This window comes from Nipponia nippon, unplaced genomic scaffold (genome assembly GCF_047370975.1).
Source record: "Nipponia nippon isolate SJK-2023a ecotype South Korea unplaced genomic scaffold, ASM4737097v1 scaffold_17, whole genome shotgun sequence".
NCBI lineage: Eukaryota > Metazoa > Chordata > Aves > Pelecaniformes > Threskiornithidae > Nipponia > Nipponia nippon.
In genome coordinates, this window is record NW_028262333.1 from 184827 (window position 1) to 414502 (window position 229676).

At 44.0% G+C, this 229676-nt stretch overlaps 4 protein-coding genes and 2 long non-coding RNA genes across 49 annotated transcripts; 5 read left to right on the plus strand and 1 right to left on the minus strand.

The window, feature by feature from the left end:
- Positions 1-2979: 2979 nt before the first annotated feature.
- On the plus strand, positions 2980-10280 carry IL12B (interleukin 12B). The gene is made up of 6 exons (XM_009472248.2): positions 2980-3061; positions 5026-5307; positions 6474-6591; positions 7629-7822; positions 8646-8791; positions 10155-10280. The coding sequence occupies exons 1-6, from the start codon at positions 2980-2982 to the stop codon at positions 10278-10280; spliced, it is 948 nt and encodes a 315-aa protein (XP_009470523.2).
- Positions 10281-19336: 9056 nt separating this feature from the next.
- On the plus strand, positions 19337-24436 carry SPINK9 (serine peptidase inhibitor Kazal type 9). Its single transcript, XM_009472192.1, has 4 exons — positions 19337-19400; positions 21539-21558; positions 23746-23873; positions 24391-24436. Exons 1-4 carry the CDS (start codon positions 19337-19339, stop codon positions 24434-24436), a joined length of 258 nt encoding a protein of 85 aa, XP_009470467.1.
- A 13316-nt stretch (positions 24437-37752) lies between these two features.
- Positions 37753-81416, plus strand: FBXO38 (F-box protein 38). Of its 40 annotated transcripts, XM_087753577.1 has the most exons (30): positions 37753-37845; positions 40459-40644; positions 41403-41536; positions 42656-42819; positions 43197-43362; positions 43711-43848; positions 44156-44293; positions 44711-44804; positions 45231-45361; positions 45682-45852; positions 46108-46250; positions 47116-47338; positions 48034-48153; positions 49263-49442; positions 51280-51999; positions 55082-55182; positions 56869-56971; positions 58042-58208; positions 59383-59528; positions 60360-60463; positions 60733-60846; positions 62207-62527; positions 63794-63947; positions 65064-65193; positions 65781-66022; positions 66416-66515; positions 72694-77927; positions 78136-78214; positions 78654-78693; positions 80283-81416. In XM_087753577.1, the coding sequence occupies exons 2-22, from the start codon at positions 40517-40519 to the stop codon at positions 62383-62385; spliced, it is 3564 nt and encodes a 1187-aa protein (XP_087609703.1). In that variant the 5' UTR covers positions 37753-37845; positions 40459-40516; the 3' UTR covers positions 62386-62527; positions 63794-63947; positions 65064-65193; positions 65781-66022; positions 66416-66515; positions 72694-77927; positions 78136-78214; positions 78654-78693; positions 80283-81416. The 40 variants fall into 40 exon arrangements, with proteins under 40 accessions (XP_087609703.1, XP_087609701.1, XP_087609713.1 ...); XM_087753575.1 differs by having other exon boundaries at positions 72694-78214; XM_087753587.1 differs by lacking the exon at positions 78654-78693.
- Positions 73953-214559, minus strand: HTR4 (5-hydroxytryptamine receptor 4). 4 transcript variants are annotated; one of them, XM_087753611.1, is made up of 8 exons: positions 213769-214559; positions 171134-171215; positions 148509-148634; positions 147322-147522; positions 132640-132793; positions 130044-130612; positions 104346-104421; positions 73989-74092 (listed from the first exon to the last, which is right to left on the minus strand). In XM_087753611.1, exons 2-7 carry the CDS (start codon positions 171157-171159, stop codon positions 104361-104363), a joined length of 1137 nt encoding a protein of 378 aa, XP_087609737.1. In that variant the 5' UTR covers positions 171160-171215; positions 213769-214559; the 3' UTR covers positions 73989-74092; positions 104346-104360. The 4 variants fall into 4 exon arrangements, with proteins under 4 accessions (XP_087609736.1, XP_087609737.1, XP_087609738.1 ...); XM_087753610.1 differs by lacking the exon at positions 104346-104421 and having other exon boundaries at positions 73953-74092; XM_087753612.1 differs by lacking the exons at positions 73989-74092; positions 104346-104421 and adding an exon at positions 76173-76285.
- On the plus strand, positions 87259-89993 carry LOC148056118 (uncharacterized). The gene is made up of 3 exons (XR_015703822.1): positions 87259-87411; positions 87552-87653; positions 88000-89993. It is a non-coding gene; the product is annotated as an uncharacterized LOC148056118 (long non-coding RNA).
- On the plus strand, positions 102153-107290 carry LOC148056119 (uncharacterized). Of its 2 annotated transcripts, XR_015703824.1 has the most exons (4): positions 102153-102213; positions 102968-103536; positions 103677-103829; positions 107115-107290. It is a non-coding gene; the product is annotated as an uncharacterized LOC148056119 (long non-coding RNA). The 2 variants fall into 2 exon arrangements; XR_015703823.1 differs by lacking the exon at positions 107115-107290 and having other exon boundaries at positions 103677-104338.
- Positions 214560-229676: the final 15117 nt, after the last annotated feature.

Consider the following 229676-nt stretch of genomic DNA (forward strand, 5'->3'; position numbering starts at 1 on the left):
ATTAAAAATTAATTTTCCCTTAGCTTTACTTCTGATTGATGTGGTAGCTGGGATTTTATTTCATGTAATTATCTCTTTCGTGCTTACCAGGTAGAAATAGATTTAGTTTATTCAACTTTCTCTTTCTGTCTTCACAATATATTTCCCATCAGACAGTTTTGGAAGTTTGATTAGTCTGTATTTACTCTTCCTCAGATGATGAACAGGCAGTATGAGAGAGACAGAAAATCAGGCAGGAAAGGAAATGCCTCTGGCGTACCATAAAGGTCATTGTAACAATCTCATAATCTCATTTCCTCTTTAAAGTTTACCTGGGAGTCCCAAACTTTTTTTTTTTTTGCTTTGGCTCTGCCACTATGTAAAAAAGGAACTCAAGCCACGTGTTGCAATTCTGTGGTATTGCGGTGAAACGGAGCATCCCTTTCCTTTCAGATTTAGAAGTATTTATAAGGGAGCCAGCACTTTGCTTCCTTCAGATCACAAAACCAACCTGCCTGGCAACTTCAGCTAACAGGCATCACAGGAAAAGGTGAGAATTCCTTTCTTCTCTAACACTGGGGCAACACCAGTCTGGTACCAGCTGCTTCAGATGAAACTAATGAAAACTTTAAATTATTTATTTGACAGTGTATTTAAATAGTTGTGACATTCTTCTCAGGACAGTATTTATATGCTTATGTGCCTGAAGTTCAGCACATAATGTATATAGGTATATAGCTCATAGCATTGTTATCTAACTTACAGAACAGCTAATGTTATAAGGTAATAATCTTTTGTATCTTACCAATATTCATGTTGCTGGGGTGTGTACATTGATAAATATGTATTTATGGTCAGACTGTTCTGTGTTTTAAAAAACATGCAACACCATTGACTTGGCCCTGCCTTGAGCTGGGACTGGTCCAGATGATGTCCAGAGGTCCTTTCTGACGTAAATTATTCTGTGATTCTCAGTGAAGGAATCTGGGCTGATTTACAGCAGCTCATGCTCCAGATCACAGGGAACATATGATGTTGGTACACTCTCCTCATCTGTGAAGTGTTCGGGCAACTGCACTGATTAGTGATGTTCAGAAACTGAGTTTATTTCTGATTAATTTTTCAATAAAATTTTGAGATGGGGGGAGGTAGTGTTCTCCGCCCCGTCTCAAAAATGGAATATTTTTCCATTAAAATTGTTAACTTTTTTCATCAAAAACCTGAATCATGAAGCTTCTCCCTAAAATCAGAAGAAACTTTTCTGTTTTCAAGGTTTCAATTTTGATGAAAGGTTGATACGGAGAAGAAGGCATGTTTTACACCCTTCTCCTCCAAGTTTTAACTGATATTTCAGATACTGACTTTATGAAGCATAGTGATGAATGCCATGTTACAATGAAAGAAATGAGCATCTTTCAGAAAGTTGCAAAATGTATTTTTCTTTTGCAAATTACAGATAATCCTGCCTGCAATAGAAAATCATCAGGAGCTAAGAATGTTTGCCTTTTAATGAAGCAATATACTGCTGATAGGCTACCTGATAGTATCTGGCTTTTCACTGAGGCTCGTGCCTCTCTCTGAATACAGATGCAATGTGAACTGGCTCCTCTCCTAAATACTCTCTCCAGATACTATACTTGTACCTTCTGGTCCCATTAATAGCTGTGTGGTATACAAAATCAGATGGCACGCTTTCTTGGCGTTGGTCCAGAGACAGCTGACTTCTGATCAAGATTAAGGACTGCTAATAGTAGCAGGAGCTGCCAGTGAGTAACAGGTTTGGTGCACATAGAAATACACACGTACTCTTCCTCCATAAACCCAGATGAAAATACTTTGTAGCACATGAGAAGAAATCAGGAGGACTACTCCGCTTTCACTGAAAAAGATTGGTTTGGAAGGAAAACAAACCCAAACCACTTAATTTTGTGTTTTTCATGGGCATTCAGACTCCCACTGTAGTCAGAATAGACTTTGAATGATAGATTCACCAGTCTCTTTTTCTGAGTCATACTCCTATTCATTTAGCTTAATCTCTAGTTGGAAAAGGTCTGAAAGTGTATCTAAATAACTGTCATCAAAGTTTTTTATGCACCCGGTAGTTACTACAATATTTGGCAAATATGTTTTGTGTTTCATGAAGAGCTCTAGCTGTATTTTGAATTCAGGACAAATATGCATTTATGTATTGTATATACAGCTATATACTTATATATTCTCAAGTGAGATATATGTATATGTCTCAAATGAACAAAGCAACAATGATATACGTATCCAGCCATTTCTGCAAATATAGTTGTGGCACAGACTCCAGTAGGAATTTTGCCTGAAATTGCTTGCAAAATTAGTTAGACTATGCAACCTCAGGTGGATGCTAGAACTACTACCACTTAGGCAAGTGCCAGTATTGATGCCAGCTCTACACTGCATTATTGACACTGCTGTCACTTGTTCTCACAGAGACGGTTAAGACCACAGTCCAGCAAAACACTTCAGCAGGTCCTTAATTTTATTCACAATCCTTTGTTTTAATAAGACTACTGACATGCTTAAACCAAGGAATATACTTGTAAGCTTTGTATGACTGGAATTTAATGTCCATTGATCCTTTAGTCCAATGCCTTGTTCATGTAACTAGCCTCACTGACATCAGCAGGACTTTTCTTGCATAAGGAATATTTAACTGAGGGACCTGGGAATGATTCTGAGCTCCTGACCATATAAGACCTACGCACACAACAATTTCCTCTAAGTTCTGTGATTTCTTCTCTAAACTGGTTTGCGGTGTGAATAACAAGTGGATCAAAATCTTGGCTTGAGCTCCAGTACAAACCTGATATTCAATTTTTATGTAGTCTAAGAGTTCTTAGAATGGGAGAATGTTTCTTAGTTCACAAGAACTGACTCTGTCTTCTTATTATCCTGTCCAGCATTGAGCTTGATTTCAGTACACACTCAACAATCCTCAATGAAGTTTAGTAATTTATTTTTTCCCTACAGATGTCTCACTTGCTATTTGCCTTACTTTCATTATTTTCCTTTGCTGCCCTTCTGGAAGCGCAGTGGAAACTGAGGGAAAATGGTAAGCAGTCTTCACTTACTGACACCTACAGCTGACTGTAGGACACAAGGGTATTTCAGAATTATACTTGTGTCCACAAGCACAGAATTTGTTAACTATAGCCCAGGTTCTTCCTATTTGTTTGTGAATAACTATCCAGCTAATTGGTATTAATGGAAGAAATACTTAGAAGTCCTAAAATGTCATACAACAGCCATTCTGAATATTTGCATTACAAACTGTCTTATATCCTATTCCCTGTTCTCTTGTTTCAAAAGTTTCAGTCATGCAGCCTGGAAGCAGAAACAGTATCTTGTGACTTAGGTAACAGCCCACAAACAAACAAGTGAAGAATTAATTGTCAAAAAGAATATTTCACAGTAAAACCTAAAACCTAGAAATAGTTTATCCAACTTTTCTGGTAAATACCTTAAATATAAATACATTTGTAAAAATACAGGGTCAGTAATAAACAAACAAATCTTTGGAATAACTTACCAGAAAATTGAGCTAAATTCAGATAATCAAAGTTGCTGTTCTTATTCACCCAGTGTAGCTCCATAATCCAGGCTGTCTTCAATGCGATTATCCAAAAAGAAGGACCCTAATCAACATGAGAAAAGCATTCTAAATCTGATTGTGTTTTATTTGTAAAAAGTAATTCAATTACTTTTCCCCGTATTTTTAAATTTAAAAATTACTTATCCTGTGGGTTGCCTGGGCAATACCATGGTGTGGGAAACTGCAAATACATTTGTCAGCATTGAGAATAATCTTTGTGTTTGAAGTCTGTAAGATTTACCTTGCCTATGCTTCAAATATCCATAAGCAGTTTGGTAAGCTTCCAAGCTTCCTAGAGTTGCATTTTTTCTGCTATTTTAGATTAAGCATTTGACATGTATTTCTTAGTGTTTCTTCTTTGTGGTAAAGTCTTACAGCTCTCATTTTGGTAGTGAAATGCTCTGGTGAAAAAGTGTTGGAGCTCACTGGAACTCTGATTTCCTGAGCTGAGTGCTTGCTGTGGTGTTCACACACCAAGAAACAATTTTTTGCCACTTCTTGCATGTAGAAGAGTCTCTGAGGGCACTGAACATGGTTGGGGAGCCTGTAACAGCAGTAGTACATCTGAGCAATGACAGTTAAATTTGAGAACTGTTGCCACACAGAAGGGTAGGTGAAGTTCTTCAGCCAACCACAGCAAAGAGACAAGAGAAGATAATGTTTCTTTAATGAAATTGTTGCAAGTTATTTTGTTATGTGGTGTCTTCTAATTTGGGAAGACCAGCAGGGCGCTTCAGAGTTACAAGATGGCATTTAGAAGACCACATCTCCCTGTTGTGGTCCACTTAACTCTGCTGTAGCTCAGCAATCCCCTGTCTCTTAGTAATTGCTCCACTGGGACCAGGGTGATAGGAGTACAGATTGTTCCCTGCAGAAAATGGAAAACAGCATCAGCTACAGGCAAATACAAACCACTTATCCAGATCTCCCCTCCTTCCCATTGCTCACCCACAGACCTTTGATGCTGAAGAGGGCAAAGCGTCATAGCTTTGTACCATAGCAAAGCACCATATTACAGAGTAGTTTTACATGCCATTCTGTGAGCAAAGGCCACAGGCCATGTGCAGGAGGAATACCTGGGCTCAGTGTGTCCTGGCATCCTCACCTTTAAAACAAAGGTACCTGCCTACTTCCCACAGTTATGAACCACTGTAAGATTCTCTGGGAACATGAAGAAGTGATTTTTTTTTGCCATTAAAATGTCATCCCTATTGATCAGCAGGTTCTAGACACACTGTGAATTTCTAAGTTGAACTCTTCTTGTAGTAAAGATTTCCAGGTGATGGTGAGGCCTTGGACAAGAAAGCCAGAGATTTGTTAGCAGTTTTCCTGGAGAGCAGAGCTGAAAAAAAGGGCTCAGTTCAATCTTCACACTGTTAAGTATGAGTAGCTGCTAACATGTCTTTCTCTGCAATGATGTCCAGTGTACGTCATAGAATCAGAGTGGACTGATGAGACACCAGCTAAAAGAGTGGAGCTCACCTGTAACACATCTGATGAAGCACTGCCAGTTTACTGGAATAAGGGCGCTGAACTGATAGGAACTGGAAAGACTCTGATTGCCGAAGTGAAAGAGTTCCCAGATGCTGGCAACTACACCTGTCTGACAGCTAATACCCATGAAATCGTCAGCTATGATTTCTTCCTTATAACTAAAATAGACTCCAATGGGCAAATGATAAGGTCAATTCTGAAAAGCTTTAAAGGTACGGTCATAAGATGACGTGACATATCTTGTTCAGCTTTGTGCATTGGAGTTTTGTGAGGACCAGGGGAAGCTCTCTGGAGAAATGCATGAGAAATATCCACTTTAAAATGGGTCCTCTTCAAATGCTTTACTGAAAATGAAAGGCAAATGGTTACTTTTGTGGTTTTGTATATGGTGCAGCTGATGAGCAGCATAGGAATCAGTTGCCATGGGATTAATTTAGAACTCTCTAGACCTATAGGATGGAGTGACGGTAGGAATGATCAGATACAGGATAACATCAATACCACGCCACTGCTTTTCTGGCTGGGGAGCAATTGACTTGCTTTGCCTCCATCTCACAGACCCAGCACTCAGGAGAGGGTTTGCAAAACCGGGGCCACATGATCTGATAGAACCAGGGACTGACCTAGATTTTAAGTGCTGTCATTTGGGCTTCTCCATTCACGATTAACCCACTGGGACAAGACTGTGATGTTTTGCATTTTCTGCATGAACCTCAGTCATCTATGTCTCATATTGCACTACCTCACTGTAGTGCCAGGAACTTATGAATTTCCAAGGCTTTTTCGCTGGCTCCTGGACCCACATATCAGATGCAGTAGGCTGGTCTGCCAGTCAGCTACATCCAGGGTACAATACAGAGTTGTTGAGAGTCTGCAGTGCTGGGCAGCAGAAATGAAACACAGGCCTATACTGAGGCCTCGTTCACTTCTCACACTGGAAACATTCCCCATCAAGTGCCCCAGTGTGTGAAGATGTGAGATTAAACACTGCGTGCACTCTCATGAGCGGGGGTGTAACAAATACAGAGGTTTGCCAACTAAATAGCTGCAATACTTCTTTGTGAAAGGAGTGATGGATTTGTCTGTATAAATCTCTTACTGACAGCTATCTGGAACATCTTGGGTATGCTCTAGCTCCTGTCAATAGCCATGTAGGTATGGTTAATGTGGTGCCATGTAAACCAGCCTTCAGCCACTAACTGTGGTTATATGGCTAACTACAGGTGGCTGCCCAAGGGGCAGTATGAGGCTGTGTCTGCCTATGTACCCACTACCTGCCAAAGTAGATGGGAGTCTATCGAATTATTGTTTTCTCTCTGCTTTGACCATTTTGGCAAAAAGAGTAAATAAATAATGCTTGCTTTCTTTTTCCATCTAGAGCCAAACAGGACATTTTTAAAATGTGAGGCAAAGAACTACTCTGGAATTTTCATATGTTCATGGATGACAGAAAATGAGAGTCCAAATGTGAAGTTCACAATCAGAAGTCTAAAAGGGTAAAAGCTTGTACTTTCCTTAACAACCTCATAGTAAGGCCGGAACAGCCCTTTGTGTTACTCTGTGTAGGAGATTCTAGATTTTAGGTTATTGAGGACACGCAGAAGGCAAGGAATCCCACTTCCAGAGACTGAACATCTGTAAAATGTTTTACGCCATCACTGGGACTAACAACTTATAAGGGCATGGAAGTTGCTCAGAAATTAATAAAGACTTGAAAATGGAGCAACCCCCACTGGACTGTTACAGCTGCTACAGTACAGCCACAGAATAACTTAAGCAATAGCAAAAACAGGTCATGCAGGGGAAAGAGAGGAAGTTGAGCCAAAAGCAGAAACAATCATAGCACTGAGACCCTTCGCAGCAGATCCAGTGGAATTAAGGGAGTGGGAGGCTGCACCCACTACAAAAGCCACATGTCCACTGACAAGTCTCTGTTGAGGAACACTGCAGGAACCTGCAAGGGAAATATGTGAGGGGAACCTTGTGGGGATTTCCTACCTCCCACTACTCTTGGGGGTTTCTCCAAAACATGGAGTGCTTGAGCAAAGGTCACTTCAGTTTGTTAAAGAAGAAACAACTGCAAAGTGTTTTATTTTGCTGAATGCAAAAATAGATCCCGATTCAGGTAGTACTTTATAGATGGCTTTTGCTATTTATTTCTCAACGGATACATTTTAACCTTCCCTTATTTCCTCCAGCAAGGTTTTGGAAAGGGCTAAGGAACAAAGTAAGATACTAGAGCTTGTCATGGGACAGTGGTAATAAGAAATGAGATATCTTGTTTTAGGTTTAAATACTAATTCCTTCTGCTAAGGCAGGGGGGGCTTTTGGGATTTTACATTAATATGTAGTACAGCACAGAAAATGTAAGAATTCCCACTCAACTGTTTCTGAAGCTGTTGAAGCACAGCCATAAAATGATACAGGCAACAGCAAAACATTACCTTACCAACTATACGTCATCATGTCATCATGGCAAGAAATTCTCAGAACAAACCAGCATTTCCAGTACTTTTCTCTGTTCTGTATTCAGCTCTCAAGGAGACATAACCTGCAGCAGCCCTGTAGCTCACACTGATAAATCAGTGACTGAATACACAGCCCAGTGCCAGAAAGAAAACTACTGTCCATTTGCTGAAGAGCACCAGCCAATTGAGATGTTCCTGGAGGTCATTGATGAGGTGGAATATGAGAACTACACTAGCAGCTTCTTCATCAGAGATATCAGTGAGTAGACCAGGAATCATGATTAATTTTTAGTTTTATTCTTGCTGCTGATAGTGGAACTAACAATGGTAGCTGATCAAACCAAGCTTGGGAATACCTCCCCTATTCTACTGTAAATCTGTATCAAGCCCCCAGTTACAGGAACAGGGGAAAACAAATCTTTGCAGCAGTCCAGAAGAGGATGAGGAAGTGAAGAAGCAACATCTCCCTAGCTTGTGACCTCCAACCCTCTCACCCCCACATCTCCCAGAAGTTTCTGTAGCCTTGTCTATTAGATGGACATGTTTTGGAAGGGGTATGTGGGAGAAGTCAGAGAATAACCAATAAACCAGCAGGCTCTTCTCTGAGAACTGCAGATTTACTTAGATAATGGTTAATGCTATGTATGCTTCCCTCCTGATCCATTCTTACAGATGGGCATCCAGGGCAGGTTGATAGAAACTGACAAGAAATAAGAGGACCAGTTGTGACCATGATGCCACAGGGCACAGGAAAATGAAGCAGCATCCTAAAGAAACAGATGTTTTACTAAATGTCCTAATGGTCAGCAAGGGTTGAAGATATTCCTCTGTGTCCAACAGAGCCCTCTGCAACCCTTCAGGCAAAAAAACCAAAAAGTATCTTTTACCCAGAGAGACTCTGAGAGTGTGCTTAATTTTCCATAAGAAGCATACAAGGCAGTTCTTATACATCATGCCTACTCCTCTCTTAATCTCATGGAGGCACCCAAAGCTGATTCCTATAAAGCTATCAACAGTAGTACACCAACATCTGGTATTATGCTGCTAATGTGAATTAATTCCTTCTATATTTTCTCTTGCAGTAAAACCCGACCCACCCCAATGTCAGTATGTGGCCGCAAATAGAACAGTGACCTGGACATATCCGAGAACATGGAGCACACCAAAGTCCTACTTCCCTTTGACTTTCAGGGTCAAAGTTGAAAGTACAAAGAAACGCAAAAGCCAGGTAGAGATACAACATTTGAAACACGTTTTTCTTGCTTGAACAGACAATATAAATAATATAAGCTTAGTATGCAAGAATAATGGACTAGAATAAAAAAACAAACAAACAAACAAAACAAACTAAAACAAAAGTGTGCTGAGACCCAAATGTGCATGGTTCTGCCTTGGCAGAAAAAGACCTCCTTCCCAGTTCTATGAGCAGTAAGATCCAAACAACACACTCCGGGGTGGATGCAACCCTGATGTAACTGGGGAGATAAAACTGTGCCCAGCATTGCATAGCTGTGCTAGCGTGAGAAAAGTATTTACTAATTCATTAGTAGGCTGTGTGGGTCCTAATGTGGGAAAATCCCAGTTTCCTAATCAAGAAGTCTAGGATCTGTTGCACTGATTTCCTTGTATGTTGTTTGTACCTGGGTAGCTCAGACTTTCTTTATAGGTGAATGGCAAATAAGGAATCAGTGACTCATTTGGTAGCATTTCTGTGGAGACTGGCGAAGACTACAGTCTTTCTCACTCACTTTCCAGTTATTAGTTAATAGTTAACTAAACATTGCTACTCTGTATTAGCTTTAAATCACAAAATGGTTTTGCTTCCTTTGCTAATGCTCATGGATACACTAAAGGGCACACAACAGCAGTATGGCAATTTGCCTAGGTTGGCAAAGAAATCAACAGCAGAACTGGAAAGAAATACACAAACCAGTTGACCACAGTGCAGGTCCTTAACTGCAGTGCTGCTCTTCCTTGATCCAGCAATCAGAAAAGTAAACAAATTTAATGATCATTCCAGTTTGTCAACTGATTAAACCAAAGACACCAGAGGATGTCTTTTTCGATGTGAAAAAAATAAGCAAGCCTGTACCAGCAGATGGGGCCATTCCCCTAGTGCTGACTCCTTGATTTTAGTAGGGTTGTCTTGTATAATCCCTTAGGTAAAGAAACTGGCGAGTCTACCGAGTGCATCTTCTATCAGCCACGAGTCCTCAGTGGAAATTTCAATGATACTTAAAATCAGCAACTTCTGTCTTTTAGGGTTCCCACTCTGGGAGAAGAAGGAAAAAGAGAAAAACACAGATAAGCAAATAAACCCTTTGTTTTAATGACTGTTTCAGTTTGGGGTTTGCATCACTTTACAACTTTAACTTCAGTGGAAAGTGGGCTTTTTAGTTTCTTTTTACTGAGGCTCAAGTTCTCACAAATGCTCATGACTGGTATCTGTGGGTGAAGATTGGTGCCTTTGAAACAACAGACTACCAGTGGGTTCCTTGAGTTACATGTGCTTGTTGCAATCTGTCTGGCACTTTATTGTATGTTGTGCTTGACCTTTACAATCTGCTGATGGAGCTGTGCCCTGTTCCTAGGTCTATGATGCTGATGAGCAGTCTATTCAGGTTGCAACAACTGGGCCAAAAGACAGGATCTCTGTGCAGGCCAGGGATCGCTATTACAGCTCATCCTGGAGTGAGTGGTCTTCACTTTGCAGGTAAGACTTGAACCATCTACTGAAGGAACAGGGATGATTCCTTACCTAGGAGATTAAGGAGTCTATGAACTTCTTCTGCTTCTTAAATACTCATTTATTTCACATTTCCACATAATCATTTTTGTCTCCTGAACATTTTTTCATGAACTATCTGTAAGAGAATAAACATATAAATGTATTGGGCTGTCTAAACAATGATTCTCTTAAAAAAATTTGAGGAAACAATTAGAATCCATTTAAATCAGAGAGGAAACAATGGATTTAGGTTCATGGGCTTGGGTAGTGTTCCACCTAACTGGGCAATTATAAAATATTCTTTAAGAAATAGATGAGCATTTGGCTGTTGATAGTGTAACCCATGCTGATTTTTATCCTTTCTGTTCATTGATAGCTTATGAATCAATGCTGAGCATCCAAATAGAGCAGACAATCCATATACAGCCAAGTTTTACCAGTGAAAAGAGACAGGGAGTGAGAGAGAGATATTTGCTATTAGAAAGAAAAGCTACTAGCAGCTTCTGTTTGTCCTAGGAATGGTTGTTTTCTTATTCTGTGAATTGATTAGCATTCTCTGACAGCTCTAAATTACTTTCAGCCTAGCTTTCCAGGTCAGAACATATTTTTAAATATGGAAATAGCCTCCTTCAGATGAACACCAAAAAGAATTCTGTAGATTTTTTTATCTTCTTCCTTTCTTCTGTTCTGTAATTTTGGGGTGGGTTTTTTTTCAATTAGATGTAGATGCAAATTTCTCTGACCTCCAAGTTTCCCGAGTCACACTGTTGACAAGTAGTAAACTTGTAGTCCTATTGAAACACTTGAAATGAGATCACACTGTTCTGTGGATCCAGTCTTCATTGCTACAGCGGCATTTATAGATCCCAATGGGAACTGAAGGAAATTTTCAAAAGGGCCGTAGCTGGACAGGTGCCTAACTCTCATCAGTTGAAGCTGAACTCCTAATCCCCATCAGATACAGGAACGTCTGACCCTTGCATTATGTGGTCCTGAGTCCTTTAGAGAAATAGAGTGGTGGCATTTCACTAGATGGCTCAGACCAGCAAAGCTTTATTGAGAAATGAACTAAAAATCTAGGTCTGAGGAAAACAAAAACAATTCTTATGTAAATTTCCTTTCTCTTATTTTACAGATAACAAGTAAGAGATTCTAGGAGAATGGCACAGTGGTCCTAAAGAAAGCAAAGAATGAATTAGCACAAGAACATAAGCATAATTAGAAGAAAAATTTGCATTTGAGATTATTAAGAAGCCATAACACATCTTTTTTGTAATAGATTAATACGGTCCTGATTTTGGCAGCTCTTTTAAATTCCCCAGATTTGAGTAACGCCTTTAGCATACATCATGTTATATTAACATGTACAGTATTTTGATACATTGCTGTCAGCTATTATTGTATGTTCTGCATATTACTGTATCACATTTATTTATTTATTTATTTATTTATTGTTATTTATTTGCCTGACATGACTTGCAATGCCAGATGATGGCAGTTGCTATTCAAACGGTTTCATGTGTTAATTTATTTGGAAAGTAACTTACTGAAAGAACTGTTTTAGTATTCCATTATTTAATTGTTTAATTATTTGATTATTTAATTATTTATTTTTATTTATTTCATTGAAATGTATCAGCATAGAAAGCCTTGGCTGCATGAGGCAGCTATGTACCATGTATCAGGGCCATCCTCATCTTCAAATCTGATGGCAGATGTTTTAGTAAAAGAAGGAATTGCAAGTCCAGAGTCCTAGAAATGTTAGCTGCTGCATTTTGTCAGCTGTCTGTGCTTACATCATGTTGATGCCCAGCTGGTGAACACTGCAAATGGTTGTTGCATGAGAGATCGACCACTCCCAAAGCCCTACACTTGCAGCTGAACCCAAGCTGCAGCAGAAGGAATGGGAGTGCTGGTGTGAAGGTAGCTTTGAGGTGCTGTGGTTGAAACAGTCCTGTTGCCACCTCTCATGAACGTGAAAGGAAATGGGAGCCAATAGCTGAATATAACACCTCCTAAACAGAACTTTTATTTTTATTTTATGCTTGTGATCATTAGAGGCCCTTTATTCAGAGGCCCGTGTGTACCCGGTGCATCTCTTGCAGTGGAGTTTTCTGACAATAAAATTAATTCAGGCCTGCTGTGCCACAGGCAAAATCACAGGGCACAAGTAGTCAGGAATCTGCAACTGAAACAAAGGCAGTTTAAATTATTTAGAAGCTTAACTGTAGTGTATCTGATATTTCAGAGAGCAATTGGTAACTGGTTTTATATGTGGATGTTAAGCATCTAATTGAAGTTAGAATTTTAGAATACAGATTTTTATAGTTCATTTTGAAAGTATTTCCCTAGTACTGCAACATGTGCTAGGTGTCTTCACAGAACATTAGGAAAAAACCCTCAAGTCCTAGTTCTGAACTGCTTACAGTGTAAGTCCCCAGGTCTGGAAAGAAGCAGAAGCATGCATTGAAGCCTGTACATTTTTGTCACACCACCTAAGTCCTGACTTTCAGGAGGGCAAAATACATTAAAATATATTTGAGGATTTAGGCCTTAATCCCTGATACAGAATCACTGAAATTAAAGAGAGACTTCCATTGTGATCATGCTTCCTTTTCTTCCAGTCTTAGAAACGGGTGGTAATTTAAGATATTTAAACATTGAAATGTGGGAAGTATCTGATATTTCAGAAAACTGTTGATAATCTAGCTACAAGTGCTGTTAGTATTTTAATATTAAGTGTATGCATCTTATTTCTGCTATAAGTGCAATTTACTGTGCTTGCTTTACAAAGGAGCTAATAATAAATGCATCTGAAAATAAGAAAATTTGATTTACTTCTGATCTTTTAAGAAGAGTGATTAATATCACTCTTCACTTTCCTACCAGAATATTATACACTACTCCTGAGGCAATGTTTGTAGGGAGAAATAATATTACTGATTGATACTACCAAATTCATGGCCTGTGAAACTGTACAGGACAACACAGAAAAGTGACGTCTGTTAGTCAGCAGTCTCTTCTAAACCCTCTTCTGCAGGCTAAGAAGTGATTGTTTCTTTTGCAGTCTAAGAGTACATTGACGTTCACTGGCCTTTGTGGTCAGGAGGTTTGCAACTGAAACCAGGCTGACATATATCTTGAGGTCTTTGAGGTTTCTCTCTAATACTGTTGGTACAGTGTTCAGAATTAGTAGGACCTTCCTGTTCTTCAGATATCTGGGTTGAAACCCTGGCACCATTGAAACCAATCATTTAAACCTCTCATTAACTTTGATTCAGCCTCTCTCTCACTCTCAGAAATACTCAGGCTAAATTTACAAGTATCCTGACAAAGACTATATTGATATACTACCTTTAGAGGAATATGCCTTTCTGTGCCATGATCCCATAAGGTGAGTTAAACCTCCCTACAGGAAGCTTTTCTGGCATAGATCATGAGGTAATGAGGAGTTGGTAGTGAGAAAAGTCATTGTCTAAGATTCTTGAGAAAAATTACAAAGCACAGCTTGAAACTGCACCTTTTTCTGCAGAAATCAAGTTAATTGTAAGATCACTGCTCTCTAAGACATAAAGTTGGCCTCAGTCCTTGATTATCCATTTCCTGGGCCTTATATGGATCCAAGTGCCTCTGAATATCTGCTCTAGAAATTGTCAGTCAGTCTTCTGTCTCCAATGAACTCTCTAGATTGTACAAAAATGCGTTAATATCACAGCACAAATATTCACTAGGGTGGCTCCATACGCTGGAGATAATACATACTCCATCTAGTCAAGAAAATAATAGTTGATGTGTCAGTTAATCCTTGTACTTCTCTTTCATAATTCCTCTCCCTGTTCTACTGCAAATAATCTGGAAACCTTCTTATAAATGTCACAATGCGTAGACTCAATCAGGCTGCACAATCCCCCCCCCCCTTTAGATTGCAAAATCAAAGCGTCTGAAATAAAATAATAACAGAACTAAGTTTATTCCTGAGGCCCCTATGGTATGAGAGTCATTAATCATATAGATACAAAATAGGTCTTCTATTGGCCCCTGTCTTACTCGGTGACCCACCATTCTCTGGGAAGAGGCAGCTCCTCCAGCTTTCTATTCATACTCATCATTCAACGTGTGGCTTTAGGTTTTGCCTACCACACCTGCCTAAATCTGCACTGAACAGACTGACTAATTCCCTCCAGGGCTTTTTGTGGGTGCTCCTCATCTTAAAGAATGCTTTATAAATAGTTGGTGTACTTAATTAGGCGCTAATAGGTTGCAGTAGGAGCTTGCTATCCTCCAAGTGCTTCAGTCATTAGAGCTGGGTAAGCAGGCACTTGCTAACAGCAAAAGGAAAAAAAAAAAAGGCTTGCAAAAGGAAAAAAAAGGCTTGTGTCTAATTAGGGGTTCTGTGAGAGAACACATATTAGATTTCAGTCCAAATGCTTCATATCCACGCCTCCTTCCCTGTTGACCTTGTTCCTTTCCCAATTCTTCATAAGTTGTAGCTTCTCTTTTATAAGTTATAATATTTTTAATAGAGGCAAAACCAATGTATGTCCACTAACCTTGGTTTGAGACATGAAAAAAACTTAAAAGAAACCTTCTCTCAAATACTTCAGTTTGACTGACTTTAGTGTGACAGAACTTCAAAGTGCTAAACACCTGGAAATTACATCTTAAAATACAAAATAGAAGGCAATTTAAGCCCTATTCAATGCTCACTGTCCAATTCATTCAGTGCTAAGTTGTTAATGCCTGTTTTGCATATATCTGTGAAGAATCACGTCATTCAGAGACACCAATGGTATGACACTAAGTAACTCAAAGGATTCAAAAGCTAGTTGCGCAATAGTAGGTATCACAGCCTTGTAATTTATCTTAAAGAGATCAGAAGACACAAAGAAAAAGAATAAAGATCAGAGAGTCATAGTGTTGGGTTTTTTTTTTACTTTCTAAAATAACATACGGAACCTACAGCTGGGACCTGTCCCAGCTTGATACCTGCAATCTTAAAGAAAGGCTCCTTTGATCTTAAGGCGTGGAAAATGGGAAACTCACCTTCCTTCAGGCAAATACCCAAATGTTTTGGCACAGTTTGTTGCCTTAAGAAATGCATCACTTGGTTTGCAGATCTTCCATTGAGCAAGACTTTAAAGTCTGATACATTAATTGCACATGGGTGGACAACCCTAACCACCCACACACAATAAAACTGAAGGAGCCTGCGTACTGAGTTGCGTATAATCGTGCGCTAGAATCACTAAGAGGTCTGAATTCCCACTCATGACCATATCAATATCTGTCTTGGCTTGCACATTCTTTCCAGGCATACCCGGTGTGCGAGCATATGTTTTTTAGCTATTCCATGTGCCGTTTTTTCAGCACTGTTGATGTCCTCAATGTGAGGCACTCCATCATATGAATGGGAACAAGCTACTGCGCATCAATGCTTTCTGGAATGCAGCCAGATAACATCCTCCCATGCAGAATAAAGCAGGCACTTAACTAATGGCGTGCTGCAGCAGCATATTTGGCATCACATTAGCGCTCCATTCAGGGCTCCAAAAATAAAAGCAATGTATCAATAATTGTGACAAATGTTCTCACTCTCAGAAAAATATGCACTAATATTTTATCAGATATAACAGGCCCATTAAAGTGAATAAACATTTGTTCACCAAGTAATTACTTTTTCTTCTTCAAAATAACAGCTTGGAGAGGCAAGAAGTTGGGAAAAGACAAGATACAATGATAAAAGTAGAAAGCTATCAGAGGCCCACAATTAACATACATATATTCAAACAGTACCTCGCAGCTCAATGGAAACCAGTACAAGTTTGCTGATGAGACTTTGCCTTCTTTCTTTAAACTGAACAAACCACTTCTCTCAGTCTTTCACTAGTATGACATGTGCTTCATCCCTCTAAACATGTTGGTGGTCCTTCACTGGATTTGCTCCAGTATTTCAGTGTCTATCTTGTGCTGGGGAGCCCAGAACTGTGCACAGAACTCCAGATGCAGCCTCACAAGTGCTGAACAGGGGGAAATGATTTTTTTTTTACTTGATAATTACATTCTTACTAATACAGCCCAGTATGCAGAGTTAGACTTGTTCACTATAGGCGCAAACCATTGAGTCATGTTCAACTTGTCCACCAAGAGAAGAACCGCTCTATTCTCCTCTCAATCTGCTGCTGAATGTTCCCAAAGACAGCATTCTGACCTAGGTGAACCTTTAGCCTACCTTAGGTTGACAGGTCTCAAGTTGTCAGACCAGCTCCGTATGAAGACTACCAGGGCAAACAACAAGCCTCTGCAAGTTTGGACAGAAAGACAACTCAGATGAAGCATTTTTTCAGTCAAACAGTGACTATTTTCTTCAGTTGGTTAATGTGAATTCTGACCATTCTTAAAGCAAGGCATATAGATACTAAGATACTTCAGTATCCTTTTAAACTGGATTTGCAATAAATGATGTGGCATTACTTTTTATTGAATTTCATTTTGAGATTTTGCATATGAGTATTACCTCACTGCAGAAAGTGAAACGGACTGTTGCTTTCTGTGTATGGCATTTTTCTTCTCAAAGCTTCAAGACAGCTTTGATATTTCAAGACGCAAAAATCTCCAGAACTTCGACTGACCCCCTGCTGTGCCCTGCTTGTAGTGAGCTGCTATTTGCACACCCTACAATATGTCACAGCTACTCATCTGTATCCTTCCTATCTGAGTGGTCTGGGTGAGCCCTACAAAGCTGAAGGGCCACTGCTCAGAAAATGAATCTCAATTTGATTCAAAAGCCCTAATAAAAACACCTAAACATTACCAGAAAGAAACATTCACCCTATGGCTTTCCTGCTATGGGGCACAGAATAAGCATCAGGAATCCTTTCAATAGCAAGTTAATTTTCAAATGCTAAGAAAAATCTGATCGAAAATCTGTGTCCCTCATTAGCCCCCTCCAACCTCCAAAAGTCTTCTCTTCCTTTCTACACTAGTCCTCAGAAAATCTTCATACATCAACTCAGAAGACTGCAAACAGATGTTTATATTCTTCTGCTAGAGGGATGGGATGATTCTAAGGTTGCATCAGACAGTACACTCTGTAGCACCATATTAAGCAAGACAGCGTAACCAAAATAGCAGATTTCCTCATACCAGTGTCAAGGAACCTGTGTGTTCTGTCAAGCTGCAGTTTTATAGTTTGAAGATACCCTCAAGAGTCTTGTTTGCTCAAAACTATTCAGACTAGGAGTACCTTCTGGGTTGTTTTGGGTTTTGCTCTTGTTGCCTAATGTTGGTAACTGTCCATCAACCAACAAACATATTGAATATTCTCCACGAGTTTATACACACTCTATGCCAGGCTCTTCAGAAAAGTTTTGGGCTTTCCAGAACAAAAATTTCGCTGACATCCCAAAGCAGCAAAATCCAGACCAACCCCAATTTAAATCACATCCTCGCTTTTGTGATCTCTGTCTCACAGGAATATATGCACAGATGTCCAAGTTAAGAACAAAGAAATATTTAAAAAATCACTGAAGTAAGGGCATTTAAAAAAAACCAAACAAAACAAACATCTACAGGCCTCCACCTCAAACCAGATCTTTACCTATCCTGGAACCAGAATTTGATGGCATCTATTTTTTATGTCGCATTAAGTGATGAGAAATTACCTACATTCTTTAAAGACAAGATGATCCATATCCCTCTTGGAATGAGTTAGTGGGGCCCAAGGTCTACTTGACCTATTACAATCTTTTCTGTAAGAACTTTCAGTTCCTGTGTCTTAGTGAAATTAGCATATATGACCCTAACTCCTGCATGGGGAAAAAACCCCAGGCTATCTTGCAGTGTAGGGAAGGTGGTCATTGAAATACTGTGAATTGTAATGGTGTGCAGGGATCTTTCGTACTGAGACAATTTGCACATCTACATTGTAAATTGCTAAAGAGAAGGCCCTTCTGGAAGGATGGGTTCAAACAAAACTATAGGCTCAAAATTCCACATTACATTGATCTTTATGAAAATTAAGACTCAGATCTGAGTTTCCCATTGTGACTCTACTCCTGGCCTGTAGTATAGAAGCCAGAAAATTACACCTATTGATTAAGTCACTAACACACTGGTATGTTGGATTTGTTTAAAGAATCCCACATGATATGGCACCTATTGTGCTGGAAATAGCAACAAAGGAGAAGATGGGCAGGCAGAGAGATCTTCTCCATATCTCCATGACAGCAAACTAGGCAGTAACTCAGCACGATGCACAATAGCTGTGAACTCATCACTTCTCTTTGCTAGGCAGTGCAATGCAGTATCTTTGCTCCTTCTGTCACAAAGCATTGTTTCTGATCTCTAAAGTGGTGGAACTTTAAAGGCAGAAGAACACTGAAAGACTGGGGGACCTTCTGGGCTGTGTGTGAAGGTGAGGGTATTCACGTGAAACGTAGACTTTTCCAAGCAGCAACTACTACCACCGAGCAGTCTGAAGGGGCTCAGCGCGTGGCCATACTAACCAGCATCGCCTCTATCCACAGCTAGTGACAAGGGTATCCAGAATTTCAAGAGAACAGGAATTAAGCATTTCAGCTCTACTGGTATGAATCTTTTGGAACGCACTCACTAAGAATTATTTTTTTCCCCTGGGAATTATGTTCAGCTCTAAGGGTCAATATGGCAATAACAGAACAGCAATAAGTAACAACCTTCCTGAGTCACTCCTTGAACTCGCTAATAGAGATGGAACAGTTAATTAGGCAAGGGGATTAGCCAAAGTACAATACATCTCCTTTATCAACACAATCCATGCTGTGACGCTCATCTTTCCCGTGTACTTACGACCTTCATGTTATACAGAAAACATTCTTATTGACACTACCCATGGGCAACACCTTCTTCTAATTACCTTCTCTACAAGGGGTATTTCATCATCAGGGTTCCTGCTCTTTGTGCGTGGGTATATATATACCTGATCTCGCAGATACACGAATACACTTTTAAGCTAAGTCTACTGGAATACTTGGAGCACAGATTGGCTGTGAAACAAGTCAACAACCCATGTCTGCCATGAAGATAACATGTGCCTTTGTGCTCCTAACCCTGGCAGTTCTTTGCTTAGCAAGTGAGTAATCTTTTTTACTTCCTGATACATTATAGTTCTAATGTTCAAACACTGCAAGCTTCTCAGTCTACTGGGATAGTAAGCAATGGTTGCTGGACTTGGCTGGCAGAAAGCAAGTGAAATTTTATGCACTATGCTTGTGCACTATTTAGCAAGCAATATTACACCAGCTTTACAGTTGCCAACTTAAGTAGACGAAACCTATTCCTTGATGGTGGTGTGAATCGGAACTGCATTCTGCATTGTAACTAAAAAGTGAACTGATCTCAGAACTACAGCAGGTTTTTACCTACTTATTTTTTGATCCACCTGAGCAGGGAGCTTGGAGCTGATGAGGTCCTTGTCCTGCCAAACTGAGCAATCAGGAGACAGTTGATTATGCACAAGCCACATAATATGGCTGTGAATAACCTCTTTATGATGTTAGTTTCCCAGGCTGGAGAAAGCTTTGAGGCACACGTTGCTGTATGGTAAAACAGGGAGCTGAGTGGAATTTCTTGAGCCTTCACCTGGTAATTTTTTTTAAACAAAAATTTGCAATAAAAAGAAGTAAGGTATAGAAGAATAAGTACATTTAGAATAACTGAAAGAGGAGAGTCCAAATCTTCTCTGCTAGTAGTATAGCAGTTCAATAGCATTATGAATGTTAGAGAAGCAAAACAATGAAAATGTTAAAACAAAACCAAAATTATGAAACAAAAAAATCTGTTTCCATTTTGAATAGCTCTGAAGTTTGCTTTGAAAATTGTCTGAAAATCAAAATTCTTATGAAAAATGTCAGTTTCAATGAAATGGCATGCTTTTGATGGAAACTGTTCTTTCAAAGTGTTTTATTAACTGCAGATAAATAAATAAATATTGCTTTCATAAGAATTCCAGCAAATCCCTTCCTTGAACTTTCTAGTTTATCTTGCCTGCATTAAGACTTTATGGATCAATACTTTTTGAGCCACATCTTTTTCGCATTCACTCCCAAATACATAGTGGATACTAAAAGGTTATAGGAGAAAAAATAACATCCTAATGTTTTTGTGGAAGTGGGTTAAATCTGATCCAATTCCAGAATAATGAAAACTCAGTCAAACTTCTGGTGACATAGACTGAAACTTGACATGGAACATTATTTCTGCTAGTTTTCTTTACCTTGGACAACTTATTTGATGAGAAGATGTAAGCAGCTCCATGAAAGGAAGTTTCAGTGGAAAGTTTAATGGCTTTAAAGATCAAAAAAGCTACATTTAGTCAGAAAGACAAGTGCTAGAGCTGTATTGCCTTTTAGATCATAATGCATTTTCTTCCTGCTCCTTCTGTACAGAAGCCTCTGCCTGATAACTTTTATCCCTTGGAAGCCACAGAATGACACTTACAGGACAGGAGAAGAACAAAATACATTCCTAAAGAAAGTAACAAATGTGTCACCATAAAGGAGACATGCCAATGTCACTTGATTACTTTCTGGGAGGTATAATTATAATTGTAGTGAAGGAGCTTTTTGAAGCCCCACCTGAGAACGGGGCTCCATTATATTAGATGCCGTGTGTATACAAAATAGGAGCCAATCCTTCTGGCAAATACTTTAGAATCCATATTGACTGGCAAGGGAAAATACTTTTTAAAGTGGTATTATGATCCAAATTGCATTATCATCATTATATATATTTAGTATTATATTTTAATGAAGATACTATCCTCATTATTGACAGAAAATCAAAGTATAAAAGGACCATGTGATTTGCTTAGAGCCATATACAATTTTTTTTTTATAATCTTAGGAAGTAAAACCCAGTCATGCTCAACAACTAGTTCATCCTAAACAGGCTGGCCATTGAACATAATATTGACTCCTGGGTCTTCAGTCTTTCTCTGGTGAAAAGGGGTGATTACTGCCAACAACAAAGGCTGTTCTAGTTGCTGACACAGATTTCTAAGGTAAACAACACAATAAGGTCTACTTGTTTAATAGGTCCTGACACCTGTACCTTGTTAAACACTGAAAAACTATGTCAGTATTTACTTTCAAGGAGGTAAGAGACTTGGTGTTGCTGGAAGGGCTGGTACTAATGAAACCATCCCAGTTACAAACTGAATGTTCAACAGTGTTTTTTATTCTATCTTTTGTGATTCTGTTTATATTTCAGATGCTGCCAAAGAGAATGAGGTGAGTAATTTTCTCCTTTATTTCTGGATAAAAATATATAGTTTGTAACAACATGAGGTCCATGAGGTAAAAAAAAAAAACAAAACCCAAACATAATAAACATTAATTAAATTCTGCCAAAGTATTTCAGAGAGAAATCCCTGAGTCTGAGATATGTGGTTTCCATACAGTTGCCCTGACAGCTTCCAGATGTTTTTACATGTAATGCAGTCTGGGCAAGAAATTGGGCAAGGCCAAATTTTAAGTCAGAGAAATCAAGTTTTTTTAATATTTATCTGGTGATGACACTCTAAGGCTTTCTTGGTGACTTTCAGATCCTAAATCGTGTACCTAGGGATTTTATTTTTTCTCTGACTATGCTGGAGTGTCCATCCTGGGGTCAACCGCTGAAAGAAATGAGGCACCAAGCAGTAAAATACCTTACTCAGATGAGCAGAGACAAGCCCTTTGGGAGTCCAGTGGACAGTGGCAGGGAGTGGAAATTCACACACACACAAAGCTGATCCCATACTAGCAAAACATATACAGCCTCTGATGCCTAAAACTACACAAGACATCATACATACTTTTCCAGGAAGAGCCTGCTCCACTCTCCACAGAAAAGTAAGTATCTTCCTCATTTTACCAGCTGTTACGTGTGTATATATATATATATGGGGCAAATTCACCTAGTTTCTAGCTTTTTTATTTGCTGGGCCTTGCCTCTCATGAGTTGGTGGCTGACCAGTTTTAAAATGATAAGTTACAAGCTACAGAGATTCCTTCCCATGCCACTGCCTCTGTTAGGTTATGTTGTGGAAACCTGTCAGCTATGTCAGGTCTCTGACCTGCTTTTGCAGTTGGGGCAAGGTGTGCTGCCTCCTGCTTTCCAGCCACAGAGTTTGAAATGTATGAGCCAGGGCTTTGGAGGAGAGGGAAAGGACCAAATGAAGGAAAAACCTGGGTAAACTAACATCCCGTTTGTTTGTTTGTTTGTTTGTTTTTAAATGGAACATTGGATTTTAAGCCCATAACACCCAAAAGAGTGATTGGCTAATAACTCTTTTTGCCTGTGGAGCCCTCAGTCTGTGCTGCATCCATGGCACAGGGACTGGGCTGCTGAAGGGGATGAACACACAGAGCTCCTCACTTCGCCCACCTGCAGACCCGAGGCAATGCCTAGCATAAAACCAATCATATAATCTGTAATAAATTCCAGCGTTTGGCTGAAGTAATACTCCTGTCCTTCACTAAGAGTTGGATTGAAGGGGAAAAAAATCAGGCCATAACAAGAGAACAGCAAGGCTGGGTTCTGTTTTAAATATATACATTTATAATACATATTTTGGCTAGATCTTCAGAAAGGAAAAGCTCCAGTCATAGTGCCCCTCCAAAGACTAATATGCTTCAAATTGTCACTAGACTAGAAGTAAAAAGAGCTGAACAAATTTTAGTTACAATAGCACCTACAAGGACAGGTGATTTCCTAGGCAAGCAAACCCTATGCTGTGGAGGATAACAAACAGCACATTAAATAGAATATGTGCACTGCAAAAGGAACTCCTTGCTTGTCAAATACCAGGAATGACATTCACTTGACAGGAGAAGATTGAGCTCCAAAACCAGGACAGAAGCACTTTCAGTCATTTCTTTTATTAGTTTGTACTCCCATTTTCATATATAAGTCTGTAATGAATACAGTCCCGCTATCAGATGGGGGCCTTTCAACAATTTCTTTTCATGCTTTACTTAATTCTGCCTGGGCAGATCCTCTCACCAGTGTAAAAAGCATCAAGAGCTGATACTTGTGCAATAGAGACAGAAACCCTTCACATCCTTGAGAACTAATCTCACCTGAATTTACTGACAGTTGCAATCGGGTAGAAAAAAATATTAAGCCTCAACTTTTCTGTAGATGGAAAAGGGGCTGTACTTTTCCCAGTGACTGTATTCTTATTCAGACAGACAGCAAAGTCCCTGAAGGTGCTCAGTGCCTGACATGGGCAGCATCACACACATCTCTGTCAGAACGAATGTTTCTTTTTTGAGGCTTAGGCTCAGCTAATATAGATGGTGGAGCCCCATTGACTGTGCTGCTCTAGAGCAGCTGACAAGCTTGTCCAAAAATTTCATATATTCATTATTTCTGTAGGTGAATGGAGAATGTGAGAAAGATGGATGTAAAGAAAAATTATAATGTATTTGCAGGTAGACTGCAGTGAATACAAGGGGTTAGAGAGAGGAAGACCTATTTACTGTGAAAGACTCTATCAACCTTTTTGTGGCTCTGATGGGAAAACATATAACAACAAATGTTCTTTCTGCAAAGCAGTCCTGTAAGTACAATACTACGTAATTACTCCTGAATAAGCCAAAATCTAAGATTAGCTGAGTTATCTGGTGTTTCCATTCCACCTAAGTGCTATAATTTTTCAGGGTTGCTGCTCCTCTGCTTCCTTGCTTAATCTTTACAGATTAATTGCTTCTCCCACCAATAAGGTCCAAATGAGCTAAACAAATTACCTTGATATTTGTGTGAGCAACTTCCTATTCTAGCAGAAACTGTGTAAGTCGGACAGTAAAGAGAAGAGTCCAATGAGCAACACAGGGCTAACAAGGCACCTGGACCCAAATCAGGTCATATAAGAATTCAAAAGTGGTACTGGAAATATCTTGCTTTTTATGGATAAAATACATAATTTTTAAAAGAAAATTGTTCACAGATCAGTGCCTTCTTGTCTGCTACAAATGTTTATGGTGTCTGTTAGCAAATTGTTGACTGAGGACTTCAGAGAGATTTTAGTTTATGATGTTAAGCTTACTGTCTGTAATGTCTGTGTCCTCCCTTTGCAGGAGAAGTAGAGGTGCCTTACATATGAAGCAAGCAGGGGCATGCTGAATGAATTCTGCATGACAGAGAAGAGGGCTGAGAACAGCTTTACACTGCCTTATCACAATCTCTTAATTCAATTTCATTCATCCTGCCTGTTCTGATGATGGTGAACAAAGCACAAAGTAGGCTTTTCAGTTGTGCTCTGTCATTTGCTGCTTCTCTCTGCTCCTCAGTGTTGGGACTGACGCTTCTGTCCTCCCTGCAAAGCATTTCCTTGGGATTCTCAGGAGCATTCCAGTTTCTGTAGCAAGTTGGTTTTCACATGAGCCCTTCATTATATATTTGTCTCCACGGTTAAAGTTCAAATCTTCTGACAATGCCACCGGATTTTAGTGGACACAGGTCAGTGCAGGCATTGCCTCTGCTTTCCTTGTTGGTGAAGTGTTTTCTTTCATTTACTCAGAAACTTTTGCGGCTACTTCTTTTCAAAGGCTCCAGCTTTCCTAGGGAGTGCTTTGACACTTCCAGGTTTATAGCTAAATTTTAAATCCTCATTTTTCTTCTAACTTTGTGCAATTCTGATTCATATGTATTGTTTAGCTACTTAGTTTGCATGTTTATTAAAATAAACGTTGACTCTTTTTTTGTCCACGGTGACCTTTCTAGAGAATAAGTTTATTGCATCCATTATTCACAAATGAGATATTTCTCAAGTTACAGAAAATAATCACAGAGCAGAACCTAGGGCCAGAGGTAAAAAAAACAAAGCCTGGAAGACAGAAGTTGTAACACTGATAATATGCACTAGATGGCCTCATGTTACTGGAATTTACGCTACAATCTGGCTCTTTTTTTCCTTCAAATGAAACAAACCTAGTAAACTGTAACAGTGTATAAGCTTCATAGCAGGGTCTCTGTTAAATCCTGTCATTTAAATGTGATCATTAATGATTCTGTTAACTTCTGATAAATTGGCTGCTTTCAGACCTGAAGAAATTTCTGTTCTGATCTTACATCCTTATTACCTTCATTATTAAGCTAGTTTATGTCTTTTACACTTGAATAGTCAGTCAAGGGAATACATTTTCCCAGAATTAAAACTTACGAATGACTGACTTTACTGGGCTTACACATGAAGAAAATTTTGGAACTGGAATGTGGGTATCATTTCTGATCATTTCTGTCTGATACTCTGAATTGGGCTGGAGTAAGACTCATACTTCACAAGAACGGAAAATGAGGAAAGAAGTTCATGTCCTTGCCTTTGAAAGCAAGACACCAAAAAGACTACCCATTCCACTACTGGCTGAATGTTGCTGTAGCATCAGGCAGACTGCATTCTGTAATGGAAGGACCAAGAGGATTTGTTGGTCCGCGGTGTCAGTATGTGCTCTTCCTCCTGGCAGAGCTGAGAACATCACCCTCATTCCCTGTAGAGGAGAAGAGGCTGTTGGACTTTATGTGATGCTGATTAGCAACCAAAGAGAAAGTCTTTCACAGGCTACTTCTTTACCAAGGAATTAAACAATGCCAGGACACAGCTGAGAGCACTGGAACTCCATCATCTTTACTTTGAAATTGTTAGCATGGCCCTGGCATGATCCTGTCTTGGACCAAAATTCTTCCCAACAGTCCTCAGGCACATCTTGGGAGGCTAGGGACCGTTTCCAAATAAGAAACTGGATGAAGGCATCCTGTTTTGGAAGCTAAAATAATTTCATAGCAAAGATGTGACTAGACTCAACTAGCTGGCCTCTGGATGAGAGAGGCTCTGTTTAATTTGCCAGCACACACTGATGTAACCCTAGTCTCTAATTTGATTTATAATGTGAACTGGCTGAACTATTTTTATGCTAATTGCCTATTACACCCAGTACATCTGGAACATCTGGAAGAATGACAAAGCCGAAAACAACAAAAAATGAAAGGAAAAATTGAGGATTAATGAAATGCTAGATTAAGTATGTAAATGGATTGCTATTTCCCAACAAAGCAAACACCATAAAAAATAAATACCCTGCATTTCTATGTCAAATAATACTAAATAATGAGTGTATTTAACAAGGGACTTCTTTTTCCTGACTGTAAAGTTCCTAAATGCATTGCATTTCTGGGCAAAATAGCAGTAGCTACCGAATGCTATGTAAATCTTGGCCAGATGGATTTCTTAACATTATTATATGCTGTTCCCAGGCACCGGTGTGTCCCATGAAACCACAGGTAGCAGAACAGGAGCCTAGGGACTGTTTTTGGGATGGAGTAGGGTTTATTCCCCACTGTGGGAGGCTTCAGACTCCTTTCTAAGGGATGCTAGTGCTCTTAGTACATTAAAAACCTGCTGAACACTCTGGATCATTCAAAGGCCACTGAAACTGATGGGAGGCTACCTGTGACCTTGGCTTTAACTCTCATCTTTCAGAAAGCAGAAAATGGGCATGTTATTTTCTAGGTGATGCATAAACAGATGATACTCACTTTGATGTTCTATTGAGGTTATCAGTTTAGAACAACGTTCTTGGCCAAGTGCCAGGATAAAACTGGAAACTTAAACATTGAGACTAGTGAAGATGGATGAAGGGTTTCTGTATAGACCACAGCCCCCTTCTCTTTGTAACTGAAGTCAGGATTAATTAGCACCTGCATGTGTCAAAGGATGGACTACCGCTCTGAATGCCGGATCACACAAGTATGTGAGGAACAGAAAGCTCCTAGAGTGAGGAGTGTGGTCGCTCTTGTCATGGTACCTCCCAGAGTGTGTTTCTGCTTCATGTATTTCTCTCAATAAAATCAGGCTTCATGTGTGGTGTGGTTGGGGAGAAGTGGTGGAGGGGCTCATCTTCAGGGGCCATGTTCTTCATGAAACAGGAAAAGCACAGTTCATTAAGAGCAAGCTATAGTTCCCTACAATGCCAATTTATCGATGTTATTCCAGAAAAGCTGGCAGAACAAATCACATTTACATTCTTCATCTTTGCACTTTGTTAACAAAGGCTTAGTTAATAAAGGCCATTTCCATGAAACCAAATGTTCATTTCATAGTTAAAAAAGAAAGCCTCAACAGACAGTAAGCAGGCTTCTATCACATATATTTCTTTATTTAGTCCCTCCATCATTAATATTTTCTGATTGTGGGAAGTTTACATTGCTATGAACTATGTTCTCATGGATATGTTTAAAATAATTTTTTCATGAGATTGTTCCATCTGCTGAAGCAAGTTATCAGAATGACACATTTTCAAATGTAATTTACACTCACAGTTGCATTGGAAAGCAGACCTTCCTTCTACATTAGTGAAGAATGGATGCAAAAAATCACAGATGATGAAGCTTGGCATCTTCAAGCATTTTCAGATAGTGGCAGTGACAGCACCATGGGCAGATGGGTGAACATCAAACAGAACCAAGGGCCAATGTTTTAATGTGATACAGGAATCTACCAAACAGAGATTAACACGTATAGACTAGAGTTTAACATCCCATAAGATCTCTTGAATTTTGTTCATCTCTTCCTCTCCATTAGCCCCTACCTTGATGCCTAAAAGAGAAAGGCAAGACAGAAGGTAGATAGATGATACTGGAGATGAGTATATCAAATGCTGAGAAGCAATGGAATTCAAGTCAAAGAGGATTATTTTTTATGGAAGGTAAAATACATTATCACAACAAGGGAAGCTAAAGGTGAAATGCAACAAATACTACAAATTTTAGGAAAAATGAGAGGAAACCTTCAGGAGAAAAAAGCTCAGGGAAGATTTTAAACCAGGAAGCTGGACGGCCCTTGTCTGTTCTTTCTCCTCATTTTCTCCTCAGGCTTACTTTAGTGCACAAACCAGAGCAATATAATCTTTCTTCTCCCATGACTGCTTAGTGGAGAAGACTCCACATGTTCAGCTAAGCCATGTACTCAAGAATCCTGCAGGCTGACTGAAACGCTAACAAAGGGTGAGGTGCAGATGGCATCTTTTTATCTTCTCTATGAAATAAAGAGGCTGGAAATCCTTGTAATTCTAACACAAACAAAGTCACATGGACTTTTTTAGGGGTTTACATGGTTATCTTCCCACTCTTCTTTCATCCCAGCGTGAACTTCTGTGAATAAATGATGGAGAACACCAGAATGGTGGCACATATTATGAAAATACTGATGTAAACTGACCTTAGAGTTTTTTTTTTCATTTTTCTCTGCCCAAAGATAGCGATATTACATACCACTGAAATATTTTCTAAAAACCGTCGAGAGTCTAGTGAAGTTGCCGTGTCTTGAAGTTGCAGGTAAGACATCTAACTAGAAAAGCAATGCAATAAACATCCTCCATTGGGTCACCAGACTATCTGGGTACTTTCAATGCATTTTTTTCTTTCTTGTTTAGTTAGACTGCTCACATTAGTACCTCCAGCATTAATTAGCTATGTTTCTGGTAAAGACAGAAATTGTAAATCTGTGCTAAGGTAATAAGAAACTGTTGGTTAGAGCCACAAGTGCTCATGACCTCTGGCACAAGACCAGCAAGACTTAAGTGCTGTGTGCATGGACTGGTGAAAGAGGCTAGTCAGATGGCTCTGACTATTATATTTTGGATTAGGACATGTATAAAGCATGAGAATGTAGGCTGGTACTGAAACTAAAGCTAAATCAGTGGCAGCAAAAAATCTGCCAGTATGAAATGTTACTGCTCACCAGCTAGAGTTTTTTCCTGCTAAAAGAGATAAGCTGAGAAAGGTAAGGAACTTAGTATTGAGTAAGAGGAATTAACAGAGGACATTGGCAGAAAATTCTTCTCTCTATCCTAGGACACAGACTAAATCCACCACTACCATGAATTCTGTTTATCTGGAAACCAGGTCCCAGCAATTAGGCAGTAGGAATGCAAATGAGCAAGGTAATATTGTAAAAGTTTCTCATAGCTCAAAGGCCTGTGGCTCTGGACAGTCAACCTAAAAAGATACTCACAACAGGTCAACTTGCCCTGAATGTGTCTTGACTGACAAAGATCAAAATGAGAAAACAAAGATCAAACTGAGAAAACAAAGCCAAACTTTGATGTTTTATCATGATGTCAGAAAATCCAGCACACAAATTGGGGATATTTTCTGCCTTTTAGCTTGGCTTGTTATAGCCTAAGTGGATATTCACACCATCTGCTTTAATACATTGAGATACTTAACTGACTGTGTTTTTGGACCAAACCTAAGATACTAAGTTTCCTATGCAGCCAATGCACATCCACAAGGGTGATTCAGAGCCCTGTAAGTTAGAGGTCTAAAACAGTCCAGCAGAGACCCCTGCATCTACCACAGACCCCTGGGACTCTAATTAGTTTCTGATAATTTCTGACATGAAAAAGTAGACAAGAGCAGCTGGAGAGCAGTACTCTCTAACACGGAGTGCTTGTGCTTTTTATCAGCTCCTGCTAGCATCATCTGCTGGCCCATAGCCACAGGTAACGCTGAGAAGCATACCAGTTTTTGCCACATACCAGAGCAAAGAACATGATCTGCCAACTGATGTAAATGACATCTGAAGAAAATGCTGAAGCAGCCAGACAATCTGGACAGTCAAGTTTGTGTGATGGAGCAACAACATAGAAATATGGGGAAGGAAAAATGTACATAGCTTGAGTGAGCTGATGAAACATGCTCAGATCCTGTTTGCTAGAAAACAAAATAGAGGTAGCCAGATATTGGCATTGAATAGAAAAATAGAACAGATCTTCTTGCACTCATTGAGGATTAGAGTTTTCAAAACTCTGCACTGAAAAGGTACTCATATATCACTGATGTACCTATTTATATGTGGAAGAGAAGGAAGGGCTTTCACAGTAGGGTCTTACAGCATTTTATTTTTCACTTCTATGACAGGAGGTACTGAAATACAGGCCTGAAAATCAGATAGGTTGGATTTCCAAAAACGCCAGTGCTATAATACAGCTACTTCATTTGTCCATAAAGCTCACACTGTGTTTTCTGATATTGTTGTTACTGTCGTTGTTCTAGCATATAAGTGCAGCAGATGAAGAGAACTGGTGCTAAGTCCTCTACGTGCTCAATAAAAGAGATGGACTCTGCCCCTAAGACCTCAGAGATTGACCTGGAAAGCAAACTGTTTAGGGGGAACATAGCCACTTCAATCAAAGCCGTGTATATATCAGACATGTAAGGGTGAGCCAGAACCAACATCCAGGTCTCCTGACTCCTACACTAGCAATTACCTTCTTAAACACACCAAGGCCAACATGAAAAATTGCCAGCTGTGCTCTACAGTTGCTATTGCATAAATCATTCTTTAGATCAGACCACAATCCCATGTCTCTGGATTGAAGATAATACCAGGTGACTGACTGGTGAAATATAATGGAACATAATTCACATTCAACTGACCTCGTTATGGTGTATCAGTGTCTGGTCAGCCTGGAGAGCTGCATTCTAACCCTGCTCTAAAACCAGTGTGATACTGCTCAGGCTGTTTACATTCAACAGCTCAAAGGTTATCTCATGCTTGCTGAGTGTTTCCAGTTACTACAGTTATTTGGTGTTTCTGAATCTTCTAATAACACTAAGTATTTGGAAAAAAACAGGCCCTCAGTGTCACAACTTAGAGAATGTAAGCAGAAGACATTTTCAAATATTTGATCTTAAGATCATAAGATCTTACTGCATAAGACTGTAACTTGTGGCTGCAAAGAGAACTGGTAAAAAAAAATGTCACCCCCAAAATACCAGTGAAGTTCTCAACACTTAGCACTCTCTATTTCAGCCATTTGTCAAGAAGGAGACATCCTAAAAGTTCAAGTTTTTATTGAATTTGCATTTTCATGGCAATCTCTTGCTTTGGAACATTCTCCAGCTGGCTCCAATATAAAAAAATAGATGGGAGAGGACTAAAAGCAAGTCTTGAGCTAAAGGAAAGGATGAACAACGAGGATATGGTGCTAAATTAACTCTGATCTCATTGGCATTAAAAGCTTAGAAAAAGATAGAAAAAAAAAATCATTTTTCCTACCAGATTAGCACCTCTAACAGTAAAGGAGATTGGAATTCTATCCTATTACTTTTGCACAAAACATGCAGACTCCCACATGCTCTGTTTAGAAAGATATGTTGCCCTCTCTCCCCAAAGCTTTAAAAATTACAATGCAGAACAGAATACCAAAGCTATGTATTTCAGTAACGAGCAACGATCAACACACATATAGTGTATTAATCAAGGAGCAGGAAAAGAAACTGGTGACTGAGGAAAGACAGATTTTTTTTTTTTTTTACGAAAAAATGGTTATAGGATTCTACATATTCATTTAGAAGAGAGAGGGTCCTCTTCTGAGTTTAACAAGCCATGTGGAGAAAGGTATGTATCTGTCATGAAAAACAAAGCAAAAAGTCATTATGATTGTCACAAAATGTGAGACAGACAGACTTGCCTAGGAATCTTTCCCAAAAAGGCTATTCCAACCATTCTCTGTGGCATGGAGCTCATTATCTCTAGTTTTCTTCTGTTCTGTTTAGGCTTTCATACTTCATCTATCACTATGACAACTCTAATCATTGTCTCACTTTTTTTTCTCCAATTCAACTGAGGTAACTATCAATGTAAAACAAAATAGACTAATACTAAAGTGAATTGAAATGAAACGAACTCTGATATTCTTCAGAGAACATTACTCAAACTTAACATCCTTACTTGTGCTAATGTACCTGATGACTTCTGTTTTTTTGGGCTAACTTTTTTCCCCTTCCCTCAAATGTTACAAATTTCAAAAATCAATAAAGAAGCAGAATTTCCTCTCTGTTTTGGAGAAGATAAATAGACCATAATCAAAACAACTAAAGTTCAATAACAGTTGGGTTCTGGGATTCAGTTCCTTGAGGAACTGGGAAACTGGGGCAGTAACAACCTTCCTCGGGAATCACTCAGAAGGAGGCATGATCAAATTCAAATAGTAATCCAAACTGTGCATCTATCTGTCCTTGGACAACTCATAAGCATGTAACAAGATTTTCAACTTTTCTATTACAGAATATAAATTCTTTGGCAGTTTGGACAATTTCTAGTAATGCAGAGCTTTGTATGCAAGTTACATACACTGTGAGTTACATGAATTAACTTATCAACTGTCCATAAAGGGATATTTTTCCAATTCTGTGGGACATGAGGTATGTTAAACTATTGAGACACAAGCAAACACATAGAGATACACATTTAAAATCTGAAAAACTGAAAAGATCTAAAAAATTTTCTTTCTCTTCTTAATTGGACTTTAAAATTCCAACACAAGATGGCCACAGGGATCACTAATTATGAAGATTTCCCCCTGTTAGGCCTAGATATTCTCAGATATAGCAGGAAATCAGAATACATTGGCTAGAACAATGACAGCTCTAGTATCTCATTCCCAAAGGTTAACGAGTCCTCAAAGAACAGCAGCCCCCCTAGACGGAGTAGTATGTCACATAAACCTTATGCTAATTTGGCCAAGCTATGACCATGTTCCTTCAGACCTCTCAGAAGCAGCACCTGAAGGTAGGCGAATGTGGGCATGGGGAAGGCTTGTTTGCCCATCCGTGCCACAGAGGTGCCACCTCCTGGGAGAAGCACAGCATACCTGCAGCTGCTGGCCTCCCACCAGCACACCTCTACCCATTCTGAGCACAGCTGGAAGGAAGATGATTTCACGTGCCACAGAGCATAACAAAAGAAGGATAGGTTTGTTTCTGCTGTTGTATCCACTCTTGTGGCTGGTTTCCACTCCTGCAGTGGACAAGCCCATCATTGCAAGGACTGAAGCTGCCGTTACTTCCATAGACTACATTTCAGTGCGACTTTACAGGAGGGCCTGAGGATTTTGATAGGGAGGGACTCACACCCTTCCAAACCAGGGAATGACAAAACAAGGGAGTTCCCTCCCTGTTTCCAAGAAGTGTCGCATTATAGCCTGTCATGGCCCCAGCCCTCACCCGTCTCCCACAATGAGTAGAACCCCAGTTTAATTCCAGCTCTGAAGGCCCTCAGTTCCCTACCCCAATCCTAACCCTACCTAACCTGAAGCAGAAGGCTGCAAATTTCTTTCCACCTCCCAACTCCAGATACACATTTAACTATAGCTCCCTTCTGAGTCCAATGCTTATCGTAGCTTTCCTGTCTGAGCAGGAGAAAAAATCAGAAGCTCAAGGGAGGACACAGTTTCCTTTGCTCCCTTTGTAAACCTGTGAAATCACAGAATATCACTCCTGCACCTATTGCCTTTCAACCATGCCTGCCTGAGGGAAGAGTGCAGACACTGAGATGCTATACTATCTGATTTTTTGTTATATACAAGATGAAGAATCGTATTTCTGGAAGCTGTTTTTATTTTTGAATTCCGACTTGCAGCACATCCTCTTAGGCCTGTTGTTTTAACAGACTCTGCACCCTCTTAAAGGAGAGGAGAGGTGCATATAGTGATTGTCAGCAGACCACACCTCTCAATGCCACTGGCACATTCTGCCACAAAGGGCTGCCTGGAATCCTCCCACAAAGTGACACAAACTGATGCTCCTTGTCACTTGTGTGAAATTAAACAGCCAGTAGTTGATATGAATTTCTAAGCGATGCCTCCATGTTTTCAAGCAACCAAAGCATGCGACATGGCTATTTGAACGTGCTCACTGGGCAGCTGAACTGTCTCCTTCTCACTGGAGGAAATTACAACAGCTTCCATCAGCCAGGTCAACAGAAGACAGCCCTGGGTGGCTTATAGTCAGGGAAGACGAGACAGTTCCACTCAGTGCAACCAAAACACCTTGGCAGCAGATGGACTTCCCATTTATGAAACTATAAATATAATTCAGAAGGGTTCAAGTGCCACTAGAGAGGTACTTTCTTCCGTGAATTAACTTACTTCAAGTTCACAGCACCAAATCTGTTTTACAAATGCATGCATCATTTTTTCCATAAATCCTTCCATAATTAAAGAATTAGTGAGAAGTGATTTCATGACTTTGCAAACCTCCATGACTGCTAAGAGCACTACGGATCTGGTAACTTTATGCTATTGCAAACACATATGTAACTGTCCAAGATGAGACCACCTTCCCTAAAGGGAAAAGACATGTAGTCCCAAAATCCTCTATATTTAAAGTATGTGTCATGGCCAAACATATGGCTAGTGCAGATACGAATCGTACCATCCAGATATGGATACAGACAGTATGGTGGCATTTCAATGAAACAGGCAGACAACAGCAAGTATTAGCAATAAGAAGTAAATATTTTTACAATAATATCAGTGCTATGCTAATCCCAAAGTTTTTATAAAATGTTCTGAAGCTTTTTCAGGGTGAAGAGGGGCATGTGCATATCAGAAAATAGGTCATTCTTTCAAAGTTTAAGTTCGTTAAAGGAGAGTATTTCTATGTGCAGAAGACACAAAAATGTGAGCGTAGATATTTAAACCTTGGTGAAAACACTACTGACATGTAAGAGGAACCCTGTATGTCAGAATCCCTTTGATTCACTTTTATCAATTATCAGCTGTGGAGAGAGGAGCAAAACACTAACTGCTGACTCAGTGATGCAGGTGAGACACGTTAGGTACCGATTTCTTATAAATACGGAGAGAAAGACTTTTAGAAGAAAATAGTGATATGTTGGGGTTTAGGGTATGTTAATATGTTGTCTAGGAATTATGTTGATGGGGTAGGAGCAGATACAAGAAAAGTGATACATAAATTGTTAATGAGGAGCTATAAGTATAGTAAATATGTTGCGTTTAGAAGATTTTTCTCAGCTTGAAGTTTCTGTTTGGAGCTAGATGGGTATTTAACAATTTGTTTCCTTAAAAGCTTTAAGTTCTGAAATGTTGATGAGTTTTTGTTAGCCACTTTGTATGTAGTTAGTGGCTAATTTTGTCAACAGTTGGGATGGAGAGCATTCATTGTCTCAGAAGACTAAAGTTTAGAAACATCTCTTTAGGAGACTGGTAAGTATTGAGAGTCTGTGGCTTGTAGACTTTTTTCTTTAAAGCATAAAGGAATGCATTCATTCCCTCAGGTCTTTTATTTTTGATTCAGTAATACTTGTATTACAGAAACAAATGAAACCTCCCTAAAATATAAATTTGTAGTATGCATGTCCAAATAGCTTCCACCAGCTCTACATGAGAGGTCTCGACACCCTGGAAGCAAGGCCAATGTTTTAATATTAGTTTAAGAAAGAATAGCCTCTTAACTTTGTAAACTTCTCAGTAGTGTGTTATATGTAATGCAGTTTGCTATTTCATTTCAAATTTGATCCAGATTAGAACAGTATTTTTATTGATGGCTCAGCATCTCTAGTTTCTAATTTGTTTTGCTTTGGGTTGTAGCTTAGATATCCTTGAGTGCCTCAAACTCTAAACTTCCTCCTACATAGCAGTGGAGAGTGAAAGAAAGGGAACTATCAAACTACCTTCAAGATCCACATATAAGTGATCTATGTTATAAGTTCCTGGGTTTTTGTTAAGGAAAAAAAAGAGGGTGTTTTTGGTTTCTGCTGTCTATCTTGTAACCACCTAACTATTCATATACTCTGACTGTTTATACATAAGTTTAAATGACAGTTAAACCAAACTGCCTTGCCCAAATTCTTTAATTCAATTTAATCTCTCTTGTGTCGTTTTTGTACTCTTCTCTTATTGCCACTAAATGTGTGCCGCCCTGCATGGGGGGGGGGGAAGGAACAAGCATTGCTAGACTTGAATCCTGCTATTCTGCTATTGAATGAACTAGTGTTTCCTTTTTCTTGTTTTGTTTTTGGAGGAGGCCTCACTTGCCTACTTTCCCCATATTTTGGGGTCTAAATTTTTTGGATGCTGCTGTTTACACATCTAAAATCCACACTCATTACCAAGAAGAGGGTTTGTCCCTGTTTTGCACAGCTGTTAACAACTGTTCTATGTTCAGGAATAGCATCAGTGGCACCAGTTCCTGTCATTTGGCAACCCAGCTTAAATGCAGTCTATCCTGCATGCGTTCCTGTCACTGGGTCATTCTTTTCCTGCTCTATGCTGCTTTCTCCTGCCTTTTTTTTTGCCTGTACTGAAAGAATCTTACAGGAATGTAATGTGCCAGGGTCTGGGTAGGTTGTATGAGGTATTAGCCAATAGGTGTTCCTGCTGTCTTTGCTGTAGGTAGCAGTGATGATGTGAGAAGTTAGCTGAGGGATGAAGAGAAACAAGGCTTGGACAGAGCAGTTATTTGATTTTGTAGTCATGAGAATTGCCTCCAATATGCAAGAGGAAATGCTAAACAGGAAGATTTCCTGAAGCCATTTCACAGTTGGAGTAAGAGTAACATCAGACTACATGTGAATGCTACTGCATGCATTTGCTCTATGATCCTTGAAAAGAGATGGTCTCAATGCATGCTGTACATGTGAGTTTTCCTAATAGCTTCTCCATGACTCATTCTGCTTATTCTGCAAAGTCAAAGTAAAAATTTATTATTTTGTATTTCACCACAGTGGTGCGGGTCATCCTGGGATGGTCATTAAACCACTGACTCTTTACACGTTGGCCTTCACGAAAAATAATCCACAAATAGTCTGCTCAGTAATAAATGAGCTTTGTTACTCAGTTCCTTGGGGTTTGCATGAAATGTGACTCCAATATGTTTAGTAAATTGTGATTTCTACTGGGATCAATCCAAACACACCGATTAAAAGATGGCCTAAATACAGACCCACAAAATGCTGGAAATACACTTTGGCAAAGGCAACTAGCAGGACTTGGGGATGGGCTAAAGATTCTGCAGATAATGTACCACTATCACCTCTCAGTTCATACAGAACTGTGGGCTGGGGTGTAATTCTTATAAATTACATTCCTCTCCATATGTGTGCAAAGGGACATCAGAGTCTCACTGTGGCCTGTGAGCTGTTTTACTCTACCTCACTGCAGAGGTACCCTGCTAAATGCATACAGTTGCTGTTGTGGTGCTGTAAGTCCTCGCCAGTCTTTCAGGGTTTCCTCAGTTCCTTCTCTTTCAACATACCCAATTTACGTTGCTGTACCTCAGCCGGCATTTAATGCTCTCAGGGCTTTGACGTGGGGATCTCTACCCCGTCACCGGGCCTGCAGACACACGTCCTGCCAGGAGCCTCAGGCTCGGGCAGCGGTGAGAGCAGAGCGGCCTGGGCTGCCAGGTCCCGGCAGGCCGCGCTGGGACCCCCTCCGCGGGCTGCGAGGGCTCGGCCGCGGCGGCACCGTAGTCACCACCGATATGGCGGCCCCTGGGCCACGCGTTGAAGATAGCGGACGCGACGCCGCACTCAAGATGTCGGCAGTAAAGCCCCGCCCCTCGCTGCCCCCAAGATGGCGGCGGGGCAGCCCGGCTCCCGCCCCTGGCCGGCGCCGGAAGTGGGGCCGGAAGCGCAGCGGCGCTGGCGGAAGGGGACGCGGCGGAAGCGGCTGCCGGGGTTAACCCTCCCCCCGCGGCCACAATAACAGGGCGGCGCTGAGGGGCAGGTAAGGAGCGACGGGCTGGCGGCGGGGGGCTGAGCCGGCGGGGCTCGGTGAGCCGGAGGCTCTCGCGGCGGGTGGGCCTGGTGCGGCGGAGCGGTGCCGCTGTCCCCCTTCGCCGGCCGGGGCTGTCGTTGCCCGGCACCGGAGCCTCGGTGCGGCCCGGCCTGGGGCCGGTGAGGGCCGTTCCCCGGTGTGACAGGCCCTGAGGAAAACCGGTCTCCTTCCTGCCGCTGTGGGGGAGAGGGGGAAGCCCTGAGACGCCGCCCCCGCTGAGGGAACGGCGGCGTTTGGGCTGACTGCGGGGAAGAGGGCTGTGGGGAAACCTGCTTTTATATCGCTTATCCGGGCAAAAATAAATTTGTTCTTTTTTCTATACCTTCTCCCCATAAGGAAACACCTCTTTTAAATTAGCGCTTCCCAGACCGTCCCTAGCTGTTCTCTCCGCATTTTTGTCTAAAGCGATCGTTTCTGCCAGGCGGCGCGGGTCTCCCCGTGCTTTTTTAAGCTTTTTAAGTTCAGTGTAGTGGTTACTAATCGCGAAGATAGCACATCAAGCTGTCGTTTCATACAAAGACTCTCGTGAATTAATTGAGCTGGGAGAGCAAAACTGTTTTATCAGCTTTATTAAATATCTGAAGAGGTTGGTTTTGTTTTGTTTTTGTTTTTTTTTGGAAATGGGGTAAGCTTCCTCGTGTAGAACGAGATGTTAAAGCTGCACATGTTAGCTCAAAATAGTATCAAAAAGAGAACGTATTTTGCAGAAACTGCTGCCTCATAAGAACTAGGTCATTCTTTCTCCCTTTTACTTAATGGCAGGAGCCAAACTAAACTACAGTCCAAGCACAGAGGGCAGGTTGTGTTCATTGCATTAAAATTTTACAGGTTTCTTTCAGACTTTTTCCCGATGTGCTGGTCTGTTAATATCTTTCTTTCTCTTACTTTGTATCACAGTCTTTTTAATGCTGTCCTTTAAATACCGCTGTATTGTACTTCATCATGTGTCTGCATCAATCTAGAATTTTTTACATTGTATCCTGCCCTCTGTTCAAATTGAGTCATCAGGTGACATTCACTAGGAATCTGTGTAATACTTGTTTTCATCAGAATCCAATCTCATAAGTAGTTTGAAGTCAGTTTTGGGCTTCGTGAAGTTGAACAACATTACAATGCAGTATTACGAGCATACTAAACCCTTCCAGTGTGCACCAAAAAGAAGGATAGTATGTGTACAGGCAACAAACTCAGTGTCTTTAGCTTTGGCTGAAGAAGTCCCAGCCAATCCAAAGGAGTAGAAATAGATTTCATGCTAATTTCATTATTTTAATATCACCATTTTAAATAAAATATGACAACATACAGTTGTTCATTTAAAATGCATATGGAAACGTGTGAAAGCACGTGTTTTTCAATAGTTAGACCACAAGCTATCAATAGAAGCTATCAATATTTCAAATTTTGTGCCAGCATGTAAATCATTTGTGTTGGAGAAGGCAAAATTTTTCATTTCCATGAGGTAGGTTGTTTTTCTTCTTGGTTGCCACTTCCAGATAATGTAAAGCAAACACTGTGGTATATTTACATCACAGTGAATGCTGTAATGGACTCTGATAAGTTCTCCAAAATCTGTCTTTTTTTTAAAGTTGTTTCTCCTCATCCACTGAATTTTGGTATTCAACCTGTTAAACAGGTTTACTGAGTCAATGATGCTTTACCCTACTTACTGGAAAGCATTCCTTGGCTAAATAGCAGTAGTGAAAACATTTCTCATGCCGTTCATCTGCATGAAGTGTTAACTCAGTTATTCTACCGTTAACATTTAAGTTCATATTTTTTTTAGTTACTTTTTTGCTACTTCTTGTAGTCGATTTGTATGTTTTTAAATGAAACCTATACTGTTGTTAATTCAGTCCTTCTGTGCCCTGTATATGTGCTGCAGGAACAATGCAGACATGAACACATTAATTCGGTAGAGGAAAAGAGGAGAGGATATCCTGCACATTGCTGCTGAGGCAAGGTCTTTCAGTTTTTCTGGAGCTTTGATCTTTAACTAAGCAAACTGAATATTTTACTTGGTATTCTAACCTCTTAAGAAGAGCTAGTTTGAGGACCTTTATTAGGGCATTTTTTGTGAATGATCAGTAGGAGTCCGTTTTTTCTAAAAGGAAAAATATTTATTTTTCTGTTAGACAGGGAATTTAGGCTTTCTGTTTCACTGGAACATGCCTAGTTGGTATTGGTAACCTAGCTTGGTAACCTCTGTAGTCTCCGCACTGCTTTCCTGTGATTTGTCGTGGTCAAGTAGTGTGTGGATGGTATCTCTGAAGACATTTTATTCAAGCAAAAGAATTGATCTCTTATTAAACCTGTGGTGATCTCCCTCTTTGTCAGTTTCTCTTAGCTCAAAGGGACTTTCTAGTTTATCTAATAATTGTCAGGTTATGTCTGAGACCTCATGTATGGGGCAAACTATAACTTGTTGGAAGAATTTTTCTATTTCTTAGTTAACTCATTTCAGCTGTATTGGGGCTTGTCTTTATTGGCAGATTTTCCTGGGTTTTTTTGGTAAACGACGCTTAACTGGTGTGTCCTCTACTCTCTGTTCCTTTTCTCTTTCAGTTGCACTGAATTTGCATGACGTTGTGAACATTTCCTTTAATCAGAAATCGTTGTAAATATGGGTCCCCGGCGGAAAAGTGTGAAACCGTGCTCAGTGAACAGGGAAGGTTCTGAGTCTACCAAAGCTGATGAGCCAAAAGATTACATGAACCAACTCTCTCATGAAGTGCTTTGCCACATCTTTAGGTGAGCAGCTTGTCAGAAGTCAATTTATTGTTTATTATTCTGTTTTCTGTTTTTTTTCCCAATCTTACCTGCATTGATGCTTGTGTCACATAGTATTCAGAAAGTGTAGATGTATCATGAGTAAACTGGTGAATAAAAACTGGATAAAAAGGGGTGAGAAATGTTTTTTCAGTCCCAGAATTCATTTGGATACTTGGAAAATTAATGTATGTGAATGTTATGAATGGTAGAAGAAGAAGAAGAAATGAATAAGTGATTTAATTCTGTTCACCACTGTGTGGTAACAAATGTTTAAATATTGATTTCAGTGCAGAAATGTATCTCGGGTATGACATAGTTGAGGTGCATGTTTTGAAATTGTTGCAGCTGCTTCATAGTGTGTGGAAGGGAACTTGGATGAGTATATAATCTTCCCTACAGCACAGTCCTTCTCCCAAGATGTTCACTCATGCCTATTATATTCAAAACATAATGTCTTACTGACAAGTTCTTAGAGAACTAAAGCATCTCTCCATTTTAATATTATATTTGTACCTTAAATGTCCTATATTCATTGTCAAAAATTGGTGAGTCGTTCTGCTTAGCAAAATTTCACACTTTGTTAGAGTATGGTCTGAAAATTCTGTTTGAATTTATGTTATTAGGTGTTAGAAATATATGAAATTGTGTAGTCATGCTTGGGATGTTTTTTAGTTTGGAAAAAGTCGAAAAGGATCCACCTTTGATATATCAGAGGGGTGTTTTTTCCTCTCCCAAAGGTACCTTCCCTTGCAGGATATCATGTGCATGGAATGCCTGTCCAGGAAGCTGAAGGAAGCAGTCACTCTTTATCTGCGAGTAGTGAAGGTTGTGGATCTATGTGCAGGCCGTTGGTGGGAATACATGCCCACTGGTGAGTAATGCACTCACTCAAGATATGGCATTAAAGTGGTATTGAGCAAAACTGTCTGTGCTATCCTGGTATTTATAATGATGTGTGCAGGGTGAATTTTCAAAAGCAGTAAAAGGAGTTAGATGTTTAATTCCTTTTGCCTTTTGTGAGATTTGGGTGGCTTCTTTGAGTATGTGGTTTGGAAAATTTATCTGTGTCTATGTGTGTGTGTGTATATAACTGTACCAGAAACGGTGATTCTCTGTAGCAATCTGTAAATACAATCTGTGTTTGTCTGATTATTGTAAGGGAGTTAATCCAAGGGTTAATCCAAGAAGAGGCTGTTTGCATGCAGGCAGGAAAAAATACAATGGAATGAGAGAGCAACTCATCTGCCAACACTTAACAATGTAAGAATAAATAAGTTTTGATGTCACACGTCAAGCCATCTTCAGATCAATAGATAAATTTGGCAACCTAGGTCAACCCTGTGAGTATTAGGATTTCTGTTGGCTTTAAATTACAGTGCTGGGATTTGTTGGGGGAGAGAGCTAAAATGAGTGAATTCTAAAAGTTAGATGATCTGCAAAGTTAGATTTATTAGGGCTGATATCAGGCAGATGGTTAGACCTAACCTAAGATAGATGTAAATACAGGTAATTTACTAATTTAAAATCCTTTTTATGTGTTGTTTTATGTTAGAATAAAATAATCCTTTGCTTTACGAAACTGTTGGATTTCTTTGAGAATTGTGAGCTGTGGTGAATAGTGATGAACTGCATATAACCGATCCAGCTGGGCATTTTTGAGCCATGTAGTTGATAAGCGGAATTCCAGGAAAGACAGAGACACAAAGGCTGACAGTCTGCAGATGTGCTTCATCTGAGAAGGGAGAAAGTATAGTTAACCCTGTAGCCATGAAGGAAACTTACAGCAAGCCTGCAAAATTCAAGGCAGAAGAGTATGTAGGTCATGATTTCTAGAATCTGGAAGCAGAAGACAAGCTATTGCTTCACCAAGTACATCTTTCGACACTGTAGAATTTATGCTACCCTATAAAGAGAACAATGTATTTGGCTTTCCCTTTACAGCTAGGTGTCTGCTGTCACACAAATACCAAATCTGTTGTTGTCATCTTAGGTTTCACTGATTCCAGTTTCCTAACGCTGCTGAGGAAGATGCCAGACATTGAACAACTTTATGGTCTTCATCCCAGGTATCTTGAAAGACGCAGAGTCCGTGGCCATGAAGCTTTCAGCATTCCTGGAGTTTTAGAGGCTTTGCAGGCCTGTCCAAATCTGCTGGTGAGTGGTTAAGCTCAAGAGAGAACCTTGTTCAGCAGCTGAGATGATGCATGTTAACAGAGCAGAAGAAATGTGGCACAGGGCTTTGTGTTCAGACCTGGGCTTTGTATTTGGATCTAGCTGTACAGAGTAGCACTTAATTGTGACCATAGTTGCAAATGAGTACTATTTTCTGTTGCACCAGTGGGAATTACAGGTGCTCTTAAGTCCAGAAATGAGTTAAAACTCTGATCCCTCTGCTTTTAAAAAGACAAGTCTTGCTACAAATTTAAAGTGCAATAACACATTGCATTATGTATAGTGCGTTATTGAGAAGTTAAGAGGATATTGTTGCTTGAACTGGTGTTAGAGCATTTGCTTTGCTTCCTTTTATCCAGGGTGTTGAGACCTCTCATTTAGAGCTGGTGGAAGCTATTTGGACATATATGCCACAAGTTCACATTTTAGGGAAATTTCGTAATCGTAATGGTGCTTTTCCAATTCCTCCTGAGAACAAGCTGAAAATTCCTATAGGAGCTAAAATTCAGACTTTGCACTTAGTAGGTAAGTGTGGTAATGGTGAAGTAGTTGGCTTCAACACAGGTGAATTTAAAGGGTTTGAAACTCTGCAAGATTGTAATTCTTTTTAAGAGAGGGAATTTGGCATGTGGCGTTTTTGAAATATTAGTTGAGATATATCTGATAGCAGGTCCAATGGGCAAATTCTGAAAAACCTTGTTGACAAACTGTGATGAAGAACTTGTGTTTAAAATGTTTACAGCTTTTCTCACATGCCACATAGCAAAGAAAGGACTTCCTTTTTAAAGCCAGAATCTTAATCCAGAGAAATTTATCCTAGAGTTTATAGTTTAAAGCTTGTTTAAAATGTTTGTTTTCTTTATGTTTTATTAGGGGTGAATGTCCCTGAGATTCCTTGTATCCCAATGCTGAGGCACCTTTATTTGAAGTGGGTGAGACTCACCAAACCACAGCCTTTTAAAGATTTCCTTTGTATCAGCTTGCGCACTTTTGTCATGAGGAACTGTGCCGGTAAGAGGGATTCATATATGGAGGGGATGTTCTAGTGTGTAGGAAATCTACTAATTCTGTTAAAGCTGCATAGGCACCAATTGTAAATGGAAATCTTAGAATATAAGATTCTGAAAACAGCTACTGTTTTATTCATGATGTTGGATAGAAATGTATCCCTCTCCTGTATGTTATTTGGTGCTACGTTGTTCTGTTGACTTCCTGATCTAGATGGATATATGTGGACATTTTAAAATTCTTTAACGTGATACGTTCAGTGTTGTTAAGTGAACAACCTTCTTTGTCTGTATTGGTTTGTTCTATGTAGGACCCACAAATTCTTTGAAGTATGTTCCCCTAGTGACAGGCCTGGCTTCTGCTCGAAATTTGGAGCATTTAGAACTGGTTCGTGTTCCATTTCTTGGAGGACTTATCCAGCATGTAGTAGAAGACAGCTGGAGATCAGGTATGAAACTTCTTATCCCTCATACTTAAACAAACAAATAAATAAGAATATTAGCAAATACTGGAGGCATGTGAAGCTCGGCTTTTTTGTCTGTAGCGTATCCTTTCTTGATTATTATTTTAAAGGGATCGAGTTTGGAACTATGGTTATGGTGCTAAATATAGCTCTGTATCGAGTATTGTTTTGATCCTTTAACTGCAATTAACTCTTGAAGGTAAGCTAACCTTCCAGTTGCAGTTGTTGGTAAGTAACACTAGCAGGATTGGAGGGGAGTTGGGTGCAAATATGTGTCTTATTGATTTGCTTAAAAAAAAAAAAAGTGTTTAATTAATTCACTTGTCAAAATGACACTGGTGTAGTATAAGACTTAAGGTTGTGATCTGTGATTGAAGTGAAAGAATGTTTTTTATTTGTCAGGTGGTTTTAGGAATTTGCACACTATAGTTCTGGGAGCTTGCAAGAACGCACTTGAAGTGGATCTTGGCTACCTCATCATAACCGCTGCACGAAGGTATGGGCCTTTAGATCTTTCTTTTCCCCCTTCTTCTTGTTCAAAAGAAGTGTCTTAGTAATGAAGTCCAAGAATGTGAAGAAGCAGAATAGCCTTCAAAAATGTAAGGAATAAACATTTAAACTTTACATGACAGGACTATTCTGTGGCTAAAATCACTGGAGTTATGTCTGTTTCTGAATCACTTTGTGTCATATGCCGCCTTCTTAGACCTATATCTGAAAAGTGTGGTGCCGTTAGTCTCACAACTATATTGCTATGTAACTGCCAAATACTGCCATAAAGATACAACAAATATCCTCTTAATCCTGCCATTGTTGAAAGAATATTTTTGTTTTATTACAAGAGGGCATCTTCTTGAGTGGTTTCTATGACAATTATGTTTTGGCACGCCTTTTAATATGAATAATTCTTAATTGCATTCAGGTTGCATGAAGTGCGGATCCAGCCTTCCTTGACCAAAGACGGTGTTTTTTCTGCTTTGAAGATGGCTGAACTGGAATTTCCACAGTTTGAAACTCTTCATCTAGGATATGTTGATGAGTTTTTACTACAGTGTATGACATTTTTAATATACATAAATTATTTGACAAATAGAAGGATTAAATAAGTTGATGTGTTTTCAATCATTTTCTAAGAGTGATTAAAAAGAATATTAACATACCCATATTGAGGCTGCTGATCTCATACAGCCAAATACGTTTTTCTTCACTTCCTGAAACTCTTACTGAAATTGGGAACATCTTAGCTTTATTGAACGGAAGTAATAATCTGATTCATTTTGCCAAATTGGACTAAAATAGGGAGTTAGAAAATCATGCTATAAAGGGCAAGTTTCTGAAATTTACTGCTGTGTTTGCTACTATCTTTTTCGTAGGTAAAATGACGAATGGAGACTTGGTGAAGTATGGCTTGGCTGATGTGGTTGAAAATCCGGGAATTATTACAGATATTGGTATGAAAGCTGTAAATGAAGTTTTTTCTTGCATCAAGTATCTCGTCATTTACAACTGCCCACATCTACATAACCCAAATAATTGGATCACAGGTATTGCACACCTTTGAAATTTTAGAGATATCATATGAATTGCTGTGATAATAAACCAGAATTTTTCTGCTCTTAGTACTGCTTGTTCTATTTCTTAGTAAGCACAGTAGATGATGCTTGGTTTGGAACCATAATGATGCTGGTAACAGTCAGAGTGGAGATACAGAAGATGCCTGCTCTCAAATCTGAAAAGGGTATAATGAAAAATAAGTGAGATAGGAATCCTTCAGGAAATGCATCTCTTCTTTTCCGCAGATCATTCAAGGTGGACCCGACTGGTTGATCTCACCCTGGTGCGATGCCATGCAATAAAGCTAGATTCTTTTAGTCAGTTCGTTGAGTTATTGCCAAGCTTAGAATTTATTTCTCTGGACCAGATGTTCCGTGAACCTCCTAAGGTGAGTCTTTCAGGGAATGGTTGTGCTTTTTATTGTTGCCAGCTCATTTGAAATATGGTGAGCTCCAGCTGTTATGCATTATTTTAAAAGCTGTAATTAATTAAATAGCTTGGTAAATAAATGACTTAGCAGTTGCTATTATCATGATATGTTAGGGAGAATGATGCTGCTTCTGCAGATGGGAGCAGTGGCAAGGTATGATCTTGTATGAGTATGTGACCAGGAAATAAGACTCACGTTGATTCTGTGTTTCTGTTGAGGTCTCTGCTGCTACTTCATTTTGCTGCTGCTTTTTATATGGGTTTTTTTTCACTCTTAGGGATCTGTTTACAGTTTTGTAGTGGGTGAAATGGGGGTACTGTTCCCCTGCTGGAGTGCTTTCAAAGCTTAGGAATTTTATTTCTTCATGTTGTCCCCTATCCCACACTGTAACACAAATCTCTGTAACAGCTCTTGTAACGTAATGAAAACTGCCTACATAAAAAACTGCTTTCTTTGATCATTAATTCTATCTTGAGGCTACTGTGTTCTGGGAGGACTATATAATCTGCTATTTGTATTGATGTAATATGATCTCATAGCAAATGAAATACAATATAATAAACTAAGATTATATGCTTTGTGGAGTTCCCTTTCATTAGGAGTTTAACAAGAGTGTAACTTTTCTGGGTTGCCAAGTTTAAGATGGACATCTGCAACGTGTAGTGTAAGGAAATATTAGGGACAGTTTTCCTGTTCTTCACATGCATATTGTTCTGCTGTCCCAGATACTAGTGACAGAATGCCTTTTCTGTTGGCATTAGGATATGTTGTTGAGATAAGGTGTCCGTGTTTTCAAATCGTAATAGTTGCTCCTTGTTTTCAGGGTTGTGCTCGTGTGGGCCTAAGTGCAGGCACAGGAATTGGTGTCTCATCTGCCCTAGTCAGCAATCAGAACTCTAACAATGACAATGACAACAACAATAACCACCAGAATAACAATAATCCAAACATCCACCACAACAATCACCAACACCCAAATGACCAGAATGAGGAGAATGAGCTGCAGCAAGATGGTCAAGCTGAAGAGCAGCAGATTGCAGCTGAGGGTAATCTGTGATCTTTGTGAACCTTTGTAGGGAGAAATTTTATTTGGATTGCCACTTTTGTAGTGCCCTAGAGAAGATACGACTATACATTGAAAGCTTGTTGTTCTTTCAGTTCCTGGTATGTAACTTTTAATCTTTTCTGAGGGCTGCCTGCACCTCTCTGATACCTGTGTGATAAAAGCTGTCTTTGTATTGTATCTAATAGCCATTACAGGCACATTACAATACAATGATACATGTCAGTACAGATGTTAGCAATGTAGAGTTTCAATACGATACTCATCTGTGGAAGTGTAAAGTGTTTTCTAGGTTCCTCTGGTTAGAGCTGGGAGTACATCACAGTGTCAGATGGTATATTTTTAAACTTTCCCAGCAGAGGCAGAAGTCATGGGAGGGAATGAACATGTAAATCCTCGTTATGCTGCTCAGTGTAGTAGACCAAGACTTCTGAGGAGGAGTGGAAAATTTGGGAGAAATAGACCCCAAAAGTTAGGCTGGGGCCTTGGCTAAAGAGATGTAGAACAAATCTGTGAGAGACTTTATGCAACCTAGAGACTCACTGAAGGAATCAAGGCAGCTGTTACTTATTTCTTGAGGATTCTCTGACTCTCTGTGGGTGCTGGTTGAATTCCTCCTATACTTATGGGCTCTGTTCCTTCTGTTTCCTCTTCATGACCTCATCTTAATCTTTTCAGCACTGAATGAGATGGAGGAGGTGGCACAGGAAGAAGGAATGGCTGCTGGGCAGGGCCAGAATGAGCTCCCGGCTCACAGCCAGGCTGTTGTTCCTATGGAGGTTGACGAAGAGCAAGCAGGTAACTCTGGTTTTGGAAAGAAATTACCTTTTGGTATCCCCTTCTTGAGGGGTTAAATTTTTCAGTATAAGTCTGTTTTTGGATGGTTTTCTTCAGCTGGGTTGTCTGGTGTTTGGAATAATGATGCTAGCACAGCTTACTGCTGTGAAGAAATTTGTTCTGTTTTAAAGTCTGTTTTACAGTCCCCAGTTTTCTTTTGCACATGGAGTAAAGTATCTTGATCTTAAGGCCTTATTTTTGTGCCCAGTATAATAAAAGACTCAGAAGGCCTGAATGAGCTTGTCATGTTCCGATGTTGGTGTTAATGGCCTTACTTCTTTCACTTCTTTTTTGCCTTTTTTTTTTTTCAAGCCAGAACAACTTGTTCCAGTGTTAATTTAATTTGTATTAGTGACATCATTAGTGATACACATTAGTGACATAAGGCAGTCTTGATTTCTTTTATAGCCACTGTTTGCTGGACAACGTAATTTTCTACTAAATATGCCAACAACATGAAGTAACATACATGTATGCTGGATCTGTTCACTTTTTCAAGATAACTCCTGAAAATGTTATTTAACTTCATGTTCCTGTTCATTTCTTGTGTTATTGACAGGCAGATAAGTCATTGTGATTGGCTAATGCTTTTGGTTAGTAGCCAGGAGAGGTAACTAACAAAGCACGTTTATACTGAAGCTTGATAATTCATGCTTCTCCTTCCCACTTCTGCTGGCAAGATTTAGAAGGATAATTGCAGATATTCTGACCGACATTTCTGTCTTTGTGGTGGAGGTTTCAGGGACTGATTACAGTACGTAGTTGAGCAGTTACTGGTACTATTGTGGAAGAACATTTAAGCTGCTCTGAAGCAGAGAAACATTACAGAAAACCTGTGTTTTGTCTTACATTGTGACACTCTTCCTCTTCCGAACTAAAATGTTTTAATGCTGAAATGCAGTGTCTTGCTCTTCTCATATTTGGATTTTAATGAGAGCACCACAGAATGGGTGGCTGAATTGAACCAAATTTATCTCTTGTCAATTTTTCAAGCAGTTCTAAAAGTTCTTCAGCCCTGTAACCCATGTTTATTTTTACATGAACTGTTGACATTCTTCTTCTGTTTTCAGGACCAAGCGGCATTCAGCCTGTTGTAAAAGCAGCACCCATTACTGTCCATGATTCAGACAGTGAGGATGAGGAAGAAAACATGGGGACTTCAAGAGCCTGCATCTCTAATAGCATTGCACAGAATTACTCAGATGGAGAAGAGAAAAGCAGAGATCCAGTGGAAACCAGAGAACCTTCAGGTGTGGAACAAATGGGTTCCTGGCACTGTTAAGCAAAATTTATTCTTAAGCTTCAGTCTTTCCATCTTGTTCAGTTTTATTTTTAGCTTTGTAAAAGGCATGTTCATTTGTTTGCCCCCTAGTCTTTTCTTCCTGTTATAAATCTAGAATGGAGGTGTAAGGACACATCTCTGAGCTCCAATCACATAGTCACTGTACAGAAACACAAAAATAGCGGTGCTGCACTGCTTTGCATACAGAAACCTGCAGCTCCTCTTTTGGATTTCCAAGTGCACAGAATTTCTCGTGTCTGTGAAGCCAAATTGGCAGCTATGTTGTCCGTACGATTCATCTGTCAACTGAAACAAAATGTGACCGTTGGGACAAATGCATGGGAGCTGTAGCCAGCTTTTGGTTCATGGGGGCCCTGTGGGAGTGTCCTGAAGGGGACACTTTAAGATCAGCTTTACTTTGATGGGAGCTTTGGAGGATAGTTAGAATTCTAGGGTGATGTTCAGTACTGTTGTCTTCACTTCCAACCAACACTTACTATTATAGTGTGTGTGTATGTGTATATATATCATTAGTAGTAGTAGTATATATATTATTATGACTCACTCAGAATCAGAGGCCTAGGACTTCATGGTAGTATGACAATTAGAGAGAGACATAGAAAAGGACATTCCCTGTCTTTTGAGTTACAGCTATAAGCTGCACATCTATAAGCTGTTTACAGCTATAAGCTGTGGCACCAAGTCCGAGTCCTGGGTCCGATGCCATATGACGTACAGCCTTTCCAGCAACAGAGGTGACATGCTATTTTCTGTAGTTTGTATTCTAAGTGAAGTAGTTTCATACGTACGCAAGAAAGGAGGAAGTTGAAGTGAAATTGTAATCTACAAGTCATTGACAGATGAAGTACATATGGTATTAAGCCTTAATGAATATTCAGCTAAGCAGTTAACATAAAAATCCTGCATTGTGAAGGACTGAGAAATGTACTGGTCTAGTACTGGTTTAATTTCTGCAAAGCCTAGGACATATCAGAGCTGTAACGGATCAAGTATCTTCCTATTGTAACTAGCATACTCCCTACACGTCAGCCCCCTGTCATTTTAGTACATTTCAACAAGACTGGTAGTTTCAACTTGGAAATCTGCAGAGTACTGTGCTTACAGCGCAGGTGTCCGTTCTGGTTTGAGGGTTGAAATAACCTGCGTTTGGAGGCAATTTTCATAAACTTTTGTAGTGCCAATAATGTTTTTTTGGGCTTGGCTTAGTGTAATTAGCTGAGAGGATTAAGACGGTAGACATTAAGTTCCAATTGTGATTTGTACACTATTCGCTATGTTTTTTTTTATCCATCTGTAAACTGAGACTACTGCTACCTATTGACACCACTTTCTGTACCCAGGAGGGGGAGCTGAGGATTGCTATTGAGAGCATAATCTTTAGTCCTATCTATGGTACTATTTCATTCCTCAGATTTATTCCTCATATATAAGAAAATGGAAGCCTATTATCAGTGTGTTTTTCATGTTTTTGTGCTTTGGCCTTTTTCACTGGTTAGCTGCTTTGTGAAAATATTAGCCTCTCTGGCAAATATGCATCTCATTTACTGACAAACACTCCAGCACATCACTACAAGAACTGCTGCAAGACGTTCTAGAGATTCAGCAACTGCTAGAAATATTATTAATTCCCACATCATGTGAATAGCAGCATGGTCCTGACAAGATTTGTCATTGGCCTCTAGGCTGCCTTCTGTTTTAAGTAATCTCTAACAGAGTGGCACTTAGCATTTATTTAAACTGTGTATTACGTTGTCTCACTGTTCTCTCTCGCTTAACTCTTCCAGTGAGTGGTAAAGGCAAGACACCACTGCGGAAGAGATGTAGTGCCAGCCAAGTGGGCCAGACAAAGCACTTCCATACCAAGGAAAGCAGCTGTGAGAAAGGTTGTCAAGTAACAAGCGAGCAGATTAAAGCAGACATGAAAGCAGCAAGTGACATGCCTGAAAGGAACAAAAGCAAAGATTCTTACCCAGGTTGCAGTAATGCTACAGGATCAACGGGAACATCCAGCTCCTGCCGTGCTGTTTCTCCTAGCCCTGACTGTGCACAGACAGCTAATAGCCACTCTGCTGGCACCAGTCCAGCGATTGGAGATGAATCCAGGCAATGTGTCTGCTCGCCTTGTAAAAGTGAAGGTTCCAGCAAGAGAGAGACCGAGGAGAGCTCTGTTTGTTCCAGGTGTTCCTGCTACAAGCCACAGGATGCACAACAGAGGACTAGTGGGTATTGTGGTGGGGATTGCACATCCGCAAGTCGGGCCTGCAGGAACGGACCAAATAGCGCTGGGTCAGATTTTGCACTTAGGACTCTGCCAAACTGTGGGCCTCCAGGAGAGACAAGTGATGAGAGGACTAGTGGGAGTGCCTGTGCGCCTGCCAGTGAGGAGGAGAGCAGGGGCTCCCAGAGAAGGAGCTGTGAGATGGAGTATAAAGAAGAGTATCCTCGCCGACCACTAACAAGAGCTAGAAGCAAGCTGTCCCATGTCCCTCTGGTGTCAGAGTCAGGTATGACCTATATGCATATGTTAATTTCTGAGTAAACTACTGTGCTTGCATGAGACAGTATTGAACAACAGCAACACCCACAGATAATACTGAAGTTCAACACTAAGTTTACTGGTTAAGAATTTAAAACTAAGTGGTTTGTCAAAGGGACAGAATATTGATGGAACAGAAATGGCTGACTTCACTGTCATAGCTAGGTAAAATAACAGATCTCTCTGAAAGAGTGCCAGTGACGTTTTTCTCCATGCAAGTATTTCTGTATGTGTTATCCGTACATACTAAACAGTGTTTGATTTACTCATTTGAAAACCAAATGCAACTTCTTTTGACAGCTTCTCTCTTCCTGTGAAGGCTGTTATTCATTGAAACATAAGACTGTCTCCCCCATTAAAATTCTCCCTTTAAAAGGAAGAAGACAGCAGGTATGCTCAGATCTTAGCAAGAAGGCAAAAGTTAATAACTGATAGTTAATCAGCCAATAAAGAAAGCCATAATTATAATGGAGCCAAGCTTGTGCACCTGCATATGGGATTCTACTTCCAAGTGTATAAGGCATGGTGATCAAACTCGTTGAAAATTGTCTTTTCATTAAATAGGTTTGTGCTTCACATCATGTAAAACAAACAAAATGATAAAATAAAAACAAAGTCCTGAAGGGCTGGAATGAAGCCAGAAATGTTGGGAGAAAAGAATAGATGCGAGGGGGGAACTTGCTGTTTCTTCCAAATGTGCTTGCTTTCCAAAATAATCATCTTAGTCTGTCATGGCACACTTTATAATTACCTCATATATCTAGGATTCTTTGCTGAGAATATCTGGCAAGTAAAATGAAACTGAAAAATAAAACATGCCAGTTACTGGACTGTATGCGTTGGAGGTAGAAGAGGTTGATTGCAAATTCGTATCTCTGTTAACGTGGAATGATTCAAACACAGTATGTCCTAGTGTCTTTCCAGTTTATCTTAATGTTCTCAAGCATTAACGAAACCTAGATCACCTAGGATATTGTTCTGTAGCTAGAGGCATCTCAGATTGAAGAAGTGATCTTGCTATTAAATTTAAAATGTCTGTTTTCTACCTTGTTCCATTATGACTAGTAATTAGTCTACAAAAATAAAAAGAAAATACTTCCTCTCTATCCTCATCCGTTACCAAAACATGAAGTGAAGTCAGTCAGATCGAAGTATTAAATCAGGTTATCTTTCTGAAAGTATCTCTGTTTACATGTTTCAGTTGTTAGTCAGGAAAAAGATCTGTTCTGCTTGTGGAGAAAAATATCTCAGTATTTCCTATATTTAGCTTACTAACAGTCAGAACTGTTTTCCCAGCTCCATACAATTATGTATATGTCTTTATGCAGTTATTTTCCTCTTTGAAGCATCAGATATTAGCTGATAATTGAGGCAGAATATGAGACTTGATGTGTCATTTTTATCTTTTAAATCTGTATTTAATACACAGGGCAGTGAGGCTTCTTCTGCCTGGCTGTTACAGTGCTTTTCTTCACTAGGGTATGATATACAGCTCATTAGAGCATAACCTGAAAATGCTTTATTACAGAGTTGGAAATGTTTTTCCATAAATAGTCTAAAAATGTGCCTTGAATATGACTGCTTTCTATTATTCTAGCATAAATGACATTGTGGTTTTTGGCTTCTGTAACAAATCTATGTTTGATAGTAGAAATATTCCCCCCCTCCTTAAATTATTTACTCATATTAAACAGTGGAACAAGTCAAATATTAAAAGACAGTGACATTTTAGAAGCCTTATCACCACAGACTACCTGGCTGAAGGACAACTCATGTGTAATTTTGATTTTTGCTTTTGTAAAAATGTAAGCCACGCTTTTTCTTGTAATAAATGTGTTTTTTTAAGCTTCTTTTAGTTTGCATTTGTAGTGAAGCAACTTTACACATTTTAAAATGCATGTTATGTTAAACCTTCTGTAAAAATTTCTTAGCCTTGGGCTGCACCTTGAACAATTCAACACAAAATTGAAAGTTTTTCCTATCATAAAGCTAGGAAGTATCTCACTATCTGTAGATACTCTAGGAACTGTCAAAAAAATTCCCTGGGGATGATGATTCATGGGTGCCACAAGTTGAGTACTTAAGATTACATCTTTCAACCTGTGGTGCCCCTAAAGCAGTAGCCTGAATTCTGGAGCTCATATGCCCATTGAATGTTACATGGTAATTAATCGTTTACATGTATTGGTGGAATCTGATGATGTTAAGTAGGAAAAGAGATATTTTTTAATGTTAATGGTAGTGTAGAATGGAGTAGTTCATGTATAGTCTCTAATATTTTGCACTTCTATCTTGAGTGTGAATCTTTGTGAACATGCCGTATGTTTTAACAAAAAAGGCAAAGGAAGCTTAATTTTAGTAAAATAATTTCTTGTTTTGTTCTGTTAATCACAGAAAACTAATTCTAGGGCCTTTTTTTTCTCTTACTGTAGGAAGTAAGGGTGGTCATCTATCATCATTTCTTTTCAAAGCCTCATCTTTTAAATCAAGCAGGAATTTGATGTCACTGGTACATGAAATGGAGTAAGAAGCAGCTTGGGAACATCGAAGTATTTTATATCTGGGCATCCTTTGCAATATTAGGAAAAACTTAGTGACAGTTATAAAGAGCAGACTTCCAAGTAGTTTGAGATTATTTCTACTATTTAAAGCATTAAAGCTATTTTGGTTCTTGTGTTTGTCAAGAATGTTCTGTTTGCTGCAGAGAACCAAGTGTAACCTAACAGTTCATCTTCTGTTCTTTACGTGGCTCCACATCTTTCTGTGATGTTGAACTTGTAGGTTCAGCATTCCTGTGTTTTCATCTATAAACAGCCCACCCCCCTGGCCCAAGTTATTTAGTATGAATGATTCTGAACAACAAACGTGAAAGTGGTTTTTGTGCAAGGAAAAGAGAGAGAGTTGTTTTCAAGCCAGACAGGTATTTTGATCTGCTTATGTAAGAAACGTACATTCTTATTGGACATTTGCCTCTAGCACTTCAGCTAATGCCTCTGTTGTTCTCCTGAAATGTAAACAGAAGAAAGATTTTTCTGGTTTTCTTTTTCCAGAGGTGGCCAAGCCAAAGCCACGGCAAACCACAAAGCGGAAAAGGACAGCCGACAAGTCCACAAGTACAAGTGACCCGGTTATTGAAGATGATCATGTTCAAGTAAGGTCTTTTTCCTCACCTGCTACAGGTTTATCAGCTGGGGATGCTCATGAACAATGATGGAATTATACAAGCTTGTCTTCTGTGTAGAGCCAGATGAGTTATAACTGATGTTGCTGCTCTCTTTGGTCTTAACCATATACAGGAAATTTCTGTGTTACATGCAGTGATACTCTGGCTGAGAAGAGCTAAGTATAAGCTAAAGCTAAACTTGAAGTTTGTCAGATGCTCATGGCTATAGTGCTGCATGAAGTCCTGCCTTCCCACGGTGTGCTTCTTGATATGCAGGGAAAAAATGTATTCTCTGGCATTTATTTTTGAAACGACAGCATAGGTTACTGCTGTTAAAAGAAACATAGGATATGTAATTACCTCTGGACACAGCAAGTCAGCTGTTACTTTGCAGGCTGGAGATTCTCTTAGTATATAAATAACATGAGTTAATTCTTCTGCAGTGAAGATCAGTCATGGAAGGAGAAATCGCAAGGTCGGGCTTACTGCATTGGGGCTGTTTACCCAAGGATCATACTCTAGCCGAGCATGAGATGGCTTCAGAGGGTGACTCTGAACAGCTGACTTAAGCTTCTCTTCTGACTTCTGCTGTAAAGGAATCTGCTTGCTTTTCTTTTCCCCTCTCTGTCCAGTGAAGAACTTAGCCTCACTGATTTAAGATAGCTTTTGTGAATGTGTCCCATAATATTTTTCTGGTTACTAGGATGCATTACAGCTTTTGTGATTAGCATAAAAGATATTTTTGGGTGCATGATTTTTCTTCTTAAAATATGCCATTTTGAAAGAACAGTATTGTGGTTTTTAAATTTTTTTTTTAAACTCTCTGTGGTTACAAGGAACAGCTTAAATTGCTGGAACTGGAAGAACCCATTGCAGAGTGCTTCTCTTTTCTCTTTACATGTGTTTACTTTGTTTTAATAGAACTCTCTTTAGTCTTCTTTGTGTAATTGGTCAGCTTCATCCTTGGGCTGCTAAATTTTGCTAAAATTTTGAGTGATAAAACTTTGAAAAATTCAGATAAAAACCCAAAAAGATCCTTTCTTATTACATTCTCCCTGTGCTCATGCTATTGGAAATGATTCTGCTTAGGTGTTTCTTGAGCTTGATGCATACTTTATTTTTCTAACACTGATAGTGGACATAGAGGATTAAATAAGTTATGTGTATAATGTTCAACCCTCCATGTGAGGTTTCCCTCTGAGATAGTGCTGGTAAAATACATTGGTATGGGAAGTTCAAATCGTGATTCTCTGCCATGCCTTCTTCTGTGTTTAAACAAGGGTTACTGTCCAGAATTGCCATTTTTTTCATTGTAGTTGGAAAATAGAAATTGAATAGTAGAGGGTTTGAAGTTCCTGAGAGATGATACTTTTTTTTTTTTTCTGATAGAAATTGTGCTTTCTGATATGACTCCTCTTTTAATCTTGTGAAGTTGCTCTTTGACAGTTTATGATGTTACTGATCAGCAGGAAGTCTTTTTTTCCTCATTTCCATCAGTAGCCTAGTCATCTCAAATACCTGTTGCGAACAGAAGCTGTAGTATATTGATTAGTATTGAGTTAATATCCTTCTGTATCTGTCAGTATCTTTTAAAATTCAGTTTATTTTATTTTTTTTCTTTGTTTTTACCCTGTCATAGATTTTTTTTTTTTTTTTTTTTTTTATTTTCACCAGGTACTGACTTTGAAATCCAAAAACCTTGTTGGAATCACCTTGACCAATTGTGGAATAACAGACTTGGTTTTGAAAGACTGCCCCAAAATGATGTTCATACATGGTATGTAGTTAATGTCATGCGTACCTGCTCCATCTGGCATTATTAGAAATTTCTGAAAGATTTAGTCAGTCCACTGCTTATTTTGTGTTCATCAGCTGCTTTGCTACAAGTCAGATGGATGCTTAGAACACCAAATATTACTGCTTCTTAATTTGAATGCCTCTTTCCTTATAAGTCGTAACAGGTTTAATAAAGATTAATATCAGAAAATCAACAGATGAAATTATTTGACAGTTAGGAAGATGAGATGTTTATTGAAGAATGATAATACAGTAATTGGAAGTTGATGAAATGAGTTTCAGAGTACCTTGTTTTTTCTCTCATTTCTTCCTGCTTCCATAGATTATTTAGCTGGCATGATGATAACTCTCCTCCTTGACATGATAAAATTCTGTTTTAAATTGGAGCACTTAAGCTGCATTAGATTCACATGCCAGGGTGTGTGACTTGTCCTGTATTGAAGCATTGGGTCATTTATTGTTTTCCGCAACATCTACACTAAATAACACATTTTCTTCTGAAATGAGGTATCTCTGCTTAGCAGAGAATGAAGAATTTATTTATTTATTTATTTATTTATTCCAGAATACTTCTCAGAACATACATTAATTTTTAACTAAATTTTAATTACATGAGCAGGGTTACTAGAAAGGGAATAGCTTTATTTTACATTGTGTGGCTTTACAATACTCTACATTTGATCTGATCTTGAAGTCGGTGGTTTTCAATTGTGGCAGTCCACAGACCGTTTCAGGGGGCTTTGTGAAAGGAAACAAAGGGAAAAAAAAGTTAATGTTAGAATAAATTCGACATGGCCTTTTAAAAGGACTCTTCTTACAAGTTCACAAGTTAAAAGTTTGATCATAATGTGGAAGAAATGAACAGTTAGTCTATTTCTTCGATATACGTAAGTTGCCAGCTCTCCAAACTACAGTAATTGTCTGTTACTTACATTACTTGTTTGCCTTCTGTTGAAACAGTTGGTTTTGAAAATCTCTGACAGGAGGCTCCTAAGGTCTTTTCAGTATTATATTTCTTTTCTTTTAATAATTTTGTTTGCTGATTTATAGCTACAAGGTGCCGTGTATTGAAACACTTAAAAGTAGAAAATGCACCAGTTGTCAATCGGTTCGACTATGCCCAGTGCAAGAAGTTAAACATGGATCAGGTTCTGGATCAGATTCTCAGGATGCCACCGGAAAGAAACCGGATCATTTATCTTCGTCCAATGCAGCAGGTACACAACCAGCTTTCATTTAATCAGGAACAGATCTGAAGTTCTGACTGTATTCTTTCACCACTCTTGGCTTCATGTGTTTTTCAATTAATGCAAGAAATGTAAATGTTAAAATAACACAACTCTGAGAAACTTGTTTATTAAAACTTTATCCCATCGAGGCTTTTATTGCAGAATCTGGAGCTTGGATGATACTGCATTTTAAGACTTAATGTTACCATCTCCAGTATTCATTGCATTAGAAGATACTGTAAAAAAATCACAAGGCATTGAACTCATTCCAAACTGAGTAACTAAAAATAACTGTAAGAACTTAGATGCTACTAAGTTGGCTTGTAGTTACGTATAAGCAGAAGGATGACATAGGCATAGGTATCTGAAATCTTTAACCCATGTCCTATTGGATTTAGTAACAGCAGTCACTGTTTTGAATACTACTTTGCTGAAAGCTGCATCCTCTTTTGATGCTAAACAGTGTTGCAAGACAGTTGTGGTACTGGGAGCCACCCTTTCGTCCCCCAGATTACTTGTAGGAGATGTAAGCGCTGACATTTAGTGAGTTGTTGAAGTCACTTGACAAGTAAATAGGAGAGCTTAATTTAAGATCCATAATGGTTTTTTTTACTTTATCACTCTAACCGGTGCATTCTATATTATACTGTGATGCTGCTTCTCTCATGCAAAGTAATGTTTTTTCTGGTTCAGTTTGCCTGACCAACAAGGGAAGGCTGATTTTGTATAAAAGCCAGCTTTCCTTTGAAACCAGATCTCTTGCTTTAGCTCTTAGAGGACAGTGGTAAGACAATTAGGAAAAAAAAGAAAAAAAACAAACAAACCACCAACCTAAAACCAACCTGTCCCCCCAAGCTAGAGACAAATTCTGAGAAAGTGAATGTAGTGTAGACCATTTTGTAATTTTATGAAAGTTAACTTAAATATTGGAGTTGCAAAACGCATCAGAAAATAGACATTTCCCATCAAATTCCACTACTCAAGAAGATTCATTGGCCAAGCTGCACTAGGAAAGTTTTACTTCACTTAATCATGTGTTTGATTACGTATGCTGTTAAAATTTCTTTTCACTGGACATACTCATTTGGTAGATGTCTGCTCTTGACTCTAGAATCACATCTCTCTGTCTCGGTTACAAGCCTTTGTTTGCTGCTTTTCACAGGTTGACACGTTGACTCTCGAGCAGAAGATATTTAGTGGCCCTTATCCATACCACATTTGCATAATTCATGAATTCAGTAACCCACCTAATGTCCGCAATAAGGTGCGCATTCGGAGCTGGATGGACACAATAGCAAATATCAACCAGTGAGTACTTGCCCTCCAGTAACTTTACAGAAAAGGTATTCTATCCTGATTCAGCAGCTACAGCTTCAGTCAAGCTGTAGACTTGCTGTATTCTGTTAGCCAAATTAAAAAAAAAAGGCTTGTTGACTAGCAAAGGTTGAATTCGAGATGGTGCAATGTAGAATTTCAATGTCAAGATGTATCTAATACAAAACGTAGATTAAATAAGCCTAACCATATGAAAAATACTGTAGAATTCTCCAGTTCTATTCCATCCAGCAGTAATGCAATTGAACATTGAAGTAGTCAGGATGGCTGAGGAATATCTTTGAATCTGAAAACAAGTTTATTTTATTAAAAAAGGGAAAGACTGACTTACTCCAAGAAATAATGTTAGCTTCTAGGGAAGATGATGTGCAATCAATATCAGCTCCTTACTGAGGAGTAAAAGTTTCCAGCAGCAGGGAATTGTATACAGTGGCTCTCATCCAACTGTTTTAAACCAGTGTTTTTGTTGTCCTGGTTTTTCACTAAAATGACTAAGAGAACAAATTTACTTTTGAAGTTTTGTTTAGTTGCAGCTATGTTGGATTGTTCCTTACAGATAGAAAGCTATATTTAAAAGGTGGCGTAATTGGTTTCTCATCTAAACAGTACACATTCTCTGTGGTTACTCTCAAAAGCAAAGGGATTGTATACTGAGTTTGTGTGAGGGTCTTGAAGGAGTGTTTCTATGGATTCAGGCTCATTAAAGGAAAGGCTGTGTAATAGGATTTCCCATTTGGTTTTTCTCCCTCCCGCCTTCACATTTCCTGTCACTACAGGCTGTAATCTCTTCTTCCTTCTCTCTAGAGAGCTTATTAAATATGAGTTCTTCCCTGAAGCTACACGAACTGATGAAGACCTGAAGAAATACACTAAGTACCCTTGGGGACGAGATATTTACACTCTAGAAGGTGAGTTTTTAGAGAGAGCTGAAAGCTGATGATCAGACTTTTGCTAAGATAAGTAACTTTGCATCAAGTTACAAGAGACATGAATAATAATTCTTGTGAGGGAAGTGGAGGACCTTTGGCACAGAGCGGAGGAATTGAAGTGAGAAGGTGCTTTTCCTGCATTAGAGTGACCGATCTATGTGATATCAGTGAAGTTTACTTGATGAAGAGTGCTGATGCTGCAGGAGTGACATTGTCCTCTTTGTATCTTCATCCTGTCTGTCTTCTAGGTATTGTGGATGGTGCCCCTTACTCCATGATTACTGACTTCCCATGGTTGAGATCACTGAGAACAGCAGAGCCAAACAGCTACGCTAGATATGACTTTGAGGATGATGAGAGAAGTGAGTAATCTTTTTTGATGTGTTCAAAGAACTTTAACGTGTTGCTTGGTCCCAAGTTGCTAATGCATTCCTTTATTTTTCAATTTTCTAATTCTTATGCTATTTTTGGTAGACTATAAATAACTACTTCTAGCAGTGTTGGGAGCTGGATGAGGAAGGGGTCCAGCAGAGGAGAGGGCCATAGTACTACAGCAGTGTATTGACCAGCCGGAGACCCCTAATACTGACAAAATCAGAGAGCCAATCTGGTGCTTAGCCTAAAAATGTGATGGGTTTGTCGTATCCAGAAGAATGAGTGCATTTAAAACACAGACAAAACTAATGTCGTGATGTGTAGTCCCAGTAACTCATGTTCTGTGGAGTTTACTGGCATTACTGCTGAAAGCTCAGCTGGACTGCTGCCCGTGGCTTTGCTTTATGAAGGGCTGTTAAGGTAGCCTGAAGAGAGTCCAGCAAAGAGAATTGCGACTCACAGAAACCTAGGAGAAAAGAGGAAAGAACTGGACTTGAAAACTCTGGAACAGGGATGATGTGGGTTAGAGTTTAGGATAGATATGCCTCTTTCTATTTAGGAGCTTGTCTTATAAAATATTATAGTGGGCAGTTCCTAGGACTCTCAATTAAGAACCTTGCTTGGTAGCAGGGAAAAATACGTTCTTCCACTACTTAATTAAGAAAATCTTGGAATAGCCTTCATTAGAGGTATTTTTAATTGACATCATTTTGGATATTCTTATCTTGCTCTAGTTCAAGGGGATGAAGCTCAAGAGGATGAGGAAGAAGTCTTTTTTGGCTATACCTTTCTTTGATTTTTTAAATTTTATTTTATTTTTATTTTATTTGAAACTGATTCATAGACTTAATGTTTGTAGTTCAGCATGTAGTCTGAATTATAAACAAATGATACGTATTTGATTTAAAAGAGTAATTAGATTAAACGTGATGTTAAAGCCATAAAAAATAAAGACTGCTGACTTATCCTTAATTGCTCTTGTTTATAAAACATTTAAGTGATCATTGAAATGGATAACGTGAAAGCATGTCAGATAAGTCTCGGGGGGAAGGCTTTGTTATGCACTGGGATTCCCTTCACTTGCAGACATATGGACTTTGCATACATTAAATGAGTATTGGAGCTATTGAAAGGTTTAAATATGGGGAAGGCAGAATACCTTTTCTGCTTGAATAATATTCCTTAAACGTGGTTGCTCGAATAATATTCCTTAAATGTGGTTGCTCAATGGAAGATTTTTCTGTTTGCTTTGTTTTCCAAGACTATCTCATGTAATGGAAAACAGATTCGCTTGTGAATTTCTTCATAGGAAAGATTCTAGTTTTTATTCTTATGTGCCTTCCATAGCTACTATTTATGCACCACGAAGGAAAGGACAATTGTCTGCAGACATCTGTATGGAAACAATAGGAGAAGAGATCTCTGAACTGCGCCAGATGAAAAAAGGTGTATTCCAGCGTGTGGTGGCTATCTTCATCCATTACTGTGATGTCAACGGTGAACCGGTAGAGGATGATTACATTTGAGTGGATACCCTCGCTGACCTGTCATCTCTTCCTAAATTCTGATTGGCACTGCCGGCCAAGAAAGCAGGTGGATTCTTTCCGAATGCAAAGCATTTTCTTGAAACACATACTTTGCAGTTGCTCTCTCACAGTTTGGAAAAAAGTATGTAGTAAATGTATAATGAAAAGTAAAAATTGTATACTAAGATTTGTACATAGAGGAAAGAAAAGAAAAACTTCCTAATACTGAGACTTTATTTCATATGTTTATACACTTTAATTTAAATTCCATTTTAATGAAGGCCAATAATTAGGAACAGGGAAGAATATTTGAATTTTTCAGCCCATACAATTCATAGCAGTGTTTTATTTCTTATAAACAAAATCCCATTTGCTGTGTTCAAGAGTCATCAGAATCTCTTTTAATCTGTGCCTTTTTCTTGAGCATTTAAGAGTCCAGTCTGAGTAAACCTGTTGAGCACAATCTGTGTGTCCTGTGTGCATTTTTCAAAGAGAATTATTCTACAGCTGTTGCAAAGAAGGCCAAAAGCAGAAAAAAGGTAGTGAAGTTGCTGATATGTGGTAGTTTCTAGAGTTCATTAAAAACATTTTTTGGGAAAGAAAACTCCACATTTAGCATCTCGGAAACAGGAGATATGTTCTAAAGTATTTTGTACCATTAGATTTCATTTTAGTAGTGTACTTGACTCTGTAATATGAAAAATAAGTTGCTAATTGTTGGTTCCACTCTCTTTAGCATAAATCTGCACATACTAACTGGCTGAAAGCTGAATTTTTCCTTAAGACAGACAGGAAAAGGGATGTGTAATTGCTTAGTTGTAGCTGTGTCAGTACAGGATCCATCTGACTCAAACTGAGCTTTCAGGCTGATTCATGCTCACTCATGAATGCAGATTTTCCTTACAATCAGTAAATACTGCTGCTCTTTGCCCCCGAATACTTGTTTTTATTGTATATAGAAAATGCCTGTGGTTCGCACAGTATCCATAGATGTTTTGTGTCTCTGTCCAAGATTTGCTGCAAGTCCAGTGTACAGGTATAAAAATGCACAAGTTAGTATTAAGCTAGCTGGCTTGTGTGCTGTTAGTAATGTGCCCTGTGGGGGTGGGAGACCTCGTAAAGGCTAATTTGCTGTGCCATGAAACAGTGTCTGCATGCACGCACGCACAGCTGTGACTGCCCAACTGCACCTTCAGATGTGCCATACAATCGACTATGGCCTGATTCATGCTTTTTTAAAGTTGCAGAGTTACCCGCCTAACAAATGACAGTTCACTAACTTACTGTGGTAAAAGCCATAGAGCAGATTAGTTAATACCATTATACAATTTTACACTTTATTGTTAATGATTTTAATTCTTTGAACTTTGGTATAAATGTGACTAATGGGGATTTCTATGATGTTTAGCTCTGTAGAACTGAAGAGGCAAAACCGTTCAACACAGCAAAGCCAGTGTTAGTTTTCTCTGCATCTGTCCCTCTGTGGAAAGTCATGAGGTAATGTGGAACTAGAAATATAAAGAGGAAGAGAATGGCGCCTAATGGAAGCAGCAAGAGATTTGGTACAGTAGCGTTTTCTTACATGTGCTCTCTATACTCTAACTGGAGGTAGAGTGCTAAATACCAGATAATGATGCGAATGCTGTTAAATTTGCTTTAATGCAAGATCAAAGTTAATGGTTTAGTTGTAACTAATATATTTAACCATAGATAATATATTCAGTGGTATTCAGACAAAACGTAATTGTGACCTTTCCTAGAAGTGTTTCAAGTAAATCCGAGTCATCGATTCAGTCATGTTTACCATTTTAATACAGCATATGCAGGAAAATGTTACTGCGTTTCTAGAGCATTGCACCAGATCTCCATCTGGTATCTCTAACTTTAGCCTTTTGAAGAAGTGTTTATACAAATAACGTACTTCTTTATATTCAGTATTTCTTTCTGTGAGCAGCTGAACCTTGCAGCAGTTTTAACCTCTTAAACATTATACCCGTTTTACACATAGTGGTAATGTAGTGGCCAGATTCATTATGTCCATCTCATGAGAGCTCTGGGTGGTTGAGGTTGTATTGAGATTGTATCTGGGACCTGCTCGGCTGCCTTTGGCAACGACTGGGCGCGAGGGTTGGAGGCGACGTGCCCGCGGTCCGCGCGCACCGAGGGCCGCCCCTCGCGGGTCTCCGGCATCGGCGCGCCCCGCCGCCTTGCGCGGCGGGCGGCAGGGGGCGCTGCCCGACAAGGCTGCGGGCGCGGGGCTCCGCGCGAGCTGCTCGCGCTGCCCGCGCCTCTCCTCCTCCTCCTCCTCTGGGGAGGAGCTGGCAGGGACGGAGCGTGTCTGCCGCGCCGCTGGGGCCGGGGTTACTTCGGCAGGCTAGGGTAGCGCTACGCGGTGTAAAAGCTGGCTTTCTCATACTAACTTGTCTTTTGCATCACTGGGCCCCAGCTTAAATCCAGTTTCTTGGCAGACAGGTTCATGTGCAAAGGGTCTTTCAGGAGCACTTGCTATATAAAGCAATATCTCTTGCAAAGTTTCAGACACTTCAGTTTTGTGAAATTCTGGTGCAACTTTTTTGACCACTTAGGAGAAACTAAGGCTTAGAATTAAGTAATTCACGGTCAAGAATTGTTCTCTTGTTTTTACTTCAAATGGAACTTGACTTTTTTCTTTCTTTCAGAAACACTTTTCACTTCCTTGTGTGAGATGCAAGTTCTTTTCATGACGTGGGTTCATAAGCTCTTCTTGAGCTAAGATCAGCAAAGAACAGCTGATATAAATAAATAAATACCCTTTTATGAGAGCTCAAGGTAAACCAAGTAGAAATCAATCACTTCCTTTCCTTTTTTTGGTGCTTAAGCAACTTGATTCTGGGAGGTCACAAAACGTACAATAGAGTATATTTAAATACTTAAAAGTATTATGTATTGTACCATGACAAATCTCTTGCATGCTGCAGAGTGTTTTAACGATCTCCTTTAAGAGAGTTCAATGTAGTATCTAGAAAAGGGGATACTTTGTGTCCATTTAATTTTCTTGAGTCCTATGTATATCTCCAAAGGATCCTATATACCATTTGGAAAACTGTCACCACATTTATAGAAGCAGATGTAGAGATACTAGGCTTTAGAAATTCTGGTTTGCAGCTTCTGGGTTGTAAAGGGATATGATCTTTTGTGTCTGAGCTTCCCCCTGCCTCCCCATTTTGTTTCCTTTTTGGGCAGTCTGTTATTCAATTGCCATGTCAAGCCCTGGAGGGCAAGAAGGGGTTTCCATTGGTCTGCCTAGTTGTTAAACTTTCCTCAGGAAGCAGCCCAGATGCCTTCTGTCTGTATGTGACAGGCTTCCCGCTTCACACTGAAGTCGGGTCTGACACCTCTCTTTTGGTCTCTGGCAGGAGGAGCAGGCTGCTGTCACTGCAAATAAGATGGCTGAGCGATCCTGCTCTGTTCATCTTTCTACAACAGAGAAAACTCCAGCTGGGGCTTTAGCTTTACTGTGCTCATGTGTGGCAGCTTTGGAATGAACTATGAAATCCATTTACAGCCCACTTAACAAACAGTGCTATTTGCATCTGGATAGCAAAGCAAGCTGTTTGCTGGAGTTCAAAGGCAGCTTTGCAAACATTAAATCTGATAGGTAAGGAAAATGGCAAAGGAAACTCTGATATGATTGCATAATTTCTGTCCCCTGCTTCCTTCATGTGCTTTGCATGCGTGTGGCTTCAGGGAAGGAATTAAACAGGAAGGATTATCTTCCCTAGGTTAGCTCTGACTTAACAGTTCTTGCTCAACAATACATTTCCTGGGTGGGTTATACCTTTGTTAGATTTATGTGCCTATAGTGCAGGTGCAGTAGTCAGAGTGCTCTCCTCTTACAGTCAGCGAAGAGAAATAAGCGCCTCCAGGGCCTAATTCAGCTGGCCAAAGGCAGGTATTGACTAGCTGTCCACTAATTGGAAAGTGAGTCTGAGATGACTTGTGCCACTGCAGGCAAGTGCTTGAACTGCTTTGTGCCTCTTTTTCCCCACAGCAAGTAGGGGTAACAGCTCTTCCTGAAAGAGGATGCGGTGATCATGGCTGCGAGTTGCTCAAGTGCCTGAGAAATGTCATCTAAATAGAGAGTACATAAGGTAAATAAATAAAGTAGAAAGCATGCTTGGGATGCGGGCACTGTGGAGAGAGGAGCACAAAACATCGTGTCTCAGAGATGGGCAGTATGCCGGTACTTGCTTTTTTCTCTGATTTAGGAGAAAGACAAAATCAGTGTTGGTGTTTTGAAAAGAAAAGGATTTTGAAGGTATGTTTTTATTTGAGGAAAAGCTATAAGGAGTTGATGGAGACAGAAATTTTGCCTCTACCCTCACTCTGGTCTCTAAGCTCTTCAGTGGGTTAGAAGCAGCTGCAGACTCCTGCCCTTGCCTGTGATTTCTGCTCCAAGTTACTAGTTCAAGCAATTCAAGCTTAATCCCTTATCAGGGGGAAGACGGGGCATTTTGTATGTACACGTGTGCACTGCATGTGATAACAGGACAGCCAAAACTAGTGCCCCGTCAACTGGAGAGTTTCCATTAGCTCATTAACAGTCATTAGGTGTTGAGATGAGATAAGCTGTCTCCATTGTAGACTTGTTACAGAGCAAAACCACCAGCTTTGTGTTTGCAGGAAAGAACTTCTGCTTCCTATGATATGATGTCTCCAAAGGAGTTATCTAAGCTGGAAACACACCATTTAGTGTGAGACCATGAGAGATGTATGAATGCATAGGTGTACATTGTTTGTGACAAGGGTTAAGGAGACATTTCAGTGTTGGGAACTACCCAACCTGAACTGTGGATGCTGACCTTGGCTTAGTCAGTCCAGCTATATCACACACTTAAAAAGAAAGGTGAGGCAGGAAGATGAAACATCTTAGCAAAGCAGCACAAGAAGTGCTTTTCCTCCTTTTCTGGAGGTATCGCCCCAAAACCTGGCTTCATCCCAGAAGAAAACCTTTGGCTGGGAGCTTTCAGTACAATGACTCTTTGTTTTGAAGTGCTTAATTTATGAAGACCCACAGCAACCCCCAGGTTTCAGGGACAGGCCATTCTGAAGAGCAGCTACCTGAGAAATGGAAGTATTTCTGGTAAGGAAGGTGCTTGCAGAACAGTCATTTGCAAGAAAATATTCAGGGTTGTGACAAGATGGGCTGTTAAAAAATGTCCTTGCTTACACAGGACGACAGATGGATCAAAAGCAGAAGCAGAGGATAGGTCAGCTTTCTCCTTCAGCAAATATTTCCCATGATGGTCCGCAGTTTAGATGCGAGCCTTTACAAATAGAGCTGTAAAGGACATATGAAAAGCTGTACATTGGAGCTCTGGTATAGAAGAGGGAAGTGGCAGGGTTTATATGATTATGCTCTGTGGACAAGCTACCAAATCTGTGGCTGAACTGGAGGTCTGCAGACAAGAGTCCATGGGTAATACTGACAGCATAATGACAGTCCCGCTTGAGTTGCCGCTGTTTGTTTGTGGAGGCAGGACAGGGGTCATCTTTTAGGGTTTATTAGATGAGGGCCACACTTCTGCTGTAAAAATGAGTAGCAACATTTTCACTCAGTCTTTAAAACATAAGATCATGTTTCTTGGTGGTCTATGCTGGCCAGTTCTGTAACTGAGGTGGATTTCTGCTTGAGAATGTTTCCCAATGTAATCTGATTTCCTTATCTGTCTCTCAATCTCTTTCTCCTTCAGGAGCAAAGAGAGACAAAACCCATGGATTTTATGTTAAAGTTGGACTCTGGCTTTGCTGCACTCCTCTTTCCATCTTGTTAGTTGGGCAAGGGAGGGAGCAGGCAAGTGGAGGTTATCGGTTTAAACGTGCCTGGTCTAGCAAAGGGCAAAAAATCTGGCAGTTTGAAATGGGAAATGAGTTGTGCTCTGAGGTGAGACTGTCCACAGGGAGCCAGCACTGGTGACGCAGAACTTGGTGCAGGCTCTCAGGGGTAGATAACTCCTCTCTCGGCTGCTCTAAGCCTATGCAAGAGGAGCACAGATGTTCACAGCTTGAATTTCTGTGTGAAGATGATTACCAATACTGGTCTTGGGACTGTTGTTGAGGGCTGTAAGGGTGGTAGCAAGTAAATTGATTCTTTCAAAGAGAGTAATGATCAAGTGTAATAGTGGGGCACAGTCATGGAAACTGGTATGGAGTAAACATAACTGTATTAATCTATGTAGTCCTTAAAGTAACACCTGGATTAATAGCTGTTCTTCAGTCACTGGCAGCAGTTACTGCAATAATGCTCTAGACTCTCCTTTATGTTTTCTGGTTTTTACAGATAGAGAGGTTGAATAGGGCTGGATTTAGAGATTAGTGATATGAAGATGACCATTGATACAGTTTGACAGCCCTTTCAGATACTCATTATGTCAAGAACTCTATTTGGTGGGTGGGATTCAGCTGTCAGGAATATGAAAACAGATTCGTTACTGAGGCTGCTGGAAAAGGATTTAGTTCCGATACTCTGTCTGGATCATTGCCTGACTGAAACACACCCCATGGCAGCTGGAGGTCCTCATCTGGGGCCTCCCTAATCTTGCCTTGGAAGAAAGATTCAAGGAAGTCAAGTGTGCTACTTACTCAGCAAGGAAATAAATTTTCCTCTTGTTCTGGAGGACTGAGAAGCCCTCTTCACAATATCTCTTAGAGAGTACAGACCTTGGCTCTACAGCTGTTGTGCAAGGAACATCAGCTAGCATTGCATTCCCATTCTGTTGTGGTCCAGGAAAGATATTCAGGGTTTCTCTGGGTTTTTTTAACAATTGATTTCAAGAACTTCAGAAGATCAATGAAAATCATAAAAAAATGTCAGAATTCTGTAAATTGTAAATAATGTATGCTAAAATAATGTTAAGCTCTTCTGCCAAATCTTTGAAATCCTTTACGTGATAAGCATATATTTGACAGGAAATCTACTAGATTTCCGAACAGCATAGGCAATTTCAGTTCAGTTTGACAGGAAGTAGTGGAACTCGGATATTGGGTAAATTCTAGTTAGATTATATCTGTTTTTTTTAATTAGGTGAGAAAGTTCCTGTGGTAAGGTAAGTCTTTATAAGATGCTGACTGAATATGTGATTATTTTGGATTCAGAAAGATTTAAGGTATACAAAAATTGAAAGAGCTAAAAGCTTTTGTGTATTTTTATTGAGTTCATATTAGTAGAAAAAACCAACAGATTTATTGCCTTTTGGCATGATAGTACTCAGAGATGGCTCAGGAAATCTAATGCAGAGAAAAAGATTGGATCCTAAGCTACTGAAGGATTTAGTTGACAGTTACAGAATGAAAATGCTCTCCTTGGCTTTAGTGTTTATGAAGATGGGTGAGGAAAACTCTTCAGAATGACTCAGAGTCTGCCATATGCGGGCTGCCTGCTCCAAGAAACCATCATTTTACTGGCATTGTTATGTATTTTTCATCTGTGCTAGGAATTAAATGGACACAATTTGGACCCAATTGGTTAGTTCTGTTGCACGCTATTAGGTCAGGCTGACGCCAATAAATACCTTAAATACCTTTTGATTCTTCCTCATCTTTGCTGAGCAGAGCCATTTTTGAGTGTATTCCATTCTAAAAGCCACAATCCTTTGGTCAGATGATCTTTAGGTCGAAGATATTTGTTAGTAATACCTAAATTGAGAGGTATTTTGAGAAGCACAAAAGCATTTAAGTACAACTAATACACTATTACTGATTATTCACAGAGCTCTTGATCCCATTTAGGGGACAGTAGGAGAAGGCAGGGTGAAATAAAAGCCATTTTGAAGAGTGCTGAAGTCAAAGCACTGCTTCTGGAAGTAGTCAGCCTGTTGCTCTGCTTCCCTTTTTTCAGCACAAGTAACCTCAATGCATCTTTGGATTTGCTTGTCTGGGCACATGCCCTGCTATCAAATGTCATGCAAGGTCTCAGAAATGCTTCTGGAGCCTAGAAAAACACAGAAATACGGAAATACAACTGTGTTGACAGATCAGCCTCCTGAAGACAGTTTAGCAAAGGCCCAGCCAGCCAATTTCTTATTAGCTAGCTGTTCTTCTAGCACATCACCTCTGGTGAGGAAAAGTGTAATCAGCAATAATCCAAGAAAACAGCTACAGCAGGCACCATGCTTAATGCTTTTGAGGCTTACTGCATTCAAAAAAATGTAAAGCGTTCCCAGACCATAAATGTGGTGGTCTGATAATTTGCTGATGAGTATTAGTATATTTATGTGAAGAAATATACGGTTATTAGAGTGAATCTGTGAGAGATGGCAGGAAAGAGATGGAAAAGAAGGAAGAAAGGAGCATCCTTTTTCAGTCAAATTCACTGGGAAACTCAGAGAAACAGAGCTGCAAAAAATTATATCTGACTCCCCATTTGCAATTGCTTGTCTTGAGCATGATGCCCATAGCAGTGACATCTCAGTGTATATAGTGAGAGATGAGGTGGACACAGCACAGGTAAGGGAGAAAGAGGGCTCAGTAACAATCTAAGCAAAAGTGTGGGGAGAAAGAGGGCCGGTGCACGAGAACTTGGAGCAGGAGGCAGGATTGTTCTGGTAGATAAACATTAGGAACTTGTATTATAACCCAAGAGTTCAACAGTAGTTTCAAAGCAATGGGGCCAGATTCTCCTTTGCTGTTATAGCAGTTTGAGTATATTGTGAGGCAGGTGGAAAGTATTACTTGGTAGCATCTTATGTTTTGAGTGAAAATAGTACAACAACAACAAAACCATCATCAGCTGCAGTTTACTGCAATGTACATGAAGGATTTTTTATTTTTAGAAACAGCCAATGCGTTACACATTATTCAGCACAGGCGAAGACTCTGACACTGCTAGCCAAAATGGTCAATGGGAAGATGATCTCAGAGGCTACAGGAGCAGCTGCCTTTAGCAAAGGAAATAAAGTACAGGTCCTTTCCATGAGACAGCTTCTTTTCCATAGAAATTCTAACATTATTGATGATGGACAGTGTCATTTGCTGGGTTCACAGAAGCATTGCTGGGATTATTGACTTATTAAGCAGGAGCTGCCAGATGGTTCATGACAGGTTTACTGAGTCCAACGAGCAGTTAGCCAGAGATGACACAGAACAAGGGCATTTCGTGTTTGGTATTTCATTCAAATATGGTGTTTGGAATTGGAGCCTGTTTTCCAAGGAGAGCTGTTGACCATTTTGGCTAGTGAGCTACTGATCCCATTGATAGAGCCTTCTGAACATTGCCCATGAGTAAAATTCAGTGTTGAGAAGTTCATTTTAAATTAATAAGAGATATATTACTAAAGCACATAAAAATATAGGAAAAAACAACACTTCAAGGACAACAGCGGAAACAAAGAACACCATCACTATAGCATCCCCATGCTGCTGGTTCCATATCACTCTGAGAAATTTCACACCAATATTTTAATGGGGACAGAGAAAAGCTCTTCTAGGATTTCTTTAAGAAATTTGATACTTGAGATGAAACCAAGACAACCTGTTCTGCAGTCTTGCATACCCAAATCCAGACAAAAACCCACACGAACAGTTCCACAGAGGTGTAGATCATAGGACTGAAGCAGCCCTGGATGGATTTTTTCCAAACTTTCAATAATGGCCTATTTATTTTTTTTTTTACCCACTGCTCTGTTTTGGTGTTAACAATAGAGTTGAACTGATAACAAGTTCTTTTGGAAACACAACCCTGTAAAAACAGGTCATTGCCAAACTGTTCCTAATGATGAAGCAGGAATTGGCTCAAACTATCTCATCCTCTCTTTTCAAACAGCTCATGTTCTTTCTATCAGCACCTATCACCACAAACACCAGTAGTTTGTCTCTTTCTAACTCCTAGCAATTTTCTACATTGGTAAGTGTCTGTCACCTTCTAATTAGGGCTGTTTCTGCCCAGTGTCCTTTTGAATCCTAAACGAAAATTAGGTGAAGCTTTATCAGTGACTTTTATGTGGAAGAAGTATTTAAAGAAGTCAGACGCCATGGCAAGGAAGCTAGTTTTTCTTATCATGCACAAGTTTTTTTTCCTACTAAACAACATTTTCGTTTGTTCAAAGCAGGATTTGTTTGTTTGTTTGTTTACAGTAAATACCTGTCACATAGCAACAGAAATATTACTAAATAATAATACATATAATGTTAAGCTCCTGGGTCTAGAAGCTTTTAATGAAAGAAAACACATGTTGCTGATAAAAAATAATAAATAATGTCACCTTTTCTTTTTACATTAAAAATACCTGTACATGATTACATAATATAACAAAGTACAATTTTATTTTCTAGGCTCAGGGTGGCATCTCTGGGTTAGATCTTCATCTAAAAAGGGTAGAGGCTTGTAGTCTTGATCCTGCATATTTCCCACTGCATGAAAATCATTTTCCCAAAGTTGTGAAGTCTGCAGCCTTGCCTACCCTTTCCATGCAAAGGTGGAAGCAGCTCACAAGGAACATAGCAACATCTACATGCAGGAGGCAGCTAAGGACTGAGATCTTTGCGAACAGGGATGTGCATGTGGTGATATTTGAAAGTCTTGAAACTTCTTTCCTCAACTGGAAGAGAACAGAAACAAATAGAAAAATAAAGATGCAAAATGTAAGTAGAAGTCTGTCTTCCTAATGTAGCTAGAAAAGTTTTTTAGATGGTATATTTTTCAAGATGGCACTTAGTGATCTATTACAGACTGACTTTGTCTCTTGGCCAGCCTTTCTCGTGGTAAGAATGCCCAAAGTTTGCTCAGGTGAGGAGAGCACTGGCAGCTTGCCTGGGGTTTGAGGGCCACATCCCATCTATTGGCCTCCGAATGGCAGAGGATGGCCTCTGTCGTTTAGCAATTGGGCTGGACTGAAACAGCGCTTGCAGGGCCTTCTGTTAGCAGTGAAATGTCTCTGTAGGTCCCACGCCAGCTTGTCAGGCACTATATACACCCTACGAGTCTTCTACCAATGAACTTGGCCAGAAAACACAATAAAAGCATTTACAAAGAAAGGTCTGTGGGGTAGGGTGAATCAGCAGCTCATGCTGACCTTTCACCAGTAACTATAATCAAAGGGCAAACAGTTCCTCTTATTTTGCTGAAGAAAACGTAGCGCTGTTTCTCTCCTGACAGCCTCCAGTCACTGGTGGGCAGGATCTTGCGCAGATAAAGCAGACATTTAGTCTCACATCATGTTAGGACTTTAGCCAGAACTTCTAATCTTTAAGATCATGATATCACAGGACAGAGAGGTGGCTTGTACACAGATGCCAGCTGGAAAGGAATAAGAGAAGTCCCTGCGCTGGGTGTTTTGTATCTGTGTTATTTCCTTGCATTGACAGAAATCGACTCACTCCTGGAGTAAGGCTCTGACGCAGTCATACAGTCCAGCTGTCCTTGCAGATACAGGGAAGTCTCCTCAGCCATTCTGCTCATGTACCTTCCCATGCCCCCATCAATCTACACACATGCAGCGGGACATTCATATGAAGTCAGTGCAGGAGGCGCTATGACAATACAGATGAATGTGTTTTCATAAACTCCGGCTGTCCGTGAATCCTCTGGGTATCCTAAAAGGAATCTGTTCCTTCAGCAGGGCCATTCCTCTTCTAGGACCGTGACTAGAAACAAGACTCTTGGGATTCAGGGTCATTGTGGATGGGAAGCTTCTCGTGTTCCTGATGATGCCCGTTACGTAAAACAGTGTACCTGGGAGTGGAAAAACATAAAGAAAGATTTGTTAGTGCTAGTTAAAAGGACAAGCTTACGTAAAATGAGTTCTTGAAAACCCCGGAGTACATCTTAAAACAGTACATCTTCCAAATATCGAGATCTGACATTAAGCAAACATGAATCCCTACTTTGCTCCATGACAGGAAACCAAATCTTCAGTTTGATGCAGACAAAGCAATCCCTGAAAACCAAGAACCTGTTGGTTTTCATGTACATAAGGTGCAGCTGGTAACGAGAGGAAACCAGACCAAAGAACTAAGAAACACTGATCATCTGTGGGTAGACTAACCTGAAGGCACTTCAGTTAATGTCTTCAATGCAAGCATTTACAGAATCATTTGAGACTAGCTTGGGAAGTGAATGCTGTTTAAGATGAAACCAAGACCAACATTTCAGGGCATTGCCACTTACAAAAGGAAGTAGTCTGTCTATCCCAGAGTTGAGTTTAGTGCCAATTCTAGTATGTCTTACCAAACCAGTGCTGTTCAGGTTTTATGTCCTTTGGAGGTGTCATGTCACATATATACCTTTCTGATATTTTTCCAGGCTTTGGGCCAGATATGGAACAGCAGAGTTCAGTTGTAAGGAATTCCACATTATCTCTTACGCTGTGCCTCATCTACCAGCCCATTTCCTGCTGCTCATCTCAACATGGCTTTCTAAACAGAACTGTTGATTTAGTTTGCTAATGACATGCAGCTCTTTTCCCTAAGTGGTGTGCAATGCTTAGAAGGAATAAGCAGATCTGAGGTAATAGCAAAAACGTTGGCTAATTGGAGTAAAACTTGACTTAGCACATCTTTTAGCATTTCACGTCTAATCATTCTTGCTTGCAAACCCCCTGAGGGTACAGAGCAAGCCAGGTATCTTCCCTTGACAGTCCATTTCATTTAAACTAAAGCTGAACGAAAGCATCCTTTGATGGAAGCTGCAAAAATAACTGTAAGAACATATTTTTCCCTAGTCCAAATGCATATTGGGGAAATCGGGTCTCAGTTAAGACTTCCCTCTCCTGAGTGTTTAGAGATGTAGATATATTATTTCTCTGTAACAAACATCCAAGACATACCTGAAATATCCACGTCCCAATAAAGATTAAAAAAAGAAAAAAGCCTAAGAAAATAGAAGAATATATCAGTTCTCCTGCTGTTAGCAGAGGGAAAAGAAGTACTATAAGCCTCAGGATTTGTTTGAATAATCATTAAAATAAAGGTCAGGAACTTCTCATTGTCTACATATTCAAAAACTGATACTATGACATCAATTTACTTCGCATTATTAAGCTGCATGCATCTCTTTCTCCATTGAGTATACTTGGGACTCAGGCTCCTAATTAAGGTGCTTACAATGACACTGAAATGTCTGAAGTAGATGATCTGAATATCCTGCAAATGATGTTAGTTCCAGTAGATCAGCCATGGACTCAAAATGAAAGCCAGGGTATAAACTGTACTGCCTGTCTGAATTTGCCCTGGTGAATATTCCTGGAGGAATTTACCCTCTAATGTACTAGATGCTGTTTTTCAAGATGGTCAGACTTGGTTGCCTTAATACAGGTCACTGTATGTGCAGATACATCCATCGAACATACTCCCTTAGTACTCCATCACTTTAAATAATGATCGTAAATTAAAAAAAAAATGTGCTAGTACTACCAACAAGATACAGACTTGATGTAAGAAACAAGAAAAGACATTTTCCATCTAACACTGAACAGACACTGATTAGATGACCATGAAGCATACAAGTCATAATGTAATTTTAATCTTATCTACCAAGTCAGACATGGCACATTGTGTGAGGCAATCCACCAAAGAGACCTCTAGCATGGCAAAGTCTGCTACAAATGGTGATACGGAGGATGAGAGGCAGGAGACCCTCCGCTCTGTGAATACGGCAGACATAGTTCAGAGCAACTCAGGACTTGCTCAGAAGCACAACAGACAAGCTGACTTCATACAGGATATCCAAAGAGCCAAACCTTTCTTCTTCTTCTTCTGCAGTAGTCAGAAAACAGTTGTGCAAGATCAGCAATTTAGCAGGTGATGCCGTTTGTTACAAAGATGCATTAAGCTAAAGAGAAGTCATTAAGGTGTCCGGGATCTCTTGTGGCACAAAGTGTCTGTCTGAAGCCTCTGGCAGTTAGCTCAACACTTCCAGCTGTTTACCCTGTGGGGAAAGAGGACCGGTAGGAGAGGAGGAAAGAGCATTCATATGCAGGGTGCAAAAGCTGCACTGCAGGGGTGATGGCTTGCTCTGGTACTGGCACATCATTCCTAAAAATCTTACCAACATCTCCAGGAAACTGTTAAAGAAGTCCTCCACGGGCGGGCTTTTGTGTTACCAGGATTGTTTTCACATACTGTAGTTTTTCCCTTCAAATGACAGTTCAAAGCTACCCGCCAGTTACAGGGCACCAATTTAGTGTCAGATAAAAGACAGGATTATAACAGCCCTGCCTTTTTTCACACCACCATGTCTTAACTGATGTGCTCTCTGAAAATACAATTAATTTTTCAGGCATCAGTATCTGTGGGAAGCAAGTTTCAGAGAGAAAGCACAGCTGCACCTGAAACTCATTTTTGCCTCACCTACAGGAACGCACACCATACTTAATGTACCTCAGCTCCCACCCAGCTGAGGAGCCAAGCACCACGGGATTTATCTCACCCATCACAAGAAAACAACACAGACCCTGCATGTGTGGGCTGAATATTTCAAGAGAAATTTATCAAGTAGGTTTGAGTAATGAATACATCTGAGGAAGCCATAATATGTGAGCAGGAAAAAAATTTAAAAGGTTTAAATGCATTAAACAAATTATCTGCAGCAAATTAGTTGCTCAGCTTTCCTGCCTATAATTAATTCTTTCGATGGGATTTGTATACCCTGGCACATTACACTACCAAGCTCAATTACAAATAGCATCCCAGGCTGCCTCTGCCCTCTGCATCTGACTCCTCCCAGAACTGGGGGCGAGTGTTACTGTCATTTCACCTGACAGCTTTACTCAGATCATAAGCACCACCACCCAGCAATAAAGCCCAATAATGCAAAGGCATTACCACCTATAAAGGGACCCTGCTGCAGGCTACTCACGTACTTGCCAAATGCTACTTTAATTGTGATGATGACCAATATGGAGATAATTGCTTCTGCATCTCCTGCTGTTTCTGAGTCCAATGGACTCTTTAATTAACTGGTTGGATTAGCTTTCAGCACAGTGGAGGGGAGCTGTGTGGTTTTACTCTCCATAGGCCCATGACCAGAACAAGGAGCTCCAGTATTATTCGGGGAATTTGGCAAGAGCCAGGGAGAAAACAAGGGGATGCGGTGGTTGTTTGTAATCTTCCCACTTTCATTCACTGCAGAGCTATCCCCCACACTAACTCGTACAGTTTATTAAAGAAGTAAAGTAAAATTTAAAGTAAAAATTTCTGGTCTTTGGCTTCCCCAACTGTAACAAAAAACAGTCACTGTTTTCGCAGAGCCTGAGGTCCCTGCTTAGTCCTCTCCTGATGAGCAAAGCCCCGGCATCCAGCTCTGTCCCCTGGGATCATGCCTGTCTTGCTGAAAAGCAGAAAGCAGTGCAATTTCAGGGCAGGGCTCCTGGATCTGAACACAAAAGCTAACTGCATCCATTTCCTCGGCAGAGCATGACCCAGGAGGGGGGGAAGGAATATCCTGAATGGTATATGTGCCACCCCTCTATCGGAGCTTGCAGCTACCGGTCCAGTTTCCAGAAGGGAGCCTCTGTCTGGAGATGGTGCTGGGGTCCTTTGGACAGCAGGGAACAGATGGGAATTGGAAGGTATCTGCCTCCTACCAACGCTTCATGCTTGCAGTATCTGTGTAAAGCTGCCTACACTGGTTACACATACCCACGGCTCCTCTGCAGCAGCAGAAGTGCCTGGGAAGCACAGCTTGCAGTTCTGCAGCTATTTTACCTGTGAATTACTCCCCTGGTTTTTAACCGTAGTCCTTGGTCTGAACGCTCGTATCCATCCTTCTTCCCTAAGGTCCCTGCAAACTTGAGTTCATCAGCCTGCAGGCAGTTAATCCTGGTGGCTGCTGCGAAGGGCAAGGGGCCTCTCGCAGGTACAGAAACTCTGCAAGGGTTTGGATCACATTAGTAGATACTGCTCATTAATAACAAACTGACAAAGAGAGAGCAAAGACAGCCTTTCCCAGCTACAGCTTAATCACTAATGGGCTAAAGGACTTACGCAGCAGCACCTCCTGCACTTTCCAAAGCCTCTGAACAAACGCTGGGCTTAGTGTTCCCTCAGCAGCCTCTATCCCTTTAACCCTGGCAGGAGAAATAGTTTTACCTAGAGGGTTATAATAAAGAAAAAATGAATAAAATAAATGCCCACAACTGTCCAAGCACAGTGAAGCTTTCAGCTAGGCTGAAGGCAGATTAATGGAGGAAACCACATCCCACTGCAGATGCGTAGCTGTCTTTGCTCTCTGTTTAGTAATCCTTTCCCAATACACCCGTTTACATTATTAATTGCTTCCATTTTTGAACTGGCAGAAGGTGGTTCCTGTTGTCCTGACATTCACTGGAGACTGAGGTGAGGTTTTGCTGCTGTCCCCAGACTGGGTTGGGAAGGGTTCACTTTTTTGCAGGGGGGGATACCGGGAGCTGTTAACTCTCTGCTCCCCGGGACTTTTGCCACCTAAGTCCACTCCCCCTCTGCCAGGAAAATGAAGGACACATTATCACGAGGTAGAGAAGAGATTTTGCACACACATTCAGGCACTGAGAGGTCAATGTTGCTGCGGAAGTAGGTGGATGGGTGCATTTATGGTATTTATGTCTGTTACTGGTGCTGCCAGGATAGCTCAGGTCTCAGCTGGGTACACAAATGGCCTCAGTCTGGGGATGTTTAGACATGAACTATACAAAAAGCTGATAATCACCAAGTTTCATTGTACTTGCAAATCCTTTTGATAATCTTTATATTATAAATGCAGAATAGTTACTGCCAGAGTTTCTAAATACCCTCTGGTAATGCAAGAATAAAAGAGAAAATCCTTGTATCAAATTCTTTGAAATAAGTGCTGTTCTTAGCTGTTTGCATTGAATTCTTTGAAGCCTGCAATATACTCCACCCCTGGCTGCAAGAGTGACCTTACAGATGTGCTAGCCTGTAAGAGTCTCCTACTGACCCCACACTCACACAATTCAGGAAGATTACCTCTAACTGAAACGAAACTGTGGTCCTCGGACATCCCTGTACTGGGATTTAGGGTTTGTTGCCGGTGGTTCATTAGTGACGCCCTACTGGACTGATGGAAGGAACTCAGGCATGGCAGAGTCAGGCAAGGAGCAAGTTTTAACTGTGACATTCTTAAAATTTGAAATAATAAGAAAAGAAATAAATCTGCAGGTTTTGTGGCACTGAAAGTTTTCCTGAGTTTGTGCCAGTTTCTGTGAATTTGTCTTTAAAAAAAAAATAAAAAACCAATAGTTCTGTAAAAATGACAAGTGAAATTTTTCATTTAAAGGCATTGCAATTTGTTGTTGTTTTTGGAAAGTGTCCTTTATTAATATTTTTATTTTAACTTTTTTTGTCAACTGCTTGCATTCCAAATGAAAGATTTCAAATTAAATCAAGCATTAAATTTCAACAAAACCAAAACGCTGAAAAGTCTAAATCTCTTCATGTTTTCCTGTAGTCCAAACTAAAGCAGAAATCTGTTGTGCTGAGCTCTGGCAAGCTCCTTTTGAAGACAAGCATGCCCTGAAAAAATGTACAGGTGAATTTAGTTTACAACTAGGAGATTCAATGGGTTGGAGCGGATGTTTAAAGGAGGTCACAACATCTGAGAAACATGCAATTATACAGACTTACTTGCTAGGTAAAAAATAATGAGTTTCAAGCTAAAATCAGAGTGGTATAGAAAATGCTTTTCCCATTCTCCAAAAGTTTTCACAGTTTCAAATATTTTCCCCAGTTTTGATAAGGAGCAAGTCTGCAACTTCTCATGAGACAGAAAAGAAAAAAAAAAAAAAAAGAAAAAAAGAGCAGGCTCCAATTCATGTTCAAGGCCTTTTTCTGCCTTTTATCAAGGTGACTGATCTAACCACTGTGATATTGGCAATTTTGTACGAGTGAGCACTCATCTGCCTGTCTCTTTCATTTTCTCCTTTTTCCAGTTGTTGATTGCCAGCACTCCAAATGAAATATTTCAAAATACGTTTCTTCCTGTGCAACTAGAAACTCCCTCCAGGACCCCAGAAAACTTCTCAGTAACAGCTTTTGTACAGCCAATTTTCATCTTTGAAGGTTGTGACAATGGTTGCAGAGGCAACCCAGAAAACACAAATATTTCTGGTTATTCTTAGTGAACACAATCAACTTTTCCATTGCTCTCCCATTCCTCCCACCTTTGGTTCTGCTCTCAGTGGGCTCAGACAGGCCGACAGGAGTCCTGCACCTTTGCATCTCATTCTCCACTATTTCCTCTGAGTTTTGCCTGCAAAATTCTGATGACCCCATGGTTGTGCCACAGCTGTGGGATACAAGTGATGCCAATTGCTTTGGTGCAGAAGAGCAAAGCTTTCAGCCATAGGAGAGCTGTAAACTATGCTTCTGAGCAGCTCACCAGCAGCACAGTCCTCAGACTGCCCACCGAGTGAAGAAGATCTGCCACAAGTGGCATCTTGAGGTAGCCTGGGTAGGACATATGCACAAGGAGATGTGAGGGCCAGGAATTAGAACCTGGATAATGGCCAGAACTGGAGAAACGGAGACTTCTTCAATCTCAACAAAGAAACCTTGACACTGTGTCTCTGCTTTCACCCATGTTCAGACCAGATCCTGAAGTCTTGATGTGAAAATAGTGGGGCAGGAGATCTCAGAAATAAAACACTGCAAAAGAGTTGAAGTGCAAAGAATTGTCTCCAGATCCATCACACGCCTTGCAAGATGATAAAGCTGGTAAAGTGAAGCTGGTATAATAAGATTTCCAAGAAGGAAGGCAAATAGGTGATGATCACTCCCAGTTACATCACGAAACCTCTTGTTATTTGTGGAAACACCCGGTAAACACTTGTTGGGACTAGAGGAAGACAAGATGTTACTATGTAAGATGCAATAAACTGTGAAGATTTACGTTTCACTTGAGCAGAGAGTCCCATTTTTAATAATGGAATCTACCATTATTGAACTCAACTACCTAAGACGGTAGACCATAGAAAGAATTTGCTCATAGGTAGAAGCTGGCTCTAGCCACATGTGAAGTGGAACTGAGCTTCCAAATTGAATAAAGAGTTGAAACTTTTATTAGATTTGAAAATTGTGTTGGTCCACAATTTATCTTTCCCTGCATTTTTCTTTCTCTCACAGCTGCAAAACTCTCCAGTGGTTTCCCATCTGGAATATATGCAGCACCACTGTTGTAGCTTCACACTCAATATAGTGTCCATTTCTCAAAGCTCCATTTCTTTCAGATGGACTTACAGAGAAAGAATAAATAACTCTCTTCAATATCAAATTGGGATTGCGGTTAACAATCACTTGGCAGATCAGAGTAGGTTATTTTAATGAACACATCATTCTGAAATAAGCCTTCCACCATCTGTTCAGTCCCATAATTATAAACGCAAACAACATAATTCATAAATGCACTATAAAAGAGAAAGAAAGAGAGAACAGCTTAAGATGACTGTTTGTTAGTTATTTCAGACAGTGATACATCTGCTTACTTTATTCCTGTTTCAGCAGCAGGTAGAAAACAGTCTTTTAATTCTGTATTTTATGGCAGTTACCAACCCACAGTAAATGATTGCCTGTAGATGATAGAGATGTCGTTAAATGCAGTACAGTTCCTGGCTGGCATCACTATTTAGCCACGTCTATGATGGAAGCAGCCAAGAAAGATCACACAGACCATCCTGAATTCCAGTGGGTCAGGAATAAACTTTGAGCATGTTTTGCAGAACAGCAGGAAAGAGCCTGTGGCGTTGGAGTGCCCTCCAGGGTTACAGGAGCTAAGGGTAAAGATGACAATGCTATTGTCTCCCTGAAAAGACGCTTCTGACATTTTGGAAAACTGGGAAATCTTGGGAAACAGTCAGCAAGTTGAGAAGAGTGTAAACATAAAATCCAAGAATATCTGGAATTTGCTATTTTATTCTGTGACATTTTTCATTTTGAAAGAGGCAAAAAAATTATTTTTTATCTGAAATACACAAAATGTCCAAATGAAATGTGAAGAAAATATGTTATTTCATTCCCATTTTCTGTTGAAAAAAAATGAATACACATAATCCAAATTAAATATATTTTCATGAAACATTTGATTTTAATACAGCTGCATATTTAATTTTCAAAAGGTCAGTGCAGAATTGTCCCTCTCTCACAATTACCAGGTTCATAGACTCCATAAAATTAAAAGCTTTCAGTAACTCTGTAATCTCTGGGCTGAGTGACTCATGCTTCCAGCCACTAAAGCGAACCTCCGCATTGGCCATCAGTAGAAAATCATTATAGCAGGATACGAAAAATACCCCCTACCTACTCCACATGATTCCTGGGGCAAAATGGAGCTAGAAATTACAAGCTCGTTCTGTTTTTTTTGTTGATATGTATCAACATTGCAGAACAATGTAAATCGATTCCACATTCAATGTTGCAAAACTAGCAATATATCTAATATTTCTAGGATGAATAGTTCCTGTTGTTTCTCTGTGGGTTTCTCATTTCTTCCTGTTTCTGAGATGAGCAAGATACTCGCAAGATTTCCTAGCAATAAGGTTTAAGCTTATGGTGTATTGTCCTTGTGCTGCATCTGATTGACCTGCAACCCAGAGGAGACCAGCGTGTTATCAAAGGTGAGTTTACTAAAGGTAGGTCTTTCACTGCACCTGCGCATGACTACCTGTGATCTGCTTTGTCCAACAGAAGCCAATTCAGAGAGAATTTCTCTTATAAATGTATGGGAAACCAATGAATATAAAACAAGTGCATGAACTCAGAAAACACAAGAGAACTGCTGCAAGGCAGCTCCCTCAAATATCAGATATATTCCTTGAACTCTGTAGAGTTACACTTAATGCTTGTCTCTCATGCACTTTCAAGCGCAGGGCTCCCACCCACATGGGCTGGAGGAAGCTGCATTTCAAATGAGATGAACCCAGGGGTGGGGATGGTGAAGCCATCATTGTGTCTGGCTGCTTCTTCTGCTTGGGAGCTGAGTTAGTCTGGACAGCAGACGAATGTCTCCATCCCCTCCTCCTATGACTATTTCTCTGCATTGCAAGCTGACAGCCTGCAGAGCCCATAAAGATATGGTATGATTATCTGAGTAAAGTGGCTGGGGTAGATGATTTGCTAAATTGCCAGTTGGAGCTCTGCTGGAGAAACAGCCGAAAAGACACAGTCGGTATCTGTCTGTCCCTTTGCAGCCAGCACGAGGAAAGCACAGTAATGTGGCAAAGAAAATGAAATCCATCCTCTGCAACGAGCCTTACAACAGGGACCTTCCTTTGCCTTCACTGTCTTTTATTCCCATCCTGGGGAGGGATCATCATTTATCTGTGTGTAAAACCCACCTAGTCAGTGGACTTGATGTCTCAAGCAGCATCAGCACCGAAGAGAAAATATTCCTAAATTCTTAAAATGTCCTAGCCAAATTTGAAGTCTGTCCTAGTCTTACTATTTAATTATTTTTTTTTAAATGAAGAGGAGCAAATATCAGTGGACCATTCCTCCTTAGAGATGATGATGCAGTCCTTTGGGAAAACATGGGTGAAATCCACAGAAATGTCATCAAAAGTTCAATTTTCCCATTGCAGCTGAATGGTGAAAATCCAGATCTCATTAAAATATTTGGATTGCTAAATTATTTATATGGATATGACAGCAATGTTGATTTTAAAGTCCTTTGTAGTCAAATGTAAATACAAATTTGTCTCTATCTCATGACAAGTGTTTATTTTTTTCCACTCTTGAGCAGTTATGCTGAATATCTTAATTATCTTTAAATCAAATAATGTTGTTCAGACCTTGTGAGCTGGAATTAAGCACTCATCATTCTTTACTAAATTTCAGTTAGAGGTTTTAAAAACAGCTGTCTCCAGCCCACATAATCCAGCCTTCAGTACATTTTGTAAGACTTCTACATGCCTCCTCAGATTTAAAATTAGCAGACAGTTCTCCAAGTAAGCAAAGCCCTCAAGTGAGAGAAACATACCGCTGGAAAAAAAAAAAAGACTTTCTTTGTACCTGACAAGTCACAGAAAACAAAGAAAGCATCTATCAATACGTTTGTTTCTCTCCTTTCTCTTTCCTTTGTTCCATCATTCCTGAAGGATGTTTTCCTCAGCTGTAGCTCGCCTGGTCTCTCACTCTTACAAGCCAGCTCTGGCTGCTGCTTTCTCTAATGACCTGCAGCTCCAGGACATATTCCCAGACCATCTCAGTCAGACATGGGCCGTACAGTACCAGGAAAGTCACCGTAGCTACGCGAGGGATGTCCTCATCTCCAAAAGCGGAGGTATGCAGATAATGCCTAGTGGATACGTGCCCACACCAGCACACAGGCTTTATGTTGATGTACAATGGAAATGTTTCATTTTTTTTTCTGGCAAAACAGGACCAAAATCCCCTCCAGTTCATTTATTTTTGTGTTTACAGTAGAAGCATATCTTTTTTAAGGAGGATGTTTAACTCCTTTTAAAAGTGCAGGCAAATAATAAACTGAAATATGATTTTGAAAATAAAATGTCAAAACACTTCAGCATCTTGTTTCCTTTTTGTTTTCTCCTGCTGAAAACATTTGCTGAATTTGACCCAATCAGTTTGTTTCCCTGGAACTGCAAGTGCTCATTACATCTTCCTTTTTTTATTCTTTTTATTGCCAGGCTCTAGCAATGAATTTGGTCTAAGAAAAATTATAGGAACCCATTTAAGCTACTTTAACTTCAACAGCTAATCCCAGCACACTGTTCCTTTGCTCAGAAGACTCTTGTTCCGTGAATGGAGGAAAATCCTATTGGTCTCTCTGGTAGAGGGCCGCACACAACCCTTCACTTGGCACAGGAAATAGACTGGATAGAGACTGATTCATGAAGATATAACTAATTAGGAGCCTGGCCTGAGCCAGCCAAGGCATTTCATATAGAACAGCAAAGAAGCAAAGAGTCAAATTCAGTAAAAAATAGGGCTGAAGGAACACATTTTTGTATGTCATTATCTCTGGGTACTGGCTAAAACCTTTTGCATGATGTTATAAAGTCTCATTGTTGTACTGAATAATAACCTCTTAAGATGATAATTGCATTCTTGATAGACACAAAAAGTTAAAAACAGGAACATGACTACAGATACTTTAATGCTAAGCAAATAGACATGCTAAACATGTGCTAATAAGAACAAAGATCAGCTACGTTCTTCAGTGAGGTATTTTAAGAAATTGTTGACAGCAGATTACCAGGGACTCAGGACACCTCAAGGCTGCAGAGGTGTCTTTTCCAACAATTCCCATTTGACTGTGGGCAAACCATGCCATTTCTCTGACCCTTCTTTCATTGTGGATAAAACAGAGGCAATAATACTTCCTTTGTATGCTTTGTCTTTAGATTTTAGCCTCTTTGGAACAAACATTGTCATTTCAGATACAAATAGTGTCTGGTACAACTAAATCATAGTTTGGATCAGAGCTGTGGTGCTCCGGCAGCAGCAATTAATCACTTACATAAAAATAGTTTGTTTCAATTTTAAAATGTCAGAAATGCTTTCCAGGACAGAACAACCTACAGCTGTAGGGAAGGTGTATTATTTATTGAAGAACTTCTTTCCTCCACTAAATTCTTTACACCCTCAGAAGGTGGGAATATCCTGCCTCTGGGTCACTACCAGGATGATGCTCTCAGGCTGCTGAAATAGAAACAGGGAGATGACTGAGTTTGGTTTCGACCTCCTGTTTCTCATTGCACAGCCACAATAATTAGATTCCACCTTTCCTCTGGTTCTTTTAGCAAAGCTTATGAAAAGGCGGAAGCCTCCCTGTGCTCTAAATGGTCACGCTGCAGCTCCGCAGCACTGTTCTTATGATGCTGAGCTGGCACTGGGACGAGACACTCCCTTTGCCCCGGGGAAGCACCCACCGACAGCTGTCCTCTCTTCTGCTGGCTATGTAATCCAGCTGTCCTGTTTTAAACTTCAGCATCTCAGATTTACCTGACATAATTTCAGACAAGGGGAATGGTTGAGACTGGGTGCCAGTTGGCCCTGACCCACACTGAACAGGTTTATTTTCCATTGCCTCCAGTGGAGATTGCTCTGAAAGTCCATCTGATGTTTGTCACTGTTGGCCAGTTATGAATTGTAACATGGATGTTGCTAAGATATGCCTGAAATTTTTAATAACTTTTAAATATGAACAGCAAACAATCTCTGAGTGGGGCCTGGAAGAGGTGAGAAATACAGGATGTGATCCCTTGAGCATATGTGTTTGTCACTGGGTTTATATAGCTTGTGTATCTTCCTGCCTGCCCATTTCCTAGCTCTGGCCTTATGCAACCAAACCTTCAGTAGCAAGCAGCTGAACAGGTTAAATTTTTTGGCATAAAGCAGTGTCACCACTGAGAAAGTTAATACTTTGGGAGATGGTTACCAGATCTCCTCCATGAGCCAGAATCACTGAGCTGCTGATGGCTTGGTGGCTTTTCAGACATGAGCCAACAGGGCTCAACTGGACCTTAAATAAACCAAATAACCACGTACCCAAAACATGCCATCACTGTTGTCAAAGTTGTTCTCTGCTGTCAGCCTGACCCAAGCAACAATGCTCAACTGAGAATGAAGTTTCTGTTTCCCAGGGAGCTGATAAACTCTCATTGCCGTTGCCCCTGTGCTCCCATGGCCTGATTGCATTTTCCCTTTCATACTCAAGCAGGTGCCTGTGCCTTACAGAGCTGTCAAATGTGGCAGCTTTCAAACAGCAAAACTAATTTTAAAAATAATCAGCCTCATTATACCATTAGCAGTTTTGATCCTGTCAGAACAATAGCTGCCACATTTCTCCAGCACATCCCAAATGCATCTCATTCTCACCTCGCTAGAAAGATTAGCAGTTTGTATCTCGCCTCTTCCTGGGCGTAAGGATAAGAATCACAGGCACTCCTACATGGAAAAACACGCGACTCAGGATGTGCGAGGGATGCTGCCTCTCTGCTCCCCTCCGCCCCGTTTGTGGAGACCTGCTGGGGTGCTGGCACACCCAGCTCTCTTCCCTACAGCTCCGGGTGCTGAGCAGCACTGTGGATCTTAAACAGAAAGGTGATGCTAGCTAATGCCCCTTCTGATCCCGCTGGAGGAGTTGAAGACTCCCCTCACCTTGATTGCTGAACTTGACTATCAGAAAATATCAGCATGTGGTGCAATAGTTTAAAAATAAGCCTGCTTTGCTTTTTGTTTAGAGCTGCTGAGACAATGTCTGGAGACGCGGGATCTCATGGCAGAGTGAACCAGGGGATGAAGAAGGCATCACCAGGAAGGTCCCCAGGCACCTGGGCTGAAGGGTACTTTTTCCTCATTCTAATAAGTCCAGTGGGGGCATTAGACATATGACAGAGATTATCAGCTACTCCATGCCACCTCTCTGCTGATACAGGGCTATACCACTTGCCATTACTTTATTCAGCCTGATTTTGGTCATCCAAAGGGTGTTTCCACAGTGGTTCCCTCAAGAGACTACTTCATATGCTAATAGATGCCATCATTGACTGGCTTTGCAGACGGTCATCTTAATTATGCTTGTCCTATTGCCCAGCTTGGAGTTTTCTCTTTTCCCAGCCTCCTTATGCTTCTGTCTTTCAGCTGCTTGACCTCAATGGTGCTTATAAGTTTCCCTATTTTCCACTGCAGGACGTTCTGCTCAACTTTAGCAAAAGGCCTTGGACTTTGAATATTATGAACGTCAATGTGACAATGACTGGTGATGAAAAACATGGGATCCACACAGCAATCAAGATGATAGAGTCAGTCCAGAGATGTTGACTTCTTCCATCACAGATTTGCAACTTGTTAATGTTATAATAGTTGATGTTTCCACAAGAGAAACAGAAACTTGGTCACTGAAGGACAGAAACTAAGCTAACTTTAAAATCAATGAAGAAGCTATTTGTTTTCAGTGATCTAAATCCATTTGCTAATTATAAACACCAGGGTAAACAAGTAAGCAAATGAGTGAGGCCACTCAATGCCATGATGCAGAAGACAGGCACTTTCCTCTTTTTCTCACATTAACTCTGTATTTCTATTTCTCTCTCATTAACATTAAGTTTGGCACTACATTATATGTTCTAATTAACTGCATATTTTGGCCTACAGTTCACTTTTGCACCATAATTAATGCAACATTCATAAGAGGCCCAAATCTGATAATTAGGAGAGTATTTGGGAGTGCTCGCTTACATTAGAAATACACAGCATCACATTAAGAGTGGTTTATAACTACCCACAGAGGGATAGCTCATAATAGGCTCTGTTTTTTAAGTCAGGTGTTTCAATTACTGAACTACAAGCAGGATCAATTAAGAATATTCAAATGGAAGATAATGAATGTGGTTTTTTTTTATAAATGGAGATCTCGCAACTGGCATAATAAGATCTTTCATCTGGTAGGAAAAAAACACAAGCCATTCGTCAAAGCTGTGGAACGAAATAGTGGCAAAACCACTTGGAGCTGTTTCCTTGTGCAATGGAGACACCACAATTTCCAAAAGTATTGCAGACCAGCAGCCATGAGCCCCAAGACTGGCTTTTCTTCAAACATGTGCCAGTGTTAGAATTGCAGCTGTCCGGGAAACGGGTGGCTTTTCTGCAGTGAAATATCCAGTGAAAAATGACAGTTGCAGTTTGTTGAAATCTTCCGGCAAAAAATTCTTCTTAATTTCTGTGTCTACTTTGTGTGTGCAATAGCAGAACTTTTTTGTGTCAAAACAAGACTTTCTATAAAGAATTATGTGTTTTATAACAAAAGTCTAGCATATGCACATTGTTAATGTCAGTCACTAGTTTAAGTTCCTTTCTGAGTAGCAAACTATCACCAACTCCCTCACAGCATCTGGGGCTCACGCATGTTCCCTCCTACTCTACAGCCTGCCAGTAAGTTTTCTGGTCACCAGGGTACATATCATCCTTTCCTGCCTTTTGTAGGGCCAGTTCACACATGTGCCCATGCAATGTCTATGGTTTTGTATCCTGGTAACTTCTGGATATCCTGAAAGTGGTGTTGTGAAGCTGTACATATCTTAAGGCACCTAATGGTAAGATCTGAAAATTATATTTTCTGGTAATGGAAAAATGACACAAAAATTAAATGACAAAAACCAGTATTAGGATCAAAATTAATAATAAAGATCCTTGTTGGTGCCTTTAACATCTCAGCTAGTATCTACTTTGTTTTAGGTTAAGTTGTAGTAACTCTTTACTTATTTAAGGTAAAGTTTCTTTGGCTACAGTAGCTGCTGCCTTTTCTCAGCTATCCATCCTCTTCCTGGGGAAGGACAGGTCAGATAGCAAACACCATGTTTCATCATGTTGTGTTGAATGGGAGTTGCCACTCCTCTTTCCTTCTTCCTCAAGTTTTTTCAGTTAATATTTCTATGATATGCCTTAACTAGCACATTCCTGACTTTAGACCGCTTCTCTCTTACAGCCCACTGGGTATGAATTCATAAAACTTTATACATCATATTATGAAAAATATTAACATGGCAAACTTTTGAGCTGTGCTCATAACTAGTCTTATTTTGTAAGCACTTTATTAGGATTAAATGTCATACCACAGATGGTGACATTGGATGTGGGTGCTTAATTTGAGTAAAATCTCCATATTCTCCTCATACAGCCTTGGTTTGATAAATGCACACTGTGTTTTCCCTCAGTGCACTAAGGGCAGCAGCACACCCTCCGTGCTCCCCATCCTACTCTGTCCTCCTATATATGCCCCACTTGCAAACATTAATTCCCTGCATCACTTTCATAAACAGTTGCTCCTCATTTTTAGCTTGGTTAAAACCAATACCAAAATAAGCCAATAAGTACATATTGCTTGGTGGCTGTGTTTTCATTCCCCTGTTGTTCTTCGGAAGGATGATGCTTCGTTTGCTCATCCGCCTTCCCTGCCAAGAGCTACTTCACAGCCAGGTTAGATCATCTTCAGGAGTGTGCTGGGGAGGACAGGAAGTGCCTTTGACAGCTTCTTCATTTCAATATGATTCAGAGGTTGCTAAGTCCCCATTTTCTGTTAGCTATATCCCCAAACATCCTGTGATGATAACCTGTTATCTGACTTCAGCCTTTCCAGTCTCAACAGGAGTAGTTCCTGGACATCTGCTAGTGAGGATCTTGTATGAGTGATGCCAGCTACTGCTCCCCCCCAGGCTCAGGGACCCTCTAAACTTCTGTGCGCAAGAAGGACCTAAGGAAAAAATTTTCTCATCTGAGCTTCATAACAAGCAGAACCTCATCTCTTCTGAAGATGTCCAAAAGAAAAATGTCAAGCTCAGTCTGAACATTTGAATACACCATGTCCAAGGACTCTTCTGCAAGTGTTAGGAGAGGCAAAAATCTGAAGAGGAAAGAGAATAGCTGCAAACAGTTTCTAATTTTTGGGAGGGTGAGGGGAATTCAAGAAACTAGGGAGCATAGTCAAAGCAGGTATTTATTCTCTGGTGGGTTTCATAAAGTAAAAAGAGCCCTAGGCAATCCCTTTTGAGATCCTCTGTTACACAAATGCCTTGTAGACTGGGACATGACACTACAGAGCTGTATTGATCAATGTATTGATTTTGATCATAGGAGGAGGTAACTAGTGCAATCAAAATATCTGGCAACCAGCTGGGAGAAACGCACACAATAATCGCTGATAAAGTCATATTCCTTCCCCTGCTGACACAATTAAGTTTTCAGTTTCCTTGCAGAAATACAAGGTGGGGAAATTAAGCTTCAGGTGAAACTAGTCATTTATTCTATTTGACATAAAGTGAAATGCTGGCAGAAAACAATCCAAAAATATTTTCTGAATGTTGAGTCTGTGGATTGACTCAGCCAAGTTTGAGTCCTTTAAGCATATGTGAAGCTCTGGAGTTTGTTGGAATGGGTCTGTGGAATATATATTTTCATTGGCATTCAAGTCAGATATCATAATTGCACGTGCAAATGACAGAGAACAACCACAACAGTATGTGGTACCTAAATCCGAATGTTAACTGTCAAGACAGATCATAAATATACTTGTCATTTGTGCTGTGGCAATAGTCATTGTATGTTTTAAATATCATACAGATTCAGAATCAAGAGACTGATTTGCTTCAGATGGGACAGATAAGCCCAATGTCACCAAATCTTGTGGCAAATTCTGTTCTGCAAGATCAGCTTTTCCAAAGTCTCATCACTTCTTAGCGCAGGTACAACCATTCTCCACAGCAGAAGTAGTTCAAAAAGCACAAGAACCCAAGCACAGGTGCCTGGCAAGAAGAGTGGATGTCCCAGCAAGCCTCAGGTGCAACATCTCCCTTCGATCCACAAATGAAACTTCTGTCTACATGCAAATTGCCATTAGCTTACTTAAGGAACTTCTTTATCCAGCACAAGAAATATCAGTATCTTATTTAAACAAAGAACGTTTAAAATGTAAAACTGAAAACAGACATAAAGTAAGCAAAACCCCATCTGTGTTTTTCCTCAGTTTCTGCCGGTTTAGGTCCTTTAGCTTGAGCCAATGAGGTTGTATTGGTCAGGTTTTCTTTAGAGGGTGGGACCTTGACCATGTCCTTGCAGCGTTTTCCCTGAAGACATCTGCTTACCTGGCTGAGCTCTGCCCCATCTTTGTAACTAATGGCATTGCAGAGGCTGTTGCTGCCCGAGGGATTCCCAGACTGAAGGAGGATGTCTAAGAGAAAATGCTGCTCCAGCAGTCAAGCACAGCTAAGAAAACATACTGGGAACATTCAGATAAGGACTTAAACTTTTTTTGAGAGATCAGATTGTGCCTTTTTGTGCTCTTTGCTGCTGCGGTGAGAACATCTGCACGTGCTGCCTTGGAGGTTGATTCCTTCAGGCAGAGCTGTTTTTCCTAAGCCAGGCTAACCACAGAGGTGATTTCTTTTGCCTCTCACATAATGAATCTCTCACTGGTGGCCCTAGCTCTTCAACCTATGGACCTGATGTCCAGAGCACCACAGTCCTATGCTGTACAGTAATTCAGATGCATCATTGGACTCATCATACTGCAGCTTTTCTGAGCCTTGGCATAAGCTAGTGGGATATCACCCTCTGTCTGTGTCTCTTCATGTTTGTACCTGTGCCTGTAAATACTTCCTTTGCATACACCTGCTGTTAACACTAGGCTACTTTTGCTATTTTGTGATTTCTTTTAGTTCTTCTGCAGATACGAGTATCTTTCAGGGCTCACAAAACTGGCAGACCCTATCCATCCATTGCTTTCTATATTGCCTTCAAATTTAAAGTGCAGAAGCAAAGAAGTTCAAACTTCTGAAGGCTGTGATAGCCTCTTCCTTGGTTGCTCCTGGGCCTCTGTATTTTCTGCTTCAGAGGAGACGATGTAGTCTATAAATCTCTGCCTTAGCCTCTGCTTTGGTAAATAAATGTTGCTCAGATTTATGTTTGTTCCCTTTCTTGAGGAAAAGCAAAGCAATGATACATGTAGCAAATGGAACAGAAAATTGCATTTTAGCCAGCAAGTTCCAAATGTAACTGACAAGTTTTGGCTCAGCTACAGCCATCACCAGTCCATCCTCTTATGAAATAAACTCAATTTTGTACCTACAATTATTTGTGTTACATTGAGGCAATCTAAGATGCACTTTGCCCAACAATTTAGCAAAAGATCACACACATGCATGATTAGCATGATACTTGCTACATGTATAAAATACAACAAGGTTTTGCCCTCTTTTTACGTAAACTCATCTCTGTTTCTATAACAATGCGAAGGTGTATTAGTTCTTACAAGAGAAATAATAAGAGGTGTGCTGGACTTTGCAGGCATTTGTTCTTTATTATTTTATCAATGCTCATCCTAAATCCTTTGCTTGCACTTCTTAGAACAGTCTGACTGTACTAATTATTTTTAAAAGTGAAATGATTTATTCTAGAGCAGAGATCTCTAATTTGGCCAAAGCATATGGTTTTCACACACTGAGCCTCTAAGTGCTTTGCTTGTGTTAGTAATCACTTATAAATAAGTGAGCAAACCCAAATATTTGCCTTTAGGTGTCTAAATCGTGGCACTGGTTTCCATCCAGAACTATGCTATCTTAAAACTAATATCTGAGAACAGTATTATCTGGGGAGGACATTGTCACACCCTTGGGTAATGAGCACATTTGAGAAGTGTGATTTAAACCACACATAGCAATGAAATTAAACATCTCCAAACATCCCCTGTGATATTGAGAATATCAACACTGAGCTCCTGGTTAAATGTTCCTGTTTCGAAGCTAGATGTGACCCTGAGAGCTCTGAGTTTCTACTCCTGCTGCTCACACTAAAAGAATAAAACAGAACAGAACAGAATAAATATTTTCCCTTCCAACTGAAAATATTCTATTCTATTCTATTCTATTCTATTCTATTCTATTCTATTCTATTCTATTCTATTCTATTCTATTCTATTCTGTTCCGTTCCGTTCCGTTCCGTTCCGTTCTATTCCATTCTATTCCATTCTATTCCATTCCATTCTTTTAGTGTGAAAGGTGAAAGGCAGGCATGAGACCTCAAGTGACTGCAGTGTGAGAAAAGGGGAAGGAAATATTTTGGTTAGATTTGAACATAGGATTAACACAGAGAAAATAAAAATTAATTATTACTCTGCAGAGCAGGAAAATAAAGGAACACGTACTGTTTTGGAGGCACTAACAAAATACAGAGCAGAGAGTTACGCATGCTAATGCCGATCTGAAGTAGGAGATGCACCTAGCCTATCCCTCTCTATGTTCTAATATTCTCTAAACAAAAGTAAATAAGTGCAATTAAACTGACAAGAAAGAAGGGACCTTGGGGATTGGAAGTTGTTGAGAGACAGCATGACAAGAGCTGAACACCTGTCACAGAGTTCACTACACCTATTTTCATGACATATGTCTTGTTAACTCAAGCTTGCAGACAGGTGAGCTCACCTAAAACCTCTGGGCTGAGTACACCACAGTAAAGTAAGGGTAAAACAACAAGAACCTCAGGAGCTCACTGCTGTCTCTCCCTTACAATTCACCAACATGGAAAGACAGAAGACTCTGAAGGACTTGGAATGCTGAAGACACTGGCCCAAGGTGGCAGCTTCTCCTGCCACCTTGTCAAAGCAGCCAACCTTGACTTTCTTGCTTTCTCTGGAAGCTGTAGAGCAACCAGCCCCCAGGACACCTCAGTAATTATCTGCATGGTCATGGGAAGGATTAGGAGGAGACAGATGATCACAAAACTCACAGTTTTCAGTCCACAATCACACCAATTATGTCAGGGAGACACAAGATTTTTAGGATTGGACACCCCAAAATGACAAGGAATTTTTTCAGTCACAAAGGTCATTCATGTAACAACCAGCTCATCTCCTTACCTCACCCCCAGACCATTTGCTATTGCAGACCCCTCGAATGGGTTTACACATCATGATCTCCACACTGAGCTTGCAGTCAAATCTCAGTGTTTTCCCTAATAGTGTAGCAGAGGAGTCTAGGATACATTACCTGAAAAATAAGCCTTATTTAGTATGTGGAGATGGCAATTGTACCGTCCCTGTGTTTCTAATGTGGTCAGGAAATTACTTTCAAATAGGACCACAGATCTGGTGGCTCCAGATAGACCCGTCACCTCATATACCATCCAAAAAAGCAGTTCAGTTACCAACATGGAAGTAATTTCAGCTGACTATATTGGTGTAAAGAATGTTTTTCTTGCTGAGCTTTACAGCTTTTGAGTGATGGAAAAGCATGAAGCAAGATCTCACAGTGATCAACAACAGTCTGAAAAACATGGTTGCTGCTACAAAATTTGGTAATATACTGCCACTTAACTCTGGTGGGAATTCCCACGCCATCAGGACGCAAAACCACAACATTGCAGTACTGAGACGTCAGACTCTTTAGGGCGATGCATGGCTTAACAAAACAGCTATTTTGAAAAAATGAAGCTGCCATGGCTGAGAAATAAAATATGGAGAGAGGCTTTCTACTGAGATCATCTATTATATAGGCATGAAGTTTGCAGAACCAGAAGCTGAGAAAAAATATGTATCAGAAGACCCAAGAATAGCTGTAGATTTCTGCCTGGGACATGGGCATGCCCTGAGCACATGTATAGCAAGAGAACATCACAGGCACAAAAGATGTGACACTGTAATAGGTCAAATGGGGATTTCTGGGAAGGGATTCCCCAGTTCTTGTAAAAAATTAATCTCTAGCTTGCTTTTACTTTTTTTTTTTCTTCCTAATTTGACCCAGAACAACTAAGCTTCTCACTTTCTTTTTATGGGAGAAACAACTTAGGATTCCCCTCCTGAAGTAAGAACTGATGACACCAATTACTGGAATTATCCTTTCGTTCTGAGTAGGCTAAGAAATACTAATTTCTCCCAACCATTTCATACAGCTGGTGTGCCTGGAGCACGATATTTCTGTGACACAGGTAAACTGTGTTGCTATCAGAGTAAAAGATCAGAGAAATTAAGAACACACTCATCTAGCCGCTGTCTCAGACAAGGCTTGTAAAGGAATTCTTGTGTACATTTTGGCAGCGCTTTAGCTGTGCTACCAAGCCTCCAGCTGCCAAGGTCTTAACTCCTAGCTGTTTAACAGGCACGTCTGTGTTTGGCCAAAAAAATGGGTGTGTTCCAGGGGCTAAACACAACCTCATTAAGTAAGCTTGGTTGGTGAGGCTGCCATAGCAGTGTTATTGAACAACATGTTCCTGGTATGTGCTTTCATGAATTCAGCATGTCACAGCCGCTTTGTCTAGCCAGTTTTGAATTGCTCAGTTTCATCTTCTCCAGCTGTAAATCATGCTGTTTAATTAATCTTAATTAAGTGTTGCGGGCATCTCTCGAGCTCAGTTATCTCCTTATTTAATTACAGTAACATACCATATAATGTTCTCTGTTTGATGGGATGTTTTGCACAATAGTTTAATCCAGAAACTGAAAGTATTAATTAGTTCTTTGAATATGTCTCTAAACGGATGGCCAAGTAAAATGCATGTTTGTCACAAATGCCTGGACTCGTTAGTCATCGTAGTCTATTGCTGGTATTATATACACAGAATCACAAACACATTGACTGGTTCCATGGCTCTGATCTCTGTAGGTTCTTCTGAAGTAGGAATCAGATTAATGTTAAACAGAGATATCTGCCATTTGTCAGCTGAAAGGCTTGGCCACAGCCCAGGAAAGTGTACAGTTTTGCTCTTGTTCCATAAACATTTACTCCCAGTGAACTGGCCGCTCTCTGCATCCCCAGCTACATTGTGCTATGGTCTGAGCCATCTCTCAAAAGGGACCGACTGCCCAGGGAAGTCTGGTACGCAGCACAAACTTGTGCCAGAGCAGAACCAATGCAACGCAGCACCACTGCTCCTGGAAAAGCATCTCAGTGTTTGCAATGGCTTCATGGCGAACAGGACATTTCCTTCCCTACCACCTGCCTGTGTATCTTTACAGGGCCATACTAATTTCTTTTCTCAACAAAGCCCAGAGCTGCTGGCCTCCCCCTTTTCTTTGCCAAAAAGAAGCTGGGTCAGCAAAAAATCGAACATTACAGCAAGGACAAAGCTGAGCAAAGGCAGGGAACTCCCCCAAGCAGAGTGTAGCCCCCAAGCTCCCGGAGCAGCATGGCCCTCATGCTGCTGCACCACTAGGCTCTGCTCTGCTCGTCAACTTGACTTGTGGCACCCTTTGCCATCATGCTTTTCTCACTCTGCTGCACACAGCTGTTATTCATTCAGCAATCCAAATGGAGGGGAGCACAATGCAAGCTGCACTGGCAACCAGGTGAGGTATACAGCCCCGGAAGACTGATTAAGGTGAGCGCTTTCTCTGCACCCACCCACCCAGACATATACTCTCAGTCAAATACACTTTACCGCAAAAGTACAATACTTGCTAAAGAAAAACATGCAGAGCCTGACTGGTTTGCTACCAAAATTTCCATTAACTTTCTGCTTCTTCTTGAGCCAAGCAGGGAGGTTTAGATGCATCAGCAGACTCTCCACATGCAGGACGCTTGGATTTTGCGGGTTAGGAGGCTGATGTGAATGTGGTGATCCTTGGAGACTCAAAAATAAGGACTGAGGGGGGATTACTCCAAAGCAGCATGCAGCTCTCATTCATACTTCAGGAATCGGCTTCATCCAAATGGGGAGAAAATCCAGCTGGCCCAAAGCCCTTACAAGCATAAATGCTGTTTTTCCGGTACATATGGCAGTACCATTCAAAGAGCTATGACAATGATACTGTTTATAGCTCTGAAAATGGCGCTGCCATCTGCACCATGGTGCAGCGGCTCTCATCCCCAGGACGCGACTCTGCAGCAGGACTCATCCTGTACCCTGCTCTTCTACCTGCTCAGGTGTCCTGCTAAAACACAGTGCAACTCCCGGGTCATTAGTTGAAATAAATGAGAATGGAGGCACGATTTCAGCTGAGAAATCCCTGACATATTAAAGAAAATCACCCTTGAAGTTCCTGTTGTGGTTGTCTGGAGGAAAAGACAAGGAGGTGCTGGCTGCACAGTTGTCTTCTGCTGTTGCTACAGTTGGCAGTGGGGGAAGCACCAGCCCCCTGCACGCTATTCCCTGCAAATGCTAAGGAGGCTGTTGCAGTGGTGCGAGTGGAATATATGACACAAGCACACGTGCACACGGGTACAAACATGCCAGTTTCCTCTTTTACCATGCAGTTTAACAGGAAAAAAAGGGAAAGCCTTCCTCTCTTTCTTGATTCCCCCCATAAACTAGCACATTTTCTTTCCTTCACTTTTGATTAAAGTCAAGATGTTGCAGTGGAAGCGTACTGCGCTCCCCTCCTGGAGTAGTTAGTAAATGCTGCACAACATTGGATGTTAATTTCTCCTGGAGAACAAGCAGGTGGCATTCGCAGGGCACGATACACATGCTGCACCTACCAAGCAAATTGCCAGATATCCACTTTCCAATTAATCCCAGTGTGCTGCTTTCAGCTCTAGGCTGGGTATTTCCAGTTGCTCTTTGAGAGCAGTCTTCAAAACTGAGAGATTTATGCTTTGGAAAGTTGTGCAGCCCCTCATTTGTCTTGCTGAAACGTCTTTCCAAGACGACTGTTCTATGACTACAGCCATAACTCCCACCAGCGATTAGCCGTAACTCCCACCAGAGATTATCCTTATCATGCTAATGCATTGTTAAAGTAGGAAGAAAGACAAAAAGGAGCTTTTCCTTCTCCTTGGCAGTGGCATCCTACCTGCAGTCTCCAAGGATGATTGTGGGAAAAGGTTTGTGTTACAAGTTGAAAATACTTTTTCTGATGTCTGAAGTGTTTAAATTAGCTGTGTTCCTATGACAGGCACTGACAGCTTTCCTCTCAGTGCTTTTAAACCTCAAAAAAACCCCAGCGGGATCTCAAGTAACTTTTCTGCAGGCTCACTGAGCACCTCATCAATAAGAACCATGACAAAATCAACTGGGGGACATAAATAAGGACAAAAAGAGAAGCAGAAGAACCAGAAGCAGTTTTATCATCCCAGTTCTGTCTCTAGCCCATGCTAAACTGGCCCAGAGCTGATATAACCTGTGGGGGTGACAGTGGCTCATGGGGCTGGCCAGAAGACTACTGCCACGCTCTGGCATTGCTGGCTGTGCCATGGCCATGAGAAGGAAAGCAAAGGCGCTCACTGGTTGGGACAGCCTTCTGGGTATTGACTTTGACTTTCAGGCTAGCTGGGATGGGCACGACAGCTCCAGCATAGCCCTGAGGCACACCCTATGTCAGCCTTAGGGATCGACTGGGGGACCCCACTGCCTCTTATGCGCTTCATTAGCAGCAGCTGCTTGCACTCCCTAAGATCTGCATCCTCACCTACACAGAGCACCCCTACTACGTACATGTTTTACCTTCAGTTTAACAATTCAGGATGGCATCATGAATAACTTGGGTTTTTAGAGCAAGGTTGATGCAAGGGCTAAGATAGCATTTAGGGAGTCCATTTATCTTATAGAAATATAAACAATTTAATTTTCTATTCACATTGTAATACAAAAGACTCTAAAGAACAACACTATCTCAGAGAAAACATCTGCATAGGTTTAAGCATGGATTTTCTAAGTGGCAATTTGATTTTAAAGACTTGGCAATACTTCGAATTTACTTGGCCCATGAAGGGAATATATTTAAGCAAGGTGCTGTATTGTTTTATAAAATCATTGTTCAGAAGCACAGTCAATCCTCCTTTCTGACTACATTTTTTTGGGTGCCATGGATCTGCTTTCTTTAGTATTTCAGGAAATGTATGCTGTCAAAACTTTGTAAAGAATTGTTTGAGGGACCAGGAATGTAGGAAGCTGTTTGCGTTGCTCTGGCTCTGTAGGTAATCATCAAAGCTCAGCAACAGCTTAATGAATCTGTTGGAAAACTTCTCCCTTTGACCATCCCTGTGGAGTTCCATTTGGGGACCCCATAAAGTTTAGCGTCCTGGCCAAAGGAGATAGCAGGATTTTTTTAACAGCAATTACTTGTACCAAAATATTGTAGTGCAGGTTCCTTCTGCCCCGATGCTCCAGCTCTCTGCGCTGATTCACAAAGTGAACCTCTCACAGTTTTTCACCAGCGACACCAAGGCAGCCACCTACCTCCTTAACAAAAGAAACGGAGCAATCCACATTAAACAGGGAGGCAGCCCCAACCAAAGTACTGTTCTTAACCAACGCTATCATTGCAGCCTGCCAGGGCTTCTCATTTCATCACAATTCCATGTTTTGGAACTGCTAAATTCACTTCCGAATGAATCATGTGGTTCAGAGACTGCCTTGGCAGCCTGCACGGACTTTTTGCAGACCCTAATCAAAGTAGTGGTGACTTTAAAGACTGTGATAAATAAGGACTGGTCTTATCAACATCAAATTGTGAAATACAGCTCTGTAAATCTCACAACAGGGATAGCAGGAGTCCGTCCTGTGAAGGAGCCTGCCAAGCCGTGGGGTCAGATCCCCGATTGCTGCTAGTTAGGTAGAGCAGTGTAAGAGACTATGGACTGTGCTGGTTTACATAAGCATGAACTGGCTTGTGCCAGCAGCATTTTGCTTTTTTCATCCTCGCTCCTTGTTGTGTCCCAAAACTGAGCTACAGCCGCTGTTGTCCTTACCTCTAGGGAAGTATTTTTCACTTTGACCAGGAAAATGTAAAATCCTACCAGACCAAACTGGTAAGGTTTTGTAACTATTTAGCATAGATACAACTGACTACACTATGGAAAATCAAGATTTTTCCTCTCTGTGACTAGCAGAGCAAGTGGAAAGGTGTTGTGTGCAAGTGTTAGTGGGTCACAGGATTTGGCAGCACCTCAGTTAGTTAGCTTGGATTGTTCCAGGCAGAGTTAATTATTTCACCGTAAAGCAGAGAGAGCAGCACACAGAGCTGGAGACTGTAGATCACCTTTTGCTTACTCTTTTCAGTTGAGCTTTTTGGAAGAACTGCAACCAAGACGGATTACATTTGAGTCATGGACATGCTGAGTGATGTTTGTGTAGGGATAAGAGCATGTGGCCATATGATGGGAAATGACAGCGGAGAAATTGCCAGAGGGAGGCAAGCAGACACAAAAACTCATGAGGGCATTTCACAAACACCTGACACAAAGAACTGAAGGAATAACAGACACATTAGACATCTACATCTGAAATTTAGATGTAGAACTCTGTGCTCAACCCCCATCTAACTATGAGCGCCCAGTAAAGTCTTTTACATCCCAAAATGCGAAGAACCCAGAAGAGCTATGAACCTGCCTCATGCAAAAACTCCAGGAGCCTCCTAACCTAGGTCTGAGTGAGTCTCAGCTTTCCAGCCCCATCCCGTCAGCTCAGACAGGCTGGCATTGGTGACAGCAGCTTAGTGAGCAGAAAGCGATTTGGAGTTCAGCCTTCAGGTCTCTTTTTTCCTAGAGAGAGTCGAAGTTGTTTCTCCCCCAACCTACAGTGACCCACCACCTCCAGACTGGTAACTGCTTTTGGATACTGATTCCTGTTCGTGTTTTCTGTTGGAGTTTTTCTGTTCTGCACAAGTATTTAAATACGCACGCAGTGCAGGATGACTTTTTACCTTTTGTGTAAGCCCCTGCTTAGGAGAAGGAAGATGAGGTGAGTGCCATCTCCTAAGGCAATGACTGCTTAAACGCGACAATACCGAGTAGCACATCAGCAACTGAGAAGAACCAGGATGACCTGCCCTCTGCACCTCATTCCAAAAAATCATCTCAAAGGAGTCCAGCCAGCAGAGTGAGGTGTTTCTTGCACCCCACCTTGCTCTTGTTGCCCTGTGGGCCAGCACAGCTCGTGTCCCACCCACGAAGGAGCCCAGGGGCCTTCCAGAAGGTGACAGGACATGGTGAAAGAGTCCGATGGCCTGAGACTGCACTTCCACTCCGTGCATTCTTATTAACAGACATGCAAAAATGAGTTGAAGAAGACAGCCAGCCGGTCCTAGGCAGTGGCTTAGGTAAAGGAGTAAATTGCAAAATTATAATCCTCAGTGAGAGAGTTCGTAGGCAATGGAGCTCTTCCTGAACTGAGATACTGCCTGTTTATGGTGCCCTTCAATGCTGTAGAATAGCATCTTTTTCATAGCTGAAATGTGGCTGCAGGGTGCTTGTGTAGAGAGCCCGGCCAGGAGAGGGTTACCAGAGACAGCTGTCCCTGCAGAGCAGGGAGATAGGTAGGGCAGCAGGAAGCCTAACGAGCCTCATTAGCACCAAGTGCCTTGGTGGAGATGAGGAAATAAATGAGCAAGGGTGGGAGACCACCACTTCTGGGTGCTGGAGTGGGTGTGGTGATCAAAGGAGCTTTGTTAGTGCTCAGTTATCCTGGAGAGCATTGAAAAGGTGAGGGAAAGATATTATGAAAGATAGCTATGAGAGGGAGTGATAGCTGTGCTAATCCTGTTCTCACTGACAGTTATTTCAGCTGAGGAAATCTTTGTGGGTTGGGAGTTATGGGGTTTGTACCTGAGCTCTTCCAAGTCCTTCCCTTTGTCTTTTCTCTCTCCTAAGTGAGACATGATGCTCCCTCTCCTCTCTGCTTGTCTAGCTGTAAATGGCTGTGGTGGCTGCGGGGTTGGGGAAGGATGTGAATATTGCTGAAAACCAGAGCTGCTTGTCATAGCCTCTGAGGTGCAGGAACCAAGTCCATCAGGGATGAAATGGTGTGGGGCGGTGCTGGCAGTTATTGCTGGGATACTGCTCTCCCTGCCCTGGACACTGCAAAGAGTGAGAAGATCTCTCCTTTGAGGAGATCCGCTTCACGGGTGCTTTTGTACCTGCAAGTGTATCCAGGGGATGGTCCAACTGGCTCTGAAACACCCTGGAGTCTTCTCCTAATCCTTCAAGTTTCAGTGATGGCCAGGAACTGGGGGATGCTGGAAGTTACTGAGGTTTTTCTTCTCTTCTAGTAATGTGCTCTCTGAGAAGTGCTCAGCATTTCCTTCCTGTTTAGTCAGGGATGCTCTCTCTGTGCTTGAGGTCCCTACTTTGTGTTAGTCTACTTTAAATTAGCAGCTTATGCAGCTTCCACTGGTTGCTTTCAAAAAGGCATTTTGGCAACCCCTCGTTGCCGAGGAATGTCCTTTATTTCTTACAGCCTTTGAAGGGATGGTGCCAGTTCTTCATCAGTGGTTGGGAGTTCTGCAGTGCAAAACTTCAAAAACAGATTGAGCGCCGATACAGGGAGCAGATTGCGGCCTGATCACAGCTCTGACTCCCTGTATGCTGCGTCCTATCCAGGGAAACTGGCTACGGAAAGTTACAGATGGCAGAAACAGAAACTGTGTTCTCTGCTTTGAACAATGCTGTCTTAAAGCAACTGTTGAAATCTGCTGCCTCTTCAATATCTGAGTGTCCTAATGAGGAATAAACAAATGCATTGAAGGCAAAAAGGAGTGAAACCCCCTGCCTGCCACAAATCTGTTGGGATAACTGGAGGTTTTGTGGGTACTGGGAGGTGCAATCTCCCCAGGGTCTGTGGCTTCATCAGCTGGATGCAGAGAGCATGGTCTGAAGAGCAGGTGGAGGGATTGGTAACATTGAGATGCTGGAGCAGTTGTGGGTGTGTGACACTGAAGAGCCAGATGCATTCTGTGTGTCTCATGATGGAAGATGCAAAAGGCTGGTCAAGTATCAGTTCTTATGACTCATCATCCCAGTTTCAAGGTAGGGAGATTGTCATCATGACCACCAGGACTTTCTTGGTCCCAAAATGAGCTCTGCTCCTTTTCCCTACCCTCTTTCCAGAAACATCTTGAGCAGGAAGCCAATTTCACACTTACTCCCTTTCTCTTTTTAATGTTGAGCTAATTGGAGCTGTGTGTCTGGAAGTGCCTGGCCCCTGGAGCATTCCTACGATGCTTGTCCCACTGTGGCAGGAACCCAGCTGGAACCATACACACCATCTGAGGGAAGAGGAAGCCTCAGAGCTGTCAGAAGGTTTAACTGACTTAAGACAGGTACTGGAGTTACTGGAATTTTCCACATCCCTATGAGAACCTCTCATGGCTGTATCTAAACTCCAGGAATTATTAGAAGCCCTGTGTGCTTTATGCATGGGTCAGGCGTGGCCCAGCCAAGGGCCACAGAATGCTCTTCTGTCCTCACCACAGCCTGTGATAAAGGTGTTGTGCAGCTCTAATATGAAATTAATCCCAGCTTGTTACTGTCCTCTATATCTTGTTCCACTCCTTTGTGTGGTACCTACTGGTGAGACCCTGCACTATTGTAACACAGTTCTTTGAGTGAGAGCAACCATCACCAAAAGGCAGTGTTCCTGCTGCATGCTGTCCTCAACACCCTGCAGCCAGGAGCCCACCCTCAATGTCCTGGGGTGAAACATCCCCATTCAGCTGGGGTTTCTGCCTCTACCCCAGAAATCTTAAGCTATACATCAAATGAGGCTTTAAATTGTGTTACAATAAGTACTGAACAGACCCACGCACAGAGCTGCAGTAATAAAAGAAAGGACTTACGGAGCACGTTCATGGTTAGACAGGAGCTGGTCTACTGCAGAAGAGCAGGAGGAGCTTGGAGTCAGAGGAACAGCCACTTTTAGTGCAGAAAGGAGGAAAGACAGACACAGTGAGGTAGTAAGGGGAGAAAGGAAAAAACACAGAGGTAGTTAATAGGAAAATGCTTTCCAGCTAGCCTGGCATTAAACATCAAGCACTTACATTCTAATAGTGTCAAAGTTAGAGCTAGATCCCCAAACCTCCCACTAAAGGGGAAACTTGATTTTTATAGTAGTGGTGGTAACTGGGTTAGAACTGTATGAGCCATCAGGTGGGGTCCTTCTTTTCATAAACCATTTTGGGAATCCTTCAGCTTTTCAAGAATATCCTTTTCCTGTCTCACTGATACAATTTTAGGCAGGAACACTCTGCTGAGCCCATTTTCCAAAAGCTCTTCAGCATTGCTCTAGGAGGGGATTTGATAGCTACATATTGTCTTCCTCCTGCTAATTTAATGAGTACTACCCTCCCATTTGGTCTGACTGAGGATCCTCTTTTGAGGAAGCCACCTTTATCTCTTAAACAAAAGTTTAGGGAATAGTAACTAGGTCACTTAATTTCTACCCATGATAACTGACATGTTCGCTGCTAAGAAATTTGATTTATGGAGGCAATGTGGACCTGCCATAGATCCCTGGCTGGTGATAGTTGAGCCTTTTGACAGCTCTAGTATGCTGGAAATGTTGGTCTGCTTTTTAAAGTATGGGCGGGGGAGTAACAGTTGTCAGACTGCAATGCAGGAATACGGCAGTTACTATTTAATTTTTAGTAAAGTTATAATTATACCTGGCTGCTAGCCAGCCCCCAGTACTAACTTTAAAAATGAACTGCTCTTGGCTGTGAACAAGGTACTGCTGGTCTCTCACCAATCCTCTGAAGTGTAACAGTGCCTCTTAATGCACTTAACAGCTGTACCTCCTGTTCCTAATCTTGCATTTTTCTCCTGACCAGTTGACAAAAGCCTGATAAAGTGCAAATGGAGAAGAAAAATTTCCTATATAAACAGCAGCAGTTCTGATGCGGAGAAGCTGAGAGCTTCTTAGACCTTTTCATAAGCAGTGATTTCCTTGGATTTGATGGATTTGTTCGTGTTTTTCCCCATTGGCAAGGTGCCTGGCAATTTACAGGCAGACCTTGGTCCCTGTTGTAGATTTTGATGTCAGTGTTCTCTTCACCTGGGCTGCCCTAGGGATAAAAACCCCACCCTATTGCCTGTGTATAGCACAGGACCTTGCCAAATGTTTCAACCAGTTGTATCCTTGGGGGGGGGGGGAAGGAGGGGAATCTTTAATTTCTTAAGATATAAGTAAAAGAAAAGCCATGCTACAGTTGATAATTTTCTCTATTGAATAACTACCTTCACTGTTAGAAATTTGTGCCTTATGTACAAATGTTCTAGTTTCAGCTTTCAGTCACAGGATCCTCTTCACTGCCATTTATACTAAAGATTGTCTTTGATTGCCTTCTGGAAGCTTTGATTAAAGACCAGCTTCCCCTTTAGGCATAATCTGAATTTCTCACTGTAAGGCAGGCTTTCAAATATTTCGGTTACTTTGTGCTTCGATCCCCCTGAATTTTCTGAATTTTTTTTGAATTTTTTTGAATTTTGAATTTTTTGAATTTTTTTGAATTTTTTTTTTTCATGTTCCTGATCTGGGCACATCAGAACAGGCTACAGCATAGCCTGTGACCACGCCATGTCAAATAAAGGGGTCACGTCTTTATTTCTACTTGGTATTACTTTTATTTCTTCATTTGTGGACAAAAGAGAACTTTTGGCCCTCCTGACCCACGGGTGTGCTGAGCTGCCAGATTTGCATTCAGCTGCCCATCCTCGGTTACACACAAGCCTCATCCTCTGCAGACCTGTCCCTTCCCCTGGTAGACCCCCACTTACAAACAATTCATGGGGATCAGAAAAGGGGACTCTGATCCTCCAACACTTTCCCAAAAAGGGAGTTTTGGGGAATTAAGAGAAGCAGGTAGCTGAAGTCTAGCTGTAGTGGAATGAAGGCTACCTATGTTTGCCTTTCCAGCCTTGGGGGGATTATCTCCACCCATATATTCAGGTCATTATAGGTACACTTCCAAGAACCTAAGCAGAAATTCATGAAATGAGAAGGTGGATTTTTTCATCCCATACTTATTAAAAAATATAAGCATCAGCTGTAGGCCTTATTTCTCTGAGGTGTAGCAGATCTAGATGTTATTCTGCAACAATCATAAAAAATAAAAATACAGTGATAAATAAAGCAGCATATACTGAAAGAGGAGTGTGCAGTAGAAACTATTGGCCAAACAGAAAAGGACAGAACAAGTCAGGAAACACGAGGTACTTTGCAGTTTTGAAGAAGGTTTCACAAGCTGTGGAGGACATGGAGGTTAGTGCAAAACACAAGTGACTTAGCAGCTCCACTGAATGACAAAGACAAGAATTACACATTAGGGCCAACTGTGAGAAGAAGAAAAAGCTTTGCACAAAGAGTTAATAGACCTGGCTTATTTTCTGCATTTCCTTGCTTTTTATTGACATCTCTAGTTTAATAAGAGCTTTTTCCTTTCAGCCCAACAATACCCTTGTACTTCTGCATCTGTCTATCAAGTATTTTGAGAGCATCATACCGGGAGTTGCATGATGTTTAGATCAGGGTTTTATTCTCATTCTGCTGACTTAAAATGGGGTTGGAGGGGAGACTTTGCAAGACACCTGTGTGATACGCTTGCTTGCAGAGGTGGAGTACCCACAGAGCCCAGCCTCAGGCATTTTGGTGCCCTAAATTGCCTTCTGGAGGAGCTTGTCTTCACTGATGTCTCTGGGGCAAGAGGGATGTCCCAGCTCAGGCGCCTCACCGGGGTAGCGGGCCTACCCACCCCAGGTAACTGCAGGCTCAAGGCTGTCTCAGACCTCTGCCTGTCTCTGAAGAAGATATGCGTTTCTGACACCCGAACACCTGGATATTGATTAAGCTGCTTGTTTGTCCTCCCCTAAAAGCCACTGAATTGGCTTAAGAGGCTGCAGTAGTGGTGTAAGTAGCATCAGTGGCAGTGACAACATAATTACCAGCTGAATGTTATCCTGTTTGGGCACAAAAGCTTTGTAAGGCTAATTTAACCACAAGGGATGTCTGTCTCAGCTTGTGTTATATGTGTCACAGTTTGACAAAAACGGTGGCAACAAGAGCTGAGAATTTGGATTGGTGAAGAAACCAAATTTCAGGCATCTAAAAATTCATCTGAATTAGACAACTTTCCTTATGTCATGAGAGTGTAATTAATGTATGTCTGATGTTCTGAGCGATATTCCAAAAACCAGTCTCTGTCCAACTGCCTCTCTGCTGCTTCCCAATATATGCATTTTTTACTTGAAGGCATGTATGGATCTTGCAGATCACTAAGGATCTAATTGCCTCCAAAACACTCAGCACCCAGGTCTCTAATGGAAGCCAAAGGGAGAAGCACTGCTGAAAATCAAAGCCTTTTGTTCAGGCGCTCTGAAATATTTGCTTGTAAAACTCTGTGAGTGTGCCTCCTGACTTCAAACAAGATGTGCAGGCGAGGCAGGACAGCTCCAGAGGAGCACGACAGCCCGTCCTGCTCAACCGTTAATTAAGCTGACAGTAAGAAGCCCAAGGTAAGCATACACCATTTTACAGCCAAATCTTCCAAGGCAAACCCATGTGAACCTGTGCATAGGGGAAAGAGATTTTTAAGGAAATTAATTTAGTCTACAGCTTATTTTAAAGGATTTCTATGGGCTTGTTTTAAAATTTATTAAGAACAAAGATTCTTTCAAAAACAGAAAAAGAAATGGTGTGTAATTGAAGCGCATCATTTCCCTAAGTTCTTTGAGCTGTTTTTTTTATGGACTCCTCTCTTGCATCCTGTTTTCTTCACTCCCATATGATCACAGAAGCTGAAAGGGGCTGTGCCTAACGAGGGGGCTTCAGGGATGCTGAGGCGCTGCAGAAGGTGCATCTCCTCGCTGGGGAGCTGGATGTGACACTCCTGCTGGGGTGGAGCTGAACAAATGTTCCCATCCTCTGCGCTGACAGCGCTGTGCTATGGCTGGGTGCTCTGTTGTCAATGGTATGAAACTGAGATCTTTGAAGATCTCTCGGTAACACTTCTTGAAGTGTCATTCGTAATTGCTTTCTTGCCTACGAAGTAGTTGCTTTGTGCAGTTCTTGTCTCAAATATTGTATCGAAGTGTTATAAAGTGCTTTCACTGCTAATAAACACTAACTATGGTGCTATAAAAACTTGTCAAAAAAGCACCATAGGGCATGAATCTCACTGAATAAATTATATGTGCCTTTAATACATTAATGTAAACTGTTACTGTTTCTGTGCGCTACCAGGCAGCTTACAGGTCAATCAATGATAAAATTATTCATACATAACACTAACATAAGATACCACCAGTTTATTGATTTTTCTTTTCTTCGGTACAAATACTTGAGTTTGCCTGTTCGGCTATGCTCCGTTTCATGTAGCAATGCTGCATCCTTCCGTTCCTTCCAAAGTGAGAAGTCCATATCATGTTTCCTTCACTTCTTAAAAAAAATAGTGTATTACTGTGGTTTGCACTTAAACATCTGTTACATGTCTTTCCAGAGGTGGCTTCACTTCAGTGGTACAAAAAGTGCTGCCAAGACTCAGACCTTTGAGAGACTTTGAGGCTCAAGGAATTGCTATACTTCATTTTGAGAGAGGTAAGGATTTCAAAGCAGTACAATGCTCCTGCGAGGATGTCACATTATATGACGTGTGACGTAATACCAAGGCAAAGCACAAAAATGGAGAAAAAAATACGATGGGATGTAAGGGGATGTGAACTACCTTTTTGTTTTTCCCTTCATACAAGTGGGCGTATGTGAAGATAAGCTAAATTCAGTCTAACGTTCACATATTTGTGTCGGATGATTTGGAAAGCAGTCCAGAAAGGGTTGTTCTTTACTGTGGTGTTTCCCAAGCTATTTTGGCCTGCCTCCTTCTTCCAGGAGAGTGCAAAATGCAAGCTGATGCCCTTGCAAATGCCATGCCAATGCCTGGCTGATGCTATGGGTCATGCGAGTCCCTGCCTGTTTACAGGTATAGGCAAGGTAATGCCCAGGTTAGTGGCCAATGGGTCAGTGATCCTTTGCAACGCTGAATCCTCCTGGGACTGAATGAACTCGCTGACAAAACTCTTATTGGCATCAAGAGGATCAACAGCTGACCTGGAAGAGCATCTCTGTGAACTACAATGAAGTTAATGGTCTTGAAAGCAAATGCATCCAGCTGCACTTGGATTCACAGTAGAGGTAGCAGCATTTGCAGGTGGTCTAACTGCCTGCATGAGTCTCAGAGTGCATTCCCACTGTGCAGGTGCATTTGATGTTGCTATTTAAGGAGGCTGCTGCATGCAGCGATGGCTGCTGCCACAACATCTAACAAATACTGGCTTATACCTGACATTCTTCCCAGGTAATAAATAGCACTTTATAGATAAAGCTAATTGCTCTTTAGTACTGTGTGCCTCTTTAGTTACTGAAGTGCTGTGCTGTGTTTGATGGGCCTATGGAATAACACAAATCAACAGCCTAATTAACATCCCTTCTGTTAAGTCTGCAAGAACATCTCTTCAAAGACGGTTAGCGATAGTGACACTTAACAAGTGTCAGACAGAATCAACACGCTTCCTTAAGGGACATGATTGACTTTGAAACTACTGGCTTAGTCACTGCCAAGAAAGGTTTAACAAAGCAAGATGGTTATTTTGACTTCTGTGAGGGAAAGCAGCGTCAGAGGAAAGGAAGAATGCAGGATGGACCACGGCAATGTTCTTCCTTTCCAGCACAGTGCTGTTCAAGCAAGGAAAACTAATACAGCTCAGCTGTATCCTAAGGATTTCTCTGTTGTGCAAAATTCGTTTCAAAATCTGTGCCTGTAACATGTCTGTGTTTTCTGGAATTAAACTTTTTACAAGTCCAGCTGAAGACCCCGTGACAGGAGTCCCTGACTCTGCTATATGTGGAAGCACACAGAGCTAAACTGAGCTTCTGCTAGAGCTAACATGTCTTCCTCCCCTGATGAAAGACAAAGAGGAAAAATATCAGTGAGTCTATCTGCTAGTTAACTCCTCACTCTACCTATAGGATAAACTTTCTGCAGGAAGAAGGGAAAACTGTTGGAGCTGTCCTCTCAGAAATCCCCACACTTTCTGCAGTGAAAGTATGAGATTGAGGCAATTTCATCTGCATCTGAGGGTGCCTATACCACTTCTCCTCCAGGTCAGAATGCCTCTGTGCTTGACAGTTAATTTATACACATTTTACACAGAAAATGCTGAAGCTCACTTTGATCCAAGTATATGAAATCTGTGGAGGAAGTCGCCTCTTTATGACCAGATGTTTACATGTCATCACTCCTTCGGAATAATCTTTCAGAAAAAAACCCGCACATTTCTCCACAGACGGTGGTTGAGTCCCACTGTGGATTTATTGGTTACCATTGACATCAAGGATACCAGCAGAGACCTCTTAAGCTTCCAGAAGATATTATTTCTTCAAATCCAAACAAATCAGTCCACCCTCAAACTTCTTTGCTGGTGGTCTGGAGCCCAGCAACAGACCCCTGCCAGGGCACAGTTACAACCTCCCAGCATTGCTCAGGAAAGCTCTGAGCTTTTCATGTAGATCAGCACCTCGAAATATCCTTCATGCTTGGATCTGGTATGCTGTTCCTGCTCACCTGTTGCCTCTGGTCCATAAGAAGTTAAATTAATACAAAATAGCAGACATTACTAGAAAAGTTAGCTCTAGCTGCACAGAGATTACAGCCAGTCTTTCCCCCTTCTGGCATCTCACAGTGCAATTAATTACACTTGATGTGGAGTGGAATTTGAAATAGTGTTTATAGGTCAAATTCATATTTGAATTTGTAAAATAGAGGGTGGTTAATTTGCTTTGTACTAACTACTTACATAGACTTTGGGTATAAGATGCCAAGGATACGAACATAAAAAGAGAGGAATTTTTAGTAAATGAATTAACTGGATAGAACAGGAGAAATTAAAGACAGACATATTTCTAAAGAAGAAACAGAACTTAAAAAACACCTAATAGTGAAAGCTATTAGAAATCATGAAAGTGTTCCCTACAGAGGGTGCGGAATCTCCTTTGTCTCTGGAAATTTGAAAATAGACTTCAGACTCTTGACACATGTCAGTCACACGCTCCCCCAGCCAGGAGTTACTAATCTTGCATGTTAAGATATGACTACTCTTCTGACTATAACACCTGCAAAATACAAAGGTTCATAGTGAAACTAGTCTTCAGATTATAGAATTTCAAATGATTTGACATCAGTAGTAAGAAATTACATCCAGGTGTATCCCTGCAATGTAAGAAAAAGATTCAGATATTAAGGAGCTTGTGCATCTCAAAGGACTACACTTTGTCAACAGTAAGACAAAGGCAACGTGTGGTTCAATGAGCTCTTCAAGCAAGAGAAAACATATAACTTAATCAGGATTAAATGAAGACACAGGGTCAAAGGGAGAATCCAGAAAAATCCCCCATTGATAAGGTTGTGATCAATGAAGGCATCATATAGCAGGTATAAATCTCATTGATAAAGATGCAACCATAAAGCAAAACATAGCAACGACAACAAAGGCGAGTTCCAAAACTGCCTCCTAAGTGCAGGAACCTGAATTTTAACAATGCTGTCTGCTGTGATGGATGATAGCAGTGCTGAAGTAGCCTGTGATAGCCAAAGAACAGAAAGTAATGCAGAAGTAAGGACTGTAAATCATCAGCTAATGCAGAAATAGCCTTACTCGGCTGTATGTAATGGCTGATGTAGTATTTGCAAGACATTATGTACTCCCAAAGGCATACATAAAGAAATATTGCATCTTTACTGGTGACAAAACCAAAACAAAACCACATCTGTATCAATTCACAGGTCAGGTCATCTCTTCAAGATGCAAATGCATACTGAGCAGCAGATGTTAGCAGCAACTACAATCTTTGCTACACCTAATAAATAAAAACAAAACCCTCAAAATGGCCAATTTACTGTTTTGAAATGTGCAGTTTAAGATGGAAGATGCTTACAGCTGATGAAGAACTGAAATCACAGGTGGATGAGCATGCAGAGAGACTCACAGCAGGTTAAGCAGGTACCTGAATTTGATGAAACATGAACCAGGCAGTTGCCCAGCAATCAGAAGTATAGGCAATGGTTAAGGATCCAAAAAGTGGCAAAATGGTAAAAGGCAATCAAATCACAGCAGATGCAGTGAAAGTCCTTGACATCATTTTGGAGATATCAAAGAGCTGGCCAAAATGTCTTGCAAATAGCAGGGCTCTTCTCTCTCACCAAAGGCTTTAGAAGCAGTTTGAACTACAGCAATGGGGAAGCTTTTCCACAGTGTGAGTTTACAGAGAAAGAGGCAGTGCATTTGTCCTACAGCAATCAGAAAGGAAGAGAGTTATTTAAAAATGAAAAAGAAAAAAGAAGTTAACCTAAAATTAAAATGCACTTAAACAATTAGCCCTGAGCTTGAGAGACGTCTGCTGTCACAATGAAAAATAGAATATAACAGTAATTGCTTAGATTTATATAGCATTTCTAGCCCTACAGCATGTGGAGCTCTTTGCAAAAGCTGATATGCATTGTGAAAAATCACTTTGACTGATAAAACATATTAATCTCTGGAGAGGAGGGAAACAGCCCAACACACTCAGCACAGCTGTGCAAAGGTCTCAGTTAGGAGCTCTGCAGTTGAAACAGAAGGGAAGTAGGTGGATAGTAAATTGCTATCCATAATAGAATTTATTCAGGTACCAAAATTAGTTCTAAACCCTGTTTTGGCCCTCTGGAATGAAAGGAGAGAGTCCCAAAGGACTCAGAATCAGATTCAGTATGTCAGTATGTATTATGAGGGATGTATGTGTTTACCTAAATGTAATTGTTTAAGTTACATTCAACTACTTAAGTGATATGTTTTCAATAGGTCTGGGCCTTGCCACGTAACAGGAGGAGATGTCAAGCGGTCCAGCTGCAGGGAGCAGTGCTGTGTCCAGCAGTGCTCCTCTCTGGGCAACAGGTCCCCGCTCCCAGTGCAACAGGCACGAGACTCCTAATCACAGCTGGAAGGCAGGAAATCTGCACACATCTTTGTCCACCTCATCGCACCATTCTCAGCACCAGCTATTCAGCCTGCCCTGTATTCTCAACACAGGACACATTGCTGTTGAGAAGCTCCGCTAAATATCATTACAAGAGAGAGAATTCGTTTTTCAGCAGAAGCTTTCTGCTTTAGGTGTATGAACCTGAATAAATATCTAGCATGGTATCATTGATTCAGGAAGCAGTGCTGGGATTAAATTAGGCGGTCCAGTAACGGTGCTCCGTATTGGGAAAGACTCAAGTGAAATCAGATTAGAGCTTTTCCCAACAGATAATGTCCTGCTTTTTCATCAAGGCCTCCAAACCAATTAAAATTACCATTCAAATCACTTTGTGCATAACAGGAGCTACTTGCTTTTACTGTCAGGAGACCTAGAAGGATGAAACAGTAACCGTGTGAAAATCTAGCCCATCTTCACTGAGTGAGTCCCAGCAGACAGATGACTTTCCTATTTTTGTCATGCACTCCCTTGCTGTTTCCTTGCACTATCTTTTGCAGGAGAGAGGAAAAGAAACTTTGAGGAAAGCTGCAGATGCTGGACAGGAGGGAAGCAGATGGGAGAATGGCAGTAGGTGCTGAGGCTTTGCAGTGAGGGAGGTGTTTCTGAAGCCCTTGGGAGAGCTGTTAGAGCTCTTCAGGGCTCCATGTGGAAATCGTGTTCCTGTTCCAGGCCAGCGATTGCAAAATGATGGGGACACACTGTTCATTATGCAAACTGGCTGTGCAAAGCAGAGAGAAATAAGAAACAGTCATGCATGTCAAAGATCAGAGAGGTTTAATTGGAAAAGACAACAATTAATGCAAGTTATTTAAAGTTTCCATTTGAATCAGAGAGACAGTGAAGTGAAACCCAACAATAATTGCACAGAGAAGAAATGTTGACCTGCAGCAGGACTAGCCATCCCTGTGGCTTCTTCCCCTCTTCTTTTCCTATCGGCACCTTTCCTTCCAGCACTGTCCTCCGACAGCACTAGAGGGGCTACTGTGAGCTGGATTGCCGCAAGCTGCTGTAAACCAAGTTAGTTTCCACTTTTCATAAACAATAAACAGATTAAGAGAGGCTTTGCACAGATTAACGGGGCTGAGCCAGGGGTTTGGTTATGTAGGCTTTGCTGGTGATATACAGAAAGGCTGAGCAGGACGCAGGATGGCGTGGCCAGGCAGCTCCTGGAGTTACTGGACTTGAGCCCAGCTTCCCTGGATGGCCCATGGAGTACAAAATCCCCACTGCTCCCTGTGGAAAGGGCTCTCCCAGAAACCTCCAAATTATATGGGTCATACCACAAATGGGGAGCTACTGAACCAGGGGTTAGGCATTCCCTAGGGAGATATAAACCAGGCCAATGCACAGCAAAAGTAAATCTCAGACCAGAAAGAAAGCCTTAACTGGGATCCTGCCCCACCAGAATACATCAATTCCCTTAATTATCCAAAGCACAAGTCATGCAATTAAAAATAGACAAAAATGAGCTGATACTTCAGTCGTTTCCAAGCTCAAGGTGCCCTTTGGGGCCTTGGCTTCCCTACAGAAACAAACTGACACAGAAGTTCTGATCTTGAATCTTGCATTAGGCCAAATAACAAAAAGGGGTTTATCTTGGCTCTAATCTCTTTTTCCAATATACAGACATATTGAAAGAGATTACCTTACTAAAACTGAGGGAAACTGTGGTATTTTAAAACCCTTATCCTCTCTTTCCTCTGTAGGAAATAAGATAAATATCTTGATTTCACTTGGTACAATTACAAGAAGCTTTTCTCTTATCAAAAGTTCTCTGTTTCCTCTGGGGAGGCATTTTTTGAGCTGTGTAGCATGCTTCAGCAGTGTCCTGATTATTGGCAAGCCAAGTGTTTTTTGGGTGAAGGAAGGTACCGGCCACCTCTGACACGGGGTGCAGCGCAGATGCCAGCATCAGCTTACCCGAGGGCAGGAGTCCCTGTGGGAGCTGGTTTGTACTGGGACAGGCAGTGTGCTTTGGCAGCGGGTTTGGCAGGGCTCGGCTGGCAGGTGGGACTGGTGTGCAGCCAGCGAGGGCCAGGGAAGGGGCCGTGCGCACACATGCTGCCCGCACATGTGCGGTGTGGTGCGATGCCGGCAGCGCTTCATCGTCCCAGGGAGCTGGTGTGATGCTGAGCAGGGGCAGGGAGCCAAGGTCACCCCATGCCCTTTCCCTAGATTTTAACCTTTTTGCAGAAGCATTTTGAAGTGTCAAAAGAAAAAAAGTCTTAAAACTGTTCAGCTTTTAAATTTAGCACAGATCCCTAGGAAAGGAAAAGCAGGGAAGGGGTGGGAGGAGGAACCTTACCCCAGATTTCACAGATGACGGCTGAGAAATTAGTGTCTCGTCTTCCTAGCCTGGGGGTAACCCAACCTCAATAAAAAGCCTATTGCATTTACAAATACAAAGAAAGGCTTCAGCAATAACTTTGGAAAACACACACAATAAAAAATAAGTCCACCCCCATGCAAGCTGGAGTTACACTGCATGCAATAATGCTGGTGGTTGCTTCAGCAAGTGCAGACATGCTTTGGCTTCCCAAAACCACGACAGGGGCAGAGCAGGGGCTGTATCTTAGACAGTGAGCACAGCTTTGGAGAGGCTTCCAACTACCATGTCTTATCATAACCTCCCACCCCACACAGCTTTTCTGGCTTCAATTAATGGTGCAAATCCTGCTTTTTATTTTCCAGACTGTGCTGGAGTCTCCCTTCCTCTTTCGCAAGTCTTGGTCTTTGGGATTCTTTTTTTCTGACGTTTGGATCTTAAATGACGTGGGAAGTGGCTGGTACCCTCGACTGCAGTGCTGCCTGCCCGGGGGGTGTTTGTGCAGCAGGAGCCCAAAGGCAACGCCATGGCAAACAGCCTGACAGCTCTCAGCAGCTCTCAGTGGCTCCCGCTCCCTTCCACTCGGGGTGACGTTACAGTATGACAGAAAAAGCCCGGAGGTGTGTCTGTGTCACTGTTAAGTAAAAGGGGCCAAAACCTCTGCTGGCACTGGCTCCTGTTTATGCACAGCTGCCAGCGCATGGGCATTTTTCACTAGCTGAAGCAATCAGCCGGGCTGTAGCGCTGGCCTTGGCTCTCTGCCCTTTCTCCCCAGTTTTCTTTTTTAACCCTTGCACTTCAACAGTGAGAATAAAGCTGCTGGAGAAGAGCTGAGAACACCGAGTGGTCCAGGGCTCGGTGATGGGAGCATCAGTGGAAGGTGTGAGCAGGTGACCGGCATGGGGAAGCGGCCGGGAAGGGAAGGGAAGGGAAGGGAAGGGAAGGGAAGGGAAGGGAAGGGAAGGGAAGGGAAGGGAAGGGAAGGGAAGGGAAGGGAAGGGAAGGGAAGGGAAGGGAAGGGAGCCTTGCTGCTGCTTCCCACCAGCCCAGCTGTGGCTGCGGCTGCTTTGCCCTCCGCGCATCCCCGTGTGCGCTGCCGTGCTGGATGTATGTCCTGGCCATTGCAAACGCTTTTGCCCAGGGTGGATTCAGCCTCTGTGGGCAGCACATCAGCTGCCTGGAGGAGCTTTGTGTGCCACCAGCTGCCACAGGGTGCCCTGTGCGTTCACCTACTTGTAGAAGTCAGGAGATGATAGAGAAATACACACACCTTTCTTCAGATGAGGGAGAGGGGAAAGGAGGGACAAGACTGTTGTGCAGATGATGATGCACATCATCAGAACAACAAAAACAATCTTTTTGTTTGTAGGTTTGTTTGATGCTGCACAGAATGACACATGGCCAAGCCCTCTGCAATGTGTGCAACTCTATTTTTATGGTGGTAACTTCTGCTGTTGTGGAACATCCAAATTCCCAGACCTGAGGGTTTCTCTGCTCTTGCATCCTGCATAGCAGAGTGTATAATCTCACCCTGCACTTCCTGACTCAGCCCGTATCTCCTGTTTGAGCTGTCATGTACCTCCTGGTATTTATAGCTCGCTCTGTCCTGCTTGTGGGCCTTCACAACTCCCAGTCACAGTAGTTGTGAATGTTACACTACAAGGCTGTTGCTGTGGAGAAGACTGATGCCAAGTTGTAAAATCATGCCAGGGAAGTTGGAACATAAGTTTGATTGTAAATATTGGCAAAGTTTCATAAAAAAATTACAAGAAATCTCCTCCCAGAAATTACAAAACTCTTTTTTTAGTTGGTATTGAGTCTAATGATCTCCTGTATTTTTACAGAATACCTTTTCATGCCAGCAGCTAATGAAATTTTAATGAAAACCAAATTATCGCTTCACTAAGATTAACAACATTAGCAAAGGGGAAGACCTAATAAGTACTATACTCTAATTCCCCAGTCTGAACCTTTTCCCTGGTACAAGATTGTCCCCCTGTACTATTTTTAACAACTACTTTGTCCAGTCTATCTTTAAATGGCAGAATGAGATGAGATGTCTGTATGTACTGTACCTGCCATCACGTAGTCACTCTGAAGAAGAAACTGGGAAATAAGAGCAAAGGCACAAAAGACACGTATTTAGAGAATTAACGGAGGTTATTTCAAGGTCACTGAGAGCCCTTGTGCTGAACCGAATGCAAACCAATACACTTGTGCTGCCTCTGCTAATACTTCAGGGATAGAGGTGGAAGTTGTTTTCTCCTTTCTTGCGCTCATCACCCCCACCAGGGTGCAATAAAATACTCTGGCTATTGACAAAGCCACACACTGCTGAGAGCTGATCGGCTTAGGCCGTGGTCCAGCCTGCCAGCTCAGCCCCTCGCGGTGTCCTGCTGCGCGCCAGCTGCCACCATCTGTCCCTCGCTTGTCCTAGGCACGGCTGCCAGGGCTTCGGGCTGCCTTTTCCCTCTGAAATCATGTGGCACCCAGCAAAATGGTGAACTTGCTTCTGCCTGGGTGCCCTCAGTGCTAGTACAACAAAGCAATGGATTGAAAGCAAAGGGGCTGAGGACATGCCTGTCCTGGAGACCAGGCCACTCAACCAGCAGAGACCCTTGTCACTACCCAGTATGTCCTGAACGAAACAGGCTGTGGGTCTTCCCTGAACACACTCATGCTTTGTGTTGAATACCCATTTGTGAACTAGAGAGGTTATTACAAAGAAAGCCAATCTTCAATCTTAAATTTCTAGTGGTAGAAAACTGCATATGATAATCTGTTGTCACAGATTACAATTTTCACTGTTAAAAACAACCACTGTGTTTCTAAAGCAAGTTTGTGCATTTTAAACTTCCAGGTCTTTCCCTTGCTACACATCTGTGCATTAGGCTTCTGTACCCAAACAGACACTGACCTCTCTATGTTCTCTAGTACAAGATAAATAGTTCATGTGCCAGGACTACAGCTTCTTTTTGAAACCTTTAATCCCACGTCATTTTTTCCAGCCTCCCTCTGGAGCATGGTACGCCACTGCCAGCCCTGCCTGGGCTGGGTACATGGGCAGCACTGGCTCCGTGTCTGTGGGAATGGCTACCTTCACTCTTCAGGCTCAGTATCAAGTGGGAGCTGATGTTCAGCATCAAAGCCTGTTTCACACTGGCTGTTTATTAGATTAGCCTGTGATCTGAGGTTATGTTCAGCATGCGAAGAGGCATAACCATAAAGACCATGTTTCTGTAACTCTGTGGAAACACTTTCCTTCTGCTCAGTTAACCCACGAATTCAGAGCACAGAGTAGCCCTGTGCTGCTCACTCTTATTACTGTTAGTCCTCTAATCTTGTACTATCTGCATATGTTATCGGCAATTATTTGTTTTTCTCCAGAGAGGAGAGTAAAAGTAAACAGCTTATGGCCAAGACCTGTTCCTTAAGAATCCTGACTATAAAGACACCCACTAGAAGATGGTAATTTTATTATGATTTACAAACTACGGGGGTGATCTAGTTAATACATGCCATGCTGATGTAGGTACCAGGTCAAATGTGTCACACTTCTTGCAAATTGCACCCTCGTAAAATTAGTTTGGAGAATGAGATCTACTTGTCATAATCTTATGTTTACCAGTGGTATGGATATTACCCTGTCTTTTCAGATTTTTTTTTTTTTATCATGTTCTGTATCAAACAGTCTGAACACTATCACTTAAGGACATTGTTCTTCCTTCCCATTTATCTTTGGGTGCAATTTTGTGCCAAACCCAGATTCTGGGAATGAGACAGAGGCAACCTCAGGATACCAAGCTGCTGATCCACAGCGTTATGGTCTTGAAAAGCCCACTCACCAGCTGGTGGGAAATACTGCACTGCAGCCGCTGCCCAGAGAGGTAGGAAGCACAGGAGCCTGGCCCATGAGGTCTTTTGGGAAATGGGGACAATTTCTGTTTCTCTCGATGTTCCCTGATGGATGCAAAATCAGCCAGTGTGGTCAGGTATCAACAAGACCCGAAGCAGTTCAGCTTCTGGTTTCCACTGGGGTCAGAATTAAGGCCAATGTGGGGCTTTGTGGGGTTCTGAGGCAGTTTCCTGCTATCGTAGTCATACCATATAATGAGATGATTTTTGTAAATTCATGAAGCTTCATCTTATTAAAAATTAGATGTTTTCCCCCACTAGTCTTACTAAGAGGTTGCTGTAAACCATCACTGCCATGATGGCTGGAAACTTTCATCTAATTCCATGCTTAAAATTATTTCTGGCCACCTTATATCCATTTGTTCTTATGACAGCATTATTCCTTAGTTTAAATAACTCTTCTCCTTTCCCAGTCTTTACCCCTCTGATGCCACTACTTGGCAGTGATAGGTTGACGGCTGGACTCGATGATCTTAAGGGTCTTTTCCAACCTTGACGATTCTATGATTCTATGATTCTATGTATTTACAGACAGCAATCAGATCCCCTCTCAGCCTCCATCTTGCTAGATGAAACAAGCCAGCCACGCTCGGGCTGTGGTACAGAGCCGCACGGTGCTGCTGCTGCCAGCACAGGGAACTGATACTTGAACTGAAACTATCAGAGTGGAAAATACATCACCTTGAGCAATCTCTGGTTGCATTGCCCAGATGGCTCAGCCCTGGGGCTGTGCTAAAATGGAGGAAATACTCTTTGTCACTCCTGAAGTCACCATTTTTGTTTCAGTTGATATAATATTTCATGCCTTGGGACAGAGAGCTCTCACGAAGTTTCTCTCCTTGTCATGGCTCTATACCATGGTGGGAAGAGCAGCCTCCAGAGTGACTCATGAGACCACCTGCTCGATATCCTTCCAGCAGCGCTCATGCTCTACGGGGTATGCTTTTGGCAATGCCTAATGCTGTGCTTGCACACTTGTAACGGGGGAAGTGTACAAGACTGGTGAAAAGGTCTGCCAGACAGCACCCAAGGATGTCAGCATGGCTTATCCAGGTACCTGCAGCTGATGAAAAATGACACTACTGCAATTTAAAGTCAATCCGCCAACAGATTTATGTCTACTAAATGAAAAATTTCATTAGCTTATCTTGTGCCTCTTGCTAAGCACTGGAGGGTCCCTAAGGACGAAGCCCTCCCAGGCGCAGCAGAGGACGTTCCTTCAGGTCCTCCAGCCACCACGGAGCAATGCGATAATGTGCCTGAAGGGTACAGTCAGCTGAGGGTGGCTGCCCACAGGCCCGCTAATCAGAGTAATTTAATCACAGGAGCATGATGGTTTGCATGCAAACATAATGTCTGCATCTAGTTGCTAAGATGAAGCAAAATAAATCCCCACCATCAAGGACAAAAATCAAAATCCCAGCCCAAGCATACACAAAGATATTAGCTGCACCCTAGCAGTATTTCATCAGCTTCTCTGGAAACAAAAATTATTTGTGTCTTTCAACAGGGAGTTTCCGCTAAACTGTCAAAAAGAGGAATTACATAAAAAAGCAAAATTTGCAGGGGATGGAGATGTCAGGGGGATGTAATAATTTGTTGTGTTTCTCAAGCTTTTGCTCAGAAACTTCCTAAAAAGAACTTAGTGGGAATGTGCTTTATCAGCACATTCACAAAGGGGTGAAGTTCTTGCCTATCGGACCCATTAATAGGGCAACTGCTGGAGAAATTACAACACGTCCTAAAGCTTAGCAGCCTGTAATTGCTCCAAGTCTCACAAGCACAGCAAAATATATGCTGCTTATATTGTGCCTCTAAAGTGACCTATGGAAATCCAGTGTGAAACAGTGAGCAATGAGGCAATGAAGGAAAGAGCAGACCAAGGCCGAACGATCCATCCTGGGGCTAATGAACTTCTAGTGAAGAAGATGATAACATATGTCAAAGCCCTGCTCCATCGTGCAGGATCATTATAATTCCCAGGCAGTTCCTGCCAGTTAGAAATTTAACCCCAATGGCCTGATTTTGTTCTAAATAACTGTATAGCTTTGGGCAGTAGTATCCTGCCACTGGCATTCTTTTCCAAATGATACTTCAGTGATAAGAAAAAAAATCACCAAACATCTACTGAAAAATCTGTTCAGTTTGTGTAAAGGGAAAGAAAACCTTTTAGAAGGGTATTCATGTTGTCATTAGTGCTAAAATAAAAAAAAAAAAGATTAAATCAAAGATGTGCATCCTTTGTGTTTAAAAACTGAGTCACAGTAAAGATTCACTTCCACATCAATTTCAAATTTGGTCATACCAAGCTAAACTAGCATGTTTGTTATTCAAGTTTTCTGTTCCCTTGCCGGGTCTGTTTGTGAGTTTTGTACACCCAGGTGCCTACCTGCTGCTTGCCTATTTCGCCTGAAGAGCAAAAACAAAAAAAGACCTTTCAGAAACTCTGGAAGAGCCAATAAATATTGGATTTTACCCTTTCAACTAATTTGGTGGAGCCCTCAGGCAGCCTAGCAGAGTGAATGAGGAATGCAAATAGCTGGCTTTGAAGCTGAGGGCAGTCAGGCCACCCTGAGTTTGAACCCAAACGTTAATCTTTCACCTCTGGGCCAGCTGATCAAAGCCTTTTGCGAGTTTGTCCAATAAAAGTTGTGCATGTACTGACATATCTCATTTTCTTTCATTTGTTGTTTTGTTTAAAGGAGCACTGAAGACCTTCCTTGCCCAGCCTGGTCGGTTGCTGCTGCAGCCTGGAGCTGAATTCCAGGTTCTCGCTGTAGCCCTCGTACTCTTTCCAACATCACAAACAGAGCAGGGTGTAACACCTCCCTGAAAACACAGCCGATAAACATCTCCTTTCCAGAAATAACTTCCCTCTGGTTTACCTAAATAGTCATTTCCGTGAATGCATGCACGTGTGTGAGAGAGAAAGACAGAAAACAGAGGGGAGACAAATATTTAGCATCATGTAGCAGCAGCAGACCTGGGCTCAGATTCCTCTCTGCTGCTACTGAAACGGTTTTTAGGGACTTTGGCAGGGAGGACTGAAATATTGTCCTGGCCATGCCCGACCTGTCCCCGCCACGCTCGCTGCCACCGTCCCTCCTTCCTCCAAAACGCCTCTGCTGGTGCCAGCAGCCACCACTCCGTCCCGTGGGAAAATGTGATAACGAAGGCGCGCGTCCCCCCGTCTGAGGCTAAATGCACCTTTGCTGACGAAGCACCCGGCTTGCCAAACGCCAAGGGACAGCTCTGCCCTGCGCAAGCTGGAGAGGAGACACGCAAGCAGAGGACGGGGAGGCTGTGCTGGCCAGGCTGTTGGCTGGAGGCTTGGCTGGGCTGGTGTGGGAAAGCCCCACTGCTGGCGCCAGCCCACGGCTGCTGCTGCTGCGGAGCAGCGGGAGCCGCCAGGGCTTTCCGACCCCTGGCAGCAAGTGTGTTATTCTGCCTCAGGAAGCTCTGTGGTCTCTGTGGCTGTCTTAGTGCCTGCGGAAGGATAAGAGATAAGAGGAACAGAAGGAGGCAGAACAGGAGATTTTTTTAATTGTAAACCCAGATCCTTGAGAGAGACCTGACAGTTTCATCAGAAAGCACCTCTGAGTAACTAACCTCTGTGTTTTCTGAGTCAAGCCACAACTGCCGCCCACAAAATCCCACCATCGCAGGTGGGACGGGATTGCTGCTCCATCCACGCCCTATAAACACAAGGAAAATGACCCACACCAGGCACTGAATCTGCGGTGTGATTTGGCCCACACCCATGCCTGGGTGCACAGCGAAACCAGAGCCCTCTTTAACCCATCTTGTGAAACCACTTCTGAGCCTGGGAGCTCGGAAACAGCCAGAGGATTTGTAATGCCACAGCCACCAAATGTGAAGGGGACAGTGCACGGTGGCACAGGCACACCTCGCCAGCCAGGACTTGACCTGTCAGGAGGTGACGGAGCACTGATGGAGTTAAAGACCTTGTGAAATTAAAGCTCTCAAAAAGGCACGGTCATTCAAAATCATCTTTGAAAAGATGCAAATTGCTTTGATTCCACAGCAGTGGGCATCTGGGCATCCTGATGTGTATTTGCTGCAGGCAGCACCCAGGCTGCCACTCAGGCAGGGGGAGTCCTCCATGTCAGGGTGTTGGGGAGACCCCCAGGAGCAAGGGGAGACTCTGAGCTGGCAGCCTTGCAAAGCCAGGAGGGTTTCAGGATCGCTGCTCGTCTTTGTGAAAAGCTACCTCGTAAACAGAGGGGGAAAGTCTCTTTAACTTATTCACTGTTTTAAACCCGCATAAAGTAATGCAATGCCAGAAGCCCATCCATCCCGCCTGTACATAGTGGCCTCCAGCCCAAAGCCTCCTCTGCTCCTGGCCAGGAAAAGGCAAGGAGAAAGGAAGAGCTCCTACCTTTGCCTTTACGGACTGAAAGTGGCAACACAAAGCTAAACCCAGATGCAAATTCCTCCTCAAGCCCTGACCCTCCTGCCAATCCCACATGTCAAACCCCTGCAAGAGGAGGGTCTGGCTGTGCAGAGCGGGGGCAGTGGGTGCACTGGGCACCCGTGGAGCTCCCCTCACTGTGCACACTGCTGGCAGCACTATGGGTCTCCCCTCAAATTACAGCAGACATTTCACAGTATGCATGTGCTGTGACAGGCTTCCAGCTCAGAGCTGGGGCAGCTCCGTGGGAGGGATGGGTAGGGGACTGAGCCGTGGGGCAGGACCACTCCTGTGCACTCCTGTTGGGGAAGCACCGCTGACAGGCACACATCACTTCTTCCTTCGCACCACGGCAGCTCTGACCTTCTCTTCCCTACAGCCAGTGTGGATTTATTTTTATTCCAACAGATCTGTAAGCCGTGGAGTTGCTAAACTTCTAGAAACTGGAGACCTGAGTTGCTGCGTTGCCCGTTCCAACAGCAGCAAGGAAGCACCCGGGGCTCGCTGCAGTTCAGGAGATTTACTGGCACAATTACTCCTGTTCCCTACAGGGACCAATAAGACTCCACAGCAGCGCTCTGGCATTGAGTGGGCTGCCCGCCATGATTTACTGCACACTTCTCCCAGCATTTTGTGCACCTTCAGAGTGCTGACATGAGTGTGGGCTGATTGGGTTATTTATCTAATTTTGTATTTATGAAGACAATGAACTTCCAGCTCCCCAAGTTGCATGCTTCTTTTTTTTCACTTTGTTTCTCTTGGCTCGTCTAAAAGGAAAATCAGGATGTGTATTACTTTGGAGAAATAAAAGTGGCATCAGCCCTGTCCGAGAAGACCTCTTTATGATGGAAAAATGAGTAAATAAACCACTCACTATAGCTTTCCCCGAAGAGACTAATACACTGTACTGTGCTGAACAGGGCACTTCTGAGAGGAAATGGGGAACATACCAAAGCGACCGCCTTGACCCGAATGTTCCAGAGTTTGTCTACTCTGATCATTGCTCAATTATATTTTATGCAAAGTCATCTTCGCTGTGGCAAAATTTCAGAACTTCTTTTATCCAAGAATTCAGGCAATGCTGATCTGGGTTCCCATCCACTTGTGCAGTACGAGGGTTTAATGATTCACAAAGGCATGAGTTTGTTGTTTTGTGTTGAATAAATATCTATGCATGACAAAAGATATGCAAGCAATATGTTTAAAGGGGAAGACCACATTTCTCAGATGATTATGGCATTTTGCTTTCAGTCTCGTGGTGCACAGAACTCCTGAACACATGCTACAGCTATCCAGAAACCCGTATCTATTGCAGTTAATTATTGTACTAATTTTTGCCATATGTTAGTTGAGTGCTCATTGTAAATTCTCCTATCCACTCATTATTCAGAATGATTCCCAAGTCCTTTCAACGAATGATATTCCAAACCATAGGTTATTAGAACTATGAATTGCAAGTATTTATAATGAATTACACAATTTGTGCTGCAACCAGAGAAACAAACCTTTGTATATGACATGTGAGTTGCAATCTCAGCCATTGAAAAATGAATAGGGCATGAATTTCAGACTGTAGCCACAGCTGCAGATTTCAATTCACTATTTGCATGTGTCCTGCCTGAATTTTCCAGTTGATGGTACACATCAGAATTGAAATAGGTGAATATCCAGGGGTAAAAAAAAGGGTTCTGGCAATTCCTACACTTGCAGAAAGCAAACTTGGAAAACAGGCAAGTCAAACTTTTCTTTCAAAGCTGAATATTTAATTCCAATACTCTTTCCCTTCATACACATAGATCCAGCTCTAACCAAATCCTATCTCCGGCTGTTCACGACATCTTCAAAGCACGGTTTGCGCCATGTCTCACCCCACCCAAGGCATGGGTGCCTCTCACACCAGCTGATGGAGAGTTCAAGAACAAAATGGGTGACAGGAAATCCTTTCCCCATCTTCTGGTTCATGATTTAAGGATAAAGTGGGGTGGTTGCCAGGCGATTAAGAAAGCTGTTGTCACCCTGATATCATGGTCGAGCCACTGTGCAGTCTGCTCCCTCGCCCCATCGCCACTGTGGTTGTGTCTGGCCCCAAGTGTGCTGTAAAAGGTCTCTCCCTGCCTGGGTCACCCAGAGCACCACAATCTTCACAGATCACTTGAAAAATAAATAAGAAAAAAAGAAAGAATGAGAACTGTGTCCCAAGCGGTCTCTCAGTCTGTGTGTGGTGAGGGTGTCTGCCTCTTCTCACTGCCGTGTTTTACCACACTCTGCTCCTTGTTCTTCTTTTTTTCCCATTCCTAATATAAATGTGAAAAATCCCAAAATGGGAATGTCAGAACATTTTCATGCTAAAGTTACCAGAAGAAAAAAAGAAGAAACGTCTTCCCTCCCTGCAAGGTACTCTCACAGGTCAGACACATCCAAGAGCAAAAGCCTGAATTTTAGCCATGACAAGCATATTCTTCACACTTGCAAACACACCAGTGAGATGATTGTGAGCAAGGACAGAACGGTTTGGACAGGTAGAGCTGAAGGAAAGTTCAAGATTGGAAGTAGAGAGGAGTTAGAAATACCAGTCCTACTGTCAACCACTCCTGACTCCTTTTGAGGCTAAATGACTCACGTCAGCTTAATACAAAATTGCAAATCTCTGCAGTTTTGGGGGGAAGAACTCTGCCCTAGACTCAGCACGAGGTCTGTCCTGCTCTTCACTGCTCTCCCTGCCAGGGTACAAAAAGCAGCTGTAAAATCCCGCTTGCACAACTTCCCCATTTGCAGAAGCTCTTGGTTGGGAAGAAACAACTTCGAGGTTGGAAAAGAAGTGTGTGAACCAGGTCCAGCCCCTACGCAGCTTCTCAGTTGGGTTGGTATGAAGCCAAGCCATACAAGAATGTTTCAATATTTCAGCTGCTGGGCACAAGACTCTTGTATTTCCATGCTAGTAAAGCAAATGTATGTTATACCTCGAGAGAACCTGCATCACCAAATTTCTCTTCCACTCATGCTGAGTCCAACCTTTTTTGCATTTAAGAGAGAAGCACTGAAGAAATACACATACCTCAAGTGGTTAACTGTCCAAAGACTACAGTTCGTCGCTTTTCCTTTAATCCCCACACCTCTATCATCCTCAGTGCATAATCTGCACCAGGAAAAGAAGTCACTCTTTTCTCATCAGTTACAAAGCTGAGGAAAACAGAAAATAATTGCCCTCTGAAGTGCTGATGTGCAGAGCCACATCCCTCCAGCATGTGGAGGGAGGAGGGGATGCAGCAGCAGGAAGCAAGTGCCTTCTGCAGAGCTGGAGTGATATGGAAAGGCGGGAGATAATCTGACTTGCGCTTGTAGCATGTCGAAGAGAGGCAAACGTGCTCTTATCCATACAAGTACTCATAAAAGCTAGAAGTGGACAAGATGCCCTGTGCAGGTTTGGTTCTTATGGGGCCTTTTGCAATGGTTGTCACATCTAGATTGACAGGATTGTTATACATTTCCATGGATAATTTGTATGTGGAAGCAGAGTGGTACAAGTGGGAGGAAGAAGCCGGAAATGAGGAAAGCCTGATCTCAGCTCCACGGCGGGATCCACCATTCACTGCAGCCCACCAGAGCCTCCCCAGTTGGCCGGGGCGGCCGAGACCATGGCCACCCCTAGCTTTGGAGGGGAGGTGACTCTTCGCATTTGCTTTGGCCATCGCAGGGACATTGATATGTTTAAAAAGAGATTCAAAATGAGGAGTTTGTCAGCTCAGGGACACTGAGCACAGAATGAAGAAAACCCCCAGCAGCTCAGCCCTCCCAGAGGTGTGCTGAGCCTCCCCGGCTGCTCGCTCTCTCGGGAGCCTGTCTCCACCACCCAGCGTCTCCAGGGCAGCGCTGGCCTGAGCCTGCCTGTTCCACAGGGCATAGGCAGGACAATCAGGTCTCACAGCAAGATAACTTAGTGCAAAAGCAGTGAGACAACTTGGAGACATGAGGAGGCACCAGCATTGCCATCTGCAACACTTGGAGGTCAAACGTCAGCACGGACTGAAGCAATTCACCTTCTGTGTTGATGTGCTGCTCCCTGCCCTCCACATCTCAAACCACACCTAACAGAGGCTCCCTGTCGCCTCTCTGCCTTGTATACTTTTAACAAAAGGTATCTTGTTGCTGTGCTCACTAGCTGAAACAGATGCCACTCTCTCTTTGTCTTTATGCCACTGGGCTGGCCCCATAGTGAGAGCATGGAGCCACCCTGGTTAACCAGGGACAGGAGTGAGCCCTCCCTCCCCTTCTCCTCATGCAGGGACGCCTTCCCAGTGTTCGCCCCTGCAGCTCCCCAGCCAGACGTACCGGCTCGCTCGCTGCCGGATGGCATGCTGCGTCCAGCAAGGGCTGCTCTCTCAATCCTCCTAACCACAGCAGAGGAGCATCTGGCTTGTACCCAGGAGCACAGCTCTGACAGAAATACAGGTTGAGCGTGGCATGCATCCATCACAGAGTGCTCTGGGATCATAGCCCCCGAACAGTTTTTAATCAGCAGAAGATAAATACATTGTAATGTCCTTCAGGACTTAAAAAGCTTGAGAAGTCTGTCTCAAGTTTGTGACAAAGCCCTGCCCTGTCTCCCATCCATTATATGGCTCAGGACTCTTTCCAAAACTTCAGAGATCATTGCAGAAGGGAGCTTGGGGCAAACCAGCAGATCAGACTCAGCTGGGAAGTGCTCAGTGTGTGATTTACTCTCCAGATGGGTTCAGCTCTGAACACAAATATGGTTGCCAAGTCCTCACCTGCATGTGAAGAGCCATGAATCCATCTACCAAAAGAACCAAATCTTCTCTAGACAGTTGCATAGAAACACTTATGTGGGTTTTTTTTTTTTTCAGAAATTGCAGTTTGTTCTGATATTATGGGAGATAGATAACTTTTTCCCTGCCTTCCTCCTGTGCTCTGCCTCCCACCTCTCCGCTCAGTGAGGAGAAGACCGCAGAGGGTGCCTCATCCCACAGAGCCCTCCAAACCCCTCTGTACCCCCACAGTGCAGAGCCCACGTGCTCTCTCTTGCAATGAACACATTGTGGTACTCAGTGAAGGGTGCAGTATGTGAGGTGTGGGGTTCAAATTCACTGGGACCCCAAACTGCCAACCAGCAGGACTATGTCCTGCAGCCCCTGTGAGGCATGCTCAGCTCCCAGAACTCCCACAGAGCTGGGTGCTGCTGCCTTGCACAGGGGCAGGCTTTGACTGGGTTATAGTAAAAGGCAGACACCCCAGCGTTTTCTGAGCTGCTAAAACACAATGGCAAGTATCCCCCCTCCCAGTGCGCCATGGAAGTGCCCCAGCAGGGGGGGGGGATGAATTTGGGGAAATTCATCCTTTGCCTTTCATTAGTTCAGAAGATGCAGCAGCAGCTGGTGGGGCTACAAAGATGGAACCTGAGAAGGGGCAACGGGGGTCATAATCCCTTTGCTAGAGAAGACGGAGTAGGCAGCCTCCCTCAAGGTGCTCCCCGTGGGATCAAGTTGTTCCCCTCCCAAACAGCAGGGCTTGCCAAAAATGCATACATGACTTCTGCATTCTCCCAACTCTTTCCTGAACACACCTCTGGAGAAACTGCACATGCCAACACTTATCTGTTCTCTACGAACCCAGTTTTTCTGAGCACCCTAAGGATTTCTGGATGCTTCTCTTGCCCCCCACCCTTTTTAAACAGCTAATCCATCAGACATTTCAAATGTAAAGCGAAACCAATCCTTTACGAAAATTCTAGAGAAGTACTCTTCCTAATGACTCCAGGCACTTTGCAGCATCCGAGAAACACTCACCTTAGTACATGAGTCGATCCATTTATTGTGGTAGTGGAACAGGGGACCGTCTGCCCCAAGATGGAAGGCCTTCGGTATCGCTCATCACCACAGCACAGGATGATGAGGAAGGCACGTCTGAAAGACTTGTTCAGGAAGGCGTAGAGGAAAGGGTTCAACCCTGAATTGATGTAGCCCAGCCACAGAAAAGCTGTCCACAGCTTCCCCGGCACCGTGTAGTTTATGAAAGGGTCCACTACGTTTGTGATAAAGAAGGGGGCCCAGCACAGGCAGAAGCACCCCATGATGATGCACAGGGTCTTGGCAGCTTTGGTCTCAGTCTTCATGCGGTGTGTGCTGTGCTGGTCCGGGTGGTGCTGCCGGCCGTCGGTGGGGGCCCCTGCACGCTGCAGCACCCGGATCTGGCGGGCGTGCTCCCTGGCTGTGACATAGATGCGGTAGTAGGCCAGCACCATCAGGAGGAAGGGAATGTAGAAGGCCACCACGGAGCAGGTAATGGCGTATGGCTTGTTGACCATGAATATGCAGTAAGTGGAGTTGGAAGCCTTGTTGAACTGCCTTTGCTGAATCTGGAGCAGGGGGAGGAAGGACAAGGAAGGAAAGAAGTTCAGCACTGCTCCTCTGATACCAGAAGTCTGTTTGCCAGGACACCTCTCCACTGCTTTCCAATTCTCTCTCCTCCCTCCTCTCTCCCATCCACGGTACCTGCCTTACCCACTGCTGCCTCTCCTGCCTGTGCTTACACCATGGGCTCTCCGGCCGTGCTGGTCCCCAGGTCTGCAGGACCAGTCCATGCTGTAGCTCTGGCATCCTAGAGCATCCTTCAACCTGGGCAGTGAAAATCAGCCTAACTAACTCCCCAGTTCAGACACAGTGAAAGGGAATAACTTCACTTTGTGCCATGTTTTTTGCAGTGCTTACTCCTCTGTTCAGCAGCGCGTGGTTTTACACCAAGGATGCACAAGTTTCACCCAGCTGAGTCCCACAAGGGTATTAGAGAAGGACCAGATGGACAGGGAAGGGACTGGGCTGCAGCATCTGGGGGGCAGCTCCAGGCTGGGGGTGACACTGAGCTTCCCAGGCACAGGGGAAGCTTCCCAGGCAGCAGCCCAGGCAGGAGAACTCTGCAGGTTGAGTCCGTGGGCTGAGATCTGGTCAATGACTTGTGATGGAAACAGAGACAGCAGAGAAGAAAGGGGTCTTGCATGTAAGTTTGGGGAACAGGGGGCATAAGTGAGACAGACAGGATTTCTCTGAGGTTATTCCTGGCACAAAACAATGTCACTTCAGGTCCATCGGGCCCATAATTTCTGCTGTTTATTCCAACAAGAGAATAACCCTGTCTCCTGTTTAAAACTATAACATCAAAATTATTTATTAAATTATTTAAATGATTTATTTAAATTTATTCATTTAAATTCATTTATTTAAATAATCTATTTCATTATTTATAAATTGGGCAAGTAAGGAAGTTTACCTCTAAAATAAACTACGAAGCATTTTCACTAGGTGGTGTTTGAACCTTGCACTACCTCTCACCATGCAGCTACTGGAATCTGCACGGTGAATGCCAGCAAGTTACAAGGAAGGGCAGGGCTTGCACTGGTGTTTAGAAAGTCTGATACAGACAGCTGGGTGTTGAGTCCTTTCTGAAAAGGTGGGGGCAAAACATAAGTGGAAGAAATCAGATACATGACATGGTTTGTTAAATAAACAAAATGCAGGTCTCTCTTCTACCAGCTGCATGTCCTAAAGGTGCTTGTCTGGAAGCAATTTTGGCTTTATCGCCTTGTCTAGAGGCTTGGCAGCTTGCACCTGTGACTCTCCATGAGTCAAAAAGTATTCATAGCTCCTTGACTGAGCCTTGACTGAGGCTATGACTGTGGCATAGAAGATGCTACATCTCTTTAAACAAGCTCTTCTAAATAAGGTGTTTTCACAGTTTGCCATTTTTTATTTCCTGCGTCTCCCGACTGGAAGGAGAGCAGATTTGCAGCTCTTAACTCCTTGCCCTGCAAACAGGATCCCGCAACTGAAGCCAGACTGTAGTGGGGAAAACTCCCGCTGAAATGACTTGCACTGGGGGGAACTTCATCTTCTCCACTACCTTCAAGGCTCACACCAAGACAGGCGTTATTGATGGGAATGGCCCAAAGCATCATCCCTTCTGGGGAAGTCTTGGTTTCCCAGCTCTCCAAATATCGCTAGCATGGCAAGGAATCTCGGGCTCAGGCAGCAGTGGCCAGCACTCCCCAAGAGCTGCAGAGGCCAAGAGGAACCAAGGACTCCCGAGGTGCCTGTTGGGAGCCAGCTGGGGCTTGGCGTGTTTTCAAAGGACTAACTGAACTGAATAGTAGACACAGGTAAGATCTCCCAGAGCCACCACTGTCTTTGTGACACTCCTTCCAGGACAGAGTTGTTTCCAACCCCCTTAAAGACACCCTCCAGAAATTCAGCAGCCCCTGTGCATCGATAACAAAGAAGTTTCTCCTTCAGCCTCTCTTGCCTTCTTTTCTCTGAACATTGCTTTTTAAAGAAGAATGTACAGCACCGAATATATTTGATACCAGGCTGGCGTACCTCCTTAGCTACTCACCAGATCAATGATGCCAATGCTATTCCAGCCTTGCATGATAGGGAGGAAAGATATAAATGTCGGGATTACCCAGCACCCTCCAAGCATTACAGTGATGCGCAATGGAGTCATCTTGTTCCTGTAAACCAGAGGCTGGCAGCAGATAGCATAGTACCTGCAAGGAGAAAAGTGAGAGAACAACCATCATCAAAGGAGACTTCCAGGTCTTCAAAAAATAAAACTGTAAAGCATTTTCTCCAGCTTGTTTCTCCTGCCTTCAAAATAAGAGAAAAAAAAAAAAAGAGTCTATTTCCATGGACTGCCTCTTACACAAGGAGCTCAGGATATTTTCACAGCATGAGTAAATAAGGTTTCATAGTGCCTTGCAGGGGAAAGCCAGTATTTTCTGTTTTCCAGGTAGGGAAAATGAGGCACAGATTAATGCTGTGGTTTGTCTGAGGTCGCAGAGCAAGGGAGTGACTTAATACTCAGCCCTCCTCTCCCTCTGCATTTAGTCTGCATTTAGTCTGCATTTAGTCACAAAGCTGTCTGCACCCTCCTTACCACGAGGAATGAATCCACCTTCCTTCCATTTAGCCCTAACTGAGTAAATGTTGGGGTTTTCCTAACTGCAATGGACATTTATTTTGACAAGACTGCAAAAGCTGTTATTGCAAATTAACAAAGTGTTTCAAAGCTGTGAGAATGTCAGTAAAATGAAGTGTGTTTTTCCGTAACCAAGCTCCCTTTCTACCTCCCAGGAATCAGCCTCTTGTCTGGCTGGGTTTTAACCTTCTGCAACAAGGACAGGGCAAATGTCTGCACAGGGCTTCTAGTCTTTTCACCGTCAAGGGGATGTGCCCTGCGTTCTCCTTTCTCCTCCTGATCCATCCAACAGATTCATAGTACAACAGGTCCCTGCTCTTAAAATAACAACCAGCTATGAACTAAAAATATGTTCTCAAAGAGATACAAAATCAACTCTTCTGTCTGTTTGGTCCCTGTGCTACCCACCTGCTAGCAGATTTCTACATCAGGAAGGTGCATCAAAGCTAAAACTGGAAATCTCCTTGCTCTGAAATTAATGTAGGCCCATAAGCATAGCAGATCAGCAACCATATAATCCTGTTGCAGATTTTTGGTGGTCCTGACCTGACAGTCTATCTCAGGTTCCCAGTGAAACGTTTTCAATCTTTAGAGTTTTGGATTTCAGCACACGCTGTAGAGACAGGCCAGCACTGGTGTCCCTACTGCTGTGACAGGGAACTGGGGTCTAGAGACACAAGAAGTGCCCATAAATTCTCAGCTCTTCTAAATAATGAAATATATAATTCAGCTATGTGCCCGATTAATATATTTTCTTAGTGAATTAATAATGGTCATCTAGTAGATGTAGTTTCCAGATTTGGTAAGCACAGAAATTATGCAACATGGTGTCCCATAGGATATGACCGGTGCATTGAAGAAGTGGCCACAATTTCAAAAACTATAAAGGGAACGAATGACCTCTGTCAAGAGATTTTTTTGAGTCAAGCCTCACATCAAGGCATAATGTGTACGTAGAGAGCGCCTCACCGCTGAATGCCTATAAAAGTCAATTTTATGAGGTCAGTAGAACCATGGATTAGAGACATTAAATTAGCAAACACATGCTAAAGCTGGACCACTAACCTGAGATGCCTGCAGCACATTAAAATAAGACATATGTGAATGCACACATACACACACTTTATGTGTATGTATTAGAGAGATGTCCTTGAGGTACACAATTTATTTCATCAAGATATGAGTGCGAACCAAAAGTTTTGTGTTAAACAGGCACAAAAATCTAAGAATTTTCAAATTTTCTTAAGACTTTTTTTTAAAAAGTCATGTGGAGTCAACTGAATTGTGTTATTTTGATAAAAAATCAGATGATATATTCCACACAAAGGGTTGAAATAATATCAAAGTGTCAAAAGAAAACATTTTTTAAAGTCTCTTTGAAACAAGATTCAAAATGTCACAGCCGAAAAATGTTGAAACAAGCATTCAACTATTTCAATTTCATCATTTCTACATTCTCCTCTGGTTTTGTGTATGCATGAAAATCAGCCTGTTCCTCTGAAGAGTTTCACTTTCAAAGAAATGGCATATTTGACAGTAATGTTCTTGTAGAGCATTGGGTGAAATGTTCCTCTCGTGGAGCTAACAGCCATGGCAGTCAGTGGGTCCAGTTCCTGTCCCCACTAACACAGCCCTCGCATCCCTCCCACGAGGGAGAAGGAGAAGTTGAATCATTTACAGGAGCAGAATTTACTTGGTTTTGGAGCTTGCCTTCATTGGATCACGAGTTTAACAAGCAAGGGTATCCAGACTCAAAGATAAGCAAAACTCAACTGGCTAAGGCCCTGAGTGACCTAATCAAAGGAAGAGAGCTTTAAGTTTGAGTTTGGCCCTGTTTTGAGAGGAGGGCTGGATCAGAGACCTCCAGAGGTCCTTTCCAACCTACATTTTTCTGAGTCTATCAGACCATGAGGACCATCCCAGTCAGATTTCAATATCTTAATGATTTCAGAGGATAGAACAAATATTTCCTTTGTTCCTAGGATAACTACCCTCCTCACGACACCCACAATGTGTTTGTGTAACCTTGTCCTGTGTTGCTAGAGCTTATTGCGTTTGGATTTCCCCGTTCTCCAGATTTCCTTTCTCCAGGAAATAAACTGATCTTTGAATTCAAACAGGTATTTTCAGTAACGTTTTTGACTCTTACTAGGACAGATGGTGCTTCTCTTGGCATTACATGCTCTTCTGACTCTAAACACAAGGGAGATCTCTCTGGCATATTTAATGGTTTATTATCTGAGAGGCATCTACTGGAAAGGGCTACCCAGTGCTGGACAGCAAAGGATTCCTGTGACATGCCTGATGGCAAGTTACTGCAAGTCACAAGAGACTACATTTATTTGCAGAAAGGGCAAAGGAAGAAATTCAATAAATAAATGGGAAAGAACAGCCAAGACACCAGCTACCATTTCACAGGTTGAATAAGCAAACAGAAAAGGAAAACCATGATACATTGGTAATTAACTACAGCAGGAAAACAATTCTTCCAAGCAGTTTGAGTTATTACATTTCTGTACTTCTCCCTCTGCTGCAGCTGACAGCATTACACTGACTTGTACATGCTATTAAAGGCCATTAGAGTAAAAATTATGCCTGTAAAAATGACATCTTAAGCTCTCATATTTCTTCCCTCCCAGTGATTCAGCAGCAATTTTCCTCCACTTACATGTCAGAAGACTATATATATATTTTTTTTTGCTAACTGCTACTACCATGACTTCCCTTGTGTTCAGAAAGTCGAGCTGGGTTCCTCCTGCCCTACACCGTTATTGGTAACAAGGTTCCGCAATCAGAGTGTGGGTGACAATTTTGCTGATGGCGAGGAAGGGAGAGAAGCACACCGTCCACTTTTCCATAGCTCAGCAGGATTTTCATTCAATGGCCCAGAGAGTCAAATAGAAATCTGTGTATGTTAACAGAAGTTGTTGAAGTCACGCCAATTTTTGCAGTAGCTGGTCATTTGATGTATGTGATGGCTTGGGCATTTAAGCAGCTATTTATTCACTGAGAGAAAAGTAATTATATCTCTAAGATTATCAATAGTTTTAGTCAAAAGCTGAAATAAAGACATTTCCTTATTCTACATTTCTGCTTCCTTTCAAGCTGGAGCTGTTTTCCTGTGCTCATAAAGAATATCTATTATGTACTGGTGTGACAGTGTGATGGATGAATATAAAATGTAATACATACACATGATTAATACCATGTCCAAGTTTAATTAAATATTAATTCTTACTATTATCAGCCAAGACCCGTGTTTCTGCAGTTCCTTGAAAATGTTAACTTCCCCGTTACCTACAGCAGAGCAAATGATGCGAAACACATCCTCTCCTCCGCCTCTGTTATGACATTCCTTGCTGAAGGGGAAATACAAGAATCCCTTCCTGGAGCTGTAGATCTTCCAAGTAGCTCCATAAAGCAAAGGTTATTATAATACTTTTCCTTTCCCATATCAGACATTTGCCACATGAATGAATTGTGCTAACACTTTACAGATGGCTCAAAAGAACAAATCCATAGCTCTTATGGCCACTGCAGATATGTCCGGCTATCAAGGATTTGTGACCTGCCCAGCATCACTTGGTGGCTCCAAGAAACACTGCAGTGGCCAGACCCTGTCTGGAGGAACATGAATGTGATGCTCCCTGGTCTTCCAGTGGAAGTTCCAGTGATATGGGTGTGGGAAGGACCGATTAGTGCCATGTGGATCAATTCCCAGCGACCTCATGTGTTACGAACACTGTCCCAGCATCTCCAAGGGGATGCAGGTGCACCTCTATTATGGTCATGAAACCTATTAAAAACGCTCAAGGTTCAATGATTCAGTGCCACAGTCTGGGGGGCAATTTTTCCTCTGTATTCCTACATTCATCACCAGCAGGATCTGCCACAGTCACCCAGAGGAGCCTCATATACACAGTGTCCACAAGCTGTAGGAGGAAAATGTTTTATCCTTTCCCGACAGGACTTGTGCTTTGCCTGCTGGCGAGCTCCTCTTTACAGTCAGTGCTACACGTAAAACCAGAAAGCAGATATAAATGCCTGATGAACAGTACATCAGCAACACATTCGTACGTAACAGCCTTCAGCACTTTGGGTAGAGAAGACATAATATCACATTCCTCAGCAGCAGGATCATGGACAGCTTGCCTCATGTTAAACTGGTGTATATGTGAAGACAGGAGATGGCAGATAGGAGGGAAGCTGTGAATCCAAAGAGAAAATAGACAGAAAATGAACCTCAGTTATATCCTTGCCTTGTACGACTGAACGCTGAATCTGCTGTGCTGGTCCAAGGCTTTCGTGGAAATTTAAGTGTTGTAAATCATGGGTGTTTGCTGTTGCCATTTTGCCTGTGCGAAAAATCCTACACGTACATGCACACGCATATATGCATGCTCCTTGTATCATACCCTGCCTTTCCTCCAGGAAAAAAACAGAAAAAGAAACAATTCTTGAAAAGCACATCAACTTTTAAGTGATGACACCTGTAGTTATTACAAGTTTATAGCTTCTAGGTTCTTGGGGGTGAGAAAGGAAAGTGGAGGGACTGAGAAACAGCACTGCATTTCAACACACCAGTGACCTGGATCTGACAGCAACATAATTTAGCTGTGGCCCATGGCAAGGATGGCTATTTGTGGTAGTGACTATCTGCATACTCATCAAGCACCAACACGATGAGACTCCAGTTGTGACTGGGATCTGTGGTCAAAACTGAAATCAAGGGTCCAAGAATCTAGATAACCAGCTGGGCCTGTAATGTTAACATACCCTAGTTTCTGTGGTTAAAGAGAAGCAAGCAGTGATACAGCAGCCAGCACATCTGGCCACCCATCAGCCTGGACATCCAGCTGCCTTCTCAAGCCCATGGTGGTGTAAAAGCTGCCCTGGGCACATCTCCGGAGAGCAGTCCCGGAGTCCGCAGCTCCTGCCTCACGATCAGTGATGCTCTAACCACACCACTGCTCTTTCCTTGCCTTCTGGGCATTACAGAAGTATAATTACTTAGCTGCATTAGATAATTCCTTGCCCTCAGAGAAAAATTAAAGTATCCCCCTGTTTGCAATACAATGTTATTTGAGCTACGGGCATGCAGACACTAGCCTGAAAGAAGCTCCTTAGATATCACAGACAGACAAATACACACCCACCTTTACTAAACAGACTGGTTCTGTGGGTGGCCCACATTTAAAACCATTTGGTGTCATGTGCATAGACAAAATTATATACATACCATATGTTTTATCATCACTGGGGCCAAAATGAGCTAAGGAAAATTTACTGAATACTAATACTGAATAATTTTTTACCCCCCTTAAAGAATCTAGAAAAAAGAAGACAAGAGGGTGGGAAAACTGTGGCTGCTATTAGCTCTCTCCTAATGTTAGGGTGTAACAACGGTGCCCACACAGGCTCCGTGCCTGTACGTGTCTGCTGAACTGTGCCTTAAACACCAAAGTGGGAATGATTCACATCTGATTTCCTGAGGAAAGAGAGGCCAAAAAACACAACAGGAGAGAGCCAGACTCCACCAGCTGCCACCACAGGGGCCTCTGCCCTTAACCCAGCACCCCGGAGGAGGCTAAGCCCGGCAGAGGGGCTCCCGGGGGCTGCCTCCCCAGGCAGCCAGCTCAGACACTGACGATACTGAACTGTATTGATGGAAAACTCTTGCGGGTGACAAGGACATTTATTTCAGAAGCTGCTGCTTCTCACAGGACACGAGTTAGATACAAGCATTTGGCTAGTTTGGAAAAATCCCATTCTTTGTCTTTTTGGAGCTCTATGCTGGTGCGCTCCACAAAACCCCAATCTAAGCATGGTTTTGCACACTCCTCCTCTCCCTCAGTTAATCCCGAGTGGGCCAGAGTCTTCTGCTGAACCCTGACCAAGCAACAAAGTCTAAGGAGCCAGGATTTCAGTGTATTTTTGCCTGTGTGAAATTAAAACGGCGCTACTGGATTTGCTGATATTTCAGTGAAACCAGATTCTGGCCTCCACATAACCAGATTTTTACTTTTTTTTTGAGAGAACAGCTCTTTCTCTTTTCCTTTTTCCCAATGAGCAAATAAACTATGGTCTCTGACTGTGCCAAATAAAACAAAGTTATGCATCGCTGGTCCAGAAAAAAAATGTCCTAAAATGATTACATCTAACAAAATTAAATTCTTATTAGAAAAACAATGGCCTGCTGGTGTTGAGATAATTACACTGAGAAAAATGCTAAAGAGAACAGTTAATTGGAACTGGATAAATTTAGCTAGTAATACAAACAAACGTACGATGCCAGAGATAGAGGACTCCTTCATGGTCCCCATGCAGGCCAGTGTGTGTGGAGGGTTATTGGCAGCAACAGTGGCAAAATAAATTACCATATTTCTAGAGGGTTTGTAAAGATTAATAAAGGACAGTGCATCCCCCAGGCTGTTCCATGACCATCTGCTCTGTTAGTTTTCTTAATGCTCTCGGACCTGAATTCTGCAAATCCCGTGTTAGTTTTCTTGCCGAGCTGAGCGCCGACAGGGATAACTCCGCAGTTACGTGTCGCGTCTCGCAGCCCTCATGGAGGGTCTCCATTTGCCCTTGCTCAGCTCCTTCCCGTGCTGCCTCTCTGTTCCTCCACCTAAGCACATGGGACCTGTACGAGATCAGACACCTTTCCAACTGAAAAGGGCACAGGGGATTTATTGCCGGGTTCAAAACTATAGTTGGAATTTGTTTCATATAATCAGATTGCTGACTGCCTAATCATTACTTACCGACAGCTATTTAAAACCTAGTAAGTCTCCCCACTAATAACCTCCCCCTGCCCCTGGCCAGCCAGCAGATGTTTCGCAGAGCACAGCTGGGCGCAGCTGCTTTCTCCCTGTCCTTGAGAAAGACATCATGGGCCCGACCTCAAGCCCCACCATGGCCCAAGCATCCTTTCGCGAGCCAGTCAATCCCCCCGTGCCTTGGCTGCGTTGGCTGTAACACCGTGCAAAAGAGATGAGCATGGGGACCGATGTGATGCAGAATCCCGAAACATGGGGCAGCAGGCAGGGCGGGCAGAGCCGGCGACCACCCGAACCAAGCCACTCCTGTGCCCCCTGCACGTGCTCTCAAACCCGCGCGCCTTCCCACCCCACGCAGGGAGAGGGCTTCTTCTGCAGACGGACTGCCACTGCAGAGCACCGGCGTTTGGGAATCTCTAAAACATTGTCTCTCTCAAGGGATTGTGCTAATTTGATGTCTGAACAGTGCATTAATGTTAATTAATGTTTGTAAATGGTGCAACGAGCATCTGTCACTCTGGTGCTCCAACACTCTTCAGATACATCTGCTTTGCTTTAGCCTTTATTTAGCAGTCATTATGTGGTATGTTTGAATTCCAGTAAGATTAGTGTTGAATATACAAACACAGAGTTAGGTCTGTTTTGTTGCATGTTACATAGCAAATCTGCAAATGTTTTGAACATGCCAGGCAAACAGTGTACCTAGTGCCCAGCAGAGACGTAGACTTGGAGGAATGCTTCACGGGCTGGGATGCAGCCAGGAGAGCTGGAGGAAGCGGAGCGGGGGTGCAGGATGCTCTGGCTGCATGAAGAGCAGAGGTGCCAGGTGTGCATCTAAGCCCAAGAATACAGACATTTAGAACCTGTTTGTTTCTCTGTTGTTTGTTTGTTTTTTTTTTCCCCAAGACTTTGAGAAGTAATTGTATTGCAAATTGTACTGCAAATACTGGAGAAGAAAATTGCCTTTCCTGACAGGTTAACTGTATCTGGAGACTCTATCATAGCCACTTGGTCTATTTACATGCAGTGCAATTAGTTTTGTTGCACAGGCACAAAGAATGGATAGAGATGCATAAAACATGCAATAAATAAATAATTCAAGGCTAAATCTTTATTTTATATTAGAATACCAAAGAGATGATGAAAAAGCATAACCCAGTGACAGCAAAATTTGGATTCGGTGAGCCCTGAGGCACCTCTGATACCTTGGAAAAACACTTTTTCAGATAAGACTGAGAATGTCTCTAAGTCTCTGCAGTACTTTGCTCCCTGTGTCTGACCGGTAAGATCAGTTTATCCTGTGGCGATTTCTCCAGATTTTCTCAAATGCCTTTGAGAATTAAAGCTTGAATGTTTTTTTTTTTTTTCCCCAGAGGCAGTAATGGAAATAGATACAAGATATTATCAGATAAAAGTATTTTCAAGCAACACTTTCTGAGAACGTTGAACAGAATGACTTTCTAAACTGAGTCCTGAGGATTAGATTAACCACCTAGTTTCTTTAACAAAACCCCACAGTTGTGTGCCCTGAAATAAAATAGAAGGCAGAAAATATATGAATCACAGAAAAAACACCAGCTAGAAAAAGCATACTCCCATAAAGTCTGAATGAACAGAAGGGCAACAGCTAGTAAAAATTAAATAAAACACTATGAAGGAAGCAGTGCTGCCAGTGCTCCTCCAACCCAGCTGCCAGGGCGCGTGAAGCAGCGGTGACGGAGAACAGCTCCACCACGGGCTGAGTCACCCTCCCCTGCACAGAGACCCGGGCATTCATCTGCCTGCTCTGATCTTCCCAGGGCCATCCACCTCTATCTCTCTCCTCATCTCTTCTGTCCTCTTAACACTGTTTGGGAGTCAGTTCTCACTGTGGAAAAAAACAACCCCAAACCAATCACAAATTGTTACAGAAATTCAAGCTTCTGCCAGCAACCTTTAAAGCCTAGGTCTGAGGCTTTGCAGGCGAGAGGGGAAAAGGAAGACACTTTGCTTTTACTCATGTCAGAGTGAGTATTTTGAGCTGACCTGAGAGTTGCTTGGAGATGACTGTAGAATACCACAAAAAATAAACTGTCTGGAAGTCTTTTCAAATCTCAACTAATGTTTGCACAAGACAAGATATGCTTTGAAAGCCTGTAGACCAAGTCCCAAAAGGAAAATTTGGTGCAGCAGATGGAAATTAGGAGGCTTTGCTAGCACGTTAAATCCTTGCTGTGAACAGCACGTGTTGGGTACACTGCTCATTTGGGTTAGAGGATGGTTATTCTGTCCAGTCATTAATCTCTATTAGACTGCGCTGTCAGGTACCCACATTTTAACTAATATGCACCAGGAACATCACAACTTTTTGAGTTCAGTCTGCAAAAGGAAGAGGATTTTAAAAATTGGCAAAGTGCTCAAGAAATAGGTGGAATTTAGAAAATTTTTGTACTCGTATCTATTCAGATGTGACTGAATTCTGGATATTTTCACTTTTCATCTCTAGCACAGATGTGAAGTGAGGTCAAAATTTTTTCCTTGCCCTTCTCATGATGATCACAGACCAAAACACACCTGGAAGTGATGCTCCCAGGACAGTCACAGCAAGGGGCTGGCACATTGGGAAGGAGAAAAGGGCAGATTTAAAAGCTGAGGTTTAGCCTTCTTTTGGTAGGGAAAATCGATCTATTATTCTGTATCCACCACTCCACCCAAGCTGTGTTGAAAATCCCTGTTGTCCTGCTTGCCGAGGAGGTTTGGAACAGCAGCCAACTTCATGGCAGCAAAAGTCAATTAATCTCTGCCAAAAGGACACAGGAGTGAAGTGGGACTGTCACTAGCACCAGGTGACCTGCGGCAGGACATGGCACAACATCCCCCACAACGCAGCAAGGAAGAGACCATGGCATGTCCTTACAGATGTGGTAAGGGCCAAAACCAAAATGTCTATGTTCTCCCTGTCTTCTTCCACCCAAATACCACCTCTGAGAGATGGAGGGAAAGACCTCATGCTTCATTTCAGTCAGAAAACGGTTTATTAAACAGGCCCAATATGAAAAAAAATTAATGTCCTTGGTCTTTGTTAATGTTTAGACCTGACAGTGCTGACAGGTAAGGAGTATTGGGTTTTGGATCTGCAGGCATCAGAGTCTGCTGCTTGTGTGGTGGAAAGCAATTCTTTTATTCTGATTTACCTAATCAGGCTGCCAGACCATGCCAGTGAGCAAGCACTGCAGAAATGTAAAATAACATATACAGTGGCAATTCAGGAAGAAAGAAAGTCTTTTTAATAGACTCTTTGGGACACGAAAGAGCTCATGAATTAGCACAGAAATTCCTGGTCAGGTTAGGACTGTTTCTGTGCTCAAGGATGATGTCCAGGTGGATGTTAAACAACTTCAGTGATGGCTACAGTACCCTACTGGAGTCCTACTAAGTTGTATTTTTAAAATCATGTTAATCAGTCAGTCAATCAATCGGAGGAAGAAATACAGCTTTAAGAGAGGAGGATGATTAGGGACTGACCCACCTCCATAATATTTTAATTTACAGCAGTTCAGGAGAGCTAGTCCAGTGCTACAGGAGGCACCTTGGTCTGTCTCAAGCACCATGGTGGGTAGTCTGAACTTGACATTTGGTGCTGGGAGAACCCAGAAGCCCATAGTCTTGGGGCTCTATCAGATTCATACCGAGGTGTCTGATTAAACAGAAGGTGATGAAAGCCATGCAGTTGACTTGGAATTCTCTTTACATGAGACAGAGAGATCTTGGGCTTTCTCTTTCAGCTGACGCTTTCAGCAAACACAGACATAATTATGCCTTCTTGTACTGGGAGAAGAAATATACATTTTGAAATGTCTAAGATGAAATCCTGGCTTTTTTCATGTCAGTGGCAAAGCTCCAAATGATTACCCATGGAGTCAAAATAGCATCCAAGATGAACTTCTACAGCAAGACTGAATGGCTAGGAGAGCCCTATATGCCCTGCAGAGGTTAGACGATGGAGAAGAGTTTCTATGGCAAATTCAAGTGCCTTTGGAGAGGAGCAGCCTGTCTCAGGGATGCTGCTGTTAGTGCTCTGCTAATGGTGGTGTGTGTGCTGGTCGCTGCTCTAATAAGCACTCAATAAAGCCATTTTGAGAAGAGAAACGAGAAAAAAGCAGCACCAGAGAATTACCTAAAATTTAGATCAGCTCTGCCGCTATTCTGCAGAGGCGTCATTCTTCAGCATGAAAGCACCAAGCAAACGATAAAGGCTGCGATAATTATCCGTGTCAGGCTGCATCCAGCCACCAGCTTGGAACACCTTTTCTCTTCCCCTCGCTCTGCCTGAAGGCAAAGAACAGCACATGTATGGCAATCACATATGAAAGAGAAAAGAGCATTTGTGTGTCCTGAAATAATTCCCTGACATCTGGCAACTTCAGGTTTGTCAGCTGTCAAAAATTGCTGCTGTGTTTCTGTATCCCAGACAGTGCAGCTCTGCTCCGTCACCCCTGAACTTGCAGAGGAGTTCAGCAAACCCATCACTCAGTAATGAATTCACCCTCAGCTTCTTTTCAAGCAATTTGACTGCTGTTTAGTCTAACATGGCAAATACTGGGGGGATGGCAAATATTGGGGGATTTCTCTCTGTCAGTGCATTCATAAGGAAGAAGTTTATAGGCATTTTCTGAAAAAAAAACTTTTTGCTGTGACACTTAAGATGATCTCCAGCTCCTTCAAATTCAGAGCCATAAACACTTCTTTCCGATCAGTTTGGCTCCAAGATTGGTGGATGTTGCATTTTTTTAGCCTCTGTGTGTGTCTATTTTTCCTTCTACTTTAAAGAATCTTTCTAATCCTGAAGAAACAGGAAGAATGTTTCTGGACAAGCAACAGGTTCAAATACACATTCAGTAAGCAGAAATCTTTAAAAGCAGGACAATTTTATCACAGAAGGCTGAACCACTTAAATGGAGTGATGCTGATATGGGACTCCTTCAAGCGCAGTGCCTGTCACCCACAGACCCAGTGCAGGGGGTGCAGCACCTTCCCAAAACCTTCTCAGAAGACACATGGAAGAAGCTTAGAGAATTAGTCTCCTCCAAAACACAGCTATAGCTGCTGCTTTCTTTCAAGACAGCTGTTCTCCTCTTCTGTGTAGTATTTCCAGTGTATAAAGCATTGGCTTGGGATAGGGGCGTGGAGTGGGGGTCCCCAGACTCAGCTCCCCATTTCCCTCTGTCCACAATAAGGGGAACCATCTATGCGTTACTGTAGGCAGCAACGCTCCCCCTTTGCTACGGCAGCTCTGCATCTGGCAGAGAAAATTCAAGACTCCCTGGGACAGAGGATAAAAGAGCATAGAAGGAAGAGCAGAGCTGTAGTCCTCTCCAGGTGTTCACACTCTGCTCTTAATGTTTCATTTAGTACAGAATAATCTAATCCATCTCGTTTTACGGGAGTTTTGTTTGTTGGGTTTTTTTTTCCATTTCCAGTTCCTTCTACCAAGCTGGGTGTTTGCAAACTCTGCCTCAGGTCTGTTTACATAAAGAAAACTTCCTGTACAAAACTGTGATCTCTGTTCTGGATTCCTAAAAAATTAACTCTGAGCCACGCATTTTGACAGCCATAGTCCCAAGGCTGCCCTCAACCCCTTTGCCACCCCCAGGTGAGGCTGTCCCAGAAGCATGGGACTGACGGGGACAGACAGCAGGAGCAAGAGCTCATAACATGGCAAAGGGTGGCATAGGCAGGAGAAAGGGGGGAGTTGCCCTCCTGTGTACGCCATATGGGGGGTCCCCATCCTCTGCGGGTGTCAGAGATCAGGGGGTGAAGGGGAGGGGGGAAAACAATACTTTCCCTTCCTGTCCCCTTCTCTACATGACCCCCATGTTTAATTAAGAGCCTGAAGAATCAAATCCCAACATTTTATATAACAAGGCCACATCCAGAGCGCAGTGCCTAACATCTGCTTTACTGGTAATTGGCTCAAAGTGGCAATTTGTCAGCATTTTTAAGATAATGAGCTTCCTATTTGTGTTCCAGCCATTTAAACTTCCAGATAAGGAAATGCGCTGTAGCTGTGCACATCAGCTTCTCCCTGGATACAATACTGCATGTGCCGGTGCCCCGCTCTCATGCAAAAAAGGAGTGCTGCCCATCAATGGAGACATTAATCACGTATCTTTTGAAGTCTGGCTGGGTACAGACTCTTTGGATGAAAGATGCTATTTATGTATCAATTGTCACGATGATGATGTCATTATTTTGGCCATATTAGTAATACTAAGTAATAGTATTTTTAAAAGTATTGAAATCTCTGCACAGAACTCAAATGAAAGCTCTAAATATTGCTTATTAGAATAGCTGGTCAAAATGTTTTCTTCTAAGTATTTATCCTGTGACAAATTCTTGCGATTCTGTATGGAAAGTTCTGCCATTTACCCTGAAAAACTGCAGACAACAGTAAAACAATTGTTTGCCATAAATTATTTAGGATTTTGGCTTCATTTTAATTTTGCAAGAAAAGTTTGAAAGAAAAGAAAGTTTTTAGGATCTCCCACAAAGCCTATGCACCTTTTTCACCAGCTTTATTTGCCTCCTTGTTAGCAGTCACTAGTGGAGATGTACAAATGGATGCTTTAGAAAAACAGCCCATAAAATATGGGGGAGGGGTTTCTCTTTTTGCTCTTTCTCCATGTGATCTAGTAATATATGCCAAAATGCGTCATTTAGTAGCATTGGTCTTCATCTGCCTGTATGGCTGCTAGCAGCAGGAAGAGCAGTTCTGATAGCACTTGAAAGATATGTCACATATTTTTTTTACAAGAGAGAGAAAGGCAGATAATTTAGTGTTTCAGTCCCTGGGAAGACGGGGCTCAGCACAACACATCAAGCCTTGCACTAGCCAAGCCTCCCCTGCAGCCCCTGGCAGCGAGCAAGCAACGCCTGACATTGTAACAGAGAGCAAGGTCCCTGCTAAAACAACACGCTGTGCACGATGCACCTCCGTCTGTGACAGCTGCAGGCCTTTCCTCTGGGTACACCTTTAAGGTGTCTTGTCTTTACTTGAAAGGAGAAACTGTGCCACATCCAATCAGTAATGCAAACAGTGCTGCACTGCAGAGCAGCTGAGAAGCTGGCTTGCTCTATCGATATAAATCTCACTCCTTTCAAAGTTTTTCTACACTGATGAGGATTCAGACAGATCTCTCCAAAATCACCTACTGAGAGAGATTTATTGCTCTGTGGTTCCCAGCAGGTTCATATTTGCGCTTTGGCTACTGCTGACAGGCAACAACACCAAAGAAACTTAAAGCAACTATAATTATTTTCTATGCTCTTCTGTTCATACCTGTCCAGCGAGATACAGCACAGGTGCAGGATTGACGCTGTGGTGAGCAGGACATCGAGGGACGTTCGGACCAGGCAGAACATCTCTCCATAGATCCAGTTGTCCTGAACCAACTCAATGGCTCCAAACGGCATCACCAGCACTGACACCAGCAGGTCCGCAAAGGCAAGGGAAACAATGAAATAATTGGTCTTGATTTTCCTGCAAGACAGATCACAAAATTAGGGTGGAATAGTTTCAGTGCAGCATCCTCAACATGTGGACAGAGATTTCAGCTTGTGATTGGGTCTACTTTGCTCCATCACACTGAAAGGTCCTCTCTAATGCACTCCTCACTTTATATGGTCACGTCTAGCTCGTTCCTGGTTTCTACAGCTACATATCCACTGTGTTCTCCGCATGAACACGTCTTTCTGCTCATACAGAAGAGGCAAATAGATGCTCACAGGCCTCTGCATGTGGTTCAGCCTCACTGCTTGCATTGGAGAGTTTGGGGTGGAAGAGGGGGATTTTGTTTTAACTTGTAAATTGAGAAAATCCTTCCAGAAAGCACTGAGAGGAATCTAGACTGAAGCTGTAATTTTAACTTGAAGAGTACTTTTAAAATCATAACAATAAAACAGAATTAAATCCATTAAAAATCCCACGCAGAATATAAATAGAGGCTGTTGAATTTCTCACTCTGCTCCTGAGGCTGGTCTGACAACTCCCAGGGGTAGCTGCAAGCCTCGAGACAGGAGTTTTGCCTGTGACCCCCCCACATCACTGGCAGCATTTGCCAAGCTGTGGGAGTGCAGCACAACTGCAAGAGGACCTTGATCTGCATGGTTTTCTGAGGGGCTTGTTAGGAAATTTGAGATGGAAAAGGGGTAGAGGCCAACCTGCTTCTCCAAAGAATTGCTGCTTAGCTCTGGTTTTCACAGATTTATCTGTTTTTTTGACATCGGGAGTGCTAAAAATGTAGAGGATGGATACTAAAATGATCCCACCGCCACGGTGTAAATCCAAGTGGGGATGCACAGAGGCCAGTGTGAGAGTCTGACATCCCCGTGATGCAATGTATGGCAAGAGACATCCGTCATTGCAGCGGTTTATGCCCTTGGCTGCAGGCATGGGTTTTTTTGGCAGGGATTTTCCCCTGTGCCTCCCTGCAGAAGGGCAGGCAGTGGCCAGCTGGGTGGGCTCACCTGAGCTGCCTGTCCCGGCACACGGCCACCATCACCAGCAGGTTCCCCAGGATGGCCATCAGTATAACGGCAGAGATGAAGGTGAGCAGCACGATCTTCTCCGGTACGCCAAAGCCCTCACTCGAACTGGGGAGCACACAGAAAGAAAAGAAAAGAAAAGAAGCTGCAGCAGCGCTGGGAGGGGATTGTCTGGGCAGCACCGAGGTGCTAGGCATGGGCACTCGTTTTGGCAAGCGTGAGAGCAGCATCCCCACACGTGCTGCAGTGAGGCAGCCTTCCCGCCAAGACCTCGGCACCGCTTCACAAAGAACATTTCATATTTATGGGGAAAGCGGCGAGGTTTATGTTCATCAGCAGAAAGGCTACAGGCGGAGGACACCTGCAATGCCCGCGGCTGCCCACGTCTCCCAGGGGTGGATAAGCCGAGACTTACAGCAGAGAGCTGGAGTGCGCTGTGCCTGATTTCTGAACGTCCCTTCCAATTCAGAGCCTCTGGACAAAAATGTTTTCATTCACTTTTCACCTCAGTAAATAATGTTATTTTCTATGCAGAAGTATTTTGGTTATCTTTCCTTTTGTTTTTTGATTTTTTCCCAAGATTTTCCTCAAGATGAGCATTCTACATCTCGAATTTTGAAATCTTCTACATAATCTTTTCCCTTGTTCTCTCTTCCCTTCACTCTGTGCCACAGAACAAGAGGCAGTCTGGCATATTTTTTTTCCACTTGGTAATTTTTCCAGAATTAGGGAAAAGAAAATAAAATGTTTTTAAAAGGAAGTGCCCAATTTCCCCCTACCCTGACATCAATAATTTCTTTCAGTTAATGAAGAGAAAGAAAAGAAGAATGAAGAATAACATGAAAATGTAATATTGGACATATTTAAGTCTGCATTTCATTGTTAAATGTTTCAAAAAAAGTTGTTGGGTTTTTTTTGGAGCCTGCAAAGCAGGAAGGTAACACACAGCATGCCATAAATACTGTTCAATTTCTCAGAAAATTGGTTTTATTACAAAATCTTGAGCCACTTTTCCTTTAAAGCTATTTCTAATTATGTATCCAGAAGAAAACACATCCTAAACCTTCGCCTGCTTGTGTAACTTTCCCTATTACATTACATGGGTGAGAACGGGTGTTTGTTCATGGTATCAAGTGTGGCTAGAAATAAACTGGCATTAAGAGCAGCACTTGACACTAATTCAGCAAGGAAATTCTTCACAGCGTACAGAGCTGGTATTCGGCACCCAGGATGAATGTTGTGAGACTGTTCAGGTAATTGAAAAATTGAACTGTTATTCTGTTTGACTTCCTCTGGGGTCACTTTTTATTTACTAAATACGTTCCAGACTTTTACACTTTATCTCACTGAATTCTCCTGGTTTTGGCAACGCTAAAAAAGATTAGAGACTGCTGAGGTCCTGCCGCCATTACCTGTGCTATTTTAACAAGCTTCTAGCAACTGACTTCACCCTGAGCGTGCACTGCAGAACACCCACTTAATCACAATCTCCATTTTTGTCCCTAAAAGCAATGCCACTTTGAGTATGATTTTTTTGCCCACTGCCAGATGCACCAGTGGGTCAGATGGCAGCCTGCTGAAGTTGGACTCTTCACATTGGGTATGAACAATATCTTAGGAATTCCTTGATTTTCAGTGTTTTACAGGGAAACACATCACTGGGTATAGGTTCATCCAGATGGGTGACGATGTTTATGATCAAATAAAGAAGAGGAAAGGAGATGCCCTGGCCTCACAGTAGTTTCATAGAAAAACACAGCAAGAGGCTCAAAACCAAGTGCAATTGTATGGCTATAATAAGAAAGAGGTCCAAGGCAACTGCTTATCCTAGCTCCATAATGGATGTCTCTGTGCCAAGCAGTGCTTTCTCACCTGTGAGAGCAGAGGTAGCTTTTAATTCCAGATAATCTCCTGTGTTAAAACTAAGAGATGAATAAATGTCACGTAGAGTGGAGAGCTGGCTGTATCCCTCCTCTCTACAAGGTTTTCAGGCAAAAAGTCCCTGAGCACTGCCAGGCATGTGTCCTTCTGGAGCTGGGTTGTTGGGGTACCAGTGTACCAGGAGAGGGGGTACGGGTGGCTCAGGGCGAAGGGTACCCTGTAAGGAAGCAGGTTTTGTCTTGCGTTGGAACGAATGATCCCAGCCCAGAGGCAAAGGCAAGACTGCTTCTTTTGCCCTGCCAGTTTTCAGTGCTGTCAGTAAATCCACTCCTGCTTAACGGAGGAAGGTCTCTGGTGTTATGCTGAAGGGGTCAGGCGAGCCATGGGTTCGCATCTAGCAAGACAATTATTTTTGTGCAAGCCAATTATCGAAGCTAAGATAGGAGAAAGGCAAAGTCAAGATGTGTTTTGACTCAGCATCTGAAAGAGTTAGCACTTAATTAGAAAGAGTTGTCTACTGAACTTAGCACAACTTCAATGAGGGCAATTAAGGCTCCAAGAAGCTGGTAGCTCTGGGCAAATCCTTTGGTGCATTCAGAAATGTTGACAAGGTTCTGTCTGAACTGAATGTGGCTTTCCCAGTTTTTACTGGAGAGCGTTGCTTCCTGATGCCTTGGGTCATTAGTTCTTGGACAACTCTTGTAACGAGTGAGTTTTGTGTCTGCAGTTCTTGCAATTACACTGCAATTGTTGCCTGGAATTTGCCTACGTTGGTCCAGTCATACTTCCTCCCGTCTGACAGAATAAAATCCCTATCGGTCAAAAGGATCTGCCTCATGCATCATCCTGTCTCTGACAGTGGCCTGTAGCAGATGAAATGCCTACATGCATACAGGAGTGCCTCCCTTGCATGCTCTCTCATGCCACAAAGGTCTGTGTCATAGTGGGCTTGTGTTTAATAGCTCTTGGCGGATTCCTTTGCCTTCCCTCTCTCTGGCCTGTCTTTTGAACTCTCAGTACATAGTGAACACTATCTCCAGTCAGCTTTCCTCCTTGGTCTCGCAATAACATGCTAAATGCAAAATAAAGCAAACGGCATCAGTTTCTGTGCTTCTCAATCACCAGTGACCACCCCAACTTGCATACAGAGACTCTTTCCTCAAAACTAAAGGCAATTGGCATCTAATTCCTTATCCAAACACTAAAATCCCAAGCCACCCTATAGAACTGGTCACTGGCCACATGGCTGCTCCTAGAATTTCCCCGCATCTAGAAATCACTCTGTCCCTCTCCCACTCATCTTGACGTAATTCTGATCTGAAAGACCTCATTTTCCCCAGGAGCAAAGTCCTGTGTTGGAGATTTTGGGTGGCAGGAAGCCGGGAGCTGCTGACACATGAACCTGCACTGCAGTGACGTGCTTTGGAAAAGGATGAGCAGCTGGGATCGGGTCCTTCCCTGTGGGCACCACACACAGCGGGATGCACAAGGCGATTCTCTTCTGCTGGAGCTGCACAGACTGCCCGGGGCCCACTGCTTGCCCTCTTCCTGCAGATGGCTGCTGCACAGCTGGGGAAGGTCAGACTCTTGCCAGGCATCAGTGTTTTGAGCACAACCGAATGCCAGAGCCTTCATTAATAATGTTCATCAGCGGAAGAAGACACCATGAAAATTAAAGGGCAATGGAAAAGAAACAACTTCAAAGGCAGGTCTCAGCCACAGGCCTTCTAGCTGGGTACTGGGTGGGATGAAAAGCCTCAGGAACAATGGGGATGCCGGGATCAAAGGCACCTTCACTGCCGAGCTGTAATTGTACCTGTCTAAATAAGCCTTCACAATAGGCTAACATTGCTCTGTGGCTGCATCTGCGAAACAAAATGTCAAACTAGACTGAATAGCACCATACAAAAGATGTTCCTTTTCCGCGCAAGTGAGCATGGCAGCACATATGTGATGGAACAGTGGTAAAGAGGATGATGATGGTTTAGTTTGTACAGAGCCAGGCAGAGAGTTAGATTTATATTTTGTCTTATCTAGCTTTGCCTGTCCTTCTGCTGTTCCTAAGCAATTCTCATCACTGTGTTATTTGAGCACCTTGCATCTGCACTCCACAGTGTGTACTGAGGGGGAGAGACACCTCCCTCGTCCCTGAGCCCTGCCGGCGGGGTGACCTGGCCACGGGCTGTGGACAGGGCTTCTCACTCCACCATGCAGTGCCTTGGGAGGGGGGCTGGTGACCGAGCCTGCTGGCTCTTTTTTGGGGGAAGCCCCAGGGTTTTGAGGCTGCCTGCTGAGAGATCCCTGTCCCCTCCCCGCAGCGAGGATGCTGGCACTCAGGCTGGCAGCTGAAGGCACCTGGTGTCAGGATGCCCTGGGGCCTCATCCCACAGAGGGAGGTAGAGAGGAGGAGTGAAGCATTTTGATTTGAACTGTTCCTTGAATGAGCTACTCTGATGCTAATGGCAATGGGTTTACATTTGGACATAAACATTTCACAATAATCAAGACAACATGTAATAAATGCATGGGTGAACTTAACTGCCCACTCACCTCCCGCTGGAAAGCTGCTGTGCCTATACAGCAAACCCCGACAAACGTCAACGCTGCCGCCTGCTATTGCCACCGAAAGGATGGCCCTGGCCCCAGGCACCAGAGCAGGCTCTTCACATCGTGTCCACTCCTTGGGAGCACTGCATCCCTTCCGTCGAGGCGTACCCTCCCCAGCAGTGACAGCATCCATGTGCCGCACAGCTGGGCGAGGTAGTGCAGCAGGGGTGAGCCAGGTGCCCCGGCATGCTGCTGCCTGCTCAGTGCACACTGCTCCCCTCCAGATGGGCACAGGAGGTTCTGCAGGACCAAGGCAGGGAAGGAGCTTGAGGGACGCCAGAGAAAAGGGGTCTGGAGGTGGAGAGAAATTATGATTTTCACCATGCAGCTAGGACAGAAATAGCTGGTGACACCTCTATGCTCTTTCTTTCTTAGCAGCAGGATTTTCTGTGTTGAAGATAAAACTCCAACAGCTGCAAGGAAGTTATAATTCTGAAGTTATAACTGGCCAAGTTTGGTGCTTTGGGGCGGAAGACTGGCACTGAATTTCAGCTGGGTTTTGCTAAGCAATGACACCTTGAGCGCAGGGATGTGGGTTTGGGTGGAAAAGAGATGTGTCCTTGCAAGGCAGGTATTGGCTGTCTCCTTGTGTAAGAATCCCAGATGATTTCCTCTCATTTTGGCTCATGAAGAAGGACAAGGACCATAACAGCAGGTGAAGACTTAGATCTGCTCTGTGCTCCCAGACGTCCTCCTGAGGGAACAAGCTTATTGCCCAGGACAGAGACCTCCACGCCCTCCAGCCTCATCAGCTGCAGAGAGCTGTGCAAGTGAACGGACACTGAAAAGAATTCCCCACCACAGGTCGTCTTTGGTGCACAGAGATTTTGAGTTTTAGTCATCAAAACAATCTCTGGAAATGCCAAAGGAGGCCAGCACTGAGCCACACTTCACCAGATGTTGCCCTGCTTGAAGATGGAGGGATGCCTCAGCTTCAGCCAGGAAGGAGGGCAACATTTTAAGCCCACATTTCCCACCCAGTGTACACAGGCAACCCTGCCCCGAAGGCGGTGGCATCCTGGTCTGCACCATTTGACTTGGCTGGCCACAGCCCAGGGCTCTGAATGGAGACCGGCTGGTCAGAAGCACACACTGGCACACTTGTCTATGGAGCATTTGCTGTGATAATAGTTTCAGAAGCATTTGGGAGATCGCTCCGAAGAGTATTTCTCTCATGCCGTGTTGTATCGCTCCCCTGGGGAACATTAAATAGGGATATACATCACTGGAGGTGCAGGAAGGAAGTTCATCTGGGCTATGTTTCCGTACCTCTGCCTTTTGAATAATCTACCATTGAGCAGGAATATTTGTTAATTATTCGGTCTTAGTAATTCAAAGGTGTTAATAACAGAAGAAGTGGATATTGCCGTAAATTAAAATCAATGGTTTGCATAACATCTTTGATCAAATCTGAGTGCTCTGGCTTCCAAGCATGCTTCCCTGTTTAATAAAGCAGAGATTGATGGGTTTGCTATTATAAGGAAATGAGATTCAGACAAAACGATTGTTGGTTAGTAGGAATATAGAAATCACTTAAGGAAAAAGGTGAAATACTGATGTGGAATGAATGCTTAAAACCCATATATGGACACATTTAAAAGGCTCTTCTGTATAGTCATTAACGTGGAAAAAAAAAAAGTTTAATTATTTTTTCAAGCTCAATTTCTACTTTCCTGTAAACACCTCAACTTTTCTAAATGACCTCAAGTGCTTTTGCATATTTTATGCAGCAATTAAACTGCATAGATTGGTCATGTTGGTAAGACCACGCGCATTGCTCCTCTGGTTTTTGTTACACATGTCACACCCTGACCTCCCTGCCACTGCAGTGGGAAAAAACCACTAATAAATAGCTCAGTGCTGAGAGCACCTCGGGCACTGCACAGACACTCCGGCGGGAGTGAGAGAGATGGAAAAGAGGATTGAATAAATAAGACTTTTCTACTGGGGGCAGAGGAGGGCAGCTGATAAAAAGGAGGCTGGACGGCCCATTTCCAAACTGGAGAGGAATAGCTCTGCCTGCAGAGGTAACCTGGAGCATCTCCTGGAGGTAGCCAGGGACCGCGCTGAGCACTTCATGACAAGGGACATGTGGGATTCTCACTGAAGAAGATTAAAAGCTCAGAGCAGTGAGTTTTACCAGGGTAGCCTAGAAAAGTGCTTTCTTCTTGATTTAACAATGGCCTCAAAGTGGATGGGGAATACATGGGGGAGTCAATCTGCTTTGTTTTCAACCAAGCCATGGCTTTTCACTCTGTAACTCCAGCTGACATATTTCATGTAGGTCTTTAACTACAAATAAGCTGTCATTTGCCTCTCCTCCTTTCTACTCCCCTGATTATTCCTAGGCATAAAATCAGAGGCTGAGTGTTAACCACTTAAAAATTAAGACATGTTATTTTATGAGTAAACCTAACAACGCGTGTCTCAGTATAGAAACATGACAATAGGGAAGATACTATTTGATCTATGGCTTTCCAGCTGTTACCATATTCTTTTCTACTGCCACCTAAAAATATTAATCAGAAGTCAGCATTAATCCAGAAGCATATAACTTCTTTTAATGCCTTCCAATGCTACACTGCCTGTGCTGCTTCGCTTCAGACTGTGCAGATGGCAGGGCTTCTGACAGATTCAATCCAATTATGTACTTCACTTCTGTTTTAGAAACAGATTGAAATTATTTAAAGTATTGACAAGCCACAAATAAACAGCATTCCACAAATCAAAATAACTCAGTCATATGATTAGTTTATTTGAGTGTCCTTTTTTTTTTTTTTTTTAGCCAAATAAATTGTGGCGGTGGGGCAGGTGGGAGGGGATGAGGTTTCCTCCCTTTATGCTGGTTTGAACCTCAGAAACGTTCTGCAAACTGACCTGCTTCCACTCATGGCGTGGGGCTGAAAACGCACCACACTATTGAAAACAGCAGCAGCTCAAGTGGGACCATGAACGATGAAATGAGGACTTCAGACTTCCTCTTCCTAAAGAAAACTACCGATAACATCACTGATCCTGCACCTCCACTCCACATATCTCCTGGAGGCTGAATGGTATAATGCTTCAGAGAATTAAGTGTTTTAAGCAGCTGGTGATACTGATTAAAATCAATTGTCAAGATGAAGCAAAGAAGACAGGCTATTTAAATGTTTTAAAAATTGTCATGTGTGGGCTGCACAGTCAATCAGTACGTGCTAGGAGCGTGCTCCCATTTGGGAGCGGGTGCGTGCTGGAGCTGCCAGACACTGCGGGACCTCAGGAGACATCGGGTCCAGAACAATGGCTCCAGCTCTGCACACACCTCGGGCTTTGAGACTGCCCACATTCGGGCTTACAGGCAAGGCATGAGGGGCTCCAAGTGACAAACCCAGAAAAAACGAGCTTTCGGCTCGTCCATGCAATTTCCTTAGCTTATACCAGCAGAAGCGCCTGTGTTTTCTGGATGGAAATTGGATCTGGGGCTGAAAATGGATCCTGAACAATGTGATCCTTTACCATGATCTTCATGCAGATGAAGGTCTGAGACCTCGAGAGAGAGACAGCAGTTTGCACAGTTACATGGGAAATGTGTGACAGAGGTAGGCAACAGACCCAGACCCCGTGAGCCTCCGGGCGCTGCCGAAGCCTTAGGGCCTCTCCCCTTGCGGGGAAGTCAGGCGGGAGTCCAGCAGCCGCGTCTGTCTCTGTTTTTCATACAATGAAGGATGAAACCCTGGCTCTGCTCTTTCCCAGGCAGCAGATGAAGTGTTACATAATTTACACCCACATATGAACGGATATTGCTGCAAGGCTGATGTGTGTAAGTACAATCCTTAAAAACCATTAGACTGTCACCTAAAATATAAGCTAGAATTAGCTTATGAAATTAGCATTATATTAAGATCATGGTATTTACATGGAGGATGGGCAGCTGCCGTAATTGCTTTGTTTGGGATCCACTAACAACTACCACAGGAGAGCTCTTGTGCAAAACCCTGTGCTATCACAAATCGCAATCTTGCGCACCTACCTGGAGTTTGCAAGACCTTGGCACTATGTTTTCTTTCTTATAATATACTTTCAAGTCTTTAAATTTTATTCCCAATGCCCCCTTCACATGCTGAATATTCCCCTTTTATTTTCACATAAACATAACAATACTTTTCAGATACGCAGGGTCTACTTATTTTAATGAGGTTACCAAATACTCTACAACTATCAAAAAACCAAATCTTTGCCATAGGTAGGAATTTAGGCACGCTACAAAGTGCAGCAGAGGTTTTATAACAATCATTTCTCCTTTGTAAATGCTGAATAAAACCAAAGATCAAATGTGCCTTTAATCAGAAATGTCTCGATCAGTTCCTAATTAGAATTGTTCCTCAGAAGTAAGCCCACTGCATCTACCGAACTACATGTCAGTTTAATAAAGAACAGCAGATGATGAAAGCAGCACAAAAATAAACCTGGCTTTTGGTATACATTCCATATTAATAATGTGATTATCCCCTGTTTTCCAGATAAGTGGCTCTTGCCTATCTCATGTCATACATAAGTCTTAAACAGAGCAAGCTGTATGTTCAAATGACAAACACAACATAGCTATGCTCAGGAGATCTGATTTAATGAAGCACCTTATTGCCCAGCAGCATTCCCATTAATTGTCTTTCATTTCACTTCCATATTCTATAAATGTTGCAGACAGAGTCTAGTATGTACTTGCAAACAACGGCTGTAATTCAGTTATTGTACAGAAGAATTTTACTTTACAGAGACATAAGCAACATCACCATTACACATACACTTACAACTATCTCAAGCTTTATCTCAGCAGTTTAGAAACACAGAGTAACTTGATGCAGATATGTGACGTAACCTCTTCTGGCACAGGAGTGAGCTGGAAAAATCGAGGTTTAGACTCACGCTAAGCATACCTTGAGCGCCCAGATTTCTCACAGAAATCTGTGTGATGCCTTCTGCGATAACCAGGTGCAAAACTGGGGTGCACTAAGACTGATCGAGCGGAGCCCACTACTCTTCAGGGGTGAGCTACTGCTCCTGGGATAAAAGCGTTTGTTTCCCTGTCTTATTATAACTTTTCCCATAAAAACTGAAAATTAAGTCCTGCCCTATCCCCACACATGTGTTTCCCCAAAGATAACTCTTTATCAAAACACCATAATGGCAGTTCTTAGTCTTTATTGGCATTCTTGTGCCGAGTTCTCATTTTCAAACCAGGGAAAACCTTTGTTCCCATCTTTGCCGAAAGCCTGGAAGTTGCAAGACTTTCAAATCAAGAAGCTCGAAGGTCCTGCTCTCCTTTTGCAGGCAGTATTTGCAGTCAGGGAAATATTGTTAAATGAGAGGCATTCAGTCAAGACTGGTGGAAGAGTCCTGGCATCAGGTGGTATATTAAAATATCCAGGCTGTGTACTTTGCCCACTGCTTGTTTACACCTTGGACAATAAAAGACAAATAGACCTATAGGCTGTCTAACTTCTAATATTTCCTGGATAGTTTCCCAGTTTCAAGAATTTAGAGGAACAAAAGAGTTTCTTGTTGTTACCCTTGCTAATGGAAGACTTGGCACAGACAAGATAATACATTGGTTTCTGGTATACTTTTTATTTGAGACACCCCCAAGACACGCCATGTGGCTCTGAGCCACACGAAACAGGTTCCCAGCTCGTTCGTTACCAGACAATAGCAGGAGGTACTTTCTCTTCTTTTTTGAAGACACCATAGGACTGTATGTCCCAATGAGTTTTTTTAAGGCACAGCATGGTGGAGTTCATCTGTTCAGCTCCCAAGGTGTGTGCCTCTTGAAGTATTTGACTGAGTGATTGCTTTGTGTCCCCAGGGAATGGTGTTTCTCCTTAGTCCCTTTTCCAGTGCCACAATTTCTGAACTGCCTAACCAGTTCGCTGTACCCTGACACAAAACACATCAGTCAAGCGGGATAAAAGTCATCTTTGAGATGTCATGCATTTCCAACTCTGCTACCTCAATTTGAGCTTTTACCATAAAGACCACAGTTTGGTAAAGCTAATTCCAGAGGTGGCAGCCAGAAACCTTCCACCCCCAGAGTACATGTTCATCAGTTCATTTTGTATGAACCTCACTCTTGTATTTAGGCTCCAGATAGGTGTCCTTTCTAAGCAAAGACATGGAAAGTCCTTGATTCAAGAACAGAGCACTTAGATTTCATGTGAGGGACACTGTTAGCTAAATCAGTTCACAGCTTTGAGCTCCAGTAAAAACTTCCATTTTACAGCATGTCACCAAGAGTAATTCTGAACAGATCCTCATGTTGCTGCAAGGAGACAGCATCAACAAGGGCTTTGAGCGTGGCTTACAGGGAAAAGTATAAGCAACATAAAACCACTAGGTGCCTGCATTGGACTAGACCCAGATATGCTGGGCTCAGGAAAGCATACTGAACAGTAGCTGAATTGCAAGAAATAAAACCCCCATGTTTCATTGTAGCTGCCAGCTCTGCCTGAGAATCACATCCCCATTATGGCCCATAAAAATGGAAATTGCAAACAATGGCAGTAATGGGACCAAATCTATTCCAGCTGCTTGGGAATGGAGAAAAAAAAAATATGGGCCATGCTAGAGTGGAAGAATGCAAAATACCACAAAAGCAGTTTAATTCCTAAAGTAGTAAGGCAGTCTATTAATTTTCCAGGGATGTCTACCAGTGAAGAGGAGGTTCCTATCTTAATGCACAAGCCCCAAAGAAGCTTCTCTGGCAGAGGCTGCAAAGGGAACGGCTCGTGCCTCCCACTGTCTCCTTTCCACAGAGTAACTCAAAATCTGTCTGGACTCCTGTGACATCCTCCACTTGCCCTAGTCCTCCAAATACCCGAGCCCCTGGTTGAGTCTGCTCAGAAACATGTCACAGCTCTTGGGCAGCTTCCTCACCACTCAGCGCTCAGTCCTGAGAACTTCTTGACTACATGAACATGAACCAGGTCCTTCCTGCCTACCTTCTTTTGTTGGATTTATTTATTCTCCTATTACACTCCCTGTTGAGTACACAACAGCCTGTTCTCAGGTAAGTCCTCAGAGCTCTCGGGAAGTTAATGAGAAAAGCAAGCCCTGGACAGGTCTCCAGACTAGTCTGCTGACAGTGAGCAATGAGCTGGCCCATCACCACAGCCCTATGGTCTGACTGTGGAAAGGAGGCTTTGGAAACAAGTAGACTTTGTATTTTCAGGTCCTGGCCTTTAAGGCAAAGTTGAACAGAACTTAAACGCCAATAGATATAACTCTGGAGATACAGAGATGGAAAAAAAAAAAAAAAAAAAATCTGAGCTCTAGGAGCCAACTGGGAGCTCGGGTGACTTTCCAGATTAGGCTAAGGAACTGGGGACTAAGTGAAGTAAACTGTTTACATACACTGGACATCTGGAACTGACTTCTTTTAAAAGAACTCAGAGACATCAGGACATGCTCTTGCCCAGCACTATAACCACTGGAGTCTGCTTTTACCTCTATCTGGTACCCTGCTGGAGCAGTGAGCCAGTATTCCCACAGGGAGGGTGCTTGGACTGGGAAAGTCACATAACGAATGAACAAGCAGATACTGGGTGCATTAAAGCTTTAGGGGCATTGGAAAAGCAAGGAAAATGTCTGTGCCTACTGTTAGGTAGAAATACTCTGTGCTTACACACAGAGCCACAGTTAGAGATGAGCTATGCGATAAGTGCCCAACCTAGGGAGGGGTGACAGAAGACAGATATGACCTCAAACAGTCATGACATGTTTCCTCTGCTCTCATGTAGGCATGAGCTCCTGTGCCCCAGGAAGGGAAAGGCCCTGCTCGATTCACTCTCTCTGCTCCCCTCTGACCCATCAGCAGATGGACAGCCAGATACTTAACAGCATCCTGCTGACCCCCATCCCATCCCTCACTAGCAGCAAGCAGAGCCCTTTTCTTTCTCCTTCACTCCTCTCTGAGCTTACAGCAATGCCAATGTGCAGTCGAAAGGTCAGCTGCTGGTCCATTTATCACAGGTATAACAGCACAGAGCCAGAAACCCGGTTTCTGTCCCCAGTAGCCCTCTCCAATGTTGACATTCTGTTTCTAATGCTTTTTTCTGCAAGGATGCTTTTTTTTTTTTTTTTTTTTTTTTTTTTAAGTTTCCAGATTTACTGTTCCTCAAATATGAGAAATAGAGGGGCATCTGGCAAGTGTGAGATCAAACTCTCCCTGCAGTCCAGGCATGATATTCTGGGAAGGACCCGAGTTGCATAAGGCCATACTAAGCTTCCAACGATTCAAGAGAGCAGAAACTGCATCAACTGCAAAGAGTCACCTGCAACAGGCAGACCCTTCACCTCTCTACCTCCTATGCATGTGCTTAAAGGTAGAGTAGTTTGGCCTCCGGTTACCTGGTTTGTATTGAGGTATACAAGCACAAGAGCTGAAATTGCCTCTTTGGAAGTCCTGGAAGTCCTCTTGCAAATGTGAGCCCAGCAGTTCACACCACTAATGGCACTTTGTCCATGCCTCAAGTTGGGGTTTTTCTTTTTGCCTTTTTTTTTTTTTTTTTTTTTTTTTTTTAAATAACCTGCCCTACAATGGATTCACCCCCAAACAGCCAAAGACTCCCTGAAAGCTTAGTCTCCACAGGGTTCCTGCCCATCAGATGGCAAAGCTTGTGTTCAGACAACAGCCACTTTTACTTAATGTTCTGACTTTGGGAGGCAGAGACTGCTGCTCAGAGGACACGTGATGGCAAGTCCTCGGTTAACAGATGGGGCAAGCCAGTAAGTTCAGCCAGCAGCTGAGGTTCAGACCCCTGACCATTTGCCAGACCAGGGAGTCATGTCGTCGGCGATTCCTTGCTACAGTACAGCAAGGGCAAAATGAACAGTGAGGTAGGTAACAGTAGGTAAGAAGAGGAGCACACTTATCTGCATCATAGATGCACTCTGCTCCAGGGTAATAGTCTATCAACAGTCATGTACACTACCCGATAGCAGGTCCTGGACACATGGCAAATAGCACAAAATGTTTTGCTGCGGCATCTTTCATATCTGAGATAGTAGAAATGCTCTTTCCCAAGCAGCGAATGGCTCATTCTGCAATTGCACACACTATTGCAGCAGGATCTGGAGTAGGTAACAGCTCACCGCAGCTCTCGGCATCGCAGCCCTATTCCCCAGACAGCATTACCAGAAGAGATGTCTACCCAGGACCCCGTGACTGTCTTTCTGCACTTCTCCAAAAGCAACACATGAAATTTTAACTCACTGAGACGAGAGCAAAAGCCATTAGATTTCCACCTACAGCCAATACCCTTTGGTTCTGAGATACAGCACCATGTCTGTTCTATAAGGAAACACTGCTCTGTCAATATGACTCACAGTGCCCATTAACCCTTACACAGCTAGTCCGGTCTCTTGTCTCCTGCACAACTCCAGTTTTGCAGCAGTCCTGTCTCTCCAGACACCCTAATACCCCCTCGCAGCTTCCTTACCCACAACCTCTGAACATGGCTGGCTCAAGAAATCCCAAACATGGAGACAAACTGAATTTTGCCAGCCTAATGCTGAGCATCGGCCCTGAAAAGTCAAGGAGGGAGTCCTGGAGAGCCCTTGGCACTGCAGCTGCCAGCCTTGCCCTTCCAGGCAGCCAGCGTGGGCAAAAGCTGGCAACAAGGTCCACCCCATTTTCTGGCTCTGGACAATCTGCTGCTTGCTAGGGCAGCTGCCCATTTTTGCCAAGCCCTAGAGCCAGGTCTGCCCCAGGATATCCCAGGCTTTGGGACTGTTTTAACAGCCTTCCACAGCCTCTTCCAGATCTTCACGAGCTGCCACTCTGTGCAGAGGCAGTGAAGCTAAAGAATGGATGTGCTGAAAGACACCAAAAAGTTAATTTTTATGGCCCAGCTCTTTGTCAAGGGCATTTTCATCTGCGCAGATTCCTCAGGGCACACTAATAAAAGCAGAGTGAAACATCGCAGAAGTGCATGACAGCCTTACCTCCCTGGGGGAGCTCAGCACACGCAGACAAATGGTGGAGCTGCCCCTCTGCCTCTGCACCCGCTAACTTATTTCAGAGAGTATATATGTCTCACTTGCTCCACAGCTGCCATACGGGAGCACACTATTAATTTGCAGAACCTGGAGTCAGGCTTAAAAATTCCACTAATTAAGTGTTGGTGGAGGTGTTTGGAAAGACGTTCTGATAAATATAGTGCTATAAAGTGTTCCCCTAGAAACTGAGAAAAAAGTTGAACAATACGAAAAGTACCCAGGCTGATAACAGCTATCGCTCCTGCTGAGCAGTGCCTAGGGAGCATTCAGCAGAGAGAACTTCTTTTGCAAGGCTTTTTTGGCTACCAAGGGTTTTTGGTTGGTAGCACAAAAATATGAAAGTGAACCTCTGCACCATGCCTTGCTTCCCTGTGCCCTCCTGCTTTGCCCCTCTTCTTGCACCCGGTGTCGGCAGATGGGAAATGCTCTGCAAAGTCTATGGCTGCAGATTCAGAAATGCCCCACGCGTTTTAGTGCTCCCAGCTTGTGGACTCCTTCCTAGGTGCCCCTGCTGTGCCCAACCACCCCAGCACCCCCAGGCATGCAGAGGCTAAACTCTACAAACCCAGCAACCGGCCACCTTTCACATGGCTACTTATAAAATGGTTCATTTTGTTCAACAGCATAACTTCTATATGGTCTTATCTACAGCTGATGTAAATCAATACTGTTAAGTTTTGCCTCATAAGGGATCTGTAGGGCTTTACTTCGCTCTTTTCTGGCACTGTGTGTTCTGCCTGTCATTAGCCTCAGGAGAAAATGCACTCATCCACATCAGCTCAGCAAGCAGAACAGGACATTATACGACTTGTGTATCATGGGATAGAAACACTCAGCTCTCATCTACGTGCTCCTGATCGCTACACCATTCCTGCCTGGGGGACACAGGCGGAGAAGACAGGGCTCTGTAGAAAGTCGTCTCGATCAGTATGTCTGTCTCCACAGAAATCTGTGAGCAAATACCTTTCTGGATGGATGCTGCAGGTATTACAGGAGGATTAGAGCTGATCCTCCCTTAGAAAGGGGACTAGGAAAGGAAGAGTGCTCTAGCCTGATTCTGGCCTGTTAAGTGACATTTTAGCCTGGTATTTCTCACCTAAACAGAAACGTGATCAAAGAAGTTGAGATAAACAATGATTTAATGACTAGAAGTGTAGAAGCTGGAGAGGTTTTGAAAAGAGCTTGTGTATATATAAGAATAAACACTTACATTGCAACCTGTTGAAGGAATCTTAAGCCATTTGCTTGCCACAAATTCCCACTGTCAGGGCGCTCAGAGTACACAAGCTCTTTCCTTCTGTTTTCTATGCTTAGGGTCATTAAATCAGATGCTTATTTTGTTCCAACCACTCAGCACACCCTCCCCCCCCCCCCCCCCCCCCCGCTGCTTTCAGCCCAGTTTTCTACCTCCCAGCTCAGTTCTTGGCCCCCTCAGTCCTCACTGCTGGCTGCCAGTGTCCTAAGCAAGGGGAGCACAGGGACCAAGGGCACACACTGACTCCTCTCCTAAGACATCCCTTAGCTACTTCTGGGGCTTCAGGGATGGAGCTCTTTGAGTGTCTCTCTCTCCCACTACTGACTATTGCTCCTGCTTCCCCCCAGGTTTGGATGGGGAGAGGAGACCTAAGACTTTCTCTGCCTCTTTCTGCAGTCAGCCATCCTGCCAGTGTACCAGCTTTAGGTAACGAACCTGTCTTAGAGCCATCCATCAACAGCACCGTTTCTTGCGGCCCACGGAGAAAGTAGCCTCTTGGGCCAACGCAGCGGGGGTCCAGATTTGGGACTCACTCAAACATCCAACTTGACTCAAGAGGGCATATCATCAAGACAGCCTGTTGTCAGAAATAATGTTCACTATGCCTCTATATGAGGACTTTGGGAACAGCAGCTGGGTTAAATAATGCAATCTTTTCTTTGCTTCCAAACAAACACAACTAATTCAGCCAATTTGATTCCTTGTTCCCTCACCTTGCTTCTCATTTCTCAAAGTCAAGACAAGATTAATGAACCCCACACAGTAATGCTGGAGGGCTCTGCGTTTTTTGGAGTACTTCAAGCCACAAAAATACCTTCAGCAACAAACTGAGAAAACTAAAGCTGATAAAGCCAAGTTTGGAAGCAATTAACATCAATCTAAAATTCAGCTGTTTTGGGGGCTCAGCTTAAAAATAAAAAGCAATTACTGTTGTGACAAAGTCAAATAATACATCGCTTCTCCATAGTTGATTTAGCAAAGGAAGTCTGCCTTCACCAACAGCTACAATTAAAAGGCTTATATAAACGCTACTTACTTGCACTGAACGTTCTTACAATTTTTTTTTCAAAAGCTTATTTCTCAAGAGCATAACAGTCTCTCCCCAACACCTGAGGAAGCAAGAAACCTTTATACAGTGTGAAGTACAGAGAACAGCTCTGACCACACTCAGAAGCACCCATTCAAAGAGCAGAGGTTTCTCCTTGTTGCCCAAGAGCATGAGAAGAGCTCTGGCCAGCAGAACCACAGCTCTGCTCACCCAGTCCTGGCTGTAAATGCCAGGTAGCTGCTCTTCCACTTCTCCCCTATCAGCTATGGACTTGAAAAGCCACAAGGGCTGATAGTGCTGGAGCTTGTATAGGACTCCAGTTGTCACAGTGGGGAGAATCAATCAGTCTTGAAGATTTGCCCAAGGACCTACAAAGAGTTTGGTGTGAGAACTGGAAAACAACCTAGTTCTCAAAGCTCAGAGCACAGCCTCTTGGGTTAAAATGCTAACAAATATTTTAAAAGCTGCCTGAAATACAATTGTGTGGTCAATATTTAGCATGCAATAGTAGGGTGCTTGCCCAATGGAAACATCAGCCAGCACATGAAAATCAGTTTGCAGCTTTTGAGAAATGTTCAGATTGCCTCTCATTAGTAACTACAATTTCCCAACCTGTTGCACTGTTGTAAACCACACCAGAGCCTGCCTGTGCCAAAAGTTCTTTCAAAAAGCTTGAGCCAATGGTTTTCAAATTGCCAGCAGAGCATCTCCGAGCAGTTAACTGAATAAAGCATTTCAGGACCCTGCAGCTCTAGGGTGGTGGGAGATTTGCAGAGCTGCATCCTGAAGAGTCCTCTGTGGTGCCTGGTCAGCTAAAATTGAGGCAGCCCAGGAGCTAGAAATGCTGGGCTTGCCACGAAGCACCCATAGGAATGGGATGAATGAATGAACGATGAGTACTGGAGCTCAAAGAAGGGAAAATGCACAAGAATGGCCAACCACGCCATTCAGAACTGGCGTAGATTTGAGTCACCTGTGCTCCCAGCAATGTAAAGGAGTCAGATTTAGCTGCTACAAGATAAGGAAGGACTGGCATGCTGACGGGAAGCTTTACTACATTCCTTGCTACAGGGAATACTCTGTAGTGAGATGATGACAGTCTTACCAAAGGTCTAGGAAGGCTTTAATAGCCTTTGATAAGGCCATTGCTCACTCCCTGTGCATGGCACATTTGCAACCTACACTGGCAAGTGCCCAAGAGAAGCAGAGTCCTCCCTGTTCAGGCCTCTCCGGATTGCTCAGCGAGGTCTGCAGGTGACATTCTTGGTACACAGAAGCTCCTCTCACAGTTTTCATGGGCAGAGTTATTAGGTACCTACCCCTGCTCTCTAAGAGCCAACTGCCTAGTTTGCACACAGAAAGACAAGAGTCCATGGACTCCCAGGTGACTTCTGTACACACAAACTGTGTCTATTTTAGCTGGGAATTTGGCGCAATGGCAGCAGATCAAAGCAGTTGGTCCTGTGGCCCCTACATCTCCACTCTATGCAGGACATGGGGGGATATTTTGGATCAGATTTAGCCCAGTCTCCCTGCCTGAATGTCCCCACCACACCTGAATGTGGAAGCTGCATGGTTTGAGTCCATGCTTCAAAACCTTTAGTCCCCGTTGTGAACTGCAGAGTACGTGGTGCAGAACTGTGGGTTTAATGTCTTCCAAGAGAAACGTAATTCACAATTTCCCTTGCTAAGTGCTATGTGATCTGAACTGACACACCACGTGTGGGGATGACCTTACTGCTGTTCTGCACTGAAATGCAAGCATAGGCACAGTAAAACAAACTGTAGCAAAGCCATCTCTCTGCATATTTTCCTTTTGTGCCCAAAGAGATTCAGCCTTTTTCCACTTTCTCCAAGGCTGTCAAAATCATCGTGTTAGTATGAAAGTGAAATTGTCTAATGCACCAAGACCAGAAAAACTGAAAAAGAGAAGTGCAAACGTGTTTTGAAGGTTTGTACAAATTTACAAGAACCATGGGCAAACACCTTGTCACGAGCCGGGCAGCAGCCTGCTTGCTAAAACCCTTCCACCAGCTCTGGCTCCAAACAGGAGATTTAAAGCGGTACATCACAACCTTCAGATGGAGGGAGAGGTTTGTGCCACTGAGGGTAGCAGTGAAGGCATTTGCAGGAGCTCCTGCCCTTTGGCCGGAGGGCATCAGCAGCAAACACCTATGGTTCACTACATGCCTGCTGTGCTACAGCAAGTCAGTGGGAAGGACTGCTGTACCCTTGTTTGTAGTGTGCCCAACTAATATTTTTATAAAGTTGTTGGAAATGAAGAGAATAAAGGGAACAGCTTTTTTTCCATACTCTAACCAATTCAAGGGTTTGAGTTTTCATTCCAAACCACTTGACAGTATCTCATTAACCTACTGCCTATAATAAATGTGTTCAATAACCATCACCAAGTCACACAAAATTAAAAAATTCTATTAAATATAAATCAGAAATACTTGTGAGGTCATTTATTTTTCTACTCTAGAATTAGAGAAAATGAGGTCTGCCACCCCCCTCGGCTGTGATAAATACAGGTCCCAAAGCAGACTGTGTAAAGTTTCCAGGAATGTCTCTCTAACCTCACACTGCAGCCTTTGTAAAATTCATAACCAATTTTTTCCACAGAAAAAAAAAAAAACAAACCCACACACATTTACACATTTGTACAGTTGAATCTGCCTGCAGTGCTTCAGGTAGCTACAAAGATGTAAAGCCGCTCATCACCTGGCAGCCTCTGGGGCACCTCGTCAAAACCTGTTGAGGGTAGGAGCCCTGCACCCACAGCCATCCCAGCTGGCTGGAGCAGGACAACTGCGGCACTTGGGGCTCTGAACCGAAGAGCAACACGCTGTTTCCACAGGGCTCAGCTCTAAACAAAGTCAACCTGTCCCTCTCTCCTCCCATCCCGCTGTTGTCCCCATGTTGTCAAAGCATCTCCCATTTCCCCAAGCTTTGCTCCCCTTCTCGTGCTGACTTCCCACTGGAGCATCCCTGAGCACTGCAGGGATGGGGAGGGGGCCCCAACAGCTCCCACCTCTCAGGCTCACCACGTGCAGCTCTGGAACACAACATGTGGATCCCCCGGCTTCGACAGAAAACATTCAGTATTTCACATCTCAGCAAAAAAAGCTGAAATCAGGGCAGATAAAGGAGAAACATTAGCTACTTACTGGTAGCTGACAAGCAAAGCTCTCAAAACCAAAAATGCATAGTTTGGAAGTGTGGAGTCAAAATAAAATCATGTGCGTACCACAAAGTCTGTTTATGCAACCAATCACACAAAATGAAAGACTGCCTTAGTCCAGCTCAGAAAGAGCCCCTAGGAAAAGAATAAAATCATTCCTGAAGCATAACGAAGTGAGATCTGACCACAGTGTTTGATCAGAACAGCTGGGGGACGGTGAATCAACATGGATTCAGGAGAGCTTTAAAATTCCCATGGATTTTCATTCGTCAGATCCCCAGGAATTCCTTGTGTTGCCTCTTTTAACATCTAAATGGGAAGTCGGATGAAATAATTCACCAAACGAGAATTTCCCCCTTAGAGATCCTTCCACTGCCCTGCCAGGGTCAGACCAAACCAGCCGCCCACACTAACAAGTCTCCAGGAGAAAGCAGTCTCTTGAGGGACTCCTTCCAAAAAGCCTTTCCCCAGGACTGTGCAATGGGCTTTTTCCGCAGCAAGCTGACCGAAGGAGACCCCCCAGCTCTGCCCACGCTCCGACACCCCCTGAGCACCCAAAGCCCCTTCCTCCCAAGCACTTCTCATTGCATTCAGGCTACATCACATATTGGAAAGTATCACAAGTAGAAAGAGAAAGCCTAATTCTGATAGGAGTCAGTTTTATTTGGGTTTGGTGTTGGGGGAAGGGTAGGGTTTTGGCTGGGGTTTTTTTGGACCAAGATTAGGGCTGATTTGAATTATAGTAAAATTCAAAAATAGGAAGAAACAGATAATGATCTGTTGGTTCCTACAAATAGTGAACTACAAAACTCCAGTAGATCACTTCAAAACATCCATGCTTGGTCAGACCTACTCAGTGTCTGTCTCCACCAGTGGCAAATAGCACATTACTGAAAAAAAAATCTATGGGTAAGATAAATATGTCACACTTCCCTCCCGGTATAGCCTCCCTGCCCCCAGGCACTTGTGGTTCAGGCACTCACTGAGCCAGTTTCTCTGTGTCCCTTGGTGTTTATGAACTGAGAGATTTTCCTTGTACGAATGTTGAAAAGCATAGTGGGGAATTTTTTCCCACCATAGTGAGAAACAGAAGATTTATTCCTAGTGTCTTTAGAGGAAGGAAAAGATTATAGGGAAAATTGCCTGGTGTCAGCACCTTAATTCCCGTTACAGAGAAACGGCAGTAGCCTACACATTTAACTACACTTCTGGTATTAAAAAGGCAATACAAATTTCGTTAAGCAAAACACATTACCCCTCAGCATTGATTACCGGGTTATAAATGCGACCTGCTAAGTGCGTATTAAAGCAGCAACCTGGAGTTGCCGGTGACTTTCCCAACACTTGAGTAGGTGAATGAAGACCAGAGATGTTCTCTCTGATAGTATAGCACTTTGAGAAGGCTCATTAAGAACAGAAATTGTCTTTGAAAATGTATTATCTCACTCTGTGCATGCAACTGGAGAGAGTGGGTTGTGGCTTGCACAGGGGCACATCCCAACCTGAAAGCCCAAGAGCTAGAAAGCTGTGAGGACAGCATGGCACAACAGGATCCCCTTTGAGGTCTAAGACCCTGTTCCCCTGTCTTCTGTACGCGTTTCCTCCTGATATCTGTTCAGTAGCTCCTTAGGGAAAGGTTTCCGGGAAGACCAGCGTACATACATTTGATCTGTCTCTGTCAGAGCAATTTCCTCTAAGACATTTCCCCACGTACTTGCCACTTGAGTAGGGGAAGGGTGAAGAATTACTCCCTGAAATAAAAACCCGAGACATCAAAAAGTACTCGGAGTGGATTTTAAGAAAACTCTTTGTGGAAACATACACCCTTTTATTGCAACTGGAATACGGCTTCCTCCTGTGCCTGGGCCAGCAACATGGGCCTGGTCAGAAGTTTGATGTCCTTGTGTGAAGTGGGTTTGGTGGGTCTCAGTTCAGCATCACCAGCAGCCTGGCCAGCCAAAAGGCCAAGAAACAAAAGGGACAAATCCTAGTCCTACAGAAAGACCCTGCAGATCACACCTGAGGGAGAATGGCAGAGCCGATGCCAGCCCTGTGTCCTGGGGACAGCTACAAACAGGATCTCCAGCCTTTTTGAACAATTTCTGTTGGCATCACACTTCCAGGATCAAAATGATCCATACTGAAATTTGTCTCTCACTGATACCAGTAGTGTGCCCAGGGGTTTGAAATGACTTCAGAGATGTCAGTTTCTTGCCTGCCCCAGTATAAAGCAGCAGAGATGAGGTGCTAAGTTGTCAGACCATTGCACCAAAAAGAAAAAAACCTAGGATCAGACTTCCAGCAGGCACAGATGGGCTTGTGCCTGGTCTTTGATGGGGCCCTATCCATCCTACTGCAAGGAAGTCCTTGACTTGGCTACGCCACATCCGACATTTACACAAATAACAGGGCGACACTACGCCCTCAGAGAAGCTCCAGGAAACACCAAACCAGACATTGCTGCATGAGCAGAAACCTTTATCTACAGGCAAACAGAAAATACCATCCTACAGCTTTGCAAACACACCGTGCGGCTGCTGCCCCCCTGCAGCTCACCAGCTGGATAAGACACAGTATAGGAGGAGCCGTGTCGTTTATCCTACCTCACATTAACATCAAGTTCTTCCATCACAGGCAATAGGCATAGGTAACTGGGAGTTCAATGTCCATAGAAGAGACCTCGTCCTGCAGTGGAGAGAGTTAGAAAGCACAGTCATAAGTTACAGGATCTTTCACAGATGCACATTTACCCCAGTGAAGACACCCATACGCTGCATTTTGCCCCTCTGGCTTGTCTTCTCTTGAAAACAGAAGTTAGGTAGACATGTTAAAATGAAGTCATACCATTGCATAGAGCTGTCATAACATAATTTTCTGTTATCTACCCTGACATATTTGTATCTCACAACACTAAGGTGCATGCCTGGAGGCACGAAATCAAGCTGAAGTGATAGATAACCCTTTGTGGTTGTGTATACACCACCCATTCATGCATAACCTAGGGCTAACAGAGGGCTTCAAGGTCCCAGGGGAACACTGGCTCTATTGAAAATAACAAAAAAATTCCCCATTTTATGAGCGAAGTCAGGTGTTCACCTGGAAACTAAGATCAACCTTTAATACACTCCGTGATCATCTCTTCTCCTGGGGACTTCTTGGATTTAGATTCCCAGAGGATTGTTTCAACTGCAGCAAGGTAGTAAAATACTGTAAGGACTGCTGCACTGGCACAGGGAAAATGCTCTTCTGGCCAAATTTTCAGTTTCCATAGGGGCGAGAAGCTGCATAGGCAGAAGTCATAAGAAACAATGCACGGGATACAGATCACATCCAAGACTGTATCTGTCACAGTCCTCTGCAGACATCTCGTGTCACTTGTTGAAAAATCCCATTCTGTGTAGTGTCTCCTCAAATGCTAACAGCTCCTTCCCTCTAATTACCACAAATGAGTTAGTAGGGAAATAATTTCAAAAGACACGAACCCAGAGCATTACACCAGTACGCACAGCATACCATGCTGTACCCAGTGAGTTCTGAGTGCTGGTGTGGAAAGGGGCACACACAAAAATACCATGGGTCAATCTGCCCTGTCCTTCTGCAAGTGGAACCCCCAATGACCTCAGAGAAATCCAGCTATATATTTTGTCAAAGACTCTCACAGCGCAAATAGTCTTCTTTCTCAAAATAAATGCAAGCAACATAAATTACTAATACAGGTACCATTCTTGAGACTTGTTCTCCAAGACCAACTTTTTACGAAGTTTATGAAAATACGTTATGTTGCAATTCTGGTGGCACCGAGGAGCTGAGCACTGTGATATAAGTGACCTCTTCCAGCCTATGCTTACATTCAAAATCACATGCGACAGCATGCATACATGTAAGCTGCAGCGGACCTAAGGCTTTTCATGGTAACTTCCAAACTTTCAAAGCTACAGAAAAGTATTTTAAATACAATCAACTGAAGAAGATTTGCAGAACCTGGCTGGGAAAACACAAGCAAGAACGCTTGGTAAATTAGTTTCTGTTTTTACACAAAATTAAAACATTGACTTACTACTAAATTAAAATATTAAATTTAAAATATAAAATTAAATTTCCTGTGACACGATACTGTACAGCCTTATGAATACTTAATAGCAGTACTGTAATTACAAAGAACTAAATGATTTGCAGCTCAAGTTAAAATAAATGTACTTACTTCCAGTAACACTGATATAAATATTAATGGGATTTTTTGATTCTATCAAAATTCCATCATGACTCCAAAGAAATGAATGCACCATCTTAACAAAGAGTTTGTGTATTTGCTGCTGTTAATCCAGTGGAAAAAATATGATAAGTTTCTGAGCACTTCAGACTGTTGATTGCCCCTTGTGTTACGTCTGTAGAGAGCCAAGGATAATGCCACACCATAGCGCTATTAGTAATAACTCAAATGCAAATAATGCCATTATGGTTACTTGGCTTCAAAGAAAAGATTTAATAATACTGACTCAGGCTTCCTAGATACGATGCCAGGTTTGCACTGCAAATGAACACCCACTATCCAGGCCTGGTTCAGTGTTTACTAGAATTAGTACTTCAGCAGGTATAGACTATACATAGTTTTGCAAGCAAAACTTACTCAAGGCAAAAGGATGTTTTTATCTGAGGGTGGGAACCTCCAGAATTTGGCCACTATTTACAGCTTAAGCCTTCAACTGGTGTTTCTAAGGGCACTCTGGAATTTGGTGACTTAAGGACTACTGCGGTATTTTGCAAATATAAGGGCGAGAGGTCTAGAGTTTCTGATCAAGTCACCTCTGTGTCCCTACGACCTGACCTCCAACTTTGACTGGGGGGGAGGGAGGGAAGCTCTCCTGCGCTCCTGCTCTGGTGTTCTTCCATAGAACAAAATGCCTCGCAAGCTGCTGAGACAGCTGCCTGTCAAAGATGCAGGAAGAACATCCTGGAAGCTGGTCTTGGGGATGTAAAAACAGAAACAATAGTCTCTGAGCTCAAACGGGCAAAAAGAAACCTAATTAATTAATCTCCAACAAGGTTTAAGTAACCACTTCCAGTCATTCATTTGTTTGGCATACAGGTTAAATTAATTTCAGTTAATTCAGATGCAAATACATCAGAGTAGGTCTGAAACGGTGCTTTGTTTCAATGGGGACAGGAACGCAATCTTCCCTGTCCTGTCATTTCAAAAAGGATAAATATGAACCAGAGAACACTCTATAAACTGCAGTCAAAGCACACGAGATCTTGAGCCATCTCCTCTGCCTGCCAGCACAGTTTGTGAGCACTGGTTAATTCTGCCTCACAGCACCTTTCAAAAGCAAGTTGTCATCTCCGTTTACCTTGGAGGCACAGAGAGGTTGATTGAACCCCACCAAGAGGATTCAGAGCAGGGCAGAAGCGGCCCCTGGACATAAGATATAGATATTAAACTGATCTTAGTGTTGAGACAGCACAGATAGGCCACAAGGAAAATCCGGTCAAATTTTGTTGACACTGATTCAGGGGAAATTGTTCCTTTGCTACGCAGAAGAGGAGAAGCTTTAGTACTTATTGCTACAGTGGGAAGTTATGAAACTGCTTTGCTGCAGTTCATGCCTGTTACAAAGCAAACGTGTGTGCGTGTGCGTGCGTGCGTGCACCAGCAGGAGCGGAGCGTAGGAGAAAGAGAAGACAGAAAAAATGTCACCTATCTGCACTACCCCAGTCCCTCATGCTCCCTTCGGTTTCAGGGTTTAAGAGGTACCTTGGGAAACTTTCTAAAACCATCAAAACTCACAATTTCAGTACAATCAGAATTGTCGTCTTACCTATTCATCAAAATGTACTTTTCTGTGTAGGCACCAGCATTACTGGTCCTTCAGTCCCAGCAAGTGTGACACGTTTAAAAACACAGGAAAACTTTTTTGTTTTCATTAGTATTTTCTTCACTTTTGTGTTTATTTATACAGTAGAAATAACATTTTCGGTACATAATAGGAAAAAATGAAGGTTTTAAGGATTTTGATAAAACTCGGAATTCTGTATACAAACACCCGGCTACATCTCACTGTGCTGTTAGGTGTGTTGCTGGCAGCCATCCCATACACTGTATGACAGCCAGCAACCACATTTCTTATATCGCACCTCACATACAATTTACTTTTTCTTATAATTCTTTACATATTCCTGAACTCTGCAGCCCTGAGAACATTTTTTCCCCATAAACATGTTATCTTTTTCCCCACAAATATAGAAACAAGCAACATTTGGGTCTGAACGCGCAATGCATTTAAAGCATCACACTCCACAGCCCTGCAGGACTGGAAACTTCCCACCACTGTGCAGGAGACCTGCAGTGTTCTAAGGGCTGTTAGTACTTTCGTCTTTCCCCATATGATGAAGCATATAATGAAAGGACACTAAACCAATGACATTATTTAGCTTTTGTCAGCTTTTCCGTAACAGATTTTAAAATTGGATCTTCCTTCCCTTTTGCCTCTCCCCATGACACCGCAGTGGTTAGACTTGTAGTCCTTGGAGTCCCAACAAAGAAAGAAAAATGACGTCAATACCACGTCATAAAAAAAAATCTCAACAAGTTATTCTGTAAATATACCTGGCTCACACAGAGGGCCTGGTGCTGTTCTTTGTTATTAAAATGATTACTCATACTCAATTAGGAAGCTGTTCTCTGCCTCTGAAAGATAACACTGACCTCCTAACAACTCTTACACCATCCATATGAGAGATATAGATAGATAGATAGATTCCCTTCAGCACAGAGCTTCTCTGCTGTTGTGCATGACGGTGATTACAGGCACACAGAACCACGCACATCACTGCAGCCAGGTCATATTTTCCTGAACGTGAACGTCCAGCTTCCAACAGCTCATGAGCAGTCCCTGCTCTACAGCATAGGCTGAGGGCAACGGTCCTGCAAACCCATGGTCTTCCTCTCCTGGGCTCCAGAGCCTCTCCCTCCTGGGCTTGCCGAGAGCAGCCCCACTTACAGCCTGCCAGGGAACGCGAATGGGGCTCCGGGTCTGGCTTCTCATAAAAATCTAGTTCCCAGCTTCTAGCAGAGGCTCCTGCTCAGACATGGGTCTGCTGTGCTGGCCAGACAGGAGAGTCAGGCTGAGCCTCCGCACCCCAGATAGGTCTCAAAATGAGTCTTCTTGTATGTCTTCTCTTCAGATTTGGTACCAGGGACTGCAATGAAAAGCTCACCCCACTAATCTACTTAAGGACTCTGGTTACCATGAGGGGCTAAATTCAGGCAGTGAAGTGAAATGGTTTCACTCTTTCAGGTGTCAGCACAAAATTAATTTTGACAACTCCCGCAAAATGGAAGGAAAACTGTTCAGTGAGTTTGTATGTCAAAATTCCATTTTGGGGTCATCTTGTTTGCCTTATTTTTCTACAAAATTTTGTAATTTTCATGTGCGCTGAAGTTACAAAATATGCATACCATCATGCTATCATGGAGACCTCTACAATAACTGAAACTGTCTATATTAGAACAAAAACCACCACCACAAAAAACAAACAAACAAACAAACATGGAATTCTTAAACAAAAAAGCCAAACCAAGCAAGCAAAAAAAAGGCCTTCACAAAAAACTGTTTGCACAGAGAAACTTAACTGAAGTCAATACTCTTGGAAGTATTTTCACTTCAGTAAAGCACAACATTTTTTAATGCACAGCATCTCCAGCAGGCTTGACATGACAGCTCCACAGGCTTCCCTTGTGAGGCAAGAACTCCTCATCTTATTTTATTCTCCACTAATCACTTCCACCAAGAGCAAGACAGATATACCATAACTAGTCCTAGTCATCACTGCACAGGAGACTGGCTCTGACTTGGGAAAGGCAATCCAGTAATAAGCCTCGGCAAGACTGCACTAATGGTATTCAGGGAAATCAGAAGTCATCCATCTGTCAAGATGAGATCAGCTGCATGCTGGTGCCTCACTTCACCTGACACACCACCAAGTCACCTTAGCAGATGCTCCCCTACCTCTGGCCCTTCTCCTCCTCACCTCCACAGCGGTGGGGGGGTAGGAAAGGGAAAACCCAACGAGGAGATGGATAACCGACGTATCTTCCTAACCAAGCTGTAGGGACTCTTGGGGAAACTGTACTCGGCGGTTTTAAGGTTTTAATAAAGAATTAACTTCTCGGAGACCTTAAGGAATTAGCTGGTGGCCAACAGCTAATCCGGGCTCTTAAGTGACCACAAACTCACCTGCTCTATGTGGGGGCCTTGGTCTGCCCGGTAGAGCTGAAAATGTCCCACCAGATGACAGCAATAGCCATGCCAGTCTTGCAAGACATCTTCCTTGCAAGGCACTGATTAACTGAGACACTGACACATTCTTCATCCAATTTATTTCCATCCCACTCAAGCCCCATCTAGTTCCACTTTCTGTCACTGCTGAGCTGATGACAACAGAAGAGTTGAGTCATTCTGAAAAACTAACACCCCCATCCTCCTGCAGTGCTGGATTGTGCTGCTTCATCATTTGTGACACCTTAAATGAAGCTGCATCTAGGGTGGACTGAGCAGCCTGAAAAGCCCATTTCATTTTACCTACAGACGAATATTGTACCGTTCCTTCTGCTCTACTGCACGACAGAGGAGGGAGGGGGATATAAAAAAAACCCTAAATTCAGTTTCTGAGTGTCTCATGCTCTCTGCGAAGAACTGGACAGTGTTCCACTTGCACTCTTCTCTTTATAAATGTAAGGTAAAAAAATGCCCTTTTCCCCCATCCTTTGGCAGCTTTCTCTTTTTAGACCGGAGTGTGGTGTGCAGTGACGATGACTTGATGCAGCCTCTGACTTCAGCGTAGATGTCCTGCAGACACCTGTTGCTACTGGGTAACTCAGAGCAGCGGACTGATAAAAAAGGATGTCGCAGATGTTTGGAAAGCCTGTTTAGCCTTCCCCTAGAAACTGCTGTCCTCCACATCTCAGAGTATAAGTTCTTGGAAGTACAGGGAGTCATTTAGGCTTCATCCAGTATTTGTGATGCCTGACTGAGGCCAGAGGAATCACTCTAACATAAGTAAAGACTACTACTACTACCTGAATCTGTGACTTCAAGAGGCTCCTCGCGTTCTGGAGTGAACATCTGCCAAATTAAATCTGTGATTGAATAAAAAAGTTGTTGCTCGATTCCCACCACATTTCACATTTGGGGTTGTGATTTTTAACGTAGCTCCATCTTCATCATTATCAGAGAAAGAGAAGTTGTTAGCAGAGGTAACTGGACACGATCTTCCCAGGCCACATTAAACTGATGCTGTGGAGTGCCAGTCACCTCAATCCAAAGATAATTCCTTGCTCATCCCTGCAGAGCAGTTGAAAACCCTTCAAGTGTTGCAAGAGAATATCTTGCCCATGACAACACTTGAGGAGTAGGAAATACCAGAGTGATCCAACTTGTTCGCTCCCAAATAAAATAGCTCCATTTCTACCACCCATTTCTGATAAGGGCACTGCCCCCTCCCACAGCACTTCTGGCCTTCTCTGTCACTGCTGTCTCTTTTCTCCCCACGAAAGACAAAACTGATAAGAAGCCCCTCAGTTGTCAGCAGAGACAGATTGCTGGACTGGTTCTAAACAAATGTCATTCCAGCAGGTTAAAATGCAGCACTTTGCTTAAACGGAGAAAAATTAAAAGATAGACATGACACATCACCTAAAAAAGAAAATGGAGTCCAGCTTTAAATAGAAAAAGTCTCAAGAAATGTCTTTTCATGGAAGGGTTATTTTTCAAAACAGCTCTTTAAACTCACAGAGGGAGCCTCGGGCCTGACAACCCAAACCACAGGCGCTGAGTTTAACAGGCTCGTGTTCCTGAGGGATGCCCGAGTTGCAGGCGGCACACGGGTCACGGCGGAAGCCAGCACCTTGTGCTCGCCTGTTTGCAGACAGGCAGGCTTTTCTTCGTGTCAGTCCAGCCTCCACGGCCTCTCAGCTGTAACCTCTGTGCCTTTTCAACCTTACACCAACGTACTCTGCACTTTCAAAAATGAAAGTTTAAATTCCACGTTTGAATACTAACAAAACACTAACACACAGCACAATATAAGGGCTGTTCCCTTGGGAAGGGCATGTGGAAGCAATTCTGCCTACCTGTTCTCTTGAACCAAATATTTACAGCAGTAAGGTTTCTATGGGCTCTTCGAGGGTGACTTTGTTCCAATGCAGAGACATCTGTACGAGATACTTGTCTGTACCATGCTGCATTTGTATAAGAAGTCTGAGGAGAGAAAGCAGCTATAAAACCTGAGGGGTTATTTACTATGACAGTAGCATTATGAAATTTCACAACTCGCTGCTCTCACCTTTAGCAATTACTATCAGTTGGTAACCAAAACACTCTGAGTCTTTGACTGCAATATCAAACCCTCAGCATAGGAAGCCACGAGAAACATCCAGCATGAGACCATGGGTCTCTTAAAAAGACCAAGATGCAGTAAGAGAGATCAATCAACAAATGAAGGCAAGAAGGGTGGTTGAGTTCAGCCAGTGCATCAGAAGCGTGGGTGGAAACACAGATGGGCATGATTTCCATGAGACTGTCACAAACGGGTTTGTGTTTATAAGGACAAGCCACAACGTTAGCTCCTCGTCACCACAAAGGACTAGAAACCATACGTATGTTTGATGGGGATTTGCACAGGGTTTGTGTTTATAAGGACAAGCCACAACGTTAGCTCCTTGTCACCACAAAGGACTAGAAACCATACGTATGTTTGATGGGGATTTGCACAGGGCTACCATGTTTCCTTCTTGCTCACGTCATAAAACTTCCCCATAATTCACTGTAAATTTTCCCTCCCTAGAAAACACACTTTCCAGCTACTTTTGTTCTCACACCAGCACAGACCCAGGGTATGGAAACCACTGCCCCAGAAGGGCACCAGCTGTGCTTTCTGTGCCTGCAGTCAGATAAACTTGCCTTGTTTACACAGCAGAGAAATGTACACTATAAATGCTAGGAAATATGCGAATCCTTCAGCTTTGACCCAGTGTGATGGCACTGAAGGTAACTCGCTGCTTGCCGGATAAGCGACAGGACGCCCAGCACCGTCACTAACTCAGCTCTGCCTCTACAGACAGCTGCACGCACACAGAGACCTGGAGCCCACTGCAGTTCAGAGCAGCTATACACTTTACCCAAGATCCTTGCTTTTACCAATTCTCTAATAAATTACTAGCCAGTATAGTGCCCTCCTACTGCAAATGAACTTTAGAGACAGGTGCTGGTGGTCTCGTGGCAGAGGTTAGCTCATACCCCAACAAGAACATTGCAGGCAGCGATGGGCAGCGACCGCGTGACTCAATGGCAACACTGGTTTACAGCAGCCTAAGGCTCCAACCTCTTGTTTAAAAAGCTACCCTGCTCCAAAGCAAACAGAAAATAACCCGTGGAAAACACACATTACCATGGGCACTCATCGTATCCCAGAGATACACTGCTGCACTGTTCTGAGGTCTGCTAATGAGTACGTGGCGGCAGTTCCCACCTTGAGACAGCCGAGGGAAAGAGCAGCAACAGCACCGTCTCCCTCCTGCCACCGAGTGCTGAAATGTGACAGGGAGAGCCTGGAGTCACTCCCAGCTACCGCGTTTCGATACATGATACTATGCTTTGCTTTGCCAGCTGTGCAGGCAAGCCTTTTTCACCTGTTTTTGTTCCTTGTTTCAATTCCCGCCCTGCCTGCAAACCCACTTGGGTAGCACTGCGTCACCCAGGCCAAGGAGGGGAACCGTGAGTCAAAGCAGATGAGCAAGCCAGGAAAAATTCCTCATCGTGCTCTGCAGAGAGGAGCCCGCCGAGGCTGCCACCGCACTGCAGGCTCTGTGATTCATTCGTAGCACAACGAAAGAGACTCGAGCGTAACTCGTCTTTTGCACTACTTTCAACTCCTGCCCGATTTCCTAAATGGGTCATTGCGTGGCGGACATGTTCCACTCCCCATCTGGACATCGTGCACGACTGTTACTTTATTGTGTTGGAATAAAATTCCTCTGCTTTATTTTTATTGCTGCCATAAGATGGTTTTGTAGCCTGTGAAATGCAAGCAGGCAATAACCTCCTGCTTTGAAGCCCAGCGCCGAGACATGCCAGTTGCTGTGTTTATGGTTCTGCAACCCCTGGACTTCAGCAGAAACAAGAGTATTTCCTGGCCTAAGTATCTTTGTTGTAATAACTCTTGTGTAACTATGACTAAGAAATCAGCAGGGTTGTGCCGAATTACATTTTCTGTGATTTCAGCTGTGCAAAGGATTTAGGTGAAGCTTTAAATCTCAAACATTAAAGATTCCCTGTTACTTCTATCTGACCAAACTGACTATTGATAGGAAGTTCTGGGGTGCACCTGTCCGAATACCTTCGCAGCAGAGGACATCTCACAGAGGCTTAGCTGGAAATGTATAACCCAAAGCGTGAAAGCCTACAGGCACGGACCTTACCCCCTCCTGCCCAAGGGTGCCAGCAGACCTGCTCTGACATGAGCACTGTCCTTGCTAAAAAGACCAAACAAAACCCCCCAACACTCTCTACACATGCAGGGTTAAGACAAATAAACTAATGCAAGCGTGAAGCTGTTGCCAACAGACACATCTCTGTGAGCGAGGGCGCTGATCCCACCCAGTTTAACTCATTGCATCACATTCGCACTTTCTCAGCAACTCTCTTGATTGCCACAGGCAGACCAGAGCCAGGAGATTTCTGCTGCCCCTGTGCTGGGGTGGAAATGCCATGACTCCACGGGACGTTTTAGAAAATGAAGCAGAGACAAAATTCCCAGAGCTCTGAGCTGCAGATAACTGTAACCAACCCAACTAACTCATGCCTCTGCTGCCACTTCTTCACACTCCATTAAAGGATGACAGCTTCTAGAAAGAAAACTGGCTGAGTATGTTCATCTTAAACCTGATCTGCCTCTGGCTCACTTCAAAACATTAGTTGGTTGAGCAGCAAGCTAAAATAATCAGAGTCCCCAAGAGACCATGTGATTCTCCAGATCTGTACAAAACATATAAAGTGCACAGCCATCATCTTTACTGGTTAAGAAACCGATACCACCAGGGAAAGTCAAAAGGTTAATTAATTAATTACTTTTGTAAAAGATGGAGATGATGCAAGAGCAAATATGCTATAATACATTCTCAGCACACAGGCTCTGATGTTACCTACAGAAGAGTTTACTCCAAATACTTGATAGCAGTAACAGAACTACTTTGAGATGATTGTAGGTACTTACATACTGCAGCAATAAAGCAGTGACCTTCTCTGGTGGTGGTGGTGGTCAGAGGAGAACAACCGGAGTATGCAATTTTTCTTGAGAGAAAGCAGTTAAAACAATCCCTGTGGGCTCAGTATCTACCCAGGCGGTGCTGGCAGTCGTACCACTACCCTTGCACTGCTAGCAGCAGTCCAGAGCAAGGGGCCTCAAACACCAGCCTGTGTCCCAGCTGCAGGCTTTACCAGCTCATCACCACAGGTGGAAGCAATAGGTGATCCCATCACAGAGCAGATACTTGTAAGTCAGGCCCAGCCCTGCTGGGCTATAAAGGGCAGCATGGGGCCAAGGGCTGCGTTGGCAGGGGTTGAGCAGTGGGTCTGTTATGCCCCTGTTTAGGAAGCACGGATGTGGAGGAAGTGTCTTTCCCTGACAAGCTATGCAGAACTCGGCATCTTCCAAGATGCTGCTGATGTTTTCAACTTCTTTTAAAATAAATCACTGAATCCTTCTCAGGTCATTAAAAGTAAAGAAACCAAAAGAAACTTGGCACTTGAGGACCTTGAGGGTTGACCCTGAAGGTCATTTTTTTGGTGGGCTAAAGCTGCGAGCCTTATGGCACTCCTGATGGGAAGGGGGAAAAGGATAACTGAGCTCATAGGGCAAGCTGCTTTCAAATGGTTATTTCCAAAGTAAGGATGACAGGACATGCTTTAGGTGGGCTGTGAGTTCTCATCAGCCAGACTCTCCAGGTAAAATAAGCTGTCCAGACACTAATTGTGTCTGGCACCAGATACCTGGCAGCTGTGAGATGTCATGTGGCTCATTTTCAATGGTTTCACAGAGAACAGTTATTTCTACCAGCACACATACTTTGAACAAGTGCATTTTTCAAATTCTGCTCATTTCAGGCTGCTATTCCCTGAAAAACATCCTCAGGCTGGTTTCTGTCAGGCTCTCCGCAATGTACCCCATGCCATTGCTTCCCTCGTGGGGGAAGCGTGGTAATGGCATCCCGCTTTGCATTGCTAGTGAAGTGCAGGCTTCCCAATCCCCTGCTTGCTTTAGCTCTGCAGGGAATCAGCAGATCCCCAAAGGAAGGAAGGAACTGAAAATTTGGCAGGACTTGAATGCAGAAGGCTTCACCCCTCATTTCTGGTGATACTGGAGGGACTCTTGGATGTGCATCCCACTGAGGATGAGATGGGCTGAAGCAGCAGACGGTTACCATGGACCAGGCATCAACTCCACAGAGCCGGCTCTGTGGGTTATTGCCTCATCCTGATGTATCACATAGAAGAAAGGATGAGCGTGACTGCATTTGCCCAAGGCTTCTACATGGGACATCATGGTGCTACATAAGAGGAGACATTTACTGGATTAAGAAATGGTGATCGTGGCAGCTCTTTATGTTTCTGAGAACCAAACAGAAAAAAAGCCAAAGCAGGAATATATGAAGAGATAGATGTGTGCATTAAAGAGTTTAGACAATACCTAATGTTTTTAACACAGCTGAAAACAGTGAGCTAAAACAGAAGGAAGGATGTAAACAGAAGAGAGCGATAACCACCAGGTCACAGACCTGCAGCACAGAGAAGCCTCCATGCCAGCCGCCCCGTAGGGAGGCATGGGTCGGATGCCACAGCTGTGTAGCGTTTCCAAAAAATACTGCAATGAGAAGAAAGGGGAAGCTAGTAGCTGTGGATATATAATAAAAACTTGGGAATGGTCAGAAAGCAGTAACAGTTGTAGACGAATCTGTAGGCTGCAGAAGAGGTTGATTTTGAGCATATGGGGAAGAAAAGAAATATTAAAACTTTGGCTGATCAGCTGGAAAATGGTAGAGTTGTTGACCATGATTCAGGAAAAGCAGACACCGCCAATAAATATTTCTGTTCTATTTTTGGGAGCCATATTATGTGATGATGAACTTTTCCGTCCCCGCAGATATTAAACAAAATGTTAAACAGCAGTTACTAATGCTAGACACTTCAAACTTAGCAAGTCCAGATAATGGCATCTTTTTCTTTAAAAAGACTTTTTAGAGAGCTGGGTATGGAACGTCACACATGGTTGATCGTGATTTCCAGTAAACTTGGACAATCACAGTTAACAAAAAAAGGTACCAATATTTTGAAAGAATAAAGTGGATAATCTAGGTAATCATAAGCCTATCAATCCTATTGCTCTCCAGCACAATAATAAAATGGCTCATAAAGAATACAATTCATCAAGAATTAAAGATGGGGAATAGCATTTGGCAAATCAGTGTGGATTACAGGAGAATAAATTTGCCATCTTGATATTTTCAGTCATAACAACAATGCTGCTGTAATAAGTTGCTGTATTCTCTGATTTCAGAAAAGCGTTTGATTTGGTATTACATGAGGTTCTGATAAAGAAGCAAGGACAATACCAACACCGTAGAGGACTCTCATGCAAAGGTAAACCCAGTATAGCAAGAGGTCTCAAATGTACCTGCAAACATGGAAATGCTGCGTAACAATTCTGGTTTTAGCATGGTCCCCTGGGAATCTGTTGTAAGTTTTCTGCTACTCAGTTTTTTACCCATGTCAAGGAAAAATCCCTTGAAATCATCACTTAAGAGTTTGCTGGTGACCAACATCAGGGGGATTGAGAAATTTAACAGGTAGCATACTGATACAGAGCAATTGGATACATTTTGCAAGAAAACAATATTCATTTGAGTATAGCCAAGGTGAGCTATATGTATTTGGAAGCCAAAATAAAGGCAGTATTTACAGGTCAGGGACAATTTGGCCTTGGAAGGAGATGACTCTGAAAAGGAAATGAGGTCCCTGCCCATCGTCAGCTCAATGCAAGTGCCTGCTGCCATTTGTTGTGGCTAACGTAATTCTCAGGAGGATCTTGAAATGAGAAGGCAGGTATGAGGCTTCTATGGTACCTCACTCCATGCTGATGCTGACATAGAAGAAAGATGTTGGATAGCTGGAAATACATAGGAGAAAAGCCATGAGCCTTATGAAAGAACCGGAAGAGATGTTTTTACCACAGGATGCTTCTGGAGAGTAATCTATTTAGTTTATCTCAGAAGAGGCTGAAGAAGGACTTGTGTATGTCCTGCAAGTACATACTCAAGCAACAGGACACTGGTGACAGGACAATCCCGGTAGCAAAGATGTTCTGGGGGCTGAAAGCTGAAACCAGGCAAATTCAGACAAGGAAGAAGATGCATATATTTGACTTGTACTGATTGCCACTGCCGCAGTCAGGCAGCGCAGCACGACCAAAGAGGCTCCTATCGGGAGGCCAATCTCTGCAGATAATGGCAATGCTAAATCTGTGAGCCCATCTGATGAACAGAGAGCAGAAATGGGAGCCGCTCTGGACAGTCGGAGGGGAAAGCTATGACTGAAAAGATGAAATTGCAGTGTGAAGGCACTGCAGGAGCACCCAAGGGTGTGAAGACTGAGTAATGCATCCAGACTGGTGTGCGTGGCATTTACCTAGTAGTTATTTGCCGCCTCGAGTCACGGATTTCAGTCCTTCATTCTTTAAACACAGCAAATCATTCAGAGGAAGGAAGATTCAGCAAAAACCCGTGAATGCAGTTAACTGATTGAGGTATTTTCTTTCCTTTCACATATGAGGCGCCAGAATCTCACTGCCTGTCTAAGCAAGAGAAACTTCTGATGTTCAGACAATAGACTTGTGGAAACTTGATTCTTAAAATAGCAAGAAGAAGGAAAAAAAAAAAGATATGTAAAATATAAACCTGTGCTTGAGAAGCAGAAGTTTCCTTTCTCCCCTTCTGTAAAAGGAGAGAAAAGAATTACTCCTGTGTACACACACCCACACACACCCACCCACACACCCACACCCACACCCACACCCACACACCCACCCCACACCCACACCACACCACCACCCACCCCCCACCCCCCACCCCCCCCCCGAGACTTCCAGCTCTTTCAGATTAATCACTCGAGAGAGCTGTTTGGAGCTTTTGTTCAAGATTTCACGCAACTAAGAGAGAAGCAAGTGCCACTTCAGAGCCTTGTGTTATGTTAATTGCTAGGATAAAGGGAGGCAAAGGAAAAGATCTGCGTGTTCCCCAACAGTCCTGACTGTGCCTGAAAGCACTTGCTTCCAAACTAACCCCCGACTTTCCCCCGGTACTTGAGGACTTACTGGTGGCATTCAGTGAGAAGCAGCCAACTGCAACAGACTCTAATTACAGCGCGACCTGTTGCTAATTACTGTTTGACTAACCCCTGCTGTTGTATTATCGAAGTAAATAAATAACGTCCGCTCCCCCCTGGCAGCGCTGACAGGGCGGGTTTCCCACTCAGCCTCCACTCCAAGCTGCGACCAGCCCCCCGTGCCACCAGCCGCGCCGCTCAGAGCCGCGCCGCTCAGAGCCGCGGGCGGGAGCCCGCCGCAGGCCTGGGCAGCGCGGCCGGGGCCCAGCGGCCGGGGCCCGGGCCCACAAGCCGCCAGCTCCGCTGCGCTCCTCGGAGCTGGAAGCATGGAGACACCCGGCCGGGAGGGAGGTGCGGAGGGCCCCGCACCCCAGAGGCCTGCGAGCAGGCTGGGGGCTTCTCAACGCCATGTTTTCGAGGCAATGCACCGATACCGCCAAACACCAGACGTTTCATCCCACCATACGCATTTTGGGAAGACTTGTTCAGTGTTGGGCCCCTCACTACGAGAAGGACATCGAGGTGCTGGAGCGTGGCCAGAGGAGGGCAACGAAGTTGGTGAAGGGTTTAGAGCACAAGTCCTATAAGGAGCGGCTGAGGGAGCTGGGGGTGTTTAGCCTGGAGAAGAGGTGGCTCAGGGGAGACCTCATTGCTCTCTACAACTGCCTGAAAGGAGGCTGTAGCGAGGCGGGGGTCGGTCTCTTCTCCCCAGTAACGAGTGATAGCACGAGAGGAAACGGCCTCAACCTGCGCCAGGGGAGGTTTGGGTTGGATATTAGGAAAAATGTCTTCACCGAGAGGGTGGTCAAGCACTGGCACAGGCTGCCCAGGGAAGTGGTTGAGTCTCCATCCCTGGAGGTATTTAAAGAACGGACAGATGTGGTGCTCGAGGACATGGTATAGATGGACTTGGCAGTGATAGGTTAACGGTTGGACTCGATGATCTTAAGGGTCTTTTCCAACCTTGACGATTCTGTGATTCTATGGTTGGTCAAATCCGGCTGGCAGGTCCAGCCCTGCGTGCTTCCCAGCCACTTTCCCTGGTGGGGAAGCCACTTTCCCTCATTTTGGGGCAGAGGTCTGATGCAGGGAAAGAGCTTCTGCTGGCCATGGAGGTTGTAAATCCACTAATTTACAAGCTACCTTTTGTCATTTTTCACTAATATTCCCTTACTTTCTCCCAACTGTTTAAGCTTCATTCTTTCATGGTCTCAGTACTTATGCCAAACCCTTGTTGTATTGAATACGCATCAGCTGGGGTCGAAGTGTGACCAGCTCTGAACAACTGCAGGGACTCTGAATTGTGCCATAGGAACAGGAAAGCAAAAGCTGGCAAGTTTCCCTCAAGAAGATGCAGAGGGGACCTCACACCTTGCCCATCTGTAAGACGCTCCAGCCTGTACAACTTCCTCCTTGTTTCCAGGCACATACATGGCAATACAGCAAGTATAGCAATGCATGGGGACAATACAGCACTGCTCTGCAAATTGTGTAGCTATTTATAAAAACATAAAAAGTGGCTTTAAAAGTTGCTATTGTGATTTCCTGTCATTTTGTACTCCCTTTATGGAGTACAGGGATACATGGTGGTGGAGGAGTAGCTGCAGCCTACCCATGCAGTTTAGTATTTTGAGACTGCTTTTAAAAACTTGTGTGGGCATTTGCCAAAGGATCTTTTTTTATATTTTCTTCACTGCTAGTGAAACAACCAACTTTTACTCATACTTACACAGTCCATCATAAAGTATATTAAAAAATCTACTTGTCCTAAGAAGTTGCAAAGTACTAAATTAGCCAAAAATAAATGTTCTTGTTGGGAAACAAGTTCCAGATGTGTCTGCCAGACTCCTTCCACCCAAAGCTGCAGTATTTAAGGGTCCACAACACAGCCTGGATACAAGGAAATAAATTTCACTGTTGCTGAAACAAAAACAGATAATTGCTTGAGAAGTATTTCTATCCACGCTCCCTGGACATGTTTCCCAGGGCTGGAAGGGAAAGTCAGCGGGGGCTTGGTTCACGTGATGTTAATGGGAAATCTGGAGGCCCTGCCAGGACTTCTTTAGGACATGGGTGTGAGCAGAGTTGGGACACCAGAGGAAGAGCCACAGGGAAGGAATGAAAATGGAGGGTTTGCATGTGCACCTTCCTCATGCACGGCTAAGAACTGCTGCTGGCAAAAGGTGGCTACATCACCAGATGGGCGATTCCTTCAGAAGTTCTCCTCCTCCCTCCATCACATCCCTGCTATTACAAGGACAGGTTTATCACAATATATCTATCGTATGGGTCTCCCGCACCCTTAGGAAAGTAATTTATGCATTTGGTGCCTATTTCCCCTTCCATCTTTCTTATCCATTTGAAACAAAACCTGTTAGGGATGGGGCAGTGTTTAATGCAGCCTTGGCATCCTTGAAGCACCAGAAACCAAACAGGCCAGACAGCGGATCCATCAGACCTGAGAAGGGCTCTTAGGGTAACCTGCAAGTCCTCCATGAAAGCAGCCCAGGCAGGGACCTTAATCTTAGAGTTCCCATAACAGCTACTGCTCCTTAATCACATTACACTGCTTGCGTGGAGCAGAATTGAAGGCTCTGATTTTGGTCTCTGGGTTTCTGTTAAGAGCAGAGTTACCAACGGGGTCTACATGGAGGAGGGAGGCTGTGGGGCACCTGAGCCAACCAACACCACGCTGGGCACAGAGAAAGCATGTCTCCTGGCGGGGGATCTAAGCGCTGCTAGCCCCCAGAAGTGATCTGGCAGCAAATACAAATCCTTCCCACACTTGGTTCTGACTTGAAACTTGGCAGTGGCTGACCCAAATTTTCCTGCCAGCTCCTGTCCAGGTCCTGCACGGACCAAGTTTCCGTCTCACAGTTTGTGGCATAGGTCATGAAAGCTGCCACTGAGTGTGAGATGCCCCAGGGTCTGCATTGCAATGTTGCCAGTACAGTGGCTGGAGCTCCCCCGAGCCTGCCGAGGTGGAGGTGTGCTCAGTTCGGAGGGGAGCTGTTGGCAGCGTGTTGCAGCTGCTGCCCAGGAGGTCATCCTTGGGCATCTGTCTGCAAGCCCCAGAGGTGCCAGGATGAGCCCCGTTATGCTCAGTACAAAAGCTTTTTGCTTTGCCATTTGGAGAAGAGTTTCCTTCCCGGAGGTATCCCCCATTATCCTGGAGATAAGTCATTCCCGTGGTTCTGTGAGCTTGTTTGCAGATGGGCATCTGGGCAGCACAACCTATCCTCTGAAGCGACTGCATTGTTAGCACCATTCATTCCACCTTCAGTCAGCTTAAATACAGAGAGCTTAAACATGTGTTATTATAAAGTGAATTTTAAAAACCTATTTCCTTGTTTTGTATAATGTACAAGACGGGAAAGTTATGGATCTGTCTGCAAGGAGAAGTGTTGTTTATAGCATGAAAAGCCCAGCGATGTCAGTGCAAGAGAAGCATCTGCACGTGCTGCCCTGTCTGTGCTCTGAACTTCCCTGGGTGCACATTCAGCTGCCCTGGGTGCACGCTGAGCTGCTCCGGGTGAGCCCAGGTCTGTCCTGGGTGCACACTGAGCTGCCCTGGGTGTGCTCTGTTTGCTCCAAGATGTACATTTGGGCATGACCTGGCACAGCATCTACTCCAGCTACATCTCCAGCTCCCCATGTCTCCCCCCACGACTGCTTCACTGCCCGCACAGCTAAGTGCAGAACACGAAGTACTAGCATGACTCTGTTAGCTCTGACGATGCTTCAAGCCCATGGGTTTACATCAATCCAGTCCTGAAGCTTTTGGAAGTGTTCTCCCACGACCACCCTCCCAGGTATGTTCGTGCTAGTACAGTGAGGCAGCTTTGGGACCACACACATCTCATGCCCGACTGCCCTGGAGCCAACCTATGCCAGCCATCTCCACTCAATGGCTGAAATCTTTTTCTCATGTGTCTGGATAAATTAGCTGAGAGGAAACCACAGTGTTTAAAAGAAATGAAGAAAAGTAAGAATAGCTTCAAAAGTATAAACAAAAGCAATGCTCTCCTGAAGAGCTGTAGAGGCAAACCAGGTACAGCTCCTCTCCAGACTGTCCTCCCCATCCTGCCTGTCTCATAACTAAGTTTTTCTAGTCTAAGTAGGAAGAAGGGATTACACCCTCTCCCATCTCCAGCACCACACAAAGTGTAATGACAATCATAAAGATGATTTTAAACAAATGTCAGGATTACAGACAGGAACTTCTCCACACAATCAGCAAGTGAAGGAAGTTAACAGTACTGCATTCATGTGGACTATGGGAAACCCAGACACAGGGAGGTTGAAGGCCATGACCAGGACTACAAAATCAAACTAGTAGTGGAGCTGCGACTAGAAATCAGCTTTTCCCTACTCTGAGCCTGCACATCTGCATTACCAACAGGTACCGTCCTCTCCTTTCATGAGTATGAAACAGGACTCCAGATTTTGGAGTGCCTTTAAAGTCACCCGCTAGGCCTTACTCTCTTCTGATGAAGATAATCAACCATGGAAAATGGGATGCCATGGTTCCAGAACAGTTTTATTAACACCCTCTAGATCAGCCGAGTTTAACATTTGGCTCCTGGGCAGCTCAGATGTGGTTCCCATGTCACGGCTATGCCACGTGAAAGGCAGCAGAGCTGTGCCAACAGGAGCCTGGCAGCTAATGCAGCCTGTGGCTGGCTCTGCGTGGCCTTGGCAGCACTGCTCTGGGAGCCACAGGCTCCCTCTCTGTAGCTCTCGTGGCTTTCGCTGTCCAAGGCTGCGACGTGCAGCTCCTCCATGAGGTGAGCTGGCTGCTCTTCTTCCAGAGACGCCACAGAAGATGCTCCCTGATGCACTCGCCTGCCCAGAGCTTCACCTCCATTGACCCAACTGGCAGATACTTGAAGCTTGAAGGTAGTTTTTGTCCCCCAAAATTATAAGCCTGGAAGGTTGTGCATGGGTCCGTCACTGACCCAAAATAACACAAGATTGGAACCTTTCTCTCCTGCAATGCAGAGGTGCGGCAGTAAATCTCTGTGTTAAATTGCCACCCAGGGTTAGAGCATGGGATGCCAGAATAAACTACCAGAGCCTTTTCACACTGTACAACTGGAATTTATAATTCTTGTTTTGCTGTCTGATTGCCATACAGCTCATGCCCTCTGGTCACGTGGTGGCCATAACTTACCCTGCTGCACCAAGCAAAGTCTTTCCAAATTCAACACCATCGACTGTAAAGAAACTAAATACCAGCACAGCTCTTGATGGCTATGACTGTTAAAAAGTTTATTCACCCTGTGAGCAAATGAACTTGTGCTTTGGAACGGTTATGGCTACTAACACTTGTCTAATGTTAAGAAGCTTTTCTAAGACTTGGTAAACTTCTGTTATTAAATATAATTTAACTTCTGTCTTCTGGACAGCAACATTTTTTTTGGAGGAGGATTGCTCTAAAACAACTGCATAGCAGGCTTTTAACTAAGATTTATTTCCTGTTTAAGCACAAGTAAATCATTACACTAAGCAATGGAGTTGTATTTGTCCAAAACCAGGAGGGGAGAAAAGTATAAATATTTTTGACTTTTCTTGTGTTCTTGGGAAATCTTATGGGAAACAAAACCATGAAGAAAATACTTTAACTTAAAAGCTATGGCAGCTCAGAACTTCACGTGAGCTTCAGGTAAGACCAAGTCTCTCCCCGTCGGTCCAAACAGGGCAGCAGACCATGGAGCTGGAAGTACCATTCCTATCAGGAGAGTGCCTCAGCAGTCTACGCTAACTGTATTTGGTGGTCTCAGCTCAGAGATACCATGAGTCTGCTTCTATGCACGCACTCCTACACACCTGGAACCTGGTAGACATGCGTGTGAGTGGCAGCATGACGAATTAAGTTCATAAGCACTTGGCAGTGTCCTCAGCTTCCTGTGCCCTAAAGACCTGCCAAAACTCATGGATGGAGAAACCAAAAAATGCAGAAGAAAGGTGTTTCCTTGCGACAGCATGTGTAAAGGGGAAAAAGTTTAATCCTCCTCTTCTGTAACAAACCCCATCGTTTTCTTGAAGTCCACCATACTTCCAGTAGCTCCATTACAGATGCGGGCTGGTGTGGAAGGAATCACACTGCATTTGGAAGAGATGAGGTTGGATAAAAAGCCTCAAGGAGATTGCCTTCATGAACAATTACGTCAAGCATAGATTATCAAATATGGTTTAGTTTTATATTTCATAGCTAAAAAGCTTGCTGAATCTCTCCTACTGTTCGTGTTTTGTGTTCTGGTGCAGCAACGCCTGAAAAGCTGGTAAATCCTGATGCTAAGGTACACCCTTGGACTGCTTGTTTGCACTATGTGACCAGACCCTTCTCGGGCCTCACCAGCTGCTTCCCAGAGTCTAAGTTCACAAGATCGTTTCACCTTGGGTTGTACCATTCATTGCAAAGCCAGCAAGACCAGCCAAGCTGGCAGAAACACTGCCATCAGCTTCCACAAGTTGGCTAGAGAACACAAAACACCAGACCTCGCAGAAGGGTTGATGAGGGTCAAGAAACAGATATCCCCTATGGCAGATTTGCCAAGTGCAGTGGGAGATGGCAGTCCTCCAATGACCGTGCTCTTGTTCATCTCACATCTTACTACTAGATACCAGTTCAAAAACTGCCACCTCTTCCCTACCATACAAAGTCAAAAAAAAGAGAAGGTCATGTAAGGCTTCTTATATGATCATGACACAAGTTTATGGTCTCTCAATGGGAAACACAGACAAAATTACCATCTGTAAAAATGACTTCCAAGCCAAGCAAGCCTTCACGGTCACTCAAAACTAATAATTTGTCATTTTGGTCTTTTTTTCCTTCCTATTTGTCATTCCTGGGAAAACTCTTCAGGATGAGACTTGTCATTTTCTCCAGATGGATCCAAAGAAAGTCTGATTTATGCTTCTCTGGAATCTTCTCCTATCACCTCTGTCCCTGAGCAGCGCACGAGCTGTTTGCTCTCAGCAATCCTTTAAGATCCTTCCATACACATGTATTTATCACCACAGACTTTTCTGGTTAGAGTTTATTTTATCCTAAAATCTCTTGGCTCCAGCAATACTGTACTTTTTCAGTGGGTCCTAACTTGCCTTTTCAAGAAATTATGCCTTTGGAGAAAAAAATCAACTATAGAGTTGATTCTCCCACTACATCAATTAATTCTGTTTCCTTCCTTAGAATTAAATATGATCTCCACCAGCACAAGAGATCCAGCTCTATGGCCATAACCTCTCTGTAAATCCCTTAGGAATTAATTGTAGCTCACAGATCTTTGAGTGCTGGTATCAATTTATTGATTTTTATCATAATTGTGGGTGTTAATATTATGTATTCATCACAAAAGGTTTATGTGAATACAAAGCACTACTACGTTGATATTCATCATTTCTCATTCATCAGTTTCTCAGGTTGGGTTGTGTCTGTTCTCTGTGCTCAGCAGCACGGAACGGGTAAAGACAAAAGAATCCATGAATCCTAACAAGCCACTACTGCTCAGGAGCTTAAAACAGTTTAACAGTAACTGAACTGGTGGCCTCAAACTTTTTTTTTTTTTTTAATTTCCAGAAAATAAATAAAGAGTAAAACAGTAAAGCTATGCAGGTAAACTAGACAGAATGCATAAATACTGTTCTTTCCCATATTATTTTTTCAGATACGCAATTGGTTCATACTAATGCATGAAACTTCCAGATTTTTGGAAGATGCTCATCAATAACAGCCTCCTTAAGTTACAGCGAACTGAATCCGATGCTTCAGTTTATTGTATTAGCAAAATTGTTCTTCACTGACTTTCAGGACAAGGAAAAGACAGGAATGTTGTTCTCAGCTGCATTAGGGACACCTCTCCGGCGCAGCTTTTAGCCCTTTGCCCCCTCAGAGGAAGGGCTGCCTGCTGTGCCCACCAGCTATCTCCTGCCCACGTACAGCAAACCGCATGTCCTGACACTGTGCTGCACAACGGAGCTGCCTTTAAACAATCACACCACTCTCATCTAGCTCAGGAAGCTCCTACAGACGCAGTATGATTTAAAACAACGGTGATAAAAGACAATAACAATAAAAAAGACTGAAGAGCATATGGTCTACAGCAGAGGCTGGGAAGGGACGGGGAAGGTCACACTGCAGTTTGCTGTTAAAGTTACATGTGGATTTATAACTGATTGGATCTTCTGTAATAAACCTTCCTGCACACCTGACTTCCCCGAGATCTTTTCTAACACTCCTACTGATGCACGAAAGCATTTTTGTAGGATTTGTTAAAACTTACTATAATGGGTCATCAAGGTTACCACATTACTTGCAGTGCAGCTTGTTATGGGTAGGGCTTTTGCATGTGACTAACAGCCACATGGACTGTGAATTTATTAATATCATGATCTGTGCATGTGTCTCATCGGGATTTTGGACCTTAGCCCGCATGCTTCCTTCCCTTGACCTTGGAGATCCCAAATGTGTTGGCACCAACTGAACTAACTTCCCCAAACTAGTTTCATTTCTGCACCCTCTCTGGATGTACCCGTGGCTCGTGGTCACATGCAAAAGCCGTACAGGTAACAAGCTTTAGGTAGTTACTCTCCCAGTCTTTACATGGGGATCATGAGACATAGGCCATAAGACCCATAAAGCATTCATACACAGGTAAGTTATCCAGAAATATGGCGATATGACTGTTTTACAGCTGCAGACCAAAGGTTTTCAAAGGCACGAATGGTCTGAGCTTCAGCATTCTGGGGTGTCTTTTTTTAAACCCATTTATGTCTTTTTTCAAACCCATTTATGTCTTTTTTCATTCAGCTACTCCAGTTACAAGAACACGAACTGTTGATTTGTGGAGGGTTAGGAACATGCCTGGGGAATGACACCCTTCTCAGGCGGTCCCGCCTGGACCTGTTACACAGGTCAGAAAAAAGACAAAGCTCTAGCCGAGACAACCCTGTTGAACAGCCACCAGTGATAAGAGAACAGCTAATCAAAATGCCTATCTATTTGCATTTCTATAACAAAGGTAATATTCTTTTGGAAGGGTTTTGGTCAGCTGTAAGTGATAACAGCAACCCTAACTGTCAGTGTACACTTCAGAGCACTCTGCCAGACTGGCCAAACAGCCAGGAGAAGGGTGGTCAGGAGTGTATGTGTTTCAGAGATGGAGGCTGAGAGAGTTGGGAGGGTAAACCAGAGCTGCTTAACTCCAAATTGCGTATTTCGTTCAGAAAAACAACTCTTCCCCCTCTCCCTGCCTTGGGAATAAGGATCTAGCCTTCTTCATGTCTAAAGGCAAATCTAAAATGAGCAAGGAGAGGGGGAAGGAGGTAAAGAAGACTCCAGTTATGGGCTGAAGCACTGGTGGGCTGTGCTCCAGGCAGTGCATCATGCTTTCATAGCTTTTTTTTTTTTATTTATTTCTATATACCTCTGAGTCCAACAGAGAGAAGACATTTTGAGCTGATGCTCTCCTCTGTTCAGCAGAGACAGCCAGAGGTGCCTTTCTGAATTACAAGCATGGTCCCAATTTTCCCCCAGAAGCCCTCCGGTGCCAGCCTGCAGCCCTGCTCTGGTGCAGCCCTGTGCGTGGTGGAGCCCTGCTCCTCCTCCCTGCTTCTCCTCCTGCTCCTGCTCCAGCCTGGGCTCCGGCTGAGGAGTGAAGGCGGTGGAGGGGAAGGAGGGCAGGCTGGAGGCCAGGAAGGGGAGAGCCCTCTGAGCCTTTCAGTTCTCCAGAGCCGGCTTAAAGCTTTTCAGCAACACAGACATCGTCCTCCCCATCCCCTTTGTTTTCTGAAAGCAGGGGAAGGTGCTCCCTCAGGCGTAACTCCGTGACTGCACAGACCTCTGAACTGTTTGTTCAACTGTGCCGAGCATCAAAAGGAAATGTCAGTGAGATCTCCGAGATCTCTTTTCTGTGAGTCCAGGTTTTGATGTCTGTGCTCACAGCAGAGAGTACTTTATTCCTGAAGCAGTGATGTTTAAGGCTCTGTTAAAGAGGGAGATACCGGTCGATACAGCAGACACCAGCTCGCTTTGCCCTCTCCATCAATCTGCTGCTTCCCCCTGCCTCAACCAGTCCCTCTACTGCTTCACCGTATCCCATCCCCATTGCTAAAAACCTTCCTTATTAAAAGCAATAGATTGGCCATTTAATTTTCTCTTTGCATGGCAGGAAAATACATCAGGTCCTGCTATGAATGATCCAGAAGCGAAGTTTCAGTTCACTTAGTACAAGTCACTGTCTAATGCAGGAAGGGACACTATCAGCCCCAAGGGCTAATTGAGAATAGCTCAGCTTTTGTCACGCTAGTTACCGCTGAAACGTGTTCACTCGAGGAATTCATGGGCAGCAATCGGATGTTTTCCTGCCTGCTTTTCATCACAGCTCATCAGAAATTGGGATACAGTTGGGGAAAGAGCAAGGGAGAAAGAGTCTGAGATGTGATGAGAGAACTAATCCATCCTCAGAAGAGGAATTGATTTTGCATTTTTTTCCTGCTTATTTTACAGTAAATAAAGAATTAAGGAAGATCGCTGAAAATGTGTCCATTCAGGCAGCAGCTGAATTCCTGCTAATTGCTTTGGGATGGTGAGGGAGGAGGGAAAGCGTTGGGACATTAGAATAAGCAGTAAGTGGTGTGACTGGTGACTACCCAAAACCTTGCGTCTGCACATATGTTGCTAATGATAGAAATTAGAGACGTGTTCTTATAAAAGCCCGCTATTTAGTGCATGATGGTGAACATAAAAAAAAAAATCCATCTTACAGGGAGAGAGAGAAGTGGAAAATCATTTATCATGGCATTTATCTTGGCTGAACAAATAGTGCCCAGGCTCCGCTTCCCAGCTTTCCCCTGCACCAGTCTCATGTGCAGTGCAGCTCCTGCAGCCCCCAGCTCTCCCCAGCCACCTGCTCGCCAAGGGAGCCAGCGTCTCCCACCCGCCTTGGGACAGGAGCCAGCTGAGGGCAGAATGAAGAATGGCTTTGCCAAAGCCCACCATGAAAAGGAGCGACACAAATAAGATTAACCCTTGTCACACACTAAGTCTGTCTTTGTTTCTCTACCTCCTGGGTAGGTCTGGGTCCACAGGGAGGGGGAAGCTGCTAGGAAACGCATGCTGCGTGAGCACCAAGAGGTATTGGGATGTGCATCCTGGATGCACTCGGGAAGAGGGCAGGAGTACCTGTGGTTACAAGGTACCCTTTAAAAACACCCATGGCAACAAGCATAAAGTGCCTCTGTACAGGGAAGCAGGAAACACTGAACTGAGACAATCTCCCCCCCTGTTACCTGTATCTTTGGTTTATTATATTTAACCATGCTTTTGATTTGAAGGAAGAACATCCTAATGGAAAACAGCATCAAAATCTTTCGTCAGCACCAAAGATCCAATAGCAGATCCAATAAAACCTCTGACCACTATCAAGTCAGCAGATCCAGTAATTAAACAGTTTTTCCCCGTGAGTTTTCTTTGTGATCTTGGCTTTTTCACAAAAAAAACAGATTACACTGAAAACAGACTTTTCCCACAGGAAGTTTCCATTTGTCACTTAAAAAAGAAAAACACTACCAAGAAAATCTGCTAGGTCTGTCATTTAGTTGTTTCAGCTCCTTATTTCTCTTCAGACAGACTGTAAAACAGATTCTTAGGCCATGGAGAGAAAAATCTGATGGAGAAAAAGGACTGGGAGAGACCCTGAGGAGCTGTTTAATCAGAACCAACTATATTTTAACCTGCTGTAGATGACATTTGGGGATGGAGACTGCACATTCTCCTTATGCAGTCTCCCAGGGGGAAGTACACATAGGGATTATTCTAGGGTCTATCCTAAATCTTTCTTGCTGCATTTTATTGCTGTGACTTCTTTTCGTACCCCCAACAAACACTGAGATCTGTTTATTACTCTCCTTTCTGCAGCCACTCCTGCATCTGAAGAGCAGGACCACAAATCCGCCCCTGGCCACGCTGACACCGACACAGAGCCCAGCCTGCCCCAGCTCTGCTCTCCTCTCCTGCTGATTTCTGAGAGCTCTCCCTGATCTCTCCCATACCTTTCCTGAAATGCAATTTCCAAACCTGAAAAGAGCACTGAGAGGAAGGACTCCTTCCCCTGCCATGCGCATCACATTCCTCTGTATGAGTGCTGCTACCGTGTTTGCTCTTTTTCAGCATTAATTGGTGGTTTTTGTTGATTCCCTGCTTTCTGTGTATAACTTTCATGTCCTTTCCCTTGCAATACCTTCCTAACCGATCATCCTCCATCCACTTCTTGTGCAGTCAGTGATTCCTGCCTACGCGCAGCTCATTGTGATCAGGTCCATCAATCTTCGTGTGAAGATCCTTCCCCAACAGTTATTTTGTGATGAATACAGCGTGAGTCGTAGAGAAAGTCCCAGGAGAGAGATTTCTGAGCTTTGCACTTGATCCATCGTCATAACCTCTCCGTCAGGAGATGTGGGCACTCGGGTGTGATAAGGTTGACCCCCACCAGGGGCTGATAGGAAGCAGCCTCTGCACCCGGTTCCTGACATGAGACATATGCATCTCTGCCACGTAGGGTATGAAAACGTGCACCAAAAGCTACATGCTCATAGTGACTTCCTGCAAACGTTCATCGTTCGTGACTGAATTCAAGTGGAGCGGGCCACACTGTAGAGGCCATCACATGCCCAACATGCCAGTGGAAGTGGCAGATTTCTGCAGACACAGTTGATTCCCCAGAGGGAAGCCTGCCACATGCTAGGGAAAGCTCAGCAGAAACCCTGACACAGTGCGATCTTAAGATCTGTTTAGGAAAACTGTCTGTATTTATAATCAAGCCTGGATGTATGACTGTGGCTTCATGTTCATTCATGAGAGATGTGTGCACTCCTGGCAATGAAAAGGGCATCTGGATGTTGAGATAGGAGCCCATGTTCTCATCCTCCTTACGTGGCCAAGAACATGACACCATGTTTACGCCAGCCTTGTACTTCATCCCCAACGCTGTGCTGGCTGGAGGACACGCAATACCTGACCCAGCACATAGCCTGCCAGGACAAAAACCACTCCATTTAAGAGTGTTTTGACAAACTTAGATGACTGAGAGAGGGCATGCAACAACTTGGTGCTCCGTGTTTCTGATGAGGTACTTGGTGTCGTCAGCCTGAATTTGTCCTCACGTGGGAGTACGGCTTTACCATAAGTAACTATGTTAAGACCTAAGTTCACATACAGCTGTTTACTGTAGAATTTGGAAGACAGCGTTCCCCGGGCCACCCTCTTCCCGCAACTGCTCTGAGCACCGCTAACGGCTTCCGTTATGGCTTAGCACCGCTCGCAAAGGCCAGATAGGCGAGGAGACAAGTTTAGAGAGAAGAGGCTCCGGACAGTCTGGCAGTGTCTCCCCTATTAACAACAGAGCAGCACAGCTGATAAGGAGCCCCTGCCTTCCTTTAGCCAAGTAGCATAGAAATCCTAATTCACTTGTTGTTTAAAAAGTGCAGGGGGGCAAAGGAATTTAAACTCTAGGTAGGTTTTCACCATCTAAGTAACGCTCTTGTAGAGGGCCAGAGGAAAGCTGAAGGGATGAACATCTTTCCTCATGAAGTCTCCACAAGCGATGTGGATAATCTCACTGCCATCAAAGGAGGGAACTAGTGTTGCTCCATGTTCCACAGCAATCCCTACAAATTCTCTGGGATTTAAATTATAAATAAATCCTTTTTGGTGCTACCCACCCATCTCTTATTTCCCTATTTAATGGGGAGAAGAAAATATCCTTTAAAAGCAGGTTCCTCCATGTCCACCACACGGTGCACACCCTCCTCCCTTTGCCGAGCTGGGATGGTCTCCCTGGGACACGGAGGACAGCGGGCGCAAAGGCCTGCCTGCCATGGGCTGGACACGAACTCCTGGAGGAAAACAACCTCTTGTGGCTGGCAGACCAGTGGCCAGGGCAGACCTCTGCATGTGCAGGCTGTGACAAAGGGGAGGGAGAGTGGCAGAAAGCCTCCTGCATGCCTCTCCCTGCGCCACAGCTCTCTGGGGAGAGGAAACGCATCTTCCCATCTTGCCTCTCTGCATCCTCGCTCAGCTGTGCTGCAGCGACTGCCATCCGTCCCGGGAGCGCCTCGTGTCTGGCCCCACCTGCCATCACGGGGTGCTGAGGGTCAGGGCTGTCACCGCATGGCCCCACCAAGGGACACTTTCTCTGGAGGAGCAAGGCGGGAGGTGCTGGCAGTGATGTGGAGCCGGGAAGGTCTGCCCCGTGCCGTCTCGCTGCGCTGGCTGCTTGATGCAGTGCTATCTATGTTGTGTGGTGTCCCATGCCTGACACTATTTTTGCCTGGGGTTTGAACTTCAGTGAAGGATGATAATCAGTGTGCACTGTGTTTGCCATTTTTCTTTGCAGAAAGCAAGTCTTTGGGCTGCTTTTCTTGCTGTTGTTGCTTTTAGCCAGGCTTTTTGAAGTCTTCATCACCTAAAAATGTTTTCATGTGCCAAGATTAGAGCTTTCAGTCTCTCTTGGGTTCCCTATTTTTGGATCCTTGAACTGGGCTCTTGTTGCTAATTTTTTTTGTGTGTTTGTTTTTAAATAAACAAAAGCTGTAATAATAAATGTCTGGGGACCCAAAGAGTAGCAAAGGATCAGATGTTTGCTAAAGAAGAGGGATGTGGCTGTGGAAGAGAGAAGAATTGACTGGGAAACACTGCAGAGCCCAACATCCCAGAATACCTCACAGCTCATCTGTCAGACGGCGATGCTGAGAGGGGAAGGCAGGGAGTTCTCGGGATGCGGATAAATGCGGATGGGCCAAAGAGAGGCAGTCAATCTGCTGCCACTGTTACCATTCCTGCTAATAACAAACAATGGAGTGTGCTCACAGACCACAGCCCTTCTCGTCTCCAAAGTGCCGTGCAGCAGGAATGCTTGGCTGCTGATAACACTTCGTCTGCTCCAAGCCTTTCCCTTGCCCTTCTGCCTGGCCAGGTGAACCCTGGAGCAGTGCTGGCTCTGGCAGTGCAGTGCAGCACAGGGACTTGCAGAGCAAGACAGGAGGACGTGGACTGTGGCCCCTCACCCTCCGCAGCAACCACCCACCAGGGCAAGGGCTCCAAAATCCTCCCCGGGGGGGCCACCAAGTCTAGGTGCAAGACAGGGAAGGTCTGGGACTATGTTACATCAAATGCAAAATGTGCAATTATCCAATTTACCCAAGAACTACAAAGTATCCTGAAATATAAATTAGCTTTCAAAGCCTGTTTCATTCCTCACCAAGCAAATTTCACAGTCCCTGGCTTGCAGGCTTGGCTCAGAGTGATTACTGAACACACACCCTGACACACAACCAGCGCTGCAAATGGGAGGAACCTGGAAACACATGAGATGCCAGCTGGGTCTCCAGTGCTGTCCTTTGGAGAAGACAACCCTAAAGCCTGTCCTGGAATTAAAAGCTCTTCCCCCAAACGGGGTTAAAGCAAAGTTGAAGACTCTTCCTTGAAGACAAAGCTGTCAGCCTTGTCCAAACCCCTGAGACTGAGCAGGGAAGCCAAACTTGGCACCATCTGGTTCAGGCCATACTGTACCCTGTCCACTTCTCATCCTCCACCTCATAAAGCTTTCAGCACTGCTAGGCCAAAAACGTTTCAGAAACCCTCTTCTGACCAGGACATTTTCCCTGAGATAATTTAGGAAGTGTGAGAGATGCTAAGAAAGCTGCTGTGTGTTCAAGAAGAACAGCTTCGCAGACCACACTGAGGGTGTCCTCTGCTACGTCCCAGCACTCACCCATCCCTCCAGGAGGTTTCAGAGCTTTCTGCACATCCATACGCAGCCCATGCTCTGCACAACCTCCTCCTCACCTTTTAATTTTTGCCTTTTCCTAGAACTGCTCAGCAACACCTGCACTTGTTCCAGAAAACCCCTGCAAACCAGAGCTCCTTAACTTTCTGCCTTCAGCACTTCAGCCCAGGAAGAACTAGCAAAGGGAGACCTAGAGCAATCCAGACCCATGTCTGCACTGCCATAAATCTGCCTTTGTGAGGGGCTGACTGTTCCTCTGGGACACCTGCTATTACTATAGCCATCACCGTGTGCTACTATTACCAGCGGCTTCCTCCCCAGTAATAGATGTGAGCACACAAAACACAGACACTGAAGAGCGAGGCTGGTGTGAACAGAAGGGCAGGGGGAGAGGAGATCAAGCAGTCAGTCCTGTGCAACGGCATCATCACAGCAAGGCAAAACAGCTGTGGAGAAAGCTGTAAGTAGCTGGTGTTCAATAAAGGCCTGAAGTAGATTGTTGCACATGGCAAAACTGAACGATAAAATAATAAAGCATCAGAAAGCTGGGATTCGGGATGGACCACTTTGTAAGGTGGTCTGTCTATTAGTTTCTGCAGTGTTCACCAAAGATTATGTTTTAAAGACAGGAAAATATGATTCCTGAGCAATACCCGAAAATGGAAGGCATTGGGTTTCCCAGAGCAGAATTAACTAAAACTTTTTCAACACAGAATACATTTCTGCTACATCATGGTTAAATTCAACTCTTTCCCTATTTACCCAGTCTCCTGCTTAGACTGCAGTAAGAATCCATCCCTGACCAGGCCTGCAGACACTCGAGATTTGTTCATCACCTCTGCAGTTTATAAACTAGGCTGAAAACTTCCTGAGATGGGTCTTCTGGCAAAATCTCAAGGCACTGCCTGAGGGCTGGTGTAAGAGCTGAAATCCAATTTATTTGCCAAATGTTATTTTCCTTCACTTACTATCTTGAAGGATAATAGCCCAAATCAAAATCTACATGCAACACCCTTGCTTCTATCTAATTTTTTTCAGTATTAATAGTGTCCATCTCCTGGTACCGAGGTGCAGCATTTGCTCTTTCACTGCCATTTCCCTGCCAGTATTTGCTATTGGAGTTATTTCATTTACCACTTTTCCTAGTTATTGTGATGTCCATCATTCTGGTGAAGTATAAATGATACCAGGGAGCACACTGGAGCTTTCCCTGCCTCATCTCCTTAGCCCAAGATCCTTTCCTCTCCTAAAGGCAGCTCAAGTGCCTTTGTGGTTCCTGCAACCTTATCAGCTTTAAAGCAAAACCAGGACAATGTCCTGGCTGAGCAAAGTAAACCCTGGGGTTAATACAGCCCTAATTCCCTTTGATGTCTCCCCTGTAATTCACTGGAAGCACAATTTGCTGGGTAGGAGATTTTTTTCATGTAATATGTATTTACCAACCGGCTTTTATACACCAAACAATGATACTATCGTGAATTTAATGGCAGTTTATTGGCATCTCATTGTCATGGCATTGTAACGTAAAACATCACTGTGGGCCCCCTACTGTGATAATTTCAGAATAAAAACTTTAAAGTCACTGTTGAAGAAGCTATCAACAATTCCAGGCAAAACCAACCCAAATCCCAATGTCAGCATTTCTAATGTGCCTGTATAAATCAAAATTAGACACCTCAGCAAAGCACAAGATTATGACCCCAAAAACTTCGCAGGCAAGACATGTGTTGCATTGAATTGCAAAATCCCCAGAGACCATGGTCCTCCTTCTGCTGTCCCTGTAGTGCCTGACCTAAAACTGAACTGACAGTCTCACACCCATCAAAGGCCAATACAGTTTAACAGAGAGGTGGACAAGAGCTGATGCCCTAGGGCGCCATGGAGCAAGGAAATATTCCCTGTTGGAATTATTGGAGATATCTCCGTAGGATATTCCCCATTGTACTTTAATATGTACAAAGGAGGATGCAAAGAGAAACTGGCCTGGTGCATGCACGGCGTTTAGGGAGGGCATTCCAGCAGCTGCCCAGTGAAGGGTGCTGGAAGCTGAGGACAATCACAGCTACGGACACAGGAGGGTCTCAGGGGTCAATGACCATCTTCAGTTATGGAAAGACAGAACTGGAGTCTCTGCTCTGCCCTAGGTATCCTTGGCTGCCCTGGGCAAATTGCTTCACTTGGTTTCCTCCACAGCACAACCACCACCCCTATTTCAAGGGATTGCTGCAAGTATTAAGGGGAGTTTAGTCAAGGCTCTGTGATGCCAATGGGTGCAAGAAAGGAGAGAGATGGGGACAAAGAAGAGAGCCAAAGCTCAGTGCTGGCTGTCTGACATGCTTTTCTTCTATGAGCTAATAATTTACCTTCCACATAGGTCTTCACAGATATTTGCACTCACCTTGCCCTGACTTCATGACAGACTGTCACCCACAGCTCTCACACACCATGGTGTGTCATGAAGAGCCCATCCTTCTCCTCTCTTTTAGCAGTTAATTCCTTCAGTGGTAGTGGTTACTCAATGGATCAGGGAAATCCCGAACTGAATGGGCAGAAGAAAGGAAATTCCCTTCTTCCCCTGATATCCTACTTTCCTGGTTATTTCTTAATCATCATTGTGCAAGTAACACTTGCTTTATTTTATTAACTGTAAATAGAAGTGCAGATAGGGCAGGTTGTTTTCTTTCATGAGTTATAATAGAAGGGATCCGATCAATAAGATAATGCAGCCAAGCAGAGTGCACAGAAAATCATGCACTCATAAAAGGCATCTTTGCAATTAGTTTTTAATCAGCTCCTGTGACTTTCCCCTGACCAGCAAGGCTCTTAAACTCATACCAGCAACAAGATGCTTACTTTGCACTTCTCTGACATGCCCCTATAGTAAAAGACAGGGTGGATTATTTAGCCTGGCTCCTCTTGAAAGACTTTTGAAGTTGCAGATGCTGAATTGCCTGTGTCTCTGAGAGCAGGTCCATGTGCAACGTGACCTGAAAGTCAGATCCAAGAACGTGGATAACTCCAGAATGGAAAGCGGATGAAGGCAAAGAGGAGGAGGGAAAGGGAACTTCACAAGAAGGGTTGGAAGGAGGATCTGGGGAACTACAGGCCTGTCAGCCTGACCTTGGTGCCGGAAAAAGTCATGGAGTAGATCATCTTGAGTGCCATTATGCGGCACGTGCGGGACAACCGGGGGATCAGGCTCAGCCAGCATGGGTTTATGAAAGGCAGGTCCTGCTTCACTAACCTGGTCTCCTTCTATGACAAGGTGACCTGCTTAGTGGATGAGGGGAAGGCTGTGGATGTTGTCTACTTGGACTTCAGTAAAGCCTTTGACACTGTCTCCCACAGCATTCTCCTGGAGAAGCTGGCTGCTCACGGCTTGGATAAGTGCACTTTGCTCTGGGTTAAAAACTGGCTGGACGGCCGAGCCCAGAGAGTGGTGGTGAATGGAGTCAAATCCAGTTGGCGGCTGGTCACAAGCGGTGTTCCCCAGGGCTCAGTGTTGGGGCCGGTCCTGTTCAATATCTTCATTGATGATCTGGATGAGGGGATTGAATGCACCCTCAGCAAGTTTGCAGGTGACACCAAGTTGGGTGGAAGTGTCAATCTGCTGGAGGGTAGGAAGGCCCTACCGAGGGACCTGGCCAGGCTGGATTACTGGGCCGGGGCCAACTGTATGAGATTCAACAAGGCTCAGTGCCGGGTCCTGCACTTGGGTCACAACAACCCCATGCAGCGCTACAGGCTGGGGGAGGAGTGGCTGGAGAGCTGCCTGGGAGAAAAGGGCCTGGGGGTGTTGGCTGACAGCCGCCTGAACATGAGCCAGCAGTGTGCTCAGGTGGCCAAGAGGGCCAATGGCATCCTGGCCTGTATCAAGAATAGCGTGGCCAGCAGGACCAGGGAGGTGATGGTGCCCCTGTACTGGGCACTGGTGAGGCCGCACCTCGAGTACTGTGTTCAGTGTTGGGCCCCTCACTACAAAAAGGACATCGAGGTGCTGGAGTGTGGCCAGAGGAGGGCAACGAAGTTGGTGAAGGGTTTAGAGCACAAGTCCTATAAGGAGCGGTTGAGGGAGCTGGGGGTGTTTAGCCTGGAGAAGAGGCGGCTCAGGGGAGACCTCATTGCTCTCTACAACTGCCTGAAAGGAGGCTGTAGTGAGGTGGGGGTCGGTCTCTTCTCCCCAGTAACGAGTGATAGCACGAGAGGAAACGGCCTCAACCTGCGCCAGGGGAGGTTTGGGTTGGATATTAGGAAAAATGTCTTCACCGAGAGGGTGGTCAAGCACTGGCCCAGGCTGCCCAGGGAAGTGGTTGAGTCTCCATCCCTGGAGGTATTTAAAAGAAGGGTAGACATGGTGCTCAAGGACATGGTTTAGTGGTGGGCTTGGCAGTGATAGGTTAACGGTTGGACTCAATGATCTTAAGGGTCTTTTCTAACCTTAATGATTCTATGATCTTCCACCAGCAGCAACTGGGTTCAAGCAACTGCTCTTACATGCCTGCACAGTGGGTCTCTCTGCCACAGCTCCCGTTTTACTTTCACCAAGTCCTCACCCACCCTCCTCGGAGTGAGGGCAGAGGGGTGACATCCAGACCCACAGCCCTGCATATCACAAGCAAATCCAGCCCCAAAGAGTCTCCTGTACCTTAGAAGTGTCCCACCGTGTGTTGACTATATTTTCCCTTCTCTAAAAAAAAAACAAAACCCAAACCTCAAGCCTTCTCTTTTTCTAGAAAATATTTCTTTTTCTAGAAATCTCCTAAAATTAGGAAGGGCACTACAAACCCCAAATATTCAGTCACCTGCTACCAGCCCCATCCAGCCTCTGACTTCCTCCTTCTTCTGCCCCTGCAGGCACAAAGGCTGTGCACATCAGAGTATTTACTGATTTATGCAGCCTGTGGAAGCCAAGGAAACTTTGTTTCCCATGCATGCTCTGGGGCTTTATGGCATATCACAACGCTGTCAGGTGAACCTGGCTGCTCCACCTTTGCCGGCTGTTGGCGTGGGCATGCAGAGCGCTGTCCTGCGGGACAAGCAGCACCCGCTGCTCTTGGGGAGCTGCTGTGCTCTTACTGCCACATTTCAGGCGAGAAGCTGAAGCATCGAAGTTCTATTTATTCCTGCCGGCAGTAGCGGGACGCCAGTTATTTCCCTAAGGTTAGGCAGGACAGACCTACACTATCCTCCTAAGACATCAAGCAGGTCACGTCTCCAGCGGACAGCATCCCCACCGCAATGAGTTAACTCTCCTGGTTTCATCCCAGAAAACACTGGCTTCAGAGTAAGTCCTAGAATCCATTCACTACAAACCGGTTTTTCTTTAATTGTCCGTCAGGACCTTTTGGTTTCTAATGCTTAGCATATGCACATTTGTACTAAATTTTGTGTAAAAGTCAGCTCAGCCCCACGTGAACGATGGCACAAAGTGCACCAGGGATGGCAGCGAAGGAAAGGAGCTGCCCAGCGGGCAGGGAGGACGGCATCACAGCCCAAGAGGGTGGCTCTGAAGGCTGGCTCCTCTCTGGGAGCTCACCCATGCCAGAGAGGCAGCTCCTCTGCAGCGCGCTCAGCCTCCAGCACCCTGCCCGCCCCCGGGGATGCTGCAGTGCCAGTGTCCCCTTTCCTTCTTCCCGCGGGTCCCTATTCATCTTCTGCCCAGTAAATAGGACCTCACTTCCCAAAGTGCCCTGCTAATTCGAATGGCCATGCTCACAGAGTGAGGCACAATGCAGCGTGCCAGGTCTGGTCTCCAGCAGCGAGCCCTGACTCTCTTCTCTCCCCATACACACTCCACCTGGCATTGCAGCAACCAGACGACCGTGTGTCTTCTCACAGAACAAAACTCCCACGAACAGCCTGGAGTTTGCCCCAAGAAGGCAAAGAAGGGGTCAAACCACTGCCTGAAATAATTTCCTTCCATTCTGTCCTTCCAGACACTGTTATATGGACTGTTTGAAAATCCTCACAGTCAAGTGAGGATTTAAACAGGGTTTGGCATTTTTTTTGTCTTCTGTTATTATTAAAGAAAACAACTGGTTTATTTCTTTTTTATTATTCCCCATCTGATATTCTGGAATTAATCATGAAGACATTTCCTTAGCTACGGTTTTTCTTTTGTTTGTGTCTTTCTTTTGTAGGTAGGAGAGCAGACAAGACAATCAGAGAAGTCCTTTCCTGGCTTCAAAAATCCACAGATTAAATTAGTGATAATATTGCTGTCAGCTTCAGGGTGGGCAAGATTTTCAACTTTGGAATCTGTTTTACCATGGATGAGCCCCTTTTCACTGGCATAAATCAGTGCAGTACCACAGCAGTGTGAAGTATATCACCGGTGCCATGGACACTGCTAGACCACAGGCAAGTGGCTGGGGCTCTGCAGAACAGGGCTTTATACCTGGTGCTGCTGCTAATCACCAGCACTGATTTGGACAAGTCCCCTTTTCTCTCAGCGTCCTTTCCAAAAGAATGAAATAACAGCATTGCTGTCTTCAGTAAAGTGCACAGAGTAAAAAATGCGCTATGTTAAGACCAAGGTATTATTGTAACAACAATTTATGCTCCTTGAATACCTGGCCAATACTTTTTCTCACCTGGAAGTTTAGTGATAGTAATGGCAGATGGTACTTCTTGCCAGGGAGAAGGGTGATTTAGAGAACAACCCATGTGCTGGAGTTTAATCTAATGCTCTCTTTTCTTATTAGGACTCCACCATTTGAACCCAGCAAAGGAGTTACGCTGGACGTAGCACGCTGTTGATTCCTAATGTTCTTGGAAGATGCTTTCTCTTAATCTTTAACCCTCCTGCTCATTACTATTTCACTGATTCCTTTTGCCTCCCTTATCAGACAGCTACATGTTCTAACTTCTAATTTATATTCATTGCTATTACCTTCCCTTATTTTTCTGGGTACAATGTTGATTGGTTTGGGGTTTTATTTTATTTCCTTTTTTCCCTTCTCTGCTGAATGATAAAAATTTTTCTCGGTAGTTTTTCTTCTTAGGGAAAACACGTTTTTGTAACGTCACCACGGAGGGCCCATAAAAAGGAAGCACGTTCCACTGCTTCGACTCCTCTACAATCAGCTGCAGTCCCCTCAGGCAGACCTCTGGGAAGGGCTTTAATGGTGGCAGCTTTGACTTCACTAATGTTAAAGCAGCCGTGGCACACCATAAAAGAGGCCAGCACTTCAGCAGATTGCCACAAACATTCTCCTCCAACTTTTCTGGTCCATATGAAACCAGCCTGGATCTCACCCTGCCAATCACTTCACTACAAGGGCCCAGTCGTACACACTCCTGTTCAGCCGAGGTGCCCCACTAGAGTCAGGACCCCTCAGGACACCTTCCTGCCTGATGAGCAAGGACTCATGCATGCAAGAGTTCATTTGTTGGATCCAAACATTCAGCTGCATCCTTCAAGTCCTCTCAGGGAGACCTCTGAGAAAGGCTTTAATGGTGGCATCTGTGAGCTTCCTAGTGTTAAAGCAGCCATGGTACACCATAGAAGAGATGGATTCATTTGTTGCCATCCATCAGTCCAAATTAACCCTTCTGCATTTGAAGACAGTATTGTGAGCTTTTCATGGATGCTATGAGAGTGGCTGCTCAGATGCTGAAAGGGATAATGTTGAAGTTCACTCATTTCAAGGACTTTCAAGCATAAAGGTGGAAACCTTCAGGCAGGACTAGCCACAGCATAGGTGTCCCCAGGGGCACCAGAGCCCAATGGCATCAAAAGTCAGACACTCCTGCTGGGCCCCACGCACGAAGAATAAGAGAGGAGGACACGGTTTAGGGTTTTGTTTCTGAAGACAAAGAACCTGACAAGGACCCCGAGTCCGGGTTCCCGCTGGGAGAGATGCTGTGCAAATGAATGGGGGGAACTGCTGGTCCAGGCGAGAGCTGACTGTGCCTCACCCCCCTTTAATGTACAGCATCAAATCTGTCTCCATGGGAACTATAGTAAGGGCAGAACTTGTCTGTGCCATCTTAAACTGAAAGGAGGGGAAAAAAAGTCAAAGAAAATAACGAGCCTCACAGCAATGTGATTCTGAGCAAACAGAGCCTGAGCAGATGGCTGAGCAAGTGCCCCGTCGTCACCCCACGCCGGCCCTCTGCTTCACCTGCTCTAAGCTGGGATGAAGTCCTTACCCTGCTGCTCTGCCACACAGAGCAGCTCTGGTGCTTGCGGCTGTAAGCTGTGCCGCTCGATGCAAATGCTCAACAGTAGCCACCGACCGCAACTTCAGCTTTGCAGCGTGTGGCTGAGCACGACTCTCGCCCAGCCAGGGATCAGAAGGCAAGCACCGAGGTAGGGAGGGAGGCAGAGGGAGCGTGGGGATGCAGCTGGGAATGGGTGCATGTGTGAGTGGGACCACGCAGGCCTGATTTTCGGAGGTGCTGAGCCTACGCAGAGCTCACTGACGTTAAACAATACTGTGGGTGCGAGTACCTTTACAGACGGAGGAGGTGAGGGCAGGGTGGAGTAGGTGGGGATGAGATATACTGAAGGCAGGGCATGAACTCTTGCCTGAAATACAGATCTAGGGATCTCGGCAGCAAAGGGGAGAACCCAGAAGAAAATGCTCTCCCTGCTTAACTTTGTGCAACAGGTCCAAATCCAACCCCAGCTGCACCAGACAAAACCAAGCCTGGCTCTGTAAAACCCAGATCATCTGTGAATAAGCAAACCTTCCTGTCTGCATCAGGACACGGGAAAAACACCCCAGCACCACCAGCGCAGAAGGTCAGCAAGCGGCTTTTCACCATCATCTTCCCATCCCAGTCTGGAGACAGGACTCGGGTGGGCTGTTGCTGCACCCCGGCACCACTGTGCCCTGTGCTCAGGGATGAGTCTCACCCTGGAGAGCAGCTGCCACCCCACCACCCATCTCCACCAGCGCACGAACCACTGGGCGAGTTCGCCACCAGCTATTTTCTCTAATTGTTCCTCTAATCACATAAAATCGTCAAAGTTCAATTTGTCTTCTTACAGAGTAATTTGCTTTCTACCGTGCATTGCTGGCTGTGTCTCTTGCTGTAACCCATGTGTCTGCAGCCACTCAAACGCATTAGGGTTGAGGAGGGGCCCAAATTAGATTATTTTTTCTAATAAAAATAAGTCTAATGGAATTACACAACAAGACGAGATTAAAGTCAGCTGCTTTGAAAATACTGGTTTCGGTTTCACGTTAGCCAAGAGAGCAAGCATATGGCTGATCCCTCTCCCATCTCCTGACCCACATTAAGGCTCCTGTGGGAGGCAATGCGCCCTCTGCACCAGCTGAGGCAAAGGTTAGATCATGCTGACAACCACCAGCTTTTTCAGAAAAAAGGCAGCCCCACAACAAAATGCGCCAGGGAGAACAGGGAACCCCAGGGAACCGACGTGCAAGGAGACTGAATGCGAAAGCCACGAAGCACTTTCTCCCTCTTCTCCATAAATTGCACCACAACGAGGTTCTTCACAACTAAATGCAGCCTGCCCAGCTAAATACCAGCGGTCCCATGTGCCCACGTGGCAGCAGCCTCAGAACTGCAGCTGGCCCTAAGCTAAATGTGTGTTTTACCTTTCCTATGGCTTTATTCCCACACACACGCAGGAGGCAGGAGCAGAAGATACGCTGGTGTTCAGCCCTCTGGAGACCCGAAGGAATCGCCCTGCGTTCCCACCCTAGACGTCATTCATGCATGGTGAGAAATGATGCCACGCTTTTTTTTTCCTACATCAGTGCAGAGGAGGAATGAGATGATAAGACAGCTGAGGGCAAGTGCAGGCCACAAGTGCAGGCCCGAAGGCAGGAACTGCCATCACCAGCTGAGCCCAGTAGGGCAAAATCAGTGCAGGGCAAGCAGAAAGGGTCCCCCTGCTCCTCAGCATCCTTATAGTCAGCGTTCAGAGTGAAAAACTCTGCTTCCTAGAGCAATCAACTGGGCTTACAAAGAAAGATCTATACCATTTAATTTGGTGTATTGGTCTTCTTAGACTTGGAGATTTTTTTGAGAGACCACCTAAGGAATGAAGCACAGGAACGACAACATCAGAACAGAGGACAGTCTCTAACTTGGCACTCATCACCGCCTTTTTCAGCAAATGGGCTAGGGAAGCCCTAAGTGGATAATTAATTAGTTAGCCTTCCCATGAGAGAAGATTTTCTTTAACCCTCAGGAGCTTAGTGATCATCATGCCCTGACACAGGAGGCTCTGTTGACTTGGCACACTGTCACCCCAGATATTCAGCCGCAGAATTCTCAGTACTCATACCAACGTGCACTGTAGTCCTTGTGCTAGATCTCCAGGCAGCTTAAATCAGTGTGGCTCCTCAATTAAATTACTGAGATTACTTCCATTTATGCAAGCTGGGCATCTGCATCTGTGAACCAACCCAAGCACGGGGCAATCCTACCCTGCTTCTCCACTCTTGTACACCAGCAAGTGTTGGAAGGACGGCACTCCCCTGCTTTTCACTCAAATGACAGCTTTGGTTTCAAACACAAACCCGCAACGAGTATTTCCATATGGTGTAGTGTCACAGTTGGATGTGCAAGGGAAGATGCTGCCTCCTCGCACCTTCTTGGCATACACTCCATACCCTTCACTTGCTGCTCCTACAGTGTGGGAGACAGTAGGAAGCGTGGTGAGTCCCCGCAGGGGACACCACGGTCCTCACCTCAAGGTGCTCAGCGCCTTCCTCTGGCCCAGTGCACCTCGGCACCAGGATCCGGATTCCCCCTTGTCCTCGACATCCCCCCAAGCACTGCCTCCTGCTGTCTCCAGCCCAGGAGCAGAGGAGTGCAGAAAGCAGGAGAGACCCGGGGTGTCTTCAAAGGAGAGGTGGGGAATTCCCACCTCCTCCTCTTCAGCAGCCCTCTCGCCACACGCTGTCTGCAGCCCCCTGTCCCACGTCAAGCTGCATCTCCCTTGCATTCATCTGGCAACCCCTTCCACCAGGTCCAAACAGACAGTTCTCACCCGAAGGACTTAGACCCATGCTGGCAGGCACCCTTACCTGGAGGAGCACCTTGCTCTTTGTCCTGCCTCAGATTTCCTGGAGATAGGGACTACTTGGAAAAGGGGAGCAAACATGGAAAACATGGAAAACCAGGTGCGTCAGCTGGCTCCAGAGGATGGGGAGGAGGAGGAGGTGGGGGAGAACCACTGATGGCACTCGCAGGAACACGGCTGGCGCAGAGGAGCTGCAGGTACGATTTGGAGACTTCCTAGAGGGCTTTAATGAGCTAACAAGCGCAGTCAGTGCACTTGCTCCTCTTACTTTTACATCAGTGTTTACAAAGTCCCGGGGAAATTAAACTGTTTATGTCTATCCCCAGTAGGGGACTGTTTAAGGAAATAAGATAAACAGACCTTAGTGTGTAAGTACTTATTATGTAAGCAAACACACAGGTTCACTCATATGTTTGTTTTTCAACGGCCTTACTGGACAGTATTGACAGTGCCAAGGTCAGGCCGGGAGAGGAGAAAGGAAGCAGTGAAGATCTTTTCAGGGGAGAGGAAGGCTGCTGCTGCTCCTTGCACATCGCAGGAGTTCCCCCTCCTGGAGGGAACGCCGCGGGGAGCCGGGTCCCCGCTGCCTGGGAGCAGGGGTGGGCGCACCTGCGGCTCCCGCACCCTGGGTCTTCCTGCAAAGAGGGGTACTGCACAGGCTGCTGCAACAACCCGAGCTGCCTGCCCCGGGGACTGCCCTCAGCCGCGCTGTCCACCATCCGCTGCCACAATGACAAAATCCAAGTAATCTAAAAAACTCTGCTATCCCAAGCACAAACAGTCAACTGCTGTAACATGGGACAGACAAAATCATTCTCCTTCCAGAAACACGGGGCAATATTCCCATTAAAAGAAAAGAAGTAATAATGACATCACACACTTCAAAGCAGAGTCCAGGCCAACTGCCACTGCTCTCCGGGAGCTTAAGGCTGGCAAACCAGGACCTCGCTCCTTCCTTGCTGCCCTGAAGCAGCAGAAACTTGCAGCTGTGTAATGTTTTAATTACTCACCCTTCTATGAAGTTTCCAGGGGGGAAGTTTGCTTTGGAGCCAGGAAAGATGCCTCGGGGGGTGAGGAAACGACACGGGTTTTTCACTCGCAGACACAGCTCTGTCTCTCTGGCATCAGATCCACAAGCTGGCTCCACTCTCGGTACCCGATTCAAAGCACTTAGACGCGAGCAGGACTCCCGCCAACCTTCCCCGGCTTCAGAGTAAGGCTGAACGAGGTTGGTGTTCAGCAGCCACGAAACGCTTAGGCTCAGCGACACGAGCTTGGAACGGATACGGAGCTCGGATAGCTCGGATGTGAGAGGGAAAGCTCTGCACTATGGACCCTGGGACATGCCTGTCAGAGCACAGAGCTGTCCGAATTCCCACACCTCCGTTCCTGGAAAACGCCTTCCTTCAGCATCTTCACTTACGCGAAGTTTCCTGCTCCTGCAGAGCCCGATGAGCGTCTCTGCCTGGTAACTTTCTCTGTGGCACCGGGCTCCTGCTCTGTCCCAGCCGCAATTAAGTTTCTCGCCTTCCTGCAGATCACCACTGATAATTCCAGCGGTTTGCGGAACGCCACGAGCTGAACAGACACGGGGGCACCGCAGCTGGCAGGCACGCATGCTGACGACGGGCACCGGCACAAAACCCTTCTACCTGGCCGGCTCTCCGGGCAAGCCCACGCGCCAGCCCTCCCGCCAGCTCCGCGGGCAGCCGCGCCAGAGCCGTGGGCGCTTACGGGCGCCCCGCGCCATCCCGCGCGCACGCGGGGCGAGGCTCCGCTCCACCGCGCGGGCCGTTCGCAACCGCCCCGGCCACGTGCGCTGCCCGCAGGCGCAGCCCGCAGCGCTCGGGGCGGGCACGGGGCGGGCGAGGACGGCAGCGAGGCGGCAAAACCAAGTCAGCTCGGGGCGGCCCCTCGGCCCCGCCGCTCCCGGCGCGGCCCCACGGCTCCCGGCGCGGCCCCACGGCTCCCGGCGCGGCCGGGCGCGGTGCCCGCCGAGGCGCGGGGGGCTGCGGGCGCGGCCGGGAGCGCAGCCCGGCCGCCGCCGGAGCCCCCCCGCGCTGCCGGACCGCCCGGCCGGGCAAGGTGCGCTCCGCCTCCCCCGCCGCCCCTCCCCGCGGGCGCCGCTGCCTTACCGTCGCCGTGCCAGAGCCCCGCGGCGCACGGCGCGGCTCCCCCGGCGCGGCTCCTCATCGCGGCGGCGGGGCAGGACGGGGCCGCCCGGGCCGGTCTCGGTGCGGCGCGGTACCGGGGAGCCGCGCTCTCCGCCCGCGGGGCTGCGGCGCTGCCTGCCCCGGCGCGGCGGCAGCGCAGGGTGCGCTGCCCCCGCCCCGCCGCTCCGCGGCCGCGGGGAGCGCCCGCCCCCGCCCCGCCCCGCCCCGGGAGCGCAGGGGCCGCCCGGCTCCGCACCCGCGCCGCTCCCGGCTCCGCACCCCCGCCGGGGCCAGGGGGGTCCGTCCCGCCGCGATGCGGCCGGGCCGGGCCACAGGGCTGGGCGCCTGCCCCCCCTTCGCCGGGCGGGGGCGGCTCTGCCGGCCCCCGGCCCCCTCCCGGGGCGCTCTCACAGAGCCCCCAAGCTCCTGTCTGAGCGCTTCGGGGAGGGCAAGTCTGCCTTAATCCCGGGAAGGACTTTCTGACGCTTCTCTCTCCCTGTCGGCTTTTACAGCCAACTTGGGGGATTTGTCTGTTTGTTTATTTGTGTGCGGAAACAGCAGAGGGGAAGGGGAGCCCAGTGAAACGCTGGGAGTGCGTTTTTCATTTGCAGTCAGCCCGGTTCCTTTGACGTTATTAGAGCTTTGGCAGCCGAAGATCTGGCCCTGTGACCCTTACAAACCTCGGTCTTGGCAGAGGTGTTCACCACAACTAGCTCATCGTCTGAATTTTTAAAATACCTATTGCAATATCAGACTAGGCATCAAAGCAGGATCTGAGCAGCTCCATCTCCAGGTGTGCTCACCTTCCACATCTGGATCTGCATTTGGTGTTTCTGAGGTTTCAGGCAACAGAGCCTTTGTGCAGTTTCTCCTTTGGAGAGTGCCTGTAAACATCTCGCGTAAATATGAGGCTCAATACCGACTGCTGCAGGGAGGATTTCTGACCAGACCTGCTTTTGGAAATGAAGCAATATTTTTCCAACCGGCGGCACTTGGCTTCAGCCGCCGCTCCAGGGTCTAGCTGGGTTCCCTCTATGGCCGGTACCTCCAGGTCTGCATGAGACCAGGGTCCTCCATTCCCTCTGTGTAACTATGTGGGCTCCAGGCTGTGCCCCAACAAACGCACAGCAGCCACTGCTGGTATGGATAACTCACAAACTGAAACCCAATCCACAGGGCAGGCCCTTCAGCTTGGCCTCTCCAGCTTGATGCAAATTCTGGCTACGAACATCGGCCGATCTGACTCCAAGAGACTGAGTCTGTTGAGTGAGATCCACGGCCTGGATTCTGGCAGACCACTGCACTCATACAGCGCCTCGGGCTGCGTGGGTCACGCCGAGGGACATCACTGGGAGCTCTTCAGGCTGTCGTTTCTCAGAGCAGAACTGCACTGGGACGGGGTGATCCAGAGTACACACGAGTTCAGAGAAGTAATTTGGTTTGTAGCCATCCGTTTCATGCCCTTTAATCACAGTTTCGGTCCTTGCACCTGGAAAAGGGCTTCTTTGATGGTGTGTGGATGCAGGAGAAACCAGAGCACCCAACAAATTGCAATATATGTTGCTTGCTGACAAGATACATAAAGTTTCAAAAAACAAGTGTATATTAAACACAACTTATTATCAGCTTGTTTGATAGGACCCATTTTTTAAAGATCAGAGGGTTTTGGGCAAAGATCTTTCAACTGATTTATCACAAAATTTGGTGGTATTTTCAGCCATTGCAGGCAAACGTGCCTTCCCAGGCTGCCAGGCCTCCTGTTTGTTGCATGCATTTGTTCATCACTATAGTAACTGAAAGACAGACAAAGAATAACGTTAAGAAAAGTAAAACTGGGATCAAATCCATGAAGAAACACCTTGTCATAGTTTGGATTTTCTCAGACTTGCACCACCGAGGACAAGCAGGACGAGGCTGGTCTGGGTGGAGCGGAGCTGGGTCATTTTAAAACTGGAAGTTAAAGCGTTCCTGAAACAATTTTGGTTTGCCTTCATTTTCTTCTCCATAGTACTAACGTGAGCTTTCTGGACAACTCATTATTATAGCCTCTAGTTTTAGTACTGAATCTGTATTTATGTGGCTTGATCTCTGTTCATGGAGCAAGAACTTGTAGCTCTTCCTTCACGATCTGAGTCCTCAGAGCAGCTTCTCACTTGCCTTCGCCGTTCTTCTGAGTCAGGCTCTCCAGCAGCAGCTGCTAATGAGCCTGACAGCATAAAAGGGAACACATCAGAGCCCAGAGCCCTGAGCCAAGCACATGCTGCAGTTTGCACCAGTAGGCAAACTGAAGTCAAACAGGTTTATGCGCCCTCCTAGAAGGTGTTTAAATGCTTCTCTAGATCAAAGATGGGCAGCACTGTGGGTCAGGATTAAAGCTGTTCATCCACATCCATCAAGTTGGAGAGTGATGGAAAAGAGACCTGAGCAGTCCCCTTGCCGATGGCCCTGCAGTGAACTCCTGCCCAGCCTTGCTGTGCTTGCAGCAGTTTTAGAGAAATGCGCTGAAAACCTGAACACTAGAAGGCAGATTCAACACTTGCAGCTGGAGGAGGGTCTTGACTCTTAGGCCCCATCTCCCCAGCTCCAGAGGTTAGAGCCAGGGATAAACCATGCTGTGCCGGTAGGAGTTTGGTTACGTCCTGCTGGAGGATGGGGCAGCAATCCCAGCCTGTGCCCAGCCACTGCGCGAGCACTGGGTCCTGGTCGCTCTGTCTCTGCCACCTAACTCCTCACCTCCCGACCCTTTGGGGGGCCCATATTGCCAATATTTGGAGGACAGCAATATTCTACACTGTGAGTACCAGGTGCATGCAGAGCCGTCTCTCCATCCAGGCAAAGCCTACAGCAGCAAAGTGTTTTGCTGTCTGCAGAGTGGACTGGGCGGATCAAGAGCCAAGGGAGTCATTCGCAGAAGCTCGAACAAAACGAAGCCCCTCACGTAAAGATACCTGAACGCGAGCAGTGCCTGAGCGGAGTGAGGTTGCCTGCCGCGGCTCCTCTGCAGCCCTGGCCGCGGGATCCTGGCACTCTCTTTGCTTTACCAGGTGCAACCCGTGAAGCGGGGAATAGCTTTTGATGCATGAAGGAGGCAGAGTGCAAGACCCTTCCATCGCTGCGTGTTTCTGAACCCCAAGAAGAGGTCATGCTGAACCCCAATGCTGTCATCACTTTTGGCCATATTACATCACACCTCCTTTTAATGCAGATTCCCCTTCAGGATTATCAAACAGTTTATTCAGCCTGAATGGGATGCCTACAAAAATTTAATTAAATTTTTTAAAAGAAAAATGGGAAAGGATTAGAGAGGCAGATAAGGCAGTGGCTTTTGCTTCTTTTTTCCCCTCCTCCTTTTTTCCTTCAGTAACAATAATAAAGCCAAAGATCTAGTTGAGAAAAAACGTGGCTGAGTGATTCATCGGGACTGAATCACAGTCACCATGCAGTGGAATTCACTGCCTTCGCTCCTGCAGTAGTAACTCCGTCGCTGCTTTAGATCACTGGCTGTGCTTTCAGGCACAGATATAAGAGAGAGAGAGGGAGATAAAACCAACTTAACAGAGAGGCTTTTTGGTGCTCACGGCGTGTTCCCTTTGAACACAGCATGGTCCCCTTTGCCCAGTTGTGTGGGATGGACTTTATTAAAAAGAGAGCTTGAATAAATTAAGTTTCTTAGGGTTATACCTGCCATTAGATCATGCAATCCTCCCACTCTGCTAGGGAAGAACAACTTTCTTTCTATGCCATTTTAAATGCAAGCTTCCCTGCTCTCTGAAGTAAGCACTCTGCCTGGGCCACAGCATCTCTTGGTACCCAGAGCTAAGATGGATAGTCGGGATGCGGTAGCTGAACACCTCGGATTTCTCAGTGGTTTGGATCCCAGTCCATTTTGTGAGGGAAACCATTGTGAAGAGGTCAGGCAGGAGGAAAATTCTGGTCTACATCTGATTCACTGCACCAGCTGATTAGGTGCTCATCCTTACTTAGAATTATGTCTCACTGTTGTCACCACCTCCTTTCTTTACATTATTCGGTGCAGGGAGCGCTCTGGGTGCTACAGCATCGCCACGCAGCCAGGTTCCCGGACTCAGGATAAAAGTGCTCAGCCTGAGCTAAGGTGGGAAGCAGTTCAAAACTGAAGCGATCAAAAAGAAGAGGGTCACACCAGTGATACCTAAACAGACAGGCCTTTAAATAATCAAACTCCGACATCTATGGTACGAAATCTCATTGTTTGCAGAGCACTTTAATTTATTCACCATATTTTATTTATAACACTACCTGGATCTATGAATCTAAAATCCAGTTTAAGGCAGGTCTGACTTTCAGCTCTAAAGGAGAACATTTGCATTCATTTTTAACTGTGTAACTACCACTGTTCATAATACAGACATCATTAATTCAGGTTTCATCTGAGGGTCACAAAATTATTTTGCAAGCTTTAAAATGCCCTCTCAGAGTGACGCTTTGAGGTATTTATTATCATCTCGAGACCAAAGAAGAAACCAAAGCAAGGGACAACCCTGTCAGCACCAGCTGGAGAGTTAGAGCTGGAGCAGGGCCAGGCAGCTGCCTGCGGGACGGGGGCTCCCCTCCGGAGCGGGGGCAGCCCCTCCACGACGGGTGGCTCGAGGGGTCTTTTGCAAAAACCTCTTTCTCCATCAACAGCCTCAACTTTTAAATGGCTGAAGATATGTAAGACCACCCACCCTTTTCCTGGTTCTAGTCATGTGAGGTAGAATATTAAATTTAAGTCTGACATCAGGGGACAAGTTTGTCTTTCTTTTTTACGGGAGACATTGTTTTTGGAGACAAATTCCCCATTTACAGTCCATGAGCTGGAAACTACTAAACAATCCGTAAGAAATGTAAGGACAACGGAGGGTCAAATGACAGTTGATTGATAGTAAAGCATCCGCAGCCTGAGCAGGTACCTGGAGAAGCGCTGGTGCTGCTGTAGCTCCGCTGGGGCGGACGGGAGGCAGCGCCTGTGGTGGGGCTGCCTCTTCTCCTCCCTCCAGCAATGCCTGTCCCCACGGGCTTGTCCTCGCAGGCTGGTATTGCTGTTGGCTCTGTGGAAGTTTTGGATTTTCCTCTCGAGCGCACACCCACGGTGCTCCCCAAGCCGGAGCAGCGTCTGACGGGGTTGTGTCCTCTGCTCCTCAGCATCCTCTGGGGTTTCCTCTGACTCCTCCTGGGAGAGGCTTTCGGAGTGCTGGGCTACCTCAGTCCTCTCTCTGCAGGCCACGGAAGCGTGACAGAAATGTCATCATTTTCTTTTAACTGTTTTTCAAAAATCCTATTTCTAATGAAAATTTTCCACTTTGTTCTTTTCTCCTGCAAAGAAGTTTTGGAAGAAGAAGAGCTACTTGGGAGGTAGTAATACACCTCCTGCCACCCGCCCAGTGCTGCAAGGGGCCAGCTTCCCAGCTCACAGCACCACGGGGAGGTGAAACCAGAGGAAAGATTCTGGTATAAACTGGCAAAGGGGGGAAGCCTCAGTGCAAGGGAGGTATGTGGAAGCAGCTGAGGGCTGGGGACGCCGGTGCCACCTCTCCCAGCAGGCAGCATGGAGCACGCCGGGCACTGGGCCATGCTGGCTTTATAGCCCTTCTTCCTAGAAGTCCCCCCTGCCAGGAGGGAGGGCAACACAGACCCTTTGCCTTCCTCATCCCTGCTAGAGCACATGGATGAACTTGCTGTGAAAATGCAAGCAGTAAGGACCAAGCCCTGGCACACGTCTGTGCAGAAACCTCCCGAAGCTCCAAAGAGCCTGGAGGGTGCTCAGCAACCTGTGCTCAGCCCGGCGGGAGCGAGGTCCCTGCAGCCGTGTACGATGTGCGAGCTACGCTGAGCTGTAACCCCGGCTGTGCAGGAGCCCTCGCTGGGCTTCGTAATTGTGGTGGGTTGACCTTGGCTGGACACCAGGTGCCCATCAAGCCACTCTATCACTGCCCTCCTCAGCTGGACAGGGGAGAGAAAATATAACAAAAGGCTCGTGGGGCGAGATAAGGACAGGGAGATCACTCAGCGATTACCATCATGGGCAAAACAACTTGGGGAAACTAATTTAATTTATTGCCAATCAAATCACAGTAGGGTAATGAGAAATAAAACCAAATCTTAAAACACCTTCCCCCCACTCCTCCTTTCTTCCCAGGCTTAGCTTTACTCCCGATTTCTCTACCTCCTTCCCCCCAGCAGCACAGGGGGATGGGGAATGGAGGTTGCGGTCAGTTCATCACACGCTGTCTCTGCCGCTCCTTCCTCCTCAGGGGAGGACTCCTCACACTCTGCCCCTGCTCCAGCGTGGGTCCCTCCCACGGCGGACAGTCCTCCACCAACTGCTCCAACGTGAGTCCTTCCCACAGGCTGCAGTTCTTCAGGAGCTGCTCCAGCGTGGGTCCCCTGCGGGGTCACCAGTCCTGCCAGCAAACCTGCTTCAGCCTGGGCTCCTCTCTCCATGGGGCCACAGGTCCTGCCAGGAGCCTGCTCCAGCATGGGCTTCCCACAAGGTCACAGCCTCCTTCAGGCATGCCCCTGCTCCAGCATGGGGTCCTCCACAGGCTGCAGGTGGATCTCTGCTCCCCCATTAACCTCCATGGGCTGCAGGTGGATCTCTGCTCCCCCATTAACCTCCATGGGCTGCAGGTGGATCTCTGCTCCACCGTGGACCTCCATGGGCTGCAGGGCACAGCCTGCCTCACCATGGCCTTCACCAGGGGCTGCAGGGCCATCTCTGCTCTGGTGCCTGGAGCGCCTCCTCCCCCTCCTTCTTCACTGGCCTTGGTGTCTGCAGCGCTGTTCCTCTCGCATATTCTCACTCCTTTCTCTGGCTCCAGTTGCTGTTGTGCAGCAACTTTTTCCCCTTTTTAAATCCGTTATCGCAGAGGTGCTACCACTGTTGCTGATGGGCTCGGCCTTGGCCAGTGGCGGGTCCGTCTTGGAGCCGGCTGGCGTTGGCTCTATCAGACGTGGGGGAAGCTTCTAGCAGCTTCTCACAGAAGTCACCCCTGTAGCCCTCCGCTACCAAAACCTTGCCACGCAAACCCAATACAATAATTTATATGCATATGAATCTGTTTGCATTTCCATGAGTACTGCATCTCTGAGTGAATAAGGATAACTATATGCAACTGTGAATAAAAGAGCTGAGTGAATCATTCATCATGGATTATTGATAGGATTAATTTTACCTCTTTTTCTGCTTTCAGGATGCCCACAAGCCCCCCTGAATTTATTTTCCCTCTTTTATTAAATATTTTTGAAGACGAAGTAGATTAAAACCAAGTAATCTTTCCCTCTTTGCTTGGCTGAATGAGATGTTTGCAGTCACGTTAACCACTGCAAATTCTCCCAGAAAGCGAGTGTCTTCTCTTCTGGCATCTGAGCCTAGAAGCTTCAAAACCTTGCCCCCTCAACGTTGACACATGTAAAGTGCAGTCATGGTGATCTAAGAGGAAAATGAGCTCAAATCAGGGGAACAAGCAGAAATGAAGGGGTTTCACAAGCTAGCTTGAATAAATGACTGCCAGCTGTGTCAGGCAGGGCTCAGGCAGGGCTGTGCTCCGCTGCCAGGGTGGTGAGGGAAGGACTGAGGGTGTGCAAGCTCAGCTGGGCAGGTTCAATGCACACGCCTTAGGAGGCTGCTTGAGCTCCTCTTTCTGCCAACAAGGCAAAATCAGCTCCTCCATGGACTCTTCAGGCAAAGTCCTGAGCTTCTACGCCATCCATGCTGGCCTTCCAGGCAGAACGCAAGGATGAAGAAACCCAAGTCTGCCCAGGGCTGGGTACCGATGGTGCTGCAGGACCTCTGAAGGGTGGAGGGCAGAGGCAGCCAGCAGGTCACACCCTCACCCATTCCTAGCGGGGGAAGGACACCTTCCTCTGGCAGGGCGCTCCGGTGGCTTTCCACGTGGTGCCAGCGTGAGGTCTCAGCGACCTGCACTCATGACATCAGAGCGTGTCCCAGCACATGTAGGTCATGAGCCAGCAGAGCAGTCCCAGGCTCAGCAGTCCTGCCCCAGCAGGGAGAGGTTACTGTGGATCAGGTGATTCTCTGCCATGTGCATTTCTTTTTCATGTGCATCTCTCTTCAGGTGGGGCAACTGCCTGGGAGCAGAACCTGCTCTTCACAGATTTGAAGCCCAGCACATAGTTCAGTTAAGCCAGCAGGTGGTTCCCCAGCAGTTTTGGCAAATCCTGGCTGATGCTTAGCCTTCTGCACATGCTTCATACCAAGAGCTTTGTAAGCCCAGTCCGTTCAGTCGAACCATTCATATGCGGAAAGTTAACCTGGCTCTGTTGCTCACCCCGGAGCAGTCAAAATTCAGCTTTGCAGGAGCAGCAGCCTGCTAGGCGCTCCCACACCATTGCCTCTCAGAAGACTTTTCTTTGCACACACACGCTGCTTGCACTGAGATCCCAGTGTTCACACAAACCAAAAAGCCGGCAGCGTGAATGCCCGTGAGCATCACGTGCGAAGTGCTGCAGCCCCTGGGAATCAAACGCTCATTCAAACCAATTTGATTCACACTGGTTTTGCACGTCAGCTCTTCTCCAGACAGGACGTTGCCGATCCTGTCTCCAGGCATCTGTACATGCCATTATTCAGTGTGACAAGCACGTCCTGTCGTGTCTCAGTGTGGCTTCCCCTTGGCCAGCCGCACGCCGCCCGGCACCACCCCGGATGGCTTTACACAAACAGGCCAACAATTGTTCCCTTGCAGATGGCTGCGAACTGCGCTGGGGACCAAGGCTGCTGTTTCCATGGCAGCACATAGACGATTCCACTTGTGAGCAGCCCTACTATTAAAATACAAACAAAAATAAAGGCGGAGAGTGACTTTTTCCTTCCCACTCCTTGGCCTTTGGGGAGCCTTCAGCCTCTGCTCCGTGCCGGAAACCTCGGGCTGCCGCTGCGGCTTTTCCCCCCAAGTTTCCCTGGAGCTGCTGGAGCTGCGTGAACAGCGGCAGCGGTGTTCGGGGCATTGCACGCCGATGCCACGCTGCACAGCCTCAGAAACACAGCCAGGTTGGCTCAGGTCAGCCCTGCGGTGGGAGTCACGGCCGTTTAGCAAGCGGAAGGCCGGTCCCAGCGGAGCGGGCAGCCAGCAGCCCGGCTCTGCTCTGGGGTGCCCTCAGCTACCCAGGAAGGAAAACTGAGGTCCCTCTTGGAGATGGAAAACCTATTTCCTAAGTCCTTTACTTGCTCAGTGGAGCAATGTTATTTCTGACCATTAGTTCCCCATCAAAAATCCTCAAAAACAAAAGAAAAAAGAAGGAGACTTCTTTATTCAGAGCTGTTCAAAGAGAGGAGAACAGACTGGAGCCTGCAGGTGGTTTGCAAACCCTTTCTGGCAATTGCCTGCTGGATTAGCACGCAGTTACAGCCGGTGTTCGCCCAAGTGCAGTAAGTGCCTGAACCCACGGCCAGGCTCCTGCGCCCAGCAGCCGCGATGGCTGGCACTTCCCAGAATGTTTTTTTCAAACACAGTGGTGATTGCTTTTATGTTTCCAGGATGACACTCGGTGATTTGCAGCAGCTCAGCACAACGAAAGTTAAACTAGAGCTGCCCATCTGAGAGCTGTGATACCTATATGTTTCAGCTGGGCTTTGACAAGACAGACACATGGCTAGTCCTCCTCCATGGCTAGGACTGAGAGCCACGGCTGGGATTTGTGGAACTAGCCTGGGGTCTAATAGACACAGAAGACAGTTAAGTATTTTCACTTCCAAGAAACAAATACCAGAAATTTCCCACCCAAATTTAACTCACCTGTTGTGCCATGTTTAACCTTCAGCCATTTTCACTTCTCCTTTCTGCAGTTTCCATGCTGGTTTTGGCAAAATATACCGCAACATTCGCATAGCCTTGAAGGGAAATTCATTATGCAGCTTCCCGAGCACAGCAGATGTTTTAAGCTAAATAACGGGCACGGTAGGCCAGGCTGGGCACAGGGCGGAAGGGCTCGGCAAGATGAAATCACCTTTCACCAGCAGCAGCTGCTGTGCTTCCTCTTCGAGGACACACACAGTGAATTATTTATGTGAACACAGCTTCTAGGGTGAAAAAAAAAAAAAAAGAAAAAATAGAAGAAAAGAAAGAAATGGCTGCCTGTGGTCTAGCCACAGCAGCCCAAAGCCTCCCAGCAGTATTCAGCCCAGTTATTCTAGTGCTTGGGGAATACGAGTGGTCCATCTAATCCCCTATCCTATCTCTATAGTGGCTACTAGTGGATACCTAAGGAAGAGGTTAAGAGGCAGTGGGGCATGTAGGCTCAGGCAAGCACACTGCGTCCCCAGGACACTCTCTAAACCTCCAGTGATCTGCGGTTAAACAAGTCCCTCAGCCAGAGAGGACACTGCTGCCTCAATTAATTGTTCTTCCATTAATAACTCCCACCGCATTACAAATACATTTTTGGCATCTGGCAGCAATGGGTTCCTGCATTAACTACTTGTGTGAAGAGCCCTTTTGTGTATCTGGAGCGTACCACACGCCTCTTCCAGCTGGTGCTTTCTACCCCTTGCCTGTAAAGGAGCAGGGAACAGTCCTTCCCTGCTCACATCAACGCGCAGGCAGTCCCAGGGGCTTCTCCTGAAGCTGATGCTTTAATACGCACTAATGTCCCTGTTTCCTTCAGCAGTGCTTGCACTAGATGTGGCGAGCTTGCCAGCTCTAAGAGCCTAAAACAGGTACAGGTCTTAGTCGGAGAGGCAGGAGCTGCTTATGCAGGTAGTTAAAAAGCAGTATTAGTAGCAGGGCTGCCTACACGCTCCAAGGAAGTGCTCTTAGGAGCTCATCCCACCAACAAAGCGTTAAGCCCGCCAGTCTAATATTTTCTTTTCAAATATTCATTTCTCCCAGTCTGCACATGAAGGTGTGAAAGCAGCAAGTCTCCTTTCCCTCAAACGTTGCCTGCTCAGCATCATCTGCTGCAGGGACCTTCCCACCCGCTGGGCTCTTCCCTCCGCACTGGCTGAGCTGCCTCTTCCCCACGGCAAAGGGTGAGATGTTCCCTTCCCACGAGTGGATGATGGGGAGGAATGATCCCATTGCCTTCAAGGCACGGTGGCCTGGATGGGTACGGGTGGAAGGTATGAGGTGAGGTAGTATGAGGTGAGTACAGGACCTGGGTAAACACAGAGGGGCTTCAGTGTGTCTGCAACATCTTATGTGAACTCCACCAGCCCCTAACCTTTGACTGACCTAAGCCATGGCTGCTCACCTCCCAAATCCCAAGTCCTCCCTCTTCCCAAATGCACCACAGGGAGGGTACTGCAGCAGCGGCGTTAGCTCCAGGATAGCACAGGGCACACACGAAGGCTGCACCCTCTGTTGCCCATGGCTGCCCCGCTGCAGGGCAATCCCCGCGCAGTGCCCCTGGCCAGGGCAGGCTGAGCTCGGCCTCCAGCTGCTCGCTGTGGGCAGGGAGCTGAAGCCAGCCTGGCCGCAGAGGTGGCACCCATGGGACAGCTGAGCATGGGGCAGCCCAGGCTTCTCCCAACGCCCTCTGCCCTGCAACGGCGGATCCGCCAACGCGCGGTGTCACTCCGACCACGACCACCTTCATATCATGCTTAGAGGGACCACAGAGTCTCCCAAAAATTGGTGCCCAGCCTCCTGCAGCGGCTCCAGGCCACGGGCTAGGGCAGCCTCGACAGCTTGCATCCGTGTGAAACAACAATGCCATCCAGTGGCTGGCGAGCCTGTGCCCGGCTCCGCTCGGCACACCACTGCAACCGGGACATTCACCTGCCTTGATTTTGGGTTTTGAATTTATTTTTGGCACACTACCGCATCTCAGAATAAGCACTCTCCGGACTTAAACACCCACAGTACATCTTCTTCTGTGCCCAAGCGCGCTCCCACCAGCACAGACCAACTGGGGCAGCCCCGTCCCTGCGCGGCCCCGTCCCCCACCAGCTGCCCTACCCACTGACGCACAGAGCAGAGCAGCGGTGGCAGGGGACACTTGGCACTACCAGCTGTGGCATTTAGAGTAAATGTTGGATTAGAAGAGAGGGCCAGCATTTGTTGGAAGTTCAAAGATTCAATTAAACGTTTCTTTAAAAAAAAACCAGCTTAACCTAGAAGAAAAGTGATGAACAGATTCCTTGGCAAGGATGGTTTGAAATGGAAACAACTTTGAGTTGTCAGCATTCACCACTGTTATTTCTCCTTTGCTTTATTGAACTTTAGTATCTATTAGCCATTACCTGCTTTGTGAGTCTCAGCTGCTGTCTGGCTTGGCATGTATTTTACAATACATTTAATCTTGTCTCTACTTTATAAAGAAACCACAACTGTACCTGCTGAAACACACTTCTCAGTCAGTGAAGAAAGAAAGAAAATAAAAGAAAGATTTTCTTCTTTTTGTACTCTCTTTTTGCAGCCTTTAGGCTGAAAAAAGCACCTTTTCTGTGCTTTTTTTCCCTAACTATGTGGGCTATATACTTTTCTTTAAAGATGCAACAGCTATCTTCACAGACTTTAGTGATTCCCAGAAGCCGGGGCTGTTCAGACACCCACCAAAGAGCCTCAAAACTGCAAGACCTGACAAAACTGCAGGATTTTGCCGCAGATGCCAAGGGCAGCAGACGACCGGACTGCTCCAGTGCAGCTGAACGGGAGTCCAGCTCAACGCTCACCCGCTAAGTTCACTTCCACCATGTCTCAGGCTTTTTTAGACCAAGCAAATGAAGCTCATTTCAGTTCCTCTCCCTGCCTTGCCAGCGCTCTCTCTTTACCATCTTCCTGCCCTGCTTTGAGCTTTTTCTTATTTTCCCGAAGGCCAGGAATCTCGGAGGTTTTCCTTGCTGCCAGACAGATGGACCCAAAGCTCTCTCTGCTCCTGTTTTGCCCATCACAATAATTCCGTGTCACCTCCTGCCCACCCGAGCTGAGACCCTGCCCTCGCCATCCCTGTGCCGTGTGCCTGACGGCTGCTAGAAACTGGGATTACAGCCTGTTAGGGGTGTGTGGAAAAACAATTTATCCTCCTCATTTTTCAGTGATGACAGCACCAAGGAAAAGAGCTTCCCTCCAAGTTTCTGAGACCTATATTATTGATAGATAAAAAAATTCAGAAACCCCATCATTTAGCTGTGCTCACACCACCAGCCTCTGCCTTAGGCCCTCTGTGGAACATCATTTCCCTCCACAGCTTGATTTGATACCAGCTGCAGATTATTTGGGCCATCATTCACCTCTTCCGATATCCCCCGCTTTGTGCCACACGTCTGCCACCCCCACGGATGATGGCAAGCTGTCCCCTACTGATTGCCACACTCGGAGGAAGCAGAGCTACCAGTACCGAGGTGCTCACTGGCTTCTCCAGCCCCAGTAATAAGGTCCCCACGGTCAGGAGTCTGCTTGTCAACACTCCTCTGCTGTCTTTTCACTGAAATTGAGGTATTCTTGGGCAAGCAGCCTGCAAAGGAGGAGACGATAACAATATATCAGAGATAGAAGGTTTGGTGGCGCTTCTGAAATCTCTCCAAATCCTTGTCCTGCTCAGGTGGACCATGACCACCTCCTTGTAACATTGGCCTTGTCCCCGGGGAAGGACCCTGGGGGAGTCCCCGGGGTTATCCATGCAGTTGAGCATCCAATCTCCTCTACGGTTTGCTTCCTTAATTATTTTTAGTCTTGACTGTTATCATTGTTGTTATTATTACTAACAAGTACTTCAAACTCTCAAAGGGCATGATAACGTGCGCTAATTAGCAAGCCAGATCGCAGCTGCCAAGAAGGCAGTGCGGAGCGTGGCTCTCCCCGGGCTGCGGTGTGTGTCTGTGTCCGTGCCCATGTCCGCCCCCCCTCCCCTCCTGCCTGCTCCTTGCTTTCCTCAGTCCCACCGGCACAGGGTTCCCCGCTTGGACTGTTCAAATCGTAATCGCCAGCAGCTGAGCCAGTTCATTAGCTAATAGCTGGGGTGCCTCGGGTGGCCAGCCAGCGCGTGTCGCCTCCTTAGGAGCTGCTCTGGCTGTGCTAGACCAGCAGAGCTCTGCTCTTCTCTCATTCTCCCTGACCCTTATTTTTCCAACCTCCCGTCACATTGATGGTTTTCCTTGGTGGGTTACTCTTCTCCTAACACACCATATCTAACCGGGACCTGGGCCGTGGCTGTCATGACGAACCCACACCACGGTCCGGCAACACTACTTTCCTCTTTGCTAAACAATCCCGGGGAAGTGGTGACATTTGACGACTCGAGTCAGGACAGCGTACGCACGGAGGTGGTGTGGATGCCATGCATGCACTGGCACCAGCGCTGCTGCTCCCTGGCCTCCAAAAATCTCCCGCAAGGGGTTTGCTGTGCCAGGCTTGCCCATGCTGGTGGAGGGCAGGGCTGGGTGGTCCTGCACCATGTGCCTCCCTTATCTACCTGGGTCCTCAGGGGATGCTTGTTGCCAAACCGAGATGCCTCCCAAGGCCAGCCCAGACCCAGCGCTTTGTGCCGGTGTTGCAGTATCCCCAGCGGAGGTGTTCAGCAGAGCAGTGTCTGCAGCTCAGCCTGCCGGGGCAGCGAGCAGTACATGCACTTACCTCAGCGGTCCCCGCAGGTCAGGCTGCAGCCCAGGGAACTGCCTTCTTTAAAAGAAGCTGCGAGACTGTTTTTAGCCGGAGTCATCTTTCCTGCGTGGAGCTGGAAGAACTACAGAGCTGTTCTCCCCAGTGCGGTCTCCTAAGAACTAGTGAGATGTGAGCCTCTAAGTGACTAATGGCATGTCAAGAAGCAGAGCACCCGCTTACAACTAG

Excerpts from the sequence above, each read along its gene's own strand:
- IL12B (XM_009472248.2), top strand. The coding sequence starts at position 2,980 with ATGTCTCACTTGCTATTTGCCTTACTTTCATTATTTTCCTTTGCTGCC. Across the intron at positions 3,062-5,025 it reads GTGGAAACTGAGGGAAAATG|TGTACGTCATAGAATCAGAG; the intron begins GTAAGCAGTCTT and ends AATGATGTCCAG. Across the intron at positions 7,823-8,645 it reads CTTCTTCATCAGAGATATCA|TAAAACCCGACCCACCCCAA; the intron begins GTGAGTAGACCA and ends TTTCTCTTGCAG.
- SPINK9 (XM_009472192.1), top strand. The coding sequence starts at position 19,337 with ATGTCTGCCATGAAGATAACATGTGCCTTTGTGCTCCTAACCCTGGCA. Across the intron at positions 19,401-21,538 it reads GGCAGTTCTTTGCTTAGCAA|ATGCTGCCAAAGAGAATGAG; the intron begins GTGAGTAATCTT and ends TTTATATTTCAG. Across the intron at positions 23,874-24,390 it reads TCTTTCTGCAAAGCAGTCCT|GAGAAGTAGAGGTGCCTTAC; the intron begins GTAAGTACAATA and ends CTCCCTTTGCAG.
- FBXO38 (XM_087753578.1), top strand. The coding sequence starts at position 40,517 with ATGGGTCCCCGGCGGAAAAGTGTGAAACCGTGCTCAGTGAACAGGGAA. Across the intron at positions 43,849-44,155 it reads TGTCATGAGGAACTGTGCCG|GACCCACAAATTCTTTGAAG; the intron begins GTAAGAGGGATT and ends TGTTCTATGTAG. Across the intron at positions 60,847-62,206 it reads CTTTGAGGATGATGAGAGAA|CTACTATTTATGCACCACGA; the intron begins GTGAGTAATCTT and ends TGCCTTCCATAG.
- HTR4 (XM_087753610.1), bottom strand. The coding sequence starts at position 171,159 with ATGGAAGAACTTGATGTTAATGTGAG. Across the intron at positions 147,523-148,508 it reads TGCCGGGACAGGCAGCTCAG|GAAAATCAAGACCAATTATT; the intron begins GTGAGCCCACCC and ends TCTGTCTTGCAG. Across the intron at positions 74,093-130,043 it reads GGATCGACTCATGTACTAAG|GTACACTGTTTTACGTAACG; the intron begins GTGAGTGTTTCT and ends TTCCACTCCCAG.